This window comes from Rana temporaria, chromosome 7 (genome assembly GCF_905171775.1).
Source record: "Rana temporaria chromosome 7, aRanTem1.1, whole genome shotgun sequence".
In the NCBI taxonomy this organism is placed as follows: Eukaryota; Metazoa; Chordata; class Amphibia; order Anura; family Ranidae; genus Rana; species Rana temporaria.
The window spans coordinates 57,987,839-58,234,664 of record NC_053495.1 but is presented as its reverse complement, the minus strand read 5'-3'; the positions used below and the strand labels follow the sequence as shown (position 1 = coordinate 58,234,664).

The 246,826-nt window shown below is 44.5% G+C and overlaps 1 protein-coding gene across 2 annotated transcripts; it reads right to left on the bottom strand.

The window, feature by feature from the left end:
- Window positions 1-11,429: 11,429 nt before the first annotated feature.
- Window positions 11,430-226,144, bottom strand: TMPRSS6 (transmembrane serine protease 6). 2 transcript variants are annotated; one of them, XM_040359432.1, is made up of 18 exons: window positions 225,860-226,143; window positions 184,199-184,322; window positions 176,616-176,755; window positions 171,432-171,499; window positions 169,992-170,170; window positions 156,287-156,328; window positions 154,740-154,944; window positions 126,095-126,231; window positions 124,598-124,710; window positions 97,911-98,020; window positions 80,087-80,229; window positions 79,881-79,979; window positions 66,190-66,300; window positions 61,170-61,286; window positions 52,460-52,628; window positions 23,286-23,563; window positions 15,781-15,917; window positions 11,430-11,892 (listed from the first exon to the last, which is right to left on the bottom strand). In XM_040359432.1, exons 1-18 carry the CDS (start codon window positions 225,929-225,931, stop codon window positions 11,731-11,733), a joined length of 2,406 nt encoding a protein of 801 aa, XP_040215366.1. In that variant the 5' UTR covers window positions 225,932-226,143; the 3' UTR covers window positions 11,430-11,730. The 2 variants fall into 2 exon arrangements, with proteins under 2 accessions (XP_040215366.1, XP_040215367.1); XM_040359433.1 differs by lacking the exon at window positions 156,287-156,328 and having other exon boundaries at window positions 225,860-226,144.
- Window positions 226,145-246,826: the final 20,682 nt, after the last annotated feature.

Here is a 246,826-nt window from a genome sequence, read left to right as displayed (position 1 = left end):
ATCCGGTCGTGTGTACAAGGCCCAAAGGTTTTTAAAACATTGCCTATAGCTTGCAAAATTTACATCTGGCATGTGCAATTTAAAAGTGTGACGTGTGGTATCTATTTACTCGGCGTAACATCATCTATATTTTATAAAAAAAATGGGTTATGTATTGTTTTTTTTGCATTTAAATTCCCCCAAATTTAATTTAATTTTTAAAATAAAATTGCATTTCAAAAGCCGCTGCGCAAATACCGTGTGACAAAATTGCAAACCAACCAATTTATTCTCTAGGGCAGTGTTTCCCAACTCCAGTCCTCAAGGCACACCAACAGGTCATGTTTTCAGGATTTCCCTCAGATGAAACGGCTGTGGTAATTACTAAGGCAGTGAAACTGATCAAATCACCTGTGCAAAATAATGGAAAGCCTGAAAACATGACCTGTTGGTGTGCCTTGAGGACTGGATTTGGGAAACACTGCTCTAGGGCATGGGTCTCCAAATTACGGCCCTCCAGTTGTTCAGGAACTACATTTCCCATCATGCCTAGTCATGTCTGTGAATGTCAGAGTTTTACAATGCCTCATGTGTAGTTCCACGCTGCCTCTTAGAAGAAGTCTGTTATGATGAAACGTACGTCAGGCACAGCACAGAAATAGCCCGTGGAGGGTATAGGACGAATGTGTGTTTCCAATTCTTGTTTTATCCTCGCTGCTGTAAGTAGAACCTTTTGTTAAACTTTTTAAATGGAACTGGATGTTGCGCAATTCATTTTTTCCTTTCTTCTTATTGGTATGTAACCTTTTCCCATTATTGTCATCCGAGAGGCGGCTGGAAAAGCTGAGGCAACCCACACCTGCAGTGAGAGGTGAAGCTCACTAAGGTGAATACTGACCTTGCTCGGTCTAATGTTCTGGTAAGAGGCTAAGCCTGTTTGATCTCTCATAGGGAGCACCTGGTGTTCATGGCATAAAAGGATCAGAGGAGATTTCTCTTTTTGCACATCTGAAATTTCACTGTGGGACTTTTTATTTTTCCTTTTTTGGACCCCTTTTTGTTATACTCACTATAGCAAATTCCATGCTGCACAAATTCATAGGATAGTGTGGACATGCTTATGGTATTATGAAATTGCATGCTTATCATTATTATTTTTTATGCTCTTTATATTAAGGTACACAGAGACATTTGTAATGTGGTCACAGATTTGACAGCGCAACATGTTTTTTCTTTATTTCTGGCTTATTGTTGATGTGTACAACATTGTGAGTGCTGCTGTCTAACTTACACTTATTCATAATAATTTTTCACTAAGTGCAGTTTTTTTTTTTACAATATATCTATGAAAGATTAGACATGTGCATTCGTTTTTGTCCGAATGCATTTTCGTACGAATTTCAGGTATTTTCGTTATCGTTTTAACTAACGATAACCAAAGCACAGAAAACGAAAACCGAAAGATCCGACATAAACAAATGCTTTATTTTCGTTTTCGTTGCGGTCGAATGTGCCTAACCTTAACTCTATTAGTCCAATATTATTCTACATAAAGAGAAAAGATTTGACACAGAGAGAAAAGATTCGACATTATAGAGACATGAAGAAGAGTTGACATAGAGAGAAAAGATTCCACATAGAGAGAAAAAATTTGACATAGAGAGAAAAGATTCGACATAGAGAGACATGAAGATTCGACATAGAGAGACATGAAGATTCGACATAGAGTGACATGAAGAGTTAAACATTTTTATTTATTTTTTTAACCACTTAAGCCCCGGACCTTTAAGCAGCTAAATGCCCAGGCCAGGTTTTGCGATTCGGCACTGCGTCACTTTAACAGACAATTGCGCGGTCGTGCGAAGTGGCTCCCAAACAAAATTGGCGTCCTTTTTTCCCCACAAATAGAGCTTTCTTTTGGTGGTATTTGATCACCTCTGCGGTTTTTATTTTTTGCGCTATAAACAAAAATAGAAAAATTTTGAAAAAAATGCAATATTTTTTACTTTTTGCTATAATAAATATCCCCCAAAAACATATATACATTTTTTTTCCCTCAGTTTAGGCCGATATGTATTCTTCTACCTATTTTTGGTAAAAAAAAAATCGCAATAAGTGTTTATCGATTGGTTTGCGCAAAATTTATTGCGTTTACAAAATAGGGGATAGTTTTATTGCATTTTTATTAATTATTTTTTTTTTACTACTATTGGCAACGATCAGCGATGTTTTTCATGACTGCGACATTATGGCGGACACTTCGGACAATTTTGACACATTTTTGGGACCATTGTCATTTTCACAGCAAAAAATGCATTTAAATTGCATTGTTTATTGTGAAAATGACAGTTGCAGTTTGGGAGTTAACCACAGGGGGCGCTGTAGGAGTTAGGGTTCACCTAGTGTGTGTTTACAACTGTAAGGGGGTGTGGCTGTAGGACTGATGTCATCGATCGAGTCTCCCTATAATAGGGATCACTCGATCGATGCGCCGCCACAGTGAAGCACGGGGAAGCCGTGTTTACATCCGGCTCTCCCCATTCTTCAGCTCCGGGGAGAGATCGCGACGGAGCGGCTATAAACGAATAGCCGCGCCGTCGTCCCGGATCGCTCCCCGAGGTAAGCCGCCCGCCGCACGCAGCGGAGGCGGTCCCGATCGGACCCCCGACCCGGTAGAAGGCAGGGACGTATATATACGCCCATCTGCCTGTACATGCCATTCTGTGGACGTAAATAGGCGTGCGGCGGGCGTTAAGTGGTTAAAGATTCTGTCGAATTTTTTTTTTTTCTTTTTTCCTTTTCTTCTTAGAGCATTCGACAGACACCATAAGCCTTCAATGACAGATTCGACCTTAATTTGGATTTTCGGACAAATTTATTTTTTTTACGAAAAACGAAATAAATAAAAACCAATTTCGGGAGTAACTAAATACATTTATTTTTCGGACGAAAATCAAAATTCCGAAACAAAATATTTCAGTGTGCACATGTGTCTATGAAAGATGGAAACAGCATGATTGAAGTTTAGGGGAAATTTTCCATCTCTATAAGACATAATGGCAAATGATAAACCTGTATTTCAGCTGCTGATTTTAACATTTCTATAATGTCCATAATTGGACATTATAGAAAGATCACAACTATTTCTGCAGAACACCAATGCTAATGGTATGTGCTCTGGTTTATGTTCCTGTTAAATTCAAATAAATTATAGTTTTCAAAATAAACTATGATGTTCCATGATAGTTTCTTGCCCTGTTTAAATGACTCTGCAAATATAATTTGTCCTCTCTGAATACATTTAGTAAATCATTATAGGCTGACTATACAAAATAAACTTTGCATTGATCAGGAATGAAAGCCACGCTCCATTAAACATCTTGCATATGTTTATTAAAGCATTCCAAGCACAAGCCGATCCACCTGTCCAATGGGTTAACTGTGTTTGACCCCACCTAGAACTTACCGTATTTGTATAATAGAGCAGTGGGACAGATGGATCAGCTTGTGCTTTTTAGTACTTTAATAAACATTAGAAGTTTGAACTTAACTGGTCTGCAATTTCTTGGTAATCTAAGCATCAAATTGGCCTTGCGCCATTCCAGTGGTACAAAGCAAGTCATCAAAGAGTCTCTAAAAATTAGAAACAATGGCTTTAAAATAATAGACCTTGACTCTTTGAGAACACTTTGGTATAACCCATCTGATCCAGGTCTGGTTCTGTGGCAGTGTATCTCAGTTTGTCAAATTCCAGTTTGTCAAATTGTCAAATTCCAGATATGGTCTAAAGCTGGTTGCTCACAAACTCCCTACTACCCTCTGTCTTAAAGGGGTTGTAAAGGATTTTTTTCCCCCTAAATAGCTTCCTTTACCTTAGTGCAGTCCTCCTTCACTTACCTCATCCTTTGATTTTGAATTTAAATGTCCTTATTTCTTCTGAAAAATCCTCACTCCTGCAGGAGTGTCAGGACGCCCACTAACACACCGCTCCTTTCTCTATCTGCAAAGTAGAGAGTGTCCTGACCTGACTGCTCGCCCCTCCCACCTCAAGAGGCTTTCTCCACACCAGGGAGAAAGTGTCGCATTACGGTGTGTAGTTACAGACAGAAGAACAGGAAGTGAGTATTTCTCAGAAGAAATAAGGACATTTAAAGGCAAAATCGAAGGATGAGGTAAGTGAAGGAGGACTGCACTAAGGTAAAGGAAGCTATTTAGGGCTTTCCAGAAGAGAAACCTGAAAGCCTCGTACACACGCTTGGTTTACTCGGCAAGAAAGCTCTGCCAGCAGTTTTCTTGCTGGTTCTTGCTGAGAAAACCGAGCATGTGTATGAAGCTTTAGACTTCAGATTCCTATATTCATAGTTAATGGGCGGAGAGGAATTTCTTCCGACATTGACAAAGGAGAAAATAGGAGGGTTTCCTGAGGGTGCTGGTGCAGAAACACCAGAAGCGGCAAGGACTATACTTAAGCTACAGTGGGGAAAATAATTATTTCATCCCCAGCAGATTTTGTAAGTTTGCCCACTTACAAAGAAATGAAGGGTCTATATTTTTTTAATCATAGGTGTATTTTAAATGATAGAGACAAAAAATCAACAAAAAAGAAAAAAAAAACATATACAAATGTTACTTATTTTACTCACTGAACGGCAACTCAAGTTATAACATTCGTATGTAGCCTTATCCAGTCTAATTAGGACTTTCCCTGCCAAAGATAGCCAACATCCTTCTGGATGTGGAGGGTTGTGAGGCATAGTGTGTGCCTGGTGGATATTGGGAGCCAGACACTTCTTGGATGTAAAAGAGGTTTTATTTCTCTTAACAGTCCTTTTTATATTTTTTAGGGAAAAGAGGGTTAGGGACAGGGACACCCTTAAGTAGTTGCAAATTCAGCAAGGCACCATATCTGCACATGCAGGGATGCTGTCTATTATGGCAACAGTCTTCAACAGTTCCTAACTCAAACATAATAGTTCCTTCAGCTTCACTTCAACTGCCTCTTGTAGTTCTTAAACACTGAGCTCCCGGTCTCTCACTAGACCCTCTGATTCACTGACTCTGAATCCCTTGAGCCACGCCAATATTTGTGGTGGTATCTCCCTCAAGCCTCACTCACGCTTCCCTGCTTGGTCTCTAATTTGGTACTCCAGATACTTCTCAAGCTTCACCCCTGCTGACTGACTCGGTCCCTGACTTGACTCACAAGACTGCACTGCAAGCGTGACCTCCGCTGTTTGAGGCCCTGACTTGATCACGCCTAAAGTTTCCCGATTCTCCACAGTGCCCATTCGGTAAGAATGCTGCTCCAGGACTTGCTTCAGTTACTCACTGTGGTCCCCAGTAATAAGGTGGATGGTCCCTTTGTGTAGACAGCTTCCCTTCTTCCTCCGATCACTGACAGGTTCTCCGGCTGGAAGAACTGTCACTTCTGGTTGGACTGCAAGCCGCATTTCCAACCATGCGCTGCTCTCTTACTTCTGGATAGGTCCTCACACAGCCTAGAAGCCTAGAAGCCAGATGCCTAATCTCTGGCCTAGACACATATCCATCCAGACAGCCATCCAGGTGGCACAGACATAGTTCACCTGACTATACCCAAATATATAGGCTCTCCCAGCAGGCCAAGGGATCCAAGAAAACCTCTGCTCATTGGCTGAAATACCCCATATGCCCATAACCTGATCTTGAATTGTCCTTCTCACATCTAGTACCACCAAGTGCCCTGCCACCTAGTGGTAGAAGAGAAAAGTACAACTAGGCCAAGCTTAGGGAGAAATCAATGGATCTCTAACAATTGACTAGGGTAACTACTCCTAGCAAGTACATTTGTGAGGAGCATCCCTAACTAAACCCCAGGGTGCTCCATCTATCATATGTTTTTTTTTCTGGATTTGTGGTAGATTTTTTTCTCTATCATCTCATTTAAAATACACAGATGCTAAAAATTAGAAACCCTTAATTTCTTTGTAAGTGGGCAAACTTACAAAATCTGCATGGGATCAAATAATTATTTTCCCCACTGTAGGTACTACCTGGCTAAAGCTCTCTGGTTTAAAGATTATCTGGTGTGTAGTTGGCACAAGGTCATAGAGATAGGGAATAAAGCTGAGATGTCTGTGTTACTGTATATACATGGTAATGATGTTTTTCTAACGTAAAATGGTGCTATCGTGCATGATAGTAGTGATGTAGCACCTGGTATCTGATAAAATGCCATTGCTACTGTGTATGCAACTACTATTGTCACCTTATTTGCTTACATCGCCGACAATTCCACACGTGTATTCAGTAAATGAGAAAACCGTCAAAATGCATTTACAGAAAAAAATCAGCAATACGATACCATAAAATGGCACAGAGCTTTCTCAACCATTATACCTTAAGGCGACAGAGTCTCCCCTAAGGGTAGTACCTGGTACCATGAGTCAGCCTCTGAATTCTTATATGCTTAAGATCATAGGTGTGTGCAGCCTATAGCATTAGGGTGTGCACCCCAAAGCTCAAAAACACACTAATGATCACTCACTGTGTTAATTTAGAAAAGGAAGGGGTCGCTAAATTACATATTTACCAACCCCTTTCCCCCCTCATCCAATACCATCCCCCTGTGTGTGCCCACAGCAGCCAGTGGGAGAGGAGGAAAGCTGTCAGCACTGTGGGGGAAATGGGGGGGGGGGAGCAGGGCAATAGGAGGAATCTGTGCTGCACAGAGTAATTAGGGTGTGCCTGGGCACACCTGGCACACCCTGTGCGCACGCTATTCCAACAAAAAGGTTTTGCAATTTTATTTCCTAACTTTGTTACAGTTTACCTGGGTGTTTTCTGTGTTCCCTACACACTTTTGTATGATCCAGCTCCTCCTGTTGCAGTAAATAACAATTTGAACACGTGGACTGTGAACCCCTTATAATAGACCCAAAGTGCTGAGAGCTCATAAAGTGTATTAGCATTGCACAATTTATTTGTTTATTAAGCTAGATTAATGCATACCAAAAAAAGGATGTACACTTTGCACGTAAGTCAAACAATTATTCCATACATTCTATTATGCAATCTTATTTGGTCCCTTTTGATCAAGCATTAACCGATAAAGCAGAACATTGCAGTAACTTTTATGAACCACAAATTATGAATTACTGCAGTAATAAAAGAAAGACGATTCTGAGGGGGTGCCATGGATTACTGCTTTTGTCTTTAAAGTGTATCTATGCTAAAACATTTTTAGTTTTGTATAGAGTTGTAACCCGTGTCAGGATCGCATTGCTGTCTGTGTCCCCTCTTGGGACCCTCTCAGATTTCCCTGGTGACCATTGACCATGATGAAAGAAAATGATGGTAAATCTGCAATTTCACAGTTGTTACCACACTGGGAGGTGGGGGAAAAAAAGCAAAAAGGAACATCTGTGTAAGCTGGAATTTCCTTTTTTTCTGTTTTGTTTTCTTTGGTACAGGAAGTGAAAGAAAATATCCCAGTATGACGCAAGCAGAATTTTGTTTTTTTACAGGATTTGTATTTATGTACTATCCATTGGAAGAGGTACTTGTAGGTCTTGCGAGCTCCTCTTCTGCCTGACTGTGTGTATCTACTTTCCCTGAGTGAGTCTCTTATCTGAGTGCTGTACCCCCCATTGGACTAATATATAAAAAATCTTAAAGCGGGAGTTCACCCATTTGTAAAAAAAAAAAATTTCTCCCCTTAGCTTCCTGCTCGTTCGGTCTAGGGGAATCGGCTATTTGCATTAAAATATGAGCAGTACTTACCCGTTTTCGAGCTGCATCTTCTTCCGTCGCTTCCGGGTATGGGTCTTCGGGAGCGGGCGTTCCTTCTTGATTGACAGCCTTCCGAGAGGCTTTCTATACTGCGCCTGCGCACCGACGTTCGGCTTCTTTCGGAAAATCGTGACGCGATGGATGCGACCGTCGGAAGCCTGTCAATCAAGAAGGAACGCCCAGTCCCGCAGCCCATACCCGGAAGCGACGGAGAGGATGCATCTCGTAAACGGGTAAGTACTGCACATATTTTAAAATAAATAGCCGATTCCCCTAGTAAAAACGAGCAGGAATCTAAGGGGGAAAAGTGCCCTCTAAGGCCCCGTACACACGACAGAGTTTCTCGGCAGAAATCACCGAGAAACTCGGTCAAAACCCGGATTCTGCCGAGAAACTCTGTCGTCTGTACAGTTTTGGCTCGATGGAGCCGCCGAGGAGCTCGACGAGAAAATAGAGAACATGTTCTCTATTTTCTCGTTGTTCTATGGGAGAAGGCGGCCCGCCGAGCTCCTCGGCGGCTTCATTCCAAAACTCGACGAGGAACTCGACGTGCCAAGCACGTCGAGTTCCTCTGTCGTGTGTACGGGGCCTCAGGGTGAACCCCCGCTTTAAGCTCAGCTCAATAAAAAAAGGCGATAAAAGTTGTTATATGAAAATCTTCTCCTACTACCTCCATTAGGTGAGGTTTTAAATACTAAAAGCTTGAACTCAATGACTACTAGGAGGTTATCAATTATGGCAGCTGCTATTTCTGAGCTTCAGTTTACTGAGACAGCCACGGAGTAAAGTCATTTTTTTTTTTGGTTAAACACACATTCGCTACTTCAACAAATATTTTGTACATGAATCTGAAGGTGTTATAAGGAAATTCTAGACCATTGTTTTTTTTCTTTTTTATAGAATGGGGAAGGTTTTTCTTTTAGAGTCGGGGTAAATTTATTACTTGGCTGACTCTTTCAAGTTTTGTGTTTGGTGTAGAAAAACACAGGGGGGTAGATCTACGTACCTCCGCTGCGCCCGGCGCAGATGTGAGATACGCTACGCCGCTGTAACTTACCTGGCTTTGGTTTGGCGTCCAGCCCCATTCACGGACGACTTACGCAAACAACGTAAAATTTTCAAAATTAGACGCGGGAACGACGGCCATACTTAACATTGAGTACGCCACCAGATAGCAGCTTTAACTATACGCCGGAAAAAGCCGAACGGAAACGACGTAAAAAAATGCGACGGCCGCTCGTACGTTCGTGGATCATCGGAAATAGCTAATTTGCATACTCAACGCGGATTACGACGTGAACGGCACCTAGCGGACGCCAAAAAATTGCATCTAAGATCCGACAGCGTACGAAGACGTACCCCTGTCGGATATAACACATATGCCGTCGTATCTTGTTTTGGGGATACCAAAACAAAGATACGACGCTCAAAATTTGAAATTACGCGGCATATCAAGAGATACGCCGCGTAATTTCTTTGAGGATCTGCCCCAGGATCTTCAGATGCCTTGAGCGAGTAGCTTGCCTGTTAACATTTTCATGGCTATAGCAATGACTCGATTTGGGTGCTTTCAACAATTAGTGTAGGAACATGCATTACATAGGTTCCCTGACAGCATGGGATCACATATTTTTGTGTCTATGTACTACTATATCCGTTGTCTATAATAAAAATGTGGGATAATTAAAAAGGCTTTGTTTTAGGGCTGTGCAAATTAACTTTTAATTAATCGATTAATATTAAATTTTTTTGATCGATCAAAATCTTTTTGATCGATTAAAATTCTTTTGATTGCTACTCACCTCTCCGCTGGCTTCTGGGCCTTCAGGGAGTTCCGTCGGAGATCCAGTAACATCACGGACACCGGCGGGGCTTGCCATGTCCATCTGAAGGGCTCCTTTGCTGTGCCTTCATATCTGCATGCCGGCGGGACCTTACCATCTGCCACACTCTAACAACCTGGGATTCTACAACCATCCACTGGGAGTTGTGATAGTTCCCTTCATGGGACATCTACATGCCGACGGACTGATGTTAACCTCTCCTCATCTGAATTCAGCAGTGGTATCGTTGTACACATTTTTATATCAGTATCATACTTAGCTACATGTTTTATGACTGCTTTTGGTACCGTTTGGTATTACTCGCACCATTTTTACAGTTTATGTAGCTACATTGATTTTATCTCCAGTGAAATATTTATTTGGTTACGGTCGAGCGGCCGTATTTTGAATGACTTGCAGACGAGTGATTTGGTATTTGGGGAGATCAGTAACAACTCTACTTTGTTTGTAGTAGGGTTGAGTAGAATAAGATAATTTTCCACACTGGAGATTTCCCCTAATTATCTGTTGCGTCCCCAAGGTAGGCAGTGAGGGAAATTCTCCATGTTGAGTACACCGGCAGCAGTATCAACCTCACAGAGGTTCTATTCACCCCAGATAAAGCTGGAATCCCACTTTAAGTAAACAGCAATGTGGATAATGGTGAAAGAATCTATTAGAAACTCTTTTTTTTATTGACCTGGTTGGTTGCTATCTATGGCCTTATATCATCTTTCTGTACAACAATGTCAAGGCCAAATACAACATTAGAGCTATTTTGTAATCCTCAACAAATTCACCAAATTAATTAATTGTAAGCATAAGGTCCTAAGAAGGCTGAATTACTAAACAACATCATACATTAAATAGGACAAGTCTGGATATAGGAGCTTATATGCATGTGTCTTTAAAATATAAAGTACCGTATATACGCGAGTATAAGCAGAGTTGTTCAGCCCTTTTTTTTAAGGCTGAAAATACCCCCCTCGGCTTATACGTGAGTCAGTGTACCTGAAATTGACAGGCTGCGGGCGTCTATTTAAAAGTCACGGTCTCCTCCTGGTCCCTTCCGTGGTAGGAGTTTCTCAGCAGACACAGTTCCGCCTATCACGGACGTTCTGTCATCCGCTGACCCAGTTTCCCAGCAGACACTGTGTTCAGTGTTCCGCCAATTACGGACGTCCTTTTATCCTCGGACAAGAGGGCGTCCGTGATTGATGGAACACTGAACACAGTGTCTGCTGGGAAACTGGGTCAGAGGATGACAGAACGTCCGTGATAGGCGGAACTGTGTCTACTGAGAAACGCATCACGGAAGGGACCAGGAGGAGACCGCGACTTTTAAACAATGAATGGATGTCCGCAGCCCGTCAATAATTTCAGGTAAACTGACTCGGGCACAGTTAGGATGGGCACAGTGAGGTTGCAATGGGCACAGTGAGGTTGAAAATGGCACAGTGAGGTTGCAAAGGGCACAGTGAGGTTGGGCACAGTGTGGTTGCAATGGGCACAGTGAGGCGTGCAAATGGGCATTGTTTACCCTCTTTTCCGCTTACAGTAGCTGCTGCATTCTCACCCTAGGCTTATACTCGAGTCAATACGTTTCCCCAGTTTTTTGTGGTAAAATTAGGTACCTTGGCTTATACTCGGGTATATATGGTAGGTCTAATTTCAGTTTTTATAACTTTTCATTGAACTTATATAATAATGCAACAAAGAAAACAAAAATAATCTGCAAAATGCAATAACCAATATCAGCCAATCAAACTACACAGTTTCCTAATGAAGATTCATATGCAGAAGTGAGTTACAGCACACTGGTTTACACATTATCCAATAAGCTTGTATGTAAACATCTTTTGTGTAATACAATTTTAATAGACAATTTAGTAGCAATAAAATATTTGCCGGGAGATCACTGGTTTGTTATGCCACATTCTTTCAATTTTCAATTCCTTTACTACATCATATGTATATGGTACATTATTTTATTGTTTTCTTTAAAGCAAAGAACTTTTTGATAATAAATAAATTCATTTATAATAGCAAATTCTGGAAACTAATTGCCTCTCTTCTTTGATTATCTTCAGTTCCTTTCTTTAGATAATTGTACCATGAGCCAGGTTGGTATCGAAGGTATTCATTGCATTTAATTTTGTTATTGGGCCGTGACATTGTGAATCCATCCAACAATTCTAGTTATTCTGGTATATATTCCAAAATGGTTGGGTCTTGCACAACCAAGCCCCCAACTCACCACCCCTGCTACAAACCATCGCCCTCCAGGTTCTTGGCAAACAAGTGGACTGCCAGAGTCACCCTGAAATACAGAAAGACAGTGGTGTTGTTAGACCAATCTCATAGTGATCTTTTGGCATAAATTATACCTTGGGTAGAAAAACTGTGATGCCCTGTACACACGATCGGATATGTGATGGAATCTAATCCGATGGATTTTTTTTTATCAGATATCCGATGAAGCTGACTTTCATCAGTCTTGCCTACACACCATCAGTCAAAATCCGTTTGTGTCAGAACGCGGTGACTTAAAACACTACAACGTGCTGAGAAAAATTAATTTCATTGCTTCCGAGCATGCGTCGCCTTGATTCTGAGCATGCGTGGATTTTTGACCGATGGATTTCCCCACAGACGATCGTTTTTTTCTGTAGGCTTTTTAACCATAAGAAAAATTTAAAACAGGTTCACCGATGGGGGAAAAAAAACGATGGGGCCCACACATGATCGGTCCGTCCGATGAAAACGGTCCATCGGTCCGTTTTCATCAGACTAACCAATCGTGTGTACAGGGCATAAGGAAATCAGGAATCAGGAGCAGAAAGTCAGAAGAGTATAGGCAGCCTAAAAACAGGGGACCAAGAATCAGGGATCTGGGAGTCAGGAGTTGGGAATATGGACCAGTCATTAGGTGTATATTGTTCATGTGGATAGCTCACCTGAGGAAATAAATAAATCTGCTCATATAATGGCATAGGAGGAGGGCCTGGACTGCAGGCAAATGCAAATTACATTTCACAAGTAAGAACAGGGCCAGGACTGGAAGAGCAGTAAGTACAGTAATCAGCAGGGCCCAGGAAGGATACAGCAGAAAGCAGAAGATTCAAAGTAGAAACTTAGGCCTCGTACACACGACCGGATCTGTCCGATGAAAATGGTCCGCAGACTGTTTTTATCGGACATGTCCGCTCGGAGATTTTGGTCTGATGGTTGTACACACCATCAAACCAAAATCCGCGCGGACAGAATACGCAGTTACGTGACGACAACGTGAAGGCGACGTGACGGCGACGATGACGCGGCGACGTGAGCGAACCCTGAAGTTAAATGCTTCAAACCATGCGTCGAATCACTTCGACGTCATGCGCGGATTCTCGGGCCAGCGGACATGTCCGATCGGTCATACTGACCATCGGACATGTCCGGCGGACATCGTTCCAGCGGACAAGTTTCTTAGCATGCTAAGAAATTTTTGTCCGCTGGAAAACGGTCCGGTCGGCCGTACAGACGACCGAACATGTCCGCGGAAACTGGTCCGCGGACCAGTTTCAGCGGACATGTTCGGTCGTGTGTACGAGGCCTTAAAGAAAAGCAATAAAACAGCAGCTGGGGCTGTAGGGAACCAACCAAAGATTCCAAAGAAGGACACAGTGATAATTTTTTTTTTTGATGTCACAATGTAGAGAATAAGATTTCCTATCATCTGTGCCCAGATGATAGGAAATCACACATAGTTAATCCAGCTCTGAGCAATCCACTTTTATTGTTCAGTGAAAATTAACAGACTTCCAGATAAAAACCTGTCTAAATAAAAAGTCCTTACCGTCCCCTTGCTTCGAGTGACAGGGTTTTTACATATCTCGTGCACTAGCTTGGACATATGCACATTCCTGGATGTTTATCATAATATGGGAGGTGATCCACAGTTCATTGTGAGAGGTAATGTATGTCACTCGAAGCAAGGGGACGGAAAGGACTTTTTTTTTAGACAGGTTTTTATCTGGAAGTCTGTTAATTTTCACTGAACAATAAAAGAGGATTGCTCAGAGCTGGATTAACTCTGTGTGGCAATACTGGGCAAAGATGATAGGAAATCTTATTCTCTACATTGTGACATCGAAAGAAATTTTTTTTTTTGGGGGGTTTAAATCCACTTTAATGCACTACAGACAGTGGAGCAGGTTGCAATCACTTGCAATCACTTTGCATGTCAACCCCCAAAACAGGTAGGTAAAAGGTCCTTACAAAACCAGGAGTTTAGGCTTTTGTTGCTCTATTTGCCCTGTTGGAGAGATTCCCTATTACTTCTTGTCAAGGAGACCCATGTCACCAGGACAGAAAATGAAGAGAAATCAATCTACCAGGGACTCAAACAGCTACAAAAAGCAAAAGGACACATGTCTATAGAGGCCAATCATCAACAAACAAAAAACCTACATCTACAGAACACTAACCCCATGGTTGATCCAAAGGAAGGCAAAAAACACATACAGCACAGTCCAATTTCTTTTAACAGGGGAAAATCCTTCCCTTATCCCCCTAAGGCAACCAGTTATGCTCTCAGTCAATACTCTGTGGTGTTATTTCTTATGAATATTCTGGGCATTTGGTAACACATCCAGCTTTTTATTAAATAAACTAGAGTTAGCTACAACTAGCACATGTAAAAATGTGTTCCATATGTTCACAGCACTTACTGTAAAGAAGCCTTTCCGTATGCAGAGGTTATACCTTTTTCTCTAGTCACAAAGAGTGCTCCCTTTCCTATATGGACAATTTATATATGTATAAATAAATAAGGAGAAAGAGAATTTGTTGCTGGATGTAAGATCACCCTTGGGCAAAATTAAACTCTAATATGTGTACACACGATCGGAAATTCCGACAAGAAAAGTCCGATGTGAGCTTTTGGTTCGGAAATTCCGACCGTGTGTAGGCTCAATCAGAATTTTTTCTGTTGTAATTTCCGCCAAGAAAAATTTGAGAGCTGGTTCTCAAATTTTCCGACAAGAAAAGTTCTTGGAGGAAATTTCGATCGTCTGTATGCAATTCCGACGCACCAAAAACCATGCATGCTTGGAAGCATTGAACTTCATTTTTCTCGGCTCGTCATAGTGTTGTACGTCACCGCGTTCTTGACGGTCACAATTTGGTGTGACTGTGTGTATGCAAGACAAGTTTGAGCCAAGATTCCATCGGGATCGGTTTTCTTGTCGGATTTTACGATCGTTTGTATGCATAAGGCATTAAAGGAGAGGTATGGGATTTGAAAAAAACAAACACACATCATCATTTTTATTTGTGATGCTGTAGTTCTCCCAGGTTGGCTCTAATGCTGCGTACACACGATCGATTTTCGGCATGTAAAAAACTAAGTTTTTCGGCATGTAGAAAAAGTTTTTTCCAACTTCGTCATTAAAACGACGTTGCCCACACGCGGTCGTTTAAAAAAAATGCATCAGCTGACAGTGGGCAATAGCTCACTATTGGCTAACTCTGGGTCAGAGGAGAGCAAAAGAACCTGCAATCATTTGACCCACAAGAAAAGTATGGCCAAAAAAGTTTTTTAAATTTAATGATAAAACGAATCTGAGGTGAGATAATTAAACTCTAACTATGCCGCGTACACATGACCGTTTTTCACATCATGGAAAAAAACATTGTTTTTCTCGACGTGATTCCTCCCAAGCCTGCCGCCTTGCATACACACAATCGTGATAAAAAATGCTCGAGCAAAGCGTGGTGACGTACAACACGTACGACGGCACTATAAAGCGGAAGTTCTATTCGAATGGCGCCACCCTTTGGGCTGATTATGCTAATTTCCCATCACATAACTTGCTTCTGAGCATGCGTGTTTTCCCCCCCATCGTTAAAGCGCACACACGGCCGTTTTTCACGTTGAGAAAAAATAGAGCATGGTCTACATTTTTAATGGCCATTTTTCTCGTCGTGAAAAATGCTCTGGAGCCTACACACAATCGTTTTTAATGGCCAATTTAAAAAAATGGCATTTTTCTCGTCATGAAAAAGGGTCGTGTGTACGCGGCATTAGCCTTTGACTATGGATAGTTGGACCTAATCAGCTAAAATAATCTGAAAAGTATGGAAAACTATTTTTAGAACTATGTTCAAACAGAAGAGAGGCTTTTATGGATGATTTAAACTTGCAACTTGCGCAAATACATACAGTGCATGCATCTTTAGTCCCATCAGGCTCCCCAGCACAAAACATTCTAGGAGTAATCCGATAGTTGTAAATTTCACTGCAGAGATCTTCAGAGATTATATTCAGGTCCACTTTTTGGAGAATGTCTATGGTTGGACCTAAAATGCACAAAACCTGGTTATAAAAGTATTAAACATTTGCTAAGATATTTTAGTACATATTCTTAGGTCCACTTTAAGACATTAACCTCCCTGGCGGTATGATTATGTCAGATTTTTGAATGTCAAAGCAGTACAGTACATTGTTTGGCATTTTATATTGTAGGCCTGTAATTCTTTAGGCCCGTACACGCGATCGGATATTGTCCGATGGACGTGTTTTGTCGGATAATCCGACCGTCTGTATGCTCCATTGGACAACAGTTGTCAGAATTTCCGACAACAAATGTTGGGTGTTCATGCTCTTAAATTGTCCGACAACAAATGTGTGCCGTCGGATCATCCGATCCTGTGTACACAAATCCGTCGGACTAAAATCCAAAGTACAAACACGCATCCTCCGAGCCAATGCAAACCATAAGACAACATTAGCAGAAGTTGCCTAAAGGGTGGCGCTAAAGAGCAGAAAAAACATTTAGTTTTGTGTATGTTGGCTGAAAAAGTTCTGCCGTCTGTATGCAGAACAAGTTCACGGCCAACGCCCTTCGGCCAAAATTTCACGGATTTTTCCCGATTGAAGTCTGATCGTGTGTATAAGGCTTTAGAAATAACTTACTTAAATCTGTCCAAACAAGAGTCTTGTAAACATTCTGGGTATGATAAAGTTTGAAACTAAAAATCCCAAATTATAATATAATAAATAACTATAAAGAATTATCAAAAATAATAATATAATAATAACAATAAAAAAATTTCAGTAATGTAATCAAATCAAAAACACAGAAATTTGCTCAGTTGCAGAATCTTCGCTGTTGTCACTTTCAGTGTCTGATGGCGAATTTCCCCACAAAATTTGTGCGATGGTTCTGTTATCCTGACAGGGTGTCATATGATGTCCAGCAGGATAACAACCGCTGCGCCCCCCGTGGGGGCGCGCATCGCAGCAATCAGTGGTGCGATGTGTCAGTCTGACACGTGATCAGCCATGTCCAATCGCGGCTGATCACGATGTAGACCAGAAGAGCCATTGATCGGCCTTTCCTCACTCGCATCTGACAGACGCGAGTAGAGGAGAGACGATCAGCTGCTCTCCTGACAGGGGGCATCTGTGCTGATTGTTTATCAGCACAGCCCCCCCTCAGATGCCCACCGAGGACCACCAGGATGACGCCAGTACCACCAGGGATGGCCATCGCACTGGACCACCAGGTATGCCACCCTAGACCACCAGGGAAATGCCAATCAGTGCCCAGGCAGCTGCCAATCAGTGCCCAACCCCAATTCCTGCCAGTGCCATCAGTGATGCCTATCAGTGCACGCTATCAGTTCCATGTATCAGTGCCCAGTAGTGCCGCCTATCAATGCCCATCAGTGCTGCATATCATTGCCACCCATCAGTGCCGCCTACCAGTGCCACCTATCAGTGCCCAAGGAGAAAACATACTTATTTACAAAATAACACCAAAAGAAAGCTCTATTTGTGGAAACAAAATTATAAAAATTCTGTTTGGGTATAGTGTAGCATGACCGCGCAATTGTCATTTAAACAGCAACATCACTGAAAATTGGCTTGGGCAGGAAGGGGTTGTAAGTGCCTGGTATTCAAGTGGTTAAATATTTTGACATGTCCCTTTATGTTTAGCATATCAGATATAAATGACTAGATTTAAACTTCCTTATCACCTAACAATCAAGCTAAATTCATGCCAAGGTATGTAGTTGATATGATTATTGTTGTAAATTGTGTTCTAATCATATTAATTTCTTCTTGCAATGTTTCTGTACCTTGATAATATGCCTGATCAATACATCTTTATGAAACAATATTTTTTTTTTCTTAAAAGCGTATATTATTTTTTCAGATTTCAATTATTTCTAGCCTAGTCCTATTAATGTGGGTGTCAGAAACCATGAATCAGACTGAGACAGAAGTACAATTAAATAACACTTGTTTAATAATAATAAAAACAGATAAACAGAGTAAACATAGTCAAATAATAGCCAGAGTTCAGGAACCGGATCGGATAGTGAGACAAGCCAAAACGTCAGGGAGCCAGATATCAACGTAGTAGAACATCAAACAGGAGATCGTCTGGACTGGACGGCTTAAAGTGGAGTTCCACCCATAAAAAAAAAATCCTAAAATAGAAAAAAATATTTTTATTCTCACCCGAAATACCTGTTGCTATGAGGAAGTCCGTAATCTGCCTCTTCCGTAACCGCGGCCTGTTATCTTCTGCATCCTCTTCTAGTGAATGGGGCGTTGTGATTTCTGGGAACTGTGTGTAATCCCAGAGAGCAACCGCCCATTCACAAGTTGGCACGAGACTCGCGCATGCCCAGTGTGGATGGCGGTGTGGGGCCTGCACCGATCGAGGGATCGGCATCGGGGGGGGGGGGGCATCAGCGCAGGCGAGTAGGACAGGTAAGTGTTCTTATTAAAAGTCAGCAGCTACAGTGTTAGTAGCTTTTGACTTTAAAAAAAAAAATATTTGCGGGTGGAATCCCGCTTTAAGTAGGATGGACTGACGAGCAGGACCATCAACAGGTGAGTCACTGTGGAGGGATAGGAGCTGGCAATTAGCCCACAGCTAAGCAGCCAGCTCAGAGAAGAAAGGGCTGAGCCCAGCCCTTTCAGTACCCCCTCCTCAATGACCCCTCCACCTCAGAGGACCACCAGGCCTGAAGGGAAATCGTCTATGGAAATCATGGAGGAGGACAGGGGCATGTACATCCGAGGATGGGACCCAAGAGCGTTCCTCCGGACTGTACCCTTTCCAATGCACCAGGTACTGTATGCGCCCACGGAACCTATGGGAGTCAACAATGGACTGTACATCATACTCCTCATGGTTCTCAGCCTGTACAGGGTGAGGACGTGGCACCAAGATGGTAAAGCGGTTGAAGGCCAAAGGTTTTAATAAGGAGACATGAAATACATTGGCGATTTGCATATTAGAAGGAGGGTCTAATGCGCAAGCCACTGGGTTAATCCTGCGAAGAATACGGAAAGGTCCAATAAACCGAGGTGTGAACCTCGGCGAGGGAACACGAAGTTGGAGGTTGCGAGATGACAGTCAGACCCTATCCCCAACCTGGTAGGAAGGTGCAGGCAGGCGTCTGCTGTCAGCATGGAGTCTGTACCTAACATTCGCATGTCACAAAGCCTCCTGGACTTGTGCCCAAGTGGAACGAAGACCACGGATATGCTCCTCTAATGCAGAAATGCTCTGCGGAACAAAAGAGTCCGGCAACATGGAAGGTTGGAAACCATAGTTCGCCATAAATGGGGAAGCAGAATTCAAGGCACTATTGTGAGCAAACTCTGCCCATGGTAAGAGGTCTGACCAGTTGTTATGATGGTCAGCAATATAGCAATGTAGGAATTGCTCCAAGGACTGATTGGCTTGTTCTGCCGCCCCATTAGACAGCGGGTGATACGCAGAGGAGAAAGCAAGCTGAATTCCCAACTGTGCACAAAAGGTTCGCCAGAACCGGGACACAAACTGACTACCCCTGTCCGAGACAATCACCCTGGGTAGCACATGTAAGCGAAAGACCTCCCGAGCAAAGATGGAAGCCAGTTCCTTAGACGTGGGCAACCTCTTTAGTGGAATACAATGAGACATTTTTGAGAACCGGTGAACCACCGTAAGGATAACTGTGTTGCCCTGGGAGCTCGTTAACTCCACAACGAAATCCATAGACAGGTAGGTCCAGGGCTTCTCTCTATTGGGTATGGGTTGTAGGAGACCCACTGGAAGGTGTCGTGGAGTCTTACTCCGCAGCTACGAAGGCGGTTACATCATCATGTAGACTAGGCCACCAGAATTGTTGGGAAATGACCCAAAAGAGTTTATTTTTCCAAGGGTGGCCAGCAGTCTTGGGAGAATGGTAAGTCTGGAGCACAGCAGTACATAGCCTCTCTGGGGCAAAACAGCATTTGTGCAAATGATCTCAGCTAAGGTTAGTGTAACGGCTACCCATGTAGTGAGAGGGTCTCAGCCGTTGGAGAAGTCCCTTTCCCTGGCAAGCTGCGATATGCAGGTACCGCCGGTATATCCCATCGAATGCCCTTTCAAGAAACGAGACGGGCTACGTTTGCAGAGTCAAGCAGGACTGATTTTTAATGGTTCACTCTGAGATTTTATACAGTATTCAAGGCACATGAACAATCAAACTGTCCCCACCCACACATCACACCGTGGGGAAGCTTCAATCACCTTCTTTGAGCTAATTATAAACATTTCTTCATTACCAGAACTCAAACACAATGATCTCCTTGAATCAATCAGTCTCTAGACGTTCCGGCACTGAGATCTACTTAACATGACCTGGCCGGGCACATTCCTTTCTCAATAGAATTCAATTAACCTTTAGAACAATATACACTCACAGATCATCACGTTAGCATACACCTGGCAAGAGGCTGTTAACTGGTAATACACAACAGAGCGTCAATTAGCATTTAGCAGTGAAAAAGTCCCTCTACAATTAACCCCTTGAGCTCAGTAACCAGTCATGCAGTCCTCTGTAGGCAGAATAGTTCATAGGTCCGTTACACTACTCCCCTTTTGTGGAACACTCCGGCAGACCCGGATTGATCCTTTTCGGGTCAACTTGGGGATGTCCGGTCTGCTGTTAAGGTAAAAGTTCCGTTTGCCTGGACAGTCCGTCGGCCTTCCCATTGGCTTACCAGGTCGGTAGCTGATGGTGAAGGTGAATAATGGAATTCAATTCTGGAACAGTCACTTGCTTTGCTCTCTCAATGGCTCCCAAAACCTGTTGCTGATGCTCTTGGGACAGATACGGCACCACCTGGATGCAAATCCCATTTAATCTTTTGACAAATGTTTGTGCATTTCAATGTTCAAGCCACGGGACATCTCATAATACATGACGTAGTGTCGTTGCATCTCTGATTTCTCACTGGCCAACTTGTCACATTCCCATTTTAGACTGTGATATTGTGCCGGATCTACAGTACATGTCGGGGAAGGTAGTCTTACCCGGGTCTCAGCAGCAAGCGAGTTGATTCCAGCAACGCGGGTGGTCACGGGACAAGCAGCAGCAGGTGTAGGTAAATAAGCCGAAGTCAGAGGGCCAATGTCGTTGCCCAGCACCACCTCGGCAGGTAGGTTGTCCATGATACCAACTGTGGTCTTTCCTGACCCAGCTCCCCAGTCTAAGTGCACCCGGGCGGTGGGTACGCGAAATACAGCACCCCCTGCGACCCGGACGGCAACTGTGCGAGTGGACACGTTCTCTGGCTTTACCAGATGTTTTTGAATCAGAGTGATAGTAGTCCCGGAATCTCTTAGGCCTTGTGCTACTTGTCCATTCACCCGTACCTCCTGACGGTGATGCTGACGGTTATCCGGAGAGGCCGCTTGTATTGGGTCTGCCTCATACCAAATTCCCAGACACTCCTCAGGGCCCCCCTCGGTCTACAGGCAGTGGGCCGCAGAGGGACGTGATGGAGTGACCTCTGTGTTGGGTGTTGTGGGTCTCCAGTTGTTATTTGTAGCTCTCAAAGGGCAATAACGAGCAATATGTCCCGTGTCGCTGCAGTGATGGCACGTCACCCTAGGCGAATCCCGGGGGTAGTTGCTAGGGCCCTGAGGACGTGGTGGGACTGGAGCCCGAAACTCTGGGCGTGGGGTGACGGTTGGAGTACGCGGTTCTACCTTCTGAGCCAGCCGCGTAGTACCCTGGCTTACTTTCCTTGTCTCCGCGTACTCATCTGCTAGCCGAGCCGCCTCGTTTAAGTTAGCGGGACGGCGATCTCGTACCCAGTCTTGTATGTCTGCGGGCAGGTCTTGGAGAAAATGTTCCATTAGGAACAGCTGCAATACTTCCTCCCCGGTGTTAGCCTTGCACCCTTGGACCCAAAGGGATGCCACACTTTGTAACTGGTTGGCCCATTTCATGTGGGAGTCCACAGCCTTCTTCTTGGACTCCCGGAAGCGCCGGCGGTAGGCTTCTGGCGTTACGGCATATCGGGTTAGCAGCGCCTTTTTAACTTGCTGATATTGTAAGATATCCTCTGGGGCGAGAGCCCGAAAGGCTTCATTGGCTTTGCCCGACAATTTCCCCGACAAAATAGTGACCAATTGGTCTGGTGGTACCTGGTGTAGTGAGCACTGCCTCTCAAAATCCGCCAAATATCCATCGATTTCCTCCTCACTTTCTACAAAAGTTTTAAATGTAGTGAACGGTATTATCTTTCCTGTAGCCACGGGTGGGGGAGTGCATGTGTGCATGGGAACTGCATGTGTAATGGGCTGTCTCGCTCTTACCAGTTCCAGTTCTTGTCCCCTCTTAGTTTGTATCTCTTCCCTTGCTTCCCGGAACAGCTGGTTGATTAGTTCCACGGACGTTTCTGGATACAAGGATAATCTCCGCTGTACAATCCCAGTAATTAGATCTTCCTCGCTGACCGGTGCAAGGGGCTCAGTTCCTTCCATAGATCCATCCATTTCGTCCAGCTCCAGCAGGTCAGCTATCAGCTCCCTCCGTGGTCTGTTGCTGGCGCTCCTACCACGACTCTCTAATAAATCTTTTAGTGTGGATCTTTTCAGCCTGGCGTACTGCGACTCCATTCAGCACTTGCTCTTTGGATAAAAGGACCATCCCACTTCTGCCAACCAATGTTACGGCTACCCATGTAGTGAGAGGGTCTCAGCCGTTGGAGAAGTCCCTTTTCCTGGCAAGCTGCGATATGCAGGTACCGCCGGTATATCCCATCGAATGCCCTTTCAAGAAACGAGACGAGTCAAGCAGGACTGATTTTTAATGGTTCACTCTAAGATTTTATACTGTATTCAAGGCACATGAACAATCAAACTGTCCCCACCCACACATCACACAGTGGGGAAGCTTCAATCACCTTCTTTGAGCTAATTATAAACATTTCTTCATTACCAGAACTCAAACACAATGATCTCCTTGAATCAATCAGTCTCTAGACGTTCCGGCACCGAGATCTACTTAACATGACCTGGCCGGGCACATTCCTTTCTCAATAGAATTCAATTAACCTTTAGAACAATATACACTCACAGATCATCACGTTAGCATACACCTGGCAAGAGGCTGTTAACTGGTAATACACAACAGAGCGTCAATTAGCATTTAGCAGTGAAAAAGTCCCTCTACAATTAACCCTTTGAGCTCAGTAACCAGTCATGCAGTCCTCTGTAGGCAGAATAGTTCATAGGTCCGTTACAGTTAGTCCTAGCTAAAGTTTTGTAGTACATAGTAAGTACGCAGCTTAAATGCACAGCGGAGTATAACTCGAAAAATAGTTTTTGGCATGTTGTACAGTACATATCACACATTTGAATACAAGGACTATGTGTTACTTACCCTTTTCAACAGCTGCTCCCCAACCTGTGACCCAGCAAGTGGAACCAACAGGAAAATGGTGGGTACTGGCAGGAACACAAATGGGTTGCACATGGGGAGACGTAAGAGGCACAGGGTGGTCAAGCTCTGCGAGTGCAATATCATAATCTTGTGTATCAATATCATAATATGGATGAGGGATTAACTGTGTGAATTTGAAAGCCATCTCCTTCTGGTTACTGCTTTGTTTTAGATCCAACTTCCCCAGGATCACTGTCCAGGCCTCAGCAATAGAGTATCTGCAGCATGGAATCAAGGGTGATAAATGTGTTAATTTTGAGAATTAGAAACTGTAAAAAGAACATATGATAGGTGATAGATCTCAGATAGGCTTGTGCGTTTACTTGTGCACGTTGCAGGTAGAGCAGCCCATTCATTTCAATGGGCTGCCCTCCCCGCTAGATACGTAGGGAAAGAAGTCCCAGATGCTTGTTTAACATCACACTGCACTGAATCACATGGTACTGCAGCACCATGCTGTTTAGTGCACGTGAAAACATGCCACGATTGACAATGCGTGGGGGTGCCAATAAGATTAATGTCACCCTCATGCATCTGCTAAAGCGCGGTACGTTTCTCTGTGGGTCGTAAATACAGGCGATTTGCACATATACCCCACCCACAGAGAGGTCAATCTAGCCGTGAAATAATTTCTTTTTTTGGGGATAAAGTAGGGAAGCCTTAGACCATGGGTGCTCAACCTGCAGCCCTCTAGCTGTTTCGGATCTACAAGTTCCATCATGCCTCTGCCTTTGAGAGTCATGCTTATACCTGTCAGCCTTGCAATGCCTCATGGGACTTCATCAACAACCAGCTGGAGGGCCACAGGTTGAGCACCCATGCCTTAGACCAGTGATGGCGAACCTTGGCACCCCAGATGTTTTGGAACTACATTTCCCATGATGCTCACCTACACTGCAGAGTCTATGAGCATCATGGGAAATGTAGTGCCAAAACATTTGGGGTGCCAAGGTTTACCATCAGTGCCTTAGACCTTCTGTCAGGTTTTTATTGCCATCTATGTCTGCTCTGGGGAAATTCACTCATCTATTTGTCCTGGTGACCACTATCCTGTGGGGGAAATCCAAAAATTTTGAGTTGTCACCAGAGGGGAAGTCTTCCAATAGGGACTATTTCAATGAAAACTAAGAAACAAATTCTCCTCACTTTGGGGAGATTTCTCCCTTTTTGTTGCGTCGCCCAGACAGGAAGTGGGTGGCAATCTTCCTAGGGGGTGGACACAGAAAACAAAAAAATAGCCTGATAGGGGGGTTTAATCCTTTATTTCTTTATCCAAGACTGACAAAATACTTTTGCATAAACACACTTTTTGGGGCCTTTTTATGAAAAAAAAAATCACTAATTGTTTACAAATTCTGATTGTATTTTGATTAATACAGTGATTAGCTAGTACATTTGTAACGTGTTACATGGGTGTAACATGTAACATATTACAAAAGGTGAACTTATTCTTTAAGCAAACTATGGTCAGAATTGGTCAAGGATGGGCGAATGTTTGTCACATTCATCACAATTTTTTTATAAATAGACCTCAAGTTTCAATTTGCATTGCAACTTGTTCACAGAGTGTGAAACCAAAGATATCCTTCATTTTTTTATCTTTATTTGTAAGAGATAAGGCAGTACATCTCAATAAACATAATTAAAGGCAAATACAGCAAGTACCGCATTAGTCTGATTTTCAAAAAAATTATAAAGTAAGCATACATAACAGATATTAACGATGAAACAGTAGTTTCAACTAAGGCCCAGATTCACGTAGGGAGCGCGTATTTGTGAGCGTGCGTAACGTATCCTATTTACGCTACGCCTCCGCAACTTTGACAGGCAAGTGCAGTATTCACAAAGCAAAGTTGCGGCGGCGTAGCGTAAATAGGCTGGCGTAAGCCCGCCTAATTCAAATGTGGAACATGTGGGCGTGTTTTATGTTAATTTATTGTGACCCCACGTAAATGACGCTTTTTATGAACGGCGCATGCGCTGTCCGTGAAAGTATCCCAGTGCGCATGCTCCAAATTAACTCGCAAAAAGCCAATGCTTTCAACGTGAACATAAATGACGCCCAGCCCTATTCGCGAACGACTTACGCAAACAACGGAAAATTTGACGCTGGCCTGACGTCCATACTGCGCCTCATATAGCAGGGGTAACTTTACGCCGGAAAAAGCCTAACGTAAACGGCGTATCTGTACTGCGATGGCTGGGCGTACGTTCGTGAATAGGCGTATCTAGCTGATTTGCATATTATAGGCGTAAATCAGCGTACACGCCCCTAGCGGCCAGCGTAAATATGCAGTTAAGATACGACGGCGTAGGAGACTTAAGCTGGTCGTATCTTAGACAAATTCCGGCGTATCTGATTCTTTGAATCAGGCGCCAAGATACGACGCCTTACACTCAGAGATACGACGGCGTATCTGGACATACGCCGTTGTATCTCCTACCTGAATCTGGGCCTAAATGTGCAGAAGGTTGAATCCTCAGGTTCATGGCCATGATTAAGCACTGATTTGTAGTGTGAAACGCGTAGGTTGTTATTCCTGTTCTCTGCTTGTTTTTGTAGTGCATTTTTCCATTTTTATATTAAAGACAACCTTATGGTTTTTTGGAGTGCGGCTGTCCACCCTGCCAGAAGGACAGATCAGCAATTATAGCCTACATACATACCTCTTCAATAAGGTTTTTTCTTTACTTATCACCCAACAAGCACTTCTTGCAAATGTCAGGGTTGCCAAACGATCAAGTTAACATACTAATACAGATAGTAACCCCCCCCCCCCAGAGGTTGCTGGGGGGGGGGGGTTACTTGAGCTTTGACTAATTAACCTCCCATTTGATGAGTCCTGCATAATAGTAGGACCATCGCCATTTAGCAAAGTCAGCAGCATTATGGCAATTATGTTTTTTTGCTGTCTGTTGGGGGCATTCTGACCACCACTGTAAGGCCCCGTACACACGACCGAGTTTCTCGGCAGAATTCAGCCAGAAACTCGATTGGAGCTGAATTCTGCCGAGAAACCCGGCGTGTGTACACTTTCGGCCGAAGAAGCCGCCGAGTTCCTCGTCGAGCCAAATAGAGAACATGTTCACTATTTCCTGGTTGTTCAATGAGGAAAGTTGGCTCGCCGAGATCCTCGGCGGCTTCACACAGAACTCGACGAGCAAAACGATGAGTTTTGCCCGTCGAGTTCCTCGGACGTGTGTACGGGGCCTAAAGGTTGCCTTTTTGCCATTGACCCCCATTAAATTGGTTTAAGGAAGAGTTCCCTGAGACCTGAAATTATTTTTGGGGTTCCTCCGGGGTAAAAATGTTGGGAAAGCCTGTACTAATGTATACAACTCCATGACCCCATGAACTCAGATTTCTTGGTAGCACATTTGTTTTTTTTTTTTAAATCAAAGTGACGTTTATTGAGCATAGAGCAAGGGGTGGTTACAGACAGTGTAGTAAACGGTGCAACATGCACCACAAGCAAGGATACATGGTAATGTCAAGAGTACAGGCATAACAGACATAACAAAGACAAGATAAGTGGCATATGGCAATGCGAAAAAGGGCTAAGGAACATGTCACGTAGGTGATGGGGGCCTTAACCCGGGGGTATCCAGCAGGTGCCTATGGGGGGAGTCAACCAGTGGGGGTATCACAGGAGGAGGCTTCCCCCAGCCATCTATCCCAGATCTTGTTGTATTTACCGGGGCATCCCCTATGGGTATAGAGAAGCTTTTTGAAAGGCAGGGTGTCGTTGACAGCCTTGATCCATTGTTGCAGGGTGGGAGGGGGGCCCCTCAGCCAGGTTTTCGCTATCTGAAGCCTTGCGAGGAACAGAGTCTCTTGCAAAAATGTGTTAAGGTATTTCTCGGCCTCAGACAGCGAAAATATCCCGAACAGACATTGTCGGGGGCTAAGGGAAAGAGGGGAGCCCATTCGGTCGTGGAGAAACCGGACTACCTGGGTCCAGAAGCCGTTCACACAGGGGCATTCCCAGAGGAGGTGGTAAAGGGTAGCTGCAGGGGAACCACAGCCCGGGCAGGTAGGGTCACTACCCGGCCTAAACTTTGAGATCCTGCGAGGCGTCAGGTAGGACCGGTGCAGGATATATAGTTGGGTTAGACGGTCTGATATTTTAGGAGAGACCAATTTACAGTTAGTAAGGACTTCGTCCCATTCGCCCGGCGACAGCACCCCCAAATCGGGCTCCCAACGGGACTTAGCCCGCCGGAGGGTGGCGTCCGCCGAGGGGACTAGAAGGTATGAATAAAATTGGGAGATCAGTTTCTTGGGGTCCGAACCCAAAACAATATCAACGGGAAGTGGGATTTCGAGCTGTGGAATATTACTACCGAATTGTGTGGTGATTGCATGACGAAGTTGGAGATAACGGAAAAACATATGGTTGGCTAAGGAGTGGGCATCTTTGAGGGATTGGAAGGACCTGACCGAACCGTGCGCGACTACTTGTGTAAGGTAAATAATTCCGCTCCTGATCCAAACACCACGGTCAGGGACTGTGGCAAGCTCGGGCACGAGAGGATTATCCCAAAGGGGTGTATGGGAATGCGGAGAGGGGGCCTTACCAACTGACATGGCGATGTGCCAGATTTTGCGGTGATGAAAGAGCAGTTGGCTCCCAGCGTCCGCCCGCCTGGAGCCGCGGGGCTCGCAGAACATAACCTGAAAGGGGTGCGAGACCGGGCCCGGGGTTTTGGAGCACACCATGGCCAGGTAACGTCCCCTATCGGAATGATGGATATAATAAAAATGGGAGAGCTGGGATGCAACATAATAAAGAAAAAGGTCAGGAACCGAGGCGCCACCTTGACTGGAGGGGCACTTCAGCACCCGCCATGACAATTTATGTCGAGAGGGGCCCCAGATAAATGAGTTAATGATGGACTCCATAGCTTTAAAAATACGAGGAGGGATGTACAGCGGGGCATGCCAAAAGGCATAGAGTAGCTTCGGGAGGAGGATCATTTTAACCAGGCCTATGCGGCCCATCACCCCAAGAGGGAGTCGGGACCATATTTGCGTTTTGGTTTTTAGGATGTGGAAAAGGGGCTCGACGTTAAGGCGTATATAGTCTGAGGGGGATCTGGTAACATGAACACCTAAATATTTGATAACGTCCGTGCGCACTAGTGGGAGAGCCGCCTGGATCGCGGTGGGGGGGCCTAGATCTAGAGGGAGGATATGTGATTTAGCCCAGTTAATCTGTAAGCCTGAAAATTCCCCGAATTTAGTTATTACTTGAAGGGCCGTCTGTAGAGAGGGGCCTGCATCTGATAGGTAAAGGAGCATGTCATCTGCGTATAGACTCAGAAGTTTAGTGACACGACCGCAACGCAACCCGCTGATCCCAGGGTGGCTGCGTAGGGCTATACTGAGGGGTTCTACGGCGAGAGCGTACAGCATAGGCGAGACGGGGCAGCCCTGACGGGTGCCACGGGACAGGGAGAAGGGGGGGAGGTTCTGCCATTGACTCTAATACGCGCCGTGGGGGCGTGATATAGTAGTTGAATCCATTTTATGTAGCGGGGGCCGAATCCAAACCTACCCAGGCATTCCCACAAGTACTTCCATTCAACCGAATCGAAGGCCTTGGCCGCATCAAGGCTAATCAGTTGTAACGTTACTGGCGTTGTATGGAACAGGACGAGCGCAGCCTTACCTAATCCTGTTAGCTGCGCTCGTCTCCCTGACTCTGGCGTGTCACTTCCTGTGCGCCGCGGCTTGCGTTCCACGCTGGAACGCGGAAGCGCGCCCCCAGCGAGACTCCTCGTTTCCCGCGCTGTGCGGGCTATTTAAACACGCAGCAATGACGGCAGGGTGTTCCGCTATTTTGTTGGACCCCTGCCGTCACCCAGGACCCGCTCCTCTAAGCCCTGTGGACCTGCTATCAGGAGACACTCTCTCCATCCCACCAGCACCAGGATCAGCGCTCCCTGCAGCCCCTGCCCACAGCCTGTCCATCCAGGACTGGGATCAGCTCACCCTTCAGCCATCAGCTTCTCAGGCTTCCCATCTGTACCAGCACTCTGCAGACCTGAATGTAGCCATCTCTGTTTCTACCAGCAGTACCGCAAGTATCTCTACACAAATTGCTAAGATCTCCAGCCTATGCTGAACTGTGCTTGTCTATCAATTGCATATCTCAATATCTTAGTCCTGCCTGTATATACTTGTGCATGGTCTCAGCTTGTGGTATATATATATATATATACATATATGTGTTGGCTCTATCTGCACTGCTTTCAGTAAGAAACATTAAGTAATACTGCTACCAAAAACCTTATACCTACTGATTCATAGACTGTGTCTTTATTCGTTACTGCATTATAAAGGCTTATGAGTTAATAAGCTTTCTTGATTATGCTGGTGCTCTATCTGAGGTTGTGATGATATAAACCATTAACTCTTAACCATACTATAGAGTGACTTTTGGTTTACACTGAGAAACCTCCGCAGTTGAGATCCAATTAATCAAATATAAAAATAACAAGACAGGATCGTCACACCAGTACTCTGGAGCCCACCTCCGCATGCTGGGCCTGGAGGTTCATGTACAGCCTACGGAGGTTAAAGGCCGTATTTTTGTTGGGCATGAACCCAGTCTGATCAGGGTGAATCAGGCTAGCGATGACTTTATTGAGACGCAGGGCAAGGATTTTAGCGAGGATCTTCACGTCCAGCTGAAGGAGTGAGATGGGACGGTAGGACTCAGGGAGCAGGGGGTCCTTTCCTGGCTTTGGTATCAGGACAATATGAGCTTCACTCATGGAAGGGGGAAGTGCACCCGCGTCAAAAACATAGTTATATAGCGCGCAGAGCCTGGGAACAAGGGTATCTCGAAAGGATTTATAAAATTCAAGGGGCAGCCCATCCGAACCCGGGGTTTTAGAGGTGGGGAGGCTGGCCAGGGCCGTCTCGACACAAACAGTGGTAATGGGAGCCTCGAGCATAGTAACTTGATCTGGAGATAGTGTAGGGAAGGTGACACCCTGCAGGAGGGCAGTAAGGTCCTCTGCGGAGTGTTGCGCCGTAGAGGTGTAGAGCTTCGAATAAAAGGCCCTAAATTCTTCCGCTACCCGATCGGGGTCCGAGAGTAATACCCCGGACTCCGCGCGGAGGGCTACAATCACTGGGGGTTTATGGTCTAGGTGTGCCATATAGGCAAGGAGACGACCGGCTCGTTCTCCGTGCTCATACGTACGCTGTTTGCTGAAAAAAATACCCCGGCGAGCCTTCTCAAGGTGTAATTGATCTGTCAGCCTGGTCTGTAGACGCAGCTGAGAGGCGGTAGTGTCCGACGGGTCAGCCTGAAAGGCTCGTTCGAGGGCCCTAAGCTGTGTCTCGGCTTGTTGGATCAACAGTCTGGAAGAGGCCTTGTGCCTGTTGATGCGAGAGGAGAGAAACATGCGGACGTGGAGCTTAAACGCTTCCCACACCGGACCCGCCGAGGCAGAGCCGTCGTTCGTGTTAAAGAAACGGTCCCATTCAGATCCTATGGACGCCAAGTCCGGTAGAACACTCAACCAAAATGGGTTAAGGCGCCACGTCTGGGACGTAGGGGGTGACGGAAGCCTCAGCCTGATCCAGTAGGGGGAGTGGTCAGAAAGCGTCCTAGTGTCAAATCCTGCCTCAAGCAGATGTGGGAGAAGGGAGGGGGTCAATAGGATGAGGTCTATACGTGACATTACCGCGCGGGAAGGGGTAAAACAGGAGAATCCTAACTGGGTAGGGTGCTTGTGTCGCCAGGTGTCAATTAGGGCGAGCTCAGCAAGGAACTTGCCAAACCTAGTAGTCTCCGGCACAGGGCCCGCGAGGGCATTCTGGCCCAGCCTGTCAAGTGACGGGGAGATAACCATATTAAAGTCGCCTGCCCATATGGCCGGCACTGACGAATAGGAAGTCATAAAGGCAATCCCCCGCTGAAGCACCTCAAATTGGAAAGGGGGAGGGACATAGAAGGCAAGGAGCAACATCTCGAGGCCTCCAATGGTGGCGTGTAAAAATAAATATCGACCCAGCGGGTCCGATTGTAGCGTGTGCAGTTGGAACTGCTGTGATCTCGCCACAAGTACCGCCACTCCCCGGGAGTTAGAGGTGTGGGGGGCCTGGTAAACCCACCCAACCCAGGCCTTTTTAAGGCTCAGTTGTTTTTGACCTGCAAGATGTGTTTCCACTAGCACGGAGACGTCAGCATGTTGGGATTTCAGGTGGGACAGAACTGCCGAACGTTTAGCCCGATCTCCTAGGCCCCGGGGGCCCGCTCCCCCCCCCGGGAACCAAGGGGGACCCGGAGTAGGGAGGAGCGAGGCCCGCCCAGCACATAAGGGCCCACAGAATCCCATTGAGAACATAGCAAAATATACATTAAAGTTTGCATAACACTCTGACATTATCATAATGAAGAAAGAAACAAAAGAAAAAAAACAATAAACAAAAATAACAGCACTGCGATGAGCGCATAGAACATAACCTGCGATGGCACTGGACCGACATAGCAGGCATAACACCCCACCACCCACCAAAAGTCTGAGGGCAGGGGCCGGCCAGGGAAACTGAAGCTTAGCAATGGTTGCCTGGGGTGTTGGAGGTACCCCAAGTTCAGGGCAACCAGCGGGGTCGGGGGGCGACCAAACTGAAGAGCATACACTGGTGTAAGAGGGAGGTATCAGTTCAGGTGAGACACCAGCATGAGTGAGCCGCTTGTGACTCATGGCAGAAGTGGGAATGATCGGGGGAAGCAGGGAGGAAGGAGGAAGGGAGACGGAAAGGGTAAACAAGGGTGGAAAGGGAAGGGAGAGCCCGAGGGCGGCATGGCCAACTCACGATCAGCAAGTTAAAGCTGTAATGACGGCAACGTTGAGGAGAGTCGAGGCAGCATGTGGTGAAGAAATGTAGTCAGCGAAAAAAAAACAGAAGTAAGTGATGGGTCAATTGCGGGGTGAGCCAGCTCTCTCACGGCGCTCCAGCCAGGACAGGACAGCACGAGGATCCTCAAAAAACTGAGCCTTGCCATCACACACAACACGGAGACGAGCAGGGAAAAGCATCGCGTATGGTAGGTGATGCACCCGGAGCTGTCGTTTTGCCTCTGTAAAGCGCGCCCTCCTCTTCTGGACCTCCGATGAAAAATCTGGGTACACAGCAACCGTTACGTTGCCTAGAGGGATGTTCCCTTTCTCCCAGGTAAGGCGGAGGACAGCATCGCGGTCGCGGTAGTTGAGTAATTTTGCAATGAAGGTCCTCGGGGGTGCTCCCTCAGGAGGAGGTTTTGCGGCTAGTCGGTGAGCGCGCTCCACGACGAAGGTGGAGGAGAAGGCCTCCCTGCCGAATGTTTGGACAAGTAGGTTTTCTAGGTAAGTAGGGGGGTCCGTTCCCTCGGAGCGCTCCGGAAGCCCCACGAAGCGCAGATTACACCTACGAAGGCGGTTCTCCATGTCGTCCTGCTTGGAGAGCACCGCTTGAAGCTGGTGTTGCAGGCCTTCCACCGTGACCTGGAGCGGGTGCAGGCCATCTTCCACGTGGTCGAGCCTGCGCTCCGTCTCCGACACGCGGTCCCGCAGTTTGTGCATATCATGCCGAATATGGGATATGTCCACCTTGATCTCCTCAATCCTGGTCGTGAGGGACGTTTGGCAGGCTGCGATGGCATCGAGAACCCGAGCGGTGTCGCCAGAAGGACGGGCCTCACTTCCTAAAGGTATGGCGGCGCCATCTTCCTCCCCCTGGTCACGGTCTCCTTGGCGGCTCTTGTCCAGCTTAGCGAGGGCCCCGGACTTCTTAGGGGGTGACATGTTGCACTCGAATAGTAGAGGCATAGGAGGGTAAGCCGGTGGCCAATTTCAGGGATATTTCCCCCAGGATGGGTATGGATAGGATCGGTCACAAGCGGAGCTCTCACCCAGCACGTCCTACTCCATGCAGCTCCAGACCACGCCCCCCCTTGGTAGCACATTTGTACAGAACCATGGTGAGAACATCCAGCTGCTTCTTTGTTTTTTGGTATATATAGAATGATGTCACATAATGGGACTTTGGTGATAAAAGGATGCAGATGTTATGAGCTAGTCCAAGGAATAATTTATATTAAGGATTCCCTGGAAGTCAATAAAACTTTAATGAATAACTGAAATATTCATGGCAATAACAGTGGATATAGAGATTCCAACTGGCACCCAAAGCTTTCAGTGTAGTCTGTTTCTACAAAACAAAAGCAGAATATGGTACACCCAAGACATTCCCTACATTTTATAATGTATTAATGCCCTTTCTCCTGTTAAATATAATACTCAGATAATACACATGTAGCGCCGGGCTCCCAATGACAAGGGTGCTACTATAAATGTAGGGGGCGTCTGAGCCATAGTTGGGCTCAGACTTTACTAATTCTATGTAAATTCGCCTCTGTTCTGGCTGTGGTTGTGCTCGGTAGAAGTTTTCCCTTGTTGCCTGTAGGTGGCGTTACCACCTCAGGCCCATGTTGGAACTCGGGGGAACCATGGTGTGTTAAGTGACCCTTCTCGGCAGCAGCCCAGTGGGAGTGGTGCCCCGCTGCGCATGCTGAGAAGGGATACTTAAGGGGCAGACGCAGTTTTTTCAGGATCCTTCGCCTCGTGGCCCTCCTGGCGTGAGGTGAGAGTCCATGATTTCAGCCCCGGGACCACGTTGGTTGAGGCTGTATTTCTATCAGGTAGGTCAAGCTATGCTGGCTGGGGCCTATGGTTCTAGAGGGAATCCCAAGCTGTCCATCCAAGTGGAGGAGGCTTCTTAACAAAGGAAACCGGGGAAGGATCTGCCCTGGAGGAGACCAATCAAGGCAAGCTGATGTCTCGGGATAGGCCTGGTGACCACGTTAAAAACAAGGGGCCAAATTCTCAAAAGAGATACGCAGGCGGAACTGCTGTTCAGCCTGCTTATTTCTGTGCCTAACTTTGGAAACGATCCTCAAAAGGCTTTTTCCAAAGTTAGGCAGAAGATCTGACATGTGTAAGACACTTACACGGTCAGATCTTAGGATGCAGTACCGCATCCGCCGCTGGGGGCATTTCTCATTGAAATGCCGCTTTGAGTATGCAAATGAGGACTTAAGCAGATCCACAACGCTTTTAAGCATTGTGATTTCTGCGTAAGTTCCGATTTGCTTGCGCAAAACTAGGGCTGGTTTTACAATGTGGAAAATTAGTCACACCATGTAAAAGCCCATTCAAGCGACGGCATTTGGTATGCATTCCCGAGGGAGAACTCCACGGCAATTTGTAAAATCAAAACCGGCATGGGTTCCCCCCCAGGAGCATACCAGGCCCTTAGGTCTGGTATGGGTTGTAAGGAGACCCCCCCTACGCCGAAAATTCGACGTAGGGGGTCCCCCTACAATCCATACCAGACCCGTATCCAAAGCACGCTACCCGGCCGGTCAGGAAAGGGAGTGGGGACGAGCGAGCGCCCCCCCCCTCCTGAGCCGTGCCAGGCCGCATGCCCTCAACATGGGGGGGTTGGGTGCTCTGGGGCAGGGGGGCGCACTGCGGGCCCCCCCCACCCTAGAGCACCCTGTCCCCATGTTGATGAGGACAGGACCTCTTCCCGACAACCCTTGCCGTTGGTTGTCGGGGTCTGCGGGCGGGGGCTTATCGGAATCTGGGAGTCCCCTCAAATAAGGGGGCCCCCAGATACCGGCCCCCCACCCTAAGTGAATGGATATGGGGTACATCGTACCCCTACCCATTCACCTGGAGGCAAAAAGTTAAAGTTATTAAACACACAACACAAGGGTTTTTAAAATAATTTATTAGTCTGCTCCGGAGGCCCCCCTGTCTTCTTTAGCTCTAATACCAGGGGGGGCTTCTTCTTCCGCTCTCCGGGGGTCTTCTCCGCTTTCCGGGGGGGGCTTCTTCTTCCACTCTCCGGGGGGGGGGGTCTTCTCCGCTCTCCGGGTTGTCGGGAATAGGTCCTGTCCTCATCAACATGGGGACAGGGTGCTCTGGGGTGGGGGGGCCCGCAGTGCGCCCCCCTGCCCCAGAGCACCCAACCCCCCCATGTTGAGGGCATACGGCCTGGCACGGCTCAGGAGGGGGGGGGGCGCTCGCTCGTCCCCACTCCCTTTCCTGACCGGCCGGGTAGCGTGCTTTGGATACGGGTCTGGTATGGATTGTAGGGGGACCCCCTACGTTGAATTTTCGGCGTAGGGGGGGTCTCCTTACAACCCATACCAGACCTAAGGGCCTGGTATGCTCCTGGGGGGGAACCCATGCCGGTTTTTTCTTTGAAAATTGGCATGGAGTTCTCCCTCTCAGGAATGCATGCCGAGCGACGCTGTCAATTTTTCTTTTTTTTTTTTTGTTTTCCCGTCGCGTATTTTTTTTTTTTCACCCGTCGCAACTTTATTGTCCCGTCGCAATCCACAAAGCCCGGCGTAAATTACGTTCGCGCGCTGCACGTCGGGAAAATTACGTCACACGCATGCGCAGTACGGCCGGCGCGGGAGCGCGCCTCATTTAAATAGTAATCGCCCCCCGGAGAGGAGGACCGCCTTGCGACGGAGGCACTTAAGTTACACGGCGTGTAATTTCTAGGTAAGTGCTTTGTGGATCGGGCACTTAGGTAGAAATTTTAAGTCAGTGTAACTTAACTGCTGAAATTTAAGTTAGGCTACGTTTTTGGGAATTTGGCCCAAGGGACCCAAAGCTCTATTTGTCTTATGGCCAGCCGGATCGGCTTAAAGGAGTTGTAAAGGAAAGATTTGTTTTTGCTGCAATGACTGTTTACATGGTATAGAGGCATAATAGTTAACTGATTCCTTTTAAACATGATTAAAAATAGATAAAAATCAATAATATAATGTACCTGTAGTTTCTAGTTTCGTTTTTGCATCTAGTTTCGTTTTTGCATGTTATTTCCTGCCTCTGTGCTATACAGAGCCATAGAGCAGTGATGGTTTGGAAATTGAAACTAGAAATTCCCAGTACTGTGGTCATCAGGAAACAGACAACCAGGAAGTGTCCAGAACAGAGAAGAATTACAGCAACATCAGAGCAAAAACGAACAATGAGGACATGAAACCAGGACTGCAGTAAGGTAAAGGAAGCTATTTAGCTAAAAAAAAAAGTTTCCTTTAGTGACGCTTTAAAGGCTCTTTTGCTGTAAGGTTGGAAGTTCAGGGCTGAAATCCTAGGGCAGAGGATTCCTGACTATCCATTCTGTGTTCTCAGATGGTCTGTGGCAGAGACTGTTTCTATACTGTTCGTGCATCATTCCGGCTGCTGGGCCATGTGAGAGGGGTCTATCCGGGTGAGCAATACCCACTCAGGAGTGAGTGGTAAATATTGGAACTTTGAATACTTTTTGTGCATTCTGTACTGCGTACCTGAACCTTCCCCTTTTCTCTATACTCTCTACTTCCTTCACAAGTTTTATGCAGCGAAAATAAAACCGAACAGTTGAAGGTTTTACATCTTATGTGGACATTGCAATTTCTACAGACTTTCTCCCTTGGACAACAAACTTAGGTAATGTGCAAAACCCAAAATCTAAGGGGTAGTGCTACTCACATAGAAGTTGATTTATTAACCACTTAACGACCGCCGCATGTACATATACGTCCACAGAATGGCACGTACAAACCCGTCCCTGCCTTTCCGCGGGTCCGATCATGACCCCCCCCCTGGTACATGCGGCGGTCGGAAATCGTCTGGGAGCGATCCGGGATGAAGGGGCGGCTATTCGTTTCTAGCCACCCCATCGCGATCGCTCCCCGGAGCTGAAGAACGGGGAGAGCTGTATGTAAACACAGCTTCCCCGTACTTCACTGTGGCGGCGTATCGATCGTGTCATCCCTTTTATAGGGAGACTCGATCGTTGACATCAGACCTACAGCCACACCCCCCTACAGTTGTAAACACACACTAGGTGAAACATAACTCCTTCAGCGCCCCCTGTGGTTAACTCCCAAACTGCAACTGTCATTTTCACAATAAACAATGCAATTTAAATGCATTTTTTGCTGTGAAAATTACAATGGTCCCAAAAATGTGTCAAAATTGTCCGAAGGGTCCGCCATAATGTCGCAGTCACGAAAAAAAAAACACTGATCGCCGCCATTAGTAGTAAAAAATAAATAAATAATAAAAATGCAATAAAACTATCCCCTATTTTGCAAAGGCTATACATTTTGCGCAAACCAATCGATAAACGCTTATTGCGATTTTTTTTACCAAAAATAGGTAGAAGAATACGTATCGGCCTAAACTGAGGTAAAAAAAAAATGTATATATGTTTTTGGGGGATATTTATTATAGCAAAAAATATAGAATTTTTTTCAAAATTGTCGCTCTATTTTTGTTTATAGCGCAAAAAATAAAAACCGCAGAGGTGATCAAATACCACCAAAAGAAAGCTCTATTTGTGGGGAAAAAAAAGGACGTCAATTTTGTTTGGGAGCCACGTCGCACAAATTGTCTGTTAAAGCGACGCAGTGCCGAATCGCAAAACCTGGCCTGGGCATTTAGCTGCATTTTGGTCCGGGGCTTAAGTGGTTAAAGACAAACAGGCTGTTCACTTTGCAAGGGAAGTTGCACTTTGCAAGGGAGTTTTTCCCAGAGTTTTGTGAATGCGGTAACATTTCTTTAAACAAAGAATACCCAGTACACGAAAAATAAACAGCATTTTTGCTTCCACATGAATGGACAATGAAAGGCCAGCAAAGCTTCACCTTTTTCACTAAGCTCTGAGGAAAATTCTCATGCAAAATGAACAGTATATTAAATGCCTTTAGTAAACTAACCCCAGTGCCTCAATGTTCAGCACTTAGCAAAGCCATTCCTAGAGAGTCGAGATCCTCTAGGTCTCTTCCTTCTGGTGTGCTCTCTCTGCTCTCTAACTAGGATAGAAGTACAGGCTGCAGGCGGAGTCTGCAAGAGTTGGGTGTGGCATTGCAGGCTAAATGCTGAAAGGATAGGGCTATCACCTTCATATTATACACTGCCCAAAAAAAGTAACACTTTGAAAACACATCAGATCTCAATGGGGAAAAATATCATGCTGGATAACTTCAGTTAAAGGGTCACTAAAGGAATTTTTTTTTTTAGCTAAATAGCTTCCTTTACCTTGCTGCAGTCCTGGTTTCATGTCCTCATTGTTCGTTTTTGCATTCATGTTGCTGTAAATCCTCTCTGTTCTGGACACTTCCTGGTTGCCTGTTTCCTGATGACCACAGTACTGGGAGATTTCTCACGGTGGTCACTAATCAAGGAGGTGTGAGTAAAACTAAACTGGATTGGTGCTGAGGAGTTTTAGACAAAGTATCACTGCTCTCTATTGGCTGACTGCCCTCTAGTGGCTCTCTGTACATCAGAGAACCAGGAAACAACAGCAAAAACGAAACTACACTGCAGGCACATTATATGATTGTTTTTTTATCTATTTTTAATCATTTTTAAAAGGAATCAGTTAACTATTATGTCTCTATGCCCTGTAAACAGTCATTTCAGCAAAAAAAAAAATTTCCTTTAGTGACCCTTTAATGACTGTGTTCCAACATACATATGAAATTGATGATCATTAGCACCTGCTTGGTACAATTGGTTAATCATACACCTCACTTTAAAGCGGATCTCCCACGCAAAAACTTTTTTTTTTTTTAAGGGCTATTTAAATGGTTAATGCCAGTTATTGTTTTAACTCACGTTTTTTGTTTTCCGCGGCCGCTCCGCTGCCATTCTGTGCGAAATATGTACTTATATTCCCAGTTCTGTTGATTTGCCATTTTAACTGTGGGCATAAGCCCACAAGCAGGCACTTCCTTGTTCGGGTGGATGCTGATGTCCCAGCATCCACCGCTCGATCTTGCACATGCGCACGAGCAACGGGGAGGAGAGGCAGGAGCGTCTGTGTTGCTATGACAACAGCAAGGCTAGGAAGTAAAAGTTACCGCCCGTTGTGACACAGCCCCCTCGAACACAGCCTTATCTCGCGCGTCACTTCCTGCTTAAGAAATAGTGCGATATTTGATATCACGGCTGCGCAGTGAAGACAGGAGCTCCCAGAGTGCACTGCATCGAACGGTAAGTGACGCAATCCCGCAACGATACAGACCGGAAGCCTCAGCAATGTACAGCTACTGTACATATTTAGAAAATCAAAACATCCGTTTTTAGCATTTTAGATAGCGCAAGTCTAATTGAAGTACTGTTGTAATTAGGGTGGAGCTCTGCTTTAATCCTACAAAATCCCTGACTTTGTGCAAATGTGCAAAATGTGCAAGTGTAAGAACTGACGCTGGTTGGAAGCCAAAGGGTAGTCACACCAAATAATGATTTGATTCGATTTTTCTGTTGTCCGCTCACTTTGCACATTGTAAATTAATATTAAAAAAATATAAATTTTTTAAGCATTCTTACTTTATAGCATTTCTTCACACCTGCCTAAGGCCCCTTTCACATGTACAGATCCCGTGGGGATCCGTACAAGTCTCATCCGCTTGCTCATTGAGGATCGCTCCGTTGATTCTTGCTGAGCCAGCAGATAACAAGGTGGTCCCCGCACACTGTGCAGGGACCACCCTGTCAGATCTCCGCTCTCCCCTATGGGGGATCAGATGAATACGAACCGCCTGTCTGTGTTCACCCGATGCTATCCACAGACGGATGGAAAAATAGGATTTCCTCCGTCTGCAAAATCGGACCATATCGGGGACCGGTGAGATCGGGTGTCAGCGGATATTCATCCGCTGACACTCGCTATCCCGTAGGGATACATGTATGTCCGTATTTCATCCGAAAACGGCCCAGACGGCCCAGATTCACAAAGCACTTACGCCGACGTATAACACGTTACGCCGACGTAAGCGCAAATGTGCGCCGGCGTATGTGTGCGCCAGACCCACAAACTAATATGCGCCTAAAAACAGGCTACACCCCGCCAACGTAGCTTGCACACGCCGGCGTAGGGTGGGCGCACATTTAGACCATTGATTAGCCATTCAAACATGCAAATGAGGGAAATACGGCGATTCACGAACGTGTGTGTGCCGGGCGCATACTACGCGAGATGCGCGTGAGTTGTACGTCCGGCGTAAAGTTATTCCCCATAAAGGATGTGCAACCCGGCAACAGACATGCACAGGTCTGCACCAGGGAACACAAGCCGGCGTATTGTGCATTGGACGTGTGTCTGGTTGAGCGTACGTTATGTTCACGGCGTACACAGTGATCCGGCGTAGCTTAGGCAGTTGTGCCGGCGTGGTTGTGAGGCTTGCGTCCACGTCACGGCGCATGCGCAGTTCGTGATACGTACCTGTCTGGCGCTCGGCCCATCATTTGCATGGGGTCACGCCTCATTTGCATGGGTTCATGCCCACTTCCACCTACGCCGACGTGCGCCTTCGAAACCCACGCCACGCTGGCGCAGCGTTGGGAGCACTGGCTTGCTGAATGCAATGCTTGCCTCTCTGCGCTGCATTGGCGTAGCGTACAGTGTTTGCTCTATGGCGGCGTAATGTGCGCCTTACTCTCTGTGAATCTGGGCAATACTGTCCGCATATGTGAAAGGGCCCTAAAACGTTTGCACAGTATTTTACAAATACACTGAGGTTTATTTATAAAACATTTGTTAGATGAAGGTCACACATTCATGCAGGCTGAGCACATTTTCACCACATTTTTTTTGTAATAGATTAATTCCTATGATCATAAGCTCCATCTAGTGACGAAAATGCGGTATCGTTTTCTGAAATATTTCAAATGATATTAAACTCAAAAGCAAACTTGTTTTATATTGCAGCTTACCAATTTCTAATGTGATCGCTGCATTTGTTTTCTTTTTTAAGCTTTCTGGGCTGAATTCAGAAAGATGAGCGGATCTTTCTGCGGGCGTAACGTATCTCAGATACGTTACGCCGCCGTAAATTTGGGCGCAAGTTCCGTATTCAGAAAGAACTTGCGCCCTAAGTTACGGCGGCGTAACGTATGTGGGCCGGGGTAAGCCCGCCTAATTCAAATGGGGATGTTGTGGGCGTGTTTTATTTAAATTTAAGTGTGCAAGGAACACAGATCGGTCTCCTCTCTCCCTGACAGGACGTGGAGCTCTGTGTTTACACACAGAGCTCCACGTCCCTGCTGTCCCCGCCGATCACGGGTACCCGGCGGACATCGTGGCCGCCAGGCACACGCATCGGCTTCCCAGCGATGCGCCGGGAACGTTGTGGAATGTCAACAAGAGGACGTCCAAAGACGTCCACTCGGCACTTGAGAGCCACGCTGTGGATGTCTTTTGTCCATAGCGCGGATCCCAAGTGGTTAATATCTGACTGGATATTGTTGTGACCAGCAATAAATCAAACTATGGTAAAGGCCCGCCATAGGGTCAAAAAATACAGCATACAAAGCAAATATTTTTCAATTTTAAAAGGTGAAAATTCTATACATGTTTTTCTGACCCTGGTACTGTAAGTCAAGGTGGTCTGTATGATGCCTTGGCAGTGTTAGTACATTTAGTGTACATAAGTACACTGGCTTAAAAATCACTGCTTCTACAGGTGTTTTGTGTTTTGTCTGTAGGAGTAACCAAATGTTATCCTATGTGTCCATGCACATTAGGACGATTACAGGCATATTTTAAGCTCAACGTTTAGAGGCAGGGAAAAAAAAAACTTCAGGTTTGTGTTTCTGATTGGAGCTATCTGGCAGAAAAAATGCTAAACTCTCAGAAAGTCGCCTAAACTCAAAAACACTTTATATCAGCGTTTTCTCTGCCCAAGCTCTTTTTTTTAAGCTCGGTGTGCATTAGGGCCGAAACAACTAATCGATCAATCGACAACTAATCGATTACAATTTTCATAATCGATTAATCGGCCAGTAACATAATGGGGTTAAAAAAACAAAAATTAGCCCTTTATAGTACAAAAAAGCAAATCGCTACAGTAAATATTGCTTTCACTGTCCCACAGTAAAAAAAATGAACCCCTTACAGTAGCGATTATTTGCTCTTTTTGTACTTATTTTAGTTTTTTTAACCCCATTATGTTACTAAACATCTCAGGCCTGGGTCACACCTCTGTTTTTGGAGCTTTTTGTAGAAACACACTACAATTCATTTACATGGTTTCCTATGGGACACGTTCACATCCATGATTTTTTTTTCAGCTGCTGCGTATTTGGAAAGGGCAAGGACTTGTTAACGCAAATCGGTGCTAATTTTTTTTGGTTCAATATACCTCAATGGAGAAGCTGCAGAAAAGCATGTAATGTGTTTTTGCGGCAATTTGTGTTTTGTAAACTGCCCAACAACAAATTGGCCCAAAAAAAAAAAAAAAATGCAATTTTTCTTTAATGCTATTATCCGATTAATCGAAACAATAATCGGCCAACTAATCGATTATGAAAATAATCGTTAGTTGCAGCCCTAGAGCGCATGGAGTCTTAGGATCTTCAGAAGTGCAAACCTGATATACAGTATGTTTACGTTTTCATTGAGATCAGAATGTTTCCTGTAGGCTTTCATTCTTATTGCATTGTTTTCTGTGATACAGTCAGTCTAGCTTCGGGTAGCTCCATCAAGTACAAGCAAAATGTTTTGCTAGTTTAAAACATTTGCCGACCTGCCACCATCATTATACAGCGGCAGGTCGGCACGATCCCTGCGAACATGCCCGCTGCACTGCGGGGGTGCCGATGCTCATGACCGGTGGTTACAATGACCGCTGGCCACAAGCGATCGCGGGCACGAGAGGCAGAACAAGGACGTGTGTGTGTAAACACACACATCCCAGTTCTTTTAGGAGAGGAGAGGCAGATTGTGAGTTCCTACAAGCTGGGAACCACAATCTCTCATTTCCTATAGTGAGTTCCCACCCCCACAGTTAAAACACACACTAGGGAACACAGTTAACCCCTTGATCACCCCCTAATGTTAACCCCTTTCCTGCTAGTGACATTTACACAGTAATCAGTGCATTTTTATAGCACTAATCGCTGTATAAATGCCAATGGTCCCAAAAATGTGTCAAAAGTGTCCGATCTGTCAGATCGCCATTACTAGTAAAAGAATTATAATAATAAAAATGCCATAATTCTATCCACTATTTTGAAGACACTATAACTTTTGCGCAAACCCATCAATATACACTTTTTGCCAAAAATATGTGCAAGAATACATATCGGCCTAAACTGAGGAAAAAAATTATTATAGCAAAAAGTACAAAATATGTTTTTTTCAAAAATAGTCACTTTTTTTTGATTATAGCACAAAAAATAAAAAAAGCTTAGATGATCAAATACCACCAAAAGAAAGCTCTATTTGTGTGAAAAAAAGGACATCAATTTTTTTTGGGTACAAGTTTCACGACCACGCAATTGTCAGTTAAAGCGACGCAGTGCTGTATCGCAAAAAATGGCCCGGTCATTGAGCAGACAAATCTTCCAGGGCTGAAGTGGTTAAAAGCAGGGGTCTCAAACTGGCGGCCCTCCAGCTGCTGAAACTACAAGCCCGATCATGCCTCTGACTGATAGAGTCATGCTTATAACTGTCAGCCTTGCAATGCCTCATGGGACTTGTAGTTTTGCAACAGAGGGCTGCCAGTTTGAGACCCCTGGGTTAAAGTTAAAGTGGCACTTTAGTCAGAAATTTAAGTCCTGCTAGATCACTTCAGGCTGGACCCTTTTGCAGGTATAGCTATGTAATACATTAAAAAAAAAGTGTTTATACTGTTTAAGATCCAGTAACACACAGGGGGTTATTTACAAAAGGCAAATCCACTTTGCACTACAAGTGCAAATTACAAGTAAGAAGAAAGAACGTATATGGACAGCCGCACTCCAATAAGTCTAAAAAAGACGTGCCCTTTAGTGGGTAAAAAGAAATGCCCTACAAAAAAACAGCATACAGTGGGAAATAAACAGCTGACGCGTTTCACATTGAACTTCAATGCTTAGTCATAGCTATAAACGGAAAAGAAAACAACTCAAATATATATACGGTGATCTAAAGTCCTTTCTCGGCCCGCCCAACATGTGATTGTGATTCCAGCAATTTGCGGGAACCAAACACATGTTGGTGGACAGAGCATATGACAAAACAAACATCAATGCATTGTGAAGTGAAAAAAACACATGTGAATAACATGACCAATATAAGTAATTAAATTAGATAAAATACTATTGTGAATAAATGTGTATATATATATATATATATATATATATATATATATATATATGCACAAATAGTGAAATGAAGTATATAAATGTGCTAAAGTAGTGATGTTGGTCTTAAAGAATCATAAAATCGTGAATAATATGAAGTAAGATACAGGAAGGAAGATTCTAGGATGATGAGGAAACGGGAGGTAAAAGGAAAAAGGGGGGAGGGAGGGGGGGGAGATGAAGGGAAAGGTGGGGGGAGGGGGGAAGAAAGGGCAAGGCAAAAGGGAAGAAAAAGACAGGGCAAGAAGGGGAAAATTAATGAAAAGGAAGGGAAGGGAAAGGAACAAAACAAAAAAGGGGGGGGGGAGCCAAGAAGTGAAAGGGAAGGGAAGATACCGTCAAACCCTCAAGATGAACAAAAAAATGCTGAATTAAAAAAGGTGAAAAAATTTGTATATAGCATGGTCAGAAAATGAGGATATGCAATCTAGAGATAAAAAATGTAATATATATATATATATATATATATATATATATATATAATGTCCCATAAAAAATGGGGATGGTTAATATTTGTAGTGAAAGAAAAAATAAAAATAAAACGTAAAAATCCTTCCTATATGGCATGTAATGCCGCTTGTGCATAGAGGAGGCAAGGATAAAACGATATATAGAAAAAAGGGTATATGTGCTCACCTGGAGCGGCAGTCTCTCCTATCTGTTTGCAAATTACAAGTGCTGAAATTGGACTGAAAGTGCACTTGGAAGCAGGCCCGTTGGAACAGGAGAGGCAATGCAAGCAATTGCTTGGGGCCCCCAGTTGGAAGGGGGCCCCCAACTAGGGTGCCCACGTTCATTGTCCCTGAATAAAAAGAACACTGGGAACATGATTCAGGAAATCATGGGACTGAGCCACCATAGCTTTGGCTCTGGCTCCGCCTCCACCTGACTATACACCAAATCACTGGTTGCTATAGCCGCCTAGCATCTGGCAACCAGTGACGTTACTGCCCTGCTTGAAGGTGGAGGAGGATTTCACTTCCTCCTCCTCTGCGGCGCGTTAGTGCTTGGTTTTGAATCTGCTCGAGACCCGATCAAATAGCACCAATCCTCCTCTCCCTTACTATCAGCTTTCACAGCTTTGACCAATAAGGGAAGGGGGCACATATTTCTCCCCGCCTCCACCCTCCCCCTTGTGCAGAGCCCGGGATCGTTTGTCCACACTTGGTGAAGGGAGAGAAGAAGTTTCAGCAAACAGCATGGAGAACACAGAAGCAGCAGTGACAGACAGCCCAGAGCTGCAGACATCGGAGCTGTGCAGGAATTCTTCCTCCTCATCTTACTGTGAGTCTCCCCCCCTCCTCCCCCTCTGGGGCTGCTGTGTGTATAATGACTTTCTGCATCTGTTCACAGTCACACACGATTCACCTTCTGGGGTCTGCAGTCTTCCTGGCCAGTGCTCTTTTTTTTCTATTAGAGGGGGTGAGCAGGGTCCTCACATCACCCCCCTGCAGTTCTCCAAGCTAGGGGTCTTTTTTAACTGGTGGGGGAGGGAGGGGAGTTCCTGGATGGGGGTCCCCTAATATCACCCCCTGCAATCCTCATAACTGGAGGGGGAAGAGAGGGGGATTCCTTTATTAGGGACCCCCTTCTTATCCCCCCCCCCCCCCACACACACACAGTCCTCCTAGCTGGGGGTCTTGTTTATCTAGAGGCAGTGTGTCCATAAAGGAACATTTGATGGAACAGTGACAGCGTTTGTCAGTGTAGGGATCAGGTAGGTTAGTGTAGGGATCAGGTAGGTTAGTGTAGGGATCAGGTAGGTTAGTGTAGGGATCAGGTAGGTTAGTGTAGGGATCAGGTAGGTTAGTGTAGGGATCGGGTAGGTTAGTGTAGGGATCGGGTAGGTTAGTGTAGGGATCGGGTAGGTTAGTGTAGGGATCGGGTAGGTTAGTGTAGGGATCGGGTAGGTAAGTGTAGGGATCAGGTAGGTTAGTGTAGGGATCGGGTAGGTTAGTGTAGGGATCGGGTAGGTTAGTGTAGGGATCGGGTAGGTTAGTGTAGGGATCGGGTAGGTTAGTGTAGGGATCGGGTAGGTTAGTGTAGGGATCGGGTAGGTTAGTGTAGGGATCGGGTAGGTTAGTGTAGGGATCGGGTAGGTTAGTGTAGGGATCGGGTAGGTTAGTGTAGGGATCAGGTAGGTTTGTGTAGGGATCAGGTAGGTTAGTGTAGGGATCAGGTAGGTTAGTGTAGGGATCAGGTAGGTTAGTGTAGGGATCAGGTAGGTTAGTGTAGGGATCAGGTAGGTTAGTGTAGGGATCAGTGTAGGGATCAGGTTGGTCAGTGTAGGGGTCAGGTAGGTCATGCTGGCATCTTTATGCTTCCCACATTGCTTTTATTTATATTTTACCATTGTGTGATCACTTTTTTTGGCCATATTTACACTGATTTGTAAGATATTTTTATAAATAAAATTCATTGGTTGATCTACACCATATGCAGCCCTCTTTTATATGTCATGCTATGCTGGGGCACTAGTGATTCATCTTGCCCCACCATCACCCCTTCCATCCACCCAGCTGTTGGTTTTCTGCTTGCTGTGGTTCTGCGCTGTGCGGGGGGGGGGGGGGGGGCCTCCATGTCCATTTTGCTTGGGGCCCCCTAATTCCTTCAAACGGCCCTGCTTGGAAGTGCAGTCGCTGTAAATCTGAGGGGTAGATATGAAATGAGGGGAAGCTCTGCTAATTTTATTATCCAATCATTTGCAAGCTAAAATGCTGTTTTTTATTTTCCTTGCATGTCCCCCTCAGATCTACAGCGACAGCACTTCCAAGTGCACTTTCAGTACAATTTTAAGTGCAATTTGCACTTGTAGTGCAAAGTGGATTTTCGTTTCGTAAATAACCCCCACAGTCTCACCCTGCTCGGCATATGTTTAGTTGCACTATATTTTTTGGCACAATGCCGAATTCGTAGAGGCCGATCTGCTGACAGCCTTATAACCCTCCTATCCTATACAGCCTATGAAGGTAGTTCTGTTGCATGGTGCTACACATGTGACCAGTTATGACACCAGCGATTTGATGGTTTGATAGTTTGGTTGAGGGCACATGCAAATGTGACAGTTAGCAATTCCAGCATATCAGGAATGTAACTGTTTGTTGAAATCGTTAAACCGTTGGGTTTAGACCCGCTTTATGATTTACTGCTGTTCTGGGGCTCTGGGCTTTAGCAAAATGGCAGCCTCCAGCAAAAAGAAACAGGAGCAACACTGGAGACTGTTAGATATAATCTTTTAGGGCTAGACAAAGTACAGGCAGACAGTCTGTTGTTTCTCTGGAAAAACTGCGTCAGGAGCAGGAACTCTTTTATTACTTATAAGGCATAGACAAAACATGAACTCACAAACGTAACACTGCCATCTAGTGATCATACAATGTAGTAGGCACACAGCAATGACATATAGTGGTTGTTGCTTATTAAATACAAACCTTGTATGCTAACACCCCCACTCAACAACTACTATCTATGTCAATCCCATTTCTGATCTAAGATCAACAAATCTGTTTCTAGCTAGTGGCTTTGTCAAAGCATCAATCATTTTTTTTCCGACTCACAATACACACGTTCAATCATTTTTTGATCAACTAAGTCATGAATGTAATGATGTCTGACATTGATGTGCTTGGTTCTTCCATTAATCTTCTCACTTGTTGCAAGCTTAATGCAACCCTGATTGTCTTCAAATAAGACGGTAGGTTCTGATGTTGCTTCTCCAAGATCCTTGAGTAATTGCTGTAACCACACAACTTCTTGACTGGCATAAGCTGCAGATATGTATTCGGCTTCTGTAGAGGACAATGCCACTGACATCTTTTTCTTGCTGGACCATGATATAGGACTGTCTCCCAATTTTAATAAGTAACCACTTGTGGATTTGCGTGTGCTGTGATCACCTGCCCAATCGGAGTCCACATATCCCACAAGGTTTAAATCACCACTTGCTGACAGTTTCAAATTTAAGTCTTTTGTCTGTTTCAGATATCTCATAACTCTTTTGATCGCATTCCAGTCTCTTTGACGTGGTTTATCAACTCGCCTGCAAAGAAGAGACATGCTGGCTGCAATGTCTGGACGTGTAGTGGTTGCAATGTAGAGAAGTGCCCCCACTGCTTGTCTGTATTGTTCATTGGATGTGAGAAGATCATCTTCTCCTTCTAACTTTGGATAGGCTGTATCCATAGGTGTGCTTGCTCCTTTCGCCTCTGTCATGTTGAATTGCTGAAGAATAGATTCAATTTTTGCACTCTGATTCAACAGGAAACTTCCATCTTTCTCACGCTGGATGTCAATTCCAAGATATGTCACTTCACCTATGTCTTTAGTTTCAAAGTGCTCGTTGAGTACTCCTGTTAACTTTGGAATTTCATTGTTGTTTTTGTGAGCAATGATCAGGTCATCTACATAAATTAGCAGATACATCCACTCAGTGTCTACTTGTTTAGCATATAGGCACGGATCAGCTTTGCTTCTTGTAAATCCTTCATTTCGTAGAACTTGATTAATCTTCAGGTTCCATGCTCGAGCTGATTGTTTAAGGCCATAAAGAGATTTATTCAACTTGCAGACAAGATGCTCTTGTCCCTTTTTCAAATATCCTTCTGGCTGTGACATGTAAATTTCTTCTTCAATATCACCATTAAGAAAAGCAGTCTTAATATCGTGATGTTTCACAATCATTGTACGCATGGCAGCCACTGTCATTAGTGTTCTGAAAGTACTTTGTTTAGCAACTGGAGCAAAAGTAGCATCATAGTCCTCACCGAACTTCTGTGAGTAACCTTTAGCAACCAGCCTTGCCTTGTATCGACAGACTTTCCCTTCAGAGTTACATTTGGTTTTAAAAACCCATTTACATCCTATGGCATGTTTACCTTGAGGTAGCTCTGAAAGTGTCCATGTCTGGAGATCTTCGAGTGATGCCATTTCTTCATCAGCGGCTTTATTCCATACTTGTTTCTCATGCATTGGCAGTTTCTGCATCTCTTTCCATGAACCTGGTTCAGTTTGAACAGCTCTGCGAGCTATGTAAGATAAACGTTCAGCTGGAACACCTTTATTGATTCTGGTTGATTTTCTGACTGAAGGTATTTCTGGTTCAGATTCAGGTTTTGATTCTTCTGCAGTAATTTCTATTTCTGTATCACTTTCCTTATTTTCTTGAGTGACTGATGTTGATTCTTTCTCAGTTTGAATAGTTTGTGTCTGTGGTTCAAACTTTGAGCACAAAAAAGTTTCATCAATAATCACACTTCTGCTGACTGTTACCTTGTTCGTGTCTTGATGTAAAATCCTGTATCCTTTTTGAGATTCACTGTACCCCACAAGTAAACCTTTTGCACATGCATCCCATTTTGTACGTTTTTCTTTTGGAATGTGTACATAGGCTTTACTTCCAAAAATTCTGATGTGTCTTAAATCTGGTTTCCTTTTGTTCCACAGTTCATATGGAGTTTTTGTTGTTGCTTTTCCCGGCAAGCGATTTTGAAGATAACATGCAGTTGTGATAGCTTCTCCCCAGTATGTAGTTGGCATATCAGCATCAAATAGCATGCTCCTCCCACTTTCACACAGTGTGCGGTTCATTCTCTCTGCAACTCCATTTTGCTCCGGGTTATATGGAACTGTTGTCTGGAACATAATTCCATGCTTCCTGAGAATGGCTTGTGTTTTACCACTTGTATATTCTGAGCCATTATCTGTTCGTAGTACTCTGGGCATTCCACCAAAAATATTATTTACTTGAGCGAGATACTCTTCTAATTTCTCTGGCACTTCATCCTTATTGTGAAGTAGAAATACTGTGGTATATCTGGAGTAATCATCAATGAAGGTCAGGAAGTACTTTTTCTTTCCTGGAGTCATAGTTTTCATTGGACCACAAAGATCTGAATGTATTAAGTCCAGAGGTTTTTGAGCTTTGCTGTTGGTCTGCTTGGGAAAAGGTGTCCTTGCCATTTTTCCTTTAATACAGCTGGTACAAATCATTATGTGATCACATGGATTAATCTTAATACCACTTGCATAGTTATTCTCAACTATTTTCTTTATTGTATCAGAATTTCTGTGCCCCAATCGTCTGTGCCAAGTGTGGATGCAGTTTGAATGTTTATCCTCTTTGGCTATTTTAACCATTTCACTGCAGTTCAGCTGATATAGTTCATCTATGATTTTAGCCTTTGCAAGCAAGCAATCCCCTTTAGTTATGATACAACTGTCACCCTGAAATGTGACTACATTGCCTTGGTTAGTGAGTTTCTTTACTGACAAAAGGTTGCTTTCAAGATCTGGCACATACAGAACATTCCTCATATGGATCTTTTTTGTGATATCTGGAGAGATAGGACAGTATAGAAAGCCATCTCCTATTCCCACTGATTTCATGAATTGTCGATTAGCTGTAGTTATCCCTTCTGTTTTGCTTTCATCAAGCTGAGCGAAGAAACTTTGGTCATTTGTCATGTGACTTGTAGCACCTGAGTCCACACACCATGCTTGCACAGAGGTGACACCATTTTTGGATCCGAATGCATACTCCATTGTTTCTATGACATTCTTAGCTTGTTGCAATGCACTTTGTTTTTGCATTCTAGCTTTCCAGATTCTACAATCTGCTTTTAGGTGTCCTGGTTTCTAGCTGCACGTTACTGTGTTTATTTTTGTATTTCGTCTTTAAAGCCGTCTCTGAACACACACTCACATTACTCATGCTTTCAGTTTTGCACTTGTATTCATCCACAAGCTTGCCTTTAACATATTCCAGTGTCAGATCATCATCTGGACGTGCATCTAGTGCTGTTACAAGTGTCTCATAACTTTCAGGAAGTCCACTTAATAATAGCGCTGCAACATGGAAATCTTTTATCTCTTCTCCAATCCCTCGCAGTCTCTCCACCATCTCTAAGGTCTGTCTTATATAGTCCTGCATGTCCTGGTCTTTCTGTAGCTTAGTCTGATAGAGCTTTCTGATTAAATACAGTTTATTGCTGAGATTAACTCTTTCATGTGCTTTCTGTAACTCTTCCCACATGTCTTTAGCAGTCTGACAGTTACATAAATGTATGATTTGATCATCATCTATGCACAGGGAGATTGTGCTCTGCGCCTTCTGATCTCTGTCTAACCACTCCTCTGTGGGCTGTGCAGGTCTTGGTTCATTTATACATTTCCACGTACCTTCTCTTATAAGCAGCATTTTCATCTTGAATTTCCAAGATTGGTAGTTCTGATTCGTCAGATTTGCAATGGAGAACTTTGCTGAGGGGATGGCAGCAGCCATTTCTGCTGTTTGTCTTTCTGTTGCTGTCTCCTGCACTCAATTGCTCTAGCTCACTGTATCTGGCTATATCCAGGGGTAATCTGTATTATATCCTGGGCTTCTGTAACATGTCCTGGGCCCATAACCTGTTAGATATAATCTTTTAGGGCTAGACAAAGTACAGGCAGACAGTCTGTTGTTTCTCTGGAAAAACTGCGTCAGGAGCAGGAACTCTTTTATTACTTATAAGGCATAGACAAAACATGAACTCACAAACGTAACACTGCCATCTAGTGATCATACAATGTAGTAGGCACACAGCAATGACATATAGTGGTTGTTGCTTATTAAATACAAACCTTGTATGCTAACAGAGACCATTTACAGCACACACAAATTTTAGTAGCCTAATTAATAATGTAGAATCTATGTTCCTTGCTAAAGAACATTATCTTTTATCAATTTGTTATGGGTAAAGATCTGCTTTAAGGGAAGATTAGTACCTCTGTCAGGTTTTTTATTCCAGTATGAGGCCTTACTCATTATTTCACTATTGTTTTCTACATTTGTATTGTTAATATTTATGTCTTGTCCTGCTGTTTCTGCAAACATTTAAAGAGCTTAAATGCAATAATCACCCTGTCCCATTTATCATTACCCGTTCGTTGCAAAGCAGTGAGCCGCAGTCAGAATCCACTTATCAGCCACCAAGGTCCCGCCACATTTGTGTTCTCCATGCATCTGTAGACTGGCTTGCCAAGGCCATTCTCCTTCTAGAGCCTGGGTTCCTCCAACAATGCGATTTTGAAGTCCTTGAACACCACAATCTTTGTGAGAAATAAGGACAAGTTTTATTAATATCAAGAAAAAAAAAAATATTGTGAGGGGGTATGAAAGGGTGACAGAGTTTGACAAAAAGATAATTTATGTTTTAGTAAGTAAGACCATGTAGCACCAGCAACTGAAAAAAAAATACTATTTTTTACAGTTTAACGTAATATTAACTATTTGATTTAGTGGAATAATGTAAGAAGACCCCAATTCCTGCCTGTGAGTGTTGCTAAAGGACAACATGGCCAGTTTTAAAAGTGAACTCAAGATTGGATGCAGAAATTACACTACTGTACCCCCTGAAATAGTTTTCATATCCGGGCTCAGCTATACAATATGGCCAACCAGCAGGACTGTCCTGTACCAGAGATGTACCTCAAGTGCTCTACCCAACATACAGTTAGTGTCAGAGTATTATAGGAAGAAGAAGAAGAAGAAGAAGAAGAAGAAGAAGAAGAAGAAGAAGAAGAAGAAGAAGAAGAAGAAGAAGAAGAAGAAGAAGAAGAAGAAGAAGAAGAAGAAGAAGAAGAAGAAGAAGAAGAAGAAGAAGAAGAAGAAGAAGAAGAAGAAGAAGAAGAAGAAGAAGAAGAAGAAGAAGAAGAAGAAGAAGAAGAAGAAGAAGAAGAAGAAGAAGAAGAAGAAGAAGAAGAAGAAGAAGAAGAAGAAGAAGAAGAAGAAGAAGAAGAAGAAGAAGAAGAAGAAGAAGAAGAAGAAGAAGAAGAAGAAGAAGAAGAAGAAGAAGAAGAAGAAGAAGAAGAAGAAGAAGAAGAAGAAGAAGAAGAAGAAGAAGAAGAAGAAGAAGAAGAAGAAGAAGAAGAAGAAGAAGAAGAAGAAGAAGAAGAAGAAGAAGAAGAAGAAGAAGAAGAAGAAGAAGAAGAAGAAGAAGAAGAAGAAGAAGAAGAAGAAGAAGAAGAAGAAGAAGAAGAAGAAGAAGAAGAAGAAGAAGAAGAAGAAGAAGAAGAAGAAGAAGAAGAAGAAGAAGAAGAAGAAGAAGAAGAAGAAGAAGAAGAAGAAGAAGAAGAAGAAGAAGAAGAAGAAGAAGAAGAAGAAGAAGAAGAAGAAGAAGAAGAAGAAGAAGAAGAAGAAGAAGAAGAAGAAGAAGAAGAAGAAGAAGAAGAAGAAGAAGAAGAAGAAGAAGAAGAAGAAGAAGAAGAAGAAGAAGAAGAAGAAGAAGAAGAAGAAGAAGAAGAAGAAGAAGAAGAAGAAGAAGAAGAAGAAGAAGAAGAAGAAGAAGAAGAAGAAGAAGAAGAAGAAGAAGAAGAAGAAGAAGAAGAAGAAGAAGAAGAAGAAGAAGAAGAAGAAGAAGAAGAAGAAGAAGAAGAAGAAGAAGAAGAAGAAGAAGAAGAAGAAGAAGAAGAAGAAGAAGAAGAAGAAGAAGAAGAAGAAGAAGAAGAAGAAGAAGAAGAAGAAGAAGAAGAAGAAGAAGAAGAAGAAGAAGAAGAAGAAGAAGAAGAAGAAGAAGAAGAAGAAGAAGAAGAAGAAGAAGAAGAAGAAGAAGAAGAAGAAGAAGAAGAAGAAGAAGAAGAAGAAGAAGAAGAAGAAGAAGAAGAAGAAGAAGAAGAAGAAGAAGAAGAAGAAGAAGAAGAAGAAGAAGAAGAAGAAGAAGAAGAAGAAGAAGAAGAAGAAGAAGAAGAAGAAGAAGAAGAAGAAGAAGAAGAAGAAGAAGAAGAAGAAGAAGAAGAAGAAGAAGAAGAAGAAGAAGAAGAAGAAGAAGAAGAAGAAGAAGAAGAAGAAGAAGAAGAAGAAGAAGAAGAAGAAGAAGAAGAAGAAGAAGAAGAAGAAGAAGAAGAAGAAGAAGAAGAAGAAGAAGAAGAAGAAGAAGAAGAAGAAGAAGAAGAAGAAGAAGAAGAAGAAGAAGAAGAAGAAGAAGAAGAAGAAGAAGAAGAAGAAGAAGAAGAAGAAGAAGAAGAAGAAGAAGAAGAAGAAGAAGAAGAAGAAGAACCAATGATATTTTTTAGGTCATAGAGGTTGGCAGAACACATGTGAAATTTTTCAGAAAGAGATGGGTTGGAAATGGCAGAGCACTGATTTTAACATGCTAGGGTCAGAGCAGATGGGAGAAGAAAGATGCCAAGTCCAAACATCCCCTAGTCCTTAGGTGCAAGCCACAGCCCAAGTAGAATACACCCCCCCCCCGCCATGTTCCTGACAGGAACAGGACACCCAAGTGAGATAGGGGACAAGGAAAAGAGGCAGGATGAGCTGAGACCTGACTGTATGTAGGACTCATCCAATGTACACCCTATAGAAGCCACGCTGGAATCAGGGGTGGGTCCAATAAAAATAGTTGGTAGGATGCCAAATAGGTATATCTCTTAAACAGGAAGTTTATTTTGAAAAACTGATTTTTGCACATTAACAGCCACATATTAGGGTATCTCCGTGCAAAATATTGCCACTTGGCCAAAAATCATGGAGGTTTTTTTATAAACATTGCATCTTAAAGGAACATAACACTTTAAACGCTTATTAAGCTTAATCTGTGTATTAGTGGGCGATTGTAGTGATGCTGACACCCTGTTCTGAGGCATAGTCAAAAATGTATAGTTTATACATTTCTAGAAGAGGGGATATTGGATATCACCCTAGAACACCTCTATAAACCCTGTTGCCGCTTTATACAGGACTTGAGGGAAATGAACAGTTTAAGTTATACTTGGAGCACCAGTTTTACCTGATGTGCCATGCCACAGTCACACCATCTAATGCTACCCACTTCACTTCATAGTGATTGGTTTAGTGAATATGTTTTAGCGTCCTGGTGGACGAGGAGAGGGCATTCCCTTGTGGACTGGCCAATCTTTTGGAAATGTATCCTTCACGGCCGATGACTAACCTGGTGGATAATATCCTCAGGGTTATACCTTTGTTGTCTACGCAATTATGCTCCAGACCACATTGCAAGCCCACCTGCGAGACCGCACCTACACATAGATCGGCCCTGCTGCAGTATGTAGTTACTCTTTGGAGGCCAGTTGTAAGGACGGGTTGAGTTTGCACCCAGGTTTCCAGGTTCTTGCTGAGGTAGCCATCCTAGCATTTGAGACTCACATATGGAAGTAGACCAGGCAGCTAAGGATGCTGCATTACAGCCCCGAAAAAAAACACAAAACCTCCTGCGCTCTGGTGTTTCGCCAAACCGGGTACAGCAGTGTGGTCTAACGGCAAAAATCAGAAGTCTTGCAGCCCTCCACAGAACAAAGGGTGTTCATATGGCTAAAACGAAAAATAAAAGAAAGGAGGGCGCACCGAACTTGTGCATTACAACTTAAAATTTTATTAAAAACAGAATAAAAAGCAATGATCCTACTCACAAGACAATCATAAGTAAGCGCTTTTCAGACAACTGGACTGAACCTCGTGGCACCTGCCAGTGGAGCTTCAGACATCTGAACGGCTGACGCGTTTCTGGGGCGTACCCCCTTCTTCAAAGCCTGGATAGTCCATGATACCCATTACAGCCCCGAACACTTGATGGGTCTGTGCAACTCACAGATTCCACCTAGTTCTGGCCCAGTACAGCTGGGAAAAATAATTCAACTTTAAGGACCCCAGAACGATAAGGAAAGTGTTCCACAGGGGGCATCTCTGGAATCAATGTGATCTTTTATGTCTGCCAGCCACTCTGGCCCCTCCACAGCCCTACACCCTGACACATGGAACATGTTTTCGGTCACAAGCAGTTATGCCTGCCCTGGTAAATGAACATGGGATAAAGGCAAGGTTCACTACAGTTGGTTTTATAATATACCACTTCTTGTTTTACCTGTTACCAAAGGTGTTACCAAAGGCTGAACCTCCCTTCCCGAGATATAAAAGATATATTCGGGTGCCCAAGTAAAGGTATCTGAATAGTGCTGTGGTTGTAACACCCAGATTTGGCCTCCTCGCTATGTTTGTATGCAGGGGACAATTGTAGGACTATGACAGGTGTCCTCACCAAAAACAAAATGGTGGAGAGCCTTGCCCTGTGGGGTTTTTCCAAGGGTGGTTCCAGTTCAGGTTCAGGGTATGCCTCCTGAGCGATGGTGGTAGGGGATGGCAACATCATTTACCCTGGGCAGACCAACTACAAGTTTACTTAAAATATTCACACCCAACACATGTCTGCTCAAAGTTTGGGCGGATATGGAGTTAATCCAAAAGCTAGAATTTTAATACCTTTTTGGGATTAAATAGGAAAACAGGGTGAGGTAGTCTCACAGCATGAATGTATACACATTCCTTAACGGCACACTTCTCCCAGGTCACTAGAGCAGCCAGCACATACCCAAATGCCAGTACTAATACCTGAAATAGCACTGCTAGATCATTCATTATTAGATCTCCAGACACATACCACAGAGAGAGATTTGAAGGTTTGGGCGGGGGATGACTTGGAAAAGTCATAAGTGGACTTTTCCTCAAAGAGGGGAAGCTGCATCCCCGCAGCTAGTCAATGCATCCCCGCAGCTAGTGCGCCTTTGTTTATAGCCTAATACCATGGGGTAGGTCATAGAGGTTGGCAGAACACATGTGACATTTTTCTGAAAGATTTCTTTATCGCAAACCTACCCAAGCTTGTTAAAGCATGTGTCATGGTACATCACATGTATCAGGAATAATCCAAACATACCACACAAGGTGAAACATGAACACCTCCCGTATCCCGTACTACACCTTTCACTCATCTGCAAACAGATTTCACCCTCATGCCAAAGAAACGGACAGAGCAAGAATACCTTTTAGCCATTGTGGATGTATTCTCACGATGGGTGGAAGCATTCAAAACCACAAGAGAAGCCACACAGACAGTAGTGCGCATACTCACGCAGGAAATCATTCCTAGGTGGGGATGTCCATTGAAAATAGGAAAGCCACAGGGGTATATTTCCATAAATGAGATAAAATGTTACCAGTCGTTCTTGCCGAGATTAGAATGACCCCGGTAAAGCCACAGGGTAGTTTCCATTTGAGATTCTTATGGGTAGACCCTTTCCCACCCCTTGGGCCAAAACACTCCTTATCTTAGAAGCAGGAGATCTTGATCAGATAAGGGAGGAAAAATGTCAGGAAGTTAATTGAAACTTTAGACCAAGTTGAAAGAACATCTCTTCTTTTTGTTCACAGAAACCAACACATTTCTTTGGACCTCCTACCACTAGAAGTCGCGGTGACCCGGACAGCCATCCTAGTGGAGAATAGGGATGAGCTTCGAGTTCGAGTCGAACATGGCCTGGTCGGCGAACAACGAACAATTTGGGGTGTTCGCGGCAAATTTGAAAAGCCGCGGAACACCCTGTTAAAGTCTATGGGAGAAATCTAAAGTGCTAATTTTAAAGGCTAATGTGCAAGTTATTGTCCTAAAAAGTGTTTGGGGATCTGGGTCCTGCCCCAGGGGACATGTATCAATGCAAAAAAAAGTTTTAAAAACAGCATTTTTTTCGGGAGCAGTGAATTTAATAATGCTTAAAGTGAAACAATAAAAGTGAAATATTCCTTTAAATTTCGTACCTGGGGGGGTGTAAAGTAAGTAGGGTTGTCCTGATACTGATACTAGTATCGGTATCGGGACCGATACTGAGCATTTGCGCGAGTACTTGTACTCGCGCAAATGCTCCCGATGCTTCGCCCGATACTTTTTTTTTCAGAGAGAGCGGGCGGAGAAAGGGCGGAGAGCGGAGCAGTGCAGTGCTGAAAGAGAAAGCCAAGACCTCCCCCCCCGCCGCCGCTGTCTAGTTGATAAGCGCGGGGACCATGCTGCAATATCCTCCATTCTCACGTCTCTGTGAATTAGAGTGCCGCAATACCCACGGCTTGTGTGAGGTGTCTCCATTCCTGCACGCCGCCAGCTCCGCTCCACCCCACTGTGCATTGCAGCTGCAATCTTTCCTCTCCCCAGCTGCACTGTGGAACGGAGCAAACTGAACCCGCCCTTCCTCCTCCTGTGCACAGAGGTCAAAGGAGGAGGTGGGAAGGAGGCACCTGTACCTCAACCCCCTTGGGTGAGGTCTGTCATCTGTGTAATCTAAAAGTGAGTATTGGAGGGGAGGGGGGGGATAAAGAAGTGGGTGAGTGAGGGGGGACAGGCAAAAAGTTTACTTTGAGTGATTTGGGCAAGAGGATATCCATCCATCCCCTCCATACCATTCCGGCTCCATTCATCCCCCCGATCCAATCCCAGTTCCATCCATGCCCCCATACCATACTCCATACACCCCACCTCAATCCCATCCCTGCTCCATCCACCCAAATTCAATGACCAGGTCCTTCAGGTCTGGTATGGATATTAAGGGGAACCCCGCCGTCAATTTAAAAAAAAAATGACTTGGGGTTCCCCCCAAATATCCATTCCAAACCCTTCAGGTCTGGTGTGGATTTTAAGGGGAACTCCACCCCATTTCTTTTTAAAAAATAGCGTGGAGTTCCCCCAAAAATCCACACCAGACCCCTTATCCGAGTACGTAACCTGGCCGGCCGCAGAAAAAAGGGAGGGACAGAGTGTGCCCCCCCCCTCCTATATAAGTGGAATTCTTTAACTTGATGACTTCAACCCTTAGACCACCAATTTAAGGTCTCTGGGAGGAAGAATGTCCGTCATATAGGTGACCTACATAATGGAAAATTCATATTGGCTGCCATTGGGAAGAGTGTCTATATGTATAAATTCAAGAGACGTTTTCACCATTTAAACTTGGTAGATGTTAATATTACCACATAGAGATAGAACATTGATTATTATATATAATGGCATTGACCTCATCCTATAGATATACCCGATATGGTCATTTACATACTTTTTATGATTTACAATAAAGGTTACGTTTTAGTTAGGTGGCCTTTTGGTGCATACGGAAGCGCACCCTCGTCTAGTTCTAGTATCATTTCCACTAACCACAGGTGAAGTGCATTCTTTTAACCATTTACCAACCATGTGAAGGTCATTTTTCCCCCACCGACTAACAATTTTTCCTTCCACTTTGGACTTTGATAATGGAATTTTCATTCATTCAATATTAAAGTGGAACTTTGGGAAAACCCTAACTACTCTTACAACTGTTAATTTCTCTCTCCTAACGCATACCTCTCAACTTTTAGCGATGGGAACAAGGCACACCCATTACCAAAAGTATGTAGATTTAGGACTCACCCCCTACCATGCCCCCTTAAAGGGGAATTATAAAAAAAAAATTGTTCAACCCACAAGAGCTTTATTTTGCCACTATTCCTTTATATGCAATTTAGAAATTGGATGGAAGGTTTAGCACTGGGAAACACCCTTTTAAAGATAAATAGTGCATTTTATATACAACTATTTAGATTAGACCAAAATGAGGGACAAATGAGGAGGAAAGAGGGACAAAGGGACTTTGTTCCAAATCAGGGATAGACCCTCAAAATCAGGGACTGTTGGGAGGCATGCCTATACTTACTAGCCTGTGTAAGAAAGATGCATATACTTACCTATTTTCAGGCCACTCAGTCCGGTCACGTGATCCCAGGAAGAAGCGTCAAAAATACTTTGTTCATTGAAGACTATGGGTGATGTTACCACTCCAGGCTTTACTAGCTGTTGTCAGTTCCACCCAAAAATGGAACTTCTGCTTTTCAGAACCGTCCCCCCCCCCTCCGGTGTCACATTTGGCACCTTTCAGGGGGAGCAGATACCTGTGTAATACAGGTATTTGCTCCCACTCCCGGGCATAGATACCTGAGCCACCTGCGGGTATCTATGCCACTTTCTTCTCCCCCCAGAAGACAGCAGGGACCAATGGGATAGCGAAGTGTGAGTCACGCATGTGCAGTAGAGAACCAGGAAGTAAAGCCGCAAGGCTTGACTTCCTGATTTCCTTACCGTAGATGGCGGCAGCAGCACACGAGAGCCGAGCGATAGATCGGCTTCGGGTGCCGACATCGCAGGCGCCCTGGACAGGTAAGTGTCCTAATTTTAAAAGTCAGCAGCTGCAGTATTTGTAGCTGCTGATTTAAAAAAAAAAAAAAAAAAAAAAAAGGCGGAACTCCACTTTAAGAGTAGTTAGGTTATCCTGGAATTTCACTTAACAGGAACTAGATAGAAAACATTTTGTACCATGATCTGTAGGATGCAAAGACAGTTGAGTACAAAGCTGGGATCTATAGATTGGATGTCCCCAACAGACATAACCAGCTCAGGGCTAACGCAAATCACCAAACTCTTTTTACAACCAAATTTTACTTTTGGACAGACTGATGCTTTAAGCGTTAATGGACGACTGGATCCAAGTGTGCTGTACTAAAACAACAACAAACCTACACTAAACCTGTTCTTGAAACCAATAACTTACCACAGTATGATTTATTCAGCACCAGTTACCCTCTATAAATCACAGTTTTTATAGTTAAGTACACTATATCACCAGAAGTATTGGGACGCCTGCCTTTACACACAGAAGGGATGGGGAGCTTGCAAGGCCAGGGCAGCTTCAGAGGAAAAGCATCATCGAGTGGCTCCTACGGGGGTGGCGCTACATGTTCAATCCAAGTTATTACATCATTTTAGAGACAGACACACTTCTTACTGCAATTCTTTTCATCAGAACCATCACGACAGTCCCTAACTGAGTCACACTCAGGGTTAACCTTCTTCACACAGGTCCCGTCTGCACATTTATAGTTGAAGGCACCACAGGGAACAGCTATATGGGTGAAAACAATAAATGGTTAAAACAATATGTTGCTTTATTCAAAAGAAGAATTATATGTACTTTCTACTACATTTACGATGAAAATCCAATCAAAACGTTTTCATTAACTTTAGTAAGTACCCTAAAAAGAATAAATAATAAATAGCAGAGGGGAAATGTGAACCTTTGGCCTGGAAGGCAAATGCAAACAAGTGGTGGGGACAGATTCCTGAAAATTATGGGGGAAGTACAACTATTGTCAGTCATTGTGGCCGATGGCTTGTAGTTCTCAAAGAACTCATGAGCTCTCTAGCTAGTTCATTGATTCTTCCTGTCATTCAGTAACTGCCTGTCCATACAAGGTATGGGCAGACAGCTGCACTGGCAGTCTGCAGGAGCCTGAGATTGCACCCATGATCTTCTGAATACAGGCTCCCAATAAAATGTATTTTTTTTTTTTTACAAAGGTAAACTTATCCTTTAAATAAAGTCTCCCATGCATAGTGTGCCATAGTGTTGCACTGATTGATTGAAATGGATTGATTGAAATGGGTTATGATGGTACTTGTTTTTTACATCTTCTAGCATCAGCTTCCTTTTTGGTTATTTCCATTATGTCCCATGATACTCCAGAACCACAAAGAAGTAATTACAGAACAAAAGATTGCTATATACTGCCCACCATATGTCATTAACAGCAGTTCCCACCTTGATTAATATCTAAAGGCAGTGGGGGCTGGTGTTTTTTTTGGGGAGCGCAAACAACCACACCCCCACACGCTTGCTGTCTTACCCCATCTAGATGGCAGGTGGTGGGCAGTGGCAGCGGGCATTAGGCAGTGGCATCAAGCGGCGGGCATCAAACAGTGGGAAATCGACCTCAGGCAGCAGGCAGCGGCATTGGGCATCAGGCAGCGGTGGGCATCGGGCGGCAGGCATCGGCTCCTGTGTCCTTTCCTCCATAGCTATGGCCGTGTGACTCCTCCTCCAATAGGATTGCCTGTCCTTTCAGCCTCACGACCCACTTCCTGATTGGCCGGGAGGAGGAGGATCAATGTTAACATGGCGAATATAAATTCGCTATTGTAACACACCTGGGTAGGCTCAGAGCGCCATTTTCTGCGCCCTACGCCCACCCTATATTGAAGCCTATTAGAGCCTCTGGCTCTAATCGATGCTTTAAACCTCCCCCCATTGGAATCCATGTATCCAGCGTCCTGAAAGGGGCCAGATGCATGGATGGGGGGTGTCGCCCATGTGTCCTTAATGGATGGACTGCCCCTGTTTAAAGGCCTCTATATCACTGTGCACCAGCCCAACAGATAGTATTATGCCGCGTACACACGATCATTTTTCGTCATGAAAAAAACTAAGTTTTTAAAAAATGTAATTTCAAATGATCGTGTGTGGGCTTTACATTATTTTTCGGGTTCTAAAAATGTTTTTTTTTTCGAACATGCTGCATTTTTTAACAACGTTTTAAACTATGTCGTTTTTCGGGTTGTAAAAAATAATCGTGTGTGGGCTAAAACGACGCGAAAAACCCGGCCATGCTCAGAAGCAAGTTATGAGACGGGAGCGCTCGTTCTGGTAAAACTACCATTCGTAATGGAGTAAGCACATTCATCACGCTGTAACAGACAGAAAAGCGTAAATCGTCTTTTACTAACTAAAATCACTAAAATCAGCTAAAGCAGCCCAAAGGGTGGCGCCATCCGAATGGAACTTTCCCTTTATAGTGCTGTCGTACGTGTTGTACATCACCGCGCTTTGCTAGAGCATTTTTTTTAAACAACCGTGTGTGGGCAATGTCGTTTTAATGATGACGTTGGAAAAAACTTCCGGACAGCAGGTGCGTCTAATTACGAGATTTTCTGGAGAGCATCAAAAAGTTAAAAAGATCATACAAAAGTTTTGGCCTTTATTAGTTGCCGATGAGGTCATTTCGAAATACATTAAGCCATACCCTCAAATCACCTACAGAAAATCCAGGCCCCTAAAGGACCAATTGGTCCATAGTCACCTTAAATCCAAAGGTGGGACTAACCGTAGGGGTACTGCCCCTTGTGGCCATTGTGAATTTTGTCGGTTTATGTTTAACTCCACTGAAATACTTTAAGCTAGTGCATTGTTGGTTCACTTACCTTTTCCTTTGATTTCCCTTCTAAAAAGTATTTTTTCTTTGTTTTCTTTGTCTGAATTTTTCACTTCCTGTTTCTCCTCAGTAAGGTGTTCAGTAAGCTGTTCTAAATGACTTTCCACCGCGCAGATGATGGTGGAAAGCTTACAGGGGAGAAACAGGAAGTGAGAAATTCAAACAAAGAAAAGAAAAATTAGAAGGGAAATGGAAGCAAAAGGTATGTGAACCAACAATGCACTACCTTAAAGGAACCAATTTAGAAAATAAAAGACGAAACCTTTACAACCCCGTGTCTGTACCTCATGATGTATATATGTATTTTTCGATGTTGTTGATAGATGAATGCTGTTTTTTCGCTTTGGATGTCCTTTATATATATTTTATTTTGTGTCTTTTGTTATAGAGAGGACACACATTTTTGGATACGGTGAGATATATTTGCCTTTGAAATGCCTCTTCACTTGAAATAGGCAAGGACCAGGTAAATTCTTTGGCTGCTTTGTGTGCTTCTTTAGAGACACCATAAATTGTTTATTTGTGTGTTTATTCATCTATATATTCTCTGCTCCCATAGGTGGTCCTCAGCCACTTTTCTACATCTCTAAATGTGCATTTCGTGTTTATGTGCGCTGAGATAGTATCTTCCCCTCTATGGTACACCACATGACTCTAACTTTGAGATGTTCCCCTTGATGTCGCCTCTTTAATATTTTTTTATATTTTTAGGCTTTTCCATCCCTGTTTCACAGGTAAAAAAAAAAACTTTAAATTTTTCAGAATTTTTTTTTCAGAATTTTGAGCGTTTGATATGGGTTTAGACTTTTTTCCAGTCATCTTTAATAATCTTTATTGTATTTTCTTGTGTACATTTTGTATTATCATTGTATCATCTTGTGTTTTCTGTTCATATTCTTTTTTTGTTTCAGTAATGCTTGACAAAGCTCCTGAAGAAGCCAATTCAAATGGCGAAACATGTTGAGAAATTACCAATTTTCTATTTTTTATAAATAAAATACATTTTTGATATAATTATTTGCGTTTTTTATGAACCTTAAACATCCCAATCCACATCTTTCTTTATTCTTTATCATTAAGGGATGTGGTGCCTATGAATTATAGGTGACAGGTATTATTCAAATTTTCACCTGTATAATGTAAGTGGTATACTATAGTGGTTGCAAAGCTTTTTACTGAGAAATGGCTTCCGTCTGGCCACCATACAGGCCTGATGGGTGAAGTGCTGCAGAGATGGTTGTTCTTCTAGAAGGTTCTCCTCTCTCCACAGAGAAATGATGGAGCTCTGTCAGAATGACCATCGGGGTTCTTGGTCACCTTCCTGACTAAGGCCCTTCTCCCCCAATCGCTCAGTTTGGCCAGGTTGCCTGCTCTAGAAATCCTGGTGGTTCCAAATTTCTTCAATTTACGGATAATGGAGGATACTGCTATCATTGGGACTTTCAATGCTGCAGACATTTTTCTGTACCCTTCCCCAGGTCTGTGCCTTCATACAATCCTGTCTCTGAAGTCTACAGACAATTCCTTGGACTTCATGGCTTGATTTGTGCTTTGACATTCACCGTTAACTGTGGGATCTTATATAGACAGGTCTGTGCCTTTCCAAATCATGTCCAATCAACTGAATGTACCACAGGTGGACTCCAATCAAGTTTTAGAAACATCTCAAGGATGATCAGTGGAAACAATAATAATAAAAAAAAATTGATAAACTTTTATTTTGAACTATTTTTTGATGAAGAATTTTCTGATGAATTTGGTTTCACATTAGGGGCCATATTCTCGAACAAGTTACGTAGGCGTATCAACAGATACGCCTACGTAAGTCCGTTTCCTATGTTTAAGTGTATTCTCAAACTGAGATACACTTAAACATGCCTAAGATACGACAGCTAGCGCCGTTGTATCTTAGGCTGCAATATTTACGCTGACCGCTAGGTGGCGGTCAGCGTAGAATATGCAAATGACTAGTCACGCCGATTCTCGAACGTACGCTTGCCCGCCGTAGTGTTTTAACGTCGTTTCCGTAAGCGATACGCGGCGTAAAGATAAAGATGCCCCCTAGGTGGCGTACTCAATGTTAAGTATGGCCGTCGATCCCGCGTCGAAATTTCAAAATTAAACGTCGTTTACGTAAGTCGTCCGTGAATGGCGCTGGACGCCATTTACGTTACAGTCAAAACAAATGACGTCCGTGAGACGTCATTTAGCGCAATGCAAGTCGGGTAATTACGATCGGCGCGGGAGCGCACCTAATTTAAATGATCCACGCCCCCTGCCTGGATCATTTGAATTAGGATGGCTTACGCGGATGGACTTTACGCGATGCCGCCGCAAGTTTACAGGTAAGTGGTTTGGGAATCCGGCACTTGCCACTTAAACTTGCGGCGGCGTAACGTAAAGTACATACGTTCCGCCGCCTGAAATGTATGAGAATATGGCCCTATGTTATTAAGTTTGTTTTATCACATGGTGGTAATTTTTGTGTTTGTTCACAATACTCCACTTTATTGATTCACATGAGACAGCGCATATATTTTATATTTTGAGCACCTTATCATCAGATGTGCCTATAATAATATATATTTGTAATGCAGCCCTAAAGAAAGGAATTAAAAATTCATATGTGGTGATCACTACTTGTATTTCATTCATTTCATGTATATGCTTCTACATTAGCTCTAGGAAGGAATTCATTATATAACACAAGCAGTTACTGTAGATTCACCGGAGAACATGAAAGATGAATGAATGGGGTACCTTGGTTACACTGCTGTTCATCTGTGCCATTAATACAGTCCTTAATTCCATTACATATCTCAGTAGAATTAATACATTCCCCATCTGAGCATTCATAACTGGCAGGACACACTAAAAAAAAAAAAAAAACATTAAAACACCCAATACAGGTTTTGATACATAGATTATATACATAGATTATTACCAAGAGGAACTGGAAAGGCGTGCTTCAAAGAGAGCATTAATCAGAGAAGCAGCCAAGAGGTCCATTGTAACTCTGGAGGAACTGCAGAGATCCACAGCTCAGGTGGTAGAATCTGTTCACAGGACAACTATTATGCCCCGTACACACGATCGGAATTTCCGATGGACTTTTTTCAATTGGATTTTCCGATGATGTGTAGCCCCATCTGAGTTTTTTCATCGGAAATTCAGATGAATCCCATCAGACTTTAGATATACAGTTTTGTTCAAAATTATTCAACCCCCCAATGCTGTAAAGGGTTTTAGGGAATTTAGTGTACATTTGTAATTTATAGTGTACATTAGTACATTTGTAATTGTATTCAGAATGAAATCCTACAAGGACTTCTTAAAGAACCACATGCAACTAAAATGACATCAATTGGTTTTGTAATACAGTAGTAAATGTTTATTTTGTGAATTCTTCATTTACACAATTATTCAACCCCTTAAAGACTACCATTTTGAAGAACAGAGGTTCATTAAAGTGTTTTCAATCAGGTATTGAAAACACCTGTGGATGTCAGGGAGCAGCAATAAAGCCAAATAAGCACCAATTAGGCAGCTTTAGACTGTGATACTCAGCTCCTTCTAGACATTTACTGGTGTGGTTACAAACATGGTGAAGTCAAGAGAATGGTCCAGGAAAACAAGAGAAGAGGTGATTACTCTTCACAGGAAGGGCAATGGCTATAAAAAGATTGCAAAGATGTTAAACATACCAAGAGACACCATAGGAAGCATCATTCGCAAATTCAAGGCAAAGGGCACTGTTGAAACGCTACCTGGTCGTGGCAGAAAGAAGATGCTGACTTTGACTGCTGTGCGCTACCTGAAGCGTAGAGTGGAGAAAAGTCCCCGTGTGACTGCTGAGCATTTGAAAAAAGATTTGTCAGATGTGGGTACTGAAGTTTCTGCTCAGACAATATGGCTCGCACTGCTTAATGAAGGCCTCCATGCCAGAAGTCCCAGGCGCACCCCCTTGCTGTCTCCAAAGAATAAGAAGAGTCGACTGCAGTATGCCAAAAGTCATGTGGACAAACCACAGACGTTTTGGGATTGTGTTCTGTGGACTGATGAAACAAAATTAGAACTGTTTGGGCCCATGGATCAATGCTATGTTTGGAGGAGAAAGAACAAGGCCTATGATGAAAAGAACACCTTGCCTACTGTGAAGCATGGCGGGGGTCAATCATGCTTTGGGGCTGTTTTGCTTTTGCAGGTACAGGGAAGCTTCAGCGTGTGCACGGTATCATGAATTCTCTTCAGTACCAGGAGATATTGGATGACAATGTGATGCAGTCCGTCACAAACCTGAGGCTTGGGAGACGTTGGACCTTTCAACAGGACAATGATCCCAAGCATACCTCCAAGTCCACTAGAGCATGGTTGCAGATTAAAGGCTGGAACATTTTGGAGTGGCCATCGCAGTCACCAGACTTAAATCCGATTGAGAACCTTTGGTGGGACTTAAAGAAAGCAGTTGCAGTGCGCAAGCCTAAGAATGTGACTGAACTGGAGGCTTTTGCCCATGACCAATGGGCGAAGATACCCGTAGATCGCTGCAAGACACTTGTGTCAAGCTATGCTTCACGTTTAAATACTGTTATAACTGTAAAAGGATGTTGTACTAAGTACTAAGTTTGAATGTCACTTGGGGTTTGAATAAAACTGATAATGATGTGAGCATAGAAAAGACATTTGTGGTTATTTCATTATAAATGTTATGTTATATTTGTCTGACCTACACGTGCCTCTTTGATTTAATTGTAAGCAGGATGACTGAATGATCAAAATCAATGTCAAACTGGCCAAAACAATCAATTTCAGTGGGGGTTGAATAATTTTGAATACAACTGTAGAACATGTTCCGATGTGATTTGGCCGGTCAAAAGCCTGATTGTGTGTAAGTCATGCACTCCACAAATCTGGCCTTTATGGAAGAGTGGCAAGAAGAAAGCCATTGTTGAAAAAAAGCCATAAGAAGTCCCATTTGCAGTTTGCGAGAAGCTATGTGGGGGACACAGCAAGCATGTGGAAGAAGGTGCTATGGTCAGATAAGACCAAAATTGAATTTTTTTGGCCTAAAAGCAAAACGCTATGTGTGGCGGAAAACTAACACTGCACATCACCCTGAACACACTATCCCCACTGTAAAACATGATGGTGGCAGCATCATGTTGAGGGGTATTCTCAATGTGTTTTGTGAGTTCAAAACCTTGCTTTCTCAGGGGAAGCACAGACAATAAATGGAGACAAAGGATACACATAAGTACCAATAATATATATATATATATATATATATATATATATATATATATATATATATATATAGTAAGGGATTAGCTCGGTAGCGGGGTGTGTGACCCCCTGGATGGGTTCACTACACACTGATTTATACAGAGAAACTGCCGAAGACGGTTGAAAGCAAAGATTTTGGTTTATTCTTCCATCTTGCTGGAAACAAGTGCAAGCATCCAAACAGTATAAACAAAATCAAACATAAAATAAACCCTGGCCACTTGGGGAGTCTACCTTCACCACACAGGAACCTATCTATGGAGTCTGGCACAGTCTAGTGCTGGGCAGACACTGCTGGTCCTACAGCAGAAAACAATAGTCTCTTTTTGATTTTTATCACACAGAAAAATTAACAGCACCTCACCTCTTCAGAAGTATTTTCGCTCACTGCTCTCCTTCACTCAGAAAGCCTCAGGATGCAGCAATCAGTAGTAATCCTCTGGATTACTTATAGAGGCCTTAATTGCCTCATTCTGAACAGCTGAAGTTTTTCAATGCCCTTAAATCTTTCTGGCTGCTTCTGAAGCTGACACCTGATAATAATTGGTATATTGTCTAAACAAGGCAGAAATGTATCTCCCGTCTGTGACAACACCCAGAGATTTACCTGACTTCCTGTCACAATATATATATATATATATATATATATATATATATATATATATATATATATAGAGTGAGGAAAATAAGTATTTGAACACCCTGCTATTTTGCAAGTTCTCCCACTTGGAAATCATGGAGGGGTCTGAAATTGTCATCATAGGTGCATGTCCACTGTGAGAGACATAATAATAAAAAAAAATTCCAGAAATCACAATTTATGATTTTTTAACTATTTATTTGTATGATACAGCTGCAAATAAGTATTTGAACACCTGTCTATCAGCTAGAATTCTGACCCTCAAAGACCTGTTAGTCTGCCTTTAAAATGTCCACCTCCACTCCATTTATTATCCTAAATTAGATGCACCTGTTTGAGGTCATTAGCTGCATAAAGACACCTGTCCACCCCATACAATCAGTAAGAATCCAACTACTAACATGGCCAAGACCAAAGAGCTGTCCAAAGACACTTGAGACAAAATTGTACACCTCCACAAGGCTGGAAAGGGCTACGGGGAAATTGCCAAGCAGCTTGGTGAAAAAAGGTCCACTGTTGGAGCAATCATTAGAAAATGGAAGAAGCTAAACATGACTGTCAATCTCCCTCGGACTGGGGCTCCATGCAAAATCTCACCTCGTGGGGTCTCAATGATCCTAAGAAAGGTGAGAAATCAGCCCAGGACTACACGGGAGGAGCTGGTCAATGACCTGAAAAGAGCTGGGACCACCGTTTCCAAGGTTACTGTTGGTAATACACTAAGACGTCATGGTTTGAAATCATGCATGGCACGGAAGGTTCCCCTGCTTAAACCAGTACATGTCAAGGCCCGTCTTAAGTTTGCCAATGACCATTTAGATGATCCAGAGGAGTCATGGGAGAAAGTCATGTGGTCAGATGAGACCAAAATAGAACTTTTTGGTCATAATTCCACTAACCGTGTTTGGAGGAAGAAGAATGATGAGTACCATCCCAAGAACACCATCCCTACTGTGAAGCATGGGGGTGGTAGCATCATGCTTTGGGGGTGTTTTTCTGCACATGGGACAGGGCGACTGCACTATATTAACCTCTTGCCGACCGCGCTATAGCAAAAATACTGCTACAGCGCGGTCGAGTTACTGTGACAGGACGTCCCTGGGACGTCCTCGTGCACTTCCGCGTTTGCGCGTCCCCTGGGGCGCGCTCGCGGAAGTGTCCGTGCTCGCCGGGTCTAGAAGACCCGGCGCATCACGGATCACGGTAAATTGCCGCTGAAATTGCCGTCAAATGACGGAGCGATCACTTGTAAACAAACCGGCGTCATTTGATGACGCCGGTTCCTCCCTCCCCTCTCTGTACCGTTCGGTACAGTGCGAGAGGAGAGGGGGGGAGCGCGGGGTGTCAGCAGTGCTGTGGCTGGACAACTGCAGTCACAGATCCATCCCAGCTCAGCTATCCCTGCGCAATACTCTGCAAATACCCCATACTCTGGCAATACTACCCCATACTCTGGCAATACTACCCCATACTCTGGCAATACTACCCCATACTCTGGCAATACTACCCCATACTCTGGCAACACTACCCCATACTCTGGCAACACTACCCCATACTCTGGCAATACTACCCCATACTCTGGCAATACTACCCCATACTCTGGCAATACTACCCCATACTCTGGCAATACTACCCCATACTCTGGCAACACTACCCCATACTCTGGCAACACTACCCCATACTCTGGCAATACCTTGATACTCTGCAATACCCTGCGCAATACTCTGCAATACCCTGCGCAATACTCTGCAATACCCCAATACCCTGCGCGATACTCCGCAATACCCCAATACTCCGCAATACCCCAATACTCCGCAATACCCCAATACTCAGCAATACCCCAATACTCCGCAATACTCTGCAATACCCCAATACTCTGCAATACCCCAATACCCTGCGCGATACTCCGCAATACCCCAATACTCCGCAATACCCCAATACTCCGCAATACCCCAATACCCTGCGCGATACTCCGCAATACCCCAATACTCCGCATATATAATGTTTTGGGGTTCTATGTAATTGTAAGAATTGGTCTGGGTGTTCCAGAACGCCTGATGGCGCTCCCTGCATGTTGGGCCTCTCTATGTGGCCACGCCGTGTAAAAGTCGCACACATGGGGTATCGCCATACTCGGGAGGAATAGCAGAATGTGTTTTGGGGTGTAATTCGTGGTAAGCATATGCTGTGTGTGAGAAATAACCTGCGAATATGACAGAAACAAGTTTTCTTTTTTTTTTTTTACAGAATTTTCTGTCGTTTTTCTTTTATAGCGCAAAAAATAAAAAACCCAGAGGTGATCAAATACCACCAAAAGAAAGCTCTATTTGTGTGAAAAAAAGGACAAAAATTTCAAATGGGTACAATGTTGCATGACTGAGTTATTGTCATTCAAATTGTGAGAGCACCGAAAGCTGAAAATTGGTCTGGTTAGGAAGGGGGTTTAAGTGCCCAGTGGTCAAGAGGTTAAGGAGAGGATGACCGGGGCCATGTATTGCGAGATTTTGGGCAACAACCTCCTTCCCTCAGTTAGAGCTTTGAAGATGGGTCGAGGCTGGGTCTTCCAACATGACAATGACCCGAAGCACACAGCCAGGATAACCAAGGAGTGGCTCTGTAAGAAGCATATCAAGGTTCTGGCGTGGCCTAGCCAGTCTCCAGACCTAAACCCAATAGAGAATCTTTGGAGGGAGCTCAAACTCCGTGTTTCTCAGCGACAGCCCAGAAACCTGACTGATCTAGAGAAGATCTGTGTGGAGGAGTGGGCCAAAATCCCTCCTCCAGTGTGTGCAAACCTGGTGAAAAACTACAAGAAACGTTTGACCTCTGTAATTGCAAACAAAGGCTACTGTACCAAATATTAACATTGATTTTCTCAGGTGTTCAAATACTTATTTGCAGCTGTATCATACAAATGAATAGTTAAAAAAATCATACATTGTGATTTCTGGATTTTTTTTTTTTATTATGTCTCTCACAGTGGACATGCACCTACGATAACAATTTCAGACCCCTCCATGATTTCCAAGTGGGAGAACTTGCAAAATAGCAGGGTGTTCAAATACTTATTTTCATCACTGTATATATATATAAAATATCCTGAGGAAGCAAGCTTTTGAACTTGCAAAATGCGTTGAGAATACCAGCACAGATTTTCCCAGCCTGATGACGTATATCAGTACAGACCATATAGGTTTTATGCAAAAGTTTCAGTAATTGAACTGTACAATATTTAGAATGTATTTCTATCTTTGCTATACATGTATGACTTGTTGTTTTTAAATGAATGTAAATATATTTTTGTATATTTTACCTGTGTTGCTCAAGTTGTTCAAGACAGTGTAGTGGACAGTATAGTGGTCAGTGTAGTGGTCAGTAGGGATGAGCCCCCCCCCCCCCCCTGTTCGGTTCGCACCAGAACCTTTGAACGGACTGACCGTTCGCGCGAACATTTAGAACCCCATTGACGTCTATGGGACTCGAACGTTCGAATTCAAAAGTGCTAATTTTAAAGCCTAAGATGCAAGTTATTGTCGTTAAACGTCTTTGAGAACCCGGGTCTTGCCCCAGGGAACATGTATAAATGGAAAAAAGTTTTAAAAACAGTCGTTTTTTCTGGAGCAGTGATTTTAATGATGCTTAAAGTGAAAAAAAAAAAGAAAGAAAAATTCCTTTAAATATCGTACCTGCTGGGTGTCTATAGTATGCCTGTGAAGTGGCACGTGTTTAGAACTGTCCCTGCACAAAATGAGATTACTATAGGAAAAAAGTAATTTAAAACTGCTTGCAGCTTTAATGTAATGTCTGGTCACTGCAATATGAATGAAAATCATTGAGAAAAATAGCACAGACACACCACGTAGCTTTAGGTGCACACTGCAGAGGACACAGGCAGTACACACCACGTAGCTTTAGGTGCACACTATAGAGGACACGGGCAGTACACACACCACGTTGCTTTAGGCGCACACTGCAGAGGACACAGGCAGTACACACCACGTAGCTTTAGGTGCACACTGCAGAGGACACGGGCAGTACACACCACGTAGCTTTAGGTGCATACTGCTGAGGACACAGGCAGTACACACCACGTAGCTTTAGGTGCACACTGCAGAGGACACGGGCAGTACACACCACGTAGCTTTAGGTGCACACTGCAAAGGACACGGGCAGTACACACACCACGTAGCTTTAGGTGCACACTGCAAAGGACACGGGCAGTACACACACCACGTAGCTTTAGGTGCACACTGCAGAGGACACAGGCAGTACACACCACATACCTTTAGGTGCACACTGCAGAGGACACAGGCAGTACACACCACGTAGCTTTAGGTGCACACTGCAGAGGACACAGGCAGTATACACACCACATAGCTTTAGGTGCACACTGCAGAGGACACAGGCAGTACACACCACGTAGCTTTGGTGCACACTGCAGAGGACACGGGCAGTACACACACCACGTAGCTTTAGTTGCACACTGCAGAGGACACAGGCAGTACACACCACATAGCTTTAGGTGCACACTGCAGAGGACACGGGCAGTACACACCACGTAGCTTTAGGTGCACACTGCACAGGACACATGCAGTACACACCACGTAGCTTTAGGTGCACACTGCAGAGGACACGGGCAGTACACACCACGTAGCTTTAGGTGCACACTGCAGGGGACACAGGCAGTACACCATGTAAAAATACTGCAGCTAGCACAATCACCTGCCTGCCAGTAAATTAGGAAGTGCAGATCTAGATAAACTATACAGTGTATAAATATATATACAACACCTGGGATGCATATATATCTTCTACACACTGTAACTTTAACTGACTAGCCTGCCTGTCTGTCTGCCCTATCCACCTACTAAAAATGACACTCTCTCTCTCTGTCTTCTCTCTTTTAACCACCGCAACACACTACACAAGGCCAACCTGCAGGCAGCCTTTTATAGTGTGGGGTGTGTACTAAACCCCCTGAGCCATAATTGGCCAAAGCCACCCTGGCTTTGGCCAATTATGGCTCTCCGTTTTTTGCAAGCTGTGATTGGCCAAGCATGCGGGTCATAGTGCATGCTTGACAAATCATCAGTCAGCAATGCACTGCGATGCCGCAGTTAATTATGGGCCGTGAAACGCAACTCGAATTTGGCGCGAACGGCCCAAAACATTTGTAATTCAATGAACGATCGAACATACGATGTTCGAGTCGAACATGAGTTCGACTCAAATACAAAGCTCAGCCCTAGTGGTCAGTGTAGTGTAGTGGACAGTGTAATGGACAGTATAGTGGTCATTGGAGTAGTCAGTGTAGTGTAGTGGACAGTGTAATGGTCAGTGTAGTGTGGTGGTCTGTGTAATGGTCAGTGTAGTGTAGTGGACAGTATAGTGGTCAGTGTAGTTTAGTGGACAGTGTAGTGGTCAGTGTAGTGGACAGGTAGGTTAGTGTAGAGGTCAGGTAGGTCAGTGTAGTGGACAGTGTAGTGGTCAGTATAGGAATCACGTAGGTCAGTGTAATGATCAGTGTAGTGGTCAGAGAAGTGGAAAGGTAGGTAGGTCAGTGTAGTGGACAGGTAGGTCAGTGTAGTGGTCAGTGTAGGAATCAGGCTGGTCAGTACTATTAGTACTAATTAGAGGAAGGGAAGGGTCTCAGAGAGTGCTAAACATCTGCAGGTTAAGGGGCGCAAATTACTTATCCCAGCCTACAACAAAATGGCCATCGGGACTCAGTACCACAAGGTGTACAGACCTAAGAGAAAATGGACACCAGTGCTGGAGAAAGCCCACCATGCCGACTGCAGAGTGAATCCAGGTATGTGGACACCATGGTCCCTAGCACCTTCCTCCCACAGAAAACACATGCTCCACCTGCAGGAAAGCAAGAGAGGGACCACAGCGCCTAGCAGTCATCAGAGTGTTGTGACGCGGACACTGGAGCCAGGTCATTTGCATCCTTGCAAGAACATTTAAATGTGCAGGCCTGTCCCTGATCTAGATGGGGCCATTTGACCTTGCACTTAGCTGGCAGTCTGCATGTGCTCGATGGCCAGACTGGGGTGACCACTGGATCTTGATCATCCAGCCCATCTCCTAGCCCAGCACAGCCAAGCCCAGCCCACCCCAGCAGTTGATTGCAGATCTCCCGATAAGAACAAAAGTTAAAAAGAAAAAAGGTATAGAACCAAAGGTCCCAGCAGGGAGCTAGGTCCTTACTACTGAAACTAAGCAGAAAAACTGGATGCCTATAGCAGAGAGAGGGATTTTTACAAGCTAGGACTGCCCATAGGCATTGCCAAGCTTATTTTCTGTAGGTGACGATATAACCCTATGGTCCAGAATATGAAGAGCTGTGTCTGTCAATGAACATAAGAGAAAATAATTTTATTCTTTAGTCAGAGCGTGTGTTTTGGAGCGGTGTATTTAGTGCAGTTTAATTTATTTCAGATAGTGTTGTAGTTTTGTGTATTAGATTTCCATAAAACTGTATGGTAAGGAATCTAATAAGTGCTATCCAGGATAGTTAAAATGGGCACTCATAACCCTCAGGAGTAGGAATGAGCTTTGAGTCAAAATCATGTTCGACTCGAACATTGCCTGTTCACCGAACAGCAAAACATTTGGGCTGTTCGATGCAAATTCGAAAAGCCACGGAACACCCTGTAAAAGTCTATTGGAGAAATCTAAAGTGCTAATTTTAAAGGCTTATGCCGTGTACACACAGTCGTTTTTCAGCATGAAAAAAACCCGACGTTTTTAAAAACGTCATTTAAAATCATCGTGTGTGGGCTTCACATTGTTTTTCGGCTTCTGAAAAACGACAATTTTTTTTTTTCCGAACATGCTGCATTTTTTAATGTCGTTTTTCGGGTTGTAAAAAATGATCGTGAGTGGGCTAAAACAACGTTTTAAACCCGCGCATGCCCAGAAGCGAGTTATGAGACAGGAGCGCTCGTTCTGGTAAAACCACCATTCATAATGGAGTAAGCACATTCATCACGCTGTAACAGACAAAAAAGCGCGAATCGTCTTTTACTAACAAGGAATCAGCTAAAAGCAGCCCAAAGGCGAATAGAACTTCCCCTTCAGAGTGCTGTCGTACGTGTTGTACGTCAGCGCGCTTTGTTCATCATTTTTCAAAAACGATGGTGTGTGGGCAACATCGTTTTTAATGATGAAGTTGGAAAAACTTTGTCTTTTAGACATGCTAAAAAATGACGTTTTTTTTAATACCGAAAACAACCGTGTGTACGCGGCATTATATGCAAGTTATTGTGATAAAAAGTGTTTGGGGACCCGGATCGTGCCCCAGGGGACATGTATCAATGCAAAACAAGTTTTAAAACTGATGTTTTTTCGGGAGCAGTGATTTTAATAATGCTTAAAGTGAAACAATACAAGTGAAATATTCCTTTAAATTTCTTACCGGGGGTGTCTATAGTATGCCTGTAAAGCAGCGCTTGTTTCCCATGCTTAGAACTGTCCCTGCACAAAGTGTAATTTCTGAAGAAAAAAAAGTCACTCGCGGCTATAATGAATTGTCGGCTCCCGGCAATACAGAGAAAAGGCATTGAAAGTCACTGAGAATAAAAAATGCGTAGGGGTCCCCCCAAATTCAATTACCAGGACCTTCAAGTCTGGTATGGAAATTAGGGTAACTCTAATATATGTTTTTTTTTTATTATCAATGACTTTTCTCTGTATTGCCGGGAGCTGACAATTCATTATAGCTGCGAGTGATTTTAAATGATTTTTTTCCCTTCAGAAATGACACTTTGTGCAGGGACAGTTCTAAGTACGGGAAACAAGCGCTACTTCACAGGCATACTATACACCCCCCCAGGTACGATATTTATATTTCACTTTTATTGTTTCAATTTAAGCATTATTAAAATCACTGCTCCCGAAAAAACTGCAGTTTTTAAACCTTTTTTTGCGTTGATACATGTCCCCTGACCAGGGTCCCCAAACACTTTTTAGGACAATGACTTTCATATTAGCCTTTAAAATTAGCACTTTAGATTTCAAATGTTCGAGTCCCATAGACTTTAATGGGGTTCCAAAGTTCACACAAACTTTTGGTCTGTTCGCAAGTTCTGGTGCGAACCGAACGGGGGGGGGGGCTGTTCAGCTCATCACACGGAGCGGATTCGTATTGATCCGCTCCGTTAGCCCGTTTGGCTCAGCGGGGATTCCTCCGTTAATCCCCGCTGAGCTGAGCTGTCGGTGGACAGGGCGGTCCCTGCACACAGTGCAGAGACCGCCCTGTCTTTCCTCCACTCTCCCCTATGGGGAATCGGATGAATACGGACCGTGTGTCCGTATTCATCCGATCCGTTACGCCGGACGGAGCAAAAATAGAGTTTTCTTCCGTCCGCAAAAGCGGATCTTTGCGGATGCGGATGGTTGCGGACGTTAGCGGATGCATCATCCGCTAACGTCTGCAATTTCATAGGGATAAATTACAAGTCAGTAAACAGACTTGTAATAAACGGACCGTTTGTCCGTATGTGTGAAAGGGCCCTAATGCATTTTTACCAAATTACCAACATTTTGAGGGAAATTAAGACTTATGAAGACATTTTTTGTCTCATTTCTACATTCAGTCTGGGAAAGCAAGGGGCAGCATTTTATTGCTAGGCAATACACACTTACGTTCTGCTACATGGAAAATTATTCCAGTGATAGGTAAGTATAACATTTTTGTTATTTTTAACTAAAAAAAATGAGACTTTAGTATCACTTAAAGCTGGTCATAGATAGATCTAATCTCGTCCGGTTTAGCAGGAACTGGCATCTATGGGCATGCTGATTGTACCCAAGTTGATCAATTGACTTGGGTACAACCAGCATGTCGGATTTTAAGCATTAGATGTGTTGTCCCTGCAGGGTTAGCTCCCTGCGCCGTGGTTACAGGAATGAAAATCGATTAACCACTTGCCTACCGCCGTATAGTAAAATGACGGCGCCGGGCACCCTTCCTCCCTCCGGGTGGACATCATATGACGTCTTTGTTTTCCCAGCATTCTGGCGCGCGCTCGCCGCATTACTGTGCAACAGATGCGCGTGCCCTCTGGGCAAACCCGCGATTGCTCATCACAGAACAGGGAAGTGGATCTGTGTGTTTAAACACACAGATCCATGTCCTGTCAGGGGAGAGGAGAACTGATCGTATGTTCCTTGTATATAGGAACAACGATCAGTTTCCACCTCTCATCAGTCCCCTCCCCCCACAATTAGAATCACTCCCTAGGACACACAATTAATCCCCTGATCGCCCCTAGTGTTACCCCTTCCCTGCCAGTCACATTTATACAGTAATACATGCATTTTTACAGCACTGGACGCTGTATTAATGTGAATGGTCCCAAAATAGTGTCTAAAGTGTTCGATATGTCCGCCGCAATGTCACACTCACGATAAAAATTGCAGATCGCCGCCATTAGTAGTAAAAAAAATAATAATAATAAAAATGGCATAAATCCCCTATTTTGTAGACACTATAACTTTTGCGCAAACCAATCAATATACGCTTATTGCGTTTTTTTTTTTACCAAAAGTATGTAGAAGAATACATATCGGCCTAAACGAAGGAAAAAAAATGCTTTTTTTTAAAAAAAAAAATTGGGATATTTATTATAGCAAAAAAGTAAAAAATATTGTGTTTTTTTCAAAATTGGCACTCTTTTTTTTGTTTATAGAGCACAAAATAAAAAACACAGAGGTGATCAAATACCACAAAAAAAAAACTTTATTTGTGGTGAAAATCTAATTTAGGTACAACGTTGCATGACCGCACAATTGTCATTCAAAATGTGACAGGGCTGAAAGCTGGAAATTGGCCTGGGCATGAAGGGGGTGAAAGTGCCCTGTATTGAAGTGCTTAAATTATGGCTGTCTTTAGATTTGTTTCTCATGCCCTGTACACACGATCGGTTTCGTCTGATGAAAACGAACCGATGGATTTTTTCATCAGATATCCGATGAAGCTGACTTTCATCAGTCTTGCCTACACACCATCGGTTAAAAATCCGATTGTGTCTAACGCGGTGACGTAAAACACATTGACGTGCAGAGAAAAATTAAGTTCAATGCTTCCGAGTATGCCTTGACTTAATTCTGAGCATGCGTGGATTTTTGACCGATGGATTTCCCCACAGACGATTTTAAAACAGGTTCTATTTTTTTTCACCGATGGGAAAAAAACTGATGGGGCCCACACACGATCGGTCCGTTTTCATCAGACGAACCGATCGCGTGTACAGGGCATTAGAAAAAAGAAAGGGTATGTTTGACCAGGTCTATTACATTACTGAGAGCAGTGGGTGTAACTCAATGCCTATTGGATTGCACTGTCATAGCTTGGCACAGCTGCTTCAAAAGGAAAGTGTAAGTAAGATTATGAAAATGAAGGCTGTTAATACAATGTTTATATTGCCGCATATCTGTCACTGTGACATGAACTGAGCTTTAATATTTAGTTTCGGTCTTAGTCATTTTTGTAGTGGCTGAATTTAGTCTGTTTACTCACCACAGTTTCTCTCATCCAGCCCATTTGGACAATCCTTGATACCATCGCATAATGGAACACACATACCATCAATTTCGCACAGGTACTCCCCAGGACAAGCTGCACAAAGATTCAGAGATGATGTGACAATGCTTGGACTTTAGAAACACAGCAGGCTTTTGTAAAAAAAAAATTGAAGGAGGTCAATATTACACAGCACAACTCACGGTCTGTTAGATTGTAGAGGCTGTAGGATGCCTGTATTCCTGGGCCAGTTTGTGATCCATGACAGGAAAATTTTATTGCAATGTTATTCGACTTCCCTTCGATCCTTGCAGTGTATGATCTAAGCGTACGTAACCCACAGAGCCTATGGATTAAAAGTGATAGAGTGAAGTTACTGTATTGGAATTTAGATACTGATGGATTATTTTTGTTCCTCCATTTTTATGTGTATGGACATGACCAGTGTAGTCCAGAGGTACCCAACCTTACCTCTTAGGCCTTGTACACACGGCCGAACATGTCTGCTGAAACTGGTCCGCAGACCAGTTTCAGCGGACAGATCCGACCGTGTGTACAGCCTAGTAGACAGGTTTCCAGCAGACAAAAGTTTTAAAGCATGCTTTAAAACTTCTCTGCTGGAAACCCGTCCGTCCGACATGTCCGCTGGTTAGTACGCTTAACCAGCGGACCGAAATCTCCCGCATGCGTCGAATGGATTCGACGCATGTGTGGAAGTATTTTACTTCCGGGTTTGCGGACGTGGCGGCGTCAACGTCACCGCAAGGTCACCGCGCTGTCTGTCCGCAGGGATTTCGGTTTGATGGTGTGTACAGCCATCAGACCAAAATCTCCCAGCGGACATATCCGATGAAAACGGTCCGCGGAACGTTTTCATCTGACATGTTCTATCGTGTGTACAGGGCCTGACTGTTATACCACTTCTACTCTAACACCCCCATATCTTATTTTCTAAAATGATGAGACCACACCTTAAATGTGGAGTAAAATGGCCATAACAGCCTATTTATTAAAACACTGTAAAGTAAAACTTCAAAATCAAATATATAATAAAATATATAACATCTGTAAACAACTTAATTAACACAGTCTGTTGGTCTTTTGATGGCCCCCGAACTCGCAACACATATACCACCAATACACTGCTGGCCCATATAACACACTAGGCCTCCAGACGTAGAATCAGCTTGGAGACAACCCCGGCCCGCAGTGGAACCATTACAGTATTCCATCAACCTTTTAGGTGGAATACACCAGAGGGGCACATCTACTGATGAGCCCCCCACCCCTTTTTATCACATTTGTTACTGCCACCGTCAAAGACCAACAGAAACACTGTCAATCCTCAGCTGTTATGACGACCGTCTTCCAGCGCTCCTGCAAGAAAAAAAAACCACACAAACACAACAACAACATATAGGGAGGGCGGGTGGGAAAACTGCCTCCTCCAATTTCTTCCCCAGCTTACTGTTCCTTTCCTGGTCCCACCTCTCCCTTAAATAATGCCACTCCCCCTTGGTCTTTCCTCTCAGGTCTCCTCCCCACTCAGCTTAAATGTTAACCCGTGCTTGTATACCCTAAACACACTGTCATGCCCGTCCCTGCACTACTTTCTTTTGTCTTTTCCGTTCCAGGCCTCACTCTTGTATAATTTGGAAATTGCCTTCTTCACTTAAATAAAAAATTTGAAAAAAACATGAAATAGTCAGTACCACTTTTGACATTACCTGAAAGTGACCTTGTCAGCACAGGATCACTTTTATGTACAACATGCCAGCCATAAGAAAGCTACATGTATTCCCCTTTTTAGTGGCCTTTTTCTTGAATTACTGCTGAAGAATTACTGCTCTCCCAGCCACTGCACGGGAGGTGTGTGATACCCGCTCTACCTGGTGCTAACTCTGGGTTTTTATACAGGCACATGCATCTCAACAGGACATACACCGATCAGCCATAACTTTATGACTGCTGACGGGTTAAGTGAATAACATTGATTTTCTCATTACAGTGGCATCTGAAAGTCGAGATATATTAAGCGGCAAGAAAATATGTTTCAGTCTTTGCAGATGAGACCAAGCTGGAACTGGAAGTGCAGAGAAGGGCATCCAAACAGATAAGATGTATGGAGGAGCTCAGCTATCTATGAGAAAAGATTAGAGAAACTGAATTTATTCTCTCTTGAGAAGAAAAGATTAAGGGGGAATATGATCAACATGTATAAATACATAAGTGGTCCATATAGTGAACTTGGAGTTGAGCTAATCACTGTAAGGTCATCACAGAGAACAAGGAGGCACATTTTACATCTCTTTACGTTCCTGTAACGGAACTATGAACTATTCTGCCTACAGAGGACTGCATGACTTGTTACTGAGCTCAAAGGGTTAACTGTAGAGTGACTTTTTCACTGCTAAATGCTAATTGACGCTCTGTTGTGTATTACCAGTTAACAGCCTCCTGTCAGGTGTATGCTAACATGATGATGTGTGAGTGTGTATTGTTCTAAAGGTTAATTGAATTCTATTGAGAAAGGAATGTGCCCGTCCAGGTCATGTTAAGTAGATCTCGGGGCCGGAACGTCTAGAGACTGATTGATTCAAGGAGATCATTGTGTTTGAGTTCTGGTAATGAAGAAATGTTTATAATTAGCTCAAAGAAGGTGATTGAAGCTTCCCCACGGTGTGATGTGTGGGTGGGGACAGTTTGATTGTTCATGTGCCTTGAATACTGTATAAAATCTCAGAGTGAACCATTAAAAATCAGTCCTGCTTGACTCTGCAAACGTAGCCCGTCTCGTTTCTTAAAAGGGCGTTCGATGGGATATACCGGCAGTACCTGCATATCTGTCAGGACCATTAAGGTAAGTACTTACCTTAACGGTCCTGACAGTACGAACCAGCAATTAGCAAAGAGGAAGGGGCTGGCTTAAATAGGCCGCACTGGCCACTGATTGGTCCACAGAAGTACAGGTTCAGAACCAGGCTCCATTGGACAGCACACAGAATAGGACTGAGCAGTGGCTCAGAGGCAAAGAGCTGGACTTGTAAATGGAGAGGTCCCAGGTTCGATTCTACCCAGAACCAACTGGGGAATGTGACCGTAAAAGGTCTGTGCCCTGACAATGCCCCCCCCCAGGGGCGGACTCCGGACGCCCAAACTGTCCATTAGTTCCGGATGCTCCTGATGGAAGCTCGGATAGAACAGAGAGCATGTAGATCTTTACTTTTTCTTTTTGGGCTTAGTTGATCCTGAAGTTCTGGTAGGGGGTGCCCTCCTCGCTTGTAAAGCTCGTTCAAATATCTCCAGATCCCGTTTACAAACCATGGTACCATTTGAGGCATATGTGCAGTCTGGAGGGAGAACTTCACTTGGGGAGATATGATCTGGAATTTCAACTGGGGACACAGGAACTGAAGACACTGGAACTGGGGACACAGGAACCGAAGACACTGGAATTGGGGACACAGGAACTGAAGACACTGGAACTGGGGACACAGGAACCGAAGACACTGGAACTGGGGACACAGGAACCGAAGACACTGGAACTGGGGACACAGGAAGCGAAGACACTGGAACTGGGGACACAGGAACTGAAGACACTGGAACTGGGGACACAGGAACTGAAGACACTGGAACTGGGGACACAGGAACCGAAGACACTGGAACTGGGGACACAGGAACCGAAGACACTGGAACTGGGGACACAGGGACCGAAGACACTGGAACTGGGGACACAGGAACTGAAGACACTGGAAAGGTAGGTACAGGTTCTGAGGCATAGAAAAAAAACTCCCAATAGTACCCAGCTGAAGAAGCTTTGGCCGAGGTGGGCGAGTTGGGCAGAGCGATATAAGGTGCCCGCTAGCACCACAATAAAAGCAAAGTCCATAGCCTCTCCTCCGCTCTCTTTCTACCTCAGATAGGCTGGACCGGATGGCCCCGATCTGCATGGGTTCTTCCTCCTCCAAGGTAGGCGTGTGTGCATCCACAGAAATGTCAAGACCTTGTGATGGGGACACTTCCAGGCTGGGCACATACGGAGTCTCATAATTTGGCACACACTGGGCTGGCTGGAGGTCATAACCGTACTGGGGCTTCCTATCCTTGGGTACCCGTAGGCCCCGTGAACTAAGAGCAGACCTGGGAGTGCTGGTCCTCTTGGAAGCAGGGATATATGAGTCCAGAGCAGACATGAACGTCTCCCAGCTGTCCAAGACTGGACTTTTTTCCTGCAGCAGCAGGTGAGCCCACGATTTGACCTGCCCTGTTAGCAAGTTGACGGAGGCTCTAACCTTAATATAGTCCGTGGCATAGGTCCTAGGTTTAAGGGTGAACAATAGCTCACAGTCGGTTTTAAAGCACAGGAATGATGCACGGCTACCACCAAATTTTTCTGGCATGACAACAAAAGGTTCATAACATGCTGGTTCTGGGGCTGGGCGTGTTGTCCCTTTAAATTTTTGGACTTCTTGTTGTAGTTCCTGAATAGTATGGTTCAGGCTGGAGACTTGCAGAGCCAGGGAGGTGAGCATCTTGTACAAGTCTGCGGACTCCATATTATTAGTTAGTCCATTATATAAGGGTTTACCTTCTTGCAATTTTTGAACGGCAACCGTCAAAACAGACACCTGTTGACACAGGTTTTCAAGGGGTGAGCATGCCCTGTCGGCCTCAGACATAATGGCTGGTTCGTACTGTCAGGACCATTAAGGTAAGTACTTACCTTAACGGTCCTGACAGTACGAACCAGCAATTAGCAAAGAGGAAGGGGCTGGCTTAAATAGGCCGCACTGGCCACTGATTGGTCCACAGAAGTACAGGTTCAGAACCAGGCTCCATTGGACAGCTCACAGAATAGGACTGAGCAGTGGCTCAGAGGCAAAGAGCTGGACTTGTAAATGGAGAGGTCCCAGGTTCGATTCTACCCAGAACCAACTGGGGAATGTGACCGTAAAAGGTCTGTGCCCTGACAATATCGCAGCTTGCCAGGGAAAAGGACTTCTCCAACGGCTGAGACCCTCTCCCTAGCTGGGTAGCCGTTACATTGGTTGGCAGCGGTGGGATGGTCCTTTTATCCAAAGAGCAAGTGCTGAATGGAGTCGCAGTACGCCAGGCTGAAAAGACCCACACTAAAAGATCTATTGGAGAGTCGTGGTAGGAGCGCCAGCAACAGACCACGGAGGGAGCTGATAGCTGACCTGCTGGAGCTGGACGAAATGGATGGATCCATGGAAGGAACGGAGCCCCTTGCACCTGTCAGCGAGGAAGATGTAATTACTGGGATTGTACAGTGAAGATTATCCTTGTATCCAGAAACGTCCGTGGAACTAATCAACCAGCTGTTCCGGGAAGCAAGGGAGGAGATACAAACAAAGAGGGGACAAGAACTGGAACTGGTAAGAGCGAGACAGCCCATTACACATGCAGTTCCTACTCCCCCACCAGCGGCTACAGAAAAGAAAATACCGTTCACTGCATTTAAAGCTTTTGTAGAAAGTGAGGAGGAAATCGATGGATATTTGGCGGATTTTGAGAGGCAGTGCTCACTACACCAGGTACCACCAGACCAATGGGTCACTATTTTGTCGGGGAAATTGTCGGGCAAAGCCAATGAAGCCTTTCGGGCTCTCGCTCCAGAGGATATTTTACAATATCAGCAAGTTAAAAAGGCGCTGCTAACCCGATATGCCGTAACGCCAGAAGCCTACCGCCGGCGCTTCCGGGAGTCCAAGAAGAAGGCTGTTGACTCCCACATGGAATGGGCCAACCAGTTACAAAGGGTGGCATCCCTTTGGGTCCAAGGGTGCAAGGCCAACACCGGGGAGGAAGTATTGCAGCTGTTCCTAATGGAACATTTCTTCCAAGACCTGGCCGCAGACATACAAGACTGGGTACGAGATCGCCATCCCGCTAACTTAAACGAGGCGGCTCGGCTAGCAGATGAGTACGCGGAGACAAGGAAAGTAAGCCAGGGTACTACGCGGCTGGCTCAGAAGGTAGAACCGCGTACTCCAACCGTCACCCCACGCCCAGAGTTTCGGGCTCCAGTCCCACCACGTCCTCAGGGGCCTAGCAACTACCCCCGGGATTCGCCTAGGGTGACGTGCCATCACTGCAGCGACACGGGACATATTGCTCGTTATTGCCCTTTGGGAGCTACAAATAACAACTGGAGACGCACAACACCCAACACAGAGGTCACTCCATCACGTCCCTCTGCGGCCCACTGCCTGGAGACCGAGGGGGGCCCTGAGGAATGTCTGGGAATTTGGTATGATGCAGACCCAATACAAGCGGCCTCTCCGGATAAACGTCAGCATCACCGTCAGGAGGTACGGGTGAATGGACAAGTAGCACAAGGCCTAAGAGACACTGGGACTACAATCACGTTGATTCAAAAACATCTGGTAAAACCAGAGAACGTGTCCACCCGCACAGTTGCCGTCCGGGTCGCAGGGGGTGCTGTATTTCGCGTACCCACCGCCCGGGTGCACTTAGACTGGGGAGCCGGGTCAGGAAAGACCACAGTTGGTATCATGGACAACCTACCTGCCGAGGTGGTGCTGGGCAACGACATTGGCCCTCTGACTTCGGCTTATTTACCTACACCTGCTGCTGCTTGACCCGGGACCACCCGCGTTGCTGGAATCAACCCGCTTGCTGCTGAAAACCGGGTAAGACTACCTTCCCCGACATGTACTGTAGATCCGGCACAATATCAAAGTCTAAAATGGGAATGTGACAAGTTGGCCAGCGAGAAATCAGAGATGCCACGACACTATGTCATGTATTATGAGATGTCCCGTGGCTTGAACATTGAAATACACAAACAGGCGGAAATTGTCAAAAGATTAAATGGGATTTGCATCCAGGTGGTGCCCTATCTCTCCCAAGAGCATCAGCAACAGGTTTTGGGAGCCATTGAGAGAGCAAAGCAAGTGACTGTTCCAGAACTGAATGCTATTATTCACCGTCACCATCAGCTACCGACCTGGTAAGCCAATGGGAAGGCCGACGGACTGTCCAGGCAAACGGAACTTTTACCCTAACAGCAGACCGGACATCCCCAAGTTGACCCGAAAAGGATCAATCCGGGTCTGCCGGAGTGTTCCACAAAAGGGGAGCAGTGTAACGGAACTATGAACTATTCTGCCTACAGAGGACTGCATGACTTGTTACTGAGCTCAAAGGGTTAACTGTAGAGTGACTTTTTCACTGCTAAATGCTAATTGACGCTCTGTTGTGTATAACCAGTTAACAGCCTCCTGTCAGGTGTATGCTAACGTGATGATGTGTGAGTGTGTATTGTTCTAAAGGTTAATTGAATTCTATTGAGAAAGGAATGTGCCCGGCCAGGTCATGTTAAGTAGATCTCGGGGCCGGAACGTCTAGAGACTGATTGATTCAAGGAGATCATTGTGTTTGAGTTCTGGTAATGAAGAAATGTTTATAATTAGCTCAAAGAAGGTGATTGAAGCTTCCCCACGGTGTGATGTGTGGGTGGGGACAGTTTGATTGTTCATGTGCCTTGAATACTGTATAAAATCTCAGGCCTCGTACACACGGCCGAGGAACTCGACGTGCCAAACACATCGAGTTCCTCGGCCAGTTCAGCCCTGAAGCCGCCGAGGAGCTCGGCGGGCCGAGAGCTCCCATAGAACAACGAGAAAATAGAGAACATGCTCTCTATTTTATTGACGAGTTCCTCGGCGGCTCCATCGGGCCGAAAGTGTACACACGACAGAGTTTCTCGGCAGAATCCGTCTCTGACGGAGTTTCTCGCCGAATTCTGCCGAGAAACTCTGTCGTGTGTACGAGGCCTCAGAGTGAACCATTAAAAATCAGTCCTGCTTGACTCTGCAAACGTAGCCCATCTCGTTTCTTGAAAGGGCGTTCGATGGGATATACCGGCAGTACCTGCATATCGCAGCTTGCCAGGGAAAAGGACTTCTCCAACGGCTGAGACCCTCTCCCTAGCTGGGTAGCCGTTACAGTTCCGTATACGGAAAGGTAGTTTCACAGTAAGAGCTGTGAACATGTTGAATAGACAGACACCCTCAAGAGCTGGTCATGGCCAGCTCAGTAGCTTGCTTTAAAAAAGGCCTGGATTCTTTCCTAAATGTACATAATATAACTGGATACTTGGGCCCCTTTCACACTGGGCGCTGGCGGGATAGCGGCGCTATTTTTAGCGCCGCTATACCGTCGTCTTTGCCATGATATTCGGCCGCTAGCGGTGCAGTTTTAACCCCTGCTATCGGCCAAGAAAGAGTTAAAACTGCCCGCAAACCGCTGCTGCAGCAGCAGTTTGCAAGCAGTATAGCCGCGCTATCCCATTGATTTCAATGGGCAGCAGGGGTAAAGGAGCGGTAAACATACCGCTCCTTCACCGCTCCAAAGATGCGGCTAGCAGGACTGGCCTGTCCACAGCCAAAAGCACCTACAGTGGGCATAAGAGCATTTGAACTGGGCCACAGAGCAATAGAAGATGGCCTGGTCTGACGAATTTAGTTTTCTTTTACATCATATGGATGGCAGGATTTGTATGCATCACTTACCTGGGAAAGAGATGGCACCAGGATGCAGTATGGGAAGAAGGTAAGCGAGTAGAGGCAGGGTGATGCTTTGGTGAATATTCTGCTGGGAAACCTTGGGTCCTGCCATTCATGTGGATGTTACATGACACGTACCACCTACCTAAACATTGTTGCTGACCAAGAACACCCCTTCATGGAAATGGTACTCCCTGATGGCAGTGGCCACTTTCAGCAGAATAGTGACACACTGCAAAAATCATTCAAGCATGGTTTGGGGAACACAACAATGAATTTGAGATGTTGACTTGACCTCCAAATTCTCCCGATCTCAATCCAATTATGCATCTGTGGGATGTGCTGGAAAAACAAGTCTGATCCTTCGAAGCCCCACCTCACAACTTAAAGAACTTAAAGGCTCTGCTACTGGCGGCTTGGTGTTAGATATTACAGCATACCATCACAGGTGTAGTGGCATCCATTAACCTGTTGGGTCAGGGCTGGTTTGGTGGCAGATAGAGCTATTTTGTGTATGAGCCGGCAGAATGAGCCACAACAACTGACAGGGGAAACAAGCATTCCACCATCTGTTAGTTGCTTGTAGAGGATGCCAAGCACTGAAATTAAATATTTTTAGGAAACTGGCCATGGAAAAGGAAAGTATATGCAGTCTTATTTTAGCAGATAAGCCGAAGTGATCCTGTAAAGGAAGAGTAATTACAGTAGGCGCCTGCTCTGATGATAAAACACAAATGAAAAAAATGTAAAAACAAAAACAAAATATATATATATTGGTGTAAATAAAATGGCTTACAAAATAATGGCTGTCATATGCATAATTAACTGTTAAACGAAATATTTGGTGTACATAAAAATGTTTACTGGATGTCTGTACTGTGCCAAGGACTTTACATAACAATAGAAAAAGGGACTTTGTGCATAGAATAACACTATGCCATACCCCAACATGTGTTCTATATGATATTACCTATTATTACAAAATAAAACCAAAAAATTCCCAGCTCAACTTACCAACAAGCCTGCTAACCAACTTAATTGTCCTGTCTAACAGCAAGTGCCCCTGTGCCTTTAACCACTTGACAACCGGGCCTATTTTGGCACTTCTCTCCTTCATGTAAAAATCACAATTTATTTGCTAGAAAATTAATCAGAACCCCAAACATTATATATATTTTTTTAGCAGACACCCTAGGGAATAAAATGGCAGTCAACGCAACTTTTTTTCTCGCACGGTATTTGCGCAATAATTTTTCAAACGCCCTTTTTTGGGGAAAAAAAACGAATAAAAAAATAACAAACCAGTAAAGTTAGCCCAATTTATTTGTATAATGTGAAAGAGGATGTTACGCCGAGTAAATAGATACCTAACATGTCACGCTTTAAAATTGCGCACACTCATGGAATGGCGCCAAACTTCGGTACTTAAAAATCTCCATAGGCGACGCTTTAACATTTTTTACAGGTTACTATTTTCGAGTTACAGAGGAGATCTAGTGCTAGAATTGTTGCACACACTCTAACGCACGCGACGATACCTCACATGTGGGGTTTGAACGGCGTTTACATATGTGGTCAGGACTTGCATGCATGTTCGCTTCTGCGCGCAAGATAACGGGGACAGGGGCGTTTAAAAAAATATATATTTTACTTAATTTTTTTGTATTTTTACACTTTTTTTTACATTTTTTTTTGATCACTTGTATTCCTATTACAAGGAATGTAAACATCCCTTGTAATAGGAATCAGTGTGACAGGTTCTCGTTATGGAGAGATGTGGGGTCAATAAGACCCCACATCTCTCCTCCAGGCTTACAAGCATGAAATCTGTGAAAAAAAATCACTGATCACACGCCGACAGCCGCGATTGCGGCTTTGTTTACTTCCGGGTACTGGGCGTGACGTCATAACGTCGTGCCCAGGCCTCCGACGGTCATAGAGATGACTGGTGACCATCTGGTCACCAGTCATCTCTATGTTTTCCAGGCAGCGCCGACCGATTCGCTCTCCGGGCCCCTGATGGCACGGGAGAGCCCGGAGAAGCACCGGATGGCGGCGGGAGGAAGGGGGTGCAGATTTGATCGTTCTGATCGTGCAGAGAAATGGTGGCTGAAGACGGTGATATCTGAATAATGCCTGTAGCTGCAGGCATCATTCAGATATCACCGCACAAAGTCGAGGACGTCGCAGGGACGTCCTCGGTTGTCAAGAGGTTAAGGAGGATTGGGCTCCCTCCAGGCTCACCTGCCCTCTGCCCATCCATTATAACGCATGTGCTTCCACTGTGGAGGCTCTCAACATTTAGTGTTAGGACTACAGAAACTGTACTGGGGTGCCTTGACGGGGTACTTTAGTTTACACATGTATTTGCAAATGTTTGCAATCTAAACCCTTGTTTTTAACACATACTGTTAGACAGGACAGTTTGGTTGGTTAGCTGGCTGGTCGGCAAGTTGAGCTGGAATTTCTTTGGTTTTATTTTCCATGCGTTGCCCTTAAAGTGACACTAAAGGTGTGTGTTTTTTTTAAAATAACAAACATATCATACTTACCTCCACTGTGCAGTTAGTTTTGAACAGAGTGGCCCCGATCCTCCTCTTCTGGGGTCCCACGGTGGCTCTCGCGGCTCCTCCCCGTCAGGTCCGTTGCTACAAGGCTGGCAAACCAAGCAATTGATTGGGGCCCCGAGCTAGCCTGGGGCCCCAAGCAGGCCCTTATCCGCCCTTGCCGCGCTTCCTATATGCTGCAGCCGCCTAAGCGCTCTGTAGAGAGCCTGCAGCACTGCTGCCTCGAGTCGCCACTTCCCCTTCTCTGCAGCGTGGCCGAACTCCTCTTCCTTCCTCCTGTCATTCCAGAATTCTGGCCGGGTACCGCGTGGTACAGGAGATCCAGTTTCCTGTTCCTGGCTGGACTAACAGGGAGTGCACACTGAGCGCTCACTTTGTTTCAGTCTGGCCGGCAACAGGAAGCGGAATCTCCTGCCGCATGGTACGGACCCGGTGGGGGGGCCGGGGGTGGCATAAAAAAAAGAACATAGGGAGTGAGGGGGAACCGGGGGGAGTAAAAATAACATGGGGGGGCTTTACGTGGGGGTTGGGGGGCCTCCATGTCCATTTTGCTTGGGGCCCCCAAATTCCTTCAAACGCCCCTGCTCCCCGCATTAGATAACCCTCTAAGAGAAGTGCTCTACTGAGAGGGTTACCTTGCGGGCGCGATCCCGAGTCATACATTCGGCCTCCATAGCCGCGGAATGTATGTCTTGGCCCCGCCCCCGGGGGCCTGCGTTATTGGATTTGATTGACAGCAACGGGAGCCAATGGCTGTGCTACTATCAATCTATCCAATCAAGAGCTGGGAACCCATGGAGAGAGTGACGGCGGGAACGTGGGGTTTAGGTAAGTAAAACCGGGGGGGGGGGGGGGGGCGGTGACTGTAAGGTGTTTTTTCACATTAATGCATAGGATGCATAGGATGCATTAAGGTTTGCAACCCCTTTAACTATCTGCATTGATGTAATCTTTACAGCATAAAAAAAAAAAAATTGCCTAATTGATAAGAAAAGCTTTTTAAAATAAGGTGTAAAAAGCCCCATAGTCTAATATATTATATTGCAATATAAGTCCATCTAATATATAACCCAGTCAATGATTATGCGCATAAATAAAAAAGGAGGGATAAATACTAAAAACGAAAAAAAAAAAAAAAAGCTAACAAAATATAATTAAAGGGAGGATATGGTGATATACAACAGACACAAAGTTGTGCGACTAAGGCCTCGTACACACGACCAGACATGTCCGCTGAAACTGGTCCGCGGACCAGTTTCAGCGGACAGATCCGATCGTGTGTACAGGCTAGCGGACAGATTTCCAGCGGGCAAATGTTTCTTAGCATGCTAAGAAACATGTCCGCTGGAAAGCGGTCCGTCGGACATGTCCGCTGGTTAGTACGTCTAACCAGCGGACCGAAATCCCGTGCATGCGTCGAATTGATTTGACGCATGCGTGGAAGCATTGAACTCGCGCGATAGAGAATGTCGGTGTCGTCTACGTCACCGCGTTCTCTGTCCGCGGGGATTTTGGTTTGATGGTGTGTACAGCCATCAGACCGAAATCTCCCAGCGGACATGTCCGATGAAAACGGTCCGCGGACCGTTTTCATCGGACATGTCCGCTCGTCTATACGAGGCCTCAGACTTTTTTGGCACAAATGGACTTGCTAATAAAGAGGTTCAAAGAAAAAGGGCACTTAAGAGCAAAGTTAGAAAGAACTAGGGACCTGGTAAAATTGATGAATAGACAAGAAATATTGCAAAAGAAGGAAAGATTTAAACAGGATTTTGATGTAAACTTTACTGAATACAATGTTCAAGAAAAACTGACCTATTCTGCTTAAAGATCATTCTTTACAAAAAATTATTTTTTTCACACATGCAGAGCTTTTTTTTGGTGTTAGTTGATCACCACTGGGTTTTTTATTTTTTACGATATAAATGAAAAAAGACAGAAAATTTTGAAAAATTACCCATTATTTTCTACTTTTTGCTTTAAAACATAGCCAATAAAAAATAAAAAAATAAAAATAAACAAATTTCTTCAAAAATGTTGGCCAAAATGTATTGTATTCTGCTACATGTTTTTGATAAAAAATCCCAATAAGCATATATTTATTAGTTTGAGTGAAAGTTATAGTGCCTACAAACTCTGGCATATGCAGGTATTCCTCACCTAACGACCAGGTTCCATTCCAATGACCAGGTCGTTAAAACGAATTGGTCATTAAACGAGGAGCCATAAGTAATCAATATTTTAAGCAGCCAGGAGGAGGGGAGGAGGAGAGAGGGGCGAGTCAACTGAGCGCCGAGCAGCACTGGTAAATATAGCTGCATTTTTATTATATAACTCAGAATCTTTTGCAGATGACATTATTAAACAGAGACACATTTGTCCGCAGGCTGGGTAAATTAATCACGGCACTGACGGGCAAGAGATCTAGTGGCGGCTTGCCCGGGTGCGGCAAGCAGGCCACGGGTTGCTGACCCATGTGCTATACAGTGGGTGGAAACCATGCAGATGGGAGCATGAAAATTCATACAGCCCTGGCAAAATAAAAGCATGCTGGGTGCCTGTATTTATTTTTGATGAGCACATCACACTACAGAGAGAGGTCTAGGTGGTGAGGGAGCCTGCTGCCCCTCCTCAGCACAGGCTGCCATGCGGCCTCAGGTGGATGAAACCCAGCGTTCTCCTAAAAGCTGACTGGGGGAGGATGTCCATGGATCCTGTCTGGTATAATGGAGGAAGGTAACCTACCGCCAGGGCCTTGTGAGTACCAGGTAACATCGTAACTGTGTGCCAAACAAAAAGCATTGTGGGATGAATAGTCCTCCCGTCAGATAATTGCCTTGCACAATTATGTCCCAGGACTACATATCCCTGCCGTCGGGAGGATGCTGGAAGTATCTATAAAAGAAGCAACAGCCCACGCAGAGCTCTTTTCCTACCACGCGGAATACCACCTTTCAACCCGTAACTTTAGAGGCCTAACTCGGCTGTCTGTTGTGGGACATCTCTCCAAAATCACTCTGGTCGCCTGTCTATTGGTGGGTGTCAAGCTTCACATTGGGAGAACGAGACAGTGGATCCGCTGCATGCGTGTTGCTACATGAGTTCATCTGAATGATCTGGTCGTTGGTGAGAGGGAAAATCGCTCGACCTTTACCTATTCTTGTCACTGTTACTTTGGGACACTTTGCACAGACATATTTATCCCAGGAATACTTTACTGCATTTACTTGAACACTGTGCTTAGACATCTTTAGCCTTCCTCATTACAAGATATTTACTGTTCCCACTACACATAATCGGATTACAGTTGAAGAGCTCCAACAAGCCGGTGAAGAACATCAGATCTGCAACCTGGACTTTATTGCCATTACTGATACAAGGGGCCCCTATATTATCACATTTAGACCTGCTCTCCCTTCTTAGGATAGCATTGTAGGCTGGCTAGGATCCATGTTTTACGTTGTGGCAGTTTAGGCATTTCAGTTGCTGAAATATCTGTTTAAGGAGTAAGTTATCTTTTAGGGAAGTGTACACATATTATTGTAACTGTTATTACTTGTCTTGTCTTTTAAGTAGAATACTTTGTGGCATTTGCATAGTAATGGCTTTCTTCTGTCGACTCGACCATGCAGCCCATCTTTCTTCAAGTGCCTCCTTAATGTGCATCTGCCACACCACATGTTTGCAGAAAGTCCCGTAGTTCACCTGAAGTTATTTGTGGGTTTTTCTTTGCATCCCGAACAATTTACCTGGCAGTTGTGGCTGAAATTTTAGTTGGTCTACCTGACTGTGGTTTGGTTTTTAACAGAACCCCTAATTTTACACTTCTTGATTAGAGTTTGAACACTGCTGATTGGCATTCTCAATTCCTTGGATATCTTTTTATTACTTACAGATGATGATGGTTACCTTTAATAGCCATTAAAACCCTATTTTGTCAACTTGTGTGCATGTTATCAGGTCAAAATCACCAGGGTATGTATACTTTTGATCAGGGTCATTTGGATAGTTTCTGTTATCATTATAATTTAAAAAGAGTAAACACAGTTGATTGATTATAAATGGCTTCAGCCAAACACTAACCATGAAAACAAGAGAAAAAAGGGACAGCGCCACCTAATTAAATAATAAATACATATATATGTGCCAGTGCTGCTCCTAAATTAGTAGATGACTAATGAAAAGTGAAAGAGATCAAAAGGGCGCTATCTGGTCTAAGGCCCCGTACACATGACCGAACATGTCTGCTGAAACTGGTCCGCGGACCAGTTTCAGCAGACATGTTCGGTCATCTATACAGCCGAGCGGACAGGATTCCAGCGTACATTTGCCCGCCAGACTGTTTTCGAGCGGACAAATGTTTCTAAACATGTTTAGAAACATGCCCGCTGGAATCCTGTCCGTCGGACATGTTCGTCGTCTGTACAGACTTACCGTACATGTCCGAGCGGCCGCCATCCCTCGCATGCGTCAAATGACTTTGACGCATGCGTGGAAGCATTGAACTTCCAGGGCCGCGCACGTCGCCGCGTCATCGTCGCGGCGACGGCGCGGCCTCGTCACCGCGTATCATGTACGCGCGGATTTCTGTATGATGGTGTGTACAGCCATCATACAGAAATCTCCGGGCGGGCATGTCCGCTGAAAACGGTCCGGCGGACCGTTTTCTTCGGACATGTTTGCCCGTGTGTACGAGGCATAACAAGTAAAAATTGTTGTGATTAACAATCAAATAAATAATAAACCAAAAATTAATTGATCAAAAAAACAGTGGAAGATATACGTATGTAAAAAATATTATATATAAAAAATGCACAATAATAAATTCATAACAATGATAAAAGTTGATATATATTGTGATTCCTCAATCCGAAATAAATTCTCAAACACTGTGATTCTATGAATAAAAAGTGCTTCAGTGATCCAAATATAAAGTGCTCCACCCAAAGTGAGAAACAGATTGTGCTCACCAGATCAATTTGGCCAACAAGTGACTATAAGGCATAGATATTTAAGATACCAAATTTTTCAATTCATGGGTAAATCTCCACAATATTCAGCATCTATCACCTCTCCTCATAAAGATGTGACCAGACAATAATCATAAAACTTGAGTACATGGGTATACCTCTTCAGTCTGTAAGTATCTCCTCCACAATATTCAACTCCTGTCTCCTTTCCCATCAAAGAATCTGCAGACTTGACTCGACCAAATGAGCCACAAAAAGCAGGTATAGTGTAATACTGCTTTATTAGTTAAAAATTCTGCTTTTACATGAAAATGTGGTAGGTGCTCAGCACATTAGCAAAGATGTTTAATTATAGTGTGCTTACAGCACATAGGCCAAGGAGTTGAAAATCAGTCAAAAAACTATTTAATTCTATGTCGATATTGAGGCCAGATGGCATAAGCAAATCTAATTCGAAAATCCATCTAGTCTCAATTTGGGAGACATGGGATCTCATGTTACTCCCTCTCCAGTGCGGCAGAGCCTCATCAATCCCATTGAATTTCAATAAAGCAGGATTTTTGTTGTGGTGTGTGCTGAAATGATTCAAGACAATATGGTTTTTGAACCCCTTTTAAATGTTATTGATTTGTTCATCAATTCTTTTATAAAGACATCTGGTGGTTCTGCCTACATAATCCAAACCACATGGACATGTCAAAAGATATGTAACATATCAAGTGTTATAGGACATGAATTTGTAAATGTTGTATTCTTTCCAATTAGCCCCTTGAAAAAACCCTGTGTTTTTCTCTTTTTATCTGCGGTGGTCTTGCAGGAAATACATCTTCCACATCTGTAAAAACCTATGATGTCTAAAAATGTTTTCTTACTCTTCTTAGGGGGGGGGGGGGGTCTATAACATTCTTGGCATTCTATTCTGTAGGCCTGGTGCCTTTCTATAAATAAAATTGTTTTTTTTCCAGGATAATTGTATTAATCTTAACACTAACCACGAGTGAAAGAAAAGTTTTTGTGTTATCATTCATATTATCTGAAAAATTTCCAAGAAATCATAAATCACGGTATGTAAACTTATGAGCACAACTGTATACTAACAACATACAACAAAATCATACTGTAACAGAAGAATATATGAGAACTAATTGTCAGCCTCCTTATATATTTATTTATGTTCAGATCCTATCATAATTATCCACCACCAATTTCTCTTATATAAAGCTACCCACATCCTCCACCAGACCATCTAATCTAAATCCCCCTCCTATTCAACCATCACCAACCCCCCAAAATCTGCAGCCAACTTTCATATTCATCTAGACCCCCTTCCCCATATCACTTGCATCCCAAGTAATTCCACCTACCTCTAATTAAATCCCTTTGTACATTGTTGTGCAGTGTGAATGCCTTTGGTACATTAGAGTTTATGAATGCACCTGTTTTTTTTTGTGGTCATTGCTCAGTACTCATTTACATTGGGGGGTTAGTATATTTGCCCGTTACATTGTTGGTCAGTGGTCAAATGCCCTGTTACATTGATGTTTAATGGTCAGATCAAGGATGATCTTTAGTATCGGTGGTTACTATTCCCAGGCAGCAAGCATCAGAAGAGACACAGATGCTACTGATGGCAATACTAACATAAACCTATATCAGATGACATCATGTTATGACAGCTAACTATATGATTGAGCATAGTCATCCCTAGGCCTGGTCATCTAGAGCACATGCCCTGGATCTCCTGCTTAGTATCCCGATTTGGCAAGACTCTCAGCTTTGTACTGGAAGGGAGATATCCTTCTTGATGCTAAAAGCATATTTCAAGCATGACATAACTTTGCAGAGACCTGTAGGCACACAGGCACTTTGTCCATCCTATCTATATGAGCATTTTGAACATTAACTACTCATGTAAAAAAATAAGTGGTGCTTTATTACCTTCGGTTGTGGATGATCCACTGTCCCTGAAGACACGGAGCATATGTATATTGTCCGACCAACAAATAGCCTTCAAACCTCAGAGCGACTCCATATTTATTAGATGGGACCTTATGAGAAGGAAAAATCCATAATTCAGAAGAGCATTTCAATGTATAGACTGTAGCCTAAGGATTATAATTTAATATTTACAATTTCAGTTGAATTGTCAAGTAAATACATTTCAGCGGTAATACATTTATGGTGGATCTATTAAAGTACTGTTTCCATTCCTTTAAATGTTATCAAATCTATTCAAGTACTATTCAAACACATTTCAATAATCTCGAGAGAGAGACAGTCCAAAGTTTTCAGCATAACAATTGTAGCCTTCAATATTTGAAAATATTTTTCTAGCTTTAACCTTTTTCGCTGCCAGAGCCGTTTTTGCATTTTTTGCACACATGTTTAAAAAATGTAATTCTAGGCCTGAAGATTATACAAAACCCCCAAACATTACATGCAATAAAACCTTGGTTTGAGAGTAACTTTGTTTGAGAGCGTTTTACAAGACAAGATACATTTTTAAATACATTTTGATTTGATATACAAGTGATGTCTTGATATACAAGTATCAGACACTTGGTCACAAGAGCACCTACACAGGATGGACTGTGGGTGTCTAAAAATAGCGCAATTCCACGTCCCAGAAATATTGATTTGAACGTTATAGGGGCAAGAAAGTGGACTTTATAGGCATCAATTGTAAAAATTAACAAATATTAACAAATTAGCAACTTTAATACAAAAAGTTAAAAAGGAGCAAAAGAACAAAACACAAAATTTATAAAAACTGTAGTACAAGGCTACAGTAACGTCAAATTGTTCGAATAAAGGTTTAGAAAATCATCACATTTTACAAAGGGCACGTGAGATCATAATACATGATACAAACATGGTTAGCTTGACATGTTTCGTGAGTGATCGCTTCTTCAGGAGCTAATAGAAAATCTAGAAGGAAACAGACTATTTTTGTTTATTTTTGTTGTTAAATGGTAGACAATGGAATAAAAATAAAAATAATCATAAAAGTACAGGCATATATAAAAAATATGTGCATTGCTGCACAATTCGAGAAGTCTCAGGATGTGTGGATAAAGCCAGAGAGCGTCCAAGCCAATAGCGACAGGGGCCGCATGCACCATGCATAGTAAAAGGGATGTGGGGGCACACCAAGTAGTTATAGTAAACAAGTGTGATCCATATAAATAGTGCATAGATGGTGATTGATTAGTAAAAACTATCAATACAAAAAATATTCCATCCATAACTAGTTAGAGAAAATAATAGGGAGAATAAGAAAAGGAGAGTGTGCGTGTATGAAAGTAACCAGCAAACAAATGCCCGTAAAAAGATATTATAATAAAGAAGTATACCAACGTGAAAGAAAAAAAAGGAAGGGGGGGAGGGGGCAAGAGGAAGGTGGTCTGCCACTGCAACCTCCAGATGCATCTTATTCCATATGTTAGTGAAAGAGTTTTGTCTTGTAAAAGAGATAATAAAAATGTGTATATAAATATGTACAAGGAAAAAAATCCCATGAATTGAAGATGACTGGTACGGTACAAAACCTTACCTATAAACCAGTCATATAATGATATCATCAGGAAATTTTAGCCATTTAAAACCATAAAGGAATGCCAGGAGTCTTAAAAAGTAGGCCTGGTGTTTGGCATATAAAGTAAACAAGTTGCAATGCAGGCAGTATCTGACAGGGAAGGCCTGTGAAGACACAAACACGTTTCCAGTATATGAAATACTAGAGATGGTTCTTGAATGGTAAAGAGGTGCATCAGGGAGGAATGAAAGTACATACCACACGTAATACGGGCTGAGAGAACGTCCGAGTAAGGAGATTAGCCTTTAAAATTAGCACTTTTGAATTTGAATGTTCGAGTCCCATAGACTTCAATGGGGTTCTAAAGTTTGCGAGAACGTTCGGTCCGTTCGATCCGTTCGAAGGTTCTGGTGCAAACCGAACGGGGTTAGAGGATCAGGTGATCAGATGCCTTGGCGTGGGATTGCACACACCGCTTTAACCTCCCTGGCGGTATGATTCTGTCTGGAATTACGTACCAAAAGCGGTACAATTATTTTGCAAGGAAATTTGGCATTTTATACTGTAGGCCTGCAATTCTTAGGAATAACTCATTTAAATCTGACCAAACAAGAGTCTAGTAGGCATCCCGGGTATGATTTTTTTTTAAAAACAAAATTATAAATTATAATATAATAAATAATTATAACAAATAATAATATAATTATAATAAAAATTATTCAATAATGTAATCAACTCAAAATCACTGAAATTTGCTCAGTTGCAGATTGTCGCTGTCATTACTTTTATTTTTTTATGACGAATTTCCCCACAAATCGCTATCGCACAATTCTGCAAGTGATTATAATTTATTATCCCTGTTTTCTAGCTGCTCTAAAACCATTTTTGACATAAAGGGACACTTTTGGTTGCTATGGACAATCTACAGTTTGCAGGCAGGAAGAACAGTTTTTATTATATAAAAGACATATAAATGTAGGACACTGGGCAGACCACTAGGGACAAGGGGTGTGTGTATTTTTTACATACAGTACTGTAATCTATAAGATTACAGTATACTGTATGTAATGTGTTTGTTTACTTTTTTGAATTTGGCGCCGTTCTCCGCCCCGTGCGTCGTAACGTCGCAGGGAACGAAGATCGGCGGCACACAGGGACACTGTGAATCATGCAAGGTCCCGCTCGCTCACACAGCGGGGGTGCATCGCAGGATCCAGGGACAAGGTAAGTAACTTGTCTGTGGATGCTGCGAAAAGTAAGCCGCGCCGCTGCACGCTCTGCACATCTACCCCGAGCGTGACTCGGGGATACCGATCCTAGCATAGAAAAACAACCCCGAGTCACGCTCGGGGATGCCGCTAAGGGGGTTCAATATGTGCCCCAATCAGGTGTGCGGCAGGGACTTCAGCATCACCTGATCCTCTGAGGCCTTGTACACACGAGGAGACATGTCCGATGAAAACGGTCCGCGGAACCGTTTACATCGGACATGTCTGCTGGGAGCTTTTGGTCTGATGTGTGTACACACCATCAGACCAAAATCCCAGCGGACAGAGAACGCGGTGACGTAGAAGACACCAACGTTCTCTAACACGGAAGTTCAATGCTTCCACGCATGCATCGAATCAATTCGACGCATGCGCGGGATTTCGGGCCGCAGTTATACGTCATAACCAGCGGACATGTCAGATGAGTCGTACTAACCATCGGACATGTCCGACGGACAGATTTCCAGCGGACAAGTTTCTTAGCATGCTAAGAAACTTTTGTCCGCTGGAAACCTGTCCGCTAGGCCAGGAAACCTGTCCGCTAGGCCGTACACACGGTCGGACATGTCCGCGGACCAGTTTCAGCGGACATGTTCAGTCGTGTGTACGGGGCCTAAGTCTAGTAATATGGTTACATTTAAAGAAGGTACAACATTTAGCAACATATTATTACCCTTAGAGACGCCTCTATTCTCTATTACACTCTGTAGCTCCTGCTGGATAGGGATGAGCCGGACACCCCCCCGTTCGGTTCTACCAGAACCTTCGAACGGACCGAACGTTTGCGCGAACTTTAGAACCCAATTAAAGTCTATGGGACTCGAACGTTCGAATTCAAAAGTGCTAATTTTAAAGGCTAAAATGCAAGTTATTGTCTTAAAACGGGTTTGGGGACCCGGGTCTTGCCCCAGGGGACATGTATCAATGCAAAAAAAAGTTTTAAAAACTGATGTTTTTTCGGGAGCAGTGATTTTAATGATGCTTACAGTGAAAAACATTTTTTGAAAAATTCCTTTAAATATTGTACCGGCTGGGTGTCTATAGTATGCCTGTGAAGTGGCACATGTTTCCCGTGTTTAGAACTGTCCCTGCACAAAATGAAATTTCTATAAGAAAAAAGTCATTTAGAACTGCTTGCAGCTTTAATGTAATGTCTGGTCCCTGCAATATGGATGAAAATCATTGAGAAAAATAGCATGGGTCCCCCCCCTCCCCCCAGGTCATTACCAGCCCCTTTGGCCCTATATACTTTGAACAGCAGTATACAGGCGGTATATAGATCCCTGCCTGTAGGAATTAATATGAGAACACCAGCAAATATATTGACATAGCTTTATGTGCACACTGTGCAGAGGACACAGACAGTACACCATGTGAAAGTACTTGCAGAATGATCCCCTGCCTGTGGTATCAATATGAGCAGATCTCTGCCTGTAGGAATTAATATGAGAACACCAGCTTTAAGTAGCTTTAGGTGCACACTGTGCAGAGGACACAGACAGTACACACACCACATAGCTTTAGGTGCACACTGCAGAGGACACAGACAGTACACCATGTGAAAGTACTTGCAGCAATATACCCTGCCTGTAATATTAATATGAGCAGATCCCTGCTTCTAGGAGTAAATATGAGAAACACCAGCTTTACGTTGGGTGCACAATGTGCAGAGGACACAGACAGTACACACACCACGTAGCTTTAGGTGCACACTGTGCAGAGGACACAGACAGTACACCACGTGAAAATACTGCAGCTAGCACAATCACCTGCTTGCCTGTCAGTATATTAGGAAGAGCAGATCTAGCTAAACTCAATACAGTGTATAAATATATATACAACACCTGGGATGCATATATATCCTCTACACACTGTAACTCTAAGGCTGCATTCACACTATAACGCGGCGTATTTTAACGCGACAAATTGCGGCGTATTGTACCGCGATTTGCAGCGACAAAACGGGTCGTTTTAACCTTTTTTTTTTACAACACATTGTTGTCTATGCCGAACGCCGAAAGCCGCCTAAAAAAAAGGGTCCGGGACTTGTTTTCAGGCGGCAGGCGTACAGCGTTTTGGCATTCGGCGTGAGATGTGAACCATCTCATAGACAACAATGTAAAATCGCCCCTCCAGCGACACGAGCGTCGGGCGTAAATACGCCAAGGTGTGAATGCAGCATAACTGACTAGCCTGCCTGCCTGCCTGCTCTATCTAACTCCAAAAAATTACACTCTCTCTCTCTCTCTCTCTCTGTAGACCACTGCAACACACTACACAAGTGTGGGGCGTGTACTAAACCCCCTGAGCCATAATTGGCCAAAGCCACCCTGGCTTTGGCCAATTATGGCTCTCCGTTTTTTGCAAGCTGTGATTGGCCAAGCATGCGGGTCATAGTGCATGCTTGGCCAATCATCAGCCAGCAATGTACTGCGCTGCCGCAGTGAATTATGGCCCGTGACGCGCCACTCGAATTCAGTGCGAATGGCCCATAACATTCGTAATTCAACGAACAGTCGAACATACGATGTTCGAGTCGAACATGGGTTTGACTCGAACACGAAGCTCATCCCTACTGCTGGATTTTGATTTTAATCCCCTTGTGGAGGCTTCAATTTGTGGATGGACATTTTATGGTTACACAACATATCACATTGCTATAATCTCTTCATAAGTCCTTCAGTTTATAGTCCATATAAATAAATGGTTGTGGAACGAATCATTTGCGTTTCCATTATTTCTTATGGGAAATTTGCTTTGATATACAAGTGTTTTGGATTAAAAGCATGTTTCTGGAACGAATTATGCTCACAATCCAAGGTTTTACTGTATTTTCTGAAAGCATACACCCTAGAGCTGTGGTTTTCAACTTCAGTCCTCAAGTATCCCCAACAGGCCTTGTTTTGGGAATTTCTCTTAAAATAGCTGTTCAAAATACCAAGCCATTGATTCACCTGTGCAAGACAAAAGAAAATCTGCAAACATGGCCTGTTGGGGGGTACTTGAGGACTGAGGTTGAGAACCACTGCTCTAGAGAATAAAACAGCGGTAGGTCCAATTTTTTATATAACATGTTATTCCCACTCAGTAAAAACAGTAAAGTAAATTTTAAGGCAAACAAAGCAATAAATTACCCACATTTTTGAAAAATAGAAAAGACAAGGCTGCACCGAGTATAGATACCCAGCATGCCAAAACTTAATTTGTGAAATGACGACAAACTTCAGGGCCCTATTTTTTATATAGGCGACGCTTCGAAAGTCCCCCACAGTATAGGTCATCAGTTTAGTGGTACAGAGGAGGTTCTCTGCTAGAATTATTGCTCTCACTCTAGCGTGCATGGCGATATGTAACATGTGTATTGCAATCAACGTTTTCATGCGTTGGTGCCCACAACATCTTTGTTTCTGTTCGTACCTGCATATATGTGGGGGGGGGGGCCTCAACATTTTTGGGGAGGGGGGGGTTTAAAGTGTTTGAATGTAACTTTATTTTTTTGCAATTAAAATAACATTTTTGATTAACTTTAATTTTTTTATCACATAGGGACAAAGAGTCTCATATGTGATGATTTTAATGTGACTGGTTCTCTTTAATGAGACATGCAGGGTCACCTCTTAGCTCCACTGGATGCATTGCAATGCATTCCTTCCCGGCTATGCTAAAACGTAAGGACCTAGCAGCGAAAGGCTAATTAACTTATTGTTAATAATTATGTTATATTAATATAGGGAGAAACATTTAGGAGGAATCTGTCACCCTTTCATTTGTCCTATTCAGGGCGCGCTAAGTGTTGTATTTAAAAAAAAAAAAATTGCATAGCAATTTGCCCAGTGAAAGTGCACAAAATGTCATTATGCTATTTCCTGTACTGACCAATTCTTGTTCATTGGTTAAATCCAATTCAATACCAAGCACTTTTACCAGCTTCTTGCCCAGGCCAATTTTCAGCTTTCAGCACTGTCGCACTTTGAATGACAATTGCGTGGTCATTCAACACTGTACCCATATGACATTTTTATCATTTTGTACACACAACAAGAGATTTGTTTAAACACTTAAGGACCGCCTCAATACGTTGGCAAAATGGCATGGCTTACGTGGTACGTTGCCCTCTAAGTGCCCAGCTGTGGGCTGTGCACGTACCGCCGGCGGCATTTATGCGACCCGGTCCGTAGCTCCGTGACCGAACCCGCGGACTCGATCGCCGGCGGTGTCCCGCGATTGGGTCACAGGAGCTGAAGAACGGGGAGAGGTGAGTGTAAACAAACCTTCCCTGTTCTTCTCTGTGGCTTGTCACTGATCGTCTGTTCCCAGCGATGAGATGTCCATCCAGCGCACGCATCACCTGTCTCCACCGGAGACAATCCGGTGAATGACGCGGCTTCAGCAGTGACAGCTCTTATGTAGGTGAGGGCGGGGCCACCCTTCACATGACCCCGTCCCCCTCTGACGGAAGGGAAAGCCCAGGTTTGCCGTTACATCAGAGGGGGGCGGGGTCACCCGCACATCACTGGGAAAGCCTGGGCTTTCCCTTGCGTCAGAGGGGTCACGTGACGGGTGGCCCCGCCCTCACCTACATAAGAGCTGTCACTGCTGAAGCCGCGTCATTCGCCGGCCTGTCTCCGGAGGAGTTAGTTGATGCATGCGCTGGATGGATATCTCATCGCTGGATCCTGGACCTGGATGAAGAGGAGATCTTCTCATCGCTGGAGCCCGGCGGAGAGGAGATCACCCGTCGCAGGATACCGACAGCATTGGATCGGAGATCGAGAGTGGATTTCCACCGCTGGAATATTATTTATTTATTTATTTTTTAATAAAGGACTTTCCCAACGGTGTCTGTGTTTTTTTTTTTTTTTTTTACAATTATTAACACTTTCTTTGTGAAATGGTAGAGGTACAATGTGCCCCATTAGCAATTTACATGTGGGGGGGGGGGGCAGGATCTGCGGGTCCCCTTTGTTAAATGGGTCTTACAGATTCCGATAAGCCTCCCGCCCGCAGACCCCCACAACCACCAGGCAAGGGTTGTGGGGATGAGGCCCTTGTCCCCATCAACATGGGGACATGGTTATTTGAGGGGTCACAGGCCCCCAAAGCATCCTCCCAATATTAAGAGCATGTGGCCTGGTACGGTTAAGGAGAGGGGCGCTCTCTCGTCCCCCCTTTTCCTACAGCTGGCCAGGTTGCATGCTCAGATAAAGGGTCTGGTGTGGATTTTTGGGGGGGAACTCCACGCCATTTTTTTTTATTCGGGGTGGAGTTCCCCTTAAAATCCATACCAGACCTGAAGGGTCTGGTATGGATATTTGGTGGAACCCCACGTCATTTATTTTTTAAATTTGAGGCGGGGTTCCCCTTAATATCCATACCAGACCTGAAGGGCCTGGTAATTGAATTTAGGGGGACCCCCACGCATTTTCTTTTTCTTTTTCTTTTTTTTATGAATGACTTTTTTCTCTGTATTACTGGGAGCCAACAATAATAAATTACTTTTTTTCCTTCGGAAATTACACTTTGTGCAGGGACAGTTCTAAGCACGGGAAACAATCGCTACTTCACAGCCATACTATACACCCCCCCAGGTGCGAAATGTAAAGTGTATTTCACTTTAAGCATGAATAAAATCACTGCTCCCGAAAAAACGCCAGTTTTTAAAACTTTTTTTGCATTGATACATGTCCCCTGGGGCAGGACCCAGGTCCCCAAACACTTTTTATGACAATAACTTGCATATTAGCCTTTAAAATTAGCACTTTAGATTTCAAACATTCAAGTCCCATAGGGCCAAATCCTCAAAAGAGATACGACGGAGTAATTGCTGTTACTCCGTCGTATCCCTGGTCCTAACTATGGAACTGATCCACAGAATCAGTTTCCCATAGTTAGGACGAAGATCTGACATGTGTAATTGAATTACACTGTCGGATCTTAGGATGCAGTACCGCATCCGCCGCTGAGGGCATTTTGCGTCGAAATGCCGCCTCGGGTATGCAAATTAGGACTTACGGAGATCCACAAAGCTTTTCAGCTTCGTTTTTTATCCGTAAGTTATATCTTGCATAGGGCTGCTTTTACAAGGTGTAAACTGTTTACACCTTGTAAAAACAGACCTTTCTTGCTCGCGACGCGATTTTTTTTAAATTTCAAATTTTTTTTTGGCGCCGTATCTTTTTTTTTACCCGACGCAACTTTATTGTCCCGTCGCAATCCACAAAGCCCGACGTAACGTAATTTCGCGCTATGCACGTCGGGAAAATGACGTCACGAGCATGCGCATTACGGCCGGCGCGGGAGCACGCCTCATTTAAATGGTAATTGCCCCCTGGAGAAGAGGAACGCCTTGCGCCGGCGGAATTTAAGTTACACCGCTGCAAATTCCCAGGTAAGTGCTTTGTGGATCGGGCACTAACTTGGGAAATTTGCGGCGGTGTAACTTAAATGGAAAAAGTTAAGTTACGCCGCCTGGCTGAGGATTTGGCCCATAGACTTTAACAGGGTTCTAAAGTTCACACAAACTTTTGGTCTGTTCTAATCTATACTAGACAAAAAGGTTAACGGAAAAAAACACCCAAAAAAACTAAAAATAAAGAAACAAAATAATGTGGGTTATCCATTAAAATAAGATATGCATCATCTTAAGAAAAATGTAAATGTTAGCGCTGATAAAATAGATGATGTTGAAAACTGAATGCATTGGTATACTATCGGAATTACAGAGGTAAAGAAAAACAGAAGGGGGCAATATAACAAATAAAAATATGAGAGTAGAGATTTTACAGTAAAGATTATTCTTTGTATTCTGTACCACCATCTTCCACCTGAGGGAATATCAATATCAATCGAAGCCAGATGAATTAATTATTAGCACAGAGATACCATCTTGATCAGAGCATGCCATCTTAAAAATATGACAATAAATTGTGAAATGATATCATTATATTCAGATTTCTCTGTAGAGTTACAAAGAAAAAATGTTCCAGGAGTCTAAAAAATGTCAGCAGAAGCTAAAATGCCATATACCATGTTTTATCTTGCTCAACTAAGAATTATTACTGGGGGAAAAACATATTTTTTATTTACCTGCTGATGCCACTTCATGGATTGATAAGAACAACAATGAACAAAAATGAAAATGATGACAATAATAGCTAGAATAATTTTTGCACCTAATTATGCTAAATAAGACTAGATGCACATTATGCGTGGAACTTGGGAGTATGGTATGTGAGTATCAGAAGTAGAGACAGGCTCCTTCTTAATGTGACTAAGTTACTAAGCTGCTAATTCAGAATTTAACTTTTTACCCCTTATGTTCCTAAGGAAAATTGGTATGTCGTGTCTTTTTTTCTTCCTTCTGATCCTTTTTTCTGCTGAGCTTGAGCATTTATTATTGTCAATAGGCAATGTTGCTTTTTTACAATGTGTGTTACGTTATCTGTATAGTGGTAGATGTACTTATTACTTGTGTAGCGCCCACCTCAAATTTAGGGGATGTTTGGGCCAATACTCGGGCCCAGACCTGTTTGAGTAATACAAATTTGCCTCTGTCCTGGCTGTGGTACTACTTGGTAGTTTTCCCTTGTTGCCTGCAGGTGTCGTTGCCACTACAGGCCCCCTGTTTAAACGCAGGTGTACCATGGTGTGTTGGGTGTCTTTTCTCGGCAGCAGTACAGTGGGAGTTGTGACCCCGCTGTGCATGCTGGGAGGGGATACTTAAGGGGCAGACACCGTTTATCGGGGCCCTTCGCCTCGTGACCCTCCTGGCACAAGGTGCGTGTATATCTGACTTCCGGGGCCACATTGGCCTGGGGTCGCTTCGCTGTTGAGTGGGCCCAGCTATGCTGGCTGGGGCCTACGATCCTAAAGGGGATCCCAAGCTGTCTGTTCACAAAGGAGGAAGCTGTCTTAATGAAGGAAACCGGGGGAAGACCTGCCCTGGAGGAGACCGACAAAGTGCTAGTGTCTCGGGTGAGGCCTGGTTACCTAATTAAGGAGGGATCCACTACATTGAAAGCCCTGTAGTTCGCCGGTTCGGCTTAAAGGCTCTTCTACTGCATGGCTGGAGGTTCGGGACTTTAAAATCCCGTGGCAGAGGATTCCTGGACGCATACAAGTTCATCCAAAAGGTCTGTGGCAGAGACCAAGTTCATCCAAAAGGTCTGTGGCAGAGACCAAGTTCATTCAACGACAGTCTGTGGCAGAGATTGTCTGGACATTAGTTTGTGCATCATGCCGGCTGCTAGGCCATGTGAGAAGGGACTACCCGGGTGAGCAATACCCACTCAACTGTTGAGAGTGGAGACTGATTGACTATTTTTGAGCATTCTGTACCATGTGCCTGAACCTTCCCCTACTCTTCTCCTCCCTTCTGCTTTCTCTTCTTCAAGTTACCCTGCAGTGAAAATAAAACCAAATTGTTGAAGGTTTTACATCTGCCTGGACATTGCATTTACTAAGAACTTTCCTACCCTGACAACGGAGCTTAAGAGGTAACGTGCAAACCCAAAATTTAACCAGCAGCTCCTTCTGGTGTAGTGCTACACTTGTCAAAGGGGAATGTTGTTTTCTCACATTATAATTTATAAAAATACTGTAATCTAAAAAATCTATAAAATAAAACATTTTACATTATAATTATCTCAATTGTTGTTTTTCTTTAATAACTATTTGGAACACAAATAGTTCCATATACAGTAAAACCTTGGATTGCGAGCATAATTCATTCCAGAAACATGCTTGTAATCCAAAGCACTTGTATATCAAAGCGATTTTACCGATAGGAAAATAATGGGTTGTTTCACAACTATTTATTCATAGGTCCTTCAGTTTATTGTCCTTATGAAAAGATTATAGCAATGTGATAGGTTGTGTAACCATAAAATGTCCATCCACAAATGGAAGCCTTCACAAGGGGATTAGAAGCAAAATCCAGCAGGAGCGACAGAGTATAAAAGAGAAGGTAAAAGAGGCACATCTAAGAATGCAGGCATCCGGGCAAAAGCTGCCCACAGAGACCATCCTCCTCACCTCTGGCTCTCACCGCTGGCTCTCACCACTGTCAGTCTGCAATCGTGACCAGGAAGACTACCCTGCAGTAGAGCGATCTGAAAGCGAGGCTTGAACCGCTCGTGGAGCGCAGAGTGGAAGGGATGAAGTCCATGGCGATGCAGGGGATGGTCTATGCCTGCATACCTAAATGTGCCTGTTTTAATTATCAACCATGTGATTTGCTAAATGTTGTACCTTCATCAAATGTAACCATATTGCTACACTTAGAGGCACCTCTCTTCTTTTATACTCAGTTGTGACTTGACGCTACTCTTATATCAAGACATTGCTTGTATATCAAGTCAAAATGTATTAAAACATTTTGCTTGTCTTGCAAAGCGCTCTCAAACCAAGTTACTCTCAAACCAAGGTTTTACTGTATATGGTTTCTTGGAATGTACAAAAGATGTAGAATGTCACTGAGCAGAAAAACTGTAAATTTTCTGTCAAATACTTACCGTAATTTTCCTTTCCTGATGGATTCCATTGCAGTTTACGTGTGGGTTTACCCTGCCACCTCTCCAATACTATAGGACCCCATTCCCATAAATTTGAGCTCACAGTCAGAGACTGTGTTCCGTAACTAGCCAACTCTTGATCGATGGGTGGGAACTCTGCCTGACATAGAGTCCATCAGGAAAGGAGAATTACGATAAGTATTTAATATAAAAAAAATGTTTTCCTGACAGACTCCATGGCAGTCTACGTGTGGGAAATAACTAGCCAGACCACATGGGTGGGTATGCTGATCAAAAATAAATGTAATTTGCCCCATCAACTGATAGGATTCTTAGGCCCCGTACACACGACCGAGTTTCTCGGCAGAATTCAGCCAGAAACTCGGTCGGAGCTGGATTCTGGCGAGAAACTCGGTCGTGTGTACACTTTTCAGCGAGGAAGCCGACGAGGAACTCATCGGGCCGAAAAGAGAACATGTTCTCTATTTTCTCATTAGTCAATGGGAAAAGGCTTCCACACTGAACTCGACGAGGAACTCGATGTGTACGGGGCCTTAAACCAAAGGTCACAGAAGACAGAGAAGCAGGTTCTATACAATAGTGTGACATAAAGTTATTACTGGAGGCCCATGAGGCCGCTTTGCAGATGACATCTGGAGCCACATGCCGGGCTGCTGCCCACAAAGCTGCCATACCCTTGGTGGAATGTATCATCATCACCTCCAGAGGAGCCAACCCCATAGCCCTATAAGCCTGCTTAATGGATTGGACGATTCAGGGCGCAATCGTTATGGTCGAAGCTTGTTTCCCTCTGTTGCTGTCGGAGTGCAAAATAAACAGGTAATCGGAGCGTCTAAAAGAGGAAGTATCTTGCAGGTATTCCTTCAGTATTTCGCCTATATCCATAGGGTGAATCTCAGTGGACCCCGGGGCCCTGAATGTAGGTAGGTTAATTTCTTGGTTCTTGTGGAAAAGTCAAGCATAGGGATGAGGACCACCCGGTCCAGAGAAGAAAGTCAGGAATGGTTCTTCGTGACCCAAGGACCCGATCTCAGAAACCCTTTTGGCCGAAGTGATGGCAACTAGGAATGCAACTTTTTCAGAGTCCAGACAGTGAGTCGAGAACAAGGGGAAGATCCCACTTGGGGAATCTCGACCTTCTTTGGGGCCTGAGTCTTGTCTCCCCACGGAAAAACTTCTGGATTAGAGGGTTAACAGCCCATGATGTTCCGGAGAAGGCTGACAGGGCTGAAACTTGGACTCTGCAATGGCCCAGAGTGTAATACTCCTTGATCTTGAAGTTACAGGGGGATGCAAATAGAACTACTTCGGGATTGAGACCCAAGGACTGGATCCATTCAAACGTCTACACATGGATGTTGTTGTCCAACTGTGTGGCCCCGTACACACGACCGAGTTTCTCGGCAGAATTCAGCCAGAAACTCGGTCGGAGCTGGATTCTGGCGAGAAACTCGGTCGTGTGTACACTTTTCAGCGAGGAAGCCGACGAGGAACTCATCGGGCCGAAAAGAGAACATGTTCTCTATTTTCTCATTAGTCAATGGGAAAAGGCTTCCACACTGAACTCGACGAGGAACTCGATGTGTACGGGGCCTTAAACCAAAGGTCACAGAAGACAGAGAAGCAGGTTCTATACAATAGTGTGACATAAAGTTATTACTGGAGGCCCATGAGGCCGCTTTGCAGATGACATCTGGAGCCACATGCCGGGCTGCTGCCCACAAAGCTGCCATACCCTTGGTGGAATGTATCATCATCACCTCCAGAGGAGCCAACCCCATAGCCCTATAAGCCTGCTTAATGGATTGGACGATTCAGGGCGCAATCGTTATGGTCGAAGCTTGTTTCCCTCTGTTGCTGTCGGAGTGCAAAATAAACAGGTAATCGGAGCGTCTAAAAGAGGAAGTATCTTGCAGGTATTCCTTCAGTATTTCGCCTATATCCATAGGGTGAATCTCAGTGGACCCCGGGGCCCTGAATGTAGGTAGGTTAATTTCTTGGTTCTTGTGGAAAAGTCAAGCATAGGGATGAGGACCACCCGGTCCAGAGAAGAAAGTCAGGAATGGTTCTTCGTGACCCAAGGACCCGATCTCAGAAACCCTTTTGGCCGAAGTGATGGCAACTAGGAATGCAACTTTTTCTGAGTCCAGACAGTGAGTCGAGAACAAGGGGAAGATCCCACTTGGGGAATCTCGACCTTCTTTGGGGCCTGAGTCTTGTCTCCCCACGGAAAAACTTCTGGATTAGAGGGTTAACAGCCCATGATGTTCCGGAGAAGGCTGACAGGGCTGAAACTTGGACTCTGCAATGGCCCAGAGTGTAATACTCCTTGATCTTGAAGTTACAGGGGGATGCAAATAGAACTACTTCGGGATTGAGACCCAAGGACTGGATCCATTCAAACGTCTACACATGGATGGTGTTGTCCAACTGTGTGGCCCCGTACACACGACCGAGTTTCTCGGCAGAATTCAGCCAGAAACTCGGTCGGAGCTGGATTCTGGCGAGAAACTCGGTCGTGTGTACACTTTTCAGCGAGGAAGCCGACGAGGAACTCATCGGGCCGAAAAGAGAACATGTTCTCTATTTTCTCATTAGTCAATGGGAAAAGGCTTCCACACTGAACTCGACGAGGAACTCGATGTGTACGGGGCCTTAAACCAAAGGTCACAGAAGACAGAGAAGCAGGTTCTATACAATAGTGTGACATAAAGTTATTACTGGAGGCCCATGAGGCCGCTTTGCAGATGACATCTGGAGCCACATGCCGGGCTGCTGCCCACAAAGCTGCCATACCCTTGGTGGAATGTATCATCATCACCTCCAGAGGAGCCAACCCCATAGCCCTATAAGCCTGCTTAATGGATTGGACGATTCAGGGCGCAATCGTTATGGTCGAAGCTTGTTTCCCTCTGTTGCTGTCGGAGTGCAAAATAAACAGGTAATCGGAGCGTCTAAAAGAGGAAGTATCTTGCAGGTATTCCTTCAGTATTTCGCCTATATCCATAGGGTGAATCTCAGTGGACCCCGGGGCCCTGAATGTAGGTAGGTTAATTTCTTGGTTCTTGTGGAAAAGTCAAGCATAGGGATGAGGACCACCCGGTCCAGAGAAGAAAGTCAGGAATGGTTCTTCGTGACCCAAGGACCCGATCTCAGAAACCCTTTTGGCCGAAGTGATGGCAACTAGGAATGCAACTTTTTCAGAGTCCAGACAGTGAGTCGAGAACAAGGGGAAGATCCCACTTGGGGAATCTCGACCTTCTTTGGGGCCTGAGTCTTGTCTCCCCACGGAAAAACTTCTGGATTAGAGGGTTAACAGCCCATGATGTTCCGGAGAAGGCTGACAGGGCTGAAACTTGGACTCTGCAATGGCCCAGAGTGTAATACTCCTTGATCTTGAAGTTACAGGGGGATGCAAATAGAACTACTTCGGGATTGAGACTCAAGGACTGGATCCATTCAAATGTCTACACATGGATGTTGTTGTCCAACTGTGTGCGAGATAGGAAGTCTGCTTGGACGTTCTGGACTTCGGGGACGAAGACCGCTGAGATATAGGCCAGATTTTTCTGAGCCAAGGACATGATGGGCTCGACTTCTTGGGGCAAGGTGAAGCTCCGAGTGCCCCCTTGCCTCTTCACATAGGAGACCGCTGTGGTGTTGTCCATTCTTAATGACACTGGTTCCCCTATAAGGAGATGCCTGAAGGCTTGAAGGGCACACTAGGCTGCCCGTAGTTCCAGGACGATCGAGTCCGGATTGTGGAGACGAGCATCCCACTTGCCCTGTGTCAGCTCTGACCTGCAGAGGGCTACCCAACTGGTACAGCTGGCATCGGTTGTGACTGTGACCCATGAGATGGGAGCAAACAAGTGATACAAGAGTAGATTTCTGTGCTGAAGCCACTAGAGGCTGTTCTTCATTGCTGTTGTTATGTAAATGAATTGATTGTTGTCTCCCGAGTTCCATGGCTGGAGAAACCCTATTTGAAAAAGGCGAAGCCTCCACATAGACCACCTGACGATAGGGGTTGTGGAGACCATCATGCCGACAATTTTCAGACACTGTGAGGCCCTCAGGTTGAAGCCTGTGACACTCTTTCTTGAATGGTTGGGATCTTCTATTCTGGCAGAGAAATAGTACTTTCCACAGTGTTATACTGGGCCTCTAGGTATACCAGGTGTTGTGTTGGAACCAGATGGCTTTTCTCTAAGTTTAGGAGCCAACCGAACTCGACCAGCGTGGAGATAAGCTGAGTTCTGTGAATCAGCAGCTGCTCCTTGTCTTGAGACAGTAATGAGGTCATCGAGATAGTGATACAACCTTATCCCTTTTATTCTAATTAGGGCCACCACGGCCAGGAGAACATTCAAGAAGACTCGAGGTGAGGTTGTCAGCCTGAAAGGAAGGCATGTGAACTGTAGATGTTTTTGCTTGACCATGAATTGGAGGTATTTGCGAACATCTTCTGCCACCGGTACATGGATTAGGCATCCTTTAGGTCAATTGAGACTAGCCAATCGCCTGGCTGCACAGCTTGCTGAATGGTGGACAATGTCGCCATTTTGAATCTTTTGTATTCTATAAATTTGTTTAATTAGGTTAGATCTATCACAGGGCGCCATGAACTGTTTTTCTTCAGCACAAGAAAGAGAGGGGAATATATCCCTTGGAACTCTTCATCCTTTGGGACAGACACCACGGCTCCCCGTGCTATCAGAAAATCCACGTAGGATAATAACACCTGCTTCTTTTCTTCTGACCATGGTAGCAGGGTAAAAATAAATCTGGGGAGGAGTACTGGTGAAGGACCACATGTGGCCTAAAGAGACCATCTTGATGGTCCAGTAGTCTGGGATTGAGGCCACCCAGACATGCTGGAAGAGAAGCAGACGTACCCCCACCCGACCCACCTGAACGGGCCCAATCTCAAAATGACTTAGCCTTCTCGTGCCCACTGGATACTTGGCTTTTAGTGGGTTTTTGGAAGGAGGGCTGGCCTCTGTTCCAATTTCTTCTGAAATCCCAGCCGGGCCTATAGGAACGCTCAGTACTGCGCTGAGGCCTCTTCTGGTCGAACAGCAGCCTATCCTGGGGAAAGAAGCCCGACTTCCCACATGTGGCCCGGGCTATGGCACTATCCAGCCTGTTACCAAACAAGGAGGGTCCCTCAAAGGGAATACTACACCAGGCCAGGGCCCGTGCTAGACTATTTTGTGCCCTAGGTGAGATCAGCTACTTGCACCCCCCCAAAAAATATCTAATTTAATTCAATCATTTTAGCACCAGAACTGGTCCAGGTGGAGAGGGGGTTCAGCCAGGTGAGGGATGGAGCCAGGTGGACAGGAGGGGGGTGCAACCAGGTGGACAGGAGAGGGGAGGTGCAGCCAGGTGGACAGGAGATATGGGTAAAGCCATTTGGAGGGATGGAGCCAGTTGGACAGGAGGGGGGTGCACCCAGGGTGGAGGGATGGAGCCAGGTGGACAGGAGGGGGGTGCAACCAGGTGAAAGTAGGATATAGCCAGGTGGACAGGAGGGTGCAGCCAGGTGGAGGGAGAGGGGTGCCACTAGGTGGACAGGAGGGCGGGTGCAGCCAGGTGGAGGGAGAGGGGGTGCAGCCAGGTGGACAGGAGAGGGGGTGCAGCCAGGTGGACAGGAGAGGGGGTGAAGCCAGGTGGACAGGAGGAGGGAAGTGCAGCCAGGTGAAGGGATGGAGTCAGGTGGACAGGAGAGGGGGTGCAGCCAGGTGGACAGGTGAGGGGGGTGCAGCCAGGTGGACAGGAGAGGGGGGTGCAGCCAGGTGGACAGTAGAGGGGGATGCAGCCAGGTGGACAGGAGAGGGGGTGCAGCCAGGTGGACAGGAGAGGGGGTGCAGCCAGGTGGACAGGAGAGTGGAAGTGCAGCCAGGTGGACAGGAGATATGGGTACAGCCAGGTGGAGGGATGGAGCTAGGTGGACAGGAGGGGGGGTGAAACCAGGTAAAAGGAGGATATAGCCAGGTGGACAGGAGAGGGGGTGCAGCCAGTTGGAGGGACGGAGCCAGGTGGACAGGAGGGGGTGCAGACGAGGGGAGGGAGGATATAGCCAGGTGGATAGGAGAGGGAATGCAGCCAGGTGGAGAGAGAGGGGGTGCCGACAGGTGGACAGGAGGGGGGGTGCAGCCAGGTGGACAGGAGAGGGGGTGCAGCCAGGTGGTCAAGAGAGAGGGGTACAGCCAGGTGGTCAGGAGAGAGGGGTGCAGCCAGGTGGTCAGGAGAGAGGGGTGCAGCCAGGTGGTAAGGAGAGGGGGGTGCAGTCAGGTGGTCAGGAGAGGGGGGTGCAGCCAGGTGGACAGGAGAGGGGGAGCAGCCAGGTGGACAGGAGAGAGGGGAGCAGCCAGGTGGACAGGAGAGGGGGGAGCAGCCAGGTGGACAGGAGAGGGGGGAGCAGCCAGGTGAACAGGAGAGGGGGGAGCAGCCAGGTGGACAGGAGAGGGGGAGCAGCCAGGTGGACAGGAGAGGGGGGAGCAGCCAGGTGGACAGGAGAGGGGGGAGCAGCTAGGTGGATGGATGGATGGAGTCAAGTGGAGGGGGTCACACACCAGTGATACGATCTGACTGGGAGCCCTCATCCCCAGCGCTTCCCCCACCACCTGACAAGTTCTTACCTTGGGGCACTTCTTTCCATCTCCCTCCACAGGCAGTGGGCGGCAGTTAGTGTCACCAGTCACGCACGGGACACCTCCTCCAGCTCCTTCCCCCTTCAGCTGATAATTCGGTTCCACCCCCTGGGCTCCGGTGGCCAGCCGCAGAGAGGCTGGGTAAGCTGCAGGAGCAGCTTTGCTTTGGGCTTCTCACTCCACCAGGACAAGTGGCTCGGCGGCCTCGGCCCAGGGCCTGGGTGGATCCATTCTGGGTGTCTCTATGCACAATGCCGCCTGTCCTGCTCCTCCAATGGCTGCACATCACCCAGGGAGGGGGCGGGCAGAGAGCTGGCACCCACGGCTGCTGCTGGACATCAGCATGGTCACCCCTGGCTTAGTCCGGCGAAGGGGAAGATCTGCCTGCTTCTTCTCCCTGTCCAGCCACTCTGCAGCCAGCCATATAGAGCCACCTTCTGCTACACTCCGCATCAGCCACCACCGGCTGAGGGGGAACTGATCCTCTGTAGGGGACCCAGCAGCTGGGGCTGCGCCCCTAGGCGGCAGTGCGTCCTAGGCGGCTGCCTAGTTCGCCTAGTGGGAGCTTGCTTAGATGCAGAATCAGTGAGCCAAGGGCATAATCATAAGGCCTGCTTAGCCGTGACCGAGGATAGCATCTTCCCCAGAAAAGCCACTGCCAGCTTCAATTCCTGGAGTGCTGAGCCCCTGGCCAGTTCTTCTGAAACACCCTTGAGCACGGAGTCCACATCTTCTATCCAGGCTTCCATCGCCTTGGACACCTTGGACATCGATCTGTGTTTCGCTGTGTTTGGTGGACACAGTGGGTCACAGATCGCACCGCTGCACAAATTCTAGGGCACGCACAAGGCTTGCAAATGAGAGGACATCATATAAGATCCCCCCAAGGATAGCAGTTCTCCCACCCACCTGTATAATTATAATAGGTCTGGCGGGAGGTAGTTAAAGCGGAGTTCCGGCCACAATTTCACTTTTTAAATATAAATACCCCTGTAATACACAAGCTTAATGTATTCTAGTAAAGTTAGTCTGTAAACTAAGGTCCGTTTTGTTAGGTTGGCATTTAGACACTTTATAAAATAGAAAAGTGTGGGCATCATGAAGCCAGACTGTATGACTTCCTGGATTTCAGCCTTGCAGATCTCGCACATGCTCAGTGCTGCACAAGCAGTGTAATAGGTTTCAGATCAGGTTTCAGCACCTGTACTGTCCAAGTCACATGATTCTTCGAGACTGGGGAGTGCACAGACTCCTGGAAAGTTACACCGACTACATTCCCAGGAGTCTGTGCGGTGTAGGTTAGGAAGCTTAAGCACCTAGGTGCAGGAAGAGGGAAGATTAACTATTCTGCCTAGCAACAACACTTTGAAGGTATCTAAAAAAAAAAAATTTTCTTAAAGGACTAATGACATTTTTTTAAAACTACTGATGTAATGTTATATTTATGGGTGGAACTCCACTTTAATAGTGTTTTTGGTATGTGGTGCTCAGATGCAGTTGCAGTTCTGCTTTAAGTATTAATGTAAAATGGAATCATGACAAAAATGACTTAAAGATAAACTCTGGTCAACAACTATTTTTGGACGTGTAAAAATAAATTACCATTAGTGAAGCATGTGCCATTTGTATATGTTGCTATTTTTTAAAAACTTTTACCTTTGTTTATCCCTTACATTACAGTAAGCGCCAAACATTCAACGCTGAGACTCATACTTCAAGCTGGAGTACATAGTGAGCCGCTCGCTCAGCACCTCGTCCATTCAGAAAACATCTTACAATATTTTTATAGAATTCAAGGTATTCTGTGATTGGAGAAGGTGTGGGTGAACATCACAATCTTCCTTCTTCAATCACAGAACACCTTTTTTTGCATGTCTATTAATAGATAGGTCCAAAAAAATGCAACCTATTTTCTTTTATTTCACCCGTAAAAAAACATGCCGATATTGTTATTATTGAACATGTTTACAAAATATTTCTTTAGAACCTTCCCATTGACCACTTGAGAGCCGTGCTATAGACAAAAGACGTCCACAGCCCGGCTCTCACCTGCCGGGTGGATGTCCCTGGATGTCCTGCTGTTTACATTCCCCCCACTGCGCGCCCTCGTGCCCGGCGTGTCACGTGATGCCGATGCGCATGCCTGGCGGCCGCAATGTCCGGCAGGTACCCGCAATCGGCAGTGACAGAGCAGGGACTTGGAGCTCTGTGTGTAAACACAGAGCTCCACGTCCTGTGAGGTAGAGTGGAGACCGATGCTGTGTCCCTTGTACATAGAGACACAGCTCAGTCACCTCCCCCAGTCAGTCCCCCTCCCCCACAGTAAGAATCACTCACAGGGAATACATTTAACCCCTTCCTCGCCCCCTAGTAACCCCTTCCCTGCCAGTCACATCTATACAGTAACAGTGCATATTTATAGCACTGTTCGCTGTATAAATGTGAATGGTCCCAAAATAGTGTCAAAAGTGTCTGATATGTCCGCCGAAATATCGCAGTCCTGACAAAAATTGCAGATCGCCGCCATTACTAGTAAAAAAATTTAAAAAAATCATAAATCTATCACCTATTTTGTAGGCGCTATAACTTTTGCACAAACCAATCAATATACGCTTATTGATTGAAGAATAAGTATCGGCCTAAACTGAGAAAAAATCATTTTTTTACCAAAAATGTGGATATTATTATAACAAAAAGTAAAAAAATATTGGGCTAGATTCACATAGAATTGCCCTGGTGCAGCGTATCAGAGATACGCTATGCCGCCGTATCTTACCTGGCTCGAAGTCGAATCCAAGAAGATTTCTCGCCGTAAGTTACGGCGGCGTAGTGTATTTCTCGGCGCGTATTTCAAATTGGGCGGGTAGGGGGCGTGATTCATTTAAATGAAGCGCGTCCCCGCGCCAATTGAAATGCGCATGCTCCGTTTTGAAATTTCCCGCCGTGCACCAACGTCATTTTTTGAACTTCGACGTGAGTTACGTCCTTTCCTATTCACAGACGACTTACGCAAAACAAAAAAAAAATTAAAATTCGCCGCAGGAACGACGGCCATACCTTAACATGGCAAGTCTATCTATACGCCACAAAATAGCAGCTTTAACTATACGCCGGGAAAAGCCGACTAGCGACGACGTAAGAGAATGCGACGGCCGCGCGTACGTTCGTGGATCGACGGAAAAAGCTAATTAGCATACCCGACGCGGAAAACAATGCAAACTCCACCCAGCGGGCGCCGAAGTATTGCACCTACGATCCGAAGGCGTACGAAGCCGTACGCCTGTCGGATCGAAGCCAAAAGCCGTTGTATCTTGGTTTGAGGATTCAAACTAAAGATACAACGCGGCAAATTTGAAAGTACAACGGCATATCAGTAGATACGCCAGCGTACTTGCTTTGTGAATCTGCCCCATTGTGTTTTTTTCAAAATTTTCTGTCTTTTTTTGTTTATAGCGCAAAAAAAAAAAACAGCAGAATTGATCAAATACCACCAAAAGAAAGCTCTATTTGTGGGGAAAAAAAATGACAAAAATATAATTTGGATACAGTGTTGTATGACCTTGCAATTGTCATTCTAAATGAGTCAGAGCTGAAAGCTGAAAATTGGTCTGGGCAGGAAGGGGGTTTAAGTGCCCAGTAAGCCCCCATTCACACCTAGGCGTTTTGTCGCCTGTAGTGTGATGCCGCAGCAGCCCCGAGACGCCAGAGGGATGATTTAACATGCACCTCTATGGAGATGGTTCACATCTCCACGCCGAACGCCGTACGCCTGCCGCCTGAAAAAAAGTCCCGGACCTTTTTTTCAGGCGGCTTTCGGCGTTCGGCATAGGAGATGGGAACCATCTCCATAGAGGGGGTCAAGGCTGCATTCACAATCGCGGCGTTTTGTCGCCGCAAATCGCGGTACAAAACGCCGCAATTTGTCACTGCAATTCGCGGGACAAAACGCCGCGATTTTGTACGCCTAGGTGTGAATGTAGCCTAAGGAAGTGGTTAAATAAACATGTCATCAATAAAACAAACCCACAATGTTATGTAGGCCAAATATTGCAACATATCTTCATCATATACAAACTTTTCTTCCCACCAACTGAGAAACGAGTTTGCAAAGAGGTGCACCTCAAGTGCCCTTCACTTTTCTCTCTTGAAAAATGTCTCATCAAAGAAAAGGTAATTATGCTTGAGGACACATTTTAACCAAACCAGTACAAACTCAGAATTATTTATAAAACCCCTTCTGATTAGGAAAATAGAACTAGCTTCAAAACCTAATTGATATTCTCTGTTGCTAAATAAAGCTTCAACATCTAAACTTGCCAGAAGTTTATTTTCTGAAATATTCTTTGGAGTCTTCAATAAAGGATGGAAGTGCTTTAACAAATGGTCTTAAAATTGTATCTACTTATACTTTCACATAAATTCTGCTTTCCAGATACTTTTGGCCAGCCTGTAAGCATTTCTCTATTTTTATATGGTTTACGTAAGGCATAGAATGTAGTAATCATTGGATTCGGATTTAAAAGGAATGTACTCTCATCCCTTGAATTGCATTTTAAAGCCTTTGTTTTGTCTCATTGTTTTTATCTTTCTTCTTACATATATCTTCATGTTTTCCTTTCTATTAACTGGATATTATTACCTTATCAAAAATCCTTAGCTTTCCTATTATTTTCTTATTTCCTCTTTCTATACCAGGAATCCCCCGACTCAACTAAAATAAAGCCTTTTCCCCACAGATATATCCACATTTTTTGCTCAGTGTTTTTAAGTGCTGAAGTGCACAGTTGTGTGTATCACACGATTGGTATAAATATGGCCACTGGCCTTTTAGGACACCACCCATATATAATCTTGTGTCTGACCATTTGGGTACCATTACATGTTAACCACTTGCCGTCGCCGCACCGTCGAAATACGTCCACAAGGTGGCTCTCCTAGGCGAGAGCACGTAATATGACGTCCTGCCTATTAGCCGCCACTAGGGGCGCACGCGCGCCGCCGGAGGCGCGCACGCGCGCCCCCCGCTCGCCCCCGACTCCCGTGCGTGTGCCCGGCGGGCGCGATCGCCGCCGGGCACACGCGATCGCTCGGTACAGAGCGGGGAACGGGAGCTGTGTGTGTAAACACACAGCTCTCGTTCCTGTCAGCAGGGGAAATGCTGATTTTCTGTTCATACAATGTATGAACAGAAGATCAGTGTTTCCCCTAGTGAGGCCACCCCCCCCCCCACAGTAAGAACACACCCAGGCATACTTAACCCCTTCCCCGCCCCCTAGTGTTAACCCCTTCACTGCCAGTGGCATTTTTATAGTAATCGAATGCATTTTTATAGCACTGATCGCTATAAAAATGCCAATGGTCCCAAAAATGTGTCAAAAATGTCCGAAGTGTCCGCCATAATGTCGCAATACCGAAAAAAAAATCGCTGATCGCCGCCATTACTAGTAAAAAAAAATATTAATAAAAATGCCATAAAAATACCCCCTATTTTGTAAACGCTATAACTTTTGCGCAAACCAATCAATAAACGCTTATTGCGATTTTTTTTTACGAAAAATATGTAGAAGAATACGTATCGGCCTAAACTGAGGAAAAAAATGTTTTTTTATATATTTTTGGGGGATATTTATTACAGCAAAAAGTAAAAAATATTCATTTTTTTCAAAATTGTCGCTCTATTTTTGTTTATAGCGCAAAAAATAAAAAACGCAGAGGTGATCAAATACCACCAAAAGAAAGCTCTATTTGTGGGAAAAAAAGGACGCCAATTTTGTTTGGGAGCCACGTCGCACGACCGTGCAATTGTCTGTTAAAGCGACGCAGTCCCGAATCGCAAAAAGTACTCTGGTCTTTGGGCAGCAATATGGTCCGGGGGGTAAGTGGTTAATATCATACCTTGCTCCACCTTCCTATACTGTATATTTCCAAATGGGAACTATTACAAGGAGTACAATTTTATTAAAGGAGAAAAGTATTTTAAAAGTAATCTAATGATCTATGATTGGTGCTTGTAACTTCCCCACGCACTGATCACCGCTGACAGTACAAGTATCGGGTATAGCGTCGGGAGCATTTGCCCGAGTACAAGTACTCGGGCAAATGCTTGGTATTGGTACCGATACCGATACTAGTATCAGTATCGGGACAACCCTAGTACACACTATTAGAAAATCGTACGGTCGATCGTTGCTCGGACGAAAATGTACTTATAGTGTATACAAGCCTTATGTCGCATACACACAATCGTTTTTCGGCTTGTAAAAAACAAAGTTTTTAAAAAATGTCATTTAAAACGATCGTGTGTGGGCTTCACATTATTTTTCGGGTTCTGAAAAACAACAAAAAAAAATTCCAACATGCTCCATTTTTTAACAACGTTTTAAACGACATCGTTTTTCGGGTTGTAAAAAATAATCGTGTGTGGGCTAAAAACTACGTGAAAAACCTGTGCCTGCTCAGAAGCAAGTTATGAAATGGGAGAGCTTGTTCTGGTAAAACTACGGTTCGTAATGGAGTAAGCACATTCATCACGCTGTAACAGACAGAAAAGCGCAAATCGTCTTTTACTAACATAAAGTCAGCTAAAGCAGCCCAAAGGGTGGCGTCATCCGAATAGAACTTCCCCTTTATAGTGACGTCGTACATGTTGTACGTCAACGCGCTTTGCTAGAGCATTTTTTTTTAACGATCGTGTGTGGGCAACGTCGTTTTAATGATGAAGTTGGAAAAAAATTTTTTTTTTTTAGAGGCTGAAAAACGTTGTTTTTTACAAGCCCAAAAATGATCGTGTGTACGCGGCATTAAAGGATTCAACATCTGACATTTACTGCCCCCAGCCCCCCATTCTACTTACCTGAGCCCTGGACAAGACAAGAAAAGTTTGATGTGAGCTTTTGGTTGAAAATTCCGACCGTGTGTAGGCCCCATCGGACTTTTTTTGTCGGAAAGCTGGTTCTCAAATTTTGCGACAGGTAAAGTTCTTGTTGGAAATTCCGATCGTCTGTATCAAATTCCGGCGCGCAAAAAAGACATGCATGCTCGGAATCAATTTGATGCATGCTTGGAATCAATTTGACGCATGCTCAGAATCAATTCGACGCATGCTCAGAATCAATTAGACGCATGCTCGGAATCATTGAAATAAATTATTCTTTTTGACAAGCGGAATTTTGTGTGACCGTGTGTATGCAGCACAAGTTTGAGACAAAATTCTCCACGGTCTTCTTGTCGGAATTTCCGATCGTGTGTACGTGGCATTAGAGCCTAATATAAACATTCCTTTTATTTCAGTGCACAACAGTTTTTATGTCCAAATTTCCTTTTCTGGGGTCCAATTTTAAAACCTGTAGACCCCAATAGTACTGTATGCATATTGCTGTTACCTTGTACAAAATATTGTGAGCAAGCCTTTGGATACTGGCAGAAAGATAGAAAGTTACCGTAGTTATAACAGTTATGGATACAAATCTGACTATGTGCCTTACTCTACTGCAGAATATGACAAATTAACCAATATTAGGGGGATGAACCTACAGCGAAATATATAGGAAATATAGAGGAAAATGTTGCAATAACAAATAAAGAAAAAATATTGTATGTTGAAAATACAGTGTTTGGGCTCTTTACTCACTGTAATATTCCAGGTGCACGTTGAAAATGGTGGGAAATAACTGGGATAGTAGGGTGTCTGCAGGTGGCCTTGGACATGGAAGCCCTCATTAAGTACTATATTTTCTTCACAGCCTGCAAACAAAAAACTGTTTGAATTTCCCATGACATACATTTGTAATAGGTTCTCAAAACTAATGTAAAAACACAGGAATTAACACTCCGAATAGCTAGGTAATTAAATTAGAATAATGAAGTTAAGCTAATTTTTTAATTTTGGATCCAATTACCTAAAGGTTAAATTCATATTTTATCTTTCAATATTTCTTCATATTTATTCTTCAATAATTCCTCATTGATGTATGTATACCCTTTTAAAACAACAAAGTATGACTATGCACCCCGTTTTTGTTTTGATTGTGTAAGTACCTTGATGACAGGTGAGTTCTGGGAACATTGTAAATGTAGGTATTTATTAATCAGTAGACATGTGCACAACAAAAAAAAAGTTTTTTTTTTGTTTCATTTCGTCTCATTCTGTAGATTCGTAAAGATTCGTAATTTCGTAAGACGCAAGTTTTCCTGTTCGGACCCGTTTGTATTCCGTAAGACACAAGTTTTCCTATTCGGACCCGTTCGTATTTCGTAAGACGCACGTTTTCCTATCAGGAACCGTTTGTATTTCGTAAGACGCAAGTTTTCCTATTCGGACAGGTTCGTATTTTCATAACAGTTTTATTTTCGTTTATACTGAATGATTCGTAATTCTTACTAATTTATTTTCGTTGATTCGAAATCCGTAATTTTGTTAGATAATAATTTTCATCTAATGGATTCATAAATTTGTATATTCGTAAATACATTGCGGTGCGGTCATTCGCAATCTCGTATTTTAGTTTAATTTTCAACACCTAATCCATATTAAGATAGACTTTCACTGTCCAATGTGACTCAGCACAAAATAGATAAGCTGATTGGCTAAGATATTAAGTAAGATACATCACTAACTACACTGCCCAGTGCCCATTCGAAAGAACGATAAAAAAAAAGGATTTACAAAACACAGAAATGAAAATACGAACAGACAAAGGATTTAAAATTCCTGAAATGCATGCAAGATTTTAAAGGATACCCTGTGCAGAAAACAAAAAATACAGCATGGGGTCACCCCAAAAATCTGAGCAAGCAGCCTGGATTGCCAGAGGGGAAAGGGTAGTGAGCATGCACCACCCTTGCTCCTGAATCATACCAGGCCACATGTCTTCAGCATTGGGGAGCAGAAGGGGCCAGTTAAAGCATGTCACTCGGACACAGCGCATTTCAGATCTGCAGGAGGGCTCTGTGATTGGCCCTCCAGATCACATGACGGCTGTGTCCAATCACAAAAAAAACGTTAATGTTGGTTTAAGAGTTTTCCCTCTGCCATTTAATAGATTTAATCCTTAAGATTTTGTTAAAAACTATGTCTAGTTTCCTGGCTCAAGTCTAATATTTTTACTCATCTGCTTGCTCTTCTCACTTTTGCTGGGCACAGACTGTGCTGTAAGTATGAATGGGTCATAATAGCTGTATGTTCCCTGCTTCCAGACAACCAGCATTGAACTCCCAGAAGACAGCACTTCAGACAACGGCTCCTGCCCACTGCAGCCATAATACCTGAAAAAGAAAAGCAGATATACATTCTCAGAGGGCAAACATCATTTCATTATTCAGTGCAAAAATGTTACTGCAATAGTGGCAGAAAGTAATTGCTGCCTATCTAACATTATGCTAACATTATTAACTTTTAGTCCTGACACATAGGGGCAGATTCACATACAATTGCATGGGCGCAGCGTATGTGAGATACGCTACGCCGCTGTAATTTACTTTTTGAAGCTTTGAATCCACAAATAATTTAAGTTACGGCGGCGTAGTCTATCTCTCGCGGCGTAACGGCGCGTAATTCAAATCGGGCGAGTAGGGGGCGTGTTTCATTTAAATGAAGCGCGTCCCCGCGCCGAACGAACTGCGCATGCGCCGTCCCTAAATTTCCCGCCGTGCATTGCGCTAAATGACGTCGCAAGGAAGTCATTTTTTTTTACATGGACGTTAATTACGTCCATCCCGATTCACGGACGACTTACACAAACAAAAAAAAAATTCAAATTATACGCGGGAACGATGGCCATACTTAACATTGAGTACGCCACCAAATAGCAGCTTTAACTATACGCCGAAAAAAGCCGACTAGAGACGACGTAAAAAAATGCGACGGCCGCTCCTACATTCGTGGTTCCCTCGGAAATAGCTCATTTGCATACTCAACGCGAAAAACGACGGGAACGCCACCCAGCGGACGCCAAAGTATTGCATCTAAGATCCGAAGGCGTACGAAGACGTACGCCTGTCGGATCTAACCCAGATGCCGTCGTATCTTGTTTGGAGGATTCAAAAGAAAGATATGATGTGGGAAATTTGAAAGTACGCCGGCGTATCAGTAGATACGCCGGCGTACTCTCTTTGTGGATCTGCCCCATACTATTTCTACAAGAATAGCACCAGCTGTGATCTGGACTTTGCACTCACATTGCTAACATGTACTCTTTTACAGAAGCCTTTACCAAGAATTTTTAATCCTCCATGGGGTTAGGACTTTAAAAGCTCAAAAAGGTATTTGTTTTTCTTATAAAAATGTATACATTTTATTAAAGATACAGTAAAATTGGGTACACAGAACAATATTTAAAATTCCATATAGTAAAGCAAACACAGGATCATATAATATGATACATATAGACTAATGCAGAGGTCGCAAATTGAGTCCAACACATTTCAAAGTCAACTGGCTACTTCTTCAGGGACAACTGTGAATATTATGGTGTGATAAAGTGTTCTTAAACAAGTGGAAATGAAAAGCGATCATATAAAAACAACATGTGAAACCACACATTTGCCACCGTCTTCATAGACCAACTGCCACTCCCCAAGTCACGTAGTGAGGGAGGGAGAAAGAGAGGATGCAGTTCCTTGGCCAGAGTGGGCCAGTCAGGTGTGCACTGAGACCACTTCACATTGAAGCATAAAGCTCCAAAGTAGTTGTTTTTAAAAAAAAGGGGTAGTAGCTTTTGTACATCGAAAAAGGTAACTAAAAGTACATCGAAAAAGGTAACTAAAGGCTCAGTGTGAATTAATGATTGGATAAGATCTATACAGCATGTCTATAGAAAGGCAGCACTTTCTTTTACAGAAATGACACATATTTTAAGCAGTTTTTCTACAAGGACAAATTTATAATTTTTCACACATATTAAAACCTATAAAAACCTATAAAAAAAAATACTTTAAACCCCCAATGTTAACTTTTCTGGAAACACCGGACCTGTAGAGGAAAGTAGTGGCAGTTGCAATATTTTATGTCACACAATATTTGTGTAGCGCCTGTGTACTTTTCAGTACAGGTGCTATACTAAATTTAGTTGGGGGATGAGAGAGTTACCTTGCTCTCATCCATGTTGTTTTACTAAATTGGATTTTGTCAGTTCTGGGCTGTCCTGTGGGTCGTCCTGTGTCCTGGAGCTGTAGTTACGCCTCTGGGGACAGGTGGCGCCAGAGGGGTCCGGGCGGAGCCGCTTCTTCCCAGCAGCCAATTGGAGGAGTGTTTCCCCCGCGGGGCATGCTGGGGAGGAGTATTTCTGTGGCAGATGCCGGACAATTTTGACACATTTTTGGGACCATTGTCATTTTCACAGCAAAAAATGCATTTAAATTGCATTGTTTATTGTGAAAATGACAGTTGCAGTTTGGGAGTTAACCACAGGGGGCGCTGAAGGAGTTATGTTTCACTTAGTGCGTGTTTACAACTGTAGGGGGGTGTGGCTGTAGGTCTGACGTCATTGATTGTGTCTCCCTATAAAAGGTATGACACATTCGATGCAGCCGGCGCAGTGAAGCATGGGGAAGCCGTGTTTACATACGGCTCTCCCCGTTCTTCAGCTCCGGGGAGCGATCGCGAGTGGGTGGCTAGAAATTAATAGCCGCCCCCTCATCCCGGATCGCTCCCAGACAGGGACGTCTGCCTGTACATGCCATTCCATGGACGTATATGTACATGCGGCGGTCGTTAAGTGGTTACGTTTTTGTACCACTTTTACTATTTTAGAAACTTGTAGGGAGGGACTAAAGTGCACAGTAGACTGACTCTGAATTCCAGTTCATGCCAGTGAGAAGTTCCATTCCAGGCTGGTTGGACAACAGTTGGAGAATACCCCGTGACTGCTGATCTTGTCTTCAGGTCTCCGACACAAAGACAAATGGTGCATCGTCCTCCAGACCCCTACAACTGGATTTTGCGTCAACATCCACCTGGAGGTATCTCCATTATTAATTACATATACCGGGTATACTGTATGTGCATTTTTCCACCAGGACTCCTATTGGGTCCTTTGCTGATAATACCTGTTTGTACTTTTGATGTAGGCACTGTTATTAATCTCTTCTTATATAAAGCTTGTATCATTTCTTTACTGGTGTGCATCTATATACTTATGGTTAAAATGATATGCTGGTTGCAGTAGTGCTTCTGCTCTCAATTACTTTGTTTAGATTCCTGATTCATTTCCCAGGAAAGAAATCCCCTCTGTTCACAGACGCCACGTCCAGTGTTGCCAACTACCAGATTGAAATTTACTGACACGACACCCAAAATTTACTGGCATGGGCAAGTTTTTACTGACATATGCAAAAGTTACAAAATTACAGTTTTAAGTGCAAATTTCAGTATTTAGGCCACAAACAAGTTACAATATGCAATTAGCAAAGTGATTGCAAGTAGATATTTAGGCAAAAACATATTTCTTATTTTATTTTTTTTATTTTCGATATTGTAAATATATAGTAAATAAGTAGCTCAGGGACAGGGATCAAGAGGGCAAGAAATTCGAATGGGTGGCACACACACATGAAATCGACTCTCACAGTGACACTGACAGCAGTGTGCAGCAGCACAGATGACGATGGCAACTCACCAACATGAAACGTCCCCTCCTGAGTCACAGTGACACTCTCTCTCTATGGCGGGTGGTCCCTTCAGTCCACTACTGGCTTACATTCCTTCTGTCCTGCAGACCTGGACATGAGGTTCTGGCTGCTCCATTCCCTTGCACCATGACTTCACGTGACACACAGCCAGCACAGTCCAAACACACTGTAGCAGGCACTCGGATGGTCTCGGCCAAGCGTCACAGCCATATTTTTTACTGGCAACCTTTTTCTTTTACTGACAGGATAAAAGTGCCCATTTTTTTACTGGCGGTTGGCAACACTGGCCACGTCCTGGGTGGAGGCACTGCCAGCTTTATTAACGAACCTACTCTTTTACTTAGCAAAGGTTCTGGTTCTCTTATTTGCCTATAGGTTTAGTGTGATATCCTGTATGGGAGGGCCATATCTCATACAATAAATCCCCCAAAAAGGGGGCTACATGTGTATACTGCTCACAGCACATGACAAGTACAGTCTACACCCTTGCTACACTCCCAGCATCCAGAAAATGTCAAGAGTGCTGCATGCATGAGGAAGTTGTATCATCAGTGGTTACTCAAAGACAGGGCTGGTGCAAGGATTGACCTGCCCATGTGACAGGAGTCGGCGCTATAAAGCAAGCCTCAGCTCTTCTTCCTCTAGTACCGGCTCCGTTCTTCACACTGATGCTCTGGGATGGCGAGTCAGGAACACCAAAATCAGGACTTACCAGCCCACCATCCCAGAGCAGGAGGTGGTGAGCCACATCAGAGGGCAAGCAGTTGGGCACCCCTGCTGTAAGGAATGCATTGTGTGTAAGGCAGAGCTGGCTGTACCGGGATGATCACCAGAGAGTCTCTAAGAGAGACAGACAGGTCGGTCACTGATGATCATAGAGACGCACAGTGGCAGGAGAAGTTTGTTTCTGTTCAGTTGGGAGACTTGGGACAGGTCCTCCAGGCTCCAGTGCTGTACTGTGCCTCTAATTACACTATCGGTCAGACGGAGCGGCTGCAGCCTGAAGAGGGGACGCGGAGGGAAACCAGTGGCTGTGTGCCCTAATCTGCAGAGCGCCCTAGGCGGCTGCCCTGTTTGTCTAGTGGTAGCACCAGCCCTGCACAAAGGCCAAAGAAAGAAGATTCTAGATTTGGAGAAGCTGGCAGCGATGTGGTCGGAGACTTTAAGCTGTCATTACTGGACAGGTACATTTGTCATTAAAAACTGTCCCTTGCCTACTCTTTAAAGTGTTTGTAAACCTCAGACATGAAATATGAACAAAGCATATTTCTCTAAAGAGGATATATTGAATCTCTGTCCGGGATTCAGAGAGATTGTCGTATCTTTAGTGCGGCTTAGCCGAACGAACGGCGCATGCGCGCGCATGCGTGCGCATGCTCACAATCACGTCAAATTTACTCCATAACATACGCCGGCTCAATGCCTGTGACGTGAACGTAACCTTCGCCCAGCCCCATTCACATACGACTTACGTAAACGTAAACGACGTAAAAATATACGCTTGTTCCGACGTCCATACTTTGCATTACCTGCGCCTCATATAGCAGGGGTAACTTTACGCCGGATGTAAGCCTTATGTAAATGGCGTAGCTAAATCCGACGGGCGCAAGTACGTTTGTGAATCGGCGTATCTAGGTAATTTGCATATTTGACGCGTAAATCTACGAAAGCGCCCCTTGCGGCCAGCGTAAATATGCACCCAAGATACGACGGCGTAGGAGACTTACGTCGGTCGTATCTTGGCCAAATTCAGGCGTATCTGGTTTCCAGAATACGCTTAAAGATACAACGGCGCACATTTGGACTTACGCCGGCGTATCTGGAGATACGTCATCGTAAGTCCTTTCTGAATCCCAGCCTTTGTGTATAACCTGAGGCCATTCACTCCCCTGGGCATATGTTAAGATTTACAACCACTTTAAAAAACAATTGTGAGTGAATTTGAATGCCAAAGTACCGTACTTTCCATTATTCAAACAGGATGCAGATAGTAATACAAATGTGCAGAGGTTCAGATATTTTCCTACTTTATTTAAAACTAAAAACAAAACAAAAAAATGTTTGGCATGTTAGGCCCTAGAGAGTCATGGTCACCTCAGGTCAACAATGGCTCCATAAATCGTCCAATTGGCCCACTGGGAACCCCCACTCTCCGGGTGTCAGCAGCAAGGGTCCAGTTTTAGTATCAAGAGAAAAAAAGCAAGTCATCAAATTCTGTTTACTTCTTAAAATATTAACATGCAGCCTCAATTATATAGACAAGCATACTTGGAGTAAAATTACAAAGAAACAATGCCATTATATTACAATCGATACAAGAAAATAATGGGAAAGACGTGAGATCTTTTCAGGGGAGTGAAACCTTGATTTCCCCCTAGTGTTAACCTATTCCCTGCCAATGACATTTATACAGTAATCGGTGCATATTTATAGCACTGTTCGCTGTATAAATGTCAATGGTCTCAAAATAGTGTCAAAAGTGTCCGATCTGTCCGCTGCAATATCGCAGTCCTGACAAAAATCGCAGATAACCGCCATTACTAATAAAAAAAAAATCATAAATATTTCCCCTATTTTGTAAGTGCTACAACTTTTGCGCAAACCAATCACTGCACGCTTATTGCGCTTTTTTTTACCAAAAATATGTAGAAGAATACATATCGGCCTAAACTGAGAAACTTTTTTTTTTTTGGGGGGGGATTTTTATTATAGCAAAAAGTTAAAAATATTATATAATTTGCAGTCTTTTTTTGTTTATAGCGCAAAAAATTAAAACCGCAGAGGTGATCAAATACCACCAAAATAAAGCTCTATTTGTGGGGGGAAAAAATTATCAACATTTCATTGGGGTACAGTGTTGTATGACCGCGCAATTGTCATTCAAAACGTGACAGCGCTGAAAGCTGAAAATTGGCCCAGGCCGGAAGGGAGTGAAAATGCCTGGTATTGAAGTGGTTAACATGCATATTATTTACTTTCCTTGTGAATACACCCAAAAGCCTTGAAACTTTGCCACCATCTTGCATGTAATATCAGCATCTTCAACAGTAATTAAAGTGGCGCTCTATTGTATTATACAATGAGAAATGAGACATCCCTCTACATTCATAGAGGTTGCCCATCCAAATTCAACACAATTTGGCATTGATGGCTTCAAGCCCCTGAAACTTGTTCTTAATTAGGAGCTCCCTTTGTAACTCTTTTACTGCTTCTTCATCACTGTCACCAGTAGTATTGATGTACATGTGATTTTACGTGTTTACTTTCCAAAGCGGATGCTTAAAGTGGAACTTCAGTATTTTTTTCAAGTTTCCATTTATTAAATACTGTGCCCTTGTTGTTTAAACTTTAGATAGTTAAAAAAATTATTCTGCCAGTAAATACCTTATACAGCCCACTTCCTGTTTCTTGTCTAGTCATTAGCCTAGGCTTATGACATCATGCACAGCTTTCTCTCTCTCGTTTGCCAGGAAGGGAGGGGGGATGAGTCATAAGAGGGCCAATGAAAGCTGCAGGGCTGCAGAGCTGGAGGTGAGCCTCGGTGTGTCTGTGTAAATCCAGGAAGTGAACAGGCAGCAGCTTCAGCCACAGTTAAAATGGATGCAACCAGACCTATACATCACAGTATATATAAAATATGCAAAGTGGTTGGAGGGAAGTTTCAGAATGGCAAAAATGTTTTTATTACAAATTATGTGAGCAGACTGCAGTTGCTCTTTAATGCTTAAATGACCACTTTCTTTTATATGTTAATTTGTGCCTTGTAATATCTCATTAATGTTAAAACATTAGCAGCTGATTACGACAAGAAGGTGTCTAGAAATGCAGTGCAATACAGTTTGTTGTGTAAAGGGCTGCATAGCCCATGATACCCATGCTGGCCTCTATCCACAATAGCACCTACAATGGGCACGTGAGCATCAGAAGTGGACCACGGAGCAATTGAAGCTGGTGGCCCCGTCTGACGAATCACTTTCTTTAACATCATGTGGATGGCTGGGTGTGTGCGTGTGCCGCTTACCTGGGGAAGGGATGGCACCAGGATGCAGTATGGGAAGAAGGCAAGCCAACAGAGGCAGTGTGATTCTTTGGGCAATGTTCTACTGAGAAACCTTGGGTCCTGCAATTCATGTAGATATTACTGTGGAGTCCATGCCTCAATGGGTCCTGGTGGCAGTTAATGATGGGATGTGGGGTTCCAGCACCTTGCACCTCTGGACCCATTTACATTACACAGCACCTTGCACCTCTGGACCCCTTTACATTACACAGCACCTTGCACCTCTGGACCCCTTCACATTACACAGCACCTTGCACCTCTGGACCCCTTTACATTACACAGCACCCTGGACCCCTTTACATTACATAGCACCGCACCTATGGACCCTTTTACATTACACAGGATCCTGCACCTCTGGACCCCTTTACATTACATAGCACTGCACCTTTGGACCCCTTTTCATCACACAGCCCCCCACAGTTTGTTACACAGACACCCCCTGCTTTTCTGGACCCCCTGCATGTTACACAGACCTACCTACAGTACAGACCCCCCCTTACAGTACAGACCTCTTCCCTACAGTGCAGACCCCCTCCCTACAGTACAGACCCCCCCTACATTACAGACCCCCCTCTACAATACAGACCCCCCTACATTACAGACCCCCCCTACATTACAGACCCCCTCTACAATACAGACCTCCTCTACAATACAGACCCCCCTACATTACAGAACCCCCTACAATACAGAACCCCCCCTACATTTCAGACCCCCCTACAATACAGACCCCCTACAATACAGACCCCTCTACAATACAGAACCCCCCCCTACATTGCAGACCCCCCTACAATACAGATCCCCTACATTACAGACCCCCCTACAATACAGACCCCCCTACAATACAGAACCCACCTACAATACAGAACCCCCTACATTTCAGATCCCCCTACAATACAGAACCCCCCCCACATTACAGACCCCCTACAATACAGAACCCCCCTACAATACAGAACCCCCCCACATTACAGACCCCCCTACAATACAGAACCCCCTACATTTCAGACCCCCCTACAATACAGAATCCCTCTACATGTCAGACCCCCCTACAATACAGAACCCCCTACAATACAGACCCCCCTACATTACAGACCCCCCTACAATACAGAACCCCCCTACAATACAGAACCCCCCTACATTACAGACCCCCCTACAATACAGACCCCCTACAATACAGAACCCCCCTACATTATGGCCCCCCCTACATTTCAGACCCCCCTACAATACAGAACCCCCCTACATTTCAGACCCCCCTACAATACAGAACCCCCCTACATTTCAGACCCCCCTACAATACAGAACCCCTCTACATTTCAGAACCCCCTACATTACAGAACCCCCTACAATACTGACCCCCCTACATTACAGACCCTCCTACAGTACAGACCCCCCTACAATACAGAACCCCCCTACATTACAGACCCCCCTACAATACAGACCCCCCTACAATACATAACCCCCCTACATTACGGACCCCCCTACAATACAGAACCCCTCTACATTTCAGACCCCCCTACAATATAGAACCCCCCTACAATACAGAACCCCCCTACATTACAGACCCCCCTACAATACAGAACCCCCCTACATTTCAGACCCCCCCTACAATACAAAACCCCTCTACATTTCAGACCCCCTACAATACAGAACCCCCCTACAATACAGACCCCCCTACATTACAGACCCCCCTACAATACAGAATCCCCCTACATTACAGACCCCCCTACAATACAGACCCCCTTACAATACAGAACCCCCTACATTGTGGACCTCCCTACATTTCAGACCCCCTACAATACAGAACCCCCCTACATTTCAGACTCCCCCTACAATACAGAACCCCCCTACATTACAGACCCCCCCTACAATACAGAACCCCTCTACATTTCAGATCCCCCTACAATACAGAACCCCCGCTACATCACAGATCCCCCTACAATACAGAACCCTCCTACAATACAGAACCCCCTACATTACAGACCCCCCTACAATACAGAACCTCCCTCTACATTACAGACCCCCTACAATACAGAACCCCCTACATTTCAGACCACCCCTACAATACAGAAACCCTGCTACAATACAGACCCCCATTCAGACCCATAATGTACCTAAGATCAGCACGGAACTGCATGTCGGGTCCCCTCCCCCTGTGTAGACATAAAGGAGGAGAGGGAGGCAGCTTTACTCTGCTCGGCTGTGTGAGGCAGCCAAGCCGAGACTGATCAGATCATCAGAGCCGCGGCCACCGTGCCAGAGAGAAGGGGATCGTTGCGGGTGCCGGCCCCCGAATGTGCCGACGGGTGTCACTCGAGTGCGGCTCCAACTCACAGCCGAGAATGGGCTGGGTGGAGACATGACATGCGTACCGGCGGCCAGGAGGCCGCCACGGCCCACCGGGCATATGCCGGTATGCCCTATGGCCAGTCCAGGCCTGGGTGTTCAGCATATTATGGCTGATCGGTGTATACATTTTTGAAAGCAGAGGCCCTGTGGAATAAAATAGTGACTGTTCCAAAGGTTTTTGTTGCAGGACATTTCTACAACTTTTCATTATAATTTCAGGCAAAAATGCACCAAAATGTATAAACTAAACTTTACTGCAGCCCTCGCCTGCTCGCATTTTGTGGGTGCAATTTAAGGGCTGGCGAGCTATGGCTGCCTGGGCGCGCACACGTGGGGGGGGGAGAAACAGCTGGCGGGGTTGGGTAGGAGCCGTTCATGAGGGGGAAGAGAGAGTAGAGCAGCAGATGATCAGAGCGTCACATCACAGCTTTAATTTAATTTCCTGTATGTTCCCCGCACTCGCCATAACATACAGCCCCTCTTCCTTGTCCAGGGACTTTGATAGACAGGTCCAATCCTGGGACGTGTGACGTATCTCACATTTCCTCGGCCAGGAGGCGGGGCTGTATGTGAAAGAGAGCAGCGGGAACATGCAGCAATTGAAATCAAAGTTGTGATGTTCCTCTGCGCTCTGATCATCCGGCCGGCAATCTCTATTCCCTTTCACAGGTAGGCTGCATTGGTGGACACAGGCTGCATTGGTGGACACAGGCAAGCTGCATTGGTGGACATGGGCAGGCTGCATTGGTAGACACAGGTTAAGCAGCATTGTTGGGCACATGTGAGGCTGTACTGATGGGCACAGATAAAGTTGTTGTTAATATTTATTTTTATAACTTAATTCTGCATAAAACTTTTAAGTGTCACTTTATGAGATATCTTATGAGGGTGTGTTAAGGGGCGGAATTAGAGGCGGGCAGGTTAGGGGGTTGGGTGGGGCAACTAGTGGTGAGTAACCCTTGAGGCCCATCTAGTAGATCAGGGCTTGAAATTTTGAGCCCAGTTTTTGTGTATACACTAAAATGTATTTCGGTGCACACAAACACAATAATATACCTATACGGGATAGTCGGAAAACACTGCAGGCAGTGGAAGAGGGTGGGGGTTTTGCTACAACAAAACAACAATACTAAGCTTACGGCTGCAGCAGCTACCTCTTAAATACCAGGACAAGTGGTTAATATAATATTTCTGTCTAATTTCCATGGTGTTTTATAACAGATAAAGCGCTTTACTGAATGTCATGTTCATGCTTGTCCAGAAGAAATTAAATCAGATAATAACAGAAAGCAATATACTGTATTTTCCTTGGTTTACCATTTTATTGACAGCAGGGGGAGCTAGAGTGTCAGCATGTGCTCTCTTAAAATAGTATGCACAGGCAACGTGAAAACAACACCCTGTTCAGTATGATTAGTAACCTTGTACCAATACTGCAATGCCCATTATTAAAGAAAAGCACAAACTGTTCCACAAGCACTTTGTATAGTACAAACTAAACCATTTTATGTAACCGTAGCATTGAGGGAGGACAAGAGCCAAAAAAAGCTTAAACTTTTTAATTGAAAAAATAAAATGTTACGACTAAGTATGATTTTAGAATTTTCTCCTGCTGTTAAAGGTCTCACAAAGGCAGCTTAGCACTGAGGAGTGCGGATGTGCGCACTGCATTCCTGTGCACATTATACATTTTGTATGGCTCAAATCGCATTATCATCAAAATGGCACAGAACCTTTTTTTCCCACCGCACCTGAATCTCATCGCATGGGTGTTCACACACCCATCTATGATCTGTTTTGGGGTGTCAATAATCTAACAGGGAGAGGACAGGGAGTGCCGAGAACACCGCTGGGGCTGGGACCAGTTCATACTCACACGACCATCTGCCAGACCAGGGAGACCCATATTTTAGAGGTGCAGCACACCCAAGTAGTGGCGGTCGGGCAGCGGCCGCAGGGTGCATTGGCTACAGAAACACTCAGTCCGGTACTTAAACAGGCAGAGGGGGCTTGATGGGCCCAGCTGGGGTCATCCAGTTTGTCAAGTGAGGAGGAACCAGGGATCATTGACGCAGGGTCACCCCCAATTTGAGTGCGGATTTGGGTCCCTAAAAGAGGGAATTGGTGAATGGGAATCAGAGGTCCTCCAAGTTCCAGTTCACTTAGTGAAGAGACTGAGGAAGTGCTTCTTTGCATGAGGTGTGTGAGGAATCTTGCCTATGCAACAAGGGTTTCAGATCTATCCCCACCCTGCACATGGGCCCGGGCCAGGGCCGCCTTAATAGCATCATAGGTCCCTGGGAAAAGTAATGCTCTGGGGCCCCTACAATGATGACAGTGAAGTTAAACAGACATTAAGTAGGTAGGAGGCAGACTGCCTCCCCTTTGCATCTATCACTCTCAGTGCCATCACGAGGCCCCCAAATTTGGGGCAACGTGGGCTCAAGGACCAGCTGCTTTGGGGAAGGCCCAGGGCCCTAATGCAGCTGGAAGCCCCTGGGCAGTGCCCAGGTGTGCCCTCTCATTAAGACAGCCCTCGCCCGGGCTCAGAATAATGCCTACTCCAGTCTGATCACTAAAGTGGAGACCTCATATACCCCACCTGGGAACAGTGATAGGCAGAAGCTTCCCAGGTTCACTCGGTTCCAAAGATGCATCCAGAGGAAGGAAGCTATGGAATATGAATGCGATTATCCCTATGCTCCTTGGGAAGTAATGAAAGAAATCGAAGGTAAGAGGGGAAATGAATGTGATGAAGCCGTTTGGCACTTCCTTTATGTCCCTAAGCCACACAGGAACCAGTCTAAGCCTCAGTTATGGGAGACCTTCCTATCCATATATATTGACCATATGGAGGTAAATTGTCCAGATGGAAAAAGCCAAGCTTGGGCTCAGTATCTTCGGTCCTGGAGGAAAGATTGTCCAGATGCCACACCCTGTTTATTACTTCTGAGTCTGCAACTTGCTTGGTTAGTTGAAAAGACTGTTTGTTATAAAGGGGCTGTTGAGCCCGAAGAAGTTGCCACAATTATCATGTTGCTGTTGGGGCTAAAAAATCCCCTTTCCCAAATCCCCATCCCTTCTATCCTTGCAAATAGAGGAGGGGGCTACTGAAGGTGATATTGGTTCACCACTTGAGAGAAAAGAACTTCTACTGCCAAAGAACTTCTCCTGTTTGAGCCAGGGGCTGCTACCTGAAGGGGGTAAACCCCCCTAGTTACTAAAGACACATTGCGGAAAAACTTTGCTAAGGACACTTTGCGAAGATCCTTTGAGCCATGGGTCATCATAGTTGCTAAAGTAATCTTGAGCTAAAGACACTTTTTCGAAGATTTTTTTAGGCCAGTGGACCACTACAGTGTTGAAGGAGAATTGTGAATTGCTGCCAAGATGAAAGGGCAGTAATTCAATTATTCTTCAGGGGCGGTGCCAGAGAGGAGGACTCCCTTGAAGCATTTCTACAAACACCCACAAGTAGGCAAGCTATTGCTTAGGCTCTAGCAATGACACTTGGCCACAAGGAGAAGATGTGTTGCCACAGTGCTGCAGAAAAAGGGGACACTGAGAGCATCAGTCGAATAGACTCTGCACAACTTCATCCTAGCTTGTGGGTCTGGCTAGAATAGGAAAGTCAGCACCCTGGTAATTGAGAGGGACTTTGCCTATTGTTAGTCATGTGGTTCCCGGATGGAACAAGTACAGTGTATGTTTAGTTAGTTAAAAGAGCAGGTTGTTCTGTTTGTCTATTACAGGAACACAACATGACGACAAGTCAAGAGTTGCTGGACACATTGGCTATCTCTACATGAATGTTAGTGATAGGGATTGTTCAGGTGAGAAGGTTGCCTCTGTAGAGAGGACAGTCTCACAGTAAGTACATAGAATGTATGGTTGCTATATGCTTGTGTATTTTCTTTGCAGGCCCGCAAGGAGTCTTTATGCCTCGGCCAAAATTGTCCATGACAAGTGTCTGTATACGTGTAAAAATTGTATTTCTAGTATAGTTAGGGGGTTTAACCATTCTCCCTACCATAGGTGTGCGCAGCCTAATGCATTAGGGTGTGCACCCCAAAGCTCAAACATGAATATGTTTTACATGTATATTGTCCCGGTACATTAATCTCCCTGCTGGCACAGTGAAGGAGAAGCAAGTAAGCACTTTTCTTATGGCAGAACTACAGACAGAAGGCAGTGGGTGGACCCCAGTGGTGGCCCATCCATTAGGGCACCTGGGAGCCGCCCCCTCTCTCCAGGCCCCCTTCTATATGCATAATAGATAGATTCATGCATAACATTCATCTATCCATGGCCCCGCGGCCACCCCCTATTCATGCTTCCGGCCCCTTTCGGTGCCACAAGACTATGCTGTGAAGCCAACAGCGTCCTTGACAACAGATGACAGGTCAGAAGTAAAATTGCCCATCTCTGTACCAACCTACAGCTGGTCTTACTTACCTCCAGTTTTGGTATCTACAAAATGTATGAATCTGGTGCAATAATAGAACCACTTTGTAAAAGTGGTGCTATTAGGAATACCTGAATCTGCTGCACATGTTGGTAAAGCTACCATAATGGGCAGAAGGGCTTTGAGTATCGTTAGGGATTCATTGAATTCGTTCCATCATTTGCTACTTCTTTGCGGGCTCTTGACTTGTGGATCGCAAACTTCAACTGTATCTCTGCTTTCAACACAGACAGAAAGATGCTTTCTGTTACGTTTTGATTATTTTTAGGAGAAAATCAATATAAGAAGGCTAATGAAAGAGTAAAGAGTGGGAAAAAATTGCGCAACCATTCAGACATGTGTTCTGTTGCCGTTAGTGTATGGAACACCACTAGAAATGTAATTTCCCACTGTCTCACTAATTAAATGGGTCGTAAAGGTTCGTGTTTTTTCACCTTAATGCATCCTATGCATTAAGGTGAAAAAACATCTGACAGTTACGGCCCATCGTTTTACTTACCGGAGCCCGTTCACCTACTGCGCTTACCCCCGACGTCCTCGTCTCCGCTCAGTCTGGCAGTTGATTGGCTAGAGTGGATGGATTGATAGCAGCACAGACATTGGCTCGCGCTGCTGTCAATCACATCTAATGACACGGCGCGCCGGGGGCGGGGCCAAGTGATACAGTGAGCGGCTATAGCCACCAGCTGTATCATGGGAGCGCACCCACAAGAACTAACCCCCATGGGAGAGAGCTCCCATAAGGGGGTTAGTTCTTGTGGAGAGGGGCTGAGTCAGCCGCCGAGGGACCCCAGAAGACCAGGTTCGGGGCCACTCTGTGCAAAACGAGCTTCACAGTGGAGGTAAGTATAACATGTTTGTTATTTTAAAAAAATATATATCCTTTACAACCCTTTTAAGGGATGCAGACATGCAACTTGTCTCAGAACACTGAAACTGTATCAGGTGCTTGTAATGAACCAGAGTTCCCATTCAGAACAGAAAAAGGTGGGAATCTGCTACAAAGCTTGCTAAGGCTGATGCTTAGGTTTGGACTATTTTGCATAGTTGCATTGGTCAAGTTTGGACCAATGTATCTATGATGTGCCATGTCTGGACGATCCCTGTGGAATCTGGAAAGCACTGTAGTAGGCAACCTACCACAGTGACTGACACTAGCTTCTGGGTCTTGTGCCATTCAGGTGGAGAGGTGAGTTGGTGACATCACAAGCTCCATTTTGTCCAATCAGAGAACACTTTGCATTCATTGAGAAAATACCTAATGCTCTCTGAAAGGTGCCTGTGCTGAGCAAGTGACCTCCTGTGTTTACTAAGCAGCAGGCAGGCAATCGCCATGGGACCATTTAGCAGTAATCACTGTAGTAATGGTGCCTACTACCATGATTTCCAGCTTCCATACGAATCTTTCAGGTATGGCACATACAATACATACTTACATTGGTCCAAGCTGAACCAATATACCTATGAAATATAGTCCATGCACAATCTTCATCTTCAGCAGAGACTGGCCAAGAATCAATCCACCTATGGTCAGACTGGTTGTACCCAAGTCAATCTAGCCACTACCAGTAATTATTATGTTCTGCCAGTTGGGAAGGCCATCAACTGGCAGAACACAATAGCACTACAGGAGCGATTACCCAATCAACACTGACTGTCCTGATGGGGGAATCTAGTGATTTTCTTTCCTTCCGCCTAGGGTGGCGTAATTTGAAATTTCCCGCATCGTATCTTTGTTTTCCTCAAAACAAGATACAACGGCATCTCGGCTAGATCCAACAGGCGTACGTCTTAGTACGCCGTCGGATCTAATCTGCAATTTTTCGGGGGCCGCTAGATGGCGTTTCCGTCGAATTCCGCGTCGAGTATGCAAATTAGCTAGTTACGGCGATCCACGAACATAGGTCCGGCCGGGGCATTGTTTTTACGTCGTTTGCGTTCGGCTTTTTCCGTCGTATAGTTAAAGCTGCTATTCTGAGGCGTACTCAATGTTAAGTATGGCCGTCGTTCCCTCGTCCAATTTTGAAATTTTAACGTCGTTTGCGTAAGTCGTTCGCGAATAAGAGTTTGCGTAGAATGACGTCACCGTCGTAAGCATTGGCTGATACCCCCACGGACGGCGCATGCGCAGTTAAAAAAAAACGACGTTTACGTTGGGTCACGACGTATTTACATAAAACACGCCCCCATTACATCCATTTGAATTCCGCGCCCTTACGCCGCCAGAGGTACCCTATGCCGCCATAACTTACGGTGCAAATTCTTTGAGGATTCAAAATAAAATAAATATGTTACGGCGGCGTAGTGTATCTTAGATACGCTGCGCCCAGCACAAAGGTACGTGGATCTGGCCCTATGTCTTATCCACGTAAACTGGCCATAGATGGATAGAATTTCAAATGACAATTCTTACTAAAGGCCTTAGGAAGTTGTACAAAAATTGTCAGAACATTTGAATGTTGTTTTTAAAGATTTAATTTGCTTTTAACATTTGATTTTGGAATTAATAGACTTTACTGGACGAAAACCACATACACTGTTAGATCTTCATTCGTCCAAGAAAAATTTCCCATCCTTCTACTTTGAATATTTTCTAGTCACTGCAAAATGTATGTCTATTTAATCTTTAGAAAAACTAGCAAACTGGGAAAAAAATGTCCCTATGAATTTTCATTCGAAAATCCTATCCATCTATGGCCAGCTTTAAGGTTTAAATCAGCACTTTATTGTTGTGCCATAAATGTCACTGTTTCCTGGCATTTAGTGTATCTTTAATATATAAACCTGAAGGCATGAACATGAGGTAATTAGAAGTTTAACTTTGTGGGCTTTGATTTATAAATGATCATTAAATGTTGCCTAAAGTTAGGCAATGAAAGAACAGCTGGTGCCTCTTTACTGAGACAATAAGAAGAATATGTCAGATCAAGCCAATAGAGACGGAATCATCTTCTTCATTCAGGGAGAAGTGGCACGGAATATGTAATGATGGAAATAAGCGTGTATTATTAGATGAGCTAATTCTGTCAGTTTAATGATATTCTCTGACTGGAAAATAGCCAAAAGTTTTGGGGTTATGTTAATTATCCATTTTTACTGACATCTGTAGTTGTCATAGACCAAATGTTCTGTGCCTATGGATAAATATGTTTTAAATATTTTATAAACATTTTATAAATATGTATCTTCTTCTATTTTTTTTACTTTGGATATGCAAATATGTGAATCCAGATTAAAGCAGTATTAATCCCAAAAGCAAACATTTATTATATTGCAGCTTACCAGTTCTTAGATGTAATGGCTGCATTTGTTTTCTTTTTTAGGACACAAAAAGAGGGGAGAAGGAGAGAAGCACAACAACCATAGCGTACCTTGTAAAGTGTAATTGTAATAGAAAATATAAAAAAGCACTCACAAAGATAAAATATACCTCAGCATGACAGTCAGGTAGTATTTGGGACAGAGATCAGACATGCAACCGGGATGCTTTGCCTTGGCCACTGGCAAGGGTGCTGAGATGGAATGGAAGCAGGGAATCGCTGTCACTGGAGAGCCAAAGCCATGGATGGAACACAGGGCCCAGGATATGAAGCCACCTTATGTAGTAGGAAAATGCTAGAGCTGGAACCGGAAAGCGTTTCAAAGCAACCTTGCTTTTTCTTCAGCCTCCAGAAGGTTGCTTTAAAAATGTGTTTTGGTTCCAGTATTTTCCTACTACATAAGATGGATTCATACCCTGGGCCCTGTGTTTTTCCAGGGGGGGGGGGGGGGGACCGAAAAAAGAAAGCTAAGGCAGCCACCACATCTTATGATTGGTAAGCGGCAATATATTACATTTTGGGTTGTGGGTTTAAAGCAGTGGTCATTAACCCTGTCTTATGGGCCCACTAACAGGCCAGGTTTGCAAGATAACTGAAATACATCACAGGTGATATAATTTGCTGCACAGTGATTGCAGTATTCTGGTCTGCATCTCCCCAAGGTAATACATAAAACCTGGCCTGTTAGTGGACCCTGAGGACAGGGTTGATGATCACTGGTTTAAAGGATAAATTCAGCTTTAGGGCCCTTTCACACGTGCGGACCGTATGTCCGCATTTTCATCCGTCCGTTGCGACATACATTGGTCCCTATGTGATTACGGGTGTCAGTGGATGACCATCCGCTGACACCCATAATCGTCTGCCTCCGTAAAGATTTCGTCTGCCTGATCGGATCGGATGAACACGGACATACGGTCCGTGTTTATCCGATCCCCCATAGGGGAGAGCGGAGGAAAGACAGGGCGGTCCCTGCACAGTGTGCGGGGACCGCCCTGTCAGCTGCCAGCTCAGCGGGGATTTTAGGGAGGATCCCGCTGAGCTTTTGCGGACACACAGAGCGGATCATTACTGATCCGCCCGTGTGAAAGGGCCCTTAGGAGCATGTTACATGTTACACCCATATTTAGTGAGCAAGCCTACACCTGTAACAATATAGCATACAGAGGGCAGTGGTCAACAATATGTTACATACAGCCCGGTATAATGAGTTCAGTGGTCAGGAACATGTCATATACAGCTCAGTGAATAGAAAACAGTGGTCAGGTAAAGTAACCTACAGTATCTCACAAAAGTGAGTACACCCCTCACATTTTTGTAAATATTTTATTATATCTTTTCATGTGACAACACTTGAAGAAATTACCCTTTGCTAAGATGTAAAGTAGTGATTTATGAGGCAGATGCCATCTTCCTGGGTCTCTCCTCATGTGGCGCCAACCTTTAGGGTAGCCACTTCACGCCGCCCTGGCGAATAGCCTTCCAGGCCGGGGTTGCGCATGCAATGAAAGGATCCTGGCTTCGGGACCACGTTGGCCCAGAGCAATTGATCTGCTGCTTGGGGACTCAGTAATTGACTGGGTCCCACCTAAGAAGGTCCTGGGTCGTCTGTCCAGTTGGAGGAGGCCGTACGGTGGAGAGTCTGCCTGAGGAATAACCAAGAGAGGCTGGTGTTCCGATAGGGGCCTGACTATCCATTGGGGACCAGGGGAACCGGACTGTCAAGTCTCTGATGTGAGGCCGAGGGGCAAAGAGGGCGCCCCTTGTGGCTAAGTGCAGCGCTGCCCTAGGAGTGATACAGGGGATACGGTGCCCAACGGTGCACGGGTTGCCAGTAGTGTTGCAACAGGCTGGTAAGCAGAATGTAGCTGGGGTATGCTGGGTAGTGATGTCAGTAGCCGTGCCTGTCCTGAGTAGGCATATGCAGGATAAACCAGGAGCAGGGTTCGCAGCCAGGTCAGAGGTCATATACCAGGAGACAGTCCAAGAGCAGACAGGAGCAAGCTGGGTCATAAACAGTGGGCAGTGGATCGAAGAATAGTCAGCCAAGTTAAGGTCAGAGCGATGAGATAATCGGGATCACAGGTCAAGCCAAAAGCAGAGGTCAAGCCAGGAGTTACAAGGTAAACAGCCACAGGAACACAGGAAGCTGACGACAATCCAGCAATTTGTGTCAGACAGTGGCAGCCTTTTATAGGCCAGCAGGGGGGTCCACCTGTCACATGATGTGCCTCTGGTGGCAATTTCTTCTACTGGCAAGATTGCCAGTACTTCCACGGCCATTTCCCTGACACAGCCTTTGGCCATTTCTTCTACTGGCAAGATTGCCAGTACTTCCACGGCCATTTCCCTGACACGGACACTGATTCAAGACTACCTGAAGGAGATCCAGGTGCCAAGTCTGCTAAGGAGGATTATCTCCGCTGTTCATTTGCCAGGAGGGTCTGTGGCAGAGACTTTTTCCTAAGGTTGGAGTGACATTCTGGCTGCCAGGCCAGTGAGAGAGGCATGTCCAGGTGCACTACACCCACTCAGGCTGGAGTGGTGAAAGAGACATTACACGTGGGAGCAGGACTGTTTCCCTATTTCTGACATCTGGATCTGCCATCTTCATTTCTTCTGTCCACAACAGGTTGTAAGAACCTGTCGTGGACATTCGGTTCTTACAACTTTCACCAAACACCCCTAGACATCAGAGAAACACGAGGTAACATGCCGCCCAAAACAAACCAGCAGCTCCTTCAGGGGTAGTGCTACATAGGTAAAGCCAAACAGTTTTTTTTAGTTTTGAATAGACTAAAGCAGAATTAGAACTCTTTTCTCTCACTTCCTGTCCTGCGAACAACAGTTTCATCACACATGAGGGAAAATCTGCAATTGGGACAGGGGGTGAACATAAGTAGTATTCTCCAAAGAAAAGCTATTTAATTTTGGTTTGTGTTGTTGTTGAAGAGACCCCTCACTTCCTGTCTGGTAAAACAATGTCAGAAGGACATGAACTGAGGGGAAATTTCTCTAGAGGAGTCTTGGTTAGCAGTAAAAGACCAAGATGTGTTCTAATTATTCCCACAAACCTAAAAAAAAGTTTTGGACATACACTCTAAACTCCTAAGACCCTATTTTCTCTGAATTGACACTGCCAGGTTCCACACAGAGATGTTGCTGGGGTCAAAATGTTGCTATGGATCCCCATGAATTGTGGTGACATCTCTGTCTATCATCATAACTTCTTAACGTGGATCTTTTTTCTTTTTGAATTTAGATTTTTTTTAAATTGCAAAGTTAAACTATCACTTCCAACCATATTCATGTTTGACCTTCAGAATTTATAGTATGCTAATTATAAGTTTAGTCTAAGAAGCTAGTATCTTGTGTGGACACCTGCACAATTGTATTACTGTGGTCTGCTTTACATTTCAAATTCTTATGAACAGCACCTGTACTTTCTGACTGATATTTTCCAGACCACAATGACGACACGTATCAGGTGCTGAGGTGCACAGTCTTAAATCATTTTGAGAACATTTTCTTCACAATTACTTATTTTCCACTACCCTTTTTTTCTTCTTTCAGGAATTCATTCAGGTTCACATATTGCTGCTCTTTCAGTGAATAAAAACCTGTCTTTGAAGGGGAACACCACACTCTAGATTTTTGATTAGTTTCCTCTTAGAGGAAATTCCCTTCACAAAGGACAGCGTCAGTAAGATCAGAACCTCTTGTATCATGTTTTTTATCTTTTTTCTCCCTTACAGCAGGGTTGCATGTAACCTTTAACAGATAGCACTCCACAATTGACAATTTCTAAGCCATGGTACTCAATTGAATTTGGTGTATAAAGAAATTGTATTTATATTTTATGAACAGCTCTGACCTTGGAATCCAAAATGTTGTATTTGTAAAAATTCATTAACTGAGAATAATTTTCTTTCGTCCTACCAGTTGGTATCCCTTCTATCAAACATGGCCTTATATAAATCCTACCAGCTCAAATTCTGAAATCAGTATTTTTACCCTGCAGTATATTGATCATTGGCCCAGATTCACAAAGGAGATACGACAGCGTATCTCCTGATACGCCGTCGTATCTCTGTTTCTATCTATGCGACTGATTCATAGAATCAGTTACGCATAGATATCCATAAGAGCCGACAGGTGTAATTGTTTTACACTGTCGGATCTTAGGATGCAGTACTGCGGCCGCCGCTGGGGGGAGTTCGCATCGTAAACCAGCGTCGGGTATGCAAATTAGGAGTTACGCCGTTCGAAAAAATGACGTCACTGCGCGCAAAGCACGATGGGAATTGCGAAACGGAGCATGCGCATTAGGTCTGGCGCGGGAGCGCGCCTAATTTAAATGGCACACGCCCATTTGAATTGGCCTGCCTTGCGCCGGATGTATTTACGATACACCGCCGCAAGTTTCCAGGTAAGTGCTTTGTGGATCGGGCACTAAAACTGGAAACTTGCGGCGGTGTATCGTAATCGGGTTACGTTACACGGCCGCAAATGTATGTGAATCTGGACCATTGTTCCTAATTTCAAAAGGCAGCCCTGCTCCATTATATATATATATAAAAAATAAAATAATATTTGGATTAACTAGGGATGTTAACGTGTTGCTGTTGGAGGGATTTTGATACTTCATGTTGGTAAAATGTTTCGAGCATGTCATCAGGCTGGTTGGGTTGTTGTACTGGCAGGGGTAGCTGCTGTGTGGTTGTTAGTCACGTCCCCCATTGTCTCAATTAACTTGTTGGGCACCAAGAACTGGGTCACATGTGAATCCTACTTGGCGTGGGTTCTTCTGGGCTACGTGAGGCACTTTATTACATGGCCACATTTCACAAACACATGGGGTACCTTTACATGACAAGGTTGAGGTTGTCATGAGGAAATACCCTTAAGGTGGACCTCTACTATTTAGAGATGAATATACACCATACACACTGCACTGCAACTTTTCTCCAGTTAACTCTCGATTTCATGTGACAATGTGACAATATACACCTTCTCTGTAACTTGCATTTTGGAGGGACCTGTCCAGTGTTTTCCACTACTACCACTACTGTTGTACATCTCTTGTGACAGCAATAAAGTTGAATGAAACATAGGTCCCACCAGCATACTGTATGTAAACAGTGATTGCACCACACATTAGGTATCAGCACAAACATCAGAGTGAAAGCAATCACTATAGCACCATAGCTCATGTTTAACTTTAAACCAGTAACCTGTAAAGGCTTTTAAAGCGTTGATTTTTAGGTACGTTAGTTTGTCACAATTTCACGGGCACACAAAATTCTAAATCTTGACATTTTGGTATTGTGAGGGTGGCACTCTGTGCTATGTGAAAGATTGCTGGGTTACGCCATATTCTGGAGAGAAAGACGCACTAATTGCACAGCTGTGTGTTCAGCTATTTAGTTCTGATTTGACTATGGCTCAGGGCCCCACCCAACAGACAGGAAGTCTGTTCCCGGGAATCAGGTGGATTTCCAAATCTCTCTGAGAGGAGTCAGAGATGCTGCATGGGGACAGCTAAAGCATGCATATCTGCAGGAGGCAGATATCATTTGATGATTGAACAGCAAGACGCTGACAGGAGTAAGCTAGGTGTGTGCTTAACTCTAGGAAACTGTTTGTTCTGAAGGAACAGAACCTTAGGCCTAAGCTAGAGGCCTGAAACTTCCGGATGGCAAGTGTGAAAGCCAGGAGGCTAATCTATTGAGTTTGCAAGATGCAGGAATGGTGGAACCCCCTGCGAGGGCTGCTAATGTATTTGTGAACTTTTGTGCTTTTAAATAAAAGTGGGCTACCAGGCCCTTAATAACTCAGTTCTGGACTGGCGTACTCACTAGAAAACCCATCTATCGCTGGAGTCTAATAACCCCAACCTTACAGTATCTATTTACTCAGCATAACATCATCTTTTATATTTTTGCCAAAAAACTAAGTATTATATTGTCTTTGTGTGCACAGAATACATTTAAGGATATTTTTTTTCCTGAAAATTTGCATTTTATAAATATTGTGCAACATAAAACAAACCTCTGCTTTCAGAATATATATTATCTTTGGGGGTTCCAAGTAATTTTCTAGGAAAATAAATGCTTATTTTAATATGTGTGTGTGAAAAATTAGAACATTGGTCTGGACAGCAAGTGGTTACAGCTATCACCCCAACAAGTGCCCCCATTGTAAAATTTCCTCTTTATCCTTTTCCAGTGACAGCTCAACTTTGGGATTTTTTATTTGCAATCCTCTCTAGATCCATATACAAAAACTTGGTTGGGGGTAATGTTCAAAGCACTGCAAAAATTCCCCCTGCAGTCCAAAGCATAGGGCCGGGTGCCAATGTTCAAACAAGCTTATCCAGTTTAACTGAAATAAATCAGAAGACAGACTGGGCACCAGTCACTGCATTGTATTCTGCATGTATTCTTCGCAGAGACCAGTGGAGCATCCCACCTCTCATTCTTTCTTTAATAATTGATTGTAGAGATCCCAGAGACGATTGGAAGACAGAAGGTGAAAACGCTGCATGGGACCCAGCCACTATATAGAGTAAAGATACTTCTCCAGCCTGAACTCTCCTGGCTATGCTCCTCTGAGGCCGCGTACACACGGTCGATCCAAACCGATGAGAATGGTCCGACGGACCGTTTTCATCGGTTCACCGCTGAAGTGGCCTGATGGTCTGATGTGCGTACACACCATCAGTTCAAAAACCGATCGGGTCAGAATGCGGTGACGTAAAACACACAACGTGCTAAAAAAAATGAAGTTCAATGCTTCCAAGCATGCGTCGACTTGATTCTGAGCATGCGCGGGTTTTGAACCGATGCTTTTGTGTACTAACCATCGGTTTGGACATATCGGGCAGCGGTCCATCGGTTCGATTTTAAAGCAAGTTCTAAAATGTTTCACCGAAGGACAACGGACCGATGGGCCGTACACACGGTCAGTTTGGACCGATGAAACTGGACTTCAGCCCGTTTTCATCAGTTTGGACTGACCGTGTGTACGCGGCCTGACATGTTTTGCCCCACCTACGTGACTTAATCATAGACATATGATTCTCTCTGATTAAGCCCCATAGGAGCATAGCCAGGAGAAGTTCTGTTACCAGCTTGTAAGAATAAAGCTTTCCAAGATCGACCTTTCCTGGTTTGCCCAACACCAGTTCTGCAGACTGTACACCATAAACGTTAAATCAAGTCTTTACATTAAGCTGCCATTGCCCAGGGCAGTCATTCCTGACTCAACAGATCACTGACCACAATCAAACACACAGTAAATATAGTTTTTTTTATACCTGATAGTTCTGCTTTATAACAAAAAAACGTCCACTATATAGTAAACCACTGTAAACTGTCAATACAGGGGTGCATTTACCATTCTGGTGCTGTCCAAGGGCCCAGGTCCAGTAGGGGACCCCATGAGAGGCTCTGGGAGGCATGACAGGGTGGAATCCTCTTTTGTATGTACTCACCTGCCTACCGCTATCGCTACTGCTGTTAAACTTACAGTACAGCAAGGAGAAGGGCAGGAGGCACGGCAGGTCTAAATGGGGAGCGGAAGCTGCCCAACCTTTCATATTAACAAGCGGGTGATGGGTTGCTAGGACACAAAGCAGTCGTAGCTAGCAATCACTAGCTTGCTAACAAGAAGAGTTGGCCAGTTCCCGCCCTCACTGTAGACCCTTTGGGCCTCCCACCCTATTCCCTGCTGTGAATTTAACAGCAGCAGTGGGCAGACGAGTGTTTACAGAAGACAGAAGGGGAAGCTGTGATATGTGGGGCTGTGATTAAAGGGGGGACTTTTTTCGGGGGAGCTGTGATGTGAGAAATGGGACTTGTGATATGGGAGAGCTGTGATTGTAAGGAGAGGCTGTATTTGGGAGAGTGTTGTAAGATGGGGATCTGTGATTGAAAGGGGGGATTTTATTGGGGGGAGCTGTGATGTGAGAGGGTAACCTGTCATATGGGGGGCTGTGATTATAAGAGGGAACTGTGTTTGGGGGAGCTGTGATGTGAGAGGAGGGAGCTGTAATATGTAGGTAATTTGATTGTAAGGGGAGACTTCATTTGGAGGGAGCTGTGATGTGAGAGAGGTGACCTGTGATATAGGGGGCTGTGATTGTAAGGGGGGCTGTGTTTAGGGGGAGATGTGATACGAGGGCCTGTGATTGTACGGGGGATTGCGTTTGGCGGGATCTGTGATGTGAGAGGGGGAGCTGTGATATGGGGGCTGTGATTTTAAAGGGGGCTTTATTTGGAGGGAGCTGTGGTGTGAGAGAGGGGACCTGTGAATGGGGGTCCGATGTGTTTGGAGGGAGCTGTGATGTAACATGGAGGAACTGTGATATGGGGGCTGTGATTGTAAGGCCGGGTACTCACGACCAAACATGTATGGTGAAAGCGGTCCGTCGGACCGTTTTCACCATACATGTCTGCCAGAGGGCTTCTGTACGATGGTTGTACACACCATCGTACAGAAGTCCGCGCGTAAACAATACGCGGGGCGTGTCCGCGGTGTCGCCGCGTCGATGACGCGGTGTCGCCGCGACAATGACGCGGCGACGTGGGCGGCCCGCCTTTAAAATGCTTCCACGCATGCGTCGAAGTCATTCGACGCATGCGAGGGACGGCGGGCGCCTGGACATGTACGGTAGGTCTGTACTGACGACCGTACATGTCCGAGCGGGCAGAATTCCAGCGGACTGTTTTAAAACAAGTCCAGGAATATTTGTCTGCTGGGATAAAGGCCCGGCGGGCAAATGTTTGCTGGAATTCGGCCCGCTCGCGCCCACACACGACCAAACATGTCTGCTGAAACTGGCCTGCGGGCCAGTTTCAGCAGACATGTTTGCTCGTGAGTATGGGGCCTAAGAGGGGACTATGTTTGGGGGTAGCTGTGATGGGAGAGGGGAGACCTGTGATATGGGGGGCTGTAATGTGAAAGGGGGAGCTGTGATATCGAGTGCTGTGATTATAAGGTGGACCATGTTTTGGGGAGCTGTGACATGAGGGGGAAGCTGTGATATGGAGGGCTGTGATTGTAAGGGGGACAGTGTTTGGAGGGAGCTATGATGTGAGAAGGAAGAGCTGTAATATGAGGGGGCTGTGATTGTGAGGGGGGACTGTGTTTGGGGGGAGCTGTGATAAGGGGGGCTGTGATGTGAAAGGAGGTTGTGATGTAAGGGGCGCATGCGCATAAGAACATGCTGTCCTTGGCTTGCAGATCTCTGGGTAGTGATGAAGAGCCTACGGAGCCTGCGCACTGAAGATAGTTAGAAATGTGGGGGGGGGGGGGAATCCACAGAAACAAAGCAGACAACTGAAAAACAGTTTTTTTTTGTAAGTAAATTGTTTTATTATAAATGTACTGTTTAATGTGTGTTTTGGCTTTTATTATATCAATATTTAGGCGTTTGCCTAAAGGGACAGTAAAGAAAAAAAGTAAAATAAAAAATGCTTTATTGAAATTATTGATGATGCTTTTTGATAATAATTAAAATTACAGGTGGTGTTAATATAGGTAATTACAGGTGTTGTTGTTATGCTGTATAGGTGGTGTATAGGTGGTGACATTAAACATTTATTTGAACATAGTGTAGAGAAATTATTTGATGAATACATGCAATATTTGCAGTGCAATATATAGGTGGGGCTTTGTGTGGATGTGGCTTGATTGTGGGCAGGGACACAGGGGGCCCCATAATCTCCTATTACTCAGGGCCCCATGAGTTGTCAGTCTGCCCCTGCCCCAATATGTACATAAATTGCATAAAAATTACAGAACTGTCTTATTAAAGGTTGTATCCTTGCTGCATTCAGGTCTATATAAAATTGCCCTTGAGATAAAAAAAAAAAACACTCAGTCTGCTATTATTATGTAACAAAATGGAAAACCATTTTATCAAACCAGTCTCTGTAGTCTCTAAAAAGAACCATTCACCTTTACAAATATAATAGGTCTAGACTCTAGGGTTCAATACTTTTTGATGAACTTTATTTTTTTTTATAAACTGAAATCCAGAGGGAATAATTATTCACATATGCTGTGTAATGAATGAATTCCCTTTGATTTTTACATCAGCCTCCCCAAATTTTTGTAGCTTTCAATCTGTGGTGATGTCTCACAAGATCCAATGAACTTACAATATTAGGTAGATTCAGTAGATAAGCCGGCCTAACTCAGAATCTACGCCGACGTATGTTTAAGCGTATGCTCAAACAGAGATACGCTTAAACATATCTAAGATACGACGGCTTGCGCCATCCTATCTTAGATTGCTATTTTTCGGGTGGCCGCTAGGTGGCGCTTCCATTGCGGTCGGCGTAGATTATGTAAATTAGTTTGTACGCCGATTCACGAACGTACGCCCGGCCGTCGCAGTCGATTTACGCCGTTTCCGTAAGGGCTTAGGAGGCCTAAAGTTATTCCACCTATTAGGTATTAAGTATGGCCGCCGTTCCCGCCGCGAGATTCAAATTTTTAACTTTGTTTGCGGAAGTCGTCCGGATTTACGTAGTTTACGTCCACGTTGAAATCAATAGGCCCGTGCGGCGTACGTAACCGCAATGCACACTGGGAAATGTAGTCGCCCGGCGCATGCACAGTGAAAAAAACCCGTCAAAAACGTGAGGTCAAGCCTCATTACCATTAAACACGCCCCCCCCAACCCATTTGAATTAGGCGCCCTTATGCCCGCCGCATTTACACTACGCCGCCCTAAGTAAGGAGGCAAGTACTTTGAGAATACAGTACTTGCCTCTCTTACTTAAGGCAGCGTAGTGTAAACACGCTAGGCTACGCCGACCTATATTTGCGCGCCCCTACCTGAATCTACCTATATATGTTTGGAAATACGCATTTTCATGAGTTTCTATTATTCAGTTAAATCTAGGTCAAGCATACCAGCTGGTACATGAATATATATATAACTTACAGGGTGATGACCTTCTCATCAATTGGGGCAGGTGTATCGTACATGACCAGTAGATCTCTACAATCAGGTTTCATCCATTTGAGCCGCAGTTGCAGCAAGTAGGTTGGAGGGCCTTGTAGATGCCATATGCAGGAGGTAGAGGTGTAATCAGGGCTTGAGAGGCGTACTTCTTTCCCAGGATGCACAAAACTGTACCTATAGCAGGCTGCATAGGAAAATAAGATGGGAGAAAGGCACAAAATCAGAGAACATAAATGAAAATGATAGATTTTACAGAAACAGGAATAAAGTCAAGAAAACCCAAAGGTCACTAGAAAATCTAATTTTTGGGGATAACTATTACCAAGGTAATAAAGTAAAGAGTAAATTCATTTTAGGGGGGTGATAAACTATGAAATATCTAATTTTTACACAACCCAGAGCTTATTCTTAGAGTACTCTCTATGATGTTAACTCAAAAAAAGAGGGAAAGATTTACATCAATAATCCAACCATGTGAAACACAAATTACTGCTTAATTTTTTCATCTCAGCCTCAATAATGAGCACTTCGAACCCTTCACTCTCAGCTCAATAGTGATGAATTCTGAATATCAGATGAGCCTCTACTAGGTCTGAAATATTCTGTCACATTTAATGCTGAAAACTGGAAGCGTGCTTGTTTGTTAGACCACTCATGGGCACCTTTAGACCCATTTTAAAAAGCCCCAGCATTCATTATGATTAGTCCCACTTGTTTCCAATTGGTCAAATCAAAACTGCATTGTACTTGGCTATCACAGATTTGATATTATCTCCAAATATAAAAAAAATAAAAACACATTTTACCAACATGGAACAAACCAGTGCGTTGCTTGTTGTTTTGAAGGAGGTTAGAATTCAGAGCTACGTGCATTTGTGAACATTGTGTTATTTTTTGATCAAAGAAAACAAGCATAGCATTTCCAAATTAAGACATTCCAATAAAAACAGCCAAAAGATTAAAGCCAATTTAAACCAAATCACAGCAAAATTGCACACCTGCCAATTAACCTGCCTGTATTCTGTGTTCTATTTAGTTTCACGTATGTCTTCCTTTTAGACGAATACCTTGGATAGAAGTAGACACCAACTTTTTTTTTTATCCTGTTGAATATGTTGGAAATTTAAAAAGTATAAAGATGTCAATCTGAGGAAATACACATTTTTTTAATACAAGGATAAAATATGACATAAGGTCTTGTGATTGGCTTGGGATCTTAGGTATCAGATTTTTTTAATGTAGCACAGTAGTCCCAGCATATCAATTATGGAATCAGAAGCGCGATAGAGGTTTGGGGTTCATATGAACATAAGGGGTAAAGAAAGAAGAGGACACCAAGGTTAGTAACCAAAAAGAAAGGCCCCTCGATGATACTGAATGATTAAAAACAGAACATGTAAGTACAATAAAAGGAAAAGTTAGTATAGCATTGCATTTTTATACTTTTCTGCCTTCTCAGGCAATTAATTGCCAGTTAATTAACTGAAGCATGATTTAAAAGAAACTAATGTTGTGGATTTTCCTACCAGTACTAGAAGAAAACAGCTGCATGTTCTGTAAACTGGCCTCTGAAAATACAGTTCAAAATAAGTTAAAAGGAAAAAAAAATCTTTGTAAAGCTCAGATGGACAGGGAACATAAAATGGAAATCATATTAAGTAGCAATAATTTTTCAGTCTGCTAGAGAGTATAAAAGTAAAGAATTTGCGCGGTAGATGTTTATAGATGCTCTGTTTATTTTCTACTCTTAGGCCAGTGCGGACTTACTTTCATATTGCCTACCAAAAGTACATTTTCATCACAGATATATAAGGCCTAGTTTATACTTGTGATTGGGGGGTTATGGGAAAATAGGCAGTTGAGTGTTTTTACCACCCGCCAACCTCCCCGCTCAATCTGAAAAGTCAGCTTTTCGAGTGTATACACATGCTGCAGTCATAATGCTTTACTGTATGTCTCGGCAAAAATGATCCCCCCTGACATGTTCGCCAGTCAGTACCAATTCAAGCAAATGCAAGGCTTGTGAGTGTGGCATGATATCCCAATTGAAAAAAGTTCAGAAAAAAAAGTCATTTATTCAGGTTTTTTTTTTGTTCAGTCTGCTGGGTTGAATGAAAAATATAGTGTGTACTAGGCTTAAAGGGGTTGTAAAGGAAACATTTGTTTTCCCTAAATAGCTTCCTTTACCGTAGTGCAGTCCTGTAACTACACACAGTAATTCGAGGCTTCCTGGTGTGGAGAAAGCCTCTTAAGGGGGGGCGGGGGCGAGCAGGAGTGTCAGGATGCCCACTAACACACAGCTCCTTTCTCTATCTGCAAAGTAGAGAGTGTCCTGACTTGCCTGCTCGCCCACTCCCCCCTCAAGAGGCTTTCTCCACACCAGGGAGAAATCTTTGCATTACGGTGTGTAGTAACAGACAGAAGAACAGGAAGTGAGCATTTCTCAGAAGAAATAGGGACATTTAAAAGCAAAATCGAAGGATGAGGTAAGTGAAGGAGGATTGCACTAAGGTAAAGGAAGCTATTTAGGGAAAACATTTTTTTTCCTTTACAACCCCTTTAAGTCTCTTATTTCCCTAGAGGAGGAGATTCCACCAGCTGAATTTCAGTCAGGAGTTGTTTCACAAAAACAGAAGGTAATTGTTTATTTTCTAGTAGAGGCACTGCATTTTCCATTTTAAAATGACAGGATTCCACCATTACTTTGCACACTATGTTTGTAATAAATGTTCCACCAAGAGGTTTCCTCATGATCCCCTATTTGATGATTTTATCTACAAATATTGGAAATATCCAGACAAGCTATTCCCAGTCCCTGGTGCTCTATGTTTTAGGGGAGGATGTTGTCATAAAATGGACTACTCCTCCTGCAGCTGACCAACCAGTGCCTTGTCTTCAGGAAGCTCTAACTCATAGGTGCTCAACCTGTGGCCCTCCAGCTGTTTTGGAACTACAAGTCCTATAATGCCATTGCCTTTGGGAGTCATCCTTCTAACGGTCAGTCTTGGAATGCCTTATTAGAATTGTAGTTACCCAACAGCTGTAGGGCCACAGGTTGAGCACCCATGCTCTAACTATTTATACTAAATCCTGGTGGCTGCATCCTGGTGACAAGTAGTTGGAAGCAATTTCTTGAACCCTATATCCCATAGTGGCATTTGCCCTTCAACCCATACTTGACTCTGCACTTATTTCTCAGACTTTAGCTGACTTTTCTAAATTATAAATTAGGATCTAGTACTGCTGTAGGTAATGCTCAAGGTATTGATTGTATTGACCAATACTGTTGTGTTTACCTTATGCGTGATGTGGCACTGGACACTAGCAATGTTATATCTCAGCTGTTCCTATCTTCTGTGTCATTTTACAGGGCGATCTGGCAAAAGCACTGGTTGGTAAATCAACACTGTAAGACGGTTTTGTTACATCTACCCTTTGTAGAAAACTGTCTTTTTGTCTCCTAGTTGGAAGAAATTATTAAAAGAAATTATGGGGATTAAGAGTACTCACTTACCCCAGCTATGCTAAGCTAAGGATGAACATCTTAGATCAACACTCTTCATATCCTTCATCAAACATTCCTCCAAGTCAGGTTCCAGTTTCAGGACCAACAGTCGTTCTTCCACAGCCCATGAAACTCTAAACATTCTTGTCAAGCCAGAGAATACAAACTTGTAGATAAATCTGCTTCATTATGATGGCCTACCTTTTCTAGCTCAATAAAATGTGGGAAACTCCTGATAGTTTTAACTGAATTTTGAGAACTTTGCATAGCTGACACATGGGTGCAGGAGGTAATTTCTAAAGGTGATAAATTTGTTTTTTCACCTTCGTCCTCCACCTTGATCTTCCCTTTGTGTCTTCCAGTGAGCAATTTTGGACAGACCTCAGTTCATCCAAAAAGGAATTGTTCAGTCAGGAGGGCAACCATACAGTTTCAAGGTTTTTATTCAAACCTGTTTACAGTTGGGAAACCCATTGGAAGCTTTCACCCCATTTGGACTTTTAAAGCCCCTTTATCCACTTAAGGACCGCCGCATGTACATATACGTCAGCAGAATGGCACAGGCAGGCACATGCACGTATATATACGTGCTCTGCTTGACGTGGGTCGGGGGTCCGATCGAGACCCCCCCCGTACATGCGGCGGTCCCCGTGGCTTCAGGAGCGATCCGGGACGACGGCGCGGCTATTCGTTTATAGCCGCTCCGTCGCGATCGCTCCCCGGAGCTGAAGAACGGGGAGAGCCGTGTGTAAACACGGCTTCCCCGTGCTTCACTGTGTCGGCGCATCGATCGCGTCATTCCCTTTATAGGGAAGACACGATCGATGACGTCATTCCTACAGCCACACCCCCCTACACTAGTAAACACACACAAAGTAAACCCTAACTCCTACAGCGCCCCCTGTGGTTAACTCCCAAACTGCAAACTGTCATTTTCACAATAAAGAATGCAATTTAAATGCATTTTTTGCTGTGAAAATGACAATTGTCCCAAAAATGTGTCAAAATTGTCCGAAGTGTCCGCCATAATGTCGCAGTCACGAAAAAAATCGCTGATCGCCGCCATTAGTAGTAAAAAATAAATAAATAAATAAAAATGCAAAAAAACTATCCCCTATTTTGTAAACACTATAAATTTTGCGCAAACCAACCGATAAACGATTATTGCGATTTTTTTTACCAAAAATAGGTAGAAGAATACGTATCGGCCTAAACTGAGGAAAAAAAAATGTTATATATGTTTTTGGGGGATATTTATTATAGCAAAAAGTAAAAAATATAGCATTTTTTTCAAAATTGTCGCTCTATTTTTGTTTATAGCGCAAAAAATAAAAACCGCAGAGGTGATCAAATACCACCAAAAGAAAGCTCCATTTGTGGGGAAAAAAAGACGCCAATTTTGTTTGGGAGCCACGTCGCACGACCACGCAATTGTCTGTTAAAGCGACGCAGTCCCGAACTGTAAAAACCCCTTGGGTCTTTAGGCAGCATTTTGGTCCGGGGCTTAAGTGGTTAAGGGTAGTGCAGTAGCTTAGTGGTTAGCACTTTTGCCTGGTAGCACTAGGATTCAAATCCCAGCCACAATACTACCTACATGTAGTTTTGTATTCCCTGTGCTTGCATGGGGTTCCTCGTGGGTACTCTGGCTCCCTCCCACACTCTACAGACATGCTTATAATTTAGATGGCTCCTGTTTAAATTGGCCCTAGTATGTGTGTGTATGAATGTGAGTTTGGGAACTTAGATTTTTTTTTTTTTGCAAATATAATTTTATAATTTTTTTTCAGGAATGAACAAGGTCCATAAACGGTAACAGCATCTTACAGTAAAGGAGGTCACAGCCTCTTATGGGTGTGAAACAATGAAAAGGATTTACATTACATCAATCAATCAATTATCTTGAATTCTCGTAGCTGATATGTCCCATCATCTCAATGTGGCAGCATGGGTTTTTCTACCCCATAGCTATCCACATATCAGAAAGACCATTCTTGATTCCTTATGACCCTAACTTAATAGTTTAGATATAGAATAATAATAAACAAAGTAGGAAGAACTAGTAAAGAAAAAAAAGGCTAGAGGGGAGTTGGGAAGAGGGGGAGGTGGAGAAAGGAGGGGTTTGGGGGTGGCGACTGGGGTTAGATATGGATTAACTCGAGTCATGTATGCAAGGATTCATGTAGCCTATCTTGTGTCAGTGCTCATGTCCCGAATAGGGACTTACCCTCTTCTGAGTGAATGAACAAATTCCAGAGATTCCACGTTTTCTTGTATGTCTCATGTCTGTCAGTCGCAGTCAGTATCAAGTTCTCCATCCTGTTCATGTCTTCAACTTTCCTCAGCCATAACACTATGGTCTGTGAGCTCCTGTTTCCAGAGCAAGGGAATGCAGGATTTAGCTGCATTCAGTAAATTATGTAAGATAGACTTTTTCTAGGCTTTAACTGATATAGTGGAAATGTGTAGTAGAAAAAACACTGGGTCATTTGGAATCTTAAAATCAGTAAATTTTTGGGATATGGTGCAGACCGCCATCCAAAAAGCTGTCAATTTAGGGCACGTCCACAATATGTGTAAAATCGTTCCCCTGTCTGTACAACAGCCTCAGTAGTGCTCTGGTGTGTCTGGGAAAATAGTGTGAAGCCGGCTGTGTCCCATGTACCACCTCGTTAGTACCTTATAGTTGGTCTCTTGTATCTTAGTGCACAGTGAGGATTTGAGAGAGAGGCTTATCATATTTTGGATTTGTGGCATAGTAAACGTGCAGTGTAAATCCGTTCCCCATTTCAGTATACAAGCCAACTCTGGCTGCTCCTGTGGGGTGTTAAATAGTGCACACGTTTTGGAGAGGACTTGGGGTAGTGGTTATGTTCCTGAGCAGTACTCCTCAAATGTGATTAGTTGTCTAGCATATACCTGAGAGTTTTGCATAGTCTGTAGGAAGTGATGTATCTGCGCTGCATTCCAGAATGTGAGCCAATAGGGACCCACAGAATCCATCAACTCCTCAATAGTGGGCCATCTATCCCCTATCACAAACTGGGAGGCAGTGACTCGGTCGGATTCACGTAAAGTAAAAAACTGTGTGGATTATGACCTGGAGGGAATTTGGGGTTTCCAATAATCGGGGTCAGAGGTGACGTCTTAGTCGTTTGTGAAATTTGTAGAGTAGCCTGTAAACATTGTCTCAGGGTATTCCCTATCAAAAGGTGCGATTTTAGTCCCAGCACCACAATGTACTCTTCAAGTGTATGGAAGATTGACTCTCTTCCATTTGTGCCCATAGTTTCAATTTGCAGTGGCGTTACCAATCAATGACTCTACCAAGATGTACTGCTTGATAGTATCTCTGGGCGTCTGGCAATGCCAGACCTCCACAATGTTTTGGCATGGTTAGCTGGGTGCGGGGGATACGTGGTTTCCTGTGGGCCCAGACAAAATGGGTGAATAATGCCTGTACTTGTTTGAAGTGAGACCTTGAGAGAGAGAGAGAGAGAGAGACTTGTAAAGCGCAACACATGTGAACTGAATCGCCTCTGGGCGCTGTCACCTTGACCAGTAGAGTTGGAAACAGGTAAAGGAATTTTTGGCAAAATGCACATTTTTAGTAGGTTACACCTACCGAACCATGGATGAAGGTTTGTGTGGCACTTATTCCGTTTTTGTAAACAGGGGTAGTTAAGATCATAGACACGGGAGAGGTCTGCTGGGATGCTTGTGCCAAAGTAATTCAGTGCGGATGACTTACACTTGAAGCGGAAGCCAGATTGCACCTTGTGACGACATAGCTATTCCCATCGCTTCTGATTTGGAGAAATGTATCTTTAGGTTGGATAAAGTGCCATAAATATTGAATGGTTTGAGGAGATTCGGAAAGGAAACTGCTGGATTCGTAAGTGAAAAGAGCAGGTCATCTGCATATGCCAAGATCTTGTGTTCTACCCACTGTCACCCCCTGTATGTCGGGGTTTAACCTGACCATACAGAGGAAGGGTTCCAGGGAGAGGGAAAACAAGAGGGGGGACAGAGGGTAGTTGCCTAGTTCCGTTTTTGATTGGGAAGGGCTCAGAGAGCACTCTGTTCACGTTAACTTGCGCGGTCGGGTTGGAATATATCCCGGCTATCCGACTCAGCATCACCTCTCCCAGTCCAATATGCATGAGGACAGAAAACATAAATGACCAGTTCACCCGGTCAAATGCCTTTGCCTTTTAAAAAGACACACAGGGTATTTGTGGATTGGGTCACATGTAGAAGATTCAGCACTTTAGAGGTGCTGTCTCTAGCTTCCCGTGTGGGAATAAATCCAACCTGATCCAGGTGGATGAGTTTCTGCAGGTGTTGTGCCAGCTGGGTAGCCAGAATTTTAGTGAACAGCTTGAGGTCTACATTTAACAATGATATAGGCCTGTAGCTGCCACAGGCCGTGGGGCATTTAACTTCTTTGTGTATTACAGAGATATGGTCTCCCAGAGTATCTCTGGCAAAAGAAAAGCCAGAGTCTATTGCATTAAACAGTTTGATCATACGCAGGCCCAGTATTGGGAATAGTGTCTTGTAGTATTGTATGGTGTACCCATCAGGGCCCAGTGCTTTCCCTGGCTTCATGGACCCTAATGCTTGTTGGAGTTCCAGTAGGGATATAGGGGAGTCTAGCTCCGCACAGAGTTTAGGGGAGAGGGAGGGTAATTGAGATGCTTTAATGTAGTCCTCTATGGATGACTGGGGCGGCGTTGGAAGCTGTAGATTGTACAGGTGGGAGTAAAACTCTTTAAATTCCTGGGTAATTTGCACTGGGAGGACCACCTTTTGACCGTCGCCCCTGACAACCTGGGGGATATACGTGGAGAGTTTGTGTTCCCTAACCGTTCTCGCTAGTAATTTTTCACACTTGTCTCCTGATTCGTAACTCATCTTGCAGCAGAACTACAATGCCGCCTTCGCTTTGTAATGTAGCAGGTCAGTGATACGTTTCTTGAGCACTGTGAGGTGGGGGGACGGGTGGAAGAAAGGGGGACGGTGTCACAAACTACGGTGAACGAGAGTGAACCACAACTGCGGTTAAGGAAAGATTTCAATGCACTTCTCTATGCTATGTGATTTTTCAGTACTGGACCCCAGGCGTCACTCTAATCAGAGAAAAATAGTTTGGGGGTTCACTACATCATCTCTCTCACATATAGGAATGCGTTGAGCTACTAAGGGTGGAGGTATTACAACATACCTTCAACCCCTAGCCTTAAAAGGTTACGATGAACGTGAGCGAAGCACAACTTCATTAAGGAATAGATTTCAATGCACTTCTCTATGTAAAGTGATTATCAGTATCGGACCACAGGCGTCACACTAATCAGAGAAAAAGAGTTTGGGGGTTCACTACATCATATCACTCACATATAGGAATGCATTGAGCTACTAAAGGAAGAGGAGGTAGAATATACCTTCAACCCTTAGCTTTAAAAAGGTATAGCGAACATGTTCAATAATTTAGGCCAGAAGGGCCAATACTATAAAGAACCAATGTCAAGCACAAAGCATATGAAAGTACTATATGCAACAGCATATACTTGAGAGAGGCAACAGTAGCTTAATTGGTTTAAGAGTGTATGTCCCTTTAAGATATTACACAGCTGTTACATGAAGGCACAATAAGTAATCCCAAGCAGCACGTTTGTATAAACGAGAGCCAGGTTCAAATACAGTACCTTGTAAGTCTATATGTGAACAGGGTTATTCTAGAGCAATAAATGTAACGTGGCAATGGTACTTATCCATTTGCAGAGGATGAAATTCTTCAGTAAGCAGAGTATTGCAGCTGGAATGGGATTCTGTCATGGAGGTTCTCCTAGTGGAAGATATCTTAGGGTTTTCCCAGCAACTGCAGTAAGGCTGGCAGCGTGGATCCAGGTAAATGGAAACTTAGAAGGAATCAGCTATAGGTTAGTGGTGGCATGGATCCGTGTTGCAATGATATCTTGTTGAGGGGATTATGCCTGTAGATTATTTGTAGCGTGGTCCGGCTACGGCCGACAATAATAGAACACTGTGTACTCTGCACGCTGCTCTGTTTATAGGAGCGAGACATGTGTAGTCAATGAGGCATTGATTACACTGGCACTTCCACGTTCCACACTGGAACGCACGCGGCGACGGCGATGACCTCAGTGCGCGGTCGTCGTATGCGTTCCAGCGTGGAACGCAATACGACGACGAGAAGCGCCGTTTACAGACGGGTGAAATTGGTAGAATAAAAGATTCGAGAAATAAAAAAAAACAGTAGGGGGTGGGGAAGAGAAAAAGGAAAAGTCAGAAGAAGAAAAGGAAGAGATCAGAAAAAAAAAAAAAGGGGCAATACATTCCGGGCCTATGGCCCTGGTTCCGTTTTAAATCACGGTAATTGCATAGAACTCTCAGGGGGGCAGAAATCCTCCCCCAGAGGATATTCTAGCCTATCTGGGAGAGAGGAAGGACAGGGCTCAACAGGTGAGCCCCCGACCCCTCCGCCTCCCCCGACAAAACTTAACAGTGCAATAACAGTCTCTACTCAAGAGGAAGGCAACATACTTAAATACAGTAACATAATAGTGCAAATGTTTTAATGATCTATCAGTAAGTCTCCCTTGTGCCATATTTCTCGCCCCCCTCCCCTAGTTCCAGTCAATAGATGATGGAGTTCACCGCATGGTTGCTCTGCGAGATCCTGAATGGTGGTTCCCCACCCCGTCCAGGTCCAACTGCAGATCAGGCATAGTACCCCCCACATGTTACTCTATCTACATTCTGCACGATATTAAAGGTTCTGCACGGAAACTGTACAAATCCCCCAGTCCCACTACACAGCCACCTCACCCCACTCCCCAAGATGGAAACACTTGGCCCCCTCAATGAGAATATCCGCTATCCCCACCTAAAGAGAGAGGGGGGAATCCCACTCCCCCATGCCACCAGAGTGACACCCAGGCCAGGTCAGATCCCCCATATTCTTTTCTCCTACACTCTCTGTATCCCCTCCACCCTTATGGATCCTGGGGATGGGGGAGGGGAGGCATCAGGGCACCCCTGGGTTCACGTGTACAGGTCGTTGCCTTCAGCTCATGCGTAACATAGTTACATAGTTACATAGTTACATAGTTAGTCAGGTTGAAAAAAAGACACAAGTCCATCCAGTTCAACCATAAAAAAAAAAAAAAAAAAAAATAATAATAATAATAATAATAACAATAAATAATAATAATAATAATAATAATAATAATAAAAAATGAACAGGGGCAAAGGTTTGTGTCTGGTCTGTAACATGTATAAACTTTGGGTTAAATTGGGATTGTATAGATGTGTTTAGACACACACAGGTGTTTCTATTTTTATATAATTGTGTCTAAATTGAGGGAGGATTTACCCTCTCAGCTGATTGATATATATTTTTTAATGATTCTGTGCTGCCATAGGCGGATTATAGTCACATGTTTGTATGATTTTAGTTTAAATTTTATTATGCTGTGAACCTCTTTAGCCATGACTAAGCACTAACTGTAAGTGCGAAATGCGTCGGCCATCCTGTTTTCTGTTGGTTGCAGTGACTGTTTTTGTACAGTTGAAAAATAAAGACAACTTTTTTAAGTTATTTTGGAGTGCGGCTATCCAGTTTTCGTTTTTCTATTTGCTTGTTAGTTCGGGTGTTCACCTTCGCTTTGGGCAGTTGAGGACACCCCGGGTAGTTCTCCTATAAAAGGTCCGGAAGAAGTGATGGTGTCTCCGTCCCAGTCGACTGACAGTCTAAGCACGTCCAGGCTGTGTAACGGGCAGGGGGATCATCGGGGGCTGCTGTGTGGGAGGTGGAAGTGCATGTCCATGGATCTCCCTCCAATGCATGGTGTGGATCTGTGTGAGAGGGGGGGCACCCCTCGGTGGATGCGGACAGAGATCCAGCGGCTCCTGTCAAGGAGCAACCGACAGGTCTGGGCAGTGATCCAGGTAGGACGGGTAGAGGGTGTGGGGAGGCGGTGGGGTCAGGCAATAATAGTGTCAACGGCCTAAAACAGAGGCAACAAGGGGAGAGTACTCAGGGCAAAAAGGCCTCACGATTCCCTTGTCGCCTCCAGAGATGGTGCTCTCGGACGGCGTCGACTTCTCTGTTGCCTGGGTGGAAAGTCCCCTCTTCTCTGGGTCGACTGGTACTGGCGGATAGGAAATCGTGGAAGGAGGGTCAGCCAATTGGGGACATCGATTGGTTCTGCATCCAAAAACTCAAAGGGATGCCAGAGCCCGGAGTGTAAACGATCTCTGGTCCTTCCGGGAAGGTCACAGATAGCAGGTTTCCCCATCAGTAGGTGGCATCTTGGCGTCTGGCCAGGTCCAGCAGCGGCTTAAGCATGGCTCGCCGGCGTAATGTGGCACAGGAAAGATCTGGGAGTATTTGGATGGCGGCTCCGTCGAACTTCCGGTTCTCCCACCTCCCAGGCCTTATGGATGATCTGCTCTTTATGTGCATAATGGTGCCTGCAGATTACGTCTCGGAGGCCTCGCTGGATCCGTTGGTCTGGGGCCCAGTGCTCTGTGTATGCGGTCCAGTGCTACTCAGTCTGGGAGTTCCACCCCCTCAATGTTGAGGAAGATGGCGATCGCCGTGTCAGCCAGGTCTTCATCCCCCGTGACCTCTGGAAGTCCCCAGAGCCACAGATTGTTCCTATGGCTCCGGTCTTCCATGTCTATAAGGTGTAGCTTTAGGCTGTAGGCTGTAGGGTTTCCACATGTGCCTCTTGCATCTCCTCCAGTGCCGTCACCCAGTGGTCCAGGGCAGATAGTGATGCTTCACCTTTCACCAGACTAGATGAGAGGCTTTTCAGCTCTGATTTCACCTCTGTGAGCTCTTTTCTGTGGGCTGCCTCCACTGTGCCAATCAAGGCCACAATGTCGGCCTTAGTGTGGAGCGCCTGGAGCAGGGAGCGAAGTTCGGTACATAAGGGATGAGGGCTGCAATGGGCCCCCCGAATCGGGGTGGAAGTCTGGAGGGGTATCCAGGAATGAGTCTGGGATCCCAGACTCCGCATGAGGATTAGGTGAGTTACTGGATTCCTGGGTCCCCGCCACGTTTGCACGTGTGTCCGCCATTTTAAGTTGCAGGGAGTTCAGTTGAGAGAGTTGGAACAGTCACCTGATTTCACTCGATGATGGAGCCGGAGGTGAGAGTTTTGTAGATAAGCCGGCCTAACTCAGAATCTACGCCGCCGTATGTTTAAGCGTATGCTCAAACAGAGATACGCTTAAACATATCTAAGATAGGACGGCTTGCGCTGTCCTTTCTTAGATTGCAATTTTTCTGATGGTCGCTAGGTGGCGCTTCCATTGCGTCCGGCGTAGATTATGTAAATGAGGGGATACGCCGAAATTCCAAAATTTTACGTTGTTTGCGTAAGTCATCCGCGAATCGGGATTTACGTAGTTTACGTCCACGTCGAAATCAATAGGCCCGTACGGCGTACTTAGCCGCAATGCACACTGGGAAATGTAGTCGCCCGGCGCATGCGCAGTGACAAAAAACGTCAAAAACGTGAGGTCAAGCCTCATTACCATGAAACACGCCCCCCCAACCCATTTGAATTAGGCGCCCTTACGCCCGCTCGTTTTAGACTACGCCGCCGTAAATTAGCAGGTAAGTATATTGAGAATCAATACTAGCCTAGCTAATTTACGGCGGTGTAGCCTAAACAGGCTACGTTACGCCGCCGTAACTATAAGCCATTGTACCTGAATCTACCTATTAGATTTTAAGCTCTTTGAGGGTAGTGACTGATGTGAATGTACAATGTATGTATGTAAAATGCTGTGAAAATAATTTATTTTTGAGATTAAAAACGTATTCTGAAACTGAAATTGTTGGCGCTAGATAAATACCCCAAATAAATGCTTCATACACCCTCAAAAGTTTCAGATAGAATGTATTCAGGCAGTTGTTGTCTCCTTTAATTGTGGAGTTTTTTTTGGTTTCCATTAATACATATTTTTACTTTGCTATCTTACCAGGTCCTCAGCAACATCTTTACTGTTCTGTGTGCGACAATCAATATCAGTTTGTTGCTCTACCCTTGGACTTGCTTTGGCTTGAGAGTGTTTCACAAAGCTTATTTCAGCTTCAGTAAACTTGACCAGGCCCAAATTTCTTAATTTCCTTCCCGTAAGGTTTATCATTTAAATGTGGATGAATTTTTTCTATGGGGGATTCCCCATGTACCTCCTTGGTGGCCCTTTTTAGGGTTCTTTCCTTCAGTTGTAGGTAGGACAAGGCTTGTCCCATAGTACTGCCAAGGGTAAGGTGTCTGCCGTGTCTGTTATTTTTCTTGACTCATCACTTCAATCAGTAGGATTTCTAGTTTTTTTGTGTTGTCCTGTAGGGATCCCTGTTTGATCTTACAGGGTAAAAACAAGGTTTTGAAACCACGGAACTCCTTCCTGCCCAAAACTGTTTCTGTTTTTCACCTTAATGAGGATATTGTAGTACCTTCCCGGTGCCTGGTACCTGTTCACCCCACTCTCTCTCCATTTTTGGAATGTGATGAGGGTGGTCATAGTTTACCTTTTGAGTGCTGCTTCTTTCAGACAGATGGATTCCCTGTTTTTTATTCCAGTTGGTCCAGTAAGAAGTATTTCAGTTAGCTGACCAACTGTTTCAAGGTGGATTTTACAGGTCATTATGCAGGACTAGGAGTTGCAAAATAAAGTGCCTAAGTAGGAAAGTGAGTGTTACTTTTCTTTTTATCACTAGGCCCCAGTACCTCCATTTGTAAGCTGCAGCTTGGTCTTCTGTATATAATTTCCTCTAAGTTTTTTACAAGGTTGTTGTGTCTGCCCCTGCAGATGCTATTTTTTTAGGTGTGTCCATCTGACAGTTTGGACTTTTTTGGACGTCCATAGATTTCTTGCTATTAAGCTGCATCCCCAAAAGGTGCTTGACAATATAGGATTTTTGTTCTCATTGTGAAATATTTTTTGTCAGAGTCCATTGAGGCATATAGCTCCCTCCCCTCATATATTATTGTTCTCTCTTTGGACTACTTGCTACAACTGAGCAAGCACAAGGTGGGAAGTGTGGTGGTAATGTGGTTCTGGGTATGGGGTGTCATGCCCAAAACTCAAAAACTTTTAGCAATCAAACTCTCAGGCTAAACAGTCAGCTCAGAGAGGGGTGGGGGGTCATTAATTAAAACCGCTGAATGGTTACTCAGGGAGAAAAATCAGGCAGATACCAGGATAAAGAAGATAGGGCGCTAGTAGACCCACACAGAGATTTATATTGTTTAATAAAATATTGAACAGAAGTGTGTATACTACAGTTTGGATACCAAACATGAAATGTTTATGGATTGATGAATGTGACATTTTATTGTTTGTCCTTTTAAAGGAAATGTAATTCTGTAATACACTTTATATCTTTTAACTATATTTTTTGGTTGTGCTGTGACAATCCCTCAATTTATACGGGTTTAGACCCTTTTAGAACTTAAACATGTTGAATTTGGGGTGTGGGACTAAACAGGCCAAATAATTAATTAATTTATACAAATAACCTCTGCCATTTTCATAATAATATAGACTGGTCAATAGTTTCTAAGTTGGTCTTGTTTTCCAAGAAAAATCCTTTTAGGGACCCAATTGTATACAAAAGTGATCATGACCATGTATACATATGTTCTGCAAACAAAGAAAAGAACATGCACAATGTATATACTGACCATATATATTTAGTGAGTGTTGGTCCACGTGGTACTGGTCAAATATGTAGGCTTTTGAGTTGTTACCCTTGGAGGCCAGAACACGATAAAGTGCTGTTCCTACAGTGGACGTTGTGACATATTTATTGTTCGAATTAGAGACATCCAAGATTACCCAGAAGAAGAATGTCAAACCTTTCCTAAAGAAAAAAAAATCAATTTTATATAATTATAATTATATAAATAGACTCAATTGCTCTACTGAGGGGGCTCCCACAACGTCTCATTTTAACAATAAGTCTAGGTGTTGGTGGTGGGTACCCAGTTTTTCTGTGTTCTTGTTATTACTAACTGTGCAATAAAAATTTCCTTAATAAGTAGCTTGGTCTGCCCATGACTTTCTTTTCAGGGGGTCTCTTATTTTTGTCACAGCGCCAAGTCTCGGAGACCACACCATAACTGGTGAGTCTGCAATTCAAGGGACGCTGTACCTGTTACGCACATTTATTTGATGATGCAACGCTTATACAATAGTGAGTTGATGGTTTCTTTAATTTGCTGTGTCCCTCACATGGCTACTCGCAAACTTCAAATGGGACTTCTTATGGCTTTCTTTCAACAATGGCTTTCTTCTTGCCACTCTTCTATAAAGGCCAGATGTGTGGAGTGCACGACTAATAGTTGTCCTGTGGACATATTCTCACACCTGAGCTGTGGATCTCTGCAGCTCCTCCAGAGTTGCCATGGGCCTCTTGGCTGCTTCTGCAGTTTAGGTGGACGGCCATCTCTTGGTAGGTTTGTAGTTGTGCCATACTCTTTCTATTTTCAGATGATGGATTGAACAGTGCTCTGTTAGATATGCAAAGCTTGGGATATCTAATCTTTTATAACCTAACCCTGCTTTAAACTTCTACACAACTTCATCCCTGACCTGTCTGCCATGTTCCTTGGCCTAAATTTCCCACAGGGAGACTTTATTTACTAATTAGGTGACTTATGAAGGCAATTGGTTCCACTAGATTTTAGTTAGGGGTATCAGAGTAAAGGGCAATACAAATACAAATGCATGCCACACTTTTCAGATATTTATTTGTAAAAAATTTAAAAACCCTTTATCATTTTCCTTCCACTTCACAATTATGGGCTTGCTTTGTGTTGGTCTATCAGATAAAATCCCTTGTAAAATACATTTAAGTTTTTGATTTTACCTAAATACTAAAATAGAAGCATGGCTTTAACATGACAAAACAAAATAAAACAGGCTAATTTTAGCTTGCACATGGATATGTTTTGATCAATATTTGCTGTTTGATCATCACTTTTGCTTTTCATTGTGAGTTACTTTTATATTTATACTGTTTTTGCATGAATATACTTCTACTATTCATACATATACATTGTTCACATATTTTAGTTGATGGTAATGATAACCTTCAGAGTGTTTTTTTTTTTTTATCTTACCCAAAAGCATAAACTTTGCTTGTATTGTAATAGACAGCCAGTTCAGAGGCCAAGACAAGACCAGTGACCTGAAAAGAGAGTACCATGATTACACAAGACATTATTGTAACTGTAGTGTACAGACATCAGGGCTTCTTACATAAAGGTTATTTTTCAAACTAAACACTTTTAAAATACTTGCAGTATTTTCATAGTGTGAAGCAAGCGTTTCCTATGTGTACTCAGAGTACTAGAAATACATTCTTTTTAGACATCCCTACATACAAAGCAAGCAAATAAGTACTGTGAAGAATTAGCTCAGCAACGGGTTATGTGTGTCTCCCTGGATGAGTACACAACACGGTGAAAAAGGAATCTAATTACCTGTCCTGAAGCAACCTATAGCTGCCCAGGCACCTGACTGTCAAGGAGCATCCTCCCTAAGCAGCCTGGGAGTTTTACAGAGCCCAGGGTACTCAACCTGCTTCAGATGGACTTGTTAACCCCTTAGTGAGCCAAGCCATAGCTCACCCCCCAGCAAAAAAAGGAAACAGTCTGTATACTGCATGAACCTGGGACACACATATCTCCAATCCTGGTCACAACTAATAGTTTTTCTTTGCTTCCTGTTACACTACCGACCAAACTCCTGAGAGAGAAGGGGTAATAGGAAGTCGTTTATTTAATATTCTAGAACAGGGATTCTTTATCTGGTGTCCATTAATCCTTAAAGTTGAACTTTAGTCAGAAAATTTGTTTTGTAATTTTTGTTTTGTTTAAAATTCTAGTGGCTCACTAAAATCAGAGCCACTAGAGGCTGATCAGCTGACAGCTTTAAGATTTACTGTTGCTGAAAGGGGCAGAAAGCAACAGGAGTAACATAGGGTGGGAGAAAAGAAAAGCAGGAGAGGCAATAGGACAAATTGTGCTGTCAAGGGGACCCGAGTCCACCCTGGTATGAAGCCTATTAGAGCCTCTGGCTCTAATTGGGTGCTTAAAAAAAACGCCTGCTGCGGTTCAAGCACCCGGTGTCCTGAAAGGGGCCAGACATATGATTAGGGGGTGGCTGCGGCCGCCGTGGATAGATTCATGGTATTCATCAATGTCATGGATATGCAACAAAGTCTGTCTGCTTACCTGATCTCCATGTGTTCATTAAAGGCATGACCCTGTTCTGGTTCCCCTTTTTATCACTTCCTCTTCCTGTATGGCCCCACCCAGGCCATTCCAGGAAGTCTATATTAACCGTTGCTCTACAGGTCTGCAGTGCTGTTCAACAGTGTTCCTTTGCTTAGTTCCTGTCTGCAGTGTGCTACGATCATCTTTCCGTGTACCATTTTGGCTTCTTCCTGACTTCTGCTGTTTGCCTGTGCCCCTGACCATTTGCCTGTCCCACGGTTATCCTTGTCTGCCTGTTGTCCTGACCTCGGCCTTCCCATCACCACTGTTTGTCCTGTTGGCTGCTTCCCCTCTCTCCCTGCGGAGTGTGACCTAGGGAATCTTGGGGTCGCGACCTGGATCCAGTTGTGGCCAAGGCCATCCCCACCATCAGGGGCTCTGGTGAATACAAAACTGGGTCTTTTCATCCGCGCCCGGGTGATCTTAGGTTCACGCTTCGTCCCTGATAGCAGCGGTCGGCCATAGGGTTCACTACCCTTAGGTGCATCCCTGACCCTAACGGGGTGTACTTGTCACCTGACTACAGGTGACCTGACAATGAATCTATCCATTGTATATAGGGGGGTGGCATGGAGAGAGGGGGTGGCGCCCGGGTACCCCTAATGGACAGGCTGCGACTGTTCACGGATGGGTTTTAGGGGTTCTGTGAAGGTCAGATAAAAAATATCTTTTACTTTCACTATACAACTCCCCTCTTGTCCCAATCAATGTTTTTCTATGGAAAGAAATGTTTACTATTTAAATTTGTATCATATTCTCTGCACAACCATTATCTTGAGTCATCCCATAAAAGCAACTGCTAGTTCTAATTTTCTAGTAGTAGTAGTAGTAGTAGAGGCATAACTAGAACTTTCAGGGCCCTGGTGCAAGAAACCATGAAGGGCCCCCCTGACCCGCCCCCCCCTTCCATCCGAGCTCCAGGCTTCCAGTTCTGGGAGGGTATCCATAGATATCCTCCCAGAACCCTTGGACACAGCTAGACACAGATCATATGGTAAAGGGCCAATCACAGCGGCCCTTTACCATGTGTTCAGCTAATCACATTGTAAACAGACTTGCCGGTTATCAGCAGTCCTTGCCTCTCACGCAGTGTCTGTGTCAGTGAGGATTCAGGGCACTAATCATCAGTGCCCTGATTATCAGTGCAGCCTATCAATGCCCATCAATGTTACGGCGGCGTAGCGTAAATCTGCCGGCGTAAGTGCGCGGAATTCAAATGTTAAAGATGTGGGCGTGTTTTATGTTAATTTTACTTGACCCAAAGTAATTGACGTTTTTTCTGAACGGCGCATGCGCCGTCCGTGGGGGTATCCCAGTGCGCATGCTCGAAATTAACCCGCAACAAGCCGATGCTTACGACGTGAACGTAATCCTACACAAAGCCCTATTCGCGAACGACGTAAAATTTTCGAATTTCGAAGCGGGAACGACGGCCATACTTAACATTGAGTACGCCTCATATAGCAGGGGTAACTATACGCCGAAAAAAGCCTTACGGAAACGACGTAAAAAAATGCGCCGGCCAGACGTACGTTCGTGGATCGCCGTATCTAGCTAATTTGCATACTCGATGCAGAAATCGACGGAAACGCCACCTAGCGGCCAGCGTAAATATGCACCTTAGATCCGACGGCGTACTAGGACGTACGCCAGTCGGATCTAGCACAGCTTCAGGCGTATCTTGTTTTGAGGATACAAAACAAAGGTCCAGGGACCTCGCCTGTGGAATGCACTACCAACCACCATCCGACTGGAGTCGGACCACTTGGCCTTCAGGAGAAAGATTAAAACCCATCTCTTCTGAGGTCAAGGGGTTCCTTACCCATGAAATGTGTTGCGCTTTACAAGTCTCTCACTCACTCACTCAAACTAGCAGTTACGCGGTGTATCAATAGATACGCCAGCGTAACTGTTTTGTGGATCTGGCCCTTAATGTTCAGGTGACAGGTGCCAGAACAGTAAGAGGAGAGAAATCTGCTTTTTGAGGACACAGACATCATGTAAAATCAGACAGAAAAAATCTCATGGGAGGTCACAGGCATCATTTAGACCCCTTTCACACTGAGGAGTTTTTCAGGTGGTACAGCGCTAAAAATAGCGCTGCTATACCGCCTGAAAAACTCCTGCACTGCATATTCAATGTGAAAGCCCGAGGGTTTTCACACTGAGGCGATGCGCTGGCGGGAGAGAAAAAAATCTCCTGCAAGCAGCATCTTTGGAGCGGTGAGAGGAACGGCGTGTATACCGCTCCTTCACCGCTCCTTCCCGTTTAAAACAATGGGAAACCGTGGCAATACCGCCCGCAATGCGCCTCTGCAGAGGCGCATTGCGGGCGGTATTAATCCTTTATCGGCCGCTAGCGGGGTTAATACTGCACCGCTAGCGGCCGAATCCTGCAGCAAATCCGACGGTATAGCGCCGCTATACCGCCACCGCGCCTCCCGCCCCAGTGTGAAAGGGGCCTTAATGCCTGGCAGACAGACTAAACCCCCCCACTCTATCCAAAACTTGCACAGTTTATGAGATATTCACTATATGCGCTGTTGCAGATATCATCGGCGCATGCACACTAAGAAACAGCCCACTAATGCAGTTTCTTCAGCACCAGTGCAGTGCATGCCTGGGAGTGACGTCATTGCGGCTCTGGCCAATCACAGAGCACCAGAGCCCGTGAACCCAGGAGTAACTCTGGTGAAAGATGTCAGCCGGGGGAGAGGAGTGCAGGCAGCACTGCAGGGCATCAGGAGACAACCGGAGCAAACTCCAATAAGAACCAGTGAGCGTAGGACTCCCGGGCGAGACGTCAGGCACTCAGGGAGACCAAATCCAAAACGAGGCTTGGAGCGCAAGATGGTGGAGAGCAATCCAAAGGGGAGCAAGGAGAGAGCGTGGCTGTTGTCTTGACAATGTGTTTTGGGCCGTGGCCCTTCCTCGTGTCATGTGACATGACCAGCCAATGGGGATTAAATAGGAAAGGACTGTGGGGAGATTAGCATTTTTAAAGGAACCATGACTGGTTACTCCACTACAGCAAAACCTCAATTATTAAAAAGCTTTATAGAACAAATTCATATTGCAAATACTAAAAAGACACTAGAAACAAAAAAACTAATAACTAAGACATAAATCAATAATGAACAATGATAAAAACAAATAATATTATATATTTTTTGAATATAATTAATATTGAGAACAATTAAAATATGTGCGTTACATGGTGACACTATGTAAAACAACAGAATGTTATTACCTGTGACAAGACAAAATATAAATGTTGTACAGCAAAAATGAACAACCAATGATGCAGGGTCTAGATGATGCTATTATTATTATTATTATTATTATTATAATACAGGATTTATATATAAATTTCAAGACCCTCATTTAACCCATTGGGAGACAAAAAAGCCAATTTATTGATCCAGAATGATTCCTGTTTACACCATTAAGAGAACCTCTCAGGCCGCGCCCACACGACCGGTTCATCCGATGAGAATGGTCCGACATACCGTTTTCATCGGTCCACCGCTGAAGTGGCCTGATGGTCTGATGTGTGTACACACCATCAGTTCAAAATCCGATCAGGTCAGAACGCGGTGACGTAAAACACACGACGTGCTGAAAAAAACGAAGTTTAATGCTTCCAAGCATGCGTCGACTTGATTCTGAGCATGCGCAGGTTTTGAACCAATGCTTTTGTGTACTAACCATCGGTTTGGACCGATCGGTCAGCGGTCCATCGGTTCGATTTTAAAGCAAGTTTTAAAATTTTGGTCCGAAGGACCAAAGACCGATGGGCCGCACACACGGTCGGTTTGGACCGATGAAACTGAACTTCGGTCCATTCTCATCGGTTTTGACCGACCGTGTGTACACGGCCTCATTGTTATTGCTGCAACACCTTGACGATTCCAGGGGGGGGGCACTTGACCCCCTTTGCCCCCTCCTGCAGACGCCCATGGAATCATATGTAAGTCGGATGTTTGTAACTGCCTAAAATTATTTTTAGATTATATATTTTGATACCAGTTTTTCCAGATGTGTGGCTTCTTTTTTGAATGAGTTGCTCTCCGGGTTTGTGAGGTCTCTGGTGAGTTCATAGTTGATTATGCGCAGTTGACAGGCGTAGACTTTATTAGTTCTCAGCTCTGGCTTGAAATCCACCTCTGAGAAAGACACATTGACACACAGGAGTGAGAAACAAGGACAATGAAGACAGCTCCTTGACGGCACATACATTTTCAACATGAAAAATGACACTAGCTGACGCTGATTATAATCTCTAACCTTTTATATACCTCTTTACAGCACAAATAAAAAAAAATAACACTTTTTATAAATTGCCTTCTCATTTCATTAAGTCATCTGATCATTATTTGTGCCATCAATTACATTTGCTAATTTATGTTCTTTTGCTCCCTTTACTCCTGGCAAAGCCACAGGAGCCGTAATATGTTTGGAGTTTCTACCACTGGCATGGCATCTGATCCTCCAGATTTGAACTGATCTGAGGCATGCACCACTCTTCTGCTACCATAGAGACTGCACATAGTTATAGTAACAAAAGGACCAAATTTGCTCATTTGTATTTGTCAGTAACCTTGTAACATTCTGTCACATTATTATTACTTGTAACTTTTCTAACATGCTGCTTTATGTCTATTGCTTATGGTATGGAATTTAGATTTTCTGTGACCCAGGTCTTACCAGCAAAGGATTCCATGTGAGCTTTTCCTTTAGCTGGTTATACATGGCATATATGAGGTCAGTTGCTAATGCACCAAAATGGCAAGTTGAAAAGAGACCCTTGAATACTTTTGAATAGGGCTGTGGAAATTAAAGATTAATTCATTGATTAATCATTAATTTTTTTGATCGATCAAAATTCTTTTGATCGGTACTAGTGGTGCAACGGATCATAAATGATCCGTGATCCGAACGGGTCACCATATGCGGAACTCCGCTGCTGCCTCGGCCATAGAAAAGGCTGTGACTTCGGCCTAGCTCCCGGAGCGGTGGCCATCTTGGTCCACCCGGCAGCAGCCTAGGTGAGCCTAGAGCGGCGCGCTGACGTCATCACCTGGCCTCAACTGCTCGTGTTCGGCCAGCTTCTCTGGTAAGACTAAGCAAGCACTAATCTTCCTATACAGTGGGGGAGATGTGGACCATATTACAGTGGGGAGATGTCTGTGGATATTACAGTGGGGAGATGTCTGTGGATATTACAGTGGGGGGAGATGTTTGTGGATATTACAGTGGGGGAGATGTCTGTGGATATTACAGTGGGGGAGATGTCTGTGGATATTACAGTGGGGGAGATGTCTGTGGATATTACAGTGGGGGAGATTGTGGATATTACAGTGGGGAGATGTCTGTGAATATTACAGTGGGGGAGATGTCTGTGAATATTACAGTGGAGGAGAGGTCTGTGGATATTACAGTGGGGGGTGATTGTGGATATCACAGTGGGAAGAAGTCTGTGGATATTACAGTGGGGGTGATTGTGGATATTACAGTGGGGGAGATGTCTGTGGATATTGCAGTGGGGGAGATTGTGGATATTACAGTGGGGGAGATGTCTGTGGATATTACAGTGGGGGAGATGTCTGTGGATATTACAGTGGGGGAGATGTCTGTGGATATTACAGTGGGGGTGATTGTGGATATTACAGTGGGGATTTCTGTGGATATTACAGTGGGGGGAGATGTCTGTGGATATTACAGTGGGGGAGATGTCTGTAGATATTACAGTGGGGACTATATATGGTGGTAATCCGAAAAATGTATGTGCGTTATAATTAATCAAAATGAGTTGATTAAAAAAAAAATCGATTAATCGAACAAAAATTTTAATCAGTAACAGCCCTACTTTTGAATGAGCTTCAGAGTTTCATGCCATAGTAACAGCAGTTGAAAGTCTATAGGCTGGAGTTTTTTGATACTGAAAAGACAGGTAGACATTTTTAGAATTATTATTATTATACAGGATTTATATAGCGCCAACAGTTTACGCAGCACTTTACAATATAAAGGGAGACAAAACAGTTACAATACAATAAAATACAAGAGGATTAAGAGGGCCCTGCTCAGAAGAGCTTACAATCTAATAGGATGGGGCAGGTGGTACAAAAGGTTGTAATTGTGGGGAATGAGCTGATGGAAGTGGTAAAAGATTAGTTGGAGACGTGATAGGCTTCCCTGAAGAGGTGAGTTTTCAGGGATCGCCTGAAGGTAGCAAGAGTAGGGGATAGCCGGACAGGTTGAGGTAGTGAGTTCCAGAGGATGGGAGAGGCTCTGGAGAAATCCTGGAGACGAGCATGGGAGGAAGAGACAAGAGAGCTTGACAGTAGGAGGTCTTGAGAAGAGCGGAGAGGACGGTTTGGGATATGTTTAGAGACAAGATTGGTGATGTAGCTTGGGGCAGAGTTGTGGATGGCTTTGTAGGTTGTGGTTAGTATTTTGAACTTAATTCGCTGGGTGATAGGAAGCCAGTGTAGGGATTGGAGGAGAGGTTTGGCAGATACTGAGCGGTTTGTAAGGTGGATAAGTCTGGCAGCAGCATTCATAATAGACTGAAGAGGGGATAGCCTATAGAGAGGCAGGCCAATGAGAAGGGAGTTGCAATAGTCAAGGCGAGAGATAACAAGGGAGTGAATGAGGAGTTTGGTGGTTTCATTTGTTAGAAAGGGGCGAATTTTAGAGATGTTACGAAGGTGAATTCTACAAACTTTTGACAACGATTGGACTTGAGGCTGAAATGACAAGTCAGAGTCTAGGATTACACCGAGTACCCTGGCCTGAGGGGAGGGACTAATGGTTGCATTGTGGATTTTTATGGAAAAGTCATGGAGGGGGGCACGGGCAGGGGGGAATATTAGTAACTCAGTTTTAGAGAGATTTAGTTTAAGGAAGTGGTGTGACATCCATGCTGAGATGTCAGTTAGTAAGTTAGTAATGCGAGAGGAGACTGAAGAAGTGAGGTGAGGAGTAGACAGATAGATTTGGGTGTCATCGGCATATAGGTGGTATTGAAAGCCGTGGGCAGTTATCAAGTGACCAAGGGAGGAGGTGTAGATAGAGAAGAGAAGTGGTCCAAGAACAGAGCCTTGAGGGACCCCCACAGAAAGGGGCAATGGAGAGGAGGAGACAGAGTTGTAGGTAACACTGAAGGATCGCTGTGATAGATAGGCAGAGAACCAGGATAGAGCAGAATCTTGGAGGCCAAGGGAATGGAGTTTATTGAGAAGGAGTGGGTGGTCAACGGTATCAAAGGCTGCAGAGAAGTCGAGTAGAAGGAGTATGGAGTACTGGCTGTTGCATTTAGCAGTTAGTAAATCGTTAGTGATTTTTAGTAAGGCAGTTTCCGTGGAGTGCTGCGAGCGAAAGCCAGACTGTAAGGGGTCAAGAAGGTTATTTTCACTGAGGTAGGAGCCAAGACGGTTGTAGACTAGGCGTTCTAGAAGTTTAGAGGTAAATGGGAGCAATGAGATGGGCCTTAAGTTGTTCAGGTTGGTGGGGTCCAGTGAGGGCTTTTTAAGTATTGGAGTGATCTGTGCATATTTTAGAGGGGAGGGGAAGATACCACTAGAGAGGGAGAGATTGAAGATGTGAGTGAGGGAGCATAGGATAGAAGAAGAGGGTGACCGTAGTAGATGTGAGGGAACAGGGTCCAAGGGACAATTGGTTAGGTGGGCATCTGAGAAAAGTTTTGTAACCTCTTCAATAGTAGCCAATTCAAAAGAGGAGAGTGTTGAAAGTGCCGTTAGGCAAGTTATGTTGGGTGGTAAAGATGTACGGACGGTGGAGGTGTCCTCACGAATTGCATCAATCTTGTCTTTAAAGTGATTGGCAATCTCTTGGGCAGTGAGTGAGTTAGTGGGTAGAGGCGGTGGAGGACGAAGCAGAGAGTTAAAGGTTGAGAAGAGCCGACGGGGACTGGATGACAAGGTAGTAATAAGAGACACAAAATAGTCTTGTTTGGCAGCATGGAGGCAGGAATTGTATTTTAGAAGGGCAGATTTATATAGCGTGAAGTCCTGCAGGCATTTGGTTTTACATCACAGTCGTTCAAGAGCACGGCAATGTCTCTTGAGATTTTTAGTGTTGTCAGTTTGCCAGGGTTGTAGCGGTCGGGGCCTGATTCTGCGTGTGGTTAGAGGAGCAAGTGTATCTAGTGATGATGAGAGTGAACTGTTGTAGACAGAGGTGGCCAGGTCAGGACAGGGGAGAGATTATGTCGTATAGGTGGTCAGTAGCCTTTCATACTGTTTATTGGCTGGAACATCACTTTCTACATCTGCCCTACACCCACCACAACATATCAGGGGGTGTGGGGGGAACTTTTAAAAGTGTATATAGCATTAAAAATTCAAAAGATATGCATTGTTGCCTATGTTTGGTATACTTTTTTAACAAAAATCAGAGACACAAGACTTAACTGGAAAACAGTCTAACTTAAAGCGGGAGTTCACCCAATTCGTTATTTTTTTCTATTTTCCCCTTAGCTTCATGCTTGTTTTGTCTAGGGGAATCGGCTATTTGTTTTAAAATATGATCCGTACTTACCTGTTTTCGAGATGCATCTTCTCCGTCGCTTCCGGGTATGGGTCTTCGGGAGCGGGCGTTCCTTCTTGATTGACAGTCTTCCGAGAGGCTTCCGACGGTCGCATCCATCGCGTCACTCGTAGCCGAAAGAAGCCGAACGTCGGTGCGGCTCTATACTGCGCCTGTCGGAAGACTGTCAATCAAGAAGGAACGCCCAGTCCCGCAGCCCATACCCGGAAGTGGCGGAGAAGATGCATCTCGTAAACGGGTAAGTACGGATCATATTTTAAAACAAATAGCTGATTCCCCTAGACAAAACGAGCATGAAGCTAAGGGGAAAATGTGTTCACTATGGGTGAACCTCCGCTTTAAGGCTTGGTTCACACTCCTGCAACATAGGATCCAGCTTTGACCCCCAAAGTCGCAGGACGTGTAATGCAAGCAACTTGGATGCTGCATAGTACCTTTAGATCAGCTTACCTAAGGTGGGCTTTACTAAGTATTTTTCCTTTCAATCCCTTTTTTTTGTACTTTTGCTTATGTCTGCTTTGTGATATCTTGTCTGTAAAATATTTTCTTGCATTTCATTAAAACAATTTTTAAAAATAGTTAAACTAACTCTTTGAATGCGCTAAATAGAAACTAAGGGCCAGATTCACAGAACAAATACGCCGGAGTATCTACTGATACTCCGGCGTATTTTCAAATTTGCTGCGTCGTATCTTAATTTGTAATTCACAAACAAGATACGAAGGCTTTTGGCTAAGATCCGACAGGCTTACGGCTTCGTACGCCTTCGGATCTTAGGCTGCAATACTTCGGCCGGCGCTGGGTGGAGTTCGCGTCGTTTTCCAGCGTCGGGTATGCAAATTAGCATTTACGGCGATCCACGAACCGACTGGCGTGCGTAATGTCGTTTTTTTCCCGTCGCAAAGTTAAGCAATCTTTTTCATTGCTTAACTTTACACCAGCCATGTTAAAGTATGGCCGTCGTTCCTGCTTCGAATTTAAAAAAAAATAATTTCGGCGTAAGTACGGCGTAAGTACGTTACGCACGTCGCCATTCACAAACACGTCGGGGCGCCGTAATTTCGCGCAAAGCGCGTCGGGAAAATTGCGAATGGAGCATGCGCAGAACGTTCGGCGCGGGAGCGCGCCTAATTTAAATGGTACACGCCCCATTTGAATTAGGCGGGCTTGCGCCGGACGTCTTTACGATACACCGCCGCAAGTTTACAGGTAAGTGCTTTGTAAAACAGGCACTTACGCTGAAAACTTGCGGCGGTGTAACGTAAACGGGATACGTTACGCCGCCGCAGTTCTACGAGAATCTGGCCCTAAACAACTGTAAGGAGCTACCAACGTAAACCATGCTACATTCCTGTCTGGCACTGACAATGAGTGATACAGACATTTTCTTTAAGCTCTGATTCACACTGGTGCAATTTGATATGTGATTTGACATGTCAAATCACATGTCAAATCGGCAGCATTTGCCGAAATTTACGGCAACAGCACCGTACTAATCAGTGCGACGCCGCATGTGCGGCGCTGCACCGATTTCAAAAAGTTGTGTACTATGTCTGTACAGATGTCTCTGTAATCGTGGCCGAAATCGGGACTGACAAATGGGAGTTCAGCTGAACTTGCACGGCTTCACTCCCACAGCCCAGTGTGAACCTGGGCTAAAGGTCAGAATTTCAGTAACAAATGCTATGATTGGTATGTGTTTCCATTAAAACATAAGGGGTCAGATCCACAAAGAAGTTACGCTGGCGTATCTATTGATACGCCGCGTATCTTCTAGGATGCTCCGGCGTATTTTTTTTCTGTATTCAGAAAACAAGATATGTCGGCATTTTGCTAAGATCCGACTGGTGTAAGCCTCTTACGCCGTCGTATCTTAGTTGCATATTTACGCTGGCCGCTAGGCGGCGCTTCCGTAGATTTACGCAAGGAATATGCAAATTAGGTAGATACGCCGATTCACAAACGTACGTCCGCCCGGCGCATTTTTTTACGCCGTTTACGTAAGGCATTTTCCGGCGTAAAGTTACCCCTGCTATATGAGGCGTACGCAATGTTAAGTATGGACGTCGGGCCGCCGTCAAATTTTTTACGTTTTACGTCGTTTGCGTAAGTCATTCGCGAAAAGGGCTGTGCGTAAGTTAAGTTCACGTCTAAAGCATTGACGATTTGCGGCGTAATTTGGAGAATGCGCACTGGGATTCTTTCACAGGCGGTGCATGCGCCGTTCGTAAAAAACATCAAATACGTGGGGTCACAATTAGTTAGCATAGAACACACCCCCAACCAGCCTCTTTTGAATTAGGCGGGCTTACGCCGCCCGATATACGATACGCCGCCGTAACTAAAGGCGTAACTTCTTTGTGAATACAGTACTCGCCTTGCTAAGTTACGGCGGCGTAGCATTTCTGAAATACGCTATGCCCGCTTAAAGATAGGCGCATGCACGTGGATCTGGCCCATAGTGGCTACAGTGTGTGTAATAATTTAAATGCTGGTTAATCTGCCCAGGTAACAACCACTCTCTGTCTGCTAGTGCTTATATTGTTTTCCCAGAACAGGAAAATCTCTGCACAAGGTAAGGCTGAGTATGTAAAATGTCACATTTTGTTGGCAGTGGTGGAATCTGGGAGTGTGAGGCTCCTTTCACATGGGGCACGGGGTCTGTGAGCTGATCGGCTGCTAATCAGAGTAGAGTGGGAGAGATGTCACATCAGTGTCCACTTAGTTTATGCAGTGCAGACATGGACAGACATACTCTGCTCTATGGGTGGCCAAGTGTAAACAGACTCTGCTGTCTGTTTACATCTGGCTACCTCAAATCCTATCTGCCAAAATGGTAAAGGATGCAATCCTCATCCATTTTTTTTTTTGTTGTTTTGCTGGCCTAATCAGACTCAGAGGTAGGCAGGTGTAAACGGACACAGGACTTCATGGACCTTCAGATCAGCCTAAAAAACTGACAGGCGGATCGTAACGGCCATGTAAAAGGGGGTCTAACTGTCATGCTGATACCTTCATATTTGTATTTTACCTACCTAGGAGGAACCATGTCATTCCGGCTGCTACAATAATTATGACGAAAATCCATAGAGGTGCAAATCTCAGCCAGTCTCGACGTGGCCATATACTGGTCACAGGCTGCACTAGAGACTCTACATCCTGAAAGAGAAAAAAAACTGTATAACAGCTTAGCCACTACAACATACACTTAGCAATGACATGGTGCTAATGAGCAATGAATGAAAATGAAAACCAAATAGGAATAGAAGGTACCCAACCCTGGGTAAGTATTGTTTGCAAAAAAAAGTATTGATTAGCTGCCTTACATTAGGGAAAGTTTTCTTTTGCTGTTTAGTTAAATTCATGTTGAACCCTCTAGTGTGTGCTAGTAGTTAGTACAGGTAAATTTACTGGATCATGGTAAAATGAGTCTCTTGAATCTGGGTAAGGGGTTTAGTAAGGTTCAGGGCTGGGTGACTCATCCTGGAAGCCCTCTGGTGCCTCCCCCTGGTCTAGAAGTTCTGAGAATCTTCTAGAATTAGAGGATGGGGGTTAGGAGGAGCTGCATTGAATATTTATGGAGCTTTGGTCAATCCTCAGATTTAGACTGGCAGGGGGCTGAGACCACTCCATAAATAGACATGAGCCATGCCAGCAAGGGCAATCGGGTGGAAGATGGACATACAGTGTTAAGGAGGCTGTCAGTGGCACACGAGGATGCCCCCTAGTCTAATGTCACGTACACACGGTCGTTTTTTGTGATAAAATAAAATTACGTTTTTCATCATGAAAAAAAAAGAAGTTTTTCTAACTTCATCATAAAAAACAATGAAAATGCTCTAGCAAAGCGAGGTTACGTACAACACGTATGACGGCACTCTGTTCCATTCAAGCTCCCGTCTCATACAGTAGGTATTTGTGATATTGTGTTTTTAGCATGACAGCATCGCGCTGATTCTCGGCGACATGGTGCCGAGATCTCGCACTCACTGGAATAGTGACAGCACATCCCAGCAAGCGCGTCATAGAAGCGACGGGAGATCCGACTTGGATTCCCGCCAATTCTACACGTGTGCGGCGTTTGTTATGAATCCTGAGGGGGAAGTCCCCGCCGGATTTTAAATAAAAATTCGGCATGGGTTCCCCCCTCAGGAGCATACCGGGCCCTTAGGTCTGTTATGGGTTGTAAGGAGAGCCCCCCTACGCCGAAAAAAACGGCGTAGGAGGTCCCCCTACAATCCATACCAGACCCGTATCCAAAGCACGCTACCCGGCCGGCCAGGAAGGGAGTGGGGACGAGCGAGCGCCCCCCCCCTCCTGAGCCGTACCAGGCTGCATGCCCTCAACATGGGGGGGTTGGGTGCTCTGGGGTAGGGGGGCGCACTGCGGCCCCCCCACCTCAGAGCACCCTGTCCCCATGTTGATGAGGACAGGGCCCCTTCCCGACAACCCTGGCCGTTGGTTGTCGGGGTATGCGGGCAGGAGGCTTATCGGAATCTGGGAGCCCCCTTTAATAAGGGGGCCCCCAGATACCGGCCCCCCACCCTAAGTGAATGGATATGGGGTACATCGTACCCCTAACCATTCACCTGTAGGAAAAATGTCAAAGTTAATAAACACACCACACAAGGGTTTTTAAAATAATTTATTTTTCTGCTCCGGAGGCTCCCCCTGTCTTCTTTATTAGCTCTGTTTACCAGGGGGGCTTCTTCTTTGACGTCTTCAGGGTGGGTGGGGGCCGCCGTCTGGTTCTCTTCCACCGCTGGGGGGGTCGCTTTTAAAAAAGCCCCTACCCCCCGGCGGGTTTCCTCCAGCGTCTTCGGCGGGGGGGCTTCTTCCGCTATCCCGACGGGTCTTCTCCGCTATCCGGGGGGTCTTCTCAACTCTCCGGGGGTCTCCTTCTATGTTCGCCGCTCTCCGCTGTTGACTCGGCGCACCCCGGTTCTTCCTCTCGCTGTCCGGTGCCTTCTTCCGTGCTGTACGTCTTCTTCTCCTTCCCTGCTGTGATGAGTTCTTCTTCCGTGCTGTGACGTCATGTTCTTCACTTCTCTCCTTCTCCCGATGTTGACACGTCGCCTTTCCTCTCTGCAATGACGGGTGCGCGGGTGCATCGGACCTATATAGGCCTCACAATCCCATCATGCTCTGTACCTACCCATGTGATACCTACCCACGTGGGTAGGTATCACATGGGTAGGTACCAGAGCACGATGGGATTGTGAGGCCTATATAGGTCCGATGCACCCGCGCACCCGTCATTGCAGAGAGGAAAGGCGACGTGTCAACATCGGGAGAAGGAGAGAAGTGAACAACATGACGTCACAGCACGGAAGAAGAACTCATCACAGCACGGAAGGAAAAGAAGACGTACAGCACGGAAGAAGGCACCGGACAGCGAGAGGAAGAACCGGGGTGCGCCGAGTCAACAGCGGAGAGCAGCGAACATAGAAGGAGACCCCCGGAGAGTTGAGAAGACCCCCCGGATAGCGGAGAAGACCCGTCGGGATAGCGGAAGAAGAAGCCCCCCCGCCGAAGACGCCGGAGGAAACCCGCCAGGGGGTGGGGGCTTTTTTAAAAGCGACCCCCCCCGGCGGTGGAAGAGAACCAGACGGCGGCCCCCACCCACCCGAAGACGTCAAAGAAGAAGCCCCCCCTGGTAAACAGAGCTAATAAAGAAGACAGGGGGAGCCTCCGGAGCAGAAAAATAAATTATTTTAAAAACCCTTGTGTGGTGTGTTTATTAACTTTGACATTTTTCCTACAGGTGAATGGTTAGGGGTACGATGTACCCCATATCCATTCACTTAGGGTGGGGGGCCGGTATCTGGGGGCCCCCTTATTAAAGGGGGCCCCCAAATTCCGATAAGCCTCCCGCCCGCATACCCCAAAAACCAACGGCCAGGGTTGTCGGGAAGGGGCCCTGTCCTCATCAACATGGGGACAGGGTGCTCTGAGGTGGGGGGGCCGCAGTGCGCCCCCCTGCCCCAGAACACCCAACCCCCCCATGTTGAGGGCATGCAGCCTGGTACGGCTCAGGAGGGGGGGGGCGCTCGCTCGTCCCCACTCCCTTCCTGGCCAGCCGTGTAGCGCGCTTTGGATACGGGTCTGGTATGGATTGTAGGGGGACCCCCTACGCCGTTTTTTTCGGCGTAGGGGGGCTCTCCTTACAACCCATAACAGACCTAAGGGCCCGGTATGCTCCTGAGGGGGGAACCCATGCCGGATTTTTATTTAAAATCCGGCGGGGACTTCCCCCTCAGGATTCATAATAAACGCCGCACACGTGTAGAATTGGCGGGAATCCAAGTCGGATCTCCCGTCGCTTCTATGACGGCTCTGTCTCCATCGCGGCAAGCCAGCTCGGCGCTGGCTCCCGCGATGGGGCTCGTAGGTGGTCAATCTCGCCGAGAAAGGGAGCGAGATTGACACAATATCGCGTTCACCTACTGTAACTTGCTTCTGAGCATGCGCGGGTTTAAAACATTGTTTAAAACGTCGTTTTAGCCCACACACTATCATTTTTTATGACACAAAAAACGACATTTTGAAAAACGACATAAAAAATTGAAACATGTTCGAATTTTTTTTTGGTCGTTTTTTAAAAGACAAAAAACGATGTGAAGCCCACACACGATCATTTTAAATGACGTTTTTAAAAACGTTGTTTTATTTCATCACAAAAAACGACCGTGTGTACGCGGCAGGAGGGGGGGTCCTGCCTTGGGTCGGGGTTCGGGTGCTGGAAGGATCCTGCCATAACACATGGTAGGAAGTATTTCCTGGAGACATGGGAGCAAGAGAGAGGACAGAGTAAGTAGTCAACACTGTGGGGGCTAACAAAGGGGGAAGATTGTCATATGTAGCCAGTCTCCCTTGAAGACAACGGTGTTCTAAAGTTTTCAGCCTTACCCTAGAGACCTCCTGAGAGTCAGCCATGTGAGCTGGTAAAGAGTCAGTCCGGTGGACTGGTGTGGAGAGACAGCCAGAAGGGCTGGTGAAAGGGGCAGCTGCAGCCAGGTGGTTTGGTAGTGCCTGAAGAGGTGGTGCTGGGATCAGTGGCCACACAGGAGAAGTTACAAGCTGTTTCACTATAACTTAGCTACACTAAAAAGGGCTAAAAGTTCCTGCCTGTAATGGGCTATATTGCTAATCTTACTGGGAGCCTATTAGATAAATCAAAGTGATTCAGCTGGAGCAAGCAAGTGAATGTGCAGGAGGAAAGTGAATGAGACTGTATATAGGTGTATACAGGAAGATGTCCCTGAAGTTTCGTTGAAGGTTTCCCTAAAGTCAAGTGGGCATCCCATAACCTCCTTTCCCTATCCAAGTTATTAGCCCTCTAACAAATAACAAAAACAAAGTCACAGACTGTTCTCTGACTTTGGGTGCTTGTGAAGATTTGGTGTGCCTGGCTGTGCAGAAGTGGTGGATCCAAGTTCATCTTCAGTCCCTACGGGGGGTGTGCTACATTCATATGCTTTTATATGCATATATATCTATTTCTGTATGTTTCCATGCATGCATTCAAATACGTTGAAATGCTTTTCCCTATTTTAATCTGCACTTAAATATAAATTATACATATAGGCCCGGATTCACATACATCGGCGCATATTTATGCGGGCGTAGCGTATCTAATATACGCTACGCCGACGCAGCGCAGAGAGGCACGCACCGAATTCACAAAGCCTCCGCTGCCCAAACTGCGCTGGGTTTCCTCAGCGTAAGCCCTCGTAGGTGGAAGTGGGTGTGAGCCATGCTAATGAGGCGTGCCCCCATATAAATGATGGGCCGAGCGCCATACAAGTGCTTAAAACGAACCGCGCATGCGCCGTCCCGTGGACGCATCCCAGTGCGCATGCTCAGAATCACGTCGGAACTACTCCGTAAGATACGCCGAATCACTGCCTACGACGTGAACGTAACCTACGCCTAGCCATATTCACGTACTACGTAAACGACGTAAAATATGACGGCTGTGTTCCCTGGTGCAGCCATTTCCATGGATGCTGCTGACTTACACCTGCTTTATGGGGCATAACTTTACACCGGACATATGACTTACGCAAACCGCGTATATTATGCGCCGGGCGCAACTACGTTCGTGAATCGGCGTATCTCCCTCATTTGCATATGTGCATAGAAAATTAATGGGAGCGGCAAATGCGCCCAGCGTAAATATGCGCCCACGATACGCTGGCATAGGAAAGTTACATCGGTCGGATGAAGCCTATTTTCAGGCGTATCTCAGTTTATAGGCACTGATATACGACGGCGCATACTTACACTTACGCTGCGTATCTCGAGATACGGCTGCGTAAGTGCTTTGTGAATCCGGGCCATACTATATATTTTCATCCAATTAAACCATAATGCACCAATGTAAATTAAATATATAAGCAGGAAGTTAATAAAGTGGACATAGCATCAAAGATATTGTTCTTGCATGCAAGTATGATATGTGGAGTGGTGGGGTCAGGACTATGTAACATACAACAAAAATTATAAAGTAAAGTGATTATGAGTATATAACATATGGCCCCTTAAATTGCTGGTCAGTGTAAGGAAAAAATATGGTAGCTTCTACAGTGTAAAACTTTTAAGGGCCAGATTCAGAAAGGACTTACGACGGCGTAAGTCCGAATGTGAGGCGTTTATCTATGCGCCTGAATCAAAGAATCAGATACGCCAGAATTTGACGTAAGTCTTTTACGCCGTCGTATCTTGGGTGCATATTTACGCTGGCCACTAGGGGCGCTTCCGTAGATTTACGCGTAGAATATGCAAATGAGCTAGATACGCTGATTCAGAAACGTACTTGTGCCCGTCGGATTTAGCTACGCCGTTTACGTAAGGCTTACGTCCGGCGTAACGTTACCCCTGCTATATGAGGCGCAGCCAATGCAAAGTATGGACGTCGGAACAGCCCTCAAATTTTACGTTGTTTACGTAAGTCGTACGTGAATGGGGCGGGGCGCAGGTTACGTTTATGTCACAGGCATTGAGCCAGCGTATGTTAGGGAGTAAATCCGACGTGATACTGAGCATGCGTGCGCATGCACCATTCGTTCGGCGCTTCATTAACATGGGGTCACGATTCATTTAAATACATCACGCCCACCTTCCACCTACTTTCACTTATGCGGGCTTACGCCAGCCTATTTACGTTACGCCGGCGCAACGTTGTCGGCAAGAGCTTTATGAATACTGATCTCCCCTCACTATCTTACGGCGGCGTAACACATATCAGATGCGCTACGCCGCACTAAAGATACTCCAATGTATCTAAATCGCGGCCTTAAGTGTCCGAGTGATTACAGGTTGGGATCAAGTGGAAGCATAGTCGAGGAACAAGCCAAACGTCAGTAACGAGTAGTAGTGGAGATAAGGCCAGCTGCAGGTATGCAAAAGAGCTAGATGTTGGCTGGAGAGATCACAATAATCTGGTAAACAGGAAGTGCAAAGGCATGTCTAAAATAGGAAGATCATGAAAAGAGCAAGGAGCCTAATGTTCACCAGAAACAAAGTATAAGGCAAGATTATCCAAGGGTTTAGACAGTATGCTGTCCAGCATCTCAGTTAGCTCAACAGGGACAGTTACTGCTGCACGCAGCAGAGATCGTGCAATCTGTCCTGGATCATCAATGATTTCAGACCTCTGCAGCTGATGCTACTAAAATCTTCCTGTAATCTAGCCCAAAAAACATAGTACATTACACCATTACCAGCTGCTGACACCACTGCAGGCCTGCCACCATTATCAGCTCCTGACTCCTTTGCTGGCCTGCCATTACCAGGTCCTGCTACCTCTACAGGACTTGCCAGCATTGCCAGCTCTACTGAACTGCCACCATTACCCGCTCTTACCACCTCTGCTGGACTGCCTCTTTTACCTTTGCTGAACTGCCACCATTACCAGCTCCGGTCGACCTCTCCTGGACTGCTGCTGCCACTAATACAAACACCTATCACCTCTCTTGCTGCTCCCACCTTGCTGCTGCCAAAGTGACAGTCTGCACCCATATTAAGATGTGTGTATAATGCTTTCAAAGAGTGCTTTAAAAGCTTAGAAAAAGCTGCTTAACCGCTTTAGGACCCCTTCACGCCGATATCCCATCGGCAGAAGGGCACAAGCACGTACCTGTATGTCGCCTTTAAGAGCCCAGCCGTAGGTTGCAAGCGTGCCGCCGTGGTCACGCTCGTGACCTGGTCCTGTGCCAGTGTCGCGCGATCGGGTCACAGAGCTGAAGAACAGGGAGAGGTAAGTGTAAACAAACCTTTCCCCGTTCTTCCTAGTGTGACTGCCACTGATCGTCTGTTATAATAGAATAAAAATAATGCGCAACCTAAAAAAATCACATTAACAGGCAAGTATAATGTGTGTGTATATATATATATATATATATATATATATATATATATATATATATATATATATATATATATAAACCATGTGGAAAAAGTGACTAGTGTAAACATAAAAAAATAAATTGCCGCTCACATACAAGTGATAAAAACAATATAAATAAGAATTGCCACACACTTTCAGCAATATAATCTTAGGTGATCACTTAAAGTCCAAAAGAGAGCAACAAAAATGGAAAAGATTCGATAAAACACAGGAGCAGGGGTACAAATCTTCAGTTTATGCTTCCATCAGGTAAGATAGATAAATTGCCCGCTTACCGACTCAGGTGGATCTCTGCTATGGAGATCAAATGGGCTCAGCACATGGGGGTTAATTCACCAGGCTCCGGACATGGAAGTTGATCCACAGCAGAAATCCTTCACCCTTAGCGATCTTTTTCACCTCTCCATGGGATACCAATCAACTTTAGGATCAGCTGGATCTTTCTCCCAGGACATATACACTATCTCCTCCAGGGATAGTGATAGATAGGGGCGTTCAAAGAGCAGGTTTGAGCATATTAAAAATGAAAAAAAGAGGAAAACGTCATGGTTTCTATATATATGTCCTACTTGATATTAGCTCCTCCCCTTTGTCGTTAGGCCCTACTCATTTCTAATGCCCCTGTTATTTGGACTAGGGAAAGAAGAGTTAATTATAATTGCAATAGGGGGGAGTATCTAAATGTGCTTTTCATTGTTTACATATAAATATAGAATTTTAATGATCAGATATCAAGTTTAATGAATATGCTTATGAATTTTTATAATGTTTTTGTACAGCATAATTTGTACTGCCAAATAACATGCACCTTTTGGGAGCTTGTTTTTTGAACTAACACCTGGGTGCTATACAGGGTCCCTATTAGAAGAAATCTAAACTCATATGTTGCTAAATTTAGTTGTTATATGTAATGTGTCTTTTTTATTTTTTTCTTATTTTATAATAATATTTATGTATATTGTTTTTTCTTTGACACTGTCAACTAACATTCGGGATTGAGTGAATCAAAGTATTTGTGTCAGCTGCTCGGTTACTTTTGGGTATACCAGGATGCCGCTCATGCATTTGCTTTTTTTCTATGTAATGTGAAACAGAGGACAATTAATTCCCTTCTTCGGTTCTGGTGTCATCTCTCCTGCAATGGTATTTAATGTGGTGAGTGACGTCTGACACCTTAGCCTCCTTTCCCAGTGGATGCCTTGTACGGAGAAACGCAGCATCGGGTGGAGCTAAGGACTCTGACGTCATCACACTCCAGCTGGCTCAGCGTGAGCCGCCGCTGGTAGTCTGTTTTTTGCATTCGTTTTTATATGGATGTCAGTAACCCGGTATTGTAATAAAGGGTGTCTTTTTTTAATTACTGCACCATGAAGTTTTCCTCTTTTTTTCATTTTTAATATGCTCAAACCTGCTCTTTGAACGCCCCTATCTATCACTGTCCCTGGAGGAGATAGTGTATATGTCCTGGGAGAAAGATCCAGCTTATCCTAAAGTTGATTGGTATCCCATGGAGAGGTGAAAAAGATTGCTAAGGGTGAAGGATTTCTGCTGTGGATCAACTTCCATGTCCGGAGCCTGGCGAATTAACCCCCATGTGCTGAGCCCATTTGATCTCCGTAGCAGAGATCCACCTGAGTCGGTAAGCGGCCAATTTATCTATCTTACCTGATGGAAGCATAAACTGAAGATTTGTACCCCTGCTCCTGTGTTTTATCGAATCTTTGCAGTTTTTGTTGCTCTCTTTTGGACTTTACGTGATCACCTAAGATTATATTGCTGAAAGTGTGCGGCAATTCTTATTTATATTGTTTTTATGACTTGTATGTGAGCGGCAATTTATTTATGCTTACACTAGTCACTTTTTTCCCATATGGTTTATATATACATATATATATATATATATATATATATATATATATACATATATATATACACACATTATACTCACCTGTTAATGTGATTTTTTAGGTTGCGCATTATTTTTATTCTATTATATTTATTCTAGTTTACTATTCAAGCTATTTCAATAATTGCAGCGCCTTCTTTTTTTTTTTGTCATACTTGGAATATTGTCCCAGTAGGGACAAGTATTATTCACATATTTTTTTCACATAGTGGTATTTTTTTTGCACTTTGTTGCATTATTGCACACCCACCTTCTTTGGGGATAGCGCGGATTAGCCTTACTACACACTGATCGTCTGTTCCCTGTCATAGGGAACGCAGATCAGTGACGTGTCACACCAGGCTACGCCCCCACACAGTAAGAATCACTCCCTTAGGTCACACTTAACCCCTTAGTGCCCCCTACAGGTTAACCCGTCTCATTTTCACAGTAATCAGTGAATTTGTATAGCACTTTTCGCTGTAAAAATGACAATGGCCCCAAAATAGTGTCAAACATGTCCGATGTGTCCGCCATAATGTCGCAGTCACTATAAAAATCGCTGATCACCGCCATAACTAGTAAAAAAATATTAATAAAAATGCCATAAAACTATCCCCTATCTTGTAGACGCTATAACTTTTGCGCAAACCAATCAATAAATGCTTATTGCGATTTTTTTTTACCAAAAATATGTAGAAGAATACGTATCGGCCTAAACTGAGGAATTTTTTTTTTTTTTATATATATTTTTGGGGGATATTTATTATAGCAAAAAGTAAAAAATATTGCATTCTTTTAAAAATTGACGCTCTATTTTTGTTTATAGCGCAAAAAATAAAAACCGCAGAGGTGATAAAATACCACCAAAAGAAAGCTCTATTTGTGTGGAAGCAAAGTCGCAAGACCGCGCAATTGTCAGTTAAAGTGACGCAGTGCCGAATCGCAAAAAAGGGGCCTGGTGCTTTAGCTGCATATTGTTCCGGGGCTTAAGTGGTTAAAGCTTGGCCAAAGCTTTGCAAATGCTTGCTGAATGTTTGTTACAAACTTGTTGCTCATACTGGTGTCCTTTTATACAAACAGGTATAAACTTTATTTCATAATAAAACTTGCCTCCTTTCTCTCTCATACATTACAGCCTATTTAAGCTGTTGACATACTCTTCAGCCACTGTACTATATGTGTGGCTATTGTCTCCTAAATAATACATTCTAATAAACAGAATGTTTTATGATAAAACCACTTCATCACTTGAATGAAGTTATAGTTATGCTTAAGTCTTTTTCTGCACTTGGTTTTGCCAGTTTATTCAACTTTTAAGACAATACTGTGTTGTACTGTGAAAAAAAGATGGTCACAAACTATGCCATGAAACGGTTTTGCTACTCACCAATTGAAGTTGAGGGATGTGGCTTTAATTTTTAAAGTGCACATGGTATTTAGATCTGTTGTAGCTGCTACTTCCACCATTTAATTCAGGTCAGGTGTTGCAAACAAAGCTACCTAAAAAAAGCCTTTTTTCAAGTTGTAATGAATCGTTTTGGGGTGCTGCTGATGTGGTATTAAAGCCAAAAAAGAATGTTTATCCCCCAAATTCCGCCTTGACTTTAATAGATTTTAGATTTAAGTTTGCAATTTTCTCACTTTGCAATGGCTTCGAAGAACACCTTGTTTTTTTTTTCCACATCAGACTCAACCAATAAACCAAGAAAACCAAGGGTAGCGAGACACGCTCACAGATATTCCGCCCATCGCGTCTCCTCTATGGCTTAGCATCACTTGTGGTTTATCTTCTTTTTTTTTTTTTTTATGTTATATTCTATGTTTCTTTTCTTTCTTATATATATTTAACAAAAAAAGTCACTCATTAAATGAATAAACATTATAAATTATAACTATCATTACGACGAGGAGATCCCGCCCCAAAAGGTGTTACCCTTCTTGCTTCCATTTATTCCCCCCTAGTCCTAACCCTCCCCTCTCCACCCCCCCTCCCCTCGGTTCTGTCAGTCACCATTTAGGTTTAACTTCTTTATTTGTGACTTTGTCTCACCTGTCTGATTCTATCATTGCCTGTACAAATTTTTCTGATGTTTTAAAAGCTCTCCATTTCTCCCAGATTGCTCTGCATCTAGCCTCTCCTCCCAGTTCTCCTCGCCCCAGATATTCCATTTCTGCTATATAATCAACTCGGTGTATCCACTCTTTTATGGATGGCCTCTGTGGGTGTAGCCAGTTTTTTGGAATTAGGCCCTTCGCTGCATTCAGCAACACCGGAACCAGAGTCAGTCCATACTGTTTTTTGGCCTGTCTGTTCCGTGGAACAAACAGGTCAAGGGATTTTGTAGGATCTTTTCACCTGTTATTTCCTCTATATATTCTAGTACTTCTTCCCAGTACTCTTGTATTCTCGGGCAGTCCCACCATATATGCATTGTCGTTCCTACTTGGTTACATTCCTTCCAGCACAACGCAGTTATTTGGGTGTATTTTATTCATTCTCTCAGGGGTCAAGTGCCAGCGTACCATACGTTTATAGTTTGTCTCAATTGTAGTGATGTCAGTAGCATAGTTGAACACTGCGCCTATCATTTGTGGGTCCCCTAGCTTTTTTCCAATGTCTTGTCCCCACTTTTCTACGCATGTCAGTGTTCCCTGCGTCTCTAAGTCTGTTAGTATCCCGTATAATAACGCTATTCCGTGTTTTAATGGTTTTCAGATGGAGCATAGCTTTTCTATTGAGTTTAATGTTTTGTCATCTCTTATCGACTGTGGTAAAGTGCTCACAAAGTGCTTTAATTGAAAGTACTCCCATTCGCTAAAATGTTGAACTCCTAATGTTTGAAGATCATTTCTTGGCCTTATTTTCCCTTGTGTGGTTAGTTCCCCTAATTTTGTGGTGCCCAGATGCCTTCCCATTCGTGTCTTATTGCCTGGTGGAAAAAAAATTGTGCCTGCTAATGGGATTAATGGGGAATTATATTCCCATTTTTCCCGCCTATATAATGTGTCCCATATTTTGAATACATTCTTCGTTATACTATGTGTGTCCGTGCCCATTTTTCTAACTTTAGGTGGTATCCAAACATTCTTATTTAATTGTGTCGAACTTATTGTGTCTTCCATCTGTACCCACTTATTTTTGGTCTATATATTTGTCCATTCTGCTAACCTTGCTAAAATTAGTGGTAGTATCTTTTTATACCTGGGAGCACCAACCCCCCTATTTTTTTTTTTTTACTTAGAATAGTATAGTTTACACTGGCCTTTTTACCCTGCCATATATATTTAAAAATTATGGTTTTTACTATCTTAAAAAAGCTTTGTGGGATTCTTATAGGAAGCATTTGAAACTTATAGATTATTTTCGGTAATATCATCATTTTAAATGCGTTGATCCTACCTACCCAGGAAATCTGTTTCTTTGCTAGTTTCTTTGTGTCTTGTTTTATTTCATTAACTAGAGGGATATAATTGGCCTCATATAGTTTTCCTATTCTAGGTGTAATCTTTATTCCTAGGTATGTTAATGTTTTTTTTTCCCAAATAAATGGAAATTCTTTCTGTAGATCTTTTTCTTCTTTTGTATCTATTCCCAGATTCAGAATTACCATTTTTACAGGATTAATTTTAAAATTAGAAAGTTCCCCGTATTCTTTTATTTCTTTCATTTCAATGGGGAGAGAAAGTCTAGGTTTGGTCACATATAGGAGTATGTCGTCTGCGTACGCCGCAACCTTATGCTCCTCTTCTCCCACTCTCACCCCCCCTATATCCGGATTGTTCCGTATCCTGGCCAGTAATGGTTCCAGCGATATTACATATTGGAGGAGCGAGAGCGGGCAGCCCTGTCTGGTTCCATTCATCATTTCAAATACAGACGACACACTCCCGTTGACCTTCACCCTTGCCGTCGGGTGGTTGTATAGATTCTCCACCCATTTCATGAATCTGGGTCCCAATCCTATAGTTCGCAATGTTTCCATCATAAACCCCCAGTCGACTCTGTCAAAAGCTTTTTCAGCATCTATTGACATGAGTACGACTGGGGGTTTCTTCTTATCGTCTTCCTGTAATAACAGTAATGTTCTTAAGCTATTATCCCTCCCTTCTCTTCTTTTTACAAATCCGGCCTGACCTGCATTCATTAGGTCCGGCATTAATACCTTTATCCTCGTTGCCAATATTTTTGCATATACCTTTATATCGGCGTTTAATAATGCTATTGGACGATAATTGGAACAGAGAGTACCATCTTTTTCCGTTTTAGGAATAATCTAAATATTGGCAAGGAGCGATTCTTTTCTTAGTTCTTCCTCTTCTCCCACTCTATTGAAGTAATTGCATAGTTCTGGGACCAAGAGTTCTTTAAAAAATGTTATAATATTTAATCGGTAACCCGTCTGGGCTGTTACCTCCGGATGTTTCTTGTATAGCTTTATATATTTCCTCCTGCGTTATAGGATCATCTAGGAGTTCAGCATTTTCTTGCGAGATCTTTGGTAGATTAGCCTCCTCTAAGTATTCCCTAATTTTCTTTCTCCTGTTTTCTTTCTGCCCCTGCGTTTCTCCCTTTCCTATGGAATACAATGCACTATAAAAAGTCGGAAAGGCTTCTGCAATCTCAGGCGTTTTATATTTTATCTGACCTACCTGTTTTTTTATTTTTTCAATATAATTTATATATTTTTTTCCCTTAGATATTCTAGCCAGATATTTCCCTGGTTTATTCCCCCATTTATATCTTTCTTTTGCTACATTCTTAAATATGTTCCTGGTTTCAAGTTCCATCAAGTCTCTAAGTTGGGCCCTTTTATCACTATTTTCTGATATATTTCCCTTTCTCCTTGGTTTTTATGTTTTTGTTCAAGGTCCTGTAGCTCCCTTATTATAATTTTTCTTATTTGCTTCTCTTGCATTGTAAAGAACACCTTGTGATTCAAACTCAAGCACATGTGCTCATTCCTTCTTAACAGGTTTAATTGGATGTCCTGGACATGACCTCAGAGGAAGTGTCTGGTAGAACTCTTCTAGAACCAGAAGTGGTAGTGTTAGAGCATCTAAACATACAGACTAGAAATAACCTACGCCATATTTCAAGGTGGATTTATAGTAGACATGTGCACAACAAAAATTGTTTTATTTATTTTTTGTTTAGTTTTGTCTCGTTCCGTAGAGTCATAAAGATTCGTAATTTCGTAAGACGCTAGTTTTCCTAATCGGACCCGTTCGTAATTCGTAAGACGCAAGTTTTCCTATTTGGACCCGTTCGTATTTTCGTAACAGTTTTATTTTCGTTTATACTGAATGATTCGTAATTCTGTCTAATTTATTTTCGTTGATTCGAAATTCGTAATTTTGTTAGATAATAATTTTAGTTTAATGGATTCGTAATTTTGTACTTTCGTAAATACATTGCAACATGCGGCTAATCCATATTAAGATAGATTTTATCTTAAGCTCCGTACACACGGTCTGACTTTTTGCCAACAATCTTCAAAATGAGCGTTTTTCAAAAAATCCGACCGTGTGTACGCTCCATCGGACAAACTCTTTCGGTTTCAAAAGTCCGGCCAACTCCCTTCGGACAAAAATCCACAGAAAAGTTTGTTTGAAGTCCGATCGTGTGTACGAGGCTTTACACTGTCCAACGTGATTCAGCACAAAAGAGATAAGCTGATTGGCTAAGATATTAAGTAAGATACATCAGTCACTAACTACACTGCCCAGTGCCCAATCGAAAGAACGATACGAGTACACAAATTTACGAACAGACAAAGAAACAGATTTACAAAACACACACATGAAAATACAAACATACGAATAAAAATACGAACAGACAAAGGATTTAGAATACGGAATGCAAATCGTTCGTTATACATGTCATTTTCGTTCTTTTGCTGTTTCGGTGTTTCGTATTTTAGTAAGATTGTCCAATCGTATGTTCATATTTTTGCTTGTTCGTTATTTTGCTTATTTGTAATCCTGTAATTTTCGTATTTTGGTTCTTTCAGCTTTTCAGAAGTTCGAATTGATCCGAATGTACGGATACTAACAAATTTGTACGAAAATCCATTTGTTACGAACGGGAACGCACATGTCTAATTTATAGATGAATAGGAGTAAAGCAGGGGATCCAGGTGCAAAACAGCAGACTGATCCTGCAGGGTCTGGTTGGTTTGGAGACAGCCAACTTTTATGCATGCAAACAGCGAGATACACAGACGAAAAAACAAATAAAACAGCCGTTTTATGTCCATCTCATTCTTATATTTACACAGCTCTGTCAGACAGCACAGCCTTACCTAGAAGGGAGCAGTAAAGATATGTTTTGTTCTGCTCCAGTTCAGCAACACTGGACAGTAAGGGGAGAAGCAGCAGACTAATTAGCTCATCCCGCTCTGTCACTCTGCTTTCTCCCCCTATCATCATGCTCCTTGGATTGCAGCTCAACCTACTGGTTGCTTGTGCCGATTCTTCCTCCCCAGCCTGAATGCTCTTGTATAGGTGAAGTGAAATTCAGGCACTTTTAATGCTTGCATTAAAAAAATAAAAATAAATTAATGATGGATTATTAAATGCAGGGCTGCATTTATTTGTGTTTTTATATCTTCTCGGAATTCAGCTTTAAAATGAGAAAAGAAGAAAACACATTTATAAGAAATAGATTATTTTCTTTCTTGAGCGAAGTCACTCTTGCATGCTCTCCCTGATTTGTACTTTCCCTTTAAAGATCTGTTCTACTCAATATAATGTTCCCTTAGGTAATAAGCAGCTGCTACCGCTTCTGTGCATGCTATTAAGCTCTTACTTTTGTCATTGGCTGGGAGAGTGGGAATTGACCTGTTACAATGACACACAGCTGCTCAGGGATTTCCTCTGCCCAACTTTGCATAAGATCATTCATTGATTGCCAACAGAGTTTGTGAATTATTCAAAAATGATTAGGCATTTAAGGAATTAAGATGTACGAATAATATCATTCTATAGTGAAAGTTTTTTTTACTATTGTGTTGCAGTGTTATATGATGTTTTTACAGTAAGTTAACAAGAATTTGTGACACACTAGATATGTGTTGGATAGACCCTCGTATATACATTCAAATCATCCTGCAGAAAAGTGTGGATGACTTAGTAATGTAACTGCAAGCTGTATTTTATTATAAAGTAGTTAAAATAAGAAAATGGTGTTTATGTCATAATAACATGAATGACCATAAAAAGTCAATACATTTACTTTGCTTTTCTAACCTTTTTTTTAAGAATTAAACTGGAAACGTAAACAGGAATTTCAAGTACTGTACGGATATTTTACACACAGTAACAGCACATTGGTCAATGCTCTCGGAAACGGGAAGACAATGAAATAAACACGGTGAAAAAATATGTAGCGCTAATAGGAAACACTTATAAAAAGTACACAAGTGAAAACCATACGTCAATGTGATTAAATCACAGTGGCCTGTGGATGAGTGTCCATTAAAATGAAAACAACACAAACAAAAGTCCATCAATAGGAGGTATATGGCCACATCCTCATCATAAGAAGGACATTCTGCACGGTAAAACAGGAGTAGATGGAATACTCTTACCGGATAGTGTGGATCTGCTTGTCAGCGACAACAGATCGTAAACGCATGGAAGGACTCCACTCGAATCTGCTCGGCTGGACGATGGCCCAATAGTAGACTCCACACAGGATATCCCGATGGATGGCTATAAGCCTGGACTGGAACCTCACCGTGGGTGTACTTGCTCCGACTCAGATTCGCAGACAGAAACAGAAGGTCAACTTGTTTCAAAGCGACAAACGGTGGTGTAAACAGTGGTATCCACTGAAGGAAGGTGAGCACAATCGTGGAGTATGAAAAACGTACGTCAACTCTAGAGGGCGCTTCCGCCACGTTCACGCCGTGCGTGTCCCATGTGAATGTTTCGTATTCGTATGAAAAACGTACGTCAACTCTAGAGGGCGCTTCCGCCACGTTCACGCCGTGCGTGTCCCATGTGACACGCACGGCGTAAACGTGGCGGAAGCGCCCTCTAGAGTTGACGTACGTTTTTCATACTCCACGATTGTGCTCACCTTCCTTCAGTGGATACCACTGTTTACACCACCGTTTGTCGCTTTGAAACAAGTTGACCTTCTGTTTCTGTCTGCGAATCTGAGTCGGAGCAAGTACACCCACGGTGAGGTTCCAGTCCAGGCTTATAGCCATCCATCGGGATATCCTGTGTGGAGTCTACTATTGGGCCATCGTCCAGCCGAGCAGATTCGAGTGGAGTCCTTCCATGCGTTTACGATCTGTTGTCGCTGACAAGCAGATCCATGCTATCCGGTAAGAGTATTCCATCTACTCCTGTTTTACCGTGCAGAATGTCCTTCCTATGATGAGGATGTGGCCATATACCTCCTATTGATGGACTTTTGTTTGTGTTGTTTTCATTTTAATGGACACTCATCCACAGGCCACGGTGATTTAATCACATTGACGTATGGTTTTCACTTGTGTACTTTTTATAAGTGTTTCCTATTAGCGCTACATATTTTTTCACCGTTTCTATCCAATTTTTGTCACATTGCTTGTGTAGCTGCTCACCTTATATATTTCCAGATTAGCGCAGTTTTCCCCCTTTTTACATAATGAAATAAACACAGCGGGCCAGATTCACGTAGGCCGCCGCATCTTTGAGGTGGCGTAGCGTATCCTATTTACGCTACGCCGCCTTAAGTCAGAGAGGCAAGTGCTGTATTCTCAAAGCACTTGCCTCCTAAGTTACGGCGGCGTAGCGAAAATGGGGCCGGCGTAAGGGCGCGTAATTCAAATGAGGATGAGGGGGGGGCATGTTTTATTTAAATGAATGGTGACCCGATGTGATTGAAGTTTTTTACGAACGGCACATGCGCCGTCCGTGTACATATTCCAGTGTGCATTGCGACAAAGTACGCCGCAAGGACGTATTGGTTTCGACGTGAACGTAAATTAGGTCCAGCCCCATTCACGGACGACTTACGCAAATGACGTAAAATTTCAAAATTTCGATGCGGGAACGACGGCCATACTTAACATTGGCTACGCCACCTAGGGGGCAGCTTTATCTTTACGCCGGCATACCTCTTACGGAAACGGCGTATCTTTACTGCGACTGGTAAGCGTACGTTCGTGAATAGGCGTATCTACTCATTTGCATATTCTACCCAGGCCGTCGTATCTTAGGTAGGTTTAAGTGTATCTCATTTTGAGCATACACTTTAATATACGACGGGCTTAGATTCCGAGTTACGTCGGCGTATCTACTGATACGCCGGCGTAACTCTTTGTAAATCTGGCCCAGCTACTCCAGTGAGATCCACTTGCTTCCAGATCCTGTACCATGTGCAATTTGGACACAGGAGGTCAGAAAGCAAAGCATTCTCTGACTGGACCAGTGTTGCCAACCTACCAGATTGAAATTTACTGGCACGACACACGAAATTTACTGTCGCAGCCACGTTTTTACTGCCATTTCACAAAAGTTACTAAATTACATTTTTAGGTGAAAATTTCAGTATTTAGGCTACAAACAAGTACGCCAGGAAAACAGCAATGTGATTTAAAGTAGATATTAAGGTAAAAAAACATATTTTTGTTATTTTCGATATAATAAGGGCAAATTATTTAATCACATCACCCCCTGCCTCCATCCCCCTCTGCCACCAACACCCTCTGCCTTCACCCCCCTCTGCGGTGTCACAATCTCCTTCTGCCTCCAATCTCCTCCTGCCTTCAATCTCCCCCAGGCCCCCTGCCTCCAATCACCCCTTGCCTCCATCTTCCCCTGCCTCCACCCCCCTCTGCGGTGCCACCAACAACCCCTGTCTCCATCCCCACCCTCTGCGATGCCACCATCCCCCTCTGCTGTGCCACCAACACCCCCTGCCTTCAATCTCCCCCTGCCTCCAATCTCCCCCAGGCCCCCTGCCTTCAATCACCCCCTGCCTCCATCCCCCTTTGTGGTGCCACCAACAACCCCTGTCTCCATGCCCCACCCTCTGCGGTGCCTCCAATCACCCCCTGCCTCCATTGCCCCCCTGCCTCCATCTCCCTATGCGGTGCCACCGCAGCCACCATCACCCCCTGCCTCCAATCACCCCCTGCCTCCAATCTCCATGCGCAGTTCCAAGCCCAACCGATCTCGGCTATTTTTACTGGCACATTTCCGCAACCACAGACATTTACGAACAAGGGAAAAAAGTCCCCGTTTTTAACAAACTGTCCGTAAAAATACGGATGGTTGACAACACTGGACTGGACAAGGTGAAGACTTGAGACTGGGATGTCACATTGTCCACAGAGAACTCTTTGCATTTGTTCAGAAAATGTAAAGCATTCTCTGAATGGCACTTGTGCCTAGTGGCCGACCTCCTGTATTCAGCATATAGTAGGGCTACCATTATATGTGGAGCGGGAAGAAAGCAGAGATCACTAGAGTAGTGGAGTCTACTTCAGTGATATCCAGCTTCCAAAGGTATTGACCCGGTATTGTATATACATAGTTACAGTATATTGGTCCAAGCTGGATGCACAACATAACGCTCACACAAATGTAAATAAGCAAAATAGGTAAGTACTCTTATCCTTTAAGCAACTTTACCCTAGCCTAAAGCCGCGTACACACGTCATGTCATGGAAAAAAACATAATTTTCTCGACGTGATTCCTCTCAAGCCTGCCTTGCATACACACGATCGTGATAAAAAATGCTCGAGCAAAGCGTGGTGACATACAACACGTACGACGGTATTATAAAAGGGAAAGTTCCATTCGAATAATGCTACCCTTTGGACTGATTATGCTAATTTCCCATATTATAACTTGCTTCTGAGCATGCACGTTTTTTCCCCGTCGTTAAAGCGTACACACAATGTTCTAAATTTTAATGCCCATTTTTCTCGTTGAGAAAAATGCTCTGGAGCCTACACACGACTGTTATTCCTTAGAGCTTTTTTGTTGATGGGAAATCTCTGTGTGAGATGGCTCCTATTCTCCTATTTACATAGAAAATGAAAAGAAGTGGTATGATCAATAAATGAACCTGCAGCGATTTACTCTGTTGGCGATCCAGCAACTCCAGCCTTCTGGTCAGTGACTAAATAGGTCAATAACTGTTACCCTATTTTCAATTTATTATAGTTGATATAAGTAATCAGCTCCACAATAATGACAGACATAAACTACTAAGGAGTTCAAATGACCAAGTATACCAGAGCTCCCAGAAGACAACTGTCAATTTTTGATGAATCTTCGTTCTTCATAAATTTTTCTAATCTGGAGCAAATCTGTACCTCCCTATTCATTAATGCAAGTCACATTACTATTTGCACAGCATGGTCTGGTCAGTTTGAACATGGAAAATGTCCTGCTAATTGGCAAATTGTCATCTGTTGAATCTAATAACTGTGTCTAACCATCCTTATATCCATATTTATTGTTTGCCATTAACCAGTGTTAGACATCTAGTCGTAAAGGGCATTACTTAATACTGTAGACCTTAATTACCTTATTTACATTCGATGTGAGGATCTCATGTGCTGCCAGAAGGCATGTAATGATATGTTGGGGAGTTTTCTCCTGAGATAAAACCATTTATTGTCTGATCATGTGATAAGCAATTACACAGATCACGTAGAGACATCCTAAACTGGCTGCATTATATTACACTGAACTAATTTGTGCCTTTTACAGCTGCGTTTTTGAGCTTTTTTTGTAGCTTAAAAACACCACTCCATGTTATTCAATGGCCTCACACACACCATGGCGATTTCGAGCTGTAACAAGCATTGCGTTTTTTAAGCCCAAAACCCCCCAGGACCAGAGCATTCTGAGGCTCCAGCTAGAGGTATAAAAACACTGGTAAAAGGTGTTAAACGCGGTTTAACAAAGCTTAACGCTGTACACACAGCGTTAAGCCTCATCCAGCATTTCTCTGGCTCTATTTGAAATCAATGGTTCACTATGGGAGCCGATTGATTTGAATAGAAGAAGTCACACCAGAAGTCGGATCATGATGGGGAACCCCAGGGAGCTGCGGTGTCTCAACGCGATTGGCACTGCGCTGACAAGCCATTCACCTCTGCAGCTAGGGGTTCGGATCCCGGTCTCGGCTACATGTGAATTGAGTTTGGTGGTCTCAGCCCGGCTCCCGGTGGGTGTGCTATGCGAGGTAAGCCTGCGCTTAGTACGCCCACCCCCCTCCCACAAAAACCACCACACTTACACGCACTCGAAATTGGGTTAACATGCACGCACTTTGATACTTAGAGAGGCGAAGGACTAACAGGGCTGGTTGAGCGGGCTAGATCCTCTCACTCCCTTATAGGGAGTCCCTCTGCCCCGTTGGGCTTCAAGGCGGAGCAGGTAGGGCGGGCTGTGTGGGAGGACCCCCTCACACACACGCCATTGCCACCCGGGGCATGGAGAAAGGTGGCAGATTGCCTCTGGGGGAGGCCTGCCTACTCCCAACTCCTGCAGTCCGGCTCCTCTCTCGAGTACACGCACAAAATACACTTTAAAAAAAAAAAAAGATGGGGAACCCCGCCAATATATAAAAACATTTTTTGTGTGAGGGTTCCCTCCCAAGATCCATACCAGACCCTTATCCAAACACGAAGCCCGGCAGGTCAGGAAGGGGGGGGACCATACCAGGCCACATGCCCTTAACATGGGAGGTGGGCTTTGCGTCCCCCCACCCCAAAGCAATATGTTGATGAGAACAAGGGCTTCTTCCCGACAACCCTTGCCCGGTGATTGTCGGGGTCTGTGGGCAGGGGCTTATCGGAATCTGAAAGCCCCCTTTAACAAGCCCACAGATCCCAGCCCCCCACCCTAGGTGAATGAGTATGGGGTACGTCGTACCCCTACCCCTACCCATACACCTAAAAAAAGTGTCAAAAATAAACACACTACACAGGTTTTTAAAGTATTTTATTAAGGCAGCTCTGGCTCTGGGGATACCTAGCCTCTTGCACACTACTGCCAAAATACTGAGCGTTTTTGGGCATACTTTTTTATTTTCTGATCCGAATGCAACCCATTGTTTTTAATGTGCCTGTTTACACAGGCACGTAAACATGTACTGCATACAGATGAGTAAAAACAAAAATGCAGAAATCTGAGTATGCGGTCAGTATTTTATGCACATATGCGTACAAATACATGCAAAATAAATGTTAAAAATTTTGGGAAGGAATACTGATGTTCCCTAAAGCTGCGTGATGTTACAGGACTGTATGATTATTACAGACATTATCGCAACTGCGTACAATTTCTTCCACAATTAGCTTGGCTTACATACAGCAACAGTATCCCAAATTACTTTTCAGATTATCATAGTTTTAGCAGTGATACATTGTTTTTAATCAAACAGTAATAGGTTTGCTTTCCTAAGCAGATACAAATTGGCCAAAAGTTCACTGTGGTTGTCTCTGTTCTTGCTAATACAAAACTGTCCTGTTGCAGGTCTATTTCTATCAAACTCTCGTTAAAAATTAAGAAACCGCAGATGAAACATGCATGCAAAATTGACCAAGACAGATCAATATTAACAAGGAAGAATTGACCAAAATGTACTACAGAAAAGAGAACAGGCAGGTGTTTTACCACAAAAAATAAGAAACCACAGTTGACACAGCAGTGCAGAATTAGCCAACAACAGGACAATTTTAAATAGCAAGGCTAGACCTAAATTTACTTGAGACAAAGAGAACAGGTTGGGTCTTTACTACTAGGCGCAAATGAAACATCAGTGTACATTTTGGCAGCAGCAGGGTATTTTTAATCATGGATAATAGGCCAAAATGCACTAGAGCCAAAGAATCAACGGCTTTTTTACTATAGGAGCTAAGAGAACTCAGGTGATACAGTAGTGTAAAACTGGTTAGTAGCAGGGCAATTTTAATGAGCAAGGTTAGGCCTATATTTGCTAGAGACAAAACAGCTGGGGTTTTACTACAATAATTAATATATTTCAGTAAAAGTGGCCAGCAGCAGGTCAGTTTTAATCAAGGATAACTGGTGTACCGTATGACTAACTCATACCTCCAAACTTTTTGAGATGGGAATGAGGGAAGCCTTTTAGCAAAAGTATGTAGGCATATGAAGCACCCCTGCCACACCATCTTAAAGAAGAAGAGAAAAAAGATGAGTTAAACCCACTACAATTCCTTTATCATGGCTTTTGAAATTTGCAAATACAGCAATTTAAAATTGAATGAAAGGTTTAGCACTGTGAAACACTTTTTTGAAGCATTTTATATACAACTATATAGATCAAACCGAAATGAGGCACAAATGAGGAGGAAAGAGGGACAGAGGGACTGTGTTCCAAATGAGGGACATTCCCTTGAAATCAGGGACAGTTGGGAGCTACACTAACTTTCATTTTATGTATGGGGATAAGGGTGCATTGAATGGCTGTAATATAATGTGAGCAGCCCAGATCTTCCTCTTACCGGGTCCCTCCTTGGCACTCCAGGCCCCTCGCTTGCTTTGGGGCACCCGAGCCGAACTGCTGCTCCCTGTGTCCATTCAGACACCCCCGTCTTCTTCCTCTCCTCATTGGCTCACTGACTTGGATTGACAGCAGCGAGAGCCAATGGTACAGCGCTGCTGTCTCAGCCAATGAGGAAAGGAGTCCTTGACAGCCAAGTCTCTTGTGCAAGATCACTGGATCTAGATCTACCTCAGGTAAGTATTAGGGGGGCTACTGAACACAGAAGTTTTTTTTTTTATCTTAATGCCTTTACAACCACTTTAATTCATTTTGCTGAGAAATCACTTTAACTACTTCCCGCCCGGTCAATATACAATTGACATCCGGGAAGTGGTTGTGAAATCCTGACTGGACGTCTATTGACGTCCTGCAGGATTTCATGCGGGCGCGCAGCACGGCGATCAGTAATGCATCTCCGATCTCGGTAAAGAGCCTTCGACAGAGGCTCTTTACCACGTGATCAGCCGTGTCCAATCATAGAATCAGTTACGCATAGCTATCCCTAAGATCCCTAAGAGCCCTAAGATCCGACAGGTGTAATTGAATTACACCGTCGGATCCTAGGATGCAATACTTCGGGCGCCGCTGGGGGGAGTTTGCGTCGTAAACCAGCGTCGGGTATGCAAATTAGCAGTTACGCCGATCCACGAAGGTTTTTCCCGTCGTTACGTCGTCGCAAGTTTTAGATTCCCGTCGCAAAGATAGGGCTGCTATTAACATGGTGGAAAATTACTCCACCATGTTAAAGTATGCCCGTCTTTCCGCGTCGCTTTTGAATTTTTTTGTTTTCCCGGCGTAAGTACGTTACGCACGTCGCGATTCTCAACACGTCGGCGCGTCGTAATTTCACGCAAAGCACGTCGGGAAACTTGCGACCGGAGCATGCGCAGTACGTCCGGCGCGGGAGCGCGCCTAATTTAAATGGTACCCGCCCCATTTGAATTGGGCCGCCTTGCGCCGGACGTGTTTACGATACACCGCCGCAAGTTTCCAGGTAAGTGCACCCTAGGCGAAACCTAATTTTTCCGCCCCCATTGGCCACACCCCTGACTCCACCCCCTTTAGCCTACCCATGTGACAGGAGACAGAGCTATACAGGAAGCATGGGCTTCCTCTAGCGCTGGTTTCAGTTCTGCGATGCACCTCTAATTACACCACCGGTCAGACGGAGCAGCTACCTTGGACTGAGTTAGCTGCAGCCTGCAGAGCATGCAGACGTAGGAAGGAAACCAGTGTCCGGGTGCCCCTAGGCAGCAGTGTGCCCTAGGCGGCTGACTAGTTTTCCTAGTGGTAGCACTGGCCCTGCATCTAAGGATTGGTAAGCTGCAATATCTTATATTCTCAGGGTGGAAAGTTAGATGCACTTTAGGTTGGCTGTGTGAAGAAAGGTTGGGATCAACAACAAACTGTATTATATAAAGGACAATACACTTCTCCTTTTTATCAGAGATTAAAAAGGATTAACATGTCCATATTAATCTTTATACCACAGGTCCAAAGTGTCCGAAAACTGGTTATATGTACAATTCAAAATGGGAAGCCATGATAGAGTTCTTTACGCTGATAACTCAAAATAACTCAATGATTTGTGGACATAAACCTCAGGAGAGTCACACATTTTTAGTAATTGGTAGACATGTGCACACTGAAATATTTTGTTTCGTAATTTAGTTTTCGTCTGAAAAATAAAATTTATTTAGTTACTCCAAAAATTCGTTTTTATTTATTTTGTTTTCCGTAAAAAAAATGCATTCGTCTGGAAATCCAAATTAAGGTCGAATCTGTCATTGAAGGCTTATGGTGTCTGTCGAATGTTCTAAGAAGAAGAAGAAAATTTTTTTTTTTTTTTTTTTTACAGAATCTTTAAAAAAAAAAAAAAAAATGTGACTCTTCTAGCTGGATTCAGGATGGCGGGCGCATAGTTGCGGCGGCGTAGCGTATGGCATTTGCACTACGCCGCTGTAAGTTTGCAAGGCAAGTACTGTATTCACAAAGTACTTGCCTGCAAAGTTACGGCGGCGTACCGTCCGTGTACATATCCCAGTGTGCATTGCGGCTAAGTACGCCGCACGGACCTATTGGTTTCGACGTGGATGTAAATTACGTCCAGCCCTACACGCAAATGACGTAAAATTTTCACATTTCGACGCGGGAACGACGGCCATACTTAACAGTGGCTACGCCACCTAGGGGGCATGTTTATCTTTAGGCGGCCTATCTCTTACGGAAACGGCATATCTTTACTGCGACGGGCAGACGTACGTTCGTGAATAGGCGTATCTAGTGATTTACATATTCTACGCCGAACGCAATGGGAGCGCCACCTAGTGGTCAGCCTAAATATTGCACCCTATCTAATCTTAGATAGGTTTAAGTGTATCTCTGTTTGAGAATACACTTAAACTTAGGACAGCGCAAATTCCGAGTTAGGTCGGCGTATCTACTGATACGCCGGCCTAAACTCTTACTGAATCCAGCTATTTATGTCTCTCTATGTCGAATCTTCATGTCTCTCTATGTCGAATCTTCATGTCTCTCTATGTCGAATCTTCATGTCTCTCTATGTCGAATCTTCATGTCTCTCTATGTCGAATCTTTTCTCTCTATGTAGCATAATATTGGACTAATAGAGTTAAGGTTAGGCACATTCGACCGCAACGAAAACTAAAATAAAGCATTTGTTTATGTCGGATCTTTCGTTTTTCTTTTTCTGTGCTTTCGTTATCGTTTGTTAAAACGATAACGAAAATACCTGAAATTCGGACGAAAATGCATTCGGACCAAAACAAATGCACATGTCTAGTAATTGGTAAGTCAATGAAATCAGAATTACTTTCTTCAAGCACTATATCACATTCACTCAAGATGAGCAACATTATCATTTGTCTTTTAGACATCATGCCTGATAAGTGGGATTTTTTCTTTCTCTTTTAAGATTGTTTATGTTCCAATTTATTTAGGAGATGCTGGTGGTTTGTGTCATTGTGCAGTATCTAGAAAAATGATTAACCAGAGATTTAACTCTCAGCACACACATTGTGCAACTAGCTAATGCTTGTTCAGCACAAACATGGTGACAGCATGACAAACTTGGTAACTCCAAAAGAAAATGAATGTGTATGTACTGCAAATGCGTAGAGCTTCACGGATTTGAGAAGCTAAATTGGTGTTGATGTTATAAATGGGCTTATTACAATTTGCGAATTTAAGTAGCATGCGGTTTGCTTTATACGCACAACAATTTTTTTTTTCTATTCAAACCACAAAACAAGAGAAAATTGAGATGGTCTATAGAGAACTTTTTGACTCCTATTAACATTCCCTGCATCCTACCGTCTACAGTTCTCTTGCTGGATTTAACCACATACAGTACTGAGCAAAAAGGCAGGCGTGAAAAAATGCTGTAAGAATGCTTTCAAAAATATATATTGTCATTGTTTATTTTTATCAACGTACAAAATGCAAAGTGAGCGAACAGAAGAAAAATCTAAATCAAAATTTGGTGCGACTACTCTTTGGCTTCAATCCAGCATCAATTTCTTACACGTATTGAGAAAAACTGCAACTCCTGCGCTACCAATAATGCAACCTGTGCTCACAAACTCAAAATAAATATAAATATACGACAAATACGGCTGCTTCAAACACCAATTGAGTTCCCACAATAACAATGAAATTATACTGAGGCCTGGTACACGCGATAGGATTGATCCGCGGATCCGGTCCGCCGGACCGTATCCGCGGATAAATCCTCTGACGGATTTGGATCCGTTGGCATGTACTCACCATCGGATCCAAATCTGCGCGGAATTCAACCGCGGTGACGTGTCGCGCCGTCGCCGTGATGATGACGCGGCAACGTGCGCGACGCTGTCATATAAGGAAATCCACGCATGCGTCGAATCATTACGACGCATGTGAGGGACGGGTTTGGACTGATCGATCCGGTGAGTCTGTACAGACCACCGGATCGATCCGCTGGAGCCGATTCCAGCGGATAGATTTGTTAGCATGCTAACAAATTTTTATCTGCTGGAAATCGGAAATATCCGCGGATAAATATCCGCTGGAACGTACACACCAGGGGATCTATCCGCTGAAACCGATCCGCTGAGATTTTTCAGCGGATGGATCCTCTCGTGTGTACGGTGCCTTAGAGTGCTGCGTTGCTGTCCTTTAATAAAAAAATATTCTACCAACTTTGCAAATTATAAATAAACAAACTTATGCAGTGGCTTGAAAAAGTATTCATACCCCTTGAAACTTTCCACATGTTACAACCAAAAACATAAATGGATTTTTTGGGGGATTTTATAGGATAGAGTCAGACAACATAATTGTGAAGTGGAAGGAAAATGATAAATGTTTTTCAACCTTTTTTACAAATATGTGAAAAATGTGGTGTGCATTTGTATCTCAGCCCCCCAGTCACTACTTTGTAGAACCATCTTTCGCTACAATTACAGCTGCAAGTCTTTTTGGGGATGTCTTTACCAGCTTTGCACATCTAGAGAGTGACATTTTTGTCCATTCTTCTTTGCAAAATAGTTCAAGCTCTGTCAGATTTTCAAAATATATATATATATAAAATCAACCGTATGTTCAGCAGCCATGTGGGCTCTATGCCTGTAAAGTGTGGGCTCTATGCCTGTAAAGTGTGGGGTTTGATCAATAAAATCACTGCTATTTAACACTAGGATTTGACTAGGAGCATCACCTGGATTGCATCCCCATCAGCTTGTCAGAGAAGGGTCCACTGCTGCTAAGCAACCTGCAGGGAGCTCAACTGTCTACAATCAATAGAGATAGGTTTGGGTGTGTTTGAAATCCCACATGCCTGATCCTGCCAGGAAGCCGACACTCCACAGTGCTAATCACAGCCAGTGAGACATTTCCTGATCTGTGCAGCTGCGGACCAGGAAATGTCTCACTGCCTTTGATTAGCGCTGTGCAGTGTGGGCTTCCTGGCAGGCTCTGGCATGTGGAATTTTGAACATGCCCAGCCCATCTCCAACAAATTGTGCTGGCTCTCCTGTACATCAGCCCCATAAAGTAACCAGCACTGGGTTCCAATATGCTGCCGCCACTGCCATGGAGACAGAGACCAGCTCTGTGTATAGCCGGGACAGGACAGCAACTCTGGTTGTTCCAGCACTGGTCAACACTGGGAGGATTCCCCCATCCACCTATAATGTGTAGATGGGGGAATTGGATCATTTCTATTTTTTTTTTCATTCAACCTAATAGTTAAATGCAAAACGTGATCAATGTATGGGCTGCCTAAGAGCTAAGACCAGCCATAGACAGTTTAAATCTCAGCTGGTTCAGCAGGAGGGATATTCCCCTGTCAGTACTGTCTGTGTTGATGGGGGAATCATGCAAGTTTCTTTTCTGCAATCTGTGGATGCAGGAAAGAAATTTGCACCGTATATTACCTGCCTAACTGAAAGTGAAAGTAAATTGTGAATGTCTTGAAAGAACAGGAGAGGGGGATGGAGACAGATGGGGGAGATAAGGGATGGAGATAATGCAGTTCAGTGATTACAGTATACTGCAGTCTGCAGTGCACACACTTACCCACGGCCCAGGCTAGAATCTCAGGCATCATTCACACACAGCCAGGAATGCTGCTGTTTTTCATATTTCCCAAGCACACATCCCCTCTCTTCAGATACACGGATACACGGATACACGTGTGGGCAGGACTGGAAGGAGGAGGAGGAGCTGTATTCCTCCCTGCTCGTATGTGAGGAGAGTGGGGGTGGGGGGTGGCTGGATTTTCTGGGCTGTGAAAGAGTGTCATAGACTGACACTCGGCTCAGCTTGCAGTCACCACTCTCGGAATTTACAGGCTGGTTTTTCAGTAACTGAGATAAAGGCTTGGCGCCCCCCACAGTGCTCGTGGAGTCCTTCCTGCAACTCGCTCAGTGCCAATGAGGATGCAGGGGAAGGAGCAGATCGGGCAGCTGTGGTTGTGTGAGCGCTCGCATTATGCAGTGTCAGCGAGCAGAGGGAGGGGGAAGGAATCCCCCGCAGGAGCTGACTGGGCACGCTCTCCCTCTCAGGAGAGACTGTGTTACTTCAGCGGCGGCCCGAGCAAAATACAAAAAACATTTTGGGGGGGGCACATGGTGGGGCACAGCATAATGTTGGGGGGGTCAGGGCCCCCTCTGCGCCCCCCCTAGGGTCTCCATTGATTCTAACACATGAATATGCTTTGATCAAAACCATTCCATTGTAGCTCTGGCTGTATGTTTAGGGTCATTGTCCTGCTGGAAGGTGAACCTTCCGACCTAGTCTCAAGTCTCAAGTCTTTTTCAGACTAACAGGTTTTCTTCTAAGATTGCCCTGTATTTGGCTCCATCCATCTTCTCATCAACTCTGACCAGCTTCCCTGTCCCTCTTCCGAAGAAAAGCATCCCCACACCATGGGCCAAATTTTTAAAAGAGATACGCAGGCGGAACAGCTGTTCAGCCTGCGTATCTCTGTGCCTAACTTTGGAAACAATCCTCAAAAGGCTTTTTCCAAAGTTAGGCAGAAGATCTGACATCTGTAGGACACTTACACTGTCAGATCTTAGGATGCAGTACCGCATCCGCCGCTGGGGGCATTTCTCCGGTAGGTGGGTACCTACCGGAGCATGATGGGACGGTGAGGCCTATATAAATGGGATGCAAGGCGCGCTTCCATCATTGCAGTGAGAAGAGGCATCGTGTCAACATCGGAAGAAGGGAGAAGAAGAGAAGAGAAGAAGATGACGTCACAGAAGACCGCGCTGGCTGCCTGCTAGTAATTGAGCTAACACACGAAGATAGCAGGCAGCCAGCGCTGAAGGAGAAGGCACCGGACAGCTGGAGAAGAACCGGGGTGCGCCGAGTCAACAGCGGAGAGCGGCGAAGATAGAAGAAGACCCCCGGAGAGCGGAGAAGACCCCCCCCCGGAGAGTGGAAGAAGAAGCCCCCCCCGGAGAGTGGAGAAGACCCCCGGAGAGCGGAAGAAGAAGCCCTCCCTGGTATAAAGAAGACAGGGGGGGCCTCCGGAGCAGACTAATAAATGATTTTAAAAACCCTTGTGTTGTGTGTTTAATAACTATCACTTTGCCTCCAGGTGAATGGGTAGGGGTACGATGTACCCCATATCCATTCACTTAGGGTGGGGGGCCGGTATCTGGGGGCCCCCTTATTTGAGGGGACTCCCAGATTCCGATAAGCCCCCACCCGCAGACCCCGACAACCAACGTCCAGGGTTGTCGGGAAGAGGTCCTGTCCTCATCAACATGGGGACAGGGTGCTCTGGGGTGGGGGGGCCCGCAGTGCGCCCCCCTGCCCCAGAGCACCCAACCCCCCCATGTTGAGGGCATGCGGCCTGGCATGGCTCAGGAGGGGCGCTCGCTCGTCCCCACTCCCATTCCTGGCCGGCCGGGTAGCGTGCTTTGGATACGGGTCTGGTATGGATTGTAGGGGGACCCCCTACGTCGATTTTTCGGCATAGGGGGGGTCTCCTTACAACCCATACCAGACCTAAGGGCCTGGTATGCTCCTGGGGGGGGAACCCATGCCGGTTTTTTATTTGAAAATTGGCATGGAGTTCTCCCTCTCAGGAATGCATGCCGAGCGACGCTGTAAATTTTTTTTTTTTTTCCCGGCGCGTATTTTTTTTTTCACCTGTCGCAACTTTATTGTCCCGTCGCAATCCACAAAGCCCGGCAAAATTACGTTCACGCGCTGCACGTCGGGAAAATTACGTCACACGCATGCGCAGTACGGCCGGCGCGGGAGCGCGCCTCATTTAAATTGTAATCGCCCCCCGGAGAGGAGGACCGCCTTGCGACGGAGGCACTTAAGTTACACAGCGTGTAATTTCTAGGTAAGTGCTTTGAAGATCGGGCACTTAGGTAGAAATTTAACGCCTGTGTAACTTAACTGCTGAAAGTTAAGTTAGGCTACGTTTTTGGGAATTTGGCCCCATGATGCTGCCACCATGTTTCATGGTGGGGATGCTGTGTTCAGGGTGATGTTTTCTTTTCAGGTCAAAAAGTTACATGTTGGTTTCTTCTGACCAGAGCACCTTCTTCCACACGTTTGCTGTGTCCCCCACATGGCTTCTCGCAAACTGCCAATGGGACCTTTTATATGGCTTTCTTTCAACAATGGCTTTCTTCTTGCCACTCTTTCATAAAGGCCAGATTTGTGGAGTGCACGACTAATAGTTGTCCTGTGGACAGATTCTCCCACCTGAGCTGTGGATCTGTGCAGCTCCACCATGGGCATCTTGGCTTCTGATGCTCTCCTTGCCCGGCCTGTCAGTTTAGGTGGATGGCCATGTCTTTGTAGGTTTGCGGTCGTGCCATACACTTTAATTTCTGGATGATGGATTGAACAGATGTTCAAAGCTTGGAATATTTTTCTATAATCTAACCCTGCTTTAGGCTGGGTTCACACCATCCCTGCATCCATCTTACAGCAGGGGTCAAGTGCATTCTGGTTCACAGTTTCAGTTCCGATTTCAGCCCAAATTTTGGGCTAAATCTGAAACAAACCAAAAGATGCACAGGTTTTTCTGCAAAATGCACCGGACCTGCTGCGGAGATACGTGAACCACCTCCATTGAGAGCCAGTCAAAATCTCCTGCTATTGCGAATTGGATGCAGATAGCCCACATCCAATATGCAATGGTGTGAACCCAGCCTTAAACTTCTCCACAACTTTATCCCTGACCCGTCTGGTGTATTCCTTGGCCTTAATGATGCTGTTTGTTCACTAAGGTTCTCTAACAAACCTCTAAGGGCTTCACAGAACAGCTGTATTGTTTACTAAGATTAAATTACACACAGGTGGACTCTATTTACTAATTAGGTGACTTTTGAAGGCAATTGGTTTCACTAGATTGTAATTAGGGGTTTCAGAGTAAAGGGGGCTGAATACAAATGCACTCCACACTTTTCACGTAAAAATTACTCAATAGACGGTGAATCACAATCCAATAGTGTATGTTGCAATAATCATTAGCAAATAAGCACAAATACAAAATGTCTTTCAATCATAGCGAACAGTTTCTGTCCTCCTGTGTTCCATCTTGGGCACATGCTGAGTGTGGAGAAAAAATCCCATTCTGCAACATTGCTGGAGTGACAAACTATGGTCGCATCAAGTATACAGCCATAGGGACCCTCACCCCTGTGCTTCCTAGATGTGTATGCAAATGCAAGGATAGGTTTCCTCTTGGTGGCTTGTGGCTATCATAAATCCCTGCTAACCCTCCAAGCACTCATGACTGGGATAGATACTGACTAATGATCTCAGGAGCCACCTACTCTGCTGGGTAAGTGAGATGCAAGGAAGATTTTGGGAGGATGAGGAGGGTGGAGAGATGAGGGCTGTGGAGATTTGTTCAGAGCGTGGGGGATGGGGGGGAGAGTGGTGCAGAGGTCAGAGCTGAGGAGGGTTGGAAGTGAGATGTGGACAGCCTGTGAACAGGGACGGTGCTAACACTAGGCAAACTATGTAGCCGCCTAGGGCACACTGCTGCCTAGGACACCTGGCCACTGGTGTTTCTACTCTCTTATCTCGTCATCAAGAACCTAAGTCTCATCATCAGCAGGCAGCCGTGGCTCCGTTCTCACATAGTGTCAGAGGCGCAGTGATGGGCACTGGTAGGCTGCATTGATGGGCACTGGTAGGCTGCATTTGATGGGCACTGGTGAGGCTGCATTCGATGGGAACTGGTGAAGCTGCATTCGATGGGTGCTGGTGAGGCTGCATTTGATGGGTGCTAGTGAGGCTGCATTTGATGGGTGCTTCATTAAAAAGGTGGTGTACATGTGGGCAGGGCAAAGGGGGTGGATTCAAAATTAGGTTTTGCCTAGGGTGTCAAAAATCCTTGCACCAGCCCTGCCTGTGAAAGAGAGCTAAACCCTGCACTCTGTACACAGCGCACCCCTAAAAACTGCACTCTGTAGGTAGCGTATTCTTGAATCTTGCACTCTGTATATAGCGCACACCCTGCATTCTGTATGTGCGCACTCCTCAATCCTTCTGATGTGGCCCGCAATCAAATGGAGTTTAACACCCCTGAAGTATGACCCTTTCAAGAATCAAGAATGCAAATGATCTGCTAAGCCTGTTTGGAAGCTCAGTACCACTGGGACCTCTGTTCCCTCTAAATTTAAAAATATAATGGAAGAAAGTACACTCTCGTCAAAATATAAATGAAACCTTGAGATGAATATCGGGAGCACAACCTAACTGCTGGAATTATCAGTTTTTAAGCCAGAATTTGTAGTAATTTTACTTTTTTCTTGGGGTCCTACAATATGCTTGGTAGGGATGCAGGCCTTTCACAGAGAGAAATCCTGATATGTAACAGTACTAAGACTTACACAGTAACTAATCAGACGCTAACCTGCTTTGGACATTTAAATAAGATTGGTGATTCAGGAAGAAAAGAAAGAGGAAGATACTAAACAGGGGAAATCACAGAACTTAAATTAAGCCCTAACCTCGAACAATTGGGTGTTCCCCATCCCTTGTCCTCCTCAACCCCACCGTCCACCTATTCACAAGGTCAGTTTTTGGTAAAATAAAGTTCCAAATGCCCAAAATACTCCTTAAAACATGACAGTCCGTCTCTCAAGTCTTCTATCTTCATTACTATTGGTTGTCAAGTGGTGGGGGCCTCAGAAGACAGTAGTGGTATAAGATAAAGGCAACTGGTATGCTGATGTGCTGGATCCACCAGCTATGATGACTCCTAAAAGCAGAGCCAGCAAGAGACATGGGCAGTAGATTTAGGTGAGTATAAATAAGCACATAAAAAAAGGTGTTTATTTAAAATCAATAAAAGTATAACTAATGGCAAAACTTGTAATCTGCAGTATATTAAATTTGTGTTTTTTGGTTTAGACATGCTGTAAGACCATGTTAGGCTTAGGAGTGTTTTTTTGGGGTGGGGAGCATAGTGTGTGTTGTAGCTGGAGGAGCAATTATTATGGGTTTAATTTACTGGTAATGTGTGGAGTGAGGGGATTGTGGTATGGGTTAAGTGCTAAAGAGCAAATTTTTGTAGTGTGTGGGGTCAAACAAATGTTGGGACTTGTTTTAGGTGTAAGGTGTTAAGTATTTTTATGGATGAGCTTTATACTATTCAAATTTCTATTTAGTATATTTAGCCGAATACCTCAACTGAATCTCTTTTTTTTTTCTTGGCCGCAGCACAAATGCCCTTCTTGGATGTCAATCATTGTAATTTCATATACTGGTGAATTGTCACACAGCTGTGCCAGTACTGTGATACGATGTCACCCTGTGAGTGGACTTTGTCCTGATATAGTTGAGGCACCAGTGAGGCATTTTCACTTAATACACTTAATACAGTGTATGAATTAGACTTTGTAGAGGTCCGTGCCACACCAGAACACATGTTATTTCAATTGAAGGATGTTGGGCGGGAGGGTGGCAATAGGACCACAAAGTAAATATTGGTCAATTAGTCAGAATCCAACTTGTTCAATGCATGGACAACTTAAATTGGAAGCAAAGCCTTAGTCAAACTATTCTTTAAATTATTTATTTTAATTGAAGGATGTTGAGCGGGAGGATGGCAATGGTATTTCAAATGAAGGATGTTGGCCAGGGGGGGGGGGGGGGGTGCCAATAGGACCACAAAGTAAATATTAGTCAATTAGAATCAGAATCCAACTTGCTCAATGTATGGACAACTTAAATTGGAAAAAAAGCCTTAGTCAAACTATTCTTTAAAAATGTTCCTTCCCCCTCCTAGTTATCCTGTCTGACCTGTAAAAAAAATCTGTATACTTACCTATTTTTAATCTGCTCTATTCTGGTCACTTGATTCAACTGGTCCAGGGAAAAGGAGGAAGCACCAACTTCAGCTGGGCCATGGGAGCCTATGGGTGGCGTCTCGGCTCCCGTAATTTCCAGCCTGTGTAGATAGCTGCCTGAGCCGAAGCTGTAGAATCATGTGACCAGACTATTTATACAGGTCAGGAAGGATAGGTAGGAGGAGGGGGAGAGAACATTTTTAAGAACAGACTAAAGTCGGCCATAAACAGATCGAAATTTGGCCAGTTCAGCAGGAACCAGCTGGATGAGGGGATCAAGCAATTTTCTTTCCTTCAACCCATGGGTGAAGGAAAGAAAATTGCAAGTTCTATGGCCAGCCTTAGGCCTTTTATCCCTTTAAAGCTCACAAGACTTTGGGCAATCTGTATAGGGGATACCTTCCTATATGATATATATATTTTTTTAATTAGATAATTAAATTTTTAATCTGAAAAGAACCCTGGATCTTTCCACATGTAGCGCCTGGCTACTTTCATAGCAGTTGCTGCTGTAAATTTAGAGGGGGTCAGAGAGTTAGTTGCCCCTTGTCTGGGGACTTTTAGCCACCCCCAGATGGTAGGTGGCAGCAGTGGAGTCAGGGTCGTGTGGATACTTCTCCTCGGCAACCAATCAGGGGGGTTGATCGCCTCGCTGTGCATGCTGGGGAGGGGTGTTTAGGGGGCAGACGCCATTGGTTGGGGCGTCGTCGCCTTGCCACCATCCACCTAGGCAGTTGTCCCACCACCCCCGTGTGTGGCCCTCCTGGCCGGGGTGTGTGTTTAGCAGTGTTCCTGGCTCCGGGACCACGTTGGTCCGGAGCATTAATCTACCTTGCGGACTCAGTAGGTAGACCGAGTCTGCAATTTGCAAGTGATCCTGGGCTGTCTGTCCCATGGGAGGAAGCCGATCGATGGAGAACCTGTTTGGGGGATACCAAGCACGAGGCTGGTGTCTCAAGAGAGGCCTACTTGCTCATCGAAGGACACTTCGTATCTGAGGCTGGACGATGGTCGCCTATCAGTTCCAGTCACCAAAGCTGTGTGAAAGAGATCCGGGTGCTAAATCCAGTTGAGCTAAATCCTTCACCTTTCTACTATTTATCATTTTTACCCCGTTGGGTAATAAAAGCACAGGAAAGACACCTGTCGTGTGGACATTGACTTTATTACAGCTCTCATTCAATACCCAATACCCTAGACGGACGGAAGATAGAGGTAATGTGCCACCCAAATCAAACCAGCAGCTCCTTCGGGGGTAGTGCTACACACATAAGCCATCTTTTTGAAGGTATAAACAGTATTCTAGCCACAGACGTGAACTAATGAACAGAAGATCTGACACCGTATGGTGGTTCTGTAGAACTTTTGTGATATAAACATGTACAGGTCTATTTGCTGAACATGCCTGTAGGGATGAGCTTCGTATTCGAGTCAAACCCATGTTCGACTCGAAAATCGTATGTTCGACCGTTAGTCGAATTACGAACGTTACGGGCCGTTTGCGCCAAATTCGCGCCAAATTCAAGTGGCGTGTCTAAAATCACTGCTCCAGAAAAAACGACCGTTTTTAAAACTTTTTTTTCCATTGATACATGTTTCCTGGGGCAAGACCCAGGTTCTCAAACCCGTTTTCCAACAATAACTTGCATATTAGGCTTTAAAATGAGCACTTTTGAATTCGAACGTTCGCGTCCCATTGACGTCAATGGGGTTCTAAATGTTTGCGTGAACGTTCGGTCCGTTCGAAGGTTCTGGTGCGAACAGAACGGGGGGGGTGTTCGGCTCATCCCTAATGCCTGTTTATTTACTGAGCACATTCTCCAGGTACTGTACTAAAAATGGAACTTCCGCTTAACCCACTCCTCGCCCCCTTACATGCCACGTTTGGCATGTCATTTTTTTGGGGGGGGAGTGGGGGCTTCAGGAGAAGGGGACTTCCTGTCCCACTTCCTCCTTCCACTGAGGGGCTGGTAAGGCGATTAGCTTAATCGCCTTATTGCAGCCCCTCCCTGTAGGCGAGCGCCCGTCCAATCGGACGGCGCTCGCGCATGCGCAGTGGGTGCCCGGCCGTGAAGCCGAAAGCTGTCCTTGCCAGGTGCCCACACTAGGAATGAAGACGCCGGCCGGCGAGAGGGGGGGCGAGGAGCGGAGCCCCGGCCGGCGCGTCGCTGGAGACGTGGAGCAGGTAAGTGTCTGTTTATTAAAAGCCAGCAGCTACACTTTTTGTAGCTGCTGACTTTTAATACACTTAAAAAAAGTCTGGAACACCCCTTTAATGTGATCGACCACAAAAAGCTACAGTAGTTGGCAACCTTCCTTTGCTATCAACAGGGCTTCCTGCCTGCAGCTAACACCAGGGAATCCCTGCTGGGTCTCCTGCAGATAATCGCAAATGGCCCCAACTCACGAGTGTGAATAGGACTATAGGGCTAAAGATTTGCACATGAAGCGCAAAGTCATGTTACACAACTGAGATTACTCAAGGTGGTGTTAATAATGGGAGATAAAGAGCAGCAAAATGTAGACAACCCCTGGGTATGGAAAGTTCAATATTGAACATGTGAACCAATTGACTTTTTCTGTAAAGTTTAATATTATCAGATCTTGAAAGAAAATCATTTGTACCCCCAGGTATACCCACATAAAGCCCATCAGTGTTCAGTGTGGTGTCATATCAGCCTACTGGGAATGGTAAAAGACCTCTGGCACACTAGCTGCAGTAGAAAAGGCTTAAAGCATCTGCCGGGACTTGTAGCTGAAAAGCTTCTTCCCTTAAGGCAATATTCGCAGATAAGCTGTTCCCAGAGGTACAATACCGTCAGCTACCAAAGAACAACGATAGCGAACATAGACGTGTCTTATAAATCAATCACGCTTGTTCATATCTCAGTGCTGCAGTGCAATTTAAAATGGAAAACACAAGCTGCTTCCATCTCCCTGGGACAGGTGCAAACAACATTCGCCGTTTGTCAGTCAAAATGCACAAATCAGATTTACTGAAAAAAAGAAATCATAATTCTCAGTAACCAAAATCTGCATAATCCATGAATTAAACTATTTGGCACAGATATGAAGTATACAGTAACTAGAGCCAAACGATTTGTATTTAGCTTTGGATTGAGATGGAATGTTTGGACCTTTGCAAGTTTCTGATTTATTTTTTGCTGTCTTTGATCTGTTGGGGAGATTTTCCTTCAATTTATGTTCCATAGAGGAGAAAATAAGTTGACATTTCTGCAAAGTGAATGTGAATCCCTTAAGTTCACCATACACCTTACAATCTAACCGTATAATCAGCTTTATATTTACATAAACTATGCAATCATATTTTATCCAGTCAAGCAGATCCTTATACTACATAAATATTAATAGACCTAGGGCTCCATTCACGCCTAAATGTTAGCATTTTCTGCCATTTTCCAGGATTTCTTTGCATTTTCCAGTGAGTTTAAGGCACAACGTCTCATGCCTCATACACACGACCAGTTTTCCTTTTGGGAAAACTGCCATGACAGCCTTTGGCCGGGAAAACTGCCAGGCCCAGATTCTCGTAGAATGGAGTAAAACTCGGCGGGCGTAACGTATCTGATTTACGTTACGCCGCCGCACGTTTTACAGGCAAGTGCTTTATTCACAAAGAACTTGCCTGTAAAGTTGCGGCGGCGTAGCGTAAATCACCCGGCGCAAGCCCGCCTAATTCAAATTCGGCGGGTAGGGGGCGTGGAGCATTTAACTTAAGCGCGTACCCGTGCCGAACGTACTGCGCATGCGCCGTCCGGAAAATATCCCAGGGTGCATTGCTCCAAATGACGTCGCAAGGACATCATTGGTTTCGACGTGAACGTAAATGGCGTCCAGCCCCATTCACGGACGACTTACGCTGGAACGACGGCCATACTTAACATTGATTGCGCCTCCTACACCCAGGGGCAACTTTATGCCGGGACAAGCCTAACGTAAACGTTGTAACTTTACTGCGTCGGCCGCGCGTACGTTCGGGAATTCGCGTATCTAGCTTATTTGCTTACTCGACTGGAAAAACTACGGAGGAGACACCTAGCGGCAAAAAAAAAAATGCATTTAAGATCCAACAGCGTAAGAGCCTTACGCCTGTCGGATCTAATGGATATCTATGCGTAACTGATTCTAAGAATCAGTCGCATAGATACGACGGCCCAGATTAGGACTTACGACGGCGTACATGGCGTTGAGCCGTCGTAAGCCCTTTGAGATTTTGGGCCGTAGTGTGTATGCTTCATGGCAGTTTTCCAGACAGGAAAACCAACAGGAATCGTGGCAGGAAAAATTAGAACATGTTCTCTTTTTTCCTGCTGCGATTCGCGGTGGTCTTTTTTCCGGAAGTTTCCCTATGGAAAACACCGCAGTTTTTCAGACGGGAAAACCTCTGGTGTGTACACGAGGAAAGTGGCCGAGCAGGGTCTCCTGAAACAAAATGCCTGAAAAACGCCTTAAGCGCAATAAAGAACACAAGCATCTTTAGGGGCAAGTACAGGCGGTTTTCTGCTTTTTACATTGGTAACCTGTACAAAATCGCAGCAAAAACCTGCGACTTTGAAACGCTAAGGCCTAAGGCTGCATTCACACAAGCGATTTCCTGCCATTCACACCAGGCCATATCGACTATGAGTATGTACTTTAGCTGCCTAAGGCCTGGTTCACATTTATGCATTTTTAAGCGCGTTTTTCGTTTTGCAGAAACACACTACAGTCCATTTAACATGGTTTCCTATGGATGTGGATGTTCACATCTGTGCATTTTATGGAAAGGGCTAGGGACTTTTTTCTGTTTTTTGGTCCCATAGACTGCAATGGATGAAAAGCGTGTATTGAAAAACGGAAAATGCCCCTGCAATATGCAAGCTGCAACCTGCATAGGTATGAATGTGGCCTAATAGAGGATCTAAATCTGGCCACGCCCACGAGCGAATTTTGGCCGATTCCTGATGCATTGGCTGAATTTATTACAATGGGTGGCCCTGTTCCATTTGCCAAAAAACAATTGCTCAATCAACTTTTATTAAAGCCCACTGGAAAATTTTCAGCCAAACAGCGACTGCATTCGATCAGATGGAACGGCTGTTCGGGTATTCGTATTATAATATCCCAGCAGGAGGGATTCGTCCATCCTGTTTAGATTTCTATTAGTGCATGGCCAGATTAATACGGCCATACCCTATCCGTAACTTCCTAGTTTTAGAAGTACTTTATCATACCTCCCAACTTTTTGAGATGGGAATGAGGGACACCTATCAGCAAAATTATGCAGGCATAGGACACACCCCTTGCCACGCCCCTTAAAGGAGAATTGTACAAAAAATAAAAGATTGGTTCAACCCACAAGTGCTTTTTACCACTACTATTCCTTTATATTGGCTTTTAGAATTTACAGATGCAGCAATTTAGAAATCAGATGAAAGCTTTAGGGCTGGAAAACACTTTTTGATAGATAAAAAAATGCATTTTATATACATCTATATAGATCAGACCAGAATGAGGGACACATGAGGGGGAATGAGGGACAGAGGGACATTGCTCCAAATCAGGGACAGTCCCTAGAAAGGAGTGACAGAGGGACATTGCTCCAAATCAGGGACAGTCCAGTCCCTAGAAAGGAGGGACAATGCTCCAAATCAGGGACAGTCCAGTCCCTAGAAAGGAAGGACAATGCTCCAAATCAGGGACAGTCCATAGAAAGGAGGGACAGAGGGACATTGCTCCAAATCAGGGACAGTCCAGTCCCTAGAAAGGAGGGACATTGCTCCAAATCAGGGACAGTCCCTAGAAATGAGGGACAGTTGGGAGCTATGATTTATGATGGAGATTTGTTGAATATTATATCCACCAACAAATCACTTTATTGATAATTGATCCACCAATTTAAAAAGCAAAATCTAGTTGCTTAACAAGAAAATAGCATGTAGTATATAGCCAGAGTGACAATATAGAGATCTGTTACAATCTTTGTTCAAAATCTTTCACTTACAACCTACATGAACAGTGTGACTTACCGGACTCAGCTCTTTGGGGGGTTTTTCCTCTGGAAGTGGTGGGGGATCAGGAGGTGGCTGAAATCCAGACATATTGAATACTCCTCCAGCTCACCTGGACATACGGCTCACCTCTCTGATGCAGGGACATGCTGTGCCAGTCATACACAGATCACACACAGCAGGCTGCTGTTGACACATCCCTGAACTCCCAACAGATTCGTCATTCTTTGCCCCTCTGGCTGTTTTGGAAAAGAGCAAGGCTCCCAAGGGGCATGAAGCCACACTGTGCAACATGCTGTGATCAATGTACAAAACACGCATACTCAGATCACCATAATCAGTGTGCAAAACAGGTACAGCTGGACAGGGAACAGAGGTCACCAAGATACCAGGACATGTATTGAAAAATCACAGGAACACATTAGAGCATAAAGCTATGGAAATCCTGATCTGTAATCAATAGCTTCAAATATTAATAATTAATAAGGGGATTGCAATAAATAAAGGGGATACATTTCCAGAAGATGTCTGAGGCCCCGTACACACGACCGAGTTTCTCGGCAGAATTCAGCCAGAAAATCGATCGGAGCCGTATTCTGCCGAGAAACCCGGCCGTGTGTACACTTTCGGCCGAGGAAACCGACGAGGATCTCGTCGGGCCAAAGAGAGAACATGTTCTCTATTTCCTCGTTAGTCAATGGGAAAACTTGGCTCGCCGAGATCCTCGGCGGCTTCACAAGGAACTCGACAAGCAAAACGATGTGTTTTGCTCATCAAGATTCTCGGACGTGTGTACGGGGCCTGAGAAACAGACAGCTTCATTTAAGGCTGGATTCACACCTATGCAGCTTTAGTGCTTTTTGCAGATTTGCACTACAGTCCATTTAACATGGTTTCCTATGGAACACTTTCTGTAACGCAAATCTGCAAAATGCAAAAAGCATTAAAAATGCACAGGTGTGAATCAGGCCTCAGGCCTCACGCACACAGAGCGTTTGCCCAACTCTCCTAATCGCCTTTTTTCCTGGCAGTGGCGTTTTGGCAGATAAAACTATTGTAAATACGTGTGTAGCGCCTGACTGTGTTAAGAGCCGGTGCTATTGGAAATTTGGGGGGAAGTTCAGAGAAATAGTTGGCTCTGAACCAATCCAATTGTTTAAATTTGAGGCCTCTACGCTAGCTTTGGCTATGCTGACTGTACATGCTGCATACCTCCCAACATTTTGAGATGGGAATGAGGGACACCTACTAACAAACGTATGTAGGCATAGGACACACCCTTTGCCACACACCCTTAACCACTTACGCCCCGGACTAAAATGCAGCTAAAAGACCAGGCCAGGTTTTGCGATTCGGCACTGCGTCGCTTTAACAGACAATTGCACGGTCAATCGACGTGGCTCCCCAACAAAATTGACGTCCTTTTTTTCCCACAAATAGGTGGTATTTGATCACCTCTGCGGTTTTTATTTTTTGCGCTATTAACAAAAATAGAGCGACAGTTTTGAAAAAAATGTAATATTTTTTACTTTTTTCTATAATAAATATCCTCCAAAAATATATAAAAAAAAATTCCTCAGTTTAGGCCGATACGTATTCTTCTACATATTTTTGGTAAAAAAAACGCAATAAGTGTTTATCGGTTGGTTTGCGCAAAATTTATAGCGTTTACAAAATAGGGGATCGTTTTATTGCATTTTTATTAATTACAGGCATACCCCACTTTTAAATACACAATGGGGTTTATTTACTAAAGCTGGAAAGTGCAAAATCAGGCTCACTTCTGCGTAGAAACCAATGAGTTTACAGGTTTTATAACCAAAGCTTAATTCTATGCAGAAATCAGTACTTAAAAGTGGGGTATGCCTGTATTTTTTTTTACTACTAATGGCGGTGATCAGCGATTTTTTTCATGACTGCGACATTATGGCGGACACTTCGGACAATTTTGACACATTTTTGGGACCATTGTCATTTTCATAGCAAAAAAATGCATTTAAATTGCATTATTTATTGTGAAAATGACAGTTGCAGTTTGGGAGTTAACCACCGGGGGCACTGAAGGAGTTATGTTTCACCTAGTGTGTGTTTACAACTGTAGGGGGGTGTGGCTGTAGGTCTGATGTCATCGATTGTGTCTCCCTATAAAAGGGATCACCCGAACGATGCAGCTGCCACAGTGAAGCACGGGGAAGCCTGGTTTACATATGGCTCTCCCCGTTCTTCAGCTCCGGGGTGGCTAGAAACGAATAGCCGCCCCCTCATCCCGGATCGCTCCTAGACGATTTCCGACCGCCGTATGTACCGGGGGGGGGGGTCCAGATCGGACCCCCGACCTACGTCTAGGCAGGGACGTATGGGTACGCCCATCTGCCTGTACGTGCCTGTAACGGTCACCACCGTTTAAGACCTTCCATCAACTACGACAGCTTATCGACACTCCGCAATCAGGCAAACGAACACGGCCCATAAGAATTCCCCCCAGACACGAGACACACAGCTCTGTGCTTCTGGTTTCAAATGTAATGACTACTTTAATGGTACACTTAGCTTGCTTATATGCAGTACACAGGTTACAGAAATCACAGGAACAATCAAACTGTCCCCACACATCACACCTTGGGGGGGGGGGGCTTCAATCACATTCTTTGAGCTAATTACTAAACATTCTAGACATGTCGGCGCTGGCCTATAATTATCATGATCTAATCACTGCAAATTCCTTCATTAACAGAACTCAAACAAAACACCATCACACAATGATCTCCTCTCAATCCACATCTTACACAGACTCTGTCTCCGACAAACAGGTAGTCGCACCTGATCATCAATGGGCTATTAACAGTGTTATCACACAATGGAAAGGTCTGAGGAGCAGACCTGAATTAACACTTCTACAGCCTTACACAATGGTTAATGAAATGTCTAGGAGTAGATGCAATTAACACCTTTCAAAAGAATGTGTCCCCACATTGAATAGCCAACAACTTGTGATATCTCAAGACATCCTGTAATTTAGTATATAATATATAATTTCTCAGTCACCCTATGGCCCTATCGGACATAAGGTGACCCTAGACATAAAACTCCTTGGTGACGCCGGTACAGGAGTACCCCTCATCCTTACAAAGTCCTGTTACAGTGCCATTCTGTGGACGTATATGTACATGCGGCGGTCGTTAAGTGGTTAAAGGAGAATTAACCCAAAAAAAGGTTATTTAAATCCACAAGGCCTTTTTTTTACAACTATTATTCCAATATTTTTGCTTTTAAAATTTACAAATGCAGCAATTTAGAAATTGGATGAAAGGTTTAGCACTGGGAAATACTTTTTGAAAGATAAAAAGTGCATTTTATATACAACTATATGGATCTGATCAAAATGAGGGACAAATGAGGAGGAATGAGGGACAGAGGGACATTGCTTCAAATCAGGGACAGTCCCTCCAAATCAGGAACAGTTGGGAGCTATGCATGCTGTCATTGCCGGGGGAGTGAGTTCCGCCCTGGGACGATAGGTGGCAGAAGTGGAGTCAAGTGCGGTTGGATATTTCTCCCCAGCAGCCAATCAGGAGGGTGATTGCCTCGAGGGGTATTAAGGGGCAGAAGCCATTTCTCTCTGGGGCCTTTTTCCTCGTGTGGCATCCACTATTGGGGTAGCCATTCCACGACACCCCCGCAAATGGCCCTCCTGGCCGGGGTGTGCGTGTGTCGCAGTGTTCCTGGTTCCGGGACCACGTTGGCCCGGAGCTATTGATCTGCTGTGCGGACCCAGTGCGGACCCAGTCCGAAGGTGGTCCTGAGCTGTCCATCCATTTGGAGGAAGCTGACCGATGGGGAGAAATTTAGATGATGGGTGGTGGACGCCTGATTTTTGTCTTACCTAGGGCAGCACAAAACCTAAATACACCACTGGTTAGGGCAGTAGTAGGCAAACTACAAATCCCATCATGCATCTGCCTCTAGGAGTCATACCTGTGATTGTCAGGGTCTTGCAATGTCTCACCACAGCTGGAGGGCAAAGGTTGCCTACACCTGGGTTAGGCGATGAAACCACCACATATGTTGGAAAACACAGGCATTGAGGAGCCATCAAAATTGTATTTCTTGAAACTCTAGCATAACACACCTGATCCTATGATATGCCACAGCTAACCCATACTTTTGTATTATTAAATGAACACATTTGCAATACTCTATACTGTGGCTTTTATGTTAAAAGACTATACTGCCTGTAGATAATACAAATATCAGCAATCATGTTACAACCAATTAATGCCACCACAGTATTAATTTGAACTTACTCCCACTATACTGGTTGCAGATACTGTAGAACATTTGTTTTATGTCCAAATCCAGCCAAACCTATTTATTTGGTTTTTAGATGCAGAGCGAAAAGCTGAAATAAAAAATACTTCAACAACAATTTTCCAATAGGGATATATATGTGTTTATATATATATATATATATATATATATATATATATATATATATATATATATATATATATATATATATATATATATATATTCTATTCATGTTATTTAACTGTAGAAGTTTCCATTGTGTAGGCATCCAAATGCCCTGGATGCCACCACTTTAAATGCCATATCAGCAGCCCCTGCAGACTCCAAGCTGTCATTGGTGTGATACTTCTTAGTATTTAGCTTTGCTACTCCTCTGGCTCAGGGCCGGCCTTTGCGGTGTGCGGGCTGTGCGGTCGCTCAGGGCGCCATAAGCAACAGGGCGCCATGCGGCCGTCACAGTTTGCAGAATGTGAGTCGCAAACTCGCAGTCAGTTGATGAATGATCATCATCATTCATCACAGGCAGGGGCGGCCGGGTCACTGCTTAGCAGCACCCCGGCGCTGCAGACGGGGGGCGCCGTCCCGCCGAAGTGTCAGACACTGTTCCCCTCCCTCCCTCCTCCTCGTTGGTTCTATAGTATCCTGCCGACTTCGCAGGCAATGGTGAGGGGACTCAAAACCCTGGAAAACTTTACAAAGGAGGAGACCGCTATAGAAGAAAGAGTCTGGCCAGCAGTGCCCTGTCTGTGTTCGGGTATCAGTGGAGAATTGGAGAAGCGCGCTGGATCGGGGATGGGAGCTCCATGATCGGCCGATCAGCATGTCATTTATCACACAGACAGCTGACCAGACACAGACCGTGCAGGAGACCAGCTGCAGAATCAGCTACATCTACGATACTTGGCTGGGTAAGAAAAACACTGACCTGAGGAGGGAGGGGGGACAGCCAGAGAGGGGGGAATTCCTAGGATTCTTTGCTATCACCTCTGTGTTGTATGTGATGATCGGGAGTCAGGCCCGGTGCCAGCAAAATACAGTGTCCTGCAAAGAGTAGTGTGTCCACTCCACAGGTGCTCCTGTCATCCTGCCCTTTACTGTCACACTGCCTGCCCCCCTCTTGTCACACTGCCTGACCCCCTCCTGTCACACTGCCTGATCCCCCTCCTTTCACACTGCCTGATCCCCCTCCTTTCACACTGCCTGCCCCCCCTCTTGTCACACTGCCTTCCCCCCCTCCTGTCACACTGCCTGATCCCCCTCCTTTCACACTGCCTGATCCCCCTCCTTTCACACTGCCTGCCCTCCCTCTTGTCACACTGCCTTCCCCCCCTCTTGTCACACTGCCTGATCCCCCTCCTTTCACACTGCCTGCCCTCCCTCTTGTCACACTGCCTTCCCCCCCTCTTGTCACACTGCCTGATCCCCCTCCTTTCACACTGCCTGCCCCCCCTCTTGTCACACTGCCTGACCCCCTCCTGTCACACTGCCTGACCCCCCTCTTGTCACACTGCCTGCCCCCCCCCTCTTGTCACACTGCCTGCCCCCCTCTTGTCACACTGCCTGACCCCCTCCTGTCACACTGCCTGACCCCCCTCTTGTCACACTGCCTGCCCCCCTCTTGTCACACTGCCTGACACCCTCCTGTCACACTGCCTGATCCCCCTCCTTTCACACTGCCTGCCCTCCCTCTTGTCACACTGCCTGCCCCCCCTCTTGTCACACTGCCTGACCCCCTCCTGTCACACTGCCTGACCCCCTCCAGTCACACTGCCTGACCCCCTCCAGTCACACTGCCTGCCCCCCCTCTTGTCACACTGCCTGCCCCCCCTCCTGTCACTCTGCCTGCCCCCCCTCTTGTCACACTGCCTGCCCCCCTCTTGTCACACTGCCTGCCCCCCCTCCTGTCACTCTGCCTGCCCCCCCTCTTGTCACACTGCCTGACCCCCTCCTGTCACTCTGCCTGCCCCCCCATCATCCTGCCCCCCTTCTGTCACTCTGCCTGCCCCCCTATCATCCTGCCCCCCTTCTGTCACTCTGCCTGCCCCCCTTCTGTCACTCTGCCTGCCTCCCCTATCATCCTGCCCCCTTCTGTCACTCTGCCTGCCCCCCTTCTGTCACTCTGCCTGCCTCCCCTATCATCCTGCCCCCTTCTGTCACTCTGCCTGCCCCCCTTCTGTCACTCTGCCTGCCTCCCCTATCATCCTGCCCCCTTCTGTCACTCTGCCTGCCCCCCTTCTGTCACTCTGCCTGCCCCCCCTATCATCCTGCCCCCTTCTGTCACTCTGCCTGCCCCCCTTCTGTCACTCTGCCTGCCTCCCCTATCATCCTGCCCCCTTCTGTCACTCTGCCTGCCCCCCTTCTGTCACTCTGCCTGCCTCCCCTATCATCCTGCCCCCTTCTGTCACTCTGCCTGCCCCCCTTCTGTCACTCTGCCTGCCTCCCCTATCATCCTGCCCCCTTCTGTCACTCTGCCTGCCCAGGGGTTAAATAGTCTTGTTCCTTCCCCTGGCCCCCAGCTGATTCCACAGAATATAATGGAATGGCTGAACAGCCTTACGGCTCATTTACACATGTAGTGCCCTCTGAAGAGCAATACACATTTGTATTGCTCTTTAGAGGGCATTTGACAGGCGCCTGTTTAAACCCCACAGTATTGCCCTGCAATTTAATGCATTGCACATGTGGCCCATTAACTTGAATGGGCCACATTCGGCAGGCAATACTGCTTGCTGAACCCAACAGTGCAGACATGTTTTGCCGCACTGTGATGCAAAGCATTTTGGCTGTGGCAAGTGTACATCCCCCTCTGCTGGCTTTTCATCTTGAGGGAAATGGTTGGGTAGCAGTAATAACACAGCTCAACCTCTAATTTTTACTGTCCCCCCAACCACAAGTGTAAATGGAGTTGCAGGGCACTCTGAAAAGTGATCCATAGTGGATCATGTTTTGAAGGTATTTGACAGGTGGTGAAGAAGCGTTATATTGCCTCCTCACCACCTGTTTTTAACCCTTAAAACCCATGCCCAGTGCTGTAGCCATGTGCATTACACATGGTTGCAGCACAGCCCCATTCAGGTGAATGGGTTGGGTTAAGCAAGCACAGTGCCGTGCACCACTAAAATGTTCGGGTTTAGCTTAAAGAAAAGGTGGCAACCCTAAGTGTCCCCCTGTGTGTTTCCTATTTGTGTATGTTTAGGTGACCAGGGGGTGAGGGGTGAAGGTGGGGGGGCGCAACAGGATTAGCTCGCACAGGGCGCCTGAACACCTAAGGCCGGCCCTGCTCTGGCTTATACGTAAAAGGTTATGTAGAGAGGAGATGGGATGGGTGGAGGATCTGTGCCAGCATTTAGACTAGACTAGACACTCCGAGAAAAGGCGAGGGCTAGGAAGTTCAAGGTGGAAGGGGGCTGTGCTAGGGAATTGACTCTTTCTGCAGTGGCCTAACTGCAAGTCAATAAGAACATTGGCCCAGATTCACAGAGAGTTGGGCGCACATTACGCCGCCGTAACGCAAACGCTGTACGCCACGCCAACGCAGCGCAGAGAGGCAAGCATGGAATTCAGGAAGCCAGTGCTCCCAACGTGGATTAGGTTTCAAAGGCGCAGGCCGGCGTAGGTGGAAGTGGGCTTGACCCATACAAATGAGATGTGACCCCATGCAAATGATGGTCCGAGCACCAGACAAGTATGTTTACCGAACTGCGCATGCGCCGTGACGTGGATGCATTCCCCCTGCGCATGCTCACAACCACGTTGGAACAACTGCCTAAGATACGCCGGAGCAATGTGTACGCCATGAAGGTAACCTACGCCCAGCCAGACACACGTCCAACGTAAAATACGCTGGCTTGGCCGGCTTGTGTTCCTTGGTGCAGACCTTTGCATGTCTGCTGCTGGGTTACACCTCGTTTATGGGGCTTAACTTTAACTTACGCGCACCTCTCGTAGCCTGTGTCGGGCGCACGCAGGTTTGTGAATCGCTGTATTTCCCTCATTTACATATTTGAATGACTAATCAATGGAAGCGGCGCCATGCTCCCAGCCTAAATGTGCGCCCACCCTACGCCGGCGTAAGCAAGATACGTCGGCGGGGTGTAGCCTGGTTTTAGGCGCATCTCTGTTTGTAGGTCTTGCGCACAGATACGACGGCGCACATTTGCACTTACGTCGGTGTAACTTGTTATACGTCGGCGTAAGTGCTTTGTGATTCCGGGCCATTGTGTATGGAAAGATATAATGTCACATGTTAGAATTTACAATACTTGGTTAGCCTAAGTTTTTACCTGTATTTTGTAAGTTGGTGTCAGGGTCTGTTTAAGTTGATAAATGCTCATCAGTGCTCTAGAATCCATGGAGCTGCCTCTATACATCACAGAAATTATTATTCTGTTTCTGTCACAGAACATTCTCTATTTGACTTAAACCCATTGGTGTGCGCACAGGGTGTGCCAGGTGTTCCTGGGCACACCCTAATCACCCTGTGCTGGCCAGATTCCCCCTGCTGCTTGGTTGTGAGAAAGAGACGGGGGAATATCTGTCCCCAGTCCCTTTCTTTGTCTCAAAAGTGAGACAACAGGGGCCTGTTTAGACCCCTGATATTTCACCAAAGCCCCTGATGGGGCACCTATTTTTTTTGTAAAAAATAAAAATGATTGTATACAAATATTATAAAAAATAATGCAATTATAAAAATGTAATAATGAAAAAAATAAAATAAAATAAACTACTGACATCGTCCATTGCTCTACCGACACTGTTTATTGCCCCATATATTTATAAGACATGCGTGTTTGAGCTTTGGGGTGCACAGCCTAATGCAATAGGCTGTACAGACCTATGCTTAAAGGGGAGTTCCAGACGTTTTTTAATGTTCATTAAAAGTCAGCAGCTACAAAAAATAAGTATACACTTACCTGTTCCACGGCCCAGCGTTGCGCCGCCCGGAGCTTCGTCCCTCTCCCCCTCTTCTCTGCCGGCACCTCCATTGTAACTGTGGGCACCCCGACCGTGACAGCTTTCGGCTTCACGGCCGGGCACTCACTGCGAATGCGCGAACGGCGCAGAGCTCCCTGAGTGGACAGGCGATCGCCTGGGACCTGCCATGTGTCCCAGGTGATCGCCTACAGGGAGGGGCCACTGTAGGCGATTTGACGTATCGCCTAAGCCAGTGATGGCGAACCTTGGCACCCCTGATGTTTTGGAACTACATTTCACATGATGCTCTGGCACTCTGCAGTGTAGGTGAGCATCATGGGAAATGTAGTTCCAAAACATCTGGGGTGCCAAGGTTGGCCATCACTGGCCTAAGCGGTCCCTGGTCCCTGGACAGGAAGTCCCACTCCTACTGAAGCCCCCCCCCCCCCCAAACAAAAATTGACATGCCAAATGTGGCATGTAAGGGGGTGAGGAGTGGATTAAGCGGAAGTTCCACTTTTGGGTGGAACCCCGCTTTAAACCAAAGCTGAATGTCTTTTTGCATGAGAGTAGGAAAACTCACTTTAATGTTGCACATACAATATACAGTATATGCTTTTTTTGCTGTCTTTAGATTTACTATTTCTTGGTCAATACCACGTATGGTATTTTGTTTTTAGTTTGTATTTCTTCACTAATTCCATCCAAATTCCTGTATGCCTCTTCTTCTTTCTTCTTGTCATCTTATATTACTGCTGCCTTCATTGTCTGGCATTTGGACCCCTTTGGCCTGTATATCATGTCACTGCTCATTGTGAAGTCCTTTCATCACCTTGCACAACATGTCATTGCGGTCAGTATAAATGTTATAGTCATCTCATATAGTATAGTACAACTACTGCTCAAAATGTCAGACAGAAATCAGGCCTGTAACATAGCTGAAATAATGCCAATATGCTTGTTTCCATTTCCTCTGTGGAAACTTACAACATTGTATCAACACCTGGTTCTGTGATGCTGACAGCCTGTCTGCAACCTATCGCCTCGAACTGGCAAGGAGAAATCTCATTGTCTCAAGCTACATAAAAATGTAAGTGCTCTAAATAAAAATGTGCAACCAAGACCATAAATTGGTACATAGTTGTGGATGTCTTAATGTAAAAAAAAATGACAATAAATGCAGCTACATCTTCAAATGTGAGGCCATGAGAATAGATCATACATATGAACCATTTGCTTACTGGGCACATATACCCCCTTCCTGCCCAGGCAAAATTTCAGCTTTCCGCACTGTCGCTTTAACTGACAATTGCACCCTTTTTTCCCCTCAAATAGAGCTTTCTTTTTGTGGTATTTGATCATCTCTGCGGTTTAAATTTTTTACACTATAAACAAAAAAAGAGCGTAAATTTTGAAAAAAACACAACGGCCCGGATTCTCGTAGCACTTACGCCGACGTATCTACAGATACGCCGCATAAGTGTAAATGTGCGCCATTGTATCTATGCGCCGTGCCCATAGAACTAGATATGCCTGAAAATAGGCTTCCTCCGACCGACCTAACTTTCCTACGCCGGCGTATCTTGGGCGCATATTTACGCTGGCCGCAAGCGGCGCTCCAATTGATTTACGCATCGAATATGCAAATGAATGAGATACGCCGATTAAGGAACGTACTTGCGCCCGTCGCAGTAATCTACGCCGTTTACGTAAGGCGTACGTCCGGCGTAAAGTCATTCCACATATTGGAGGCGCATCCCATGCAAAGGTATGGACGACGGAACAGCCGTCGTATTTTACGTTGTTTACGTAGTACTACGTGAATAGGGCTGGGCGTAGGTTACGTTCAGTAATTCGACGTATCTTAGGTGTTCATTCCAACGTGATTCTGAGCATGCGCACTGGGAAGCGTCCACGGGACGGCGCATGCGCCGTTCGTTCGGCCCATCATTTGCATGGGGTCACTGTTCATTTAAATGGATCACGCCCACCTTCCACCTACTTTCATTTAGGCGGGCTTACGCCGACGATTTTACGTTACGCCGGCGCAACGTTGGGAGCATTTGCATTGTGAATTGGGTGCTTGCCTCTCTGCTTTACGTCGGCGTAGCGCATATGAGATGCGCTACGCCCACCTAAAAATGCGCCGATCTACCTGAATCTGGCCCAACATTTTTTACTTTTTGCTATAATAAATATCCCAATTTAAAAAAATAACTTTTTTTTTTCTCAGTTTAGGCCAATACGTATTCTTGCAATAAGCGTATATTGATTGGTTTGTGCAAAAGTTATAGGGCCAGATTCACAAAAGAGATACGACGGCATATCTCTTGATACGCCGTCGTATCTCTGTGATCCGCCCGTTCTAACTATGCGACTGATTCATAGAATCAGTTACGCATAGCTAGCCCTAAGATCCGACAGGTGTAATTGACTTACACCATCGGATCTTAGGATGCAGTACCTCGGCCGCCGCTGGGTGGAGGTTGCGTCGTTTTCCAGCGTCGGGTATGCAAATTAGCAGTTACGGCGATCCACGAAGCTACTCGCGTGCGTAACGTTGTTTTTTCCCGTCGCAAAGTTAAGCAATCTTTTTCATTGCTTAACTTTACACAAGCCATGTTAAAGTATGGCCGTCGTTCCCTCGTCAAATTAAAAAAAAAAAATTTGGCGTAAGTACGGCGTAAGTACATTACGCACGTCGCCATTCACAAACACGTCGGGGCGCCGTAATTTCGCGCAAAGCACGTCGGGAAATTTACAAACGGAGCATGTGCAGAACGTCCGGCGCGGGAGCGCGCCTAATTTAAATGGTACACGCCCCATTTGAATTAGGCGGGCTTGCGCCGGACGTCTATACAATACACCGCCGCAAGTTTACAGGTAAGTGCTTTGTGAATCACGCACTTACGCTGAAAACTTGCGGCGGTGTAACGTAAACGGGATACGTTACGCCGCAGCGCAGGTACCTGAATCTGGCCCATAGTGCCTACAAAATAGGGGATAGAATTATGACATTTTTTTTATTTATTTTTTTTACTAGTAATGGTGGTGATCTGTGATTTTTATTGGGACATTACCGCGGACACATCGGACACTTTTGACACATTTTTGGGACCATTCCCATTTATACAGTGAGCAGTGCTATAAATATGCACTAATTACTGGTTACGGCAGGCGTAGTGTATCTTAGATACGCTACGCTCGACGGATTAATGCGCCGTTGTACGTGGATCTACCCCCATGGTCTGAGCATGACGAACCTCATACACGGAGACAGTACAGTGCTATTCTGATACTGACATAATAGAAAATCCACCACAGTGTCTAAAAACAGACATAAATTTGCCAGCTGGGGGGGAATACTTTGCTATAATGTTCAAGTGCTGTATGCATATCATGGCAGACTTACCTCTCAGCCTGTTCTCCTCCATTAATGACAGATATATGCTCACTGTTATCTTCCAGTTGACACCATCTTTTATGACACTGGAACAGCGTCTTCTTACTTTGGACATTGGGCAGCAGCTGATGACGTTTGCTGAAGTTATATTATCCCAGACACCCAGCTTGACTGACACATGCACTGGCACTACACATGCTCAGCAAAACATTTGCTGGGAAAAACTAGGAGTTTTTTGGCAGAGGCATACACAGTGTCGTCTGTCATATATCCTCGACCTCCAAGCATTTTTTTAGACTTCAGTTTCACTTTACCTTTAATATGGCTCATATCTGATTAGAAAACAAACTGACCTATACAGTTTTCATCCTTGAGTACTTACAGAGCTGAGTGCAGTTATTTTTATTTATTAATCTACATCATCCAGGGAGTTGTGATCAATTCTTCATACTCTCAATGCTCTAAAAAGCTAAAAGTTTAATTCCACAGGGTTCTGTCCTTGGATCATAATTCTTTAAATTATTTATAAAGCATGTAGTGCTTGAGATTCAAATCATTATTTCTTTGTTATTGTGACAGTTTTTTCAATGTCATGTCTAAGGCCTCGTACACACGACCGAGTTTCTCGGCAAAAACCAGCAAGAAACGTGCTGTTTTTTTTTTTTTGCCATGGAAACCGGTCGTGTGTACACTTTTCGACGAGGAAACTGTCGAGGATCTCGTCGAGCCAAAAAGAGAGCATGTCTTCTTTTTCCTCGACGGGAATGGGGAAATTTGGCTCGCCAAGATCCTCGACAGCCTAACAAGGAACTCAACGAGCAAAACTATGTGTTTCGCCCGTCGAGTTTCTCAGTCGTGTGTACGAGGCTTAAGGCCTTGTACACACGATAGGTTAACCAGAGGACAACGGTCTGAAGGACCGTTGTCTTAGGTTAACCGATGAAGCTGACTGATGGTCCGTCGTGCCTACATGGTTATAGGTTAAATAACCGATCGTGTCAGAACGCGCTGACGTTAAACACAACGACGTGCTGAAAAAAATGAAGTTCAATGCTTCCAAGCATGCGTCAACTTGATTCTGAGTATGCGCGGGTTTTTAACCGATGCTTTTGCATACTAACGATCAGTTTTGACCTATCGGTTAGGCGTCCATCGGTTAAATTTTAAAGCAAGTTCCTATTTTTTTAACCGAAGGTTAAATAACCTATGGGGCCCACATGATCGGTTTTGACCGATGAAAACAGTCCTTCAGACCGTTGTCCTCTGGCTATCCTATCGTGTGTACGAGGCCTAACTCGAGTTCTCCAGATTACATTATAAATCAACTTCTCTCTTGTTTATCGTGTTGTGAAAAATGGTGTTCTGTCTGATAAGTCTCCAATAAAGTATCCTGCTGATGATACCAGCAGAGTGCAACCCTCTTTTTTAACTGCCATAGAAGTGTGTTATTCCCATAATAATTATAAACAGATGTCCAGATCACCCCACCCCCCTTACATTAGATATCAAGAGTCCCCCACCATCAAAAGTCAAGGGCCCCCCACCTCTCTTACATCACAGTGCACCCCCTTTACCTTGTGCAGCTGCCAGGAAGGTAGGGGCGAAGCTGGGAAGCAGAAAGTGCAGGGTCTGAAGGAGGACCAGAGGAGGGCTGGAGTTAGCTGCCGAATGCTAAGACCAGGGATGGTGGAGGTGAGGGAGTGCTGTGGCTGTACAGAGAGGTGCAGGAAATCTGAAAGAAGTTCTGTTCTCCTCTCTGCTGATGACTGCTGAGACAATGTGGGGGCAGAGACAAGGGGGATACCGTTGCTGCAGGAGAGGTGCTAGGGCTACATAAAATGGTCTGGCAGGCTGGATTCAGCCCATGGGCCTAGGGTGACCACGTGTCCCGGATTGCCCGGGACAGTCCCGCATTTTGCAGGTCTGTCCCGGGCACCTTCATTCCAGGACAATACAGTGTCCCTGAATGAAACTGACACAGACACCACCCCGGGCCAATCTGATGTCCCCAAAAAATGCCGCTCCATCACCGCTTTACTCACTGACAGTACTTGTCCTGGCCGGGAATGCCTGGAGGAACACAATCCCCACCCCCTGTTTGTGATTGGAGAAATCATAAATCCCGCCTCGTGTTCAATCACTGTGCTGTGATTCGTTACAGCACAAGCTGATTTTTGGGAAGGGGGGTGTCCCTGAATGGTAGTTTGGAAATGTGATCACCCTACATGGGCCTTGTGTTTGACACATGTGCTTTAAAGGAACATTGCTGCTAGAAATGCTAATCCTGCCTTATGAGAACAAAAGCTTGCTGACAGAGGCATTAGTAGGTATGCAAAACGGTTAAACAGTAATTACTAAATAAAGTGGTGCATGACAAAACTTCAAGAATTGGTCTGGTCACTAAGGGCCGGTTCACACTGGTGCAAGTTGATAACGAATGCGATGAATTAAAAAAAACTAGATATGCTGTTCGTTGCATTGCGAATTTAGGGCCTGATCCACAAAAACCCGGCGTAACTTAATTTTTCCCGTTTAAGTTACACCGCCGCAAAATCTCTACCTAAGTGCCCGATCCACAAAGCACTTACCTAGAAATTTTGAGCGGTGTAACTTAAATCCGTCCGGCGCAAGGCGTTCCTAATCTAATGGGGCGAGTTCCATTTAAATTAGGCGCGCTCCCGCGCCGGACGTACTGCGCATGCTCCCGACGCTATTTTTCCTTAATGTATCAGTAGATACGCCGGCGTATCCCTTTTGTGGATCAGGCCCTTAGTCTCCATAGACATCAATGTAAATCATTCTGGAATCACATTGTTGGTTCAGATATGTGCGAATTCCACCAAAATACTCTCCACAAAAAACAGGAAGTCAACATCTTTTTTTTTTTTTTTTTTTACATTAGACATTAACATGATTACATTGGCTAGAACATCAATTGCAGCTGTGTCCAACTCTTGAAATTCATGGTAAAATCACGATAAATTTGCAGTAAATTCGCACGTCACACAGGACAAAAAACGGAAACAAATTCTCAACATATCAAAGCGCAGCAGTGTGAACCGAGCCTAATGCCGCGTACACACAACCGTTTTTTCTGTCCTAGAAAAAACAACGTTTTTCTCTACGTAATTCTTGGCAAACATGCTTTGCATACACACGATCGTGAAAAAAAATGCTCGCGCAAAGCGCGGTGACATACAACACGTACAACGGCACTATAAAGGGGAAGTTCCATTCGGATGGCGCCACCCTTTGGGCTGCTTTTGCTGATTTTGTGTTAGTAAAAGTTTGGTGAGAGACGATTCGCGCTTTTCAGTCTTCGTGCTTTTCAGTCTGTTACAGCGTGACAAATGTGCTATCTCCATTACAAACGCTAGTTTTACCAGAAAGAGTGCTCCGTATCATAACTTGGTTGTGAGCATGCACGTTTTTTTCCTGTTGTTAAAGCCTACACACGACCATTTTTCACGACATGAAAAACAACGATGTGAAAAAACGACGCGAAAAATTAGAGCATGTTCTAAATTTTTAATGCCCATTTTTCACGACAACAAAAATGCTCTGGAGCCTACACACGGTCGTTTTTAATGACCAATTTAAAAAATTAAATTTTTCTCATCATGAAAAACGGTCGTGTGTACGCCGCATAAGACTTTGACCAGAAGCTGTGCATCATATCGATCAAGCAAATTTAAAAAACAAAGACAACAAACCACATACATAATTAATACCATACTGCTTTTATTTACTTATTTTTATATCTGAATTTATTATCATCTTTTCACAGCATTATAAAAAAAACACAGGGAAGTTGTGAACAAATTACATACTGTTAGTACGCTCTTGTTAAATAAACCTTTCCTTATAGTAACATGGGAGCTGTCATTGCGGACCTCCATTTGAAAACGCTAGTTGCCTGGCTACCTAGTTGACCCTATGGCCTTAGTTATTTTTATCTTCTGACTTAGAATAAGTAAACAGATCCATAAATTCAGAATATTAGCTCCTTATCTTCTTGTTCTGTGTTAGGTACTCAAAATTTTGAAGCCAGCAGGTCAACATTACAGCAAGAAAAAATGAGAATGAGTTATCGATTTTTCAATGAAGAGTTTCAGTAAAAGAGTTTTGTATACTGATGCTCCAGTGTGTGGTGATCAGAAGGGTTTTGGTGACCTTGCCACCTGCTCTAAATTCCAAGTTGTACCAACACATCCTCTGGCAGAAAAATCCAGTCCCATTCATCCTCTAAGCCAGTGGTTGTCAACTTAAAAGCTGAAGGGAGCCTCAAATGTGGCCCCTGACACCACCAAAGGGCCACACATAGGGCCAGATCCACGTACCTCCGCGCATTTTTACGGCCGGCGTAGCGTATCTCAGATACACTACGCCGCTGTAACTTACAGCATATTTTCCGTATCCTGAAAGAATTTGCGCCGCAAGTTACGGCGGCGTTGTGTAACTGTGTCGGCGGAAGGGCGTGCAATTCAAATGGATGAGCTGGGGGCGTGTTTTATGGTAATTCCTATTGACCCCACGTAATTGACGTTTTTTTTGAACGGCGCATTCGCCGTCTGTGGGGGTATCCCAGTGCGCATGCTCGAAATTAACCCGCAACAAGGCAATGCTTTTGACGTGAACGTAATTCTACGCAAAGCCGTATTCACGAAAGTTTTACGCAAACAACGGAAAATTCGACGCTGGCCCGACGTCCATACTTAACATTGGCTACGCCTCATATAGCAGGGGTAACTATACGCTGAAAAAAGCCTTACGGAAACGACGTAAAAAAATTCGCCGGCCGGACGTGCGTTTGTGTATTGGCGTATCTAGCTAATTTGCATACTCAACGCGGAAATCGACGGAAGCGCCACCTAGCAGGCCAGCGTAAATATGCACCTTAGACCTACGCCAGTCGGATCTAGCCCAGCTTCAGGCGTATCTTGTTTTGTGGATACAAAACAAAGATACGCCGGAGCAACCTAGAAGTTACGCGGCGTATCAATAGATACGCCAGCGTAACTGCTTCGTGGATCTGGCCCATAATGTTTAATATATATAATGCTTGAGAGGACTGTGAGAAATTGCAGACCTAATAAAGAAAATAAGGGTCAGTGAGTGTGGACATGCTACATTTTTGGTTAGGGATATGCTGCAGAAGACCAGAAGAAAAAACTGGGAGCATGAGGCTAGTAGTGACCCACAGATTGGACTTTAGAGGCACAATGAACAGTGAATTTTTTTTATCAAAATATTACAAAATGTATTTAAAATTTATACATGGTACATAAAAAACATTTAGGAGAATAAAAAACATATATGGAGGATATATGATAAAGAGTGAGCCCCTGTGTGTCTCACCCTTTATCATATATCCTCCATATATGTTTTTAATTCTCCTAAATGATTTTTATGTACCATATATAAATTTAAAATCATTTTTTGTAATATTTTGATAAAAAAAAGTCACTGTTCATTGTGCATCTAAAGTCCGACCTGTGGGTCACTATACAGTGTCCCTTTTCTCTCCCTTATCTAACCCTCTACAGATGTGGCCACATGAGTACTTTCTCATAATTTACGCTAGTAAAGAACAATGCAATTACCCTAATTAATGTACTTTCTACAGACTGCGAGCTGCACATGCTCTAAGCAATCTCTTGGTACCCCCATCTAACGAAAATATGATTTTTTGTTGCTATACGCTATTGGGTGCAATGTAGCCAACTTGAATTCACAAAAGAAGACTATACTGCGCTAAAGGTAATTAGAGTGAAAAATATTAGTGAAAAACAAAGCTGCGACATCTAGAAACATGCGATACTCATGTGTAAGAAATATGTAAAAAAGGGAAAAGAAAATCGCGCTAAAATAAACGATCTAGTGAAACAAAAATATAATAATACATACACAATCAGTTAATTGATGTACTAAATAATTAAATAATTAAATAAATATATATAAAGTGTAAATAATTGTGTGATTGGAAAGTCCCAATAATAAAGATGAAAGTCCACAAAATGGTGAAAGTGAAAACAATCAGGCGTGAAAATAACGTTGAAGTAGATATATCCGCCACCACCAGGATGATAAAAGAAAGCCGCTCCTGGGAGAATGCATCGGGAACAAGAGTAAGTATAGAGACCCTTATCGGACGAGCACCAGCAGCAAGCTGTCTCTTGAACCCATCTGGAAGAGGTAAGCCTATAATAAGGAACATAGCGGACGGAAGTAAGGCAGCGGCTAGGAACCGATAGGAGCCGAGTGGTGCATACTATAGTGATCTACGAAGACCCCGTAGAGGGTTATTTCTGCAGGTCCATATGACCCTGCCATTAGAGGAGGTCCAACTCGTCCGGCAAGGGTGTCTATACTTACTCTTGTTCCCGATGCATTCTCCCAGGAGCGGCTTTCTTCTATCATCCTGGTGGTGGTGGATAAATCTACTTCAACATTATTTTCACGCCTGATTGTTTTCACTTTCACCATTTTGTGGACTTTCATCTTTATATATATTTATTTAATTATTTTATTATTTAGTACATCAATTAACTGATTGTGTATGTATTATTATATATTTGTTTCACTAGATCGTTTATTTTAGCGCAATTTTCTTTTCCCTTTTTTACATTTTATGTAGCCAACTTACAAGATGAGTATGTGTTGACTCCTTTATTGTCATCAATCTACAAACAGTGGCCCGGATTCACGTAGGAGAGCGCATCTTTGTGCGGGCATAACATATCCTATTTACGTTACGCCTCCCCAACTTTGAGAGGCAAGTGCAGTATTCTCAAAGCAAAGTTGCTGCAGCGTAAATAGGCCGGCGTAAGCCCGCCTAATTCAAATGTGGAAGATGTGGGCGTGTATTATGTAAATGTATGGTGACCCCACGTAAATGACGCTTTCTCCGAACGGCGCATGCGCCGTCCGTGAAAGTATCCCAGTGCGCATGCTCCAAATTAACCCGCAAAAAGCCAATGCTTTCGACGTGAACGTAAATTACGCACAGCCCTATTCGCGAACGACTTACGAAAATGACGTAATCAACGGAAAATTTGCCGCTGGCCCGACGTCCATACTTAACATTGGTACGCCTCATCTACGCCTCATATAGCAGGGGTAACTTTATGCCGGGTAAATGGTGTATCTGTAATGCGACGGCCGGGCGTACGTTCGTGAATTGGCGTATCTAGCTGATTTACATATTTCTAGGCGTAAATCAGCGTACACGCCCCTAGAGGCCAGCGTAAATATGCAGTTAAGATACGACGGCGTAGGAGACTTACGCTGGTCGTATCTTATACAAATTCTGGCGTATCTGATTCTTTGAATCAGGCGCCAAGATACGACGGCTCAGACTCACAGTTACGACGGCGTATCTGGAGATACGCCGACGTAACTCGTACGAGAATCTGGGCCAGTGTATCCTCTTCTTTGTGCTCTACAGAACTGATGAAACTGCAGGACGGTACCCAAAATGCTGCCCTGCTACTGTGACCACATATATATGCTAATTGAGTGGAACCTCTCCAGGTTCCAGAGTGAATCTCCCCAATAAACAATGGGGTCATTTCTCAGTGTTGAGGAATCATCAATGGCAGCTTTAATGTCACAGGAAAGGTTACCTTCAAATGTTTTATAGAATCCTAATGCCAGGCCATGATATCTGGTGCTCATCATATCTGATGAAAACATCGTTTACATGCTAAAATATGGTGGCCACTTTAATGAACACATCAGTGAATTTCTTTTGCAGAAACAAATATATAACCAAGGACATTTAACCTCCTGTGTTTGTAATAATTCATGTTATTAAACTTTAAAATGTGATGCTTGGATCAGAGGTTTTAGTACATGATATTGCTACATCTTTTCTTTATTGCTGGGCATAGTTATTGGTGCATTAGTGGCCACTACTGCTACATTACATGTTATCTGATGTGTAAGCATTTTACTGTGTACTACATGATGCACAGTATGAGGTTCTGCCCAATTAGAATGACTAAATCTGTGAGCCTTATCGCTTTTACAGTCGCAAATGCAGTAGACAAGAAAAAATTATTACAGATTTTTTTATATTTTTTTTTAAATAAACTTTTGTTATATATATATTTTACTATATCAATAAAAACCTTATGTTAAAAAAGAAAGTATATGAATACATTGTCATTTGCAAAGCATAATAAATGTGCTGGCAGCCTTTGTAATTAATTTAGATGGTTCCATTCCCACTAGGAACGAGGGAGGTGGGTGAGTCACTCCTCTGGCTGAATCAGTTTTGTGTGTTTAATCTGATCCCTTCTGACATAATGGCATGTGATGAATACAACAGTCCTATATATAGAAATACAGTTTTATAC

What these genes read in the sequence shown, in the direction of transcription:
- TMPRSS6 (XM_040359432.1), bottom strand. Translation starts at nt 225,931, where the DNA reads ATGTCTGGATTTCAGCCACCTCCTGATCCCCCACCACTTCCAGAGGAA. An exon ending in ACACTCACTAAATATATATG is followed by an intron (nt 156,329 to 169,991) that starts GTCAGTATATAC and finishes CTGTATTTTCAG; the next exon opens with AGGCCAGTTTACAGAACATG. An exon ending in ACAGTCTGTGCCCAGCAAAA is followed by an intron (nt 124,711 to 126,094) that starts GTGAGAAGAGCA and finishes TTTTGTTTGCAG; the next exon opens with GCTGTGAAGAAAATATAGTA.